General features: G+C 41.7%; 3 protein-coding genes across 7 annotated transcripts; 2 read left to right on the top strand and 1 right to left on the bottom strand.

Moving 5' to 3' along the window:
• The first annotated feature begins 33,935 nt into the window (after positions 1-33,935).
• On the top strand, positions 33,936-206,187 carry PPFIBP1 (PPFIA binding protein 1). 5 transcript variants are annotated; one of them, XM_084646080.1, is made up of 29 exons: positions 33,936-34,091; positions 132,372-132,469; positions 135,560-135,765; positions 149,088-149,174; positions 151,218-151,331; positions 152,216-152,347; positions 161,442-161,534; positions 164,266-164,380; positions 166,276-166,308; positions 167,827-167,888; positions 168,509-168,593; positions 174,457-174,614; positions 177,106-177,236; positions 179,553-179,606; positions 180,480-180,540; positions 181,734-181,763; positions 183,339-183,510; positions 184,823-184,855; positions 187,582-187,723; positions 188,222-188,350; positions 189,130-189,280; positions 190,776-190,887; positions 191,612-191,700; positions 197,415-197,537; positions 198,927-199,052; positions 200,198-200,386; positions 201,615-201,794; positions 202,132-202,197; positions 203,542-206,187. In XM_084646080.1, exons 2-29 carry the CDS (start codon positions 132,406-132,408, stop codon positions 203,626-203,628), a joined length of 3,024 nt encoding a protein of 1,007 aa, XP_084502206.1. In that variant the 5' UTR covers positions 33,936-34,091; positions 132,372-132,405; the 3' UTR covers positions 203,629-206,187. The 5 variants fall into 5 exon arrangements, with proteins under 5 accessions (XP_084502206.1, XP_084502209.1, XP_084502208.1 ...); XM_084646081.1 differs by having other exon boundaries at positions 33,940-34,095; XM_084646083.1 differs by lacking the exon at positions 166,276-166,308.
• Positions 206,188-208,222: 2,035 nt separating this feature from the next.
• Positions 208,223-212,329, top strand: REP15 (RAB15 effector protein). The gene has a single exon (XM_084640302.1). The coding sequence runs from the start codon at positions 210,249-210,251 to the stop codon at positions 210,948-210,950; it is 702 nt and encodes a 233-aa protein (XP_084496428.1). The 5' UTR covers positions 208,223-210,248; the 3' UTR covers positions 210,951-212,329.
• A 3,970-nt stretch (positions 212,330-216,299) lies between these two features.
• CYB5R3 (cytochrome b5 reductase 3) lies at positions 216,300-242,911 on the bottom strand. Its single transcript, XM_084617272.1, has 9 exons — positions 242,762-242,911; positions 233,913-234,044; positions 228,890-228,962; positions 228,077-228,183; positions 224,867-224,996; positions 223,206-223,289; positions 223,023-223,108; positions 219,579-219,678; positions 216,300-218,179 (listed from the first exon to the last, which is right to left on the bottom strand). Exons 1-9 carry the CDS (start codon positions 242,780-242,782, stop codon positions 218,007-218,009), a joined length of 906 nt encoding a protein of 301 aa, XP_084473398.1. The 5' UTR covers positions 242,783-242,911; the 3' UTR covers positions 216,300-218,006.
• Between the last annotated feature and the right edge of the window lie 4,632 nt (positions 242,912-247,543).

Genomic DNA, 247,543 nt, shown 5'->3' with positions numbered 1-247,543 from the left:
TAATCAGGAGTTGACGTTACATTTTCTTTCAAATTAGTTAAATGATTAGTTACAGTATGATTTAGATGTATTAAAGGAACAGTTAGCAGTCAGAACTCAAGCTTGTTAAATAGTCGGCCTAGCTAATTCCAGCATGTTTGCCTGCCTTGTTTTTAAACCTAGATGAAATGATGATTCAAAACATTAGATATCTGTCCTCAATGGTGTGCAAAATCCACACCCCTGTGTCACAGTTAAACCGACCTAACCCCCAGTGTAGACAGCGGTAGGTCGACAGGAGGTGGAATACCTACACTGATGGGAGAACCCCTTCTGTTGGCATAGGTAGTGTCTTCACTGATGTGCTTCAGTGGCACAGATGCAGCAGTTTATGTGTAGTCATACCCCCTAGGTTACACTGGCTGGCATTTTCAAAAGAGCTAAGGGAGTTTGGCACCAAACTGCCATTATATTTCAGTGGGAAGTGAGCATCTGACTCCCTTTAAAAATCATAGGCCCTCTCTCCCACATACACATACCCCCTCCCCTTTCCCAAGTGCAACAGACAGAGGAAGTTTTGCTGCCAAGGCAAAATGTGTAATTGAGGTTAGAGGGGGATCTAAGAGGCTATTTGAGTTCATGTTTCAGTTTTGCAAGATGACACATTTTTCCCTTTGTTAAACCCAAACTTGATTTAGATGTGGGTTCCATTGTATCCACACCCCACCTTTCTTTGAATGGGAGGAAGGAGCAAACCAGCATGGGTTTGATTTATGATTTACAAAATCTTACCAGTCTGGGTTTTGTTTTTGCAGTATCAGGATGCTTTGGGTTTGATTTATATCTAAACCACCATGTTCATAGATTTCCCCCACCCCTAAAGATTTATAAAGTTAAGGCAGAAGGAACCATTTGATCATGTAATCTAGCCTCACAACACATTTCACGTGCATTGAGCCCAATAACTTGGGTTTATTAAAGCATAACTTGTGTTTGGCTAAAGAGTAGCTTCCAGAAAGGTATTCCGTCTTGATCTGAAACAGCAAGAGATAGAGAATCTACCACTTCCTCTGGTAGTTAATCATCCTCACTGTTAAATTGTGCCTTGTTTCTAATTTGAAGTTTAACTTCAGGGGAGAGTATTAAATAAAAATGATCAGCCTGTGCATCTTGATGTTTTCATGACACCGTTTTGTCTCATCTGTTTTTCATAGCTGAATTTAGTACTGTTGAAAAAGGTATTCTTGATTGACAGCATTGGAAATGAAATCCTCTATCTTCAGGAAAGGTTCAGCATGAGCACACCAAAGTAATACTTAGTACTTATATATGTAGCATTTTACATCTTCAAAGCACCGTACTAGTTAATCCTCACAAACATTCCTGTGCGGAGAAGAAGTATTATTACCATTTTAATAATGGGGAAATGGACACAGAGGTGACATGACTTGTCCCACAGTAAATTCACACTGTAAACTCCATTTCTAATCCATAGATCTTTCCATTCCACAATCTTTGTCTAGGCCTGAACCCTGATGGGAGAAACCCCCTCTAGTGTTGAGAGAGTAGTTCAAGTTCCATCTCTGGTTCTAAAGTTCAGTTTGGGGCCCTTTTGCTCAGTTTGCCCACAGGGGTTCTAACTGAGTGTCAGCTGTGATTGCTTTGTGATGTGTGGACAGTGGCACCCCAGACACTGGAATGACACCACCAGCTTCTCTTACAGGGACCACTAGTAACTTCAAGCAGTCCCAGCCTGGGCGGGATTTCAACTGGTAACCTTGTGGTGCAAAGGAGAAAGAGTAAGGATAATAGGATATAATTTAAATATATATATATATATATATATATATATTATATATATATAATCTCTCTCTCTCATATATAAAATAAGTGTGGGAAAACCATTAATAAATATAATGATGAATATCAGGGGGTAGAGGAAGGAGAATGGGCATTTGTCCTTTTTTCTTCTGTCTAAAGATATGCAACAGTCTTTGCCAGCACCTCATTTCGAAAGCTTCCATTTTCTTCACACAATTCACATCCATAAATTGCTGTGGAAAAAAATGGGCACCAGTCCCACCTTCGTACATTTCATGAATCCATGGTTTTCCCACACTTACTTAAGAGAGGTTATAGCTGAAGAAGTCATCCCTAGTCCTCTTCTGTTTTCTTTAGAATAGCCTCACTGGTTGGATATATATGATCCCAGATCATTACATTCATCTACTGCCTCTACAGCGTGTCTGTTTATCATGATATCAGTCTGCATCCTGTTTGTTAATTGTGTCAATGTGCAGGCATTTTGTTTTTGTCCCGTTCAGGAATAGTCCATATTCCTCACTAACTGGTTTTATAGCATGTAGTAACTATCGTACCATGTCCCCCATATCTCTCACAAGCAAAGTTCTGCTCTACATACTGCAGGACTGCATAAAACAAAGGATAGAAGCAGAACTACCCTCACAAGAAGTTAGTTGTGGAGGGGGCTGAGGGCACGTATGACCAAATCACAAAAATCCATCACATCATTGAAAAATGCAGAGTACGATAACCTACTGATCATTTGCTTTTGATGCCATCCAAGACGACAATGTTTGGAGGATACTGGCAGACACCAACAACAGACTACAGTGCAAACAGCAGTAGGCAGCAGTGAGGGGTTTCCCAGGACAGGGTGAAAGACAAAGGTGTGTTTTGTCCTCAGGTGTTTAACATATACAAAGAATTTATTATGAGACAAAACCTTGTAAGGTTTTGACAAGTGAAAGGAGCTGGGATTTCTCTTGGTTGAACACTGATGACACAGTGTGCTTTGCTACAGCTACTGAAGCAATGCAAAGACACATTTTTATATAATATATATATATAAAATACCAAGAGAGGATGAGAAAAGTAGTCCACTGGATTAGGCTGTTAGCTTGGACCGTGGAAAACCTAGGTTCAATTTTCCTACCCTGTCACAGACTTCCTGTTTGACCCTGGACAAGTCACTGAGTTTCATGGACCCTCAGTCCCCCATTTGCTCATCGCTCCCAAGTGTGAATAGCACTGCATGACTTGTTGAGGAGAATACATTACAGATTTTCTCATATGTCAACACTACGAAATTAGGTCAAATTTATAGAAGTCGTTTTTGTAGAAAGCGGTTTTATACAGTTGATTGTGTGTGTCCCCACACAAGTGCTCTAAGTGCATGTAGTCGGCGGAGTGCATCCACAGTACCGAGGCAACTATCGACTTCCGGAGCATTGCACTGTGGGTGGCTATCCTACAGTTCCTGCAGTCTCCACCGCCCATTTGAATTCTGGGTAGAAATCTCAGCGCCTGATGGGGCTAAAACATTGTCGCGGGTGGTTCTGGGTACATATTGTCAGGCCCCCGTTCCCTCCCTCCCTCCGTGAAAGCAAGGGCAGACAATCGTTTTGCGCCTTTTTCTTGAGTTACGTGTGCAGACGCCATACCACGGCAAGCATGGAGCCCGCTCAGCTAACCGTCACCGTATGTCTCCTGGGTGCTGGCAGACATGGTACTGCATTGCTACACAGCAGCAGTTAATTGCCTTTTGGCAGCCGACAGTGCAGTATGACTGGTAGCCGTCATCGACGTAGTCCTGGGTGCTCTTTTAATCGGGCACCTGGGCAAACATGGGAGTGACTCAGCCAGGTCATTTCCCTTTTAAGTTTTGTCTCATGGCGATTCAGTCCTACCAGGAGTGCACTGTCTTTTAACCTCCAGCCAGCAGAAGATGATGGCTAGTCGTCATACTGCACCCTCTTCTGCCGAGCACCCAGGAGATGATGACGGCTAGCGGTCATACTGCACAGTCTGCTGCCAGCAAGATGTATAAAGATAGATGAAGTGGCTCAAAACAAGAAATAGACCAGATTTGTTTTGTATTCATTTTCTCCTCCCTCCCTCCTTCCCTCTGTGAAATCAATGGCCTGCTAAACCCAGTTTTGAGTTCTATCCTTGAGGGGGCCATTCAATTTCTCGCAAAGCCACCCCTTTTGTTGATTTTAATTCCCTGTAAGCCATGTTGTCAGTCACCCCTCCCTCCGTCAGGGCAACGGCAGACAATCATTCCACACCTTTTTTCTGTGCAGACACCATACCACGGCAAGCATGGAGCCCGTTCAGATCACTTTGGCAATTAGGAGCACATTAAACACCACGCGCATTATCCAGCAGTATATGCAGCACTGGAACCTGGCAAAGCGATACCGGGTGAGTAGGCGACGTCAGCACAGTAATGTGAGTGATGAGGACATGGACACAGACTTCTCTCAAAGCACGGGCCCTGGCAATGTGGGCATCATAGTGCTAATGGGGCAGGTTCATGGGGTGGAATGCCGATTCTGGGCTCAGGAAACAAGCACAGACTGGTGGGACCGCATAGTGTTGCAGGTCTGGGACGATTCCCAGTGGTTGCGAAACTTTCGCATGCATAAGGGTACTTTCATGGAACTCTGAGGCGCAAGAATACCAAGATGAGAGCAGCCCTCACAGTTGAGAAGCGAGTGGCAATAGCCCTGTGGAAGCTTGCAATGCCAGACAGCTACCGGTCAGTCAGGAATCAATTTAGAGTGGGCAAATCTACTGTGGGGGCTGCTGTGATGCAAGTAGCCCACGCAATCAAAGATCTGCTGATATCAAGGGTAGTGACCCTGGGAAATGTGCAGGTCATACTGGATGGCTTTGCTGCAATGGGATTCCCTAACTGTGGTGGGGCCATAGACGGAACCCATATCCCTATCTTGGCACCGGCGCACCAAGCCGACGAGTACATAAACCGCAAGGGGTACTTTTCAATAGTGCTGCAAGCACTGGTGGATCACAAGGGATGTTTCACCAACATCAACATGGGATGGCCGGGAAAGGTACATGATGCTCGCATCTTCAGGAACTCTGGTCTGTTTCAAAAGCTGCAAGAAGGGACTTTATTCCCAGACCAGAAAATAACCATTGGGGACGTTGAAATGACTATATGTATCCTTGTGGACCCAGCCTTAATGCCATGGCTCATGAAGCCATACACGGGCAGCCTGGACAGTAGTCAGGAGCTGTTCAACTACAGGCTGAGCACATGCAGAATGGTGGTAGAATGTGCATTTGGATGTTTAAAAGTGCGCTGGTGCAGTTTACTGACTCGGTTAGACCTCAGCAAAACCAATATTCCCACTGTTATTACTGCTTGCTGTGCGCTCCATAATATCTGTGAGTGTAAGGGGGAGACATTTATGGCAGGGTGGGAGGTTGAGGCAAATCGCCTGGCTGCTGGTTTCGCACAGCCAGACACCAGGGCGGTTAGAAGAGCACAGGAGGGCACGGTGCGTATCAGAGAAGCTTTGAAAACCAGTTTCATGACTGGACAGGCTATGGTGTGAAAGTTCTGTTTGTTTCTCCAGGATGAAACCCACCACCCCTTGGTTCACTCTACTTCCCTGTAAGCTAACCACCCTCCCCTCCTCCCTTCGATCACTGCTTGCAGAGGCAATAAAGTCATTGTTGCTTCACATTCATGCATTCTTTATTCATTCATCACCCAAATGGGGGCTAACTACCAAAGTAGCCCAGGACAGGTGGTGGAGGAGAGAAGCACTGGGGGGGGGGGTGGAGGAGGGAAGGACAAGGCCACGCAGCACTTTAAAAGTTGAAAACTTTAAAACTTATTGAATGCCGGCCTTCTGTTGCTTGGGCAATCCTCTGGGGTGGAGTGGCTGGGTGGCCAGAGGCCCCCCCCACCGCTTTCTTGGGCATCTGGCGGAGAAGGCTATGGAACTTGGGGAGGAGGGCGGTTGGTTACACAGGGGCTGTAGCGGCAGTCTGTGCTCCTGCTGCCTTTTCTGCAGCTCAACCATACGCTGGAGCATATTGGTTTGATCCTCCAGCAGCCTCAGCATTGGATCCTGCCTCCTCTCATCACGCTGCCACCACGTTTGAGCTTCAGCCCTCTCTTCAGCCCACCACTTACTCTCTTCAGCCTGCCACTTCTTCTCCCTGTCATATTGTGCTTTCCTGCACTCTGACATTGTCTGCCTCCACGCATTCATGTGGGCTCTGTCAGTGTGGGAGGACAGCATGAGCTCAGAGAACATTTCATCGCGAGTGCATTTTTTTTGCCTTCTAATCTTCACTAGCCTCTGGGAAGGAGAAGATCCTGTGATCATTGAAACACATGCAGCTGGTGGAGAAAAAAAAAAGAGGCAGTGGTATTTAAAAAGACACATTTTCTAGAACAGTGGCTACAGTCTTTCACGTTAAACCTTGCTGTTAACATTACATACACATCACATGTGCTTTCGTTCCAAGGTCGCCCCCCACCACATGGCTAGCCCCTCACACCCCCACCACCCCATGGCTAACAGCGGGGAACATTTCTGTTCAGCCACAGGCAAACAGCCCAGCAGGAACGGGCACTTCTGCATGTCCCCTTAAGAAAAGCACCCTATTTCAACCAGGTGACCATGAATGATATCACTCTCCTGAGGATAACACAGAGAGATAAAGAACGGATGTTGTTTGAATGCCAGCAAACATACATTGAAATGCTTTGTTCTACAATAATTCCTGAGTACATGCTACTGGCCTGGAGTGGTAAAGTGGCCTACCATGGTGGACGGAATAAGGCTGCCCTGCCCTGAAACCTTTTGCAAAGGCTTTGGGAGTACATCCAGGAGAGCCACAAATGCCAGGGCAAATTAATCATTAAACATACTTGCTTTTAAACCATGTATAGTATTTTAAAAGGTACACTCACCAGAGGTTCCTTCTCCACCTGGCAGGTCCGGGAGGCAGCCTTGGATGGGTCCGGGGGGGACTGCCTCCAGGTCCAGGGTGAGAAACAGTTCCTGGCTGTCGGGAAAACTGGTTTCTTCACTTGCTTGCTGTGAGCTATCTACAACTTCATCATCATCATCTTCCTCGTCCCCAAAACCTGCTTCTGTGTTGCCTCGATCTCCATTGAAGGAGTCAAACAACACGGCTGGGGTGGTGGTGGCTGAACCCCCTAAAATGGCATGCAGCTCATCATAGAAGCGGCATGTTTGGGGCTCTGACCCGGAGCGGCCGTTCGCCCCTCTGGTTTTCTGGTAGGCTTGCCTCAGCTCCTTAAGTTTCATGTGGCATTGCTTTGGGTTCCTGTTATGGCCTCTGTCCTTTATGCCCTGGGAGATTTTGACAAATGTTTTGGCATTTCGAAAACTGGAACCGAGTTCTGATAGCATGGATTCCTCTCCCTATACAGCGAGAAGATCCCATACCTCCCGTTCGGTCCATGCTGGAGCTCTTTTATGATTCTGGGACTCCATCATGGTCACCTCTGCTGATGAGCTCTGGCCAGCGTTGCAAGCTGCAGGTGACCATGGAAACAGGAAATTGAAATTCAAAAGTTTGCCGGCCTTTTCCTGTCTACCTGGCCAGTGCATCTGAGTTGAGAGTGCTGTCCAGAGCAGTCACAATGGAGCACTCTGGGATAGCTCCCGGAGGCCAATACTGTCTAATTGCGTCCACAGTACCCCAAATTCGACCCGGCAAGGCCGATTTAAGTGCTAATCCACTTGTCAGGGGTGGATTAAGGAAATCGATTTTAAGAGCCCTTTAAGTCGAAAAAAAGGGCTTCATCGTGTGGACGGGTGCAGGTTTACATCGATTTAACACTGCTAAATTCGACCTAAACTCCTACTGTAGACCAGGGTTCAGATACTACAATAATGGAGGCCACATAGTACCTAAAAACCCAGCCTTTGATGCGAACTCCAGTGGCTGCCAATGGCTAGCAGCAAAGTGATGGAGATTTGTTAACTGCCACATCTCAGGTCAAGCGACTATGTTCATATCCCAGGTGTGTGGTAAGTATGCATGGTCCTGAAAACATAATGAAATCTATACTGTAGTTTGGAGTCTAACCCAGATACAGATGGGAAAGTTCACATGTATAGGTCAAGGAATTAGTCTAATTGTTTTTTTTTAAAACAATTGCCAGTATTGAAACTTGAAAGCTACTCTTGCTATGAAGCCTCTGATGAAGAAAATCATATGGAGAACGCCGAATGGCGGGACTTAAATAAATAGAAAAAAATCTGTTTGCTGATATTGGCTGCTTGCCTATTGGAGAACTTTGCATTCTGCCGCCTTAGAATAATTAACTTTAGTGATAACCCTTGAAAAGCAGGAAACGAGCATGATGAACCAAACATGAGTTACTTCTGAGGAGCTGCACTCACAACCAGCCACACCGTTTTTCAGGGTGATTAATTCATGACACATCACCAGCTGAGACACAGCTGTTCACTAGGAAACCAGCAGACTTTATCTGATGCATACCGAAAAGGAAAACTCCATGCACAGGCAAGCAACACATTAACCAAACACTTCTGCGCTTCCTCAAACACTGTTAGATTTTCTGTCAGCCTGACAAAATTCTAACCCGAGTGCTAATTGTGACTCTCTTTTTTTTTTTTAATTAAATTTTGAAGCAGGTGTTACTTTGTGAGCGGTCTAATGCAATAAGCCAGCACTGTGCTACGCTGCTGTCTGTAGTATTTCCTGTCCCACAATATCTCATCCAGATGTCTCCCAGCCTTCTCTGTCTAGATAGCTGTTGAATACTAAATCACAGGTACTAATGAGCCTAAGATGCCACAAAGAAAAACTTTATTGCTGTAAAAGTTAAGTTCAGCAATGGAACCAGCAATGGAACCAGCTGCCAATGGCAGTTGTAGATTGACCATTATTGCAAATAGTCAAGACTAGACATCTGTCAGGGTCCGTTAAGGTTAATGCTTAACTCCTGCCATGATTCAGAGAGAAGGGGCTAGAAGGCCACGCTACACTGGGTGGATTTTCCAAAACACCTAAGGGATTTATGAGCACTTGGAAAGTCAAACTAGGATGGTGCTTCTAAACTCCCTGAGGCATTTTTTGAAAATCTCTCCATAGTGTGCACTGTTTAATTTAAGGTTACATAAACCAAGAGACTTCAAGGCTGACATTCGTAGCTAAGAACAAGTTATGTTTAGGAATGCCAGCACATATGTACCTCTCACCTACTCCTTGCCATGAAGGCCAGTTGTCATTTTACACCCAAACTTGACATTGTTCAAGAAAAACATGGTGATATTCCACTTTTATTATTGAAAATTACTTCCATATAATTTATTCAGGTTGTATAAAATCTGTTTAGTATAAATAAATTAATCACATGCCATTAAAAAAAGATCACTGGGATTATTAACAGGATATAGAGTTCAGTGTGTCGGTGGTGAGGTACCAAACAACGCCATGAATGGAACAGGCAACAAATGTTTAGTACAAGCATTTTACTGGACACAGGCAGAGAGGTGGTAATCACATTAGGTTTAAGACTAAGGCCAAATAGCAGGGCTAGACAGCACTGAAATCCTGTGAAGTATTCTGACAAGATGTTGTCTCAGTTAATAGAAAACTCATGGGAACAGTTGATATCATGAGAAAGCCACCATTTTGGCCCCAAATCCTGTGAGAATAGCTGCTGTTGTATGACAAAGACAAGGAATATAGAATTAGAACCCCTTTTGGTTTGTGCTCGAATCAAAAGTATAGGGAGCACATTCAATTCTGGGGATTTTAATCCGAGCAACTTCATGTACACACTCACCCCAAAAACCCAAAGAGTTCAAATTTATGCTTTGGCCCCTCTCTAGCTTTTTTATTTTTGTGAAAGTTGAATGTAGATCACACAGGACCCAGTCTTGCAAGAAGCTAAGTGCCTTCAACTTCTCTTGGTTCCTTTCTGACCTTCTAATATCTATGGATGCTCAACCGTTCACATGCTCACTTCCATAGCTATTTAGAGGGTCTTGCAACAAGAGGCGCATGAGGACAGCATCCCAACAAACCCCTTTTGGAAATCAGATTCTCCATTGACCATCTAGATTAGTGATCCTCAACCTCTGGCTCAGCCCTAGAATAACCTTTATTTTATTGATCCATAAACCATCCTTAATGACTCATACCTAGCACCTCCTATCAATTAAAATGCAAAATTGGTATGAATTAAAATGTTCTCCTACAGTGCTGCTCTGGCAATCCCATCAGTTAAGTGTAGGTCTTACCAGTCTCCCTATTTGGGAGTGAGATGCATTGCAACATTATTGAGTAGGGATTGCAGCACTGGGTGGGTATTATGCACATGATTTGCTGATCTCAATTAACTAGGTTATGAAAAAAACACTGCTATCTTGTGTGTGACACAGTTTTTGACCACAGCCAAACGGTATGTGTGGGACATGCTATACATTTAATAGATGTGCTTGCCACATGCTTCAGTCACATTTTATCGATAATCTCTTTTATTTCTTTGTGTTCATTCATAAGACTGGAAACAAAAAGAAAACCGCCCCTGTTCAGTCATGCCAGAAAGATGACATTTTACGATAAGATGCCAAATTTCCAGTCACAGACAATTCTCAGTTCATTCATCTTTTTAAGTTTTTCTTTTCTTTTGAAATGCCATAATGCTGATCAAAGGGAAATGGGTAGTTTTTCTGTGTCGTGTGAACAATATTGCAGCAAGATTTATTTACTATTTGTATTGCGCTTTGTAATTCATTGATTGGCTTATGGGCCCAAAGTCCTCCTGGGAGTGTCACAAATCCATATATTGGGCCAGTCCTCAGCTGCTGGACGTTGTGGGGGGGGAGGAATAGCTCAGTGGTTTGAGCCTTGGCCTGCTAAACCCAGGGTTGTGAGTTCAATCCTTGAGGGGGCCATTTAGGGATTGGAGCAAAAATTTGGGGATTGGTCCTGCTTTGAGCAGGGGGTTGGACTAGATGACCTCCTGAGGTCCCTTCCAGCCCTGATATTCTATGATTCTATAACACTGAAGTCAATTAACTTATGCTGATTTACACTAGCTGAGGATTTAGCCCAGTGTTTCAGAGCACTAGAGCCTGCATTTGCTTCTCTGATTTACCGAACAGATATGAAAAAATAGTCTAGCTGAGCCATGTGGCTCCCTAGTGACTGCACAGCTGCATAGGCTTCAGAAAAAGTTATTACAACTACAATTTGCATTAACTTCGGCATAAAATGTTCCCTCCAGATCTGCTTGCACATGCTGGTAACATACAGCTTTAATATTGTTTTGTGCCGTGTCTACTCTTTTTTATCAAACTACACGGGAGATGCATTTCTTTGTCAAGTGGGAACATCACCACAGATACTCAGTTAAGATGCAGAACACCCATACATAAATAAATGATGTTACCCACCTACTGAACACATAGGCACAAATTTCAGAGCTCCACAGTGCAGCTCATTTCATGTGTGTGTCTCTTAAAGAGAACCTACTTATATGACTAGTATTGTTTTATTGTGGTAGCATCCAACTGCTGCCATCGAGGTTGATTAATGGATTATTAGGCCAGAAGGAAGCATTGTGATTGGCTGGGCCCCATAGAACTTCCCCCAAACAATTCCTGTTTGAAGTTAAGAAAAAACAGCCAATCTTGATTTTAAAATCACCAGTGATAGAGAAACCACCGTGACCCTTGGTAAGTTGTTTCATTGGTTAATTAACCTCACCGTTAAAAAATTGTGCCTCATTTTGAGTCCGCATTTGTCTAGCTTCAACATCCAGCCTGTTAGGCAATACCTATCTGATAGGCATAGTATACACCATGTAAATAGGTGTTATGTGCCTGTATTTATACAATATATATTATATATGTATGTTCGGAAGTTATGTTACCTGAATGCACAATGCTCTTCCGACAGTTCTGTTCACCCATGTCCAGTATCCCACAACCCTTTGCAAAGTCAAAGGCAGCTTTGGCATTAGAAAATAGGAAACTTGTCAAAGCAAAGATGCATAAATACTTTGTATGAAGTACAATTAGGGAGTATTTTCAGGCTCATCGGCACTGGGAATGTAGTATTCAAAACAAGGTAAGGCAAAGTATAGGGAGGTACCTTCATGGACTAATATCTGGAGTGCTAGTATCCAAAACAAAGATAAGGTACAGAACAACAAATTAAGGCACTGATATGACATGGTGGGTTGGATTTTAGTCACATACAGAAAGGTTTGTAACATATCTTTGAAACACACATCTGTGTATGTTGAAGGTACTGTGGGAATTTGGTTCCCAAAAGGAGGGTATGTATGTTTTCTTTTTGCATGGCATTGTTTTGTCTTTAGACAATAAATTTGGCTAAATTCAGTTATTCGGTCTCTTGACCATTTTAAGAATGAACCGTGAGTGTAGTCAAATGATTGGCTATACCTTTTAATCAACTTTAGATTTTTTTACTGGGGGCTCCATTGTTTTAGGTATTCCTAGTACATAGTCCCTACCTCAAAGATCTTACAATGTAATTTTAAACAGAACATAAGTAGCTATACCATGCAATGGTGCAGGAAAGCTGAGAGAGGATAAGGACAGTATAATGAGATTGCACAGTGATTTAGGTTAGCTGTTGTGTAACCTGATGCTTCCAAACTATTTGAAAATGTTATTTTTAGAATTTATAAATTACTAATACCTGTTCCTTCTGCCTATCCAATAATCTAGTCAAGCTGTCAGCAGAGATTCTTTATATGCAGATCATGGGTAGGATGATCAGTCCATTGTGGAAATTCATTCCCAGAGAATCTTTAATGTCCAAAGTATTGATGCAATAAAAGTGTCTTGTGTGTTAGCTTTATACAGGACTCTCTAATTCATGGTCTCTTGACTGTAGAGTCAGATTGAAATGGCTCCATTTAGCATAGCTATTATTTAGAGACTATTAGTTTTTGCTAGAAAGAGTCTTCTGCATCCCTGATGGAACAGTCCATTTTCCTCATTTTAACTCCATCCAACTTCCATTCTGAAGGCTCTACACTGATCATCCTTAATTTAACTAGAGAGAAATGGACAGAACTCCCTTTTCAGCCTGTAACACCCCCCAGTAATCTGTCAGATGAGTCTCCTAGGGCTAAGTGTGCTGCCACGGCAGCATTCCCTACCAGCTCATGAAGAGCAACCAGGAGAGGTCATTCCTGGATCTCCTGCATGCCAGTGCAAGGTGCTACCAATAGGTTACAACACAATGGATTGTAGCTGTTCTCTTGTACCGTGGTATTCAGGGAACTGCTCACATAACACCACCTCACCGACATGTCCAATGTCTGCCACTGCCTGATTAGCACCTGCTGTGAAATCCTCATCCATGGCTTCCTTATCTCTTTCTTGGACTATTAAAACAAGTCCCAGCTCTCCAGTCTCCAATATGTGCAGAATATTCTCTCCAACTTCTCACATGTACAAAGAAGCACAGCCGCATCACCAGTATCCACCTGACACCTGCCATAGGTGAGAAGTCATTTCTGGATGCAGTTAAAAATGGCAAGGTACTCACTCCAACCTGACATCATGGACCTTGTCTCTCTCTAGTCCCATCCTAGCACAGCTCCTCCCCATGGCATCCTATCACTCTCTGTGTAGGGCTGCCATAGGATTCTCCAAGATGAGGGCCTTTCTTGGGTCCGTAATAAGGGAAGAATTTCACAAGTGGTTGCACAGAACTCCTGTCAAAGTCACTGGGAACTGCTCATGTACAACTGAGGGGGGCAGAATTTGGCACACAGCCCCCCTTTTTTTAAAAAAAGTGTATAAAATGCTTTGATTGCACTAGCTTCATAGATTCCAAGGCCAGAAGGGACCACTGTGATCAGCTAGTCTGACTTCCCGCATAACACAGGCCTTTGAACTTCAGCTGGTAACTTCTGCATTTTATTATGTGGTCATGAAAGATCAGCTCTTCGGTATTAAAGGAGATGGGATGCTGTCTTCACCTGTTAAATGCCAAGAGCTATTGACAGAACTGCGTTAATATCAGGCACTCTGATGCTTCCAAAGCAAAAACAAAGTCCAGGATTAAAAGAAAAAAAGCCCTGAAACTAACAGAGGGAGGATATGAGTTCTGAGCAGAATGCAAATCCAGCCCACCTCCGTTTTTGAAGTGCTGCTGTTGTGTTCAGGATTGAATGAGAGGAATTTCTGAAATGGTCTAGAACATATTTTGATCGTTCTTGTCTTTAGAGGGCCTGCATCAGTCTTCCGGCGCTCCTTTGATGTATGTCGCCTCATTAACACAGACGGGATGGACCACATAATTTTTTCTGAAAAGCGAGAGTGCAGCTTGCATTAATGTTCCGCTATATGTAAAATAAGACATGTTTCATTTAAAAGTACGACTGCATATATAATGCAATTATGGTAGCTGACAGCCCAAACTGATTATCATTGCCACCAGGGATTGCCTCTGCTGAGAGATGATACAGTACTTGAAAGGTCTATGATTTTAAGGACTATCTTTTATATCATCATGGGAAATTTAGTCCAGATTTTGTTCGGCGGTATTAAAATGTTTGCTATGGCTGGCTGTGGTTGGTTCCCCTTTTTTTACTTTGGTTTAACTCGCTTCATATTGCATTTTATAACAAATACAATATCAGCAGATTATTATAATACCAAATAAGGTACTGTATTATAGCGAATTTTAGGGGATGGTGGATAGTCTGATGGTTGGAAGACTAGAAATCAAGACTCAGCTTTATTCCTGGTTCTTAATTGGCCTGGGTAAGTTATTTACCTTTCCTATGGTCCAATTTCCCCGTCTGTGCCTTGGGATTAATAACAGTTCCCTTTCTTTATAAAATGTTATGAGACTCATAGATGAAAAGCATTATGTGAGTGCTAAACTGTGGTGAAGCAATAGCATGGTTTGATGCTTAATTAGCACTGTGAGATCTTTGGATGAAAGCTGCTATAGGGGGACTGTGAGCTGTTTTTTCTGTTCCATAGGGGGCACTGGGGAGAAAAGGGATCTTCCCTTCTCCCGCACCTCAGGTTGCAGAGTCCTGAGGCAACAGGCCCACCGACAGCAATTCCAGGCCCCTGGGCAGAACAGTCAACCGGTCCCCACCTATGCACAAGCTGTGCCCGTGTAGACGCAGTCCGCCTGACATTTGGGCGGTGCTGCACCTGTGCTGGCTGGTGCCCAGCGAGCTGCCGTCTGTGCTGCTGGGTGCACTCTTTGGGCACAGCCAGGGCTTCCACATGCCCGCCTGGTAGGGTTGCCAACTGTCTAATCGTGCAAACCCAAAGATGCTTGCCTCATTCCCTGCCCCACCCCTTCCCTGAGACCATGCCCCTGTCCCACCCCTTCTTTGAGGCCTTGCCCCCTGCTCGCTCTCCCACGCCCTCACTCACTTTCACCAGGCTGGGGCAGAGGGTTGGGGTGTGGAAGGGGATGCGGGCTCTGGGAGGGCGTTTGGGTGCAGGGTGCAGGCTCTAGGCTGGGGCAGGGGTGCAGGAGGTGGTCAGGGGGTTGGCGCTTATCTCGGGCAGCTCCTGAAAGTGACAGGCACACCCCTCTGGCAGAGTCTTCTAGGTGGGGGGCCCAGGGGTCTCCACACACCACTGCCCATAGGCACTGCCCCCAAAGCTCCCATTGGCCGCAGTTCCCAGCCAATGGGAGCTGCAGAGTCGGCGCTCAGGGTGGGGGCAGCACGCAGAGACCCCCTCCCCAGGGGCCACAGGGATGTGCCAGCTGCTTCCAGGAGCGGTGCGGAGCAAGGGTGGGCAGGAAGCCTGCCTTAGCTCCACTGCGCTGGCCCCGGGCCCTTTTAAATCACCTGAGCCCCTTTTGCCCTCCCCGCCCTCGCCAGGCCTGTGAGGCAGTAATATTAGATCCTGTGGCTGCCCAGTTCTGCTCTTCAGTGGCTGGCAGTTGGTGGATCCATACAGCAGCAGATCCAAGATGTTCTTCAGGGCCTTTTCTTCTCCCCCCCCCCGCCACCCTGACGTACACTCCTGTTACCTTCCCCAATTGTGATTAAACCACACAGTGTGGTGGTGCATCTGTGCACAGCACCCCCTCTGGCTACGAGTGGCACAGCCCCTGGGCTCACCTAGCCTACCGGGGCTGTCAGTCTAATCCCAGTGCTCAGGAGTCTGAAAAACCTTTCTTCAGTTCCAAGTCTGCCAGGGAGCTGGTCGGGGAACTCAGGCCTGCCCACTCCACCATTCCAGCGCAGGCCCTCAAATTAGAGAAACAAAATCAGGGTTCTTCAGCTCTGGCAGTGCTCTGAGCTCCTTCCGCCTGTCCCCTGGATCTCTGCAGGCTCTCCAGCCTGTCAGTCAGTTCATTCCCTCCTGGGCTGCAGTCTCTGGGCAGCTCTTTAGTAGTCTGCTGGCAGGAGCTCCTTGCTCTAGCCTGCTCACTCCTCTGGGAGCCACCCCACCTCCCTCCTTCCCAGCCCTTTTATCCTCTCAGCTGTTGCGAGCCTTCCAATCAGCAGTGACCAGCACTGCCTGTATTAACTCGTTGGTTGCTGGGCCAGCGTGGACTATTTACACCCCAAGACACACACTGTTAAGCCACTGCTCCAGCTGGCTCAGTTCAGCATACATGGCAGTCTTTGTTCAGATGAGGTGAGGAGTTAGCAGCAGTGTTGCGGGTCGGATTGTAGTGACTGAGTGACATGAAAGATGGTGTGCACTGATCCTATGGGTCAAATTCTGCTCTCAATCACCCTGACTTCAGCAACTACTTTGGCTTTATACCAGTGTATGTGAGATCAGAATTTCACTCAAAATCTGCCTCTGGTCAGTGCCTCTGTAACATAATTTTCAGACGTGCTGAGCACCCACAGCTCCCATGTGGAGCTGTGGTTGGTTGGTGCCTCTGAAAATCAGGCCATTCATTTTTCGTTGTCATAAACATTAATCAGGAAAGAGAGGTTGTATGCTAAAGCAATGTTAGCCAGGATAGGGCAGATTTCCTCAGTAAAAGCTCCTACGGCATCAGAGTATGCCCCTGTGTATGGCAAGCTCCATTTAGCAGTACATCAAAGGAGGTTGGGGTAGGACCGGATTAACGCAGGGGCTTTAGGTGCTGCAGCCCAGGGCCTCGGGCTAAGGGGGGCCCCACAAAAATAAATCCATAATTATATACGATTCAGTGGTCACCAACCCATTGATTGTGATCAACTAGTCGATCCTGGAGCCTCTGCCAGTCAATCACGATCTCCAGGCCACTAAAAGTCCACTGACGCAACAGGGCTCAGGCAGGCTGCCTGCATGCCATGGCCCCACGCTGCTCCCGGAAGCAGCCAACTTCTGGCACATCTCTGTGGCCCCTGGCAGGTGGGAAGCAGCTCTGCGCACTGCTCCCGCCCCCAGCACTGTCCCTGCAGCTCCCATTGGCCAGTTCCAAGCCAATGGGAGCTGTGGGGGTGGCGCTTGTGGGCACGGACAGTGCACGGAGACACACTGTCCCCCTCCCCACAGGGGTGTGCTGAGACATGACATCAGCTGGCCCCTTCTGGGAGCGGCGTGGGGCCATGACATGCAGGCAGCCTGCCTGAGCCCTGCTGTGCTGCCGGCCGGGAGCTGTCTGTGGTAAGTGCCTCCCGGCCAGAGCCTACACCTCACACCCCCTCCTATACCCCAACCCCCTGCCCCAGGTCAGAATCCCCCTCCTGCACCCAAACTCCCTCCCAGACCTCGCACCCCATTCCTGCACTCTAACCCCCTGCCCCAGGTCAGAATCTCCTCCTGCACCAAACTCCCTCCCAGAGCCCACACCCCTCACCCTCTCCTGCACCCCAACACACGGCCCCAGCCTGAAGCCCCTTCCTGCACCCAAACTCCCTCCCAGAAAGAAACTAACATCACAGCTGTTCTTAGGTAAGAAGTAGGCTATTTTGAATTAATTTAACTATATTCTACATGTTTTAAGACTGAAATGTAACTACAGAATGGCTTTGTGTTAATTAAAAGGCAAGTTTAGTATAACATTAATAGCCTCGATGCCATAATTGTGATTGTTTTGTTTTAAATTAGGAAAAAGACTTGTGGGCCCCACAAAATCTAATGGCCCCGGGCCCACAGGAGAGTTAATCTGGCCCTGGGTGGGGGTGGTGTCAGAAGAGTAATTTTAATTTAAGAGTAATTTTAAAGTTAATCTTAAACTTCTTGTTGAATTCAATCTCTGGATCATTGAGTGAGTTTTTTTCATCTTCACGGTCACTGAGCCATCAGATATTGTGCAGCCAGAGAGGTGGTGATGCAGGCTGGAGGCAAAATGTGAAGTTTTCTGAGATGTGAGATGCTGCTATGCGTTGTTGATTGTATTCTTTAATTAATTTACTTATGTTCTCGGTTGTGTTGGCTTCAGGATATGTGACTAGCTATTACATATACCACCTTTCACTGCCTCTCTTGGATTAAATGCCATTGCAGGAAATAAATTTCCATGAGTTCCGTTTAATTTTAAGAAATGTTGGTTCAAGCTCCAGAGCTCATGTATTCTTTTTATTATTAATTATTATTATTATTATTTTCTAACAAAGGTACTATCACTTCCAAGTATATGACTAAAAATAAGGGCAGGGCTAAGAAGGTAACTGAGCATAAGCCAGTTTCCCTAAACCAGTACAGAACCCATGCTGAGGTCATGTTAACATGAGCCCAATTTAATAAGGGGGAAAAAATACACCCAGCTCCTGCAAAAACATAGAAACGGATTTTTTTTTAAAGAGCAAAAGGCTCAAATGCTCACAAGTACTCTGTGCATGTTTCCATGTGTATTTGTAGTGAGTAAGGGCATGGAACAGCTTCCAGATGAGGAGTGATTAAAAAGACTGGGTCTGTTCAGCTTGGAAAAGAGACGACTAAGGGGGGATATGATAGAGGTCTATAAAGTATTAATTATATGGAGAAAGTGAATAAGGCAGTGTCATTTACCCCTTCACGTAACACAAGAACTAGGGGTCACCCAGTGAAAGGACTAGGCAGCAGGTTAAAAACCAACAAAAAGGAAGTATTTCTTCACACAATTCACAGTTAACCTGTGGAACTTGTTGCCAGGGGATGTTGTGAAGGCCAAAATTACAACTGGGTTCAAAAAGGAATTAGATAAGTTAACGGAGGTTAGGTCTATCAATGGCTATTAGCCAAGATGGTCAAGGATGCAGCCCCATGCTCTACATGTCCCTAAGCCTCTAACCTCCAATTCTGGGACTGGATGACAGGGAATGGATCACTTGATAATTGCCCTGTTCTGTTCAGTCCCTTTGAAGCATCTGGCATTGGCCACTGTTGGAAGAGAAGATACCGGGCTAAATGGACCATTGGTCTGACGCAGTATGGCCATTCTTATGTCTTTGATTGCAAATTTTAAATGTATTGTAAATGGCAGGTTGTAAATCTAGGAATAATTTTATCATAAGAAACAATCAACAAAGGTGTCTTCTAAAAAACTAAGACACACACTTCTTGTATAAGATATTAGTCTGGTATAGACGTGATCTTTATCTCAAGAAAACAAACTTTGTAAGGTATGTTTTTCAGAAGAGATCTGTCTGGGTAAAAGAATGTGAAGATGCTCTTTATTTAGAATATTCCAAAGAGAGTGATGCTTAAGATGTGATATATATCAAACAAACTCAGAGGGGGCCTGTTTACTCAATCTGTTTGCCAACAAAATAACCTTTAATTGTTAACTCACACAACGAATTTTAGAAATATCCTCACTGAAACTTATTTTTTCTACAAACACTATAAGGTCATCTTTCTTCAAATATTAAGGAGAACATGTATGGTAGGAAAATCTTTTACAGAACATAATTGGTTACTTCTGACTTACATCTCCTCATGAAAACCATAAATAGATTCATAGATTATAAAGCCAGAGGGGATTATTGTGGTCATCTAGTCTGACCTTTTGTACAACACTCCAGAAGACTTCCTTGTATTAGTTCCTGCTAATGGTCCAATGGCCATGCGTGAACAGAGCATGTCTTTTAGAAAAATAACCACTATTGATTTAAAAACGTCCATTGAGGGAGAATCCTACCACAGTCTTGGTAAATTGTTCCAATGATTAATGACCCTCACCGTTAAAAATTTGCACCATATTTTTAGTCTGACTTTCTCTATTTTTAGATTCCAGCCATTAGTTCTTGTTATACTTTTTTCCAGATTGAAAAGACCTCTATTATCAAATTTCTGTTCCCAGTGAAGGTACTCATAAACAGTGATCAGATCACATCTTAACCTTCTCTTTGTTAAACTAAATAGATGGAGCTCCTGGAATCTTTCACTATGTTTTCCAATCCTGTAATCATTCTTGTGGCTCTTCTTTGAACCATCGCCAATTTTTCAACATCCTTCTTGACACAATATTCCAGTGGAGGTCATGTCAGTGCCAGTACTCCTACTCATGATTCCCATGTTTACACATCCGAGGATCACATTATCTCATTTAGCCACAGCATTGCATTGGGAGCTCATGTAATGCTCATTATCCACCATGACCCCCAAGTCTTTTTCAGAGACACTGCTTGTAAGTTAGAGTTCCTCATTGTGTAAATATAGCCTACATTCTTTGTTCCTAGATATATGACCTTACATTTGGCCATACTAAAATGCATATTATTTGCCTGTGGCCCACTTAGCAAGCAATCCAGATAGTTCTGTATCACTGGTCTGTCCTATTCACTATTTATCACTATCCCAATATTTGTGTCATCTGCAAACTTTATCAGTGATATTTTTGTTTGCTTCAACTCATTGATAAAAATATTAAAAAGTATAGGGCCAAGAACCAGTCCTTGTAGGACCCTGCTAGAAACAAACCCATTGATGATTCCCCATTTACAATTACATTTTGAGACCTACCAGCCAGTTTTTAATCCATTCAATGTGCACAATATTGATTTTGTATCATTCCAGTTTATTAAAGAGGTCATGAAGTACCAAGTCAAATGTCTTAGACTTCTATAAATATATTATATCAATACTATTACCTTTATCTACCAAACTTGTAATCTCGACAAAAAAATATCAAGTTGGTTTGACAAGACCTATTTTCCATGAACCACTATTGACTGGCATTAATTATATCACTCTTCTTTAATTCTGCATTATCAACCATTCCATTATTTTGTCCAAGATTGATATCGGTTGACTGGCCCACAGTTACCCAGACAGGTCATCCTGTTTATTCTTTAAAAAGATTGGCACAATATTAATTTTCTTCCAGTCCTTTGGAACTTCCCCAGCATTCCAAGACTTTACTGAAAATCAACAGTAACAATCCAGCACCTTAATCAGCTCTTTTACAATTCTTGGATGCAAGTTAGCTGGACCTGCTGATTTTAAAACATCTGACTTTGATAGTTGATGTGTAACAACATCCACAGTTACTGTTGGAATGGAAAGTATACCATCATTGTATTATATGATTACATCTGCTTTTTTCCCCAAATACAGAACAGAAATTTTTATTGAACATTTCTACATTTCCTGTATTATTATTGACAATTCTACCATGTTATCTAGTAATGAACCACTTTTGTTCTTGATATACTTAATCTCCTCCTTGTTATTATCTTTAATTTTGCAGGCCATATATGTCACCCTGTGTCTTTTGGCTTCCCTTATCAATTTTCTATCCTTCATATCTTCTAATTTATATTAACTGCTATCAAATTCCCCCATGCATTATGTACTATATTGAGACTTTTAAATTTTTTTATAGCTGCTTTCACTTCCCCTTTAAGTCAGGGTGGTTTTTTAACTAGCATAATCTTCTTTCTCGACTGGAGCTTTTTTGGGCATCTGGTAAAATGGATTGTGGTTTTGTGAGCATCTTGTAAGGTGTTCTTAAGCAGTTTCCAGTTATCATTCACATTATTTTCTGTTTAAATCCTTTCTTCTAGCTGATTTGTCAGATAATTGTTTTCAACTTTGTGAAATTGGCCTTTTAAAACCACCAAGTACATATATTACAGATTTAGACTTTATTCTGTTTGAACATATTAAATGTAATCAAGACATGATCACTTGCACCTGATCTACCACTAATTTTTAGTTCAGATATCAATTCCTCTTCTCTGTCAAGATGAGGTCTAAAACAGAATTCCCCTGTGTTGGAATCAACACTATTTGAGTTAGGAAACTGTCATCTATAATTTATAGAAATATTTTTGTACTGGCAGCATGAGACCTCTAGCATATGACACTTTATTGGTCCTCAAATGCTTAAGATGGCATGAGCTTCCTTTGAGAGTTTATTTGTAAAAGTTTTATATCTAAATGCAAATCTTCATATAATAACTGCCTGAAACCATTGTTATGTGACTACTAAGATGTTTTATGTACAAGTATAGCAAGGTCTTTGATGCCACAACTGGTTACTATGATATGAGTATAAAAATTTATATTAATTGGATAATTAAATAGTTGTCTGGCAAAGCTTAAGCAACAACTTACTGAGCTCTGGCCAACAAGAACCTCTCCATAGTTGGTAGGAAGAAAGGACAGTAACTTCTTCAATGACCATTTAAGTTTAAAGACTTTCTTTAAGAATAACTTAAGTTTAAAAGAGACTATTTTAAGGGTTGAAAGGCTTATATAGGAAATAGGTGTGTCTGGATTCCTTTGAAACAGAATTTCAACTCCTACTAAACCAGGAGTGGCCAACCTGTGGCTCCGCAGCCACATGCGGCTCTTCAGAAGTTAATATGCGGCTCCTTGTATTGGCACCGACTCCGGGGCTGGAGCTACGGAAGTAAAGGGATATATCAGAAAATGAACTGAATAAAATAAAGATAGCGTTTTAACTTTCTTTCAAGATGTTCTGAGAATTTCCTGCCACAAACCCAAAAGCAATTATCCATACAGTTGAAGAATTACAACCCTGCTGCATATGCATTAGTAAATTGCATATTCATAAGCTGAAGATGCTATCATGCTCAGCCAATGAAGGCGTTAAGCCACTGAAAGGTAGCAGTGGCTGATACTTCAATCCAGCCAAGCCCTGAAAGCAGTGTGCCTCCCACCTTCAGTGAGACTGTGGAAAGAGGCGTATAAATTACTCTGGACTCAGATATGTACAGGCTCATGCACCTTTATTCTCGTATTCTTACGCTCCTATGCGCTCACGCAGAGCTACTCTTGCTCTGATGCACACACACTCACTTTCTTTGCTTATGCCCTTGGTTCAACCTATTCATCTCATCTCAACAGGAGCAGCAATAGAACAGATAAGAAGAACAATGAAGCCACAGCACAGCATCAGGAAGCAGCATTCTCCTGGCCCGGTACAGCTTCTGCAACAGGATAATGAGAGCTAGTTAAAAAAAAAAAAAAAAAATCAGACAGATCAGTATTCCATACTTATTAGGCACAATAGAAATGTTTCACAAGAACATATGATTTCATCAAAATATTTTGTGGGAAATTATCTAAGTTTCACTTTGACTTTATAATTTTGACTTCTATATATATTTATATAGAGATAAATATATATTTCTGTATATATTTTTAATATACAACTCAAAAATAAAGTCAAAACACAACATTTTGGCTGTATTGAAACAATATTTTTGGAATGATTTGTTTCATGAAAATTTCTGAGATTTTGACTTTTCTTTCCAATTCAGGATTAAACCAAATTTCAGAATTCCCCATGTGATGGAAATGCCAAATTTCAATCACCTCCTATGATGACATGACCAAAGAATTCAACACCATTGGTGAGATGGAACTTGCAAAAGCACTGCGAAGGGATTTGATTTAAATGGCTCCTGTAATAATTTTAACGGGATATTGAAATGTTATTTTAATTGAAGGTACTAACAGTTTCTCCTATGAAACATCAGACTGTTTAGACTGTGTACTCCTAGAAAAGACACATCAGCTAAGCTTGGTAGACAGAAAGAAATAGTGGGATTTAACTTGAATGTAAGTGTGACATTCAGTACTTTGGGGAAGTGTACTGTAACCCCCATATTCCTCATTTACATATAATCATTATCTTACATATAAAGCACGCCTTGTCAGGTATCGGGGAAAGGTGCACCCGTTGTTTCATGTTCTCTGTGTATATAAAATCTCCCCACTATATTTTCCATTGTATGCATCCGATGAAGTGAGCTGTAGCTCACAAAAGCTTATGCTCTAATAAATTTGTTAGTCTCTAAGGTGCCACGAGTACTCCTTTTCTTTTTGCAGATACAGACCACGGCTGCTACTCTGAGATCTGCTGAAAGTCATTTCTCTATCCATATATGTGTATCATTAATGTGTAGTATGGTTGTCACTAAAACACGCTGTAAGTTGGGGAATCAGCCAGATATTAGCCCCCCAGAGGCAACAGCAAGGAAAGTAACTAATTCCTGGGCAGGGTGTCAAACAACCCATCAACAGCCATTGTCCAGCAAGGGAGCAACAATGCTGTGAGTCACCTGCATGAGGCCCCACCAGGGGAATTGTTCAACCTGGCTTGGAGAGACTCAGCAATGCCCCCCAGACATGCCTGGACTTGTGTTCTACAAGCACATGGACTGAGGGTATAAAACAGTCAGAGTGGACGCATCCTGAGCCCTTCTCCTGCCCCCACCTATGCTGCAAGCAACCAAGACACTGAGAAGAAGACAAGACTCCAGCACAGGAGATTGGCCCAGATTTAAGGAACAAACCTGTATATTAAGGACTGCAATATCCAGTGGGATGAGGAAAATTGATTAATCTAGTTGCTGCCCAGTCTAATAGGGTTGAGAGTTTAGACTGCATGCTTATATTTTATTTTATTTTGATAACCACTCTGACATGTTATGCTTTGACTTATCATTTAAAATCTATCTTTATAGTTAATAAATCTGTTTGTTAATTCTACCTGAAGCAGCGCATTTGGTTTGAAGCATGTCAGAGTCTCCCCTTGGGATAACAAGCCTGGTACATATCAATTTCTTTGTTAAATTGACAAATTCATATAAGCTTCACTACAGCTCACTTCATCGGATGCATACAATGGAAAATATAGTGGGGAGATCATGAAACAATACCACCTCCCACCCCACTGTCCTGCTGGTAATAGCTTATCTAAAGTGATCATCAAGTTGGGCCATTTCCAGCGCAAATCCAGGTTTTCTCACCCTCCACCCCCCCACACACAAACTCACTCTCCTGCAGCTGGATTTGTGATCTCTGTGTGTATATAAAGTCTGCTGCAGTTTCCATGGTATGCATCCGATGAAGTGAGCTGTAGCTCACGAAAGCTCGTGCTCAAATAAATTGGTTAGTCTCTAAGGTGCCACAAGTACTCCTTTTCTTTTTGCGAATACAGACTAACACGGCTGTTACTCTGGTTCCTAGGGTTGTGTCTGGGACCAGAGATATTGGCTCGTGTCATTCGGTTGCAAGTAGCTGGGAGCAGCTTACATGCCAGAAGCTGTGCGTGAACAGCCTGGGAGTGGGGGTTCTCACAGCAGAGCAAGGTAAGGCTGGCTCCCAGAGTCAAGGATTGGAGTGACCTAGCAGATCACCGGTCCAGATAACACCAGAGGGGAACATCACAGTAAGCTTCTTAACCATTCATTTATCTGATTCAAGACTCTTCCTTGCTTTTCTTAGGTAATAAATTTAAATATTGTCTCTGTTTTCATAGGACTTAGTTAAATTCACTTACCTTTGTTATTTATAAACTGTTCAGGTTACCCATGCTAAACCAAACAGGATTAATCAACTCTTAAATGAAATTCTTTTGCCCAGCTATAAACTGTTCTAGTTATCAGTGATACACGGAGACAGGATTCACTACTAATTTTGGGAATAATATTACTTGTCTTATCTTACGTAGAAGAGAGCATCCCCACCAAAAGAGGACCCATTCTTAAGGTCTCTCTGTTGAAAACTCTTCACAGAAAGACATACAGAAAACATTGTATCTGAAGTAACCATTGGTCACTGCCTGAGTTCTGTTTAGTTTTGTCTTATTTTATTTCTCTCTTTATTGAATAAAATAATTATAGTTAATAACTATGATGATTTTACTTGCCTTTAGTAGTGGTGTCAGCTAAGGCATGGCAAGAACCCGAAAGAGTGGGAGTCACCTCCCGGAATTGGCATTAAGAGAGACAGTTAATAAGATCTGGCCTGCCATTTCTTGTTTCTCTAGATTACAGATAAAATTACTTGGCATGTTAAAACACTCATTTCTATCCCACATATGTCAGGGATGAATATGGCCTCTGGTGTACAGTTATTTCCCAAGTCAATGAGTCAGGGACTTTCAAACCACAAATACATTCTAAAGATGTCAGTCCAGGAATAAGCAAATACAAGTGTCACAAACTCTTGGAAATGAGAAGCAAACGCAGTTCCTGTTCACATAGTAGGAGGATATTGTGACCTTCTCTGGAGGTCTTGTGGGCTTTAAATACTGTTGTCAGATGTTATGGGGAATGACCGAACATGTATTGTCTTCCTCTTTTTAAAGCAGGAAAGATGGTTTTGTGATTAAAGCACAAGCCTGGGAGGTTGTGTTCCTATTGACTCTGTGTGTATATGAGTACGTTACTTAACTTCTTTGTGCCTTGTTTTCTCCATCTGCAAAATGGAGCTAACCCTTCCCTACCTCATAGGAGGCTGAAGTTTAAGTCATTCATGTTTTCAAAGTGCTTTGAGATCCTCTGATGAAAAGCACAATAGCTATGTAAAGTATCCGTATAGTGATTTTTATTATCTACATGACTGTGAACATATGGCCTCTCTTAACATAATTTGACAAGGACTCTGTTTAAGGCCACCAGCATTTTTTAACCCTGGTGCATCTTAGGGTATGTCTACACTGCACTTTAAGCCTGGCTCTGACTCAGATTTGAGCCCAAACCCCCCTACCATCCACACACAAATCGGTACAACTTGGGTCAGCAAGCACTCAGGATCCAGGTTCTAGGACCCTGTTGGAGGGTCTGAGTCCTACTAAGACTCAGGACCAAGCCCTATTCTGAATGCAGGTCAAGCTGCAGACCCAACTCAGAAAGTCTGCATAATACAGTATTGATGCATTAGCCCGGCTGTGAGACTTAGGTCCAGCAATTGTAAACCCAGGCTTACAATGCAGTGAGGACACTCAAGTGCAGGCTTGGAAAACAGTGAGTCCGCAAGCCTGGGTTCCACAGACCTGGTTTACAATGCCCTAAGGGTATATCTACCCTGCAGTTAGACACATATAGCTGGCATGTGCCAGTTGACTTGGGTTCATGGGACTCGGGATAAGGGACTGTTTAATTGTGATGTCGAGGTTCAGGCTTGGTCTGTAGCCCGACCTCTGGGACCTTCCCACCTCAAAGGGTCTTAGGCTTCAGCCCAAGCCCAAGCCTCTACACTGCAATTAAACAGCCCTTTAGGCTGAGCCCCACAAGCGGAAGTCAGCTGGCACAGGCCAGCCATGGGTGTCTGTTTGCAGTATAAATACCCTTAGAGGCTGCAGCTTGGAGCAAATTGGACCATGATATACTCAGAGAAGCTTTCAGGCAACTGACTAAAAGAGTTCACATAAAAATAAAGCACCAGTCTTCCACACACTTCTCTAGTAAACAGCGAGGTGTTTAAGGGGGAAGTTGTGAGAGGACGTCATTTCTGTGACTAAAGCGTACGGGGCAAGATGCTGCTGCAGCAGAGGTGCAGAATAGGTGTAAAATGAACACATGAGAATCTTCCTAAGGGTCAAGGCTGCAGATCTAAGTGGGGATGCTATGGTGTTGAACACCCAAAATAAGACAGTCAAGCACCCAAGTGTAGTGGCAGGGCAAGGCGTGATTGACAGGCTAGGTGTGCTGCACAATGGGCTTACAGGCTTCTAAAGGAAAAAGCGCTCAGACACAGCAGATGTTACAAACCAGCCGGACTATTCATAACAGCTATTACTAGGCACAGATAGCAAATGCACCCCTGCTGTTTATTGCTGTGTCCATCAAGCTTGCAGTACCCTGATACCATTTCTCAGCACTTCATAGATCCAGGCTCCTTCACCCTGATAACCAGTGCTGGGTGAACACTGCACAGTCGTGTGTGTGTGTGTGTGTGTGTGTGTGTGTGTGTGTGTGTGTGTGCATGTGCGTGGAGACAAAGTAGAATTACACTCATTTTTTGCACGTCCACAAAAGGCCTCAGCAGTGCAAGTTAGTCAGAAAATGGGTGTAAGCAGCAAAGTAATTGATCTTACACTTGATAGCTAATTTTATAGCCTTAAGTAAGTCACTGCAGGTTTTTTTCCAGATTTGAATCCAAACTTCTTCAACAGCAGGAGGGAGGGTTCTCACTGGGGCTTCATCCAGCAATTAACTTTAATAAGGACATCAAGCAGGAATTAGTGAAAAAAATTCATATAACTCTCTCTCTCGATCTGAAGAACACTGTACTTGCATGAACTCACTGAATATTACATTCAGATTAAGGTATGTTTCTATTAAAATGCAAAACTGGAAAATCTCTGAGGTAGAAAAGCAAGGTTCTTGCAGGGACAAGGGGCCTAGAAATTTGACATAAGGATGTGAAATTGAATTTCAAGCTGCAGTCCCTTATTCACTGCTCCCAAGAGAAGTGATCACCAAAAATAACAGGAAGACAAAGCCCCTTTCACACACTAAATCTTGGCAACAATTAAAACACTGCCACTAAAAAAATACTCTGTCATATGATTACCTCAGTATTTCCGACTCACACCAGGAGGTTGACCCTCATGCATACTCAGGGTAAGTGGAGCTTATACATTTTATTTTTACATCACTCTTACAGATAGCTATTGCAACTCATCTGAGGTTTGTCTCCAGGTTCAAGCTGGACAGATTCCAGGAATTAATTACTGTTTCACACATGTGTATAAAAGGTTTTTTTATTTGAAGATATCTTACTCACTCAAAAAGTATGTGTAGTGGCTGTTGACCTCTTTTTCCCTGCTTTTGTCGTAATGGAGGGAATAATCACGCAGAGCTTCCAGGTAAGAGAAAACATTTGAGAGAAGCATAACCTTGAGAGGGATAGAATTTGTTATATTGAGCCAAATGGAAAACCAAAGGGATCAATTAACACGAGCATAGGACTTTGCAAGTAGCATCTTCTCTGAAGCATCTTTTGAGTGATTGTGTTATACCAAGCCTACAGGACCACTCTGCACAACCAGATAATTCCACTTACCACTGATCTGGAATTCTGAAATGAAAAAATGCTAGATTCTTTTCTTCTAATGGCAGCCATACCAGTTTAGATTATGGCCTTGTCAGGTCACACAGCTGAAGTATTTTGGATTTGCTCAATATTGGATTTGCTCAATATTTGGATAGAAATCCCAAGCACAGAAGCAGTATTGGTCATTTGCTGGGTCTCAGTCTTCCTGCTGAGAAATGTAAACAAACTATAGAGCAGCGATTCCTGACTTCTGCATCACTGTCCTGTGAAAGGCTTTTCCCATCAACATAGCTACCGTTTCTCAGGGAGGTGGATTAACTATGCCAATGAGAAAAGCTCTCCTGTCAGCTTAGTATCGTCTTCACTAAAGCACTACAGAGGCACAGTTGCCCCAGTGCAGCTCTGCTGCTGTATCTGAAGACAAGCCCCTAGACCATTTCCACTGAGGTTGCATCAGTTGCTGAGCAGAGCTCCTTGGTTTCCTACCAGATGTTTCATTTTATGCTACAGCCTCTTTGGTTTGCTACACTGGAATCAAATTGTTCTGGAGAATTTCTTTGTTGCGTCTCTGATGTACATTCAACCATCATCACTCTGGCTCTCACCAGCCTGGGTTAGATTGCAGGGTAACCCCAACACACCCCCACTCTTATATTCCCCACAGAAATGTATGTCCTGTGCTGCCCAGCCCTCTGCTGGACAATACAAGTTTTATAAAGTCTATTATGTCTTTAATATACACACAACTTGTCACCCTAAATGGAATGTTCCAGACACTCCAATTTAAACACACTGGATTAGCTAAAACAATAAAACAAGTTTATTAATTACAAAGAGAGAATTTAAGTGAGTATCAGTAATGAGGCATAAGAGTCAGAAATGGTTACAAGAAAAATAAAGATAAGACATTTACTAATGTCTAAGTTAACAAACAATATCAAATTAAAGCAAAGTTTCTCACCATATGCTTTCAGCAGTCTTACTGACCAAACCTTCTAGGTCAGGATCCCTTCCCCCAGAATCCAATGAAGGCTTCATTTGTTACTTCAGGTGCAGTGAATTCAATGGGAATGGAGAGAGAGAGAGCAGTGCCTTGGGTGTCCCTCCTTTTTATAGTTTCAGTCCCCCTCTTGTAACACATTTCCAGCTGGTTACCAGGAGACAAAAGGTCTATGTGGAAGGATGTTCTCCACTGCTTTTTTTCTCACCTATTTTGAGCTTCCTTTGTTTACCTTCCTGCTTGATGACTTGGTTCGTTGCTTAAATCAAATTAAGCAGAGCACACATTCTTTTGTTTAAGACAGACCCGTTTGCTAACCTCAGTTTGGAACATGTGTTAATAACACCATAGAGTGGAATCTTAGAGTTGTCACACGTATTTTATCAGGATGATACTGATCAGCAAAGTAAGAGTTTTCAAACGATACCTCACATGACATACTTTGTACAAAGATTATTACAATAGAGTGTAGGGTGTGACTACAGGAGTACTGTACATTCTGTCACAATAATATTTACCTACCTACCTCAAAAGAAATGTGTGTAGAATGGGGTAATAGCCCCTCACCTGAGCATTGTAAGGATAATTACCTTAAAGATTGTGGGATGTCCAGATACAACAGTAATGAGGGCAAAGTAAGTACTTAAAACAGAATAGGGTGACCAGATGCCCCCATTTTATAGGGACAGTCCCGATTTTTGGGTCGTTTTCTTATATAGCCTACTATTACTCCCCATGCCCCTGTCCTTATTTTTCACATTTGCTATCTGGTCACCCTAAACAGACAGATACTGTATTAGGATTAATTAGTTCTTCTGTACAGTGCTTTGAACATTTAAAATAATATATCCATGCTAATCCATACAAACATTTGAGCTATTCACTGAAGTTAAAAAGGCAAGGTCATGTAAAGTATGTATCTTAAAAATGCCTCTGGCAGCTTTCAAAATTATAGGCTCAACTATACATACTCATTTTGAACCACAAATACAGAGACTATTGTCATTGTGCAAAATATATTAAACAATGTAAAACATTCTAGAGCAAATATCTGGTTGTGACAATCTCCTGTTGCCTTGCCAGGAGGGTTTGGTGAGATGTTTGTTTTCTCAAATGTTGCATTTTCAGGAGCGTATAGAAAACAACCTTTCTTACAATTCAGCCTGAAGCAATAAGGGCTAAGCTATTTTGGGAGATGAGAGATAAGCAAAGCAGAAAACCTTATCAGAGATTTGTCTTGACTTGCAAGGTATTTTCTTTAATGAAAGAATTCAAACAATGGTCAGAAATGCTCTGTCGGTTTAGATTTGTTTTCAGACAAAACTCACTCACACAACCCTCCTACCAAAATAGGACTGTTTGGATTAGATTCCTGAGTGTTGCTCTTAGACTTTCGGGATTAAAAACTAGTTAAGAGTCAGAAAACAAAGAATGAACAGAAATAAATGGACAATTTGGAGCACAGACAGAGATTAGTAGTGTGTTTCACCAGAGATCAATATTGGTTCAACATTTTATTAGGATCTGAGTCCAGATCCAAACTTCTCCAAAGCTGACAGGAGGAGTGAGGTGTATTAAATCCAGAATTTTTGTGTTTGAACCCATCCCTTATATTTATTAATTGTCTGGAACATAGGGTGCATACCAAAGTGTCAAAATGTGCTGAAGATTCAAAATAGTTAGTCAAGGCGTGGGAGAATGTCCAGAAAGACTAATCAAAATTAGGTAACTGGGCAATATAATGGCAGATACATTTCTGTGTAGATCTGTTTCATGTAAAATACAACTGTTCTCATACACACTGATGGGTTTTGACTCTGTTGTAACTTCCCAGCACAATGATCCAGGAAGCCATCCTGAACAAATGAAATGAGATGTTTTCTTGTTGCGTTACAGCTAGTAAAATGTTGGGCTATACAGAAAATGTCATTGTACAAAACTGAATCTAGGGTATATCCTCACCTTGAGTACTGCAGTTAGTCCCCTAATTTCTGAAAGGCTATAGCGGGAATAGAAAACAACAATAATGTTTTTAGGACTATGCTAATTCATTGTGGGGAAAATTCACTCCTGTGCAGACCGCCAGCAAAAAGCCCAGGCTTCAGTTAAACCCCAGATAAATCCTGACATAGGATTTATGTGGGATTTCAGCGATTCATAGGACTTTTGCTGGCCATTTCACCTTGCAAGAGGGAAATCTGGTAGAGGTGGCTAATTTGGGGGACAGTTTGGGTGGATGGGATCAGTGGATGCTGGGTTACAATCTCATACCAGTTCTACACTCATGTCATTCCATTGACTTCATTGGTTTATATCAGTGTAAGTGAGATCACAATTCTGTTCTAACAAGATTCTTTTATTGCCGCTTATCACGGTAGTATGTGAGTGTTTTCCAAAGCACATTGAGTGACATAACTACCATCTATCATGTGTGGTTCTTTCTCTCCTTCCTTTCTTTAATGATAAATTTTGTGGGATTTCTTTTATTTGAATTTTGGGAAACTGATAACGTCTCACTTTTTGTGGGAGAGTGACAGAAATAACTGAGGTGAAGAGTGGCCAAGTTACACAGTGCAACAAAGATCATGGGTGGGTGGCATCCACAGATGATTCACAATTGGCTTCTTCTGACCCAGAAGCAGCTAGTTGGGGAACAAAGTTGGGTCTTCCCAGAAGGTGATCTAAGGGGTGGAGAGGCTGCTTAAAAAACAATGAATCCACCATGTAATTAAGACACACAGGACTGTTGGTAAGAGCTTTAATTTTATTTTCTGGCTCCATTCTGGTACTATCAGTCCAGTATTGCAAGCGGTTAATATCCCATCACATGGCAGGGGCCAGTACCCACCATCTCCAGAGGCCACTATTAGGAAGAGGGCACTATACAAACAAATATCCTTACATGCTTGCTTTTTATTATTATTATGATTTATTATTTATTAATCTTTAAAGGTAGGCGGCTTAAAAGTGGTTTGAATAATTGTTAGACGGTCCCAAACATATGATAAAAGTGATGACTTTACCGATAGTTCCTAAAGGAGGAGAATTGTGATTGTTCTTCCTGTTTGGCTCATTCAGAATCTGTGTGCTGCTGCTGAGTTAGTGAATATTTGCTGCTCTGAATAAAGCCCGTATTGAAATTCAAATGCTGCGAGCATGCTTCATAATTACGAGGGAATCAAACTCCGGGGATGTTTATGTGCAGGAGATGAAGGGACTGCAGAGCTGGAGGAAGCTGTTCTTGCTTCCCTCACTGCTCTGGTTTAGGCAACTTTCTGCAGGGTGCCACAGGTTGCTGGGGTTTAGCTGGGAACAAACACGAGTACCAGTGTGTGTTGCAAGAAGTAGGTCTTTGGGGGAAGGGGTGTTTTGAGGCGCGGGGGGGGGGGAGTTGCAAAGACGTTGACCTTTGGTGGGTGAGGGAGAAGAGTGTGGCAAGACGTTGAACTGTGGTGATTTGGGGGGGCGGAGGGGGGAGCTCCGTGTACGATTTCGAGTCTGCGTCGGAAACATCGCAAAGAAAGCTACTGTGTCGCAGCGCCGCTATTGCTCACGCTTTTCAGTGTCTCCCAAGGTGGCTTTGTTTACACCTCCCTTTTGGGAGCGGAGGTTAAGTAGTAGTAATAATAATTAATAATAATTAATAAATAATAACTGTAATGAATAAAGTGCCCAACTGCTGCTTTCGCAGAGCTTCATGAAATCACCGCCTCCCCTGCCGAGAGACACGGGGGAAATCGCACCCCCCACGCCCCCGCCAAGACCCTTATTTCCAGCCGGGCTCTCGCTCCAACCCGGGAAGGCATAACATTCTCCGACTTGTTCTGAGTGACTGTTCCCGGCCCCAATCAGCTGGCGCGTGTGGGCGGCCATTCCAGCCCCGCCCCGCCTCTCTGTGGCCGTTCCCCGCGGGGAGGGAGGTCGCTGGAACCCGAGTGACGTAAGCTCCCCGCTCAGTCCCTGCTTGGAGTCCCCGGGCATGGTGTGAGCGGCCGAGAGCGAGCCCCGGCCGGGACGAGCGGCGGTCGGTGGTTTACAAGGCTGCCTAGGGAGAAGGTGCCGCGGAACTTTGGGAAGGCACGCGGCTGTTTTCCGTCCAGGTAGGTGGGTCTGATTGCACTTTGGGGGGAGTCGGGAAAAGAGGGTGGTATTGCAACACCGTGCTGTCTGCAGCTGCTGTTTCTGGGGCATAGCTTCCCTCTGCAATTCCTGCTCCTCCTCCCAAAACAAAACCAGTCACTTTTCCTTCTCTCTGGGCGTTTATTTATTTCAGCTCCCTTGAAGCGCGGGGCTGTTCAGTGCAAAGCTACTAGTGAAGAAGGGTGGTGGGGAAAGTACCGAATTCAGTCTGCCTTGTAACATTACGGTGCTTGTGCTAAATGGGGATATTTCTGTAGGAGGTTTGTTTGCAATAGTTGGAAGGATTTGGTGAGGGGGAGGGAGCGGAGTCTGAAGGAAAACGCAGGGAGCTTGCAGCCGGAAAAAAAGGGGAGGGTGAGAGAGAGCGAGGGTGCTTTGTAGTACACTTCAAATCTGGTGTTTGTAAGGATCTCTGTGTGTGTGTTTTAAAGTGTTTCTCTCTCTCTGGAGAAATGGGGGAGGGAGGATTTCTTGAAAAGGAAAACCTGTTGCTTTCAGGTGCCCTGAGTTTCTGGTTTCAGGCTCACACCATGTTATGTGGAAAGGAGAACAGGAAGCATGGGTTGGTTATAATGCTGTTTCAAATAACATACTTAATTTGTTGCAGTTTAGTGACTGAGACTCTGGTTCTCAATGAAATAATCTAATAGAAGAAAAGTTTATTAGCATTGTAGGTTATCATCCCCAAGAAAGACTGCAGGTGATTTTTATGTAATTAAAAATCTGCACTTAATAAGTTATTTGCATTCTGTGGGAGGCTGTGTGAAATGCAGCTACATGTGTTAATTGCAAACCTGTGTCTAAATCTAATGGAAAGCAGCCTCTTGGGAAAAATTTCTGTTGAACAGCAGAGATAATCCTGCTCATCTCAGCCACTTCTCACCTCCCCCCTTAATTTTAACACAGAAACATTTTCTGTTGCTTTTACAGTTCTGCTCTGTCTGGAAAATGAAGGGTTCATGTAAATATAGATGTCTTTATTTCCCCTCTTGCCTGTGAAACGGAGGCCATAATAAAGTTAGGAGAATGTCTGGGTATTGCTTATTCATTGCAGCAAGACAAATCCACCTTTTGTCAACTAAAATATGGTAAAGGTTGAGCTACCTGTGTCAGGTTGGTAGCTAACAAACTGTTCAAAATTTTAAAAGCTACACCTGATTGTGTTACTTCTACTTCGACATTTATTTTAGAGATTGTATGGCCACTCAATGCAAGGAGGGAATAGCTTTCTCCCATCAACAGGCATTGCCTGTTTCTGGATCTTTAGCCAGGGTTTAACTGAAAGAGTCTAGGGTGATGAGTCATGTTTCCAATTCCAGTTTGCTTTCCTTAGTCCAAAGGAAAGTAACCCCTTTTCCTCTCCGCCTTGTGTCATCTGCACAAGGGAACGGGAATCAGCTTCACTGTGAATAACTGGCTAGCTGGCATCCAGACTCCTGGCACTAGACTAGTGTATATCAAGTGGCATCATCAGCCCAGCCGATGGGAATGAAAACTAGATGTGATTTGTGCTCCTCATGAGGGTTCTGTTGAGGAAATGAACAGGTGATGACAAAATTTAGACTATTGGACTCTTTGCTAACTGGCCACTTAATAGGCTTGAAAAATGAAGTTGATTAGAAGGGCTAAATTTAAATATGCCATATTTCTGTTACTGCATAATACAGTGCATTATAGCAGGTTGGTTGAGGTTGAATCTGTGTTTGGGTTGCCATACTGTGGGCACCAGAGTGTATTTATAGACCGTCTCTAGCTATAAGCCATGGAGAGAGACAGCTTTTAGGAAAGTGGTGGGGAAAATGTGTGCTTAGGTTTAAGCTCTAACAATTCTGGGATTTAATAGGACTCTTCCAAATACAACCACTAAAATGCTAGATGTGCCTTGAATTAGCAATGTTTCCCTCTCCAGGGCCTGATCTACGCAGAGTTCTTATATAACTATTTTGGTTAAGCTTTTTTGCTAGAATATTTATACTGTACCAGTACAATCCCTAGCATGGATGCAGCTGTTCCAGTATAAAGATGCTTCTTACTGGTATAACTTATTTACCTTCCTTTATGGCAATAGTTATGCCGGTGTAACTGTATCCACACAAGGGGGATGTATCCCTTTGACTCTTAAACATAGATGCTTATCTATGCACAAGAGTTGTATTTTTTTAACTATACCTATATAGCTAAATTTCAATTATCTTTGGAGCTTTCAAAGGCTTTGCTGGTTTGGTTTGGTTTGACCCCAGAAAGGATTTCCGTAGTAAAATGCGTTAGTGGCTTGTTGGAGAGACAAAGTGGGTGAGGCAATATCTTTTATTGGGCCAACTTCTGTTGGTGAATTGGTGCAATAAAGGATATCACCTCACCCACTTTGTCTCTCATATCCTGGGACCTGCACGGCTACAACACCACTGCATAAGTCATTCCTTGTGGCACATCCTGAAATGGCAGCAGGGCTGAGCAAAACAAATATCTGCATTCCTCAAACTGAGTCCTCACAGGGAAAATGTTCTTCATGCTTGTGTGATCAAATATCTGACAATAAAATGTCTTGGTGTGTCAAATCCAGATTTATTGCTTCTATTAAAGGCAAGAGTCAGAGCTTAAGAATTTACATTACTGAAGAGCAAGTGTGACTTCTAATTTTTGGAAACATCATAAGTGTAGATTTCAATAAAATCAGTAGCAAGGTAATCAGTGAGGCAGTGTTAGAGCATGGGGTTGGGAGCCAGGAGATCTGGGTTCTGTTCTTTGCGCTGATGCTGACTTTATGTATCAAGTCGCTTAACTCTGAGAGCCTCACTTTCCTCATGTCTGGACTGGGAATAATAATATCTACCTTGCAGGGAGGTTGTGAGGCTCCGTCCAGTAATGTTGGTATCGTGCTTTAAGATCCTCTCCTGGAAAGTGCTACAGAAGTGATACATATTGCATTATTTATTAATTCATAACCTGGATTTTAAAAAACACCCTGTTTTCGGTTAGCCAAAGTGATGCTGATATAATAGCAAATATGTATTATATTGCTCACTGATTAAGGTTGGTGTTATGGGCCCTGGAATACAAAGTTTGTTACTTTTTCCCTCAAAGTCAATGGTAGTTGCACGTTTATCTGACAGAGCTTGGCCTGGAGGGTGGCGATTCTCTAGTTTCAGTGGCATTCTCAGTTTTAGAAGCATGCTTCCTTTGAGCAAGGCACTGTTGCACTTAGCACCCATTAACCCTCTTACATGAATGTCAGGGATGGCCTGAGCCAGTGTTTGAATCCAGTGTATTTATAGCTGAATTTTTGGTTTGGTCCCATTTCTAGTTAGTGTTGCATTTAACAGCTTGACTGAAGGATATTTAAGTGGACCCGTCATGCTGACTGGTATTAAAAAAGAAATCCACATTCCTTTCTTTAAAATTCTGTGTGTTGTTGTAATTCTGGTCAGTAATATCACTAGTTTACTGAATACCTGTGAAATTTAGGGGACATACAGAGACGATTTATGCTCTATAAACAATTTGAAGTCAGTGGTGTCACATGGGCTGTAAGTCAGCACTGAATTTGGTCCATTCTCTTACCTGGGCTGTCCTCTGCTCTGGGCCACAGGGGTATGGGGTGTTGATAAGAATCCTTCCTTCCCAGCTCCACCCCCTTCCACCCCTATCTTCACTACCACCACTAAATTGCTCTGTAGCCCAAACACGACCTTCCCACTCGGCAGGATCTACATGGCAGAAGATCTTTGGTATTCACATCTTCCACAACCCATCCTGGCTTCACACTCGACCATTCCTGCAGAGCTCAGCTCTACACAAGGGGTCCACACCCTGCATGGCCCCCTAAGGCCCTGCTTCCCTCACCTGCTGCAGGGGAAATGCATAAGTTCTATTGCCAGGGGAAGCCTCCGCAACCACAGATTTTTTTCCCTTGATGTACACATCTGTTCCCTCCAAATTCTTGATCAAGGCTTGGAACAACCAAAGAAGATGGTTGCTCCCAGAGAATCCATCCTAGAGTTTACACAGAGCCCTTAGACTGTGAACTGTTTGCAGAAAGGATTTTATCTCCTGATTTGTTTGTACAGTGCCTACAAAGGGACTTGGTTGGGAGAGGGGCATTTAGCTGCTGCCACAGCAGAAATAGTAATAGTCCAGTGCACTTTGGTACAGGAGAGAGGAGATCATGGAGTGCCATGTGAACACTCCTGCAGTTCAGATATGGTCAGCAAAGCTTCCGGGTATGTACCTTGCTTTTGTCTGCATGCATCTGTAACTACTCATTGCAGAGCTCTCATCATGGAGGTATGCATATCAGTGGGAAGGTATACCCGAGACAGCTGCTTCTGTTGTTGAACTCATTATTTTCAGACTTGAAAGAGAAATTCAAACTCTTCTGCAGCTGTAAAGCTCCACAATTACTGTGTGACCTATTTCTATCTTACATGTTAAAAATCTGAATATGGTGAAGTTATTTAAATGTTCTAAGCTGATAACTTCTGACTTTTTTGGAGGCCAGATTTACTGTATATTTCTGTTGTGAGGTTAATCTCAAATAGAGACCTGATGATGATGATGATGTCCTTTAGCTTGCATATAAGCTCTTTTCATCCCTAGATCTCTTTAAGTGATCTACAAAGGGATCAGAATCATTATCCACCCTTTTCAGATAGGGAAACTGTAGCCTAATAAAAAGAATTAACTCCAGACACCCTGGAATCTTTGCATATGTACAGTTAACAGTGACCTCCCCTAATAGCGGTCGCTCACTGTTACCAGTCATTCAGAGGTGGCACGTGAGTCCTCCATTTGGGGAGGCTCACACACGAGTGCCAGAAGGAACTTAGAAGTTGGGAGGAGCCCGCTCTGCCTCTTCCCCTTGAGGCCTTAGGAAGAGACAGTCTCTTCCCCAAGGAGGTTACAGTCTAGGGGGAAGACATTCGAAGAGGAGTTAGATGCCCAACTAAGTGTATGCCCACATTGTAATGACAGGGTATGATTGCAGTTTCTGTAGACATACCTGAGCTAACTTTAATCTAGGTAGCTCAGGTACTGGAGCAGTGAAGCCATGGCTGCATAGGCTTCAGCGCAGGCTAGACAGCTGCCCTTGCTGCTGCAGCTTCACTTTTCCAGTAGCTAGATCAGGGGCTCTTAAACAGGGGGTTGGGAGGTTATTACGCAAGGGGTCGTGAGCTGTCAGCCTCCACCCCAAACCCCTCTTTCCCTCTAGCATTTATAATATATTTGTGTTTTTAATGTATAAGGGGGGCCTTGCTCAGAGGCTTGCTGTGTGAAAGGGGTCACCAGTACAAAAATTTGGGAACCACTGAGCTAAATCAAAGCTAGTTCAGGTATGTGTGCATGAGCTGCAATGACTCCCCCTTAGAAAGTGTCATCCCACCCTTTCCTCATAATCTTTTTAGTAGAACTGGCCAATAATTATGTTGCAACATCATTTAAAAAAAATAAATACTGAGGCTGATTCTCTTCCCACACCTGTTTTATACCTAACTTTGACTTCAGTGAAAGTCGGGAAAAACTCCACTGCTGTGAGAGGTGAATTGGGCCCCACTCAGTTTTGAGATGAGTATCCAGTACTGTTGTATTAGGTAGGTGATCTGAAAACTGTGAAGAAACTGCTTAGAGCTATGTGAAGACAGTTTCAGAAATCAAGATAATATATAGCAAGCTTATCTTCAACGTGCTTTACGAATGCTAATCTTCACAGCACCGTGTGAGAGAGGGTGAGTATTATCCATAAGAGGTATTTGTCTTGACTAAAGGTTTTTGAAGGAGTCGGTATCAAATTCAGAATTTAAATTTGACTGCTTTTGGAGGGGCATGTTAGAGCAGCAGCTGGAGCTGGCTCCAGGGCTGGCACAGAAATAAATATCTTTTTAGACAAATATTGGGGATGCGGGCCCATACCCCTGCTTGCCCTCCCTTATGCATGCTCCTGCTGTTGGGTTACATATCTAACTATTTCTCTTCACAGTTGTTGTACAGCCAAGGCTTTGAATGATGATTACATCAAGTGAGGAAAACAATGGCTATATCAGTGGGATACTGTGTTTTCAGATCTTTCCTGTGGAGGTTGGCCTTAGTTGGTTGTTTTTAAACAAAATATCCAGCCAGGGGATTAACTGTGAACATTTTCCAGGGTGCTGTGAATTATACAGTCACTTTCCTAACTGAACAAGATGACTTGTATTTTTGATTCAGATCAGACTAAGGATAGTGGCGCGCTCTGGTATTTTTCTAATTGTAGGGAACAAACTGTTCGTTACCAGTGTGGGGTTTATTATTTTTACTAAAGGCTGGAATTTTCTGTTAATAATCGGCTATCAAACTGGATTTGCAAACACTTACCTATGACATGTGTTGTCCTTCTGGTGAACACATACAGTTTCCCCATGTTTGTAGCTTTCAGAGCCTTTTATTCCTTTCTATCTTTGCTGTGGAGTGGAAAAATATGGTGGATAAAAGCTTGATTTTTTTGAATGAATATGTGCCTGGTTTTGTCAAAAGCCCAAACTAAACCAACCTTATAATAGAGCTGATTGTGCTGCATGGGAATGTTTAAATAACACAAATTGCAGCAATGGCCTTTCTTAGGCCTCTGTCATTTTCTCTTGCATGGAAATAATTTGTGAGGGAAGGGGACATTTACCTGAAAACATGGGCAAGGTTTGGCAAGGCTGGAGGGCAAGCCCTTGAGTAGCTGCAGAAGCTGTGGAACTGTGAAAAATCGTGACTCAGACACCATGGATCCCACATCAAGATGTGCTGCTTCTCTATGTTTCTCTCATGGTGGAAAGGGTATCTCTGCAACTGCAGTAGCACCCACCTTGTGTGCCAGGTTCCAGTTAACTCCCTCCACGTTCAGAGGAAATGCAGGGTTTAATGCTGCTTTAATACTCCCTCAGCTTTAGGCAGAAATCGTCCTGTCTAGGCAGAAGGACATGCTGCATAGTGGCTGTTCCTCCCCTCTGCTCCTGGCACACTCCACCTCTTCCCCGCAAGCATTTTAATAGGGTGAATGTAAATGTATCCATTAGGAACCAATAATGTAGGCCATTAGGAACCAAGAATGTAGGCCATGCTTACATGATGCGGGACTATCCTGTGAAGCAGTGACTGAAAAAGACTTGTGCGTCGTGGTGGATAATGAGCTGAAAGTGAGCCCCCAGTGCAGTGCTGTGGCAAAAAGAGCGAATGCAATCTTTGGATGTATAAACAAGAGAATCTCAAGTAGGCAGAGAGAGGATATTTTACCTCTTTATTTGGCACTGGTGTGACCACTGCTGGAATAGTGTGTTCAGTTCTGGTGGCCGCAATTCAAGAAGGATGTTGATTAATTGGAGAAGGCTCAGAGAAGAGCTACAAGAATGATTAAAGGCTTTGAAAATTTGCCTTGCAGTGATTGACTTAAGGAGCTTCATTGGTTTATCTTAACAAAGAGAAGATTAAGGGGCAACTTGATTACAGTCTGTAAGTACCTACGTGGGGAACAAATATTTAATGGTTGGCTATATAATCTAGCAGAGACAGGTAGAACGTTATCCAAAGGCTGGAAATTGATGGTAGACAAATTCAGACTGAAAATCAGGTGTAAAAATTTAACAGTGAGAGTAAATGACCATTGGAATAACTTATTGGTGGTAGATTTTTCCATCACTATTTTAAAATCACACCAAGATGTTTTTCTGAAAGATCTGCTTTAGGAATTATTGGGGGGGAATTTCTGTGGCATATGTTAGAATAGAGGATCACTGTTGTCCCTCTTGGCCTTGGAATCTGTGACTCTATGAAAAGTCACCTCAAGTGCACAGAAAGTGTTATCTACGCAGACAGTGGAACATTCTCTTCCCTTTTACAGCTACCCACAACATTTTCAAGACATTCCTACAATTTTCTCTCTGCTGCACTGCAGAATGGAGAGGAACATACAGTAGGGGTTTGTGTTCTCTATGGTTTACGTTAGAGTCCCTTTAATTTGAGGCCCCAGACATGAGTATGTGTGAATACAAATGTTTGTGGTTTTCAGTTACAACACAAATGTGACATTTAATACTTCCTCTTATGTTGTGAACCCCAAATACAGTTACACAACATGTTAAATCCTGGGAATCAGACAGCAAAAATAATTCTACGTGTAGATCCACTGTAGTTTCATTTTCTGTATCCCATCCAAATGTAAAAAGTAAAGTCTACCTAAAGACACAGCCACAGCTTCTAACTGGGACAGCAGCTTATTTAAGAGCCTAAATATAGATTTAAATGCCCACTTAGAACTTTTTTGAGCTAACTGGATAAATGGTGGACAGACCATCATATTTTTTAATTGTTTTAATATTACAGAGTGTTCCTGATAAAATATGTTCTAGAAGTAGTAATAATGCATGTGTAGCACTTTTACATTTTCAAAACACAAATGTTAATCGCCACAAACATCCGTGGGATGTAGATAAATATCATCCCCATTTATCACATGGGGAGAGTTAGGCAGGAAGTTTGAGTGACTTGTCCAAGACCAGAGAGGAAATCAGCTTCACAGCTTGTATTAAACTCAGGACTTCCTGACTCCCAGTCCTCTGTTCAGACCATGAAACAGTGCTTCTCTAGCCAAGGCATTAGAGCCAGGACTAGAGCTAACTACAGAGTTCCTTGTTGCTAGTGCTGTGATTTATTTATTTTTTAATCTTGACGTTGTCTTTGTAACAGCAGATTGCATGGATGGGTACATTGACACCCTTACACTAGGCATGGTACTTCAGCCTTTACATGTGTCTTCTTATGGGAACAGTCCCATTGACTTTACTGAAACTTCCAATGTGAAATTGCATACACCGCTATATAGACAGATCAGCATACTTGTCCTCTTCGTTGTTTGCTTATAAATCTTATTGGAGAGTGTGAGGTTCAGACTTGTGAACCACCTACTGTAGTACCTGAATTCCTTTATCATAGGACATAGATGGGAATCGAATTATAGGACTTAACATTTGTTTTAAAACATACTGATTTATGACAAGTAGTTATTTTCAAAGGCTTTTATGGCACCATCTGAGACTGGTTTGAGAGAGCAGCTTTATTTGACTTTTTTCATGAGAGAAGTGATTAAAATAACAGAGGGATGGAAAAGTCGGGACCATAAAATGGATGATGGGTTTTAGTGGGAGTTTATTTTGGCTAACTTTAGTTGTTTAGTGATTGGTCATAAGTGTCTATTGACTAGTCAATTTCTAGGTAACTGCCACTGGAAAATGTAGAACTTTCATTTCAAATATAAAAATAGAATCCGAGTTCTCGTTACCAAAAGCTTATCAAACACTTTAATGTTTGTGAAAGGGGAATTGAAACTACTAAATGTGATTTAAGCTGGAGACCTGCAAAATAGCAAGATGAGATAGATTTTATATAAATTTTTTACAGTAATTAAAAGAAACTCTTGTTTTCAAGGCCCTACTCCTACAGTGCCTTGTCTGAATGACAGAAGGATAAAATTAAGAACACACATTTACCAAATTAACAGGGTGGTGTTTTGGTACTCGTGGAAAGGGTGGCACTCTGCTGAGTCTGTGACAGCTTTACACATAGCTGCCCATCTGTTACATGATTCAGCTGTTCGACTGAATGGTTTTAATTTAAAACAGCGCTAGTATTAGGTGAGTTCAGTCAGAGTACCTACATTGAGAGATAATGCTGCCTCTGCCTCCTTAATTAATTGTGCTGTACACTTTTCCTTCCTGCAAAAGAAAGCCATTCAATCGCACAAATCAAGAAAACTGGAACAATTCTCCCCTGTTGCACCCATAAAGGCTGCAGAACCCTCGGAGCCAAATCCCATACCTGGTGTAGCAGGTGCAATTGAAGTGAGTGGGAATTAAGCATGTTTATTAAGGGATGATTTGGCCCTTTTGTTTCTTCTTCTTTTTTGTATTACAGTAGCACCTAGAGGCCAACTTTTGGACACTGTACAAACACACTGCCCATACCTCAAAGAGCATCCTATCTAAATAGACAAGGCGGACAATGGGTGAGAGAGGTAACAGCTGCAAAGAGAGGTGAAGGTCACACACAAGATCAGTGACACAGCAGGAAATAGAACCCAAGTCTCTTGGCTCCCAGTCCTGTGACTTACCCACTGGACTGCTGCTTCCCCCAAATGTCTTTGCTTTTGTCTGTCATAACATACTCCAATTATAAGAAAATGAAAAATAGTTTCTTGAAAAGCTGCAGTTTGCATCATGAGTTGAATTTTCCTAAAGTTTAGAGCTGATCAGAAACCTGGGTTTTGGTTGAGTCCTTTTAAAAGGATCAGAATCATCCACGAAGTCTGGAGGTGAATTTCTCCAAAGTTTGGAAGTGTTCAGATCAGGGTTGTACAGCTCAAATCTGTCTCTTGTAAATGTGAGCACATCTTGGCTAAACAGTGGCTGAGGATCAGGCAGAAATATCACACTTCTACAGGGATTTGAAAGGGGGTAAGCATTAGTGCAGATCAGTTGTTTAGGGTGGCCCAGACAAAGGAGAGTTTTTAATAATATGCAGTAAGATTAAGGAAAAAGAAAACGTACGTTCACTGGAGGCAGGAGACCTCTGAAAATGAGGAAGTAAAATTGACAGGTAAAGATGTCTGTAGGGCCAAATTAAGATCATGTGACATATGACTCAAAACAGGATTCTAATAATTGTAATTAATGCCTTCCCTGGGGAGCCTTTGCTGCTTAGACTGCATCTCAGGCAAAACTTCCTGCTGCTGAGAGACATGCTGTTGAACTTCTATAGAAATTACTCCAACAACCTATAGTTCAATAGAGAATCCATTTCTGCTGGAGAATCCCGTAGGCTGGTATTAAATGTTCTGTGGAAAAGTGGTTATTCACTATTATATGTCAAAGGACTCTTTCATAAGGGATCCTGACAGGGAGATGGACTGGATGAGCTTTAACTAATGTGATTTCCTCATTATGTAGTTCATAGATGCCTCTCGTGTTTTGGGATTTTTTGAGTCTGGATCTTCTGAGTCCCAGATTACTACCCTAACCACTAGACTCTCTCTTGAGCAGATTTTTAAAAAGTCCACCAACCACCACTAAGTATTTTCAGGGAACCTGTCCATTGTAGATAGCTGGGGTGTGTTAGGTGCTCCAAATGCAATGGTGATGGGTGCGGTATAAAAAAATCAGTTAGAACAGAATTGGGTAACTGGGATACCATGGCAGTTTCCTCTATTTCTATCCCTACTTGTATAGAATATAAGTCAGGGCATGATATCGCTCAGTAAGATGTAGGTGCACTGAGTAGCCTGGGTTAGCCAGCCCTAGGAGTTAGTCCCTCTGTGCAGGAAGGAGGAAATGCTAGCTGGGAAAGCCCTGTTCTGCTGGACTTTAGTCTGCCTGCCTGAACAAAACCATCCTTTTGGTGAATTCCATTTTAAAATTAGGACAAAGGAAACTTTTTGAATTCTTAATTTAAATCTCTGTGGAAAGTTTCATTGTGACAGGGCCCCGAAAAGCCTGTCAGTTGGATTTCCAAAGCCTGCGGTATTTGTGTCGCACCCAACTGAGGTTCATTTAACCTGTCGCAGCACCTTATTTGTTTAAAGAAACATCCGGGAAGGTTTGGAAACATTTCCTGGCGAAGCTCATGTAGATAGGTTTCCAGCATTCTCTTTTAATTCATTCAGGTAGATGTGCTTCAGTCATCCAATGGGCCTTTTTTTCTTGCCTTAACCAGGGCTGATGCAGGCATTTGCTATGGGGTAAAGGTAGAGGGAATTTTAGAGGCGGTCACGCAAGTGGGGAAGGACATGTGTTTCTACCCACCATCCTTCTGGCAACAGTTACTCTCTTTTGGTCTACACCCTGTTGGCAACCACATACATAAACCCATAGCTTCTAGCTGAAATAATCTTCTAGGGGGTCGGTATGGACTGATTATAATAATGGGGGACGCTGTAGTGCTGGCATTTTTAACACTGTCCTAGGTCTGCTCTTGATACTGGCAAAAACATCGGTGTCCTGTCTACGCTACCGTGTACGCTCCCACTAGATCTAATTCATCACAGCATAAAAAAGCCTGAGGGTGATAATGCCACTCTAAGGGGATGTAGGTAGATCCTATGCTGAGGGAAGGGGTTTTTCTGTTGGTATAGGAATACCACCTTCCCCAATGATGTTAGTTATGTTGACAGTAGGGATGTAAATATCTGTTAAAGTTAATGGGTTAAACATTAAAATTATATTGTTTAACTGGTTAAGGTAGCTTGTGCGGGCTGGTGTAGGGTGGCAGGGGCTGGGGTCCTGCTGGGCCAGCCAGGGTTGGGGTCCCCTTGGAGCTGCGGGCCTGGGGTTCCACCTTCCCTCCAGGCCTGGTGTGGCTGGCTGCTGGGGTAAACGGTTCAGGTCCGGTTAATAGTAAGCCTAATGCTTACCGGTTAACCTTCTACATCCCTAGTTGACAGGAGCTCTGAGGGGGGAAGAGGGGGAGGGGGTGGTTTTTCACACACCTGACGGACATTGCTATGCTGTTGTAACTCTAAAGTGTAGACTAAGCCTAGGCAACTTTCTGGGGGAGCTTAAAACTGATTGATCCATTTCTCCCTTTTGTCCCCCTCCTACCTCGCACTGCCCCAGTGGAAGCAAAGAAAGTAACATTGACGATACACCCACCCCACCCCTTTCAAGGTTCTTTCTGTCACTTAAAAAGTGTGTTCTAAGTGAGTTTAACCTTAACAGTGCAGATGTCACTGCAATAATAGTTAGTTTCTTGTTCACCATTCCTTTGTCAGTTGCATGGCTGGCTTTGCTTCGGATTGTTCATGTAACACAGATTAAAAAAACAAATGATGTTGTTCTAAGGGTGGTGCAAGTAAACTTCCTGCTTGTGTTAGTGAGTTGTTCCACAGAGATAATTCTGTGGGTTTAGCTCTATTGCTGTGATTGATTGATTCTGAAATTACTTTTTTAAAAATATTTTGGTGGGAGAAACATTTTTTTTTAATCTAGTAAGCGATTTTTTTCACCTTAGATTTCACTATATTTTTAGAATGAGATCTGAATCCCGAATTTTTGCATAGCTTTGTCCATATGGCAGAGAGTAAGGACGTATATGTGGAAAAGTCTCATAATTGCTTGTCATGCTGGTTGGTCATAACACAAGGTAGAAAGACACCCTTCTATCCTAAAGTTGAGGTGCCCATCTGTGACGGAGTCCCCGGGCGATGCTCTGGAACTGCTCCCTACGAAGCCAGTCAGGACTCTGGTGAAGTCTCCTCTTTGTGAGCAGATTATCTGCAGGGCAAGAAGCTCACACAGCTTCCACCTTCCTGGGTCTGACCTCAGAGCATTCAGCATCCTCTGCCCCTCCATGCGCTTCCCACAGCAAGTCCACCCAGGCGGGGCTCCTGGGGAAGCCAGAGGGTCCTGCACCCAACTTCGCAGTCAGACGTGAGTCTCAGCCATCCAGTAAAACAGAGGTTTATTAGACGACAGGAACATGGTCTGAAACAGAGCTTGTAGGTACAGAGAACAGGACCCCTCAGCCGGGTCCATTTTGGGGGGCAGTGAGCCAGACAACCACGTCTGCACTTCACTCCATGTCCCCAGCCAGCCCCAAACTGACTAACCTTCCAGCCCCTCCTCCTCTGGGCTTTGTCCATTTCCCGGGCCAGGAGGTCATCTGATTCCTTTGTTCTCCAACCCTTAGGTATCACCTTGCAGGGGGGAGGGGCCCAGGCCATCAGTTGCCAGGAGACAGAGGGTTGGCCATTCATGTACAATGGCCCTTTGCTCTGCAACAATTACACCGCCTTATCCCACCACCTAGAGACTTAAGAAATGCATAGGGGAAACTGAGGCACCCCTACAGCATTCAGAGGAAACATTAAGAACAGTCCCACATCGTCACACCATCTGATAGCAGGGATGCCAGCGTTCTCCTAGAGTGACTTCAGACAGCATGATCAAAATTGATAACTGAAGGTCAGATTGCTGTATAGCCTGTAAAAGTAACTACAGTTCAGCTATTAGAAAGGAGGGTTAAGGGCAGAGTGGCTCAGCTCAGCTGATAATCCATCACTAGGCTGTAACACATGGGGAAAGTAGAAACAACTTAAGGAGGAATCTTCTTACTGAGTGTGCCAAGGTCTATGAACTTGTTGATCTTCTAGATAAGATTTCTAACTTAACTGTTCAGAGGCACCCATGCCAGTCACTGGGCAGCTGTTGGCTCTAGGCAGTAGCTTCTTTGTAGTGTCAGTCATGGAAACTTCCCCTAGTGACTTGATTCTACGTATTCTATAACTTGCCAGCTATTGAATGTATTTTCCTTCCCTCTTTTGTAGTTTGTATTGCAGTTGCTAAGTATGTTGAAAGTGACGGTAACAACTGGAGTTCCACGCTAACATGAGCAATGCTGCTATAACAGAGCCCCTGCAGAAATCCAAAGCACTACTCGTCAGACCAGCGCTACGGCTGCTAATGTGGCTGGCAGCTGTACTGCATGACCACAGAGACCCCCTCCTTCTGGACAAGGTGTCTGCCCCAGCCCTGGCTGGAACGGGCCCCTGGACATTTTATTGTGGGCACAGGTGGGAGGCTATTCCCCTCTGTGTTGTATAGAGGTGGGGCTTAGGGGCAATATGCAAGGCTTGTTGGAGATGGAGAAAGAGCTGGAAGCTGGCTGTGCTAACAGCTTTATTGCATTTATGTGGCAGTTCCATGCTAGTAGCAGGTTGAATTGCTAGCATAGACTCCTGTGATTACAGATCCAACCCCTTTCAGCCCACATCTTTGAGGCCTTTTGGGGTTTAAACATTCTTCTTCCATTCCCCCCTCTTCCTAGGAATTTTACAAATAAATCAACTTGCTCTAGGTAGTTATGACAGCAGGAATAACAAACAGAACTGGCTCCACAGTGATATGAAACGTACTTGTGAAGTATCTATAGAAGAGATGGTACCACACAATTATCCCTTACATTCCTTCAGGACACACTTGAAATTATTTGCATTAGTTAAGCAATTATTGCAAGTTTGTGCAATGAAACACATTCGCTTATTGTAGCAACTTCTTTCTTCAATTCTGTAGTGCAAAAGAAAAAAAAAAAGCATCGTTGCAAATAATGGGATAATGGATCTCAGTTCTTGGTAGATGAACTACTCCTGTTAGACTAAACCAGGATTATCAATCTGATGATGCTCATATTTCAGTCAAGGTCTGAAAAGATCTTAAAGCCCTTCATTATGCCTTGCAGTGCACATAACCGGGTGCCAGTTAATTTTATGGCAAACTGATCAAATTATTGCTGTTTGAACAGTTCTTAGCATGTGAGCTTTAGTACTGTTTAACTTGTGCATCATGTCTGAGTTAGTGCATCATATCTGAGTTAGTCTCTCAAAGCTGCAATGGGTGAGATGAAAGTAAACAATTCCTAGCTTGAAACCTCATACTAACGCTAAGGTATTTGCACTAATTTGTGATGAAATCATCGCAGAAGCATAGCAAGTAATAGACTGTGATGGGCACATTTGATAAATACCCCAAAATAAACCTGGGACCCTGATTCTTTCAGTTAGAAGGCTGTATTTAGAATTTTGTCCAGCTGTTTTACATTGCTCTGAAAGGTCATCTTGCTCTCAGTGAAATATAGTACCAGTGTGTGTGTATATAGGCTGAACAAAACACACACTTGGGCCCTAGTTGTGCCCTTATTTGTACCAATGTTATTCCATTCACCTCACTGGGATTGCACAGATGTAACCGAATACATAGAGGAGACTATCTTATTGTTAGGTGTATGTAAATGCAAACTGTGAGAACTATTGCTTATGTTTCTGAAGGGGCATTCATAGGCTTCACTGTGCTTCCTAATAAACTTTATCACATAGTTTAATATATACTAAAATAAGCACATAACATTTTCTTTGGATATTATGTTCAACCCAGTTGATATGGTCATTGGTGTATCTATCTGTGGTGGTACATCTGTGTAGTTAAAAACAATATTGGAGGACATAAAGGCTTGAAAATCTTTTGTTTAAGGTAGACCTACTGTGTTTTTATTTTTACACACACACAACCCTGGGAGGAGGGAGAATAGTAAGCTTCAATTTATAAGAATGCTTTTCATTAAGAAAGATCCAAAAATGCCTCAGTATTTTCTATAAAGGAAACACTTCTATGCAGCTGCCTGTTGGGGAGAAATGTGGCACTTGGTGGTAAATGGTAGGTGGTCACTATGTATATACCGAAACTGGAATTTTGCTGTGATGGTGCAGTCAAAATCCCCATTCTCCCAAAATGTGCTATGTTATCTTTCAGTGACCACCAGTGGGTAGGGTCTGGGTTTTCTATCTTATCTTCTTAGCTATTAGATGGAGATTCATTTCCTCAGTGATTGTATCTTATGCCTTATTAATGCAGACGGTGTAGAACGTGCACTTAGGGCTAATATGGGGCTCTTGCCCGAGTAATAGCTGCAGGATTTGTTTTTTAACAGTTAAAAAAACTGGAAAGAGACACATCTGAAATGTCTTGATATCCTGCTCTTTTTTCTTTTGAATGTCCTGTTTGAACCTCTGGCTTTAGTCACACTGAAGAGTACCTTGTTCCAAAAGTGGCCCCACTGAAATCATAAGTTGTTGATAAGGGGCTACTTAACATGAGTAAAGGTATCAAAACCTGGCATTTGTACTGTAAGCTCTTCAGGAACTGAATGAAGGTTGAAATCCTGGCCTGGTCAAAGCCAATGGAAGTTTTGCTATTGATTTCAATAGGGCCTGGATTTCACCTGTTATCTTCTTTGTCTAAAACACTATACACATGTGTGGTGGTAAGGCCAATGATGTCGTCATTTAATACATCTAGTCTGAAATAGCCCACATTTATTAATTTTTTAGGGCACACCGCAAAAGCCACTTATTAGGGCTTCTGATGTGAGCTGGGCGCTTGGGGCATTGGGTGGAGCATGATGGAGTTTGCTGCTGTGTTTACTGGTCGGTTTTCTGATTATTTTGTTATGTTGGGCTGCTGGGGGATATTTTCCCTGAGTGTAATTGTCAGGGCACCTAGAGCGTGTACACAGGCACTATTTGTGTGGCTTTTAAATGGAAAAAAAATGAGTTTTCTTGAAGTATGCATATGATGATGCACAGCTGTAAGTCATTGCTCAGTATTGTGTGTGTGTGTGTGTGTGTGGAAAATTTGTAGTTTTGAGAAATAACCTAAAGTCTGGTGATTACTAGGCTTGTGGGAAAAGAATTTGACCTTGGAAAAATTACTTACTACCCCATAACAGTGAGACTAGTGAATTACAGAACTGCAGTTTGAAATCCAGTTCCTCCCGTTCCCCTCTCCTCAAACTACCTAAGCTCTGCTCCACACCCTTGTTATCTTGTGCCTGCATTGCTGTAACCTGGTCCTCTCTCCTCTGCCTGCCTCTCCCCATTGCAGTCCATTCAGTATGCTCTACCCCCCATCCCCTTTCAAACCATTCCCTACGTCTGGGACAGACTCTTTCCTTCTTTACATCCCTTCAAAAATCTGATTTAGTTGCCTCCTTTTTGCCATCTACCCGTGCTCTTATACATATTCTGTCCTGTGTAGGTTCTTATACTGTGCTCCTCACTATAGTATGTGAACGCCTTCCAGTAGTGCATTGTAACGTGACTTACTGCCTACTACTTAATCTCAGTCTCTTATAATATAAATATAGTGGTTTGTTTTTTTTTACAGTCAAACTCTCTGAATTAAGACAAATATAAAACCCATCCCAACCAATTTATGTTGTGTCCCTTTTTGTGTAACTGTTGTCTGGTTTAGACTGTAAACTCTCTGGAGCAGAGGCCTTGTGTTGTATATCTAAAGCCCTGTGCATGCTAACAGTGCTACATAAACATTAAACAATAAAGTAAAAAGACAGGGAGAGGTTCTCCAAGTTTCTAGCAGAACTGATGGATAACCACATGTCAGGTTAAGTCCAATTTCCATTATTTATTGCTGGAATGCATTCTAGCACACATTTACCGTGTTGCGTAATTTAAAGTATATGAAAAACGAGGAAAAGTGAGTTCTTTTTCAAATGTTGGCCCAGTCTGATTGCCCTTTATGAAGTTTTGAGACAAGCCAGCACATTGTGTAGGCGTATGAGTAAAGCAATTAGGTGAACTACTTTACTTCAACTACTCTAGTTTAAAAAAATAAAAAAGCAACACTCTACTTCATTGTACCCATAATCCTCCCCTCAAAGGCAATTAAACAAAAAATAGGCCTGAACAAACCCCCTGCATACGAACACTCCCTCTCCTGGTGCCTGGGAGGTTCAACTCTTGATCTGAATTTAGAGGCTAAAGCCAACTCTAAAGTAGGGGATGAGAGGGGAAGTAAAGTAAGGTTGCTAGTGCAGGCCCGGCTGAAACTCTTATTGGTTAGCTATAACCCACATGTGCCACAGGATACACAGCTGGCTTTTCGGAAACTCATGTTCCTCCACATACGCTACAGTATTGGAGCATGAGGAAGAAATGTGAAAACCAAAAAAATGGGTAGGTCCTGGAGAAGATGGGCAAGGTTCTGATCCCTTTGTGATGCCCAGGGTGAGCCAAGGTTGTAAGGGGGCAGTAGAGAATTCTCCTGGCAGAGGGAGGGGAACTCTCAGCTGTCGTAAGGCTGGTGGAGCCGGCTCCTGTGCCAGCTGCCTCCCTCTCCCCCACCAGTATTAGGGGAAGGGAAGAGGGTCTGGCTGAGTCAACTCGACAGAGCAGAACCCTCCATGTGGTAAAGACTCACCTGTGGCACAAGTTCGAGCAGCCCCATGGCCAATCTAATGCACACTGGGACCAGTATAAAAATATAAGCCAACCCAAGGGTCAGGGAGACGCAACCTGCGCTGTGAGCTCGGACATGGACAATTCTGTCCCAGTGCTGGGATCTCAAAGTGGTCAGGGTTAGGCCTGGCCAGTAATGAGGTATTCATTGGAGGTTTCCCATCTGGGTGCCACAGGAAGTGGCAGTAGCCAGTCACTAGGTGGCACTTTCCCCTCTGAGCCTGTAATAAATCATTACCCAAAAATTGTATAATGGGGCAGTATGGTGCTTGTAGCCAAATCTTTCAGCTGAAACACATTCATGCTATTAGGCCTACGAAGCCTAATGTTAATAACCCTTTATAAAGCCATAACTCGGCACATGTGAATTATTAACCAAAGCGACCACAACATCATCTTGTTGTCACCATTGTCTTCCCTTGCCTCTACCCCCAGAGTTCACTATACATCATGTCTTCATTAGACCCCAATCTGCAAGTTTATTACATTCAGGTGGAGCCCCACTGAAGTCAGCTTACAGGACCTTTGATTATAAGCAGTTTGGGCCTGGGTGTTAACAACTCTTATTTGTCAGTAGAGCACTGGGGACGTTTATGTGGCCACAGACGTAACACGGAGGTCCCCTCAATGGGGAGAAGAGCAGGCCCACCTCTTCCAACATCAATCTATAAAGTGCAGCATTTACACAGCATAGTCCCTCCATTTAGATGAATTAATCCTATGTCCCCATTTCTGTTTGTGTATGTCGATTTACTGCATGCTGCTTAAGCCCTCATATGAATCCAGTGGAAGTCGAGAGCCCAAGTTAATACATAAATCTGGTGTTTTATAAGGCTGGCTGAGATGATGTGCCTGAAAGGTACAGAAGAATGTACCAAGTTCAGTTGTTTATGAAGCTTTTCCAAGGAGACTGTCCCCTCGACCGTACATCATTGGCTTGGTGCTTGTAGCACTCATTCTGAGCATTTCAGATATTCCAGACTGGGACCTGTGTTAACTTGTGTTGCTGCTAGGTTGGTTGTAAAACTCGGGCGGGGCCCCCCGCCCCCTCAAAAGCAAAACCCAGGGGTAGGCTGTATACCCAGGGCTTGAACTGAGTCTGTGAAATTATTTAATTTTAACAGTTAGTTGAATGTAGGGTGAGCATTGAGCACAAAAATGTGTCCTGGGTATAACTTGACCCCAGGTTGAAACTTTATGAGCATGTTCTTGGCTGAATTGGGGTTTGGTTTTGTTAAATAAAATTGTTTCATTTCTTCTCTCCTCCAAAATTAAACGCCGTGTCTAATGTACTGCATGCTGGGTAACAACAGAAAAGGACTCTATGCTTGTAAATCTAATCTGGCTCTCCACAGAGAGAACTATTTACAGAGATACTGCATTTGGCATCCTAGCCATGTGCACGGAGACTGACTCCCTGGTGTTAACTTCAAACTCTTCTCTCCTGCAACTTGTTCCATGTAGATTGCTACAATATATGAAGTGAAATAAAAAAAAATGCTGTTCCTTTCTGCTTGTTTTGTCACTGTCCATCGTTTGGTCATTTCATTCTCTTGCAGTATAAGGCTCCGAAGTCTTGCATCCAACTGGAGTGCTGCTGAAATCATTGCTGGGGTTCTGTGCAGGTAGAGGGGGCTGCCCTTATGGACTACATTGTAGGATCAAGGCCTAGGGTTTTTAGATCATAGCTGGCACACTTGTATCCTAGGTCATGTCTCCCCTTAACCCCTCCACCCCCTTTCTCCAGCTGTTACTAGGCAGAATATACGCTTTGCCTAACAAACAGCTTTTTTGTCATTGCAGTAGTAGCATTTAAACATGCTAGAAATTAATTTAAAAACTGCAAGTTGGAAAATGCTTTGAGAGACTGCTGAGATCCCGCAACTCTCTCAAAAGTCAGTGGGAGCTGTGAGGCTCGGTATCTCTCAGTATCGGGCCATTAGGTCAGTGGTTCCCAAACTTGTTCTGCCGCTTCTGCGTGGGGGAAGCCCCTGGCAGGCTGGGCTGGTTTGTTTACCTGCCGCGGATAACCAGCCCAGCCCGCCAGGGGCTTCCCCCGCATAAGCAGCGGAACAAGTTTGGGAACCACTGCATTAGGCAGTTAGGAGCAGTAGTTTCATTTAGAAGAATGGAGGGAACCTGATCAGTGAAATCTGCTTTCATGGTATTTGTTACAACCAAACTGCTGCTAGATTACATTAGCTGGTGACCAGAGACTACTAGATTTTAAGATTGTGAAACAACTTGGTCTGCAAACGGAACAAGTAGTCACCTGCATATGTTCATGGAATTGTTTTCTGTCCATTGACTGTACAAGCAGAATAGTAAATAGCAGAGTTAAATTTATGGACAAAGTTTTGAACAAGATCTTTCCTCAAAGCACATGATAAACTTCCTAATAGTGTGGAGCACTTGCTTGTCTTTGCTACACATTGTGTTGTCATAGTTTTTAATGGCCATAAGCAAATTACTTTTTGGAAATGCAATGGTTTCATCAAGATTTAATTTAACAGCCAAAATGAGCCTTTGATGATTTCAGGTAAAACCAAGAGTTATAAACCCTTATACATGTGTCTGAAATTATATTTAAAAATGGAAATCTCTGGGTATCAAATTGTTTCTCTCTCTAAAAATCTCGAATGGTATTTTGTGGTGGGAGAGGGGAGTATTGAAAAATATTAGGGCTGTCAAACAATTAAATTAATTGTGATTAATTGTGAGATAATTACGATTAATTGCAATTTAAAATGCACTGTTAAATTAATTATGATTGAAGTTTTAATCACACTGTTGAACAATAATAGAATACCAATTGAAATTTGTATTGTATAAAGTATTTTGGATGTTTTTCTACATTTCCAAAGATATTTATTTCAATTGTAACACAGAATACAAAGTGTAGAGTGCTCATTTTATTATTTTTGATTACAAATATTTGCACTATAAAAAAATAAGACCGTGCAATCCACAAGTCAAAGCATGAAGGGGCATAAGAATGTTTAGCATATCTGGCATGTAAATGTCTTGCAATGCTGGCTACAACAGTGCCATGCGAACGCCTGTTGTCACATTCATGTGACATTGTAAATAAGAAGCAGGGCAGCATTATCTCCCGTAAAGGTAAACAAACTTGTTTCTCTTAGCAATTGGCTGAACAAGAAGTAGGACTGAGTGGACTTGTAGGCTCTAAAGTTTTACGTTGTTTTGTTTTTGAGTGCAGTTGTATAACAAAATATTTCTACATTTGTTAGTTGCACTTTCATGATAAAGAGTTTGCACTACAGAACTTGTATGAGGTAAATTGGAAAATACTATTTCTTTGTTTTTTTACAGTGCAAATATTTGTAATAAATAATAAAATGAGCACTATGTACTTTATATTCTGTGTTGTAACTGAAATCATTATATTTGAAAATGTAGCAAAACATCCAATAGAAATTTATTATAAATATTTGGTATTGTTTAACAGGGCAATTAAAACTGCAATTAATCACAATTTTTTAATAGAGTTAATTTTGTTTTGACTTAATCGCTTGAGTTAACTGCGATTGACAGTCCTAAAAATGTATTTCTATATTTTGGTTAAAAAAGAAAAAAAGGTAAACTGTCATATTTCCATGGCTTGATCCACCAGTGTCCGAATGTTTATGAAAAATGGAAAACTATCAGACAAGGTAATAATGAAAAAAATGACAGTCTATCTTTCAGATGAGTGAAATCTGAGGTCTTAGCCACTTGTAATCATTAAAAATCCCACTGTGCTTTTAACAAGAGTAGGGTTATTACCCAAGTTTTCTGGCTAAATTCCAACTCTGCGTATATCTTCACTGCAGAGTTAATTTGTGTTTTCTACACTTGTTACTCCTCTTGAATTAGCCTAGCTCTCCTGAGAGAGGCTGCACTGCAACATAACACTTCAGTCGCTAGGTCCACACTGGCCCTGTGTTCACTCATGCGTAGTGCTAAGGCTGTTGGGGCCGTATCCCATGATTTTTAGTGCTGCAGTAAGATGAGCTGCTCTATGCATCCTTTTGCACGATATTGTGGGAGAATTTGTCTATCCTTTCTGGGCATGTGGGGGGAACTGTGAGGAGACTTTGGAGGAGTAGTAGCTCTCAGGTGACAATAGCCTGTGTCCATGCTGCAGTATGGTTATGTTAGCAGCTGACAAGTTGCACTAACTTGAGCTTTATTTTTAGCCTATGCCCTTGACAAGCCAGTCAGCTTGATTTAAAAGCACTGTCGCTCTTGAGTTCGAGGTTTTGTGTGTGGATGGGAGTTAAGTTAGAGGCAACGCTCGAGTTATAATTTTGCAGCGAGGCCAAGCCCTCAGTTCATTAGTCTGTTTATCTAAATCCTACAATTTAACGTTTCATCATTCTCTTACCTATCATAGTGTTTTGTTGTACAACGTAACAGTTGCTCTGTGTCACTCTAGAAATGGTTGCATTTCAATAATGCATTAAGTGATCTCTGGGTAGTTTTATATTATAAAATGCATTATGCTATTGCTTCTTGTATCATTCATTAATTTTTTTTCTAGCTGGAATATGCTAGAACATAATTTGGTTCAGTCTTCAACAGCACTACTGTGTGAGGTAGAGAGAGTAATAAAATCAACTCAGTTTTCTTTTTTACTTTGTGCCTGTACAAAAGCTCTTTTTTTCTCTACTCTCCCCCCCCCCACCCCGCCTTCCCTTGCCCATCTTGAATTCCAGTCCATTTTAGTTTGATCTAAATCTGTCCCCAGAGCATGGGGTTGGTAGTCAGGACTCCCGGGTTCCATCCCTGGCTCTGAGAGCGGAGTGGGGTCTGGTGGGTTAGAGGGAGGGAGTGGGGGGTTGGGAATCAGGACTGCTGGGTTCTGTCTCCGGCTTTGGGAGAGGAGGGTGGAATCCCACTATCATCTTGCTTGTGAAATAGTGACACCGAGATTCTAAATGATGCTTCCATTGAGAAGTTTGATCATTGCCTTTTTTTTTAAACTGTTTTGCAGATTAGTGGCAGTTAACTGTCCTTTTTTATGGAGCAGGAGTAATCACTTAAATAAGATTTGTGTCTCTGTACATTCAAACAAAATATATTTCAAAGTGCAGTACTCTGCTTTACTACACAGTTTATGCAGAGTGTAATAAGCCATTCAGATTCAATGACTTTTTTTATTATTATTATTATTATTTATTTATTATATAGAACTACCTGATGTTATAGCTCACAGGAAGTATATCTGCAGTGCTTGGTGTTTTCTAAATTTTTTTGAAAAAGCTCCTGGGAATACATTCTTTCAATGACCCTTTTCTTCTTTGTTTTCCGTTCCCTGTACTAATAATTTTGGCTCCTTGTTCACTTTCTTTTCCTTTTTAGGAGAGACTAGGAAAACAATGATTTCTTTTTGCTGAAGAATTTGCTACAGTATCTTATAGGACAAATAAGTCTCATTTTGCTTTTTCTTGGCATGAGAAAAGTCTTCCATTAGAGGGAAATCATAAAATAAGGAAAAATACAGTTTGACCTTTTATTAGATAGGAAAATAGTGATGTAATCAAATGGCTATTGGAGAGTATTTGTGAGACGCATAGTACGGATCTAAGGCCTTTTTCTGTCAGATCTCTTGCATTTTGCCCGAGTCTAATGTTTTCCAAGAAGTCCTGGACTTTCCCAGCGCTCATAGTTATACTATTGTATGGAACTTGAATTTTGGATTTTGAAGATATGGGTCCTGATAATGTACATATGCTCAAAACAGAGAGGTTGCAACTCCCTGATTCTGTGTCCAGCTCCAGGCAGCCTATGGACTACTCTAACCTGTGTCAGCTAGCAGTAGTCCCCAGGATGACATTTGCCAGCTGAGCATACCAGAGTGCAGTGTACCCAGCCATACCTCCTTCCTGACTCTGGCTGTTTTCTGCAGCAGGAGCTATGGGGAAGGGGTTAGGCTCTGCATCATACATTCCTGCCAGGTTAGGGGGATGTGGCTAGTCTCTGCTTCTTTTATGCCATTTGAGTGGCACAAAGGGAGCAAAATGGGGAAGAGAATCTCTTCCTAAGTTGCTAATATGTACCAAATTCTGGCCCTCTTATAAATGGCTCTAAAATGGCTCTAAAATGTGTTACCTCTTCTTGTACACCCATCATCTGACCAACAGTGCTGCCCCTCCCTAGATCCCAAGTACGGATGGCTCCTGCTGGGAGAACATCATCTCTGGTGGGTGAGGTAATGATTTCCATTACTGAAGCAGTAGGCATATGCGTGCAGATGTCTGGACCGCCCACCTGGAAGTAATCACTAGAATGCCTTTTCGCAACTCCCACCATAGAGGGTCTGGGACTGACATGTTGGAGGATTTTGGAGAGCTTCAGAATTGGGGGAGAAATCTTCCAGCAAGCACCTTCTCTGTACCTGTTGTATGCCAGCATTACAGACAGAATGTGGTCCTACGGGAGTAATTAAGACCTGGCTCAAACCAGTGTAAATTCAAGAGTTACTCAGTGGAGTTACACCCATGTAAAACTCATATGAGTGAGACCAGAATTGGTCCCTGTACGTTTAAAAGGAGAAAACACATAGTTATTGGCATGTGCTGTTGAGCTAGTTTGAGACTTTCTATCCCTTTCCCGTATCACACATCATCCTAGGCTTTATTTTGCTATTTAGCTTGCTTCAAGACATGCAGTTGCTAGATGGAAAAATGCAACCATGATCCCCAATTTGCTGCAAGTCTGACTGGATAATTTGTTACAGCTAGACACGTACAAGCTTGACGACATGGCTCGAAACAGAAGAGAGTGATAGCAACAGACTGTGAACCCTTTCAAGAGATTCTGAAGATCAACTGTACTAAATTCAATCTTCAGAAATGTTTCTGGTCTTTGCATGTGGTGTTAATTTTTGCATGTGGGATTAATTTTAGTTCTTCACAAAGTTTATTTTAACTACACCCACATCCCCTCACAGAAACGTTGACTACCTGTATGCTAAAGGAATTTGTTAGAAGTGACTTTGTTGCTGGTAATTTGAAGACTTCTTTAAATATTAAATCACAGCATGTAGACTGTCAGGCAAAAAATCAGCCCTTGGATAGTGAGTCAAATCACTAGTAATTACTATAGAACAATCAGACTTCCCTGCACCTCAGTGGTGATAACAAAGAGTGCATTGCTGCATGAAGAAGTCTATTGATCAATGGATAGAAGCATGTGTTTGTCTGCAGATAGCACAGTCTGTTGCTATCACTCTTTCTTCAACAGTTGGATGCTTAGATGGAATTTTGCATTTTGGAAACCTACTTATCTAAATTTGGTGGGTTTCCTGGGGTCTACAGTTACTGCCTGCTCCTTTTTTGTGGACAAATGGCTTTAAACAGGTAAAGCTGTTAGGTTTAGATGGAATGATGTGTATGTGCTGACAGAGTTTTTTGTGCCTGTGTATCGGTAGGAAATAGAATTGGGCCAGGACTGAAAACCTCAGTTCTGAGCCATGGGGAAGTTCAGATACAGATCTAGATTCTATGGTTTAGGCCCAGCCCCATTAAGAAATAGTGATTTGCACTGATGTAGCCCTTCCTGTTTGTGCATGTTTGCACATTTTCAAAATGTTGTACCATCAGGATGATGGATGCTCTTGATTAGTTTAACAGGGACCACATTGTACCTACTATTAGGAGTACCTGTATATGGCAGTGATGTGTAGATCCAGTACCTCATTGTTATAATATACAGGTGTTCCTAATGTGTTCATACAGTGGTCCCTCTTAAAGTCAGCACTTCCCAGTAACCACCATTTACCACAGTTACTTTCCTCCGCCAAGAGTCCTGCTCTGGGGTAACCATTGGCTCTCCATTAAGTATCCTTTCGTTTTGACTGATGGGAATCTGAGGCAGAGAGTAGTGCAGTGACTTGCCCAAGCCCCACTGAGTGAGCGAGCGGCAGAGCTGGGGTTAGAAGTCAAGTGTCTATGGCTCCCTAATCCAAATGCAGTACGAGACAACCCTGCAACTTAAATACCAATTAGTATCACTGAAAAGTTTGACAGGTTTCAGAGTAGCAGCCGTGTTAGTCTGTATTCGCAAAAAGAAAAGGAGGACTTGTGGCACCTTAGAGACTAACCAATTTATTAGAGCAATAAATAAATAAATTGGTTAGTCTCTAAGGTGCCACAAGTCCTCCTTTTCTTTTTTGAAAAGTTTGAGTGAGCTGGAGGAGGTGACCATCCTGCATAGTTTTCTGACTATCATCCTATCAGAGTGTATTTAGACAGACTTCATTTGTGTATTTCTTATGCTGGTTTCACACAGTTGTAACTCCCATTTATTTCGGTGGAGTTATTCTTGGTGTACCTGGGTGCGAGTGAGTGGAGAATCAGACCCAGAAATCCTTTTGCTTTGCCCTGGCCATGCTTTTAGGGCTAGTCTACCCTAGAAGCGCTGTAGCGGCACAGGTGCACTGATGCAGCTGTAGCACATCTGGTGAAGACGTTCCATACTGATAGGAGAGAGCTCTCCTGTTGGTGTAATAAAACCACCTCCCCGGGTGGCAGTAGCTAAGTTGATGGGAGAACCTCTTCCGCCGACATAGCACTGTCCACACCGGCACTTAGGTCCGTGTTGTGTTGCTCAGAGGGTGACTTATTCACACCTCTGAGCAAAGTAAGTTATACCAATGAAACCTGTAATGTAGACAAGCCCATAGATTTAGCAGGGTTTTTTAAGGGAGTTGCTGTAAATAAAGTCAAGGGCGTACACCTTAAATGATCGAATCCATTTTTCCACAGTCTTGCTTCATAAAATGTAAGTTTTATGTGACATTCTTTTATAATGACCCACCATCTCTGGCTTCATACGGTACACTTAAAAAAAAAAAATCGACGTTGGAAACCTATTCCCTGGAGTTGAGTCATGAAACAGACTGCTAACAAAATAGTTTGTTTCTAAGCATTTCCTTGGCATAATTATATTGTGAGGGCGGGGGTGGCGGAAACCCTCTATTCCTTGCTGGCACATTTTTCTCAAATAAAGGAGTTATACAAAAACCCTGTGAATGAGAAATTGTACTGCAGGCAGAGAGGTGAAAATACATTATAACAAACTGATTTGCTTCTGTATGCACCGGGATTGCTATTGTGCAATCAGTAGGGTAGTATTTGGGGTAAGTTTTAAATCTCACCGATTTCACGCTGCAACAGAAGGTGGTCTAGCAGCTTGCAGATCCCCAGCTGACTTGGAGAATTGACCCTGGAAAAAAATTGTGATACTGCACGTTGGTGACTATATTTTTAAGAAAAAAAAATTTAGTTTCTCTGCTAAAAGGGGAACAGTAGCTAATGATGAAGCTAACTTTGCAGTCGTCAAAGTTCGAAATTGCTGACGCCTTTTTTAAACTCTCAATAGACTTGCTCCATTCTACTTCTCTGTGCCTTCACCCAGTTTCCTGTTCTCTCATTCGGCTCCTTCTGTCTCCTTCTTGCAGGTAACCACAGTTGTGGATTGCTCCCTGGTGCTGCCCAGTCTGACAGTCTCTTCCCTTCTTCCGGGCTACTGAGTCACCTCTCCTCTTTAAATCCGCACCCTGCAACCATTACATCCATTAGGGTTTGTAAAGCACAACTTTTCTCCCTGCTGAAGACAAGTGGGCAGTGTGGTGTCTTTTGGAGGAGATGTAAAATAGAGGTTCTAACTGTAATGTGTTACACTGACGGCTTGTTGTCTTTAGCGGCAGTTGTCAAAAACACAGGAGTGTGAACCTCACTGTCCTGGCAAATAACTTGCCTGCATTCTGCTTACCTAAAATTCCCCCATTAGTTGCAGTTGGGTGCAGAGTTTTCATTTGCTGTCCTACACAATTCTGCAGGGTTGCAGTGGCTGCATTTCAGTACAAGATCAAGTGATTCTTGTATAACTTTTTAATATAAACTTGTTAAAGTTCTTTGGCATCCATCTGTATAAATGGAAGTTCTGCCCTAAAAACCAGTTCCTCTTCTCTTCTTGGCTTGATGTTCTCATGAAAGCATTTGGCTGTTTCTGCCTCTGAAGGGCTGTCTACCACAGTAAATTGCATTGTCGTATTATAAGGGCTAGATTGTCATTCCTGCTGCTTGAGGGTGGGAGATGTGCTAACTGGAAATTTTTTTTGGATGGTGCAGCCTGCTTCCTCCATTCCTTTGCATCTGGTGTACTTGGCACATGAAGGTGATGTGCATCCCCAGGACTCCACGGAGAGAGTAATCCTCGAGTGCGTGGGTTGTGACTGTAGCTGGTCCTTATGCAAGGGATAAGGAAGTTCCTTGTGTTCTCCTGTCAAGCACCTGTGCAAAAGCCTGTCAAAATCTAACCCTTAACAGGAAGTTTAGTTAAATTTAATTCAATTTAAACAGTAGAAACATAATTAGAGTGAAATTCGGACTTTTCCCACATGATCAAAACTCTTACCAAACAAGCAATAACATTTTTCTTTAGCTACACTTGCCTAGTTTTAGATTTCTGATCTAATAATAATAATAAACATTACATCTTCCTTTAGGAGCCACATGTAATAACTTTCCCCTGTGGCTGCACTTGAGCGGTTCAAGGTGGCTTTTAAATGAGGTATTGTTCTACATAAGTGGGTTTGTTTTTATTTTTAATAGCTGTGAAAGACAGTGTAGGTAGCCAGTAGGTGATTTTCTAATTAGCGACTGTGTCTTGCATTTCCAGCACTTTGAAAACTTGGCAGACGAGACGAAAGTATTAATTGAGGTAATCTCTTTAGAAGGAATAAAAATAAATGTGCTGCTTTTGTTGTTGAATAGTTGCACTGTTGTGTTTCTGGTTCACCTGGAATCCTTTGCTGGTTCATTGTGGAAGGGCTGAGGATGTTATGTACCAGTGGCTCCTCTTCTTTACTTCTATGACCGGTTTTGTCTCATTGTTTCCTCCTGCTCTCCCTGTCTGGTTTATCCATCTGTTGTCTATAGTCTTACACTTAGTCCCCGCCTCCAAAGAGCTTACAGTTTTTTTCTGTTTGTACAGTGCCTAGCACAAGTGGGTCATGGCCTCCGTATACAATTGTAAAACGAATAATGAGCTTAATCATGAAGGGTGCCAGGCTGACCTATATGGACAATTGCTAGCCGCAGGCTAGGTGGCAGCCGTGCAAAATTCCCCACGTTGCCTAGACCCGCAGTGCATGTGCAGAGTAATAAAGTAGTTCAGTATCCGTGCACATTCAGTCTGCTGCCTTTCTGGAGTGAATGCCCGTTGTGGTGGAGGTGTGGTTTCTGTAGGTGTGGTGGATAACTGTCCATTGAGAAGTGGGCCGCGATAACACATTTCACATATTAAAAGATTGCCCCAAAATCTATTGGCTGTACATTTCAGTCATTACATAATTGGGTTGGATTTGAATTGGTGACCTAGAGCTGAAAAGCTCCTGTATCGCATCAGCAGTTGCTTGAGCCATCCATTCTTCCTGCTTATTTTTTTGAAAAATTATGCGCTTTTGTTCAAAAGAAATAGTCAGAGCTTTGACTTTTTAGTTTGATACCACAATATTTGAAAACCTACGCTTGGAGGGAGAGGCTTTATTCTCTGCGGCCTAATCAGAGCCTACTTTTCCTCCAGATATGAAAAATAAATTGTGAAACTTTTTGGATTGTGTACACAGTGCATCATTGGTATTTCCCCTGAGAGAAAAACAAATCTGTTGTTGCAAGACACTGACCTCTTTAGAGAAGTAGATAGACTGAAAGTTAATGATGATTTTTCTCTGCGGATAATGCTCTATTATAGTTAGTTAGTTTGGGGTATTTAATACTAGTGGCTGCATCTTTACTTGTTGCTGAAATAAAATATTGCAATGGGTATAAGGAAAGCTCTTGAGTAAAACAGATCAAAACGTTTCTAGCAGCTATGCGGGGAAGATTTTGCATTTTGGCATCACAATGAGGACATGATAGTTTATAAACTACCAACATAAATAAAACCTAGTGTTGTTTATCTGCCAGCTTTAAATATATGTATGCAGTGGTGTTGTAGCTGAATTGGTCCCAGGATGTTAGTGAGTCAAGGTGGGTGAGGTAATATTTTTTTATTGAACCAACCTCTCTTGGTCGGTGAGAGGGACAAGCTTATGCTGAGCTCTTCTTCAGGTCTGGGAAATGTACTCAGTGTCACAAGATGGAAAAGATTGTTTAGCATAAGTAGCTGACACACATTTCAAGGGACCTTTTAAGGTGAATGTTCTGTCAGCATCTCTCCAAAGACATTTCCCCAGCCTGGCAGCTGTATGTATAGGCAGCATGGTCTAGTGATTGGAATAAGAAAATGGGGCAAGCACTTTGGGTTCTATTGCCGTCACTTGTGATTGACGCTGGGCCTGCTTCTTCAGGGTTCTGAGTGCTTGCAAGATCCAGCACATTGCAGAAGATGCTCAGTACCTCACATGATCAGGCCCTGCATGGTCACAGGGAAATTATTTGACCTGTTCTGTGCCTCAGTTTCCCCCACCTGTAAAATAGGGATAATACTTTCCTGCCTCAGAGGGGTATCTGGGGCTTAATTTGTTAATGTCTGTGAAAGGCTTTGAGCTGCATGGGTGAAAGGTGCTAGACATGCAAATATCCAAAGTTTAATTTACACCATGCTCTTTCTGGCCTTTGACCTTCCTACTGACAGCTTTACCTTGTCTTGCTCCAATCAGTATTTCTCAGGAGTCTGTTTTTTCCTATGCTCATATGTTCCCAAACAAGATCCATTTCCCTGGCACCTCCTCCCACAAGCAGTCAAATCCTTCTCCTTGCATGAGGGGGACTTGGGCAAGGGGGGGTGGGTTGTTTTTCCCCCAACTACTGCTTTCTCCTCTTAAGAACAGAAGGAGGCCTTGCATAATCCACTGCCCAGGACAGGAGTCTGGGGAAAGAAGGGGTGGGACACTAGATTCTGGTGTTCCCATAGTCAGTCTACATGAGGGGCCCTCTGCAGACCACATCCCGTATTGCATCCTGTTCTCCCGCTGCTGTTCTTGACTGCACTCGCAAATCAAGTAGCTAAGTATCTCACTGACCTAAATTGCATCCATAACTATTGGTAGCTAAAAGAAGGGTGAAACTAAGTTCTAACTACCTATCCCATTATATATGGTCGAATATGTTGGGAGAATAATGCTGATTGTGTGTCGGGAGTGGGGGTGGAGGAGAGGGAATAACCCACAATACTCGAGTTTTCTCTGGTGGAAGAAAAAGAGAACTCTCTCAGTTCCAGGGACTGAGGAGATGAACCAGAATAGGTCAGGTGGTGGTGATGAGTTTATTTTGTAATCTAATTGCGTCTGTTTAAACTGTCTGGAAAATAACTTGGTGACTGGAAATGGTGTGTTCAGGGTTATTTAAAATTCACTGCTGGCCATTTGTATATCGAAAGCTTATGTGCTTATCAGTATATTTTAAAGTTTAAAAAATAAAACAATCAATCAAACCTGGAGCTGCAGTTTTATTTGGCAACAATACATCTCTCTTATAATGCCATTGAAATGAAAGAGGGCCCTCATCAAGTCAGCAGAACTGTACTAGAGATGAATTTATCCGTCTATGTCTCCAAATAAGACACAAGGGAAATTAAAGATAAGACTCTTCAGTAGTTGTGGAAGGAATGGAGTAAAATTGGAGTCAGCGAGATAAAACACTGTGGCCATATCCTCATATTAATTAAAGCATTTTCCTTTTGTAAAATGATCATAATGGGGTTAACCCCATAGTCCTTTCTCAAAGAAAACTCTTGTTAATTCTGACTTTTGTACTCCAATAGATCAGGCATCAGCTAAAAGATTCTGAGAGACTCCTGGAATTTCCACAAGAGTGGCTTGCTGTTAGCTTCACTATTAACTCTGCAGGTTGTAACACGATTAGCAAGATCAATGAATTTAGTCAAAGTGGTGCATGCAAACTTGATTGAAGTAAAAACGTGACAAATAGTTTTCATCATTTTAATTTATACTAGAGAATCAGTCTCTTTTTGCATAACAGGGAGAGATGGCAGATCTCTTGGATTTCTCATTTGACATGACTAATTACCACCTTATTTCTACAACAGAGAGAGTTGGGGCATGAGATTTTGTAGTCAACTGTACACTGGACTTTTGCGTTAAAGAGGAATATTTGGAAAATTAGTTTTTAATTTCTGCATCTTTCACCCATTGTTCATTGGAGAATTATGCAGAAAAAATCACCCGCATAATTTTGGTATTGTTTTGTAAGTATTTAAGTATTTAACTTGAGTTAAAACAACAAGTTATATGATTCTGTATTACAGCATAACCTGAATAACACAATTAGTGCAGAAGAGCATTTTAATTTTAGGGTTGACTCAGTCAGTGATTAATATAGAAATTAGTCATAGACTTACGTTTTTTCCTAGCATAGGTCATGTCTAGTTTCACTTTTAAACTCTGAACAGTCAGTTACCTGAAGACTTCATTTAAATGATTTGTAATTTTTATTTTCATCCCTATTACACATGCTTATACCAGACAGATCAGTTAATGTAGCACTTATCAATGTTCTCTTTTAGCAGTATATAATAGGTCAGTGTATAGGTTAGTATGTTTTTGATGCAGTTTTCTGAGGTTAATGTCCATAACTCAGATTATGAATTGAGGACCATTTCCTTTTCATATAGACAAAAAATAATCAAGGGTCTTTAGAGTAAAGGTTGAAAAATTCCATGTTGTGTCGTCTTGGTCAAATGGCTTTGCCACTTTGCCTCAGCTTCCTCATCTGTAAAATGGGGATAACAACACTTATATCACAAGGGTATATGTGAGGCCTGATTAATGTTAACGAAGTGCTAGGAGATCCTTTAGATAAAAAGTATTAAATGAAAGTTGAGTATTACTAAACTCATTTCTTTATACCCCAGGCTGTGAGGTAGGCATTTTTATCAAGGTCTCTGCCTAGTCTGTGAAGGGGTATCTTGTGCTTTCCATGTTGAAAAACAGGGCACTAAGGATGGAGTACCAACTTTTTACTCTGAATTAAACTGACAATTTAATGTTACCTGTTTGTGTTGTAATTTAAATGCTTAATTACTGTAGCTTTCACATCACTCATTGCGGTAAATTATGCATTTTGAAGTTGGAAACTTGCTGAACAAACTGGCTTCCCGAACATCAAAGAGAAGCCAAATCACAGAACGTGTAATTGAATTTTGAACACACACACCATATTCACTAGCTGTCGTTTGCAGTAGCAATTGGATGTGTTGCCTACATCCTACAATGCTGGCACGTGAGTTGTGACCTGTTTTTCCTTCCCCCTCCCCAGCTTTAAAATTTTGTAGTGGTGAGTAGCAGTATACAGAATACCAGTGGTTTTGGTCACAGGGCTTCATGCGTACATTAAGTGTCAGTCATGAGGAATGCACTCGGAGCATTAGTTTCACTCTGAACTTCGGGTTTGAAGGAATGCAGAAACCCAAAGTGAAATTCAGTTCACACTCCAGCATTTCCGTCAGCCCAGATTCAGCTGAAAGACTAACTATCCTTATGCTGAACTCGGGCTTCTAGTGAAACCCACTGGCAGGCAGGCTTTATGGGTGTTTGGCTTTTTGTTGTGCATACCTCTACTGAAGACAAAAACGATGCTCCAAGACTTGAGGGTCAATGTTTTACATATCATTACAATTACATGATCTTAAAAAAAAAAAAAAATCGTAAACTTCTGTCACAGCATTATGAAATGATTCATTATATGGTCCCTCTGCTGGCTCGGCAGCAGGAGTTGAAAATATTATTCCTGGAAGTATGCTGACCTCATTGCATTTTGATATTTGGTATGATTAGGTGCTGTGTATCAATATGGTGAGCACGCTGGTTTTGTTCAAACAATAATCCTATTAATTTCCATTCGAAACAGTGTTTGGCTTAATGCCCTGTTGTATGATGATTTTACCAAAAATTATACTGACATAATAGATATTTATTATCCATGAACATGGAGTTGACTTATTTTTTTGCTAAGAAATCACTGGGCCTTCCTGAAACACGAATATTTCTTCAGTGTTTGCTCTTTGACTATTTAAGGTCTTCATGTAAATCCATGCATGCTGCCTCAACCTTGGTGCATAGTTATCATTGATGAAAACCGCTGTATGACACCTGGGTGGCATTAATAATAATAAAAATAATTATGTATTATTACTGTGGTGATTGCTTTAGAAATATATACAAGTATTCCTTTTCCTTGATTTTTAAAAAAAGCCCCTTTAAAAAAGCCTGGTTGTTTAATGGAAGAGTAAATCACAAAATAAACTAAATATGAAGAATAAAAACAGAAGGGGGAAAAAAGGTTCCCAAACTCTTCTCCACAGCTTTCAATATAGATGAAGATAAACAAGTAGCAGTGGTAGTAAGGCTGTTAGGGAAGCATCTGTTAATCAGAGCGTTTCAATTCTGGGGCTGCTTTACGTCATTTATATATAAAATATAGTATGTACTGGACATGTGGTTATTGTTGAGGAGGTTAAAAATTGAGGGCCAAATCCTGACAAAAGGGTCATCTACGATGTAAAACTCACAAAAGCTGGGTAACCTACCTGGGATCCTGATGAGGAAGAACATTTCCAATGGGACAGCCCGTAACTGCATCATCCGCATCACTGAGTGAAGTCTGACTCTTTGTGGAACACAGTTGCTGTAAGTACAGGCAGGTTCTTGGGAGGAATTAGCTCCTCCTCCGTATCCCAGCAGTGGGTGGAGGTGTTAGTCTGGGGGGATGAGATGGAATGGGCTGTGTGGTCTAAAGACTTGTCCTAGGTGGTATCTCTGCAATGGAGCTGCTGCCAAGCAGTATAGATGCAGGCCCATCAGGCTGAAGAACACCCCATCTCCCTGAAAACAGGAGTGTTATCAAAGGAAAATAGCCCCAGAGGACACCCCCCCATGCACCCAAAACATGCCAACATTTAAAAAAAAAAAAAAAGAGGGGGAGAGAGAAAAGAAGTCAATTATTCCTTTCCCAAGGTCCCACCATGGGGGAAAAAGCTCTGTAAGGCACCTTACATCTCATGGCACTTTACAAAGGAGGTCAAAATCATTATCCTCATTTTACAGATGAGGAAACTGAGGCACAGAGGGGAAGCATGGAGCTGCTCAGGGGTAGGAAAGCTTATTTGCATAAGTTCCTGCTTCCAAAATAACTCCATGACATTTATCCACAGAGCAGAGATTTCTTGCCCTCCTTTCCAGTGCAGCAGCCTGAACTGCACCCCCAAAGTGGGTGATCAGCCAGTTCACAAGGCTGTATGTTGCTTGCAACATGTAACCCCAGCTTGATGATTTGGCCCATAAGTTCAATATGGCCAGGATTCCTCATAGTTTGTCTGTCAGTTAAGTTTGTAAAGTGCTTTGGATGTGTGATGAAGGAGGCTGTATAAATGTAAGTTTTTAAAGTATATTTGTCTTTCTGTGGCTAATGGAATTTGCCAGACTATATTTTTCAGAGATGCAGGTGGAGTGTCACAACAGCATCTTTTAATTATCCACTTGGACAATAATGAATGGGTGGGTGGGAGAAGTAACTGGAACTGTCTTATGAGCCATCTGAAAGACTTAATTTCAACTCTCTATTCTGTAATGGAAGGAAGTCAAACAACTTTTTATAATTTAAAGAATTTACCTTTCTTTAAAAAATTATCTTGCATCAGGAATAAAAGTAAATAGATCAGCCTAGCCTGATTACTTGGTAATGAACAGATCTAAAACAGACTACGGCATTCCAGTCTTCCAGATAACATACTCCCAAAAATGCCTTTGAAGGAGAGATTACAACAGGTACAAAGAAGAAATTGAATCAGTCTGTGCTGCACAATCTGGTACGAACAGTTAAACTGCTGCCAACACACACTCCTAAATCAGTCTGTCAGATCCTCACTCCTTGAATTGTAATTCCAGTGCCATTTTTAGTTTTTCCTTTGTCCAATAGCTAGTCCTGTCTCCATAGTCTGCAAAAGAAATGAGTGATCATAGCATAAAACCCTCAGTTTGGCAAGGTGAAGTAGAATTACAGACACATTAAGATGCATTGGTTTGAGTTAGTTCCCTGTTTTCCTCCTGAGTAATGGGGTTAAGGGCTGGAAAGGACACCAGATTTGAAGTCCTGCACATCAGTTCAGTTTTCTGTATATTGTATAGTCATGTTTGTTTGTATTATTGTCTCTGCCTACTACACTAATGGGGTACATTAGAAGAATTATGTATTGTATCTTTTTCTGTGTTAGGTCAAAAACGATCATTAATTTTTCCACAAATTTTTATGGCAGCCTTACCTTACCTTTTTTTAAAAACTGAGATACACATAATCTGAAATTCTTTTGTGAATTCTAACAGTTCACCCTAAGAAGTAAGTTTCTTCTGTGGAGATTTGCTTCTATATTTTGCCTGCAAATCTCCTTAAATTGCAAACATGAGTTCTAAAATTCAGCCAACTAGCTATTGAGAGAGAGAGAGAATTATAGAATCTTGCTGATTAATATATAACCTTTCCAACAGTATAGAGGGCCTAGCACTGTCATATTTAATAATAAGGCTAGATAAATCATATAATCGAGATATTTGGCTAGTGTGCCCTTTTGATGGCATTTTGTATTGTAACAGTGTTTATTCTGCACCATGCGGATGCGTTTGTTCCCTAGTTTCCATCACTGAGGACTAGTTTGAGCCCTCCCAAAAAATTCCACCCTTTCCAAAGTAACAGAAGTCCAAATAAAAGTTCCAACTTTTACAGTCTCCCTGACTCACAACCATTGCTTGAGGGTTTGTCCATCTTCTCCTCTGTTCTGGAAGCAACAGCAACACCCCCACCCCCTGCTTGTCCCTTACAGTCAAAGTCAAAGTGAGTTCACACCCGCCCTTCCTCTTCCATAAGAGCCACCTTTGGGGCCCTCAACAATGAGGCAGGTGTCAGGTCAAACCACCATCTTTCTCCCTCCCCAAGGCTACTGCCCTTCCATAAGCATTGTCTCCTCAGGGTACATTAGCCCTGGATAGCCCTCCAGCTATTTTCCCTGAATCTTTCACTAGCATCTTAAAAAGCTTCCCCCCTAAGCTCTTTTCCAGACCCTCTGACTGATGGGACAGCCCCCTTTCCTCGTCTCTCGGCCATTAGACAGAGCAGGTCTTGCTGCATTTCCCAGAATTCCCTGTTCATGGTGGAAACCAGGGGCACAGCACAGTGCAGGACCTGCAACCTGCCTCCCTATTACGTATATAAAAAGTTTAAAATCAATTAATTACTTCTGTGTTGTGACTTCTGAGGAAATGGCAATCTTGAAAATGTGGTGCATTGAAAACGGTGTTAAAATTGTGATCTGCCCTTTTAAATTCTCTAGGGTTTTTTGGGTCCTGCTTGCAGGAAGCGGGATTTTTAGGGCAGAGTCATTTCTGCAGATGTCCTAAAGCAAGTGGGGTGATTTGTGCCCCTCAGTTTTAGGAAGCAGCCTGCTTTCTCTCTCTCTGTTTTGGGTTCTTGTGTGTTGTTTTTGTGAATTCTAAGACCAAGAATAGCATTATGTTTCAGCCTTCCAGCAAGAATATCATATGTTTTTATCTTGCCTCTTGGCTTGTATGATGTGAAACACAGCAGAAAACGGGGGGATAGTTGTTTGTCATTAAAAAAAAATTGCGTCTTTACTTATTCTTTTATGAAATGTGCCCTATTTATCCATAAATTGGGTCACTCCTTGGACTTTTAAAACTATAAACCTCATGCGGTGTTGAGGAAGCTGCACGCATTTCAGGTGATCAGCTAGCTCCTTTGCTGGTAGCAGGTGCTCGAATGGCACCTTTCGATGGCAGTGATAGTTGTGTATCTCAATGGCTAGCTAAGGGCCAGTATTGAAAACCTTGAGCTCTTCCTGTAGGAAAAACATTGAGGTAAGATGATAGCCAGCCATGTGGAGATATATTAAATTCCTTTGTTTGGGGGCTTAACTCTAAAAACAGGCTCCTTACAAAAGTATAAGGTGATGATGGGAGGCTCCGGGATGCACTTTCTTAGACCACTTGTCCTAGGTTTAGGGGTTCTGAGGAACATATATAGGTTTATTAGTAAAATTATTTTGAAGATTAGCATAGACATGCAAATTGTGTGAAACAAAATGAAAATGCTCTGATTCATCTTTGTGGTATCAGCTCACAATGTAGTGAAAGGTTTGAGTGGTAGCTGTGTTAGTCTGTATCAGCAAAAAGAACGAGGAGTACTTGTGGCAAACTTGTTAGAGACTAACACATTTATTTGAGCATAAACTTTTGTGGGCTAAAGCCCACTTCATCAGATGCATGCCGTGGAGAATACTGTTTCCCCATGCTAATTTCCCCCCTACTGTTACTCACACCTTCTTGTCAACTGTTTGAAATGGACCATCCTGATTATCACTACAAAAGTGGGTTTTTTTTCTCCTGCTGATAATAGCCCACCTTAATTAGCTCGTTAGAGTTGGTATGGTAACCTCCATTTTTTTCATGTTCTCTCTGTGTGTGTGTGTGTGTGTGTGTATCTATCTTCCTATTGTATTTTCCACTGCATACATCCGATGAAGTGGGCTTTAGCCCACGAAAGCTTATGTTCAAATAAATTTGTTCGTCTCTAAGGTGCTACAAGTACTCCTCGTTCTTCATGTACTGAAAAAATTTCTTTTATGTGAAATGTGTGTTAAAATTTTTTCCTCCTCTCTAAAGCAGTGAGTGACCATATTGGTGGCCAGAAGTGTAGGCTTTGTATGCTCAACCCCACGCCTGTTGAAGAGGAAATAATCGAAGCCTCTTGCTTTCTGACATACCAGAGTAACAAAGAACATCTTTGATTTACAGAAATAACCCTTTGAAAGAGACTCAAAAATAATGACCAAAGCTCCAAGTTCAGGTGAATGCAGCTGTTCTTATTAAAATGAAATAAATAAGATGGATGGATTTCACATTACCAGAAAAAGCGTCACCCCGACAGCACATTCTATTATTCTTTTCCTTAAGACAGATCTCCATAAAGTCCATAACAGATGAGGAGGACAGATTGGCCTTGGAGCAGTTAGCACGAGCGAATAAAGGCCAAATGGGGGGGCCTGAATAAAGCAAATTTATGATTTCTTCCTTCTCTCTCTCTCCCCCCCCTCACCTACTGGGGAGGACTTTCCCAGCCTACTTCTTCCTCTCCTCAGACTCTTACTCCCAGCCACCCCGCGATGGACTGCTGTCTTCTTCCTATTGCTGAGTCTTTGGACTTGCTGCCAAACGAGCCGGCTAGCTTATTTCAGCTGGCAGCTCGCTGCTGGCCCCGTTCCAGCAGCACACCACATCGCTGCCTACTGTGCTGCCTTCTGACTCGCTACTGAGTCCGTGCCCCCTCCATGTGAAACAACAACCCTACTACAGATTCTGAGGCTTGAGCATCTTACCGTCAGGGTAATACATAGGATAGACAGCAGAGACAAGGAGATCTTTTTCCTTATTACATGCTTTCTGTTTGAGCCCTTTGCGTTCGACTAGACACGCTCAAAATAACACTGTCAGATAACTTTTTCCCCTAGCTGTCTCCTGTTGTGTGTGAAGTTCTGCAGTACCCTTTTTAGAAACCTCAAATATTTTTTTCCCGCCTACCAGATTTTGTCCCTTTTCCATCTGGCAAATGAATTTTTTCCTAACACTGTGGAATAGAGCTCAAATTAACATAGTTATTCTAAGTTCAAAAGCTTGAGGCCCCATTCCTGGAAAGATATCTGCTCGATCATACCCTTGTGCCCATGTGGATTCCTGCTGCCTTGAGAACAAGTATGCACACGTGTGATCTTTTGCAGGATCAGGGCCTGAATCTGTATGTCACCTTATCTTGACACACTGTCTTTGTGCCCTGACATTATGACAGATGTTAGCAGCCCTGGCAGCTTCGGGAACTGTTTATTAGATGCTGCAGCACTCACCAGTGCAAAGCTGGATCTACAAAGCAATTTAATGTGTGCTTTTTTTTCTTAAGTTCACTTACAGGGTGGTAGATTCATTAGTTGATGATTTCCCAGTGCTTTGACTATGTACATAAAGAGCTTGTGTCTTACGTTAAAAATACAATTGTATGAAACCACGTTCTTTCCTTTAGGAATGAAAGAAGTTAGATTTAGAAAAGCCACTTAGATCATCTAGCCCAACCTCCTGCCAATGTAGAATTGTTTCCTGTTTGTTTCCTAGTCTTTTTGTCCATTCTAGTTTAAAAGAATTTTGAAGCCAATGAGTTTTCACCACTACTTTCAGGAGAACGATTCCATAGCCTAATAAATCTCATTGACAGTTTTCCCTGATATTCAGTTTAAATTTTCCTTCCCTAAATTTCATACAATATTCCTAGTTATATCTCCATGTACCACACACTAGATTTCCTTCACTCCTTTGTGTTTTTTACACTTTTGAATATTGGTAGACTGTCATCTCATGTTACCTTAGCCACCGCTTAGTCAAGCTATGTGTATTTAGTCTTGTTCATTTTCTTTCCTACTTTGATCCCTCCAGTCTTCTCATCATTTTTCTTGTAAGATGGAGTCCAGACCTGAATACAATATACCAGGAGTGGCCAAACTTACTGACTCTGAGCCACGTACAATAATCTCCAGAAGTTCAAGAGCCACGAGACACGCACAATCTGCCCTGCGGTGCGGCACCTGCTGGGGCATGGAGCTTCTGCCCCTCTCACCCCCAATGGGGCTAAGATCCTTAGATTCCCCTCCCTGCAGGGCAGAAACCCCTAGTCCCATCACCCTGCCGCAGGGGAGAAGCCTGATCTCTCCTCTTCTCCCTAGCCCAGTGTGTTAGGTGGAGAATGGGGAGGTGCGTGGGCGTGTCTTTTAATTTTAAAAGAGCCACATGCAGCTCATGAGACACAGTTTGGCCATGCTCGCAATATATCTAGATGCGGTTGCAGCAGAGCCACATAGAGAAGCTATTGATTACCACCCTGCTGCTCAGTGATGTGTGTTATCTTTTAATGTACATGGCCCAAAGTATACTTATCTTTTTACCTATTATACCTCAATGCAAAGTCATGTCTAACTTACCGTTTCTTACATTATTCACTTGGGGGGGGTGTAACAAAGCAGCCTTTGGTGGGACACTACTGAGAGTATCAGTTCAGGAGAAATTGTTTGGAGCAGGGCAGTCACAGCCGAAGGCTGGGGGTCCTTCACTACCAAGGCACACCAAACCAGCTGAACAGAGAGGACTTCAGTTTTACCCCACTGGCTCACCAGAAGTCATACAAGCAATTCCCTCAGACACTCCAGTTTCCCAGTATGACCACCAGTGCCACTCATTATGGGGATGAATGGTTATGAAAACCAATACCCCAGTAAAAGAAAAAAGCTTTTCCAGATCCCAAAGGACCAAGCCCCAGACCAAGGTCAATATACCAGTCAGATCTTACCCACAAATCATGCTGTTGCCAATCCTTTAGAATCTAAAATCTAAAGGTTTATTCATAAACAGAAAAAAATATAGATCAGTTAAAATTGGTTAATCAAATACAACAATTGCAAAGTTCTTAGTTCAGGCTTGTTTCAGGCTTGATGGGATTACTACTGATTTAAACCAATCAAATCTCTGGATTACAAACACCCCATCTTGGATGGGTCATTCAGTCGTTTGTTCAGAGCTTCAGTTTCAAGCATGGTTCCTCCAGAGGTCAGAAGCAGAATTGAAGACACAGTAGAGGAGTTTCCAGGGCCTTTTATATCCCCTGCCCTGTGGAAGGAAGCTGCTTTGTTCTTATTGTGGAAAATCACAGCAGCAAGATGGAGTTTGGAGTCACATGGGCAAGTCGCATGTCCATGCATGCCTCAGTTTGCAGGCGGAAGGCATTGCTCAACATGCTATCTTGCACGTTCCAGGAAGGCTCTTCAGATGTGGATTGGAGTCTCCCAAGGTTCATTGCCAGTTAAGTGTTTCTTGATAGGGCTATTCTGAGTAAGTGCCCATTCTCAAGAAGCTGACCAATGCTTCACTGATGCTACTTAGAATCAAACACATTGAGATACAAGTACATTGCCAATATTCATAACTTCAAATACAAAAATGATACACACAGACAGCATAATCATAACCAGCAAATTACAACCTTTTCATAAACACCTTACTTGACCTCCTTTGTAAAAGATTTGGTGCAACTATAGGACCTTGGTTACAACAATGATCTATATGTCACAGTTCATGTCAATAACTTCACAGGGGTTCATATAAATAATTGGTTTTATTCAACTAGATTCTTATCCCCTGAATTTTGCCTTGTTTTCATGTTTGAAAGAATGTAAAGTCTCAAAGAGAAGTTGTACTGAGCCCATCAAATTTCTTTGGCTTCATTTTGATCACAAATGGGAATTAATATGCAAGCTAGATACCATTAACTTGGGTTTGAATAGAGACTGGGAGTGGCTGGGTCATTACACATACTGAATCTATTTCCCCATGTTAAGTACCCTCACACCTTCTTGTCAACTGTCTAAATGGGTCATCTTGATTATCACTACAAAAGTTTTTTTCTCCTGCTGATAATAGCTCATCTTAATTCGCCTCTTACTCCACCTTTTCATGTTTTCTCTGTGTGTGTGTGTATATATCTTCTTACTGTATGTTCCATTCTGTGCATCCACTGAAGTGGGCTGTAGCCCACGAAAGCTTATGCTCAAATAAATTTGTAAGTCTCTAAGGTGCCACAAGTACTCCTGTTCTAAATGTGGGGTAGAATCTGTGAGGAGACGTAATGCTGTTTTGAGCAGAAAGTCCACCTGGTGCTCAAGGGACTATGCTGCTGGCTTTCTCGCTTTCTGACCTGTGCGTCCCCATCTCCATGGTGTGCTCTCTCTAGACCCCTAAGATTAGAGGCAAGCCTTTTGCAAAGCACTTTGACTTCTCTGCCTCACTGCTGCATGCTTTTGATCATCTTGGCCAATGGAGAGACGTACATAAGAATGACCATACTGGGTCAGACCAAAGGTCCATCCAGCCCAGTATCCTGTCTACTGACAGTGGCCAATGCCAGGTGCCCCAGAGGGAGTGAACCTAACAGGTAATGATCTAGTGATCTCTCTCCTGCCATCCATCTCCACCCTCTGACAAACAGAGGCTAGGGACACCATTCTTTACCCATCCTGGCTAATAGCCATTAATGGACTTAACCTCCATGAATTTATCCAGTTCTCTCTCAAACCCTGTTATAGTCCTAGCCTTCACAACCTCCTCAGGCAAGGAGTTCCACAGGGTGACTGTGCGCTGAGTGACATATCAGGTCCATGGCATAAAAACAAATATTAGGAACTAATTTTATTAAGAATAATTAGGAATAAATAGAATAACTTGTTTCCAATCTGCATTTCTTGCTTTCTCTACTCTTATTCTTTAATCTGTCTTTAATATTCACTTACATATGACACCCAGTGTTTCTTCTTCATCCAGTAGCATTTCTGGTAGTTGTTTATGCTTAATAAGTTACCTCAAATTTTGTGCTGATTAATAAGTCAGACTTGTTGTTGTTTGCTTTTTAGTGTCAAAAGTTTATATGGATCAACTTGTTAATCAACTGTGTAGTCTGAAGAGTATCAGTAAAGATCAGCATTAAGTCTCCTTTTCCAGTGTGAGTAATCCCCCAAACTACTGAATCATCCTCATTATTGGCATCTTTACTGACCATAGTCATCCTTGTTGCTTGTACTTTATCCCCTCAAGGAGCTATTGAATGTTTCCAAAGTTAGGGAAAGTTTTACTGTATTTTTATACATATATTTTATATATGTATAAATTTCCATTTAATGAATTGTAAATTGATGCCTTCCCTAGTAGTAATGCTGCCTCCTTTGATTTGCAATGTCCTTTTATTTTGGTATCGCTTAAGGGTCCTGATCCTTCCATTCAGGTCAGTGAAATCTCTCTCTCTCCCCCCTGCTATCCCCCCCCCCCCCACTTTGAGCAGTATGACTGGGACCTTAATATGCGGACTGCTGTTATGTCACTGTGCTGTATATCATGTGGACTTCCACATACATACCCACAAGAAACTTCTCTAAAATAATCACCAGAACTATTTTTCTGGTAGAACCCTGGTTGGAAGACCATTTTATTAAGCAATATAATATTTGTTGTTGTTTTTCTCAGTTTCAAGTTCTATAAGTTTACATATATTTGAATTTGACCACTTTTAGGTTAGACTCTGAATTTATCTAAATAACTGAGTACATGTCAGAGTTTGGTAGTCTTGATTTATCTACATTTTAATGTATGCTGGATAAAACATGAGAGGACTTCATGTTTCTGAAACTAAAATGGCTCTTTATTAATAGAATTATTTACAGAGAGGCTGCAACTGCTGCTAGTATTCCAGCCATGTGCACACAGACTGACTTCCTGGTGCTTTCTCCAAACCCTTCTTTCCTACAACCTAGGCTCCTCCTTCCAAGCTCCATGCATGTTGCTACTGTGATCCTTTTAATTTTTGTTGGGTTTTTTTGCGCAAGCACAGGTTACTAGCACAGAGCTCACCATGGGAACATGGCCTTTAACATCAACCCGTTGTGCCTTGTTAGGCTTCATATTTCTTCAAGTGTACTGGTCTTCGAAGCAGCCACCTACTTCTTGTTTGTGTTTTCACTGTTGGTCGGGGACTTGATTCCTCCCTGTTGCTGCCTTCATCCTTGGCTTCTTTGTCATACGCATGCTGTGATGGGTTTGGTCACAGAGACCCCTTGGGACTGTCACCTGATGTGCTGAAGTGACCTTTGAGCCCATTTTCCCTGCCAGCTTGGGGACTCCAGAACCCTGCCTTGTTGAGCCAGGAACGCTAGCCTGCTGCAACGCAGACCCAGGGTCTGGTCCGCGACCCCAAAGCTGCAGGCTTAACTGAAAACAGCTTAGCAGGTTATTTGTCTCCAGCACCCAGACACCCAGTTCCCAATGGGATCCAAACCCCAAATAAATCTGTTTTACCCTGTATAAAGCTTATACAGGGTGAATTCATACATTGTCCACCCTATATAACACTGATAGAGAGATATGCACAGCTGTTTGGTCTCCCAGGTATTAATCACTTACTCTGGGTTTATTAATAAACAAAAGTGATTTTATTAAGTATAAAAAGTAGGATTTAAGTGGTTTCAAGTAATAACAGACAGAACAAAGTAAGTCATCAAGCAAAATAAAGCAAAAACATGCAAGTCGAAGCCTAATACATTAAGAAACGGATTATAGGTAAATCTCACCCTCAGATGTTCCAATAAGCTTCTTTCACAGACTAGACTCCTTTCTAGCCTGGGCCCAATCCTTTCCTCTCCTTCAGTCCTTGTTACTTCCAGCAGACATCTGAGGTGGTAAGCAGGACTGGCACCCCTTTGTTCTGTTCCATCCCCTTTTATAGCTTTGGCACAAGGTGGGAATCTTTTGTCTCTGTCCCCACCCCTCCTCCTAAATGGAAAAGTACCAGATTTAAGATGGATTCCAGTATCAGATGACATGATCGCTTGTCCTGTGAGACCCCATTTTTCATTACTCATGGGCTGGCCCACATGTACACAGGAAGACTTGCAGGTAAATAAACCATCTACAACCAATTGTCCTAGTCAATGGGAGCCATCAAGATTCTAAACCACCATTAATGGGCCACACTTTGCATAGTTACAATAGGACCCCAGTATACTTCATATTTCTAGCTTCAGAAACAAGGATGATACATGCATACAAATAGGATGAACGCACTCAGTAGATTATAAGCTTTGTAATGATACCTTACAAGAGACCTTTTGAATAAAGCATATTCCAGTAGCGTCATATTCACATTCATAAGCATATTTTCATAAAGCATATGGAGTGCAAAGTGTCACATGCGCGCACACACACAGTATATCTATTACAACACAAAAAAAATTAAGGTTACCAATATACATAGAATCATAGAATATCAGGGTTGGAAGTCTAACCCCCTGCTCAAAGCAGGACCAATCCCCAACTAATCATCTCAGCCAGGGCTTTGTCAAGCCTGACCTTAAAAACTTCTAAGGAAGGAGATTCCACCACCTCCCTAGGTAACGCATTCCAGTGTTTCACCACCCTTCTAGGGAAAAAGTTTTCCCTAATATCCAACCTAAACCTCCCCCACTGCAACTTGAGACCATTACTCCTTGTTCTGTCATCAGCTACCACTGAGAACAGTCTAGATCCATCCTCTTTGGAACCCCCTTTCAGGTAGTTGAAAGCAGCTATCAAATCCCCCCTCATTCTTCTCTTCTGCAGGCTAAACAATCCCATTTCCCTCAGCCTCTCCTCATAAGTCATGTGTTTCAGTCCCCTAATCATTTTTGTTGCCCTCCGCTGGACTTTTTCCAATTTTTCCACATCCTTCTTGTAGTGTGGGGCCCAAAACTGGACACAGTACTCCAGATGAGGCCTCACCTATATCGAATAGAGGGGAACGATCACATCCCTCGATCTGCTGGCAATGCCCCTACTTATACATCCCAAAATACCATTGGCCTTCTTGGCAACAAGGGCACCCTGTTGACTCATATCCAGCTTCTCGTCCACTGTAACCCCTAGGTCCTTTTTCTGCAGAACTGCTGCCTAGCCATTCGGTCCCTAGTCTGTAGCAGTGCATGGGATTCTTCCGTCCTAAGTGCAGGACTCTGCACTTGTCCTTGTTGAACCTCATCTGATTTCTTTTGGCCCAATCCTCTAATTTGTCTAGGTCCCTCTGTATCCTATCCCTATCCTCTCCTCCCAGTTTAGTGTCATCTGCAAACTTGCTGAGGGTGCAATGCACGCCATCCTCCAGATCATTAATGAAGGTATTGAACAAAACCGGCTTGAGGACCGACCGTTGGGGCACTCCACTTGATACTGGCTGCCAACTAGACATGGAGCCATTGATCACTACCCGTTGAGCCTGGCAATCTAGCCAGCTTTCTATCCACCTTATAGTCCATTCATCCAGCCCATACTTCTTTAACTTGCTGGCAAGAATACTGTGGGAGACCGTGTCAAAAGCTTTGCTAAAGTCAAGGAACAACACATCCACTGCTTTCCCCTCATCCACAGAGCTAGTTATCTCGTCATGTAAAGTAATTAGATTAGTCAGGCATGACTTGCCCTTGGTGAATCCATGCTGACTGTTCTTGATCACTTTCTTCTCCTCTAAGTGCTTCAGAATTGATTCCTTGAGGACCTGCTCCATGATTTTTCCGGGGACTGAGGTGAAGCTGACTGGCCTGTAGTTCCCAGGATCCTCCTTCTTCCCTTTTTTAAAGATGAGCACTACATTAGCCTTTTTCCAGTCATCCGGAACCTCCCCCGATCGCCAGGAGTTTTCAAAGATAATGGCCAATGGCTCTGCAATCACATCTGCCAACTCCTTTAGCAATCTCGGATGCAGCGCATCCAGCCCCATGGACTTGTGCTCGTCCAGCTTTTCTAAATAGTCCCAAACCACTTCTTTCTCCACAGAGGGCTGGTCGCCTCCTCCCCATCCTGTGCCGCCCAGTGCAGTAGTCTGGGAGCTGACCTTGTTCGTGAAGACCGAGGGGAAAAGAAGCATTGAGTACATTAGCTTTTTCCACATCCTCTGTCACTAGGTTGCCTCCCTCATTCAGTAAGGGGCCCATACTTTCCTTGACTTTCTTCTTGTTGCTAACATACCTGAAGAAACCCTTCTTGTTACTCTTAACATCTCTTGCTAGCTGCAACTCCAGGTGTGATTTGGCCTTCCTGATTTCACTCCTGCATGCCCGAGCAATATTTTTATACTCTTCCCTGGTCATTTGTCCAATCTTTCACTTCTTGTAACCTTCTTTTTTGTGTTTAAGATCAGAAAGGATTTCACTATTAAGCCAAGCTGGTCGCCTGCCATATTTACTATTCTTTCTACACATCGAGATGGTTTGTCCCTGTAACCTCAATAAGGATTCTTTAAAATACAGCCAGCTCTCCTGGACTCCTTTCCCCCTCATGTTATTCTCCCAGGGGATCCTGCCCATCAGTTCCCTAAGGGAGTCAGTCTGCTTTTCTGAAGTCAAGGGTCTGTATTCTGCTGCTCTCCTTTCTTCCCCATGTCAGGATCCTGAACTCGACCATCTCATGATCACTGCCTCCCAGGTTCCCATCCACTTGCTTCCCCTACTAATTCTTCCTGGTTTGTGAGCAGCAGGTCAAGAAGAACTCTGCCCCTAGTTGGTTCCTCCAGCACTTGCACCAGGAAATTGTCCCCTACGTTTTCCAAAAACTTCCTGGATTGTCTGTGCGCTGCTGTATTGCTTTCCCAGCAGATATCAGGGTGATAGAAGTCTCCCATGAGAACCAGGGCCTGCGATCTAGTAACTTCTGTGAGTTGCGGGAAGAAAGTCTCATCCACCTCATCTCCCTGGTTCAGTGCTCTACAGCAGACTCCCACCATGACATCACCCTTGTTGCTCACACTTCTAAACTTAATCCAGAGACTCTCAGGTTTTTCTGCCATTTCATACTGGAGCTCTGAGCAGTCATACTGCTCTCTTACGTACAATGCAACTCCCCTACCTTTTCTGCCCTGCCTGTCCTTCCTGAACAGTTTATATCCATCCATGACAGTACTCCAGTCAGGTGAGTTATCCCACCAAGTCTCTGTTATTCCAATCACATCATAATTCCTTGACTGTGCCAGGACTTCCAGTTCTCCCTGCTTGTTTCCCAGGCTTCTTGCATTTGTGTATAGGCACTTGAGATAACTTGCTGTTTGTCCTGCTTTCTTAGTATGAAGCAGGAGCCCTCTCCTGCTCGTGCTTCCTCCCGGTATCCCGCTTCCCCATTTACCTCAGGGCTTTGGTCTCCTTCTCTCTGTGAACCTAGTTTAAAGCCCTCCTCACTAGGTTAGCCAGCCTGCTTGCAAAGATGTTCCTCCCTCTCTTCATTAGGTGGAGCTCGTCTCTGCCTAGCACTCCTCCTTCTTGGAACACCATCCCATGGTCAAAGAATCCAAAGCCTTCTCTCCGACACCACCTGCGTAGCCATTCGTTGACTTCCACGATTCGACGGTCTCTACCCGGGCCTTTTCCTTCCACGGGGAGGATGGACAAGAACACCACTTGCGCCTCGAGCTCCTTTATCCTTCCCGGAGCCACGTAGTCTGCAGTGATCCACTCAAGGTCATTCTTGGCAGTATCATTGGTGCCCACGTTGAGAAGCAGGAAGGTGTCGTGCTCCGAGGGCTTGATGAGTCTCGGCAGTCTCTCCGTCACATCATGAATCCTAGCTCCTGGCAAGCAGCAGACTTCTCGGTTTTCCCGATCGGGGCGGCAGATAGATGACTCAGTCCCCCTGAGAAGAGAGTCCTCGACCACCACCACACACCTCCTTCTCTTGGGAATGGTGGTCGTGGAACCCCAACCCTAGGACAGTGCCTCTCATGCTTTCCAGTCAGTGGAGTCTCCTTCTGTTCCCTTCCCTCAGATGTATCATCTAGTCCTCTCTCCGCATTAGTACCTGTGGAGAGAACATGAAAAAGGTTGCTTACCTGTATCTGCTAATCAAAGAGGATCATAGTTTTGTTTTGATTCACCTCTAGCAGCAGTGAGATATAAGGCCACATAAACACTTCTTCATTTTTTAAATTATTTTACAAAAATTAATTCTTTGTCTTACCTGGACAAACCCTGACAGAGATGTTGTGTGTTCATAGCATGAATGAACTTAACCTCAAATTTGAAAAAATGAGGAAGGAGCAGAGATAAAGCCCTAACAATATTCGAAAGCATTGAACTCTTGCTGTCAATTCCATTCAAGCATGGAGGCAAAATTCCAGCACATCTGCATAAAGAAAACTCTTCTTGCTGTATGTATTTGATATGTGGAAATGGTGCATAGTAAACTCATTGAGACTAGTAGTGTGGGCCTGTTCTAAACATTCATTCAAGTGGATTGTTCCATTGTTTTCTTGCTGATGGTTGGGGGGAGGGGAACAGAATTTAAAGGGGGGTGTTATTGGAGCACCCCCCCCACCCCGTTCCCCCTTAAACAAATTCTGCTGCTTGTAGAAGATTGTATGTTCGTGGGCTTCATAATGTAAAAATGTCTCACTTGTGGTTCAGGCATTAGAAATGCTCTGTTTTGCATTCTGTTCACCCAAAACACTGACAGTGACACTCCAATACAAAGAGACAGGGAGAAAGTACATAAATATTTAGCACACTGCCCTGTTTATCTAGCATCTGACCTCTCTGTTGCATCCAGTGAACAGTTTTTTCTTTTCCTCTCCAGTTATTTATTAAATTGGCCCCTCCAATGCTGCTAATCACTTCATATTCAGAAATTATAAATTCATCATCCCCAGAGCTTTTAAATATGATTTCCATTTCTTTGAGATTTGTTTTTCCCGCTCCAAGGCTTGAGATACTTTTTCATGTTTTATTTAGACAAGCTTATTCTGCCAGCAGAAAGCCAATTGAGTGATATTTTTCTTTTCTTGGATGCATACTCCTATAAAGTTTGTGTGGCTGGAATAATCTTTCTGAGCTGGCTAAAGATTATGCAATTTGTGTTTAAAATGTCCCATTTTTTCAGTATCTCATTTAATTAGAAATACAGTTGCGTGCTTTGTGTTTTCCCGTACGTACCTTGAGGGAGAAAATACATCATTTCGTTGTCTAATAATACTGCTTGGCACTTAGGATCTTCAAAGAGCCGTACGAACATAAGTAATTAATTGTTACAACAAAATCGTGTAGTAGTTAGTAATTATTGTTTGACCCATCTTACAAGTGGGAAACTGAACCAAAGTGGTTAAGTGACTTCCCCTAGGCCAAGACATGGAGGGCAGGGCAGTCATTTTTCACAGTGAAATTAGAACTCTAGAAGTACTGGCTCCCAGTTCTATGCCAAGACAGTACCACACCCTTTGCAAACTTTCTCTGCTAATGAAAACTTTATTTAAAGAAAGGGAAGATTCATTTATATCAATAGTAAAAGAGGAGAGAGAAATATTCAGTGAGATACTTTGAAAGGATGTCTGTCTTTTAAAATTTTTAAATGATCTAGCCTAGCTTTAACCATTATTAATTATTTACTTGTATAATGACAAGTTTTGCAAGTTATGAAGAAATGGTCCCTGCCCCAAACAATAGGAAGTCCAAGGTCCCAAACCTACAATTGGATTAATGTGGGTAGAGCCCTATTGATTGCATGAATCTGCTTGTTTGGATCTGATTATAGGAATCTGGGCTAAGTAGATAACCTACGAATGAGGGATGGGGCTTGAGATGTGACTAAAAGAGGAATGATCAAGCAGAGTGACCTGACCAAGTGGTGAAATAATGACTTGTTTCATGATTGATCTTGATTTATTATGTATAGCGTCAGGGTGGATTTGATTTAAATCAAATTGATTTAAATTACTAGTCAGGAAGACTCTGTTTAATCATGGATTTCTACATAAAAGTGCATTCTTGTTGGTTGTTAGAACCTTTAATACACATTCTTCGCAACTCAGAGATGTAGGTTTCATTTTTAGAAGACATTTTTTAAGTGATTTATTTTGAAAACTTTTCAGATTAGTTTTAAAGCTATATCAGAAAATGGTAAATGAAATAACCAAACAATCATTCAAAGGTAATTGAAGCAGATATTTATGAAGTCATTGGGAGGTGAAGTATCTCCAATTCAAAAGGTTAATCATTAATATTTGGAGGATTTTCTTGCCATGGCGTATTAGGAGGAGAACATCCCCAGCAAACATTTAAATTGTTTTATTTAACTAAAACAGCAACGTTATGTATTCTGGATTTTTTTCTTCAACAGCAAACATAGAATATTTTAACAATACAAGCATATGAATTTTTAAATTTAGTTAAACAGTCAATTTTTTTAAAATCAGGTTTGTTTTTGTTGAAATTGTTAACTAAAATAGTTAAATGAAATATTAAAAAAAAAAAAAAAGTGGACTATGTCAGCCAGGTCAACATGAGAAACTTAGAATATTGGCTTCTGCAGCTAACTCAGTTGTCTTCACCTTCATTTTCCTGTTTGTTCATAATCTGGAAAAGAAAAACAAGCTTTCCTGCTTTTTCGGGTCCCAAACAATTTCTCAATTTGGAATACATTAGTCCAAAGGAAGAAAATTTCTTTCTACACCGGCAGAAGAAGCTACTGCTGTTAAAAGTGAGATTATCACTTCAACAGTCTCTGAATCCAAGTGCTTAAGTGACTTCCACCAGTTCAGTGGTGTGACTTTCTTTAAAACATCATCAGCAAACATATATTTCTATAATGGTTCACCCTTAGCTCTGAAGTTTATTATAGTTGGCATTATGGAGGGATGATTGCTGGATGTCCATGTCCTAGCCAACTCCTCTTCTTCAGCAGTTAAGGTTTGACCCTGGTGCAGAATATTGAGAATATTTGCAAGAAAATGAGCTGGAGATAGTGCTTGTCCCATTTGTTTTATTAATGCTTGTAATGTAACTCATTGCATATTTCTGTTTTTAAGATCTCACTCGGTTCCTTCCAAATTTCAACAGCGGCCACAATAAAAGAGCTATTTCCCTGCATTTTGTTCAAGGCTACAGAAATAGGCTTCAGGATATTCAGCATGTGTTCAACATTTCTCTTTAGCCCAATGTTGAGAACTTTGGCTGGGTCAGAGCCATCTATTTTTTCACAATTTCATTCACGAACTGTCATCAGATTAGGCCAGTTCTTGATGTAGTGCTCAAAACAGTCCACTACTGAGTTCCATCGCACATCTTGTGGGAGAGTTAGCACGGTTCCTCCCACTTTTTTCAGAGCAGCTGCTGCAAAGTGGTCATTACAGAAGTGTTTTTTGCAATTTCAGCACATTAGCCTTTATTTCTGGGACACTGAAGTATTTGGCTAAGAGGTGCGTCAAATGAGCACTGCAACCGTAAGTTGTTAGCTTGGGACTCTCTTCTAAATAATTTCTTCTCATCTTGGATACATTTGCAGCATTGTCTACAACCAAGCTGCGTACTAGACATTTGAATTTTTTTTCACAGTTTGTTACAGCTTTTACTGCTGCTACTTGTAAGTATTCTGCTGTGTGCGCATTTCCTGATGTGTCAGTTGTTTCTGTAAGGAAGACATTCCCTTCTTCTGTTGTGTCACAAGCACATCCAACAGGATCATTGTGGACATTGCTCCACCCATCAAGACTCAGGTTAACAATTTCACCTTCTAGACCTTTTGCACACTGCTCAATTTCTCTTTCATACACTTTATCCAGCAATTTGCCTGTGACATCTGCTCTTTTGGGTGGACTGTGTTCTGGTCTTAATGACTGAACCATGTTAATGAAGTGTGGGTTCTCAATCATATGGAAAGAGGAGTTTGTTGCATAAACAAACTGGGAAATTTTTTTTATCAATTACCTCTTTTTGTAATCTGCTAGTTCTTATCACAAACTTATCTATGGTTGTTCCTCGATGATGAAGATTTTGTTTCTTTTTGCTGCAGGTGATATACTGTGGCTATGTGACATACATAATGTGTCTGAAACAGTATCATTGGCAGCTAACTCCGAAAGTATAGAAAATGATGGTGATCGTGAATGTGGATAGTCTTCAGAATCCTGTATGTTGAGGATGGATTCTCCTAAACAAAAAAAGTCAATGTAGTTATTTAATTATTATTACCACACTGCTCATTTAGTATTACTCGTTGCATTCACTGGCACTCAGTACTACTTTAAAGGTGAAATTGTAAAAGGAAGATCTGCCTATTTCAGCTACTTATTTCTTGTCACAACTGCATCTAAAATGATAGTACCATAGAGTAACAACTATATTTTTTGCTCAAACATGAGAATTCAAGAATAGTCCCGAAGGAAGACAGGCAGTCCGTAAGAAAGAAGTATGAAATAAAAAAGCTTACCAATCTGAAGATCCTGTATGTTCAGACATGTTCCTTTCATCATCTTCAACACAGCTTCTTCTTGTGAAGGAACACTTCTCATGATGCTGTTTCATTCGGGCAACCAGGCCTTGCATTTCTTTGTGGCCCTGTTTGCATTTTGCTCGCATGCCTGTCTTACCCACAGGTAGAGGAACTTCATTAAAATATTCCCAAACTGGATCTCTTTTACGGCCTGCTGTTTTCCCTTCTAGTGAGAGAATGGTGTGGTAGATCTCAAATCAATGAAGACTACACTTGGAAAGACTTCAAGACTTCTCGAATATGCTGCTCAAACAGTTTCACTTTTGTTTCTACTGCTTGTCGCTCCCTTCTCACATTTCTCTCCAGACTTCTTCTCCTTGTCCAGATCTATTCTGCCCCCAACAATCTTCTATTCATTGAACTTTTTGAAAGTTTGCACTTTTAGAGAGAGGTAAGAGATTGACTCTGTGTACACAAATTTGCAGAGGGACAATAGGGTTGAGGTCTGTTATTTTTCACCTCTCTCTCTATTTATTTATTTATTTATTTATTTATTTTAAACATTTTTGCTGTTAACACGCATGTTGTCTCTGGAGACACGAATTCATAGTTTGAAAACTGCAAAACTAAGCATCTCTGATGGTATCTTCTAGACTTAGCACTGAGTCCCATTGGGTAGATGGAAAGATTAACCTAAATAATCTATACAGAACCCCTGGAACCCCTGGAACCAAACTGGAAGATTGGGTCCCTAATCTATGAACTATTGGAACTCATTTACAAAACTTTTCTTAAATATTACATGAATATACTGTTTCATACTATAGAATTAGAATGTATAATTCCTATTCCATGATGAGATATCTTTGAGCTATAATGTATCTTAATTCAAGCTATCTTTAGATAGGTTTTTTCCTCAAAAATCATTTTATGAAAAAAATCCAATTTTAAATAAGTTTTTTTTTTTACTTTTTTTAGAAAAATCATTGATTTTTATCCACCCTGTGTAGTGTTTTCTTTATTGTTGATTTGATTGGCTGACATTTCTGCATGTGTTTGGATGTGTGAGAAGGGTAGCTAGTGTTTTACTAGCCTAAAGAAGTGTGTTTGATTTACTAAAGTGTCAGAGAAATAAATTATTAGGACCTGGTGAACCAGTTTGGAGGGAAACCCCTTTAACCCCCACCTATTCCTTCCTTCCTCCCACTCCCTGCTTTAAACTTTCTCCCATTTGTAAAGCTGAATTCAAAATGAACCTTTTTTGTAGTGTTTGGAAAATGTTCTTTTTATTTCTGGATTCCAGCTGGGACTAGAACTAGTAATGCAGGAAATAATAGGAGCAAGCTTGTTTTAACAGGGTCCCAACGCAATTGTGCAGACTCCTGAGATTCTTATACACTTCAGCTAAGCATCTCAACCTTTCGATATTTATAGAAAATGAACCTGAATTATGCACCTTGGGCATAATCCAGCTCTCAGAGAAATCTGTGGGATTTTTTTTTTATTCACCCCCCCCCCCCCACTTCAGTGGAAGTTGTTGGATCAGGCCCCTTTTGAGATTCTCATTAGTAGAACCAATCTTATAAATCAGTGACTTTGGCTAGTGATTAGCAGGGCATGCGCTGGATTTATTGTTGCTTAATTATTTTACAGTGCCCAAAAGTACACTAAGCACTTTACAGAACAGGTAATTCACTGAATAGAATTATTGAATTAAGAAGTCCCTGATAGAATAGACATGTAAATCACACTAATAATCTCCAATTACTAGTTATGCTAAAAATGTTAGTTGTGCTAAAAATGATTTTACTGGAACAAAGGAGACAAGTTTTATTTGGCTGCTTCACAAAGGTTAAGGAAGATAACCGGGGAGCTGAATAACGTGAGAGCCAGATAACTCTTTCGGGGAAGGATATTTCATCTGCTTGGTGAAAAGGGGCTGTGGCAGAGGAGTGGAAATTGCGCAGGGAATATCTTCATCCTGTTTCAAAAATTCTCAGTGGTGCTTCCCAAAAGGTTTTCAAAGTGGCTTGCGCTGCTTATGTCTGGCCCACACTGCTGCACTTGATGAACTTTTTCTGACGAAGGTCTTGTGTCACTAACCAGCCTTTTTGTGAGCATGCTCCATTTACTGCACTGTTAAAGATGAAAGTTGAGGGGAGGGCTGTTTTCAGCTGTCAGCTCTAACTGGAAATATAAAACCCTACCCATCCATTTTTGGGTTGAAGACTCAACTGCTAGGGCATATTCAGGTGTCCATTCCACACGAAGTAGCGAGGGGTGATGGGAGCTTTTTATTTCTGAAACTTTTATTTCAGGCAGGAAATATTGTCTTCTCTTAGAGGGGCTCCACTTCCAGCTGTGTTAGACAAAATTTTTGCTTCCTCTTTTTAAGAGAACACTATAAAGCGAATGTGTGTGTTAATTTTCAACTTTCCATTGTTTGTAATAGTGTATTATTTTATCCCCACATCTTGTGTGTGCATGCACAGACGCAGGCATGGTGGGAAGTGGGGGAGCAGGAACTGAGAGAGGCGCTCTCATGCATGTGCATGGTATCTACACAGGCATATCGGAGGGGCGAATTTGTTCCTTGGCCTTTGTTTGGCCAACACTGATTTCCCCTCTGTTTTGTTCCTTTCTGCCATTTTGAATGGATCTGAAAGTATTATGGCTGTTTTGTTCAACTCCTATTACATTCTTCAACTTACTAATGCCTTGTTACTCTCAGCGCCTTTGTTCATGTACCTGAATCACTGACAGATGGCAATACAGCTCTGCGGATTGACATGTGGACTTGCTGAGTCTGAAATCTTCTCCCCACTGAACTTAAGAATTTTTGGTTCTGCGTATGAACTGCTCATCCTTAGCCAAACGTAGTTTCAGGGTCAGCAGAAGAGCATAAAATAGTTATATAAAAGTCTACAAAACTTAGGGTTAATGTCTGCATATTTAAAATTTCTCTGCAGTGCTGTGTTTGTGTATCGTGTGTGTATATTTTAACATACATAAATTAGCCACTGGCTTCATTATGGGTGGTGCCAGTAGCTCCACCTATAGTTATGGTTGATGGCACGTCCCTCTATCAGACCTTGGTTTGATTGCTTATAAGTTTTGCCAAACTTGAACCCTCCAGTAAGAAAATTCCAAAAAAAAAAAAAAAAAAATTCAGCCCAAGTCAGACACCCAGCATGGAAAGCTTTAGCAAAAATGGTTCAGGTGTTTCCGAGGACAAGTTTAAGGTAAAATATGTTGCCCATGTTAATTAGCTGTAAGAAATATTCTGAAAAGCACTAATGCATCCAGGCTCTGGAGCAGGGACCTGAACTTTGGCAGGGGCTGTCTTGCTGTGAGGGAGGAGCCTTTTTACTTCCACTGTGAAAATTCACCCACATTTGGCCACGTTACAAGCCTGTGAAAAATTGTAGTTTGCTGTAAGAAATATTCTGAAAAGCACTAATGCATCCAGGCTCTGGAGCAGGGACCTGAACTTTGGCAGGGGCTGTCTTGCTGTGAGGGAGGAGCCTTTTTACTTCCACTGTGAAAATTCACCCACATTTGGCCACGTTACAAGCCTGTGAAAAATTGTAGTTTGCAAATCTCGGCAAGGACTTGTTAGTTTGGCTGCTATACTCTCTGATGCTTCTGTCTGACCTGCATGCTTTAGCCCCACATGCCAACCAAACTGTGCTTTTGCTGTCCCCACAAAGCAACCCAGAAGCTCTATCCAGGGGCTGGAGGGGTTAACAAAATCTTCCCTGCAACTGCCGCTCTTGGCTGCTGTGGTGCCAGGCACCAGAACTGAGAGCAGGGAGATGCTGTCCTGTACTGTTAATATCCCACCTGCTGGCGGTGCCCAGGCACCGTGGAGAAGCGGGAAGCAGCTTGACTTAGCGTGGGAATTATGTGGGTAGATGGAGGGGGGACTGGAGCTGGTGACAGGAAGCAGTAGGAGACAGGGACCGATGGGTTAAGCAGATATAGGGAAGGTGGATGGGAGCTGGGGCTGGGGTTGGATAGGAGCAGTGAGAGGGGAAGGTGATCCGGAGGGGGGTATATTGGCTCAGATAGGAGCAGAGGGGTGAGGGTCAGGAGATGGAGGGCAGGGGACAGAAACAAATTTGAGGGGAACAGGGTAAGAAGGGTCTATAACCACCAAAGCATACATCCCTCCAGAACCTGAAATCAAACTCGAGTCCTGAGCATATTACTCTGCTGTCAGCAAGTATCTGTAAATCCCACTGACAGTCATCCCTCTCTAGTTCATGTAATCAGCCTACTACTGCCACCAGTTATTCTGTTAGTTTAGGTCAGTGGTTCCCAAACTGGGGTTCACGAAATATTACAGGGGGTTCTCGGGAAAAAATTCCCTAATGGCGGACAGAGCTGTTCCTAGGGACCCTGGGCCAGCAGCCCAGAGCCTCTGGACTTCCAAGAGCTAAGCAGATCAAAGCAGGCATATCTATCACACTGAGGAGATTTAAACTTCAAGACTGCTTTTATGAAATAGAAAGGGGGGTGGATATTTTTTGCTGTTTTTAAAATTAAATAGGCTGCTAGTGTTTTAAAATTATCATGAAGAACAAGTTTAAGCTTTATTGTAATGTGAGTTGTTTGCCTGGACTGCTCAAGACCTGAATGCTTGTGTAGGAGGAACTCTTTGAGTTGGCTTCTTAAATACCTTCGTGCTGTTTCACATCTGATACTCCTTGATGAAACGTAGGAGCCAGAGGCGCCAGTATGGGGGGGGGGGGGCAACGAGGGTCACGTGCCAGCCCTGCATCTGCGCGCCCCCCCATGGGTCCCTCCCCTTTTTTCCCATGGGGGCCCCCCCTTCTCTGGCAGTGCCCTCCCAGGGTGCATGGGGGCTTTGCCTCCCCGCACCCCTTTTTTCTACTGGCACCCCTGATAGGAGCCTTGTCTTATAACAGACTTAATCAAAAGTGATACAAGCTACAAAAGTGAGATCTTGGAAGAGTGTTGCCATTTTCATAATGTAATAAAAATAGAATCATAGAATACCGGGGTTGGAAGGGACCTTAGGAGGTCATCTAGTCCAACCCCCTGCTCAAAGCAGGACCAATCCCCAATTTTTGCCCCAGATCCCAAATGGCCCCCTCAAGGATTGAACTCACAACCCTGGGTTTAGCAGGCCAATGCTCAAACCACTGAGCTATCCCTCACTGTAATGATAAATAATAATTAATAAATAGTGTGTAATAAGCATGTCATAAAAACAAATTTTATATTTCCAAGATCGCTACTTTTATAATTTATGCTGAGGTAAGGGAGAAAATCCCTAGAAGTATTCATTTTTAGGAGGGGGTTCACAAGACTTGACATTTTAGTGAAAGGGGTTTGCGGGTTGTTAAAGTTTGGGAACCGCTGGCTTCGGTGGTAGAGGCTTGTGCTGTGGATTTAATGGTCCAAACCCTGTTGACGATCCAAGTTGTGGGTCAGTATGGTTCCGAATGATGGAAATTTGATTGCTTTTGTTTGTTTTCCAGTTTGTATGGTTTTTATAAGATATAATTTGTAATTTTATAATACAAATATTTAAAATAACATTAAGGTTCCAAACTACAGCATTCAAAGTTAGGAAATCCCAGCCTCTCAGCTCTCTGTATTACCCTAATTCAGCTTGTGTGTGTGCATGTTATGATAGTCTTTCATTCATATTGCATTCATCATCTCCCAAAATATTAATTTAAAAATGTCATCAGTAGAAGAATTCAAGTGAATGTAAAATAACTCCCCTATGTGTGTGTTGTGGTGTTGAAGGATTAGAAGTATCATGACTGTGAGAGTATCAAATTGGACGTGCAAAACTCAGAAGTAGGAAGGGGTCTTTTTGTGCAAGAAATCACATCGTCAGCTAGCGTCCGAGACAAACATTTGTACAATAACTTACATAGCAGCATCCAACCAGACAGATCCCAACATGCTTTACAAGCTGCATACCGTACACATACATGTATCCCTGGAGTGGAAGGTGCCAACCAACGAGCACAGAATAATACTGGATAACAATGTGTTTGGGACACTTTTTTTTTGCCAGCAGCACCAAAGCAAGCTCTTGCTCTTTTTGGAAAGGGTCATGGGATCTGTCAAGATCTACAGAGAACAGCAGATAGGACCTCAGAATTTTATGACCTTGTCAGTAAGATTTCCACACACAGCAAACTGCATGCTTCTCAATGCTATGTATGTCAAGAGGATGAAAGGATGAGTTGATGCTGCCAAGATTTGAACCCGTGATTCCTAGGAACCGAAGTGTTTCCAGTCTGATGATTAAACCAATAAGCCTTCCCTCTGACTTTAATCAGGCAGCTGATTAAGGTCTAGGAACTGGAAAAATGTCAAGGTGTGGACGATAAGATGTAAATGGTAACAGTGCTTTAAATAGCCATACAAATTCTCTTAAAATGTACTTGTGGAATGGAAATTCAGAACAGGAACCCCTGTGGACTGACACTCTTCTTGCTGTAGAGTCTGTTTTTTTCCTAAGCATGACAGGATTGAGGTAGTTCTGTCATGTGAACATAAAGCAATAATATTGGTTAGGATTAGAGACTGGTCCAAACAGGAACGCTGTGTCTAAACTGCTTAAATTTCCCAAGTTCCTTGGGGGTGTGGTGCGGCAATTCAGATCTGGGTTCTATCTAAAATTAAACTTTGTGGCTAAGGCTTCTCTCAACTTTTTAAAACTCTATGTACTGACTTATGGGATGTTTAAAAATAGGAATAGATTTGTTCAAAGGTTCGTCTCTCAAAGTTTAAGAACCTCTTGAAGTCATTCATTCAGCATTTGGAGGTTAGCCAGTATCGTGCAAACTGTGGCCAAACGTTTTAGGAACACAGCACATTTCAAAATCATGCTATTAAGATAATTGGCTTTGAGCCAAAGGGAGGGGAACTTTAACTGGCTATGTGCTATCCATCAGAAATACCTCTAGCACTTTTTTCATCCAATATATAAATGTCATGGTTTACATCCACAGGGTCTTCTATCGAATTTTTAGCAGTACCAGTGCATTTTCTCTCCAACAGAATAAATGCCATATATAGTTATAAGCACCATTTTTCATTTAGACACCAAGAATAGCACGCACAAAAATGTTGTTACCGCATGAAAGTAGTAAGATGAAATAGTTCCATTTTATTGTCCTATAAATGAAATAAAATTCTACTGGGTCTCTTGGTGATTGATAAATCTTTTACATTAAGACCATACTTTTTGAATTAAACCTACCTAACTGGAACAATGTAAAAACTGCCATTCTTCCCTTCCCCCCCCCCCCCCCCCGCTTCCCCGGCCACTTTTTTTTAAGGAGAGGGGTTGGAATATAGGGTCTGATTCTCCCCTGCTTTGTACCGTGTGCCACCATTTATACCTGTGCAAAGGGTGTGTAAAATGCATCACATTCACTTTGCAACAGCTATCCAAAGGTACAAGGTGATGAAAAGTCAGGCCTCTGTAAACTAGAGCTCCATTTATCTGAATAGACTGAGAGACAGGGAGTTTATTCTGTTAATTTGCAATAAAAAGTTCCACATTTATATGCATGTCTTGTCAGGCTGTTCAACCCCATATTAGATAACGGGGATTTTAGAATAAGTGTGTTCAATTACATGAGATTCTAATATACATTTGGATTTTATTCTGTTTAAAGGTAGTGATGTATGTTTCCACTTTGAGTTACTGAACCACTGTGTCTGAGAAATTGACTTGCTAGACGTCTGCATTATTTGAATAGGATGTTAAAGTAGCTGTAATCTGCTGTCTTTAAATAGTCTTGTTTCTGTGGGATCATGGTGAGTTGCACATTAAAACAAGATACGAAATTTTTGGGGAGAAGCATTTTTCACTGTGGAAGGCAAAAATAAGAGGAAGGGTTGCTGCAGATTCTGCAAACCCCAATAGCTACTGTATAGCTTATATGTTAAGTTTTAAAAATAACCTTCCTCACAGAAAAATCAAGAGAAGAGAAATCGGCCTACAGGGGTGACCAAGTGGCTGGAATTTCCATCGAGCAATGATGCCGTGCACATTTGCCTCTCCCACATCCTTAACTGCTGATTATTTAACCAATATTGGTCATAATACAGGACGCATTGTGGGGATTCATGGCTGGTTGGTCAGTTTTGCCATGGGCCATTAACGATTTACTGGAACTAATTAGTCCTTTAGCTCCACGCTGGTGAATTGGTTCTGTACTCATTCGGGGGTAAGAGTGCCACCTGCCAGATCACCATCACCAGGTCCTGGGGCAGGGTAGGGAAGTCTCTTAGCTACGTACTAACCTAGGACAACCCAGCTCACTCTGAGATTTTGTATCATGGGGCAGTAAGGCAGCAGGCATGATGTCTTTCTACAAGGTATGCTCCAGCTGAAACACAAGTTACTGGACTTGATGCAGGGTGAGCTCCAATGGCCTGTGCTATGCAGGAGATGATAATGTTCCCTCTGGCCTCAGAAAAGATAAATGGTGAATTTCTGTAGAAATATCTTACACCAGAGAGCTTGAGGGTTTTTAACCAAAGGCTAAACCCTCCTCTTCTCCCTCGCCCCAGTCCCCAGTTATTTCTGTATCCAAGAGAAGTGATCTGTATCCCAGATGAGTGTGTTTAAATTTTACCGATAGTGGTTTTGGGGCAACACCTGGCTAAACATAGGGCTTGTCTTCACTGCAGAGTTAACTCGAACTGTAAGTGGAACATTGCTCCCAACTTGAGTCCCATCCACACGCAGAAATGCTTAATTTCCTAAGCGAAATGGGAGAGAAGGGAATCAAAAGTGAAACAGAAGGTAGGGGGCAAAAGGAAGGGTGAGGGAAAGGTTACTTTAAAATATTATGCAATGGAGTGTTCCGATTACTATTGTTGCCTGCTATGAGGAGCTGCATACGGTGAACTACAAGCTTAGACCAGCAATAGGGGATTACTGACTCAGCCAGAGGAAGGCTGCCTTTGGCTCTCTGATCAAGCCAGTTCTGTTGGTATCTCTGTGTAAATGACTTGAAGGTCAACCTATCTGTCTGCATTGGTTTTAAGTGGTACCAGGTATCACCGTGGTATGTAACTGAACACAAACCGACCAAAGGTGGGGTGCAGGGGGTCTTTCCCCATCTAGTCATTTTGGGTCAGAGAAGGATAACTGTGCATGTAAAAAACAACGAGGAGTCCTTGTGGCACCTTAGAGACCAACAAATGTATTTGGGCACAAGCTTGCGTGGGCTAACACCCATGTAGAGTATACTCTTGATTTATCCCAATAGCATGGGGGACACAGATTTTATTTGGGTAATCGACAGTTTGGATAATTCAGAGGGCAGGAGACATTCAGCAGCCGAGTGACCTCCCCCACAGCCAGGGGCTTGTCAACCACCTCCTGGCCAGGGGTCTCTGCGGTGCCCCGCCAGGACTGCAGCCTCCCTTCCCACCCTTGCGCCTGCAAGGGTCAGGTGTTACTGCCCCTGTGGCAGTGCAGGATCCCTCTGTGGCTCCGCTGTCCCAGTCCCACTCACCTCTGCAGGGCTGCAGAGGGCTCCCTGCACAGCCACAGGAGCCATTCAGCAGCAGGGTGGCCTCCCCCATGGCCCAGGGCTCGTTGTCATTCTCCTCCTCCTCCCAGTCTGGGCGGGGGTGTCTCCACTCTATTATCGGAACCTGTGCATTATCTGCATTCCTTCCTTGTCTCCCAGTATGAGATACATGTTGCAGAGGGCAGGTATCTCGTACTGGCGAACAAGGAAAGGATTTGGATTCCAAAGTTTTGGATAAACAGGACTATACTGTATAGGATTCCCGCCCCCACAATAGCACAATACTGAAGGAAGGCTTTTTGTCAATTTATATTGGAGTGTATGTAATATACCAGTAAGGTAGAATAAGTTGTTATGGGTGGAAGACAGATGGTCCAGTGGCTAGAGTGGTAGGCTGGGACTTAAGAGATCCAGATTAAATTCCCTACTTTGCTTCGGATTTCCTGTGTGGTCTTGGTCAAGTCACTTAGAAAACTAAGTACAGAGAGACTGTCTGTAAAATAGAGATAACATTTCTCTGTCTCACAGGGGTTTTGTGAGGATATATACATTAAATATTGTACAGAATTCAGATGCGATGGTAATGGGAGCAAAATAAGTACATAAGATGGATAAATAAGGTGGGAAACGCATCTTTTACCTGCACTGTAAAGCACCATGGCTGTAAGCGACAAATATTAATAAACATGGTGTGTTGGAGTCAGAGCTGTCCCTTTCAGGCATTTAAGTTTACTTGATTACTTGTCAATGTCTATTAATTTCTACCATCAAGAAGTAGTTCCGTTTAGAGGCTTGCGTTATTTAAAAAAAAAAAATTGTACATAATTTACAATATGGTACAACAGCCATAGCGTACTCCATAATCCAAGCCATGGTGGACCTATATATAGCTGAGAAAATATTTATTATCTGTAAAAAGACTGCAGCTTTGCTGGTGCTCCTGCTGTTTTGCTCGCATAAAATAGAAGCATGTGGAGTAATGTGACTGTCACTGTGCGTTTGCAGATGTTGTTTTGGAATCCATAAAACCAAAGTGATGTAAAAGGTCACACAAACTCTGCACAATACAAGCTTGCTGGCCTGCAGCCCTGCTACCTTGTTGTGACCCTGTCAGATCCCGCAAACTAAGTAGCATTAGGCTGGGTCAGTACTTGAATGAGACCTGCAAGATACGCTTTTCTGCTGCGGAGACACAGGATACTGGGCAGTGCAAAGGTGTATGTCTGTGCATTTGTGTCCCTGTCCTGTTTGGTACCGTTTATATTTTTGCACATAAGGCCCCCACGAAACAGCACTACATACCTACTTACTGTACCAACTCTTAAATTGAAATCCTATTTACACTTGATAGTGATACTGTAATATCTATATTATTGACTGAGCTGACAACTTTTGAACCCTGTGACCAATCAGTTTCCAGAATTTCTGGGAATGTTCTAGGCATCAATAGCCAAACTTCTATTGCTTTTTGGGAAAACTGGAAAGCCAAAGGGAGGGGGTCGCGTGAAGCCTCTGCTAGCTATTTAGGTCAGCTTATGCAAGCTACAGTGTGCAGTCCCCTTCCCCACAGTTTATAAGGTGCCAATCAACATAATATCTAGGCATGGGTGGAGTGTCCTATCCACACAAAATACAAATAGAAACCGTTGATGAAAATGGCCTTGGCAATATAATTTTAAAATTTCCCACAATGCAAGTCAAATATTTCATCCAGCAATTCAGTATAGAACTATATTGAACAATGGTGAGGGATGAACTCTAGAGACTAATTTCAGTCTTCGAGATGTGATGCATTGGATAGGGCACTGAACTTGGCTCAGGAGAGCTGCATTCTGTTTCTTTCCAAATCTGGCTAAATGACCTTGGACAATTAATTTAACCTTCTCTGTGCCTCAGTTTCCCCATCTGTAAACAGGGTTAATAATGCTCACCCACCTTAGCAAAGCACTCAGAGAAGTGTGGATGAAGAGTATTGAACAGATACTAACCCATTGACAGTGAATTTGTCCCTACGGGTATGTTACATTGCAATAAAAAAATCTCCAGCACAGTCGCGGCTGACAGGCATCAGCTGACTTGGACTCATGGGTCTTCGGCTGCAGGGCTATAAAATTGCAGGGTCTCAGAGCCTGGACTCCAGCACTAGCCCAAATGTCTACACTGCAATTTTATAGCCCTGTAAACCTGAGCCCTGTGAACCCGAGTCAGCTGATTAGGGTTCTGAGACTCAGTGCTGTGGGGTTTTATTGCAGTATACACACACCCTAAGTGCCTTCATGCTATGGAAAAGGGAATACTTGTTGTGTGACAGTTTTCCTCCAGCTGGAGCCATGTGGCTACGTTATCTCCGTGTTGGTTATAAGCCTGAAAAATGCTTCTGTTTTAGGAAGAGATTTGATCTGAAGCCACCCAGTGCTGGAGTTTTGTCTTTAACTGCAGCTTTCTTCCCAATATATTGGAGAACTGTGACATTCCTCAGAGTACAATCTGGACTGTTGAATAGCTGTGTCCCCTCAATACTCCAGCCTGGGGTGCCTTTTACACTACTTCACTATGAGAGCAACCACTCCTAGTCTGCTCACACACAGCCTCTAGCATGTAAATTACTCCCAGCTGTATTATATGAGTGCTCTAGCCAGCCACTCGTGAATTATATCGCAGAGCAGAGCAAAGCAACACCAATGAATTCTCAGTCCCAGAACTTATCCTCAGAAATGCGCATTTTGTGCTGCCCAGTACTCTCCTGGACTATACAAGGTCATAGAAGGTACACAAACCTTGTTATCTCAAATGGAGTTTCCCAAATACTTTAATCCAAACACGCACTGGTTTATATAAAACAAGTTTATTAACTGCAGAAAGATAGATATTAAGTGATTACAAGAACGGTAATGAGGCATAAAAGTCAGGTTACAAAGAAATAAAAGGCAAAACGCAAACTAATATCTAACTTAACAAACTAAATGAATTCAAAGCAAAAAGTCTCTCACCACATGCTCTTGCAGTCTTAAATGGTTGGATGCTTTTCAACCAGGTCCCCTCCCCAAGTCCAATCCTCCTTTCCTTGTCCTTCAGGCTTTGTGGATGTTGTGTGCAGAGAGAAAGGAAGAAGAGATGTTTTGTGTCCTCTGTTCTCACTTCTTATAGTTATTTTCCTCTTTGAAAATTATCTGGAGCTGAAGTTCAGGAGACAGAAAGTCTGTTTGCATGGGAACCTCCAGCTGTTCCATTACCAACATGTAAATTTCTCACTCACACCTTTCTACCCACCAAAGAATGGTGGCTTAACCAGATGGTATTCTATTTGCTTATTCTGACACCTGGTTGAGGTGTTGGCTAAACTTTTGTCTCTGGGGAACTGGCTTAATGCTGTTTCCACAGGCTTGGAAACATGTCTTATACATTAGAATTTTATAACTTTACATACAATGCTGCTATGTACATGTTACCAGGACAGTAATGTTCAGTGGATTACGAGTTTTCAAGTGATACCTCTAGGGATGTAAATAACACTTTAAAAAAAAAAAAGTAAATGTTTAAACTATTAAAATTTTACTGGTTAAATATTTAACCGTTAGACTCTGCTGCTGCCCCATCCACCCGGGATTCCAGTAGCTGAGACCCGTGGCAGAGTTTAAATGTTAACCGGAATACCTTACCGATAAGACTGATGCTTAGTGATTAATGGTTACCTGGTTAATATAGTTTACATACCTAGATACCTCGCAAGGCATACTTTGTACAAAATTAATCATAGTCTTATAAAAACGGTAAACATAAGGGTACAGACTGTCACAAGACCATACAGTGATCAGTGTCCTTTCCCAAGGAGTCCATGCAAAGGATGCTTCAGCATCTCGGGCTAGGAGTGAGCATTGCTGGTAGTCCCTTCTAGTTCACTAGTTGTTAACAAGCAAGGCCTTTTCTACTTGTCACACCAGGTTAGTGCAGTTGCCTGGAAATAGCTTGTAACTGCAGGTGCTACTCTGTTACATTCACCACAAGGTGTAACAGAATACAAATGATGCCCTAACTCATCTGTCCTTCCCGCACACAGTGACATCCTGTTGTCTCCTTGGTGACTTTCGCTTTCTCCTGCTGGCTCCTCTTGGAGCTTTCTTGGAGCTTTAGATCCTTGGTCCCTTCCTGACTGGTTCCCTAGTTCGAGACCTTGTTTGATGGTAGACAATTGTGAACTCCCAGCATGTGCAGCCCTTGAGGCCAGCTTCACCACAGGCCACCTCAGGAGCAGGGAGTAAACCAAAGTCTTAAAAGCTTCCAGAGAGCCACCAACCACTTCCTCACTCCCATGAGGTTGCTGCCTGCACTTGCAAGAATCTGTCGCAATGCGGATGGCTATTTGGCTAATTTTCCCTGCTCCATGTTTCCTGTGCTCGGTTCCCTTTGCAGGCTGATGAAGGGGTAGAGGCAGCTCTGACAGCCCCCATTCTCCCTGGCAGCAGCAGTGTTGACACTCTGGACAGCCAATGGTCTGCCAGGATAAGAACTACCATGCGTGCTGGAACTGGGGATGCTGCCGCACCCCCTGGCTTGAAGGGGTTTCCATTCGATACAGGGTTTACAGTTTGGTTCAATGGCTCTCAGCACCTCCACACACACATTGTTCCAGCTCCCCTGAGAACTACACCAGGGATGTAAATGAGTCTGGAAGGCAGTGGAATGAGAATGCCAAAGCATCACCAGGACATACATTGCACCAGATTGTTCCTATTACAAACTGAAAATGGTAGCCAATGTAGGGATAAGAATATTTTTGTGACTGATGCAATTCTAGCTGGTTTATACAAGACGTTTCTGCTGAATGAATTTCCTCTACACTATCCAGCTAAATTGCTTGAGTCATCTCTCAGCATTCTAGTCAACATGTTGTTTTAGCAAAGGCTTTCTTTCCAGCTAAGAAAATGGACTGTCTTCTCCTGAGCCATGACACTATGTGCTGTTCCTCCCTCATAAGCCCTTCTTGAGAAAGCTTGTCGTGACACTAGTGTTGCAGCTGCCCACATCATACCTTGCCTTTTGGAAAGAATGTCACAGTGACACGGAGCTTTTTGCTGAGGGAGTGAATTAAAGAGTAAGCAAGTAGTAAAAATAATACTCATTACTTGTGTAGTGCTTTTCACCTAGGATTTGCAAGCACTGCAAAGAATCTCATAGCACGCCTGTGGTGGTGGGAGGTATTTATCTTCATGGTACAATGGCAAAGCTAGAACATGAAGTAATAAGCAACTTGCCCACAGTCACTTCTTGGGTCTGGGGCAGAACTGGGCATATAGTCCCAGGAATCCTGACTTGCATCTCCCTGATTTTCCCAATGCGTAAAGTGTGGGGGTGCATCGCTGGGGAAATCCCCTTTCCATTCATCCCTTTAAACCATAATAATAGAATCTTTCTCACACTGAATGGAAGTGTGACTCAGCAGATAGGGCATTGGACTATAACTCAGGATACCTAGGTTCTGGTCCTAGCTCCGTAACTGGCCTGCTGAGGGAACAGGGGCAACCAATGTGTGCTCTGAGAGAGGTGGTATTATCTTTTGTGACTTCAAAAGGGCAGGTTCTCTCAAGTGCTGCAACACTTGTACTTATGTGGGAAGAGTCATTATTGCAGTATAGTAAGCATTTAAAATTCACAGTTCAAAAAGCAGGTTTCCTTAAATCATAGTTTTATTTGAATCCTATAAAAGCAGGTTTTGCACAAGCCTAAAAATCAACAGAAATATGTCTGAAATGCTGCAGAATCTCACACTGTGTTTCAGTGATAACTGATCCCCACATTTAGAAAATGTTGTATATTTAAGTAGTTCAGTCTTGCCAATTTATTTTTCTAGTTTTTCTCTTTAGATTGCAATAATTTAATGCAAGCAAAAGAGGTTTAATCCTGCTGCTTTCCTCTGAAGTTTTTAACCAGTTGATAATGCTGATTCAGATTTTGTAATCTCTGCAAAATACTGGACATAATATGCTGCTTGTTTCTTACAGCACCATACTTTCTTTCTAAAGCAAATTTAGAGAATTATTTTTAAACCCCACCAACTAGATGCACAAAGACGAACGTCAAGAATGCTAACTCGTACTTTCTCTGAAAGCTACTTAAGATTATCTAATTTAAAAAAGGCAAATTTTATCTGCAAGTCAAATAGTGTAACCAAGATGATATTTCATTAAAATACTGTATGAAGACTGAATGCACTTTTGAGTTATGAAACTTCTGCAAGAAACATAAATTTGCTAATTGGAACCCTTAAGAAGGATTTTAAAAAAAACCACAAAAAACTCTGGTTCAGAAATAGAAAATTCAGTACCCTGGCACTTGCTATTATGGGATGCGCTGCCTTTCATTATCTTTTCTTCTGGGCAAAGTGATGGCATTTTGTAAAGGGTATCTATTGCCAGACCTTGGTGTGAAGAAGATGAACTTTAGAGTTTGAACTCGTGTTTAGAAAATCTGTAATGACAATTACCACAATTTAGATTTATTTCCAGGTACACTACAAAAATGTGCAAGGCTGTGAAACTCTTTTCTCTGCAGCTTCCTCAGTTACCTGCAGTGTGGATGGTGAATGGTACATAACATCTACATTTTTTTAACTGAGTTGGCCCCCTTGCGGGGGTCATCCCTCCCTTCCTCAGCCCCAATACAGGAGTCGGGCTTCTCTGAGAGAGACTTGTTCATTTGACTTTGAGAAGCTGAGATAAAAAGATAACTTGCAGTGTAACGTCTATAAAATTGGGAATAGTTCTCATGTCAAGCATTTTAGTGTTCCATTTTAGAAAGGCACTGCATAGTACTATAGAGGAGCAGCTGATAAATGCCAGTGCTACACAAGCAGTGTATAATTTATACAAAGCTCTTCTACTCAGCATCCAATATTTTTGTTAATATTGTGCCCTCATATTATATTTTAAATACCTCTATGTTGAGAAAAGAAGGAAAACCAAACTTTATTTTTACAGCTCTCAAGAGTGCTCAATAGTTTTACTTTTAAATTAAAAGCCTGTTGTACTAAGAGAGAATATATCCTTAATGGAATGTGTTACATAAATACCAAAACCCACATTTTTTTGGTTTTTGTTTTATTTGTTTTATTGTTTTATTAAGCCCTGATCAGGCTCTCTGTTCCATGCAGCCTAATCCCTGTACCCTTGTGAATCCCCACTGAGGTTCCATGTTGGGTCTGGAATCTGCCCCACAAATTGGATTGCAGTATCAGTGCATGACTTTTTGTGGGAGTGTAGTGAGTAGACTATGTATAAATACTGGGTTTTATGAATGTAAGTTTTGTAGTTAATTGCATAAGGAAATATTGTGCATGCAACACTCAACGCATACAGCTTTGAAAGTTTGTCCGTGAGAATTTCTTACATTAGTGAATTTTTCTAGAAACTTTTGCTAGTATAGTGCTGTTGATTAGGGAAAAGCCCTAATGTAGATGCAGTTATACTGGCATAAAGATGCTTTTGCGGGTATAGCTTATTTTGTTTGCTGACCTGATATAAACTATACCGGCGGAAGCTGCATCTAGATTTGGAGGATTTTGCTAGTACAGCTTTGCCAGTATATCCTTACTGGTAAAACTTTTAAGTGTAGGTTAGATTCTGCCACTCATATATTCATTGAGCACTTCCATAAACCATGAATAGTCCCATTGATTTCAGTGTTAGTGTAAGCTGACTCTGTGCTAGCTTATTTAGTATCACTGATACTTATATCACTGTAAATTACTGTGGACTTATAATTTGGAAAGGTACACAAATACTAAAATGCATAAAGATTTTTTCCTATTGTCATGTCAGAATATAAAATAGCATTTTCTCTTTGCTGGACAGAAACTCTAGTTTAATGCATAATATACTGAAAATAAATATAAATGCATTTGCTGCTGCAGGTTAAAATTTTTGTATATTTGACTCACTTTCTCCTTTAGTATGACTAGAATTTCATACCGTGGGGGTCTCAGCATGACTAGTTTCTTCTGGGAACCTAGAATAGAATTTATAAGATGCTTTCTTTCCATGTGGCAGAGTGGGTGGGTGGGAAGAGCATGTCCTAACTTTAGCCATGGAAACAGAATCCACAGTGCTTTTAAACTAAATATAAACATCTCTGAAAACAATTCTTCTTCTCTTTTTAATCTGTGTCCTGGAGCAGCCTTGGAGTCAGCCTTGACCAAAGAAATTTCAGTGGGAGGAGAAAAAAAATCTTTACAGATGTATTATTTGTTCAGTGAGAGTCCACATTTTAACAACTTGCCTTAAATGGTGCCTGAGAGTGAGCCTCATTTCTCTGGTCTAACTCCACTGAGTTCAGCTACACCCACGATGAGGTTTAGCCCCAAGATGTTTAAGCGATTAGTTGGAAAGCCAAGACTGTTATTTCCTTTAACTGCAGGTAGGGTGACCAGATGTCCTGATTTTATAGGGACAGTCCCGATTTTTGGATCTTTTTCTTATATAGGCTCCTGTTACCCCCCCACCCTCTGTCCCGATTTTTCACATTTGCTGTCTGGTCACCCTAACTGCAGTGTACAGCCAGGGCAGCTTCCCTACCTTGCTCAGACAACAGGCCCTTACTGTAACCTGGAGGAACCTCCGTTCTGGCTGAGAATCAGATTCCGTCTTTCAGTCTGTCTGCCAAAACTGCCAACCAGCATGGGTGAGGGCTATGACACCGCTTTATGAAGAAGTGGGCAGATGCTACCAATTCATTTCAGGTTGGTCACTGAGTCCATCAGGGTCTTGATGATGTAATCAGATACACGTGAGTGGCCCCTTGTGCCCCTGGGGAGTCCTGCTCACTTCAGTGGGGCTTTGTGGCGGTGGACCCGTCCATCTATGCAGAACCCCATTAAGGTCGACGATAGGACTGCTTACATACTTAAAGTTAAGGCCATGCTCAAATTCTTTGCAGTCTTGGGACTTGAGTTCTCAGCCCCTGGCAGGATCAAGTCTTATACACGCGCTTCCATTTGATCTCTTGTCACCAAAAATATAGTCGCTAAAAGCGTCATAGTAAAAAGCTCGGTCTCCCAGTGGAAATCTCGGCACAAGACTGATTTAGATACAAGGACAATTGGGGAGGAGAGACACTTTTCCCAAAGTGCTTATTTCAGCGTTGGAGATATAAGCTATTGTCAGGCTGTAGGTAGGAAAATGTTGACATTTCAGTGAAATGCAGGGACAACCTGTGAAAAATATGTTCTGTTTTCTGTTCAGCTATGCTTTTAATAAATCTCTCTCAATGTCCCTGAGGGTGTTTTAAAAGAAAAATTTTATTCACAGCAGAGCAGATATACTTAAACTCTACAATTCTTTCATCAGACAGAACACAGTATCATGTCTGGTATTTCTTATTGTTCACTTAGTGATAGACAGGCCCTCTCAGGGGTCCAGAGAGGCTCAGGACACTTCCAGCCCTTAGCCATAATAAAAATTGACGACATATAGTCTAATATTGTGCCTTCAGAACCAATATATTTTATTAATATTTATGAACATTTTAAACTTTTTAATATGACAGTTAACAAAAAAAATTCTCTTACCAAATCATGTCTCTTATTTGCTTAAATTTGCAGCTCTAAGCTGAGAGAGTGTGTCACATTTTGGTCTGATAGGGATGTGCATAAAAACAAGTTGTGAAAATTATCAAATTCCAAAAAATTAACAAGTGTCTAAATTTGAGGCTCCCTTTGAGCTTGAGGCCCAGGCCAAATGGCCCTCCTGGCCCCCCCCCCCTCTGATTGGCCCCGGTGATAGACAATTACATTAAAAGTAAGTTTGCAGAAGTGACAGTGATTTTGGGTCCCTCAAGCTTGTCTTAAAGAGGCCTGATTTTCAGAAGTCAGTGGCTTAGCACTTTCTGCAATGTGGGCCCCTTTAACACCTCAAATAGAACTGGTTAGGGAAACTTCTTGTTCCATGAATAATTTAGACAAAAATTATGGGTTTTTTCATCTAAAATCTTCTACAATTATTTTTAAAAATATTTTGATTTTTCAGCCACTTAAAACCAAAAAAATTCATCCAGTTGATCAAAAATGTTGTTGTTTGTATTTTTTTTTTTTAAAGTTGCTCATTCAGCTGACATTTTTTGGGCATTTATATAATGACAGTTTAAACAAATTAATAGAAAATGGAATGTTTGCATTTTGATGACAAAGTCATGTTAGAAACACCATGTGAATGGTGGCAGCTGTAGCCTAGTGAATCTGGCATCCATATGTTCATTGACAGCTCCGAGTGTATACATTACATTTTATTTTTATGCAGCTTTGCTTCTAAAGACAAGACGTGTTTGCCCTGAAAATCTACCCCCATAAGAATAAGATTTAGGACATAAAGAGCAGGATTGTCTTTCACCGCCATGACTTCCAGCATAGCACTTTCTATCGTTTGCAAAGTTGCAAACAGAAAGCCGTCACTTGAAATGTTAATAGACTTCAGTCACAAGGCTGATTGATTTAAGTTTGTTATGAAATTGCAGTGTAAAATGTCCACATGTGCTTGTCTTGATCTGCTTAAGAATGCCCCTCCCTCAGGCTATGTTAGCATCTGTCTGTTTCTTCAGTGCATTCCAAATGGGAGAGAGTCAAATGACTTTTTTTTCATTGCACTCAGTGCTTTGGCCAAACTAGCAAACCACTGAACGTAGAGTAGTGAAATAGCTCATGGTATCCTTGAAGGCATTATCAAGAGCTTGAAGTTGCTGTTGTCTTTTGGGACTTCAAATTTGAAAACTTATTTCAAAATAAATCCAAACTTTAAAGATAGGAACAATCTCTTGTTGAGATCCAGAATAGCAGGTTCAAGGGTGTGTCTCATATACCTCACAACAACACTTGTCTGTATTTGGCCTGCACACCACTGAAATGAGCCAATAGTCACTGCTGCATCACCTAAATCCCCCAGAATCCCCCACCTTGACAACTGTGCTGGGGAAATTCCCTCTGAGGGCACTAGAAGGTGTGATGTTTCCCTTCCCCCTTCCATGTGGCCTTTGGGAAAGCCACTGTGGGGGGGAGCCAACCAAAGAGTGAAGCCAGCAGAGCAACAGCAACTTAAATAGGGACTTGCTGATGATGCTGAAGTCATTAGATTTTTTTTTTTCAGTTTTGTCTGGACAACCTGTCCACTGTGCTGAAGCACCCTTGCCAAGTCCACTCACAATAAGCAGAAACTGGCTTATTTTAAGCAGGCTTGGCTTAAACTTTCTGCTGGTTGCTTGTTGGCTTGTTTTGGGCTTGTCCCAGTTTTAAAGTAGCTTGTTGCGGTGTGGTTTTTTTTTTTTTTTTTTTTTTGAGTTTCCTGCCGGAGAGCTTGATTGGCTCTTGGCCCCAGGCCTGGCCAATCAGATTAAAAAAAAATCTTGAACTGTGATTGGCTCCTGGTGGCACAATCACTTTGGCTGTTCGCTCCAACACCTTCCTGCTGCCTCAGTTACCCCTCCTCCCCGCCCCCCAATCATCTTTCTGTTTACTGTATCCCCTCCCAAATAAAACTCACCTCAGATAAAAAATTGTGGCGCTAACATGACATTTGTCACCATCATATTGTTCACTCTGCTTCTACATTATACCTCTTTCTGCTCCCCTATGTCTGTCCTGTCTAGTGATGCTGTAAGCTCTTCAGGGCAGGGATTGTACGTTTGTACTGTGTTTAACACAATGGGGCCTTGGTCTCGATTGGTCTCTAGGTGCTACCATAATGAACATGTTTAATAATAGCAACCTATTCAGGCCAACTAGTTTTTATTTGAGTTCTTCTGCATTAACCCACAGAACTCCTACAGCCATTTTTATTTCTTCCGCTATCCCAGATTCCAAGTCTACACGTCATCAAAGACCACATAAAATTTCCCATCTTGTGCAAGTTCAATGTACAGAGCGGATTGCTCTGCCATAGACGTATTTGTAGATCTATCAGTCAACACAGTGATAAGCCCTTCTGCTTGTTTCTGAGCCGTAGAGTTTTTTCCCAGTCTGCTAGATATACGTACCTCTGTTCTAAATGACCTACCTGTGGGTTTTCATGGGGGGAAAAAAAGTTTAACAGCTATAAGTAGGGGGACAGATTTGGTGTTTGCCAGCAATATGCCTAAAGCTCTGTGATGAAAACCACTCAGCTGTATTTACCAGATGTGCAAGTATGTCAAAAGGGACAGTAGAAACTTTTGTTAAACATTATACTTAGTATAGTTGTGGCTTTCATTTTGCCAGACCCATAATGATAGATGTGAAAGAGCGCTTTAAAATAGCCTTCAGAATGAGAAGCCAGGCGAGCCTGAAGTTAAGACTTCCATGGGACAGTTGACTCAGCCCAGTAATGTCTAGGCACTATAGCACATGCAGCCCTCAATCAAAACAACCCATAGCATTAGCCCCTGTTAAGAACAATGTCTGGTTGCACTAATGACACAGTTTTTTTGCTACTCACCAGTATGGCATTTTGAGGAGAGTTTTTCAAGCACTGCATTTGTGTTTTGCAGCTAACTTACTGCTAGTTAAAGCCCAATCCTGGATAGCATTCAGCAGGCAGGATTTCATCCCCATTGAAGTCAATAGATGTGTTGCCATTAACTTTAGTGGGACCAGTACCTGACCATGGGAATTGAAGGTACTCAGCACAGTACAGGGTTGGTTACCAAAACAGTGGTTGTGCAAAAAAGCCTTATTGTCATTTATACTACTTTTCAACATCTTTCTGCTACAAACTAATATTCAGGGTCTAGCATAATAGTTTTGTTTTTTAAAACTACTGCCTACACTCAGTAAATATTTTTCAAACCTAGAAATCATTTTAAAACTTGAACTGTATACCTAGAAAATTTCAGTTCCCCTTGTTGAACATTTTAATGACTTCAGATGAGAAATGTTCATTTGATTAGTGACTAAGGTCATCTGTTAACTAGGGTAAATTGTTTTGAGTTAGACTCATAGTAATTAGAGATGTAAAGGACTGCTCGGATTATCAAATTCATCATGTAAAAATAAACTGTTCACAAATCTCCATTACAAACTCTTGATCAAGTGCTTTAAAATAAAACCATTGCCACTCAACCAAACAAAAAAGCCCTAAGGCATGATTTGAGTTTAGTAGGACAAAATCTGAAATTGGGCCAAAATGTGCTGGAGGTATTATGTTTTTTCAACTTTATAACTTTAACTTTTTAATTGGAGAGGGGGAATTCTTGAAAACAGAGTTCACAAACATGCCAAGTTTTATACTCCTTTTGTTTCAGATCGCCAAGACAGGAAACACAGCAAATTATGCTATGTGGTGGAAATGCCTTCAGAGCCCTTCTCACAGCAGTATTCTAGATGGTTGGAAATAATGTGATCTTTACATTTTGCGTTTTTTATTTACCTTCTGGGATCTGAAGCCTTAACGGTGTACTCCCATCACATTTTCAAACTTTTTCTCTGCCAACATGAAGGCTAGAAATGTACTTTTATTTTTATTTATTTATTTTAAAGAGTTAAGTTTCTCATGCATTCACTTGGCTTGCAGCAAGGTGACTTTAAGAAAAAGATCAAGTGTCGTGAGACTTGTGATAAAATCCCAAGAGTTGGCCCAACTATACTCAAGTTTCAGCATATTAATCCACTGCAAAGCCCCCTCATTACCATAGCGCACTAATGTGGCAGTTGGCAATTCTGTGGCAGTTTCAGGTAAATATTCAGTTGCCTATCCTATATATTCCAATGTCTCAGTAGCCCATGTGCCACAGATTCTGTGTGCTCAACTGGGAAAGTTGCAAGTTTTGACACTTTTGTGTAGAGATCATTTGGAGCTTTATGGGAGGTGATGTGGGATAAGCACATTAGCTGGATTTTTACTCTAAAGTGTTCAGTAATGGTGTAGTTAACAATTATTAATGTTTAACTTAATCCTTTTTAGTCTTCACGATTAATACCCTGTTGAGATGTATGGAGCAGCTCACAGTCTTGTCTTTGGCCTTATCTATAGCACAATAGTTCTACTTCTTTAACTGTATCTAGGGTATGTCTACACATGTAGAGTTTTTTTGCGCTGTAAGTTTCACCAGTGATAGGGAACGGGTGAAAGTCAAGTGCTGGTTTGCATACTCACCCAATTCCTCAGGCGTCAGAGCGTGTTTACACTACCAGCACTTCCATCACCGATGAGAGCAGCGCTGTAGGGCAGCTATCTCACAGTACAGCTCGCTCGATAGGTCTTGGGGGGTGAGGGAGCGGAAGGCATTCTGGGTCCCTGCTCAGTGCTGAGTGCTGCCCTGCTTTATGTCCCAACAGCCCCATTACTTCCTTGTTTCTTTCCTGGCATTTTTTTTTTTAAACCCCCTGTTGTCTGGCTGCTTTCCTTGCCATATCTACAAGCAAAGGGAAAGGGAGTTTCAAACTTTCTGGGGCTTACAGGGGGAGGGGCGGACATCCGTGCATCAGAGCAGCAGAGATGCTGGCCAGAGTGGTCAGTTTTGGAACTGTGGGATATCCTTCGAAGGCAAAGGGAGTTTACGCTGGTAGAACGTGTCTTCACTTTCACAGCAGTGCAAAAGGAACAGCGGTAAGAGCTGTATGCCTCTCATGAAGGTGGTGTTCTTTTTGCGGTGAAACTTCTGAGTTTCACCACAAAAGGTAATTAACAAGTGAAGACGCTCCCGAGATTTTTAGTGCAAAAAAGAGACTTCGAGCTTTAAATGGTAAGTTGAGATATAGCCCTAGTGGGGACACAGTTTTATACTAGTATAAAGGTGCCTTATACCAATACAGTGTATCCCTGTACGGGAAGAGGAATAAGATATACTAGTATAAGGCTCCTTTGTACCGGTATAGCTGGGTCCGCACTAGCGAGGTGGTTCAAGTATAATTATTTAACTAAAAATAGCACCCCTAAGTGAGGTAGCTTACTGGTACAAAATCTGTATGTAGCCCAGGACTTAAGTTTATTATGGCTGTCTCTTTGGAGTCTGAGGAAGGCAACTCTGGATCCATTTTATACCTGTTCCCTTTTTCAAGGTTTTCTTCACAACCATTAGGGTAACTGTACGTTTTCTGAAAAAACTAAAAAGAAAATTTTGGAGAACAAACCTGTGGTATTTCATGGCAAATTCCACGGCCAGAAAGTATGTTGAGGTCCCAATGATAATACTCATCTCATGTGGCAAAAGTGATGTCTTAATTCACTATATATATGAAACCATTATTTTGCAGGGATGGGCTTAAAGCAAAACTCTCATGTCATAATTGGCCACATCAAAACCTTTGATCCAAACACTTATATAATTGGAGGTTTGATATCCAAATTTGAATTCTTCCAATTTTTATGGCTTTTTCCTATTTTGGATTCATTCAGTTAGAGAGAGGCATGCACTGTGAAATCTGATCTGAACATGACTTCGGATCTGGGATTTTGGATGACTTCGAATCTGGTTCTCTAGATTTTTTTTTTTTTTTTTTTTTTTTTGAAGAGTCAATTTTAGGACCCTGAATGAACAAGATCTCCTTTGTTTCATGGACTGTGTGGCCCCAGAATGTCAATATTGTGTTGATGGGCAATGTGTGGTATTGCCTTGTTTCTATTTACAGTCTAAGAGCTAGAAATGAATGTCTTGACTGTTTTTCCTAATCAGCTGATCTAAGCAGAATGTGTGAGAAAATGAATGTATTGATTTCTCGGAATATTTAACTTGAACCGTTGAAATGAATAATTAGCTAATAAAAATATCAACTGCATAGTATGAAGTACGTCTACATGTATTCCTAAGTTTCCCCTTGACCTCAGAACACTTGTACAGAAGTGGCAGCAGTAAGTCCAAACAACATTTACAGCCAAGAGCCTACTTCGTATGATAGACTATTGTATTTAGCTCTCTGAAATTCCTTGCAAAGTGCTAACTTGTCCTTCACCAAAGAAACTATCTTGCCCTATCCTATGTTTTTGAAACTTCTTGAAAACAGAGGGATAAAAGGGATAGGAAAGACAAGCAACAAAAAAAGACTTCAAAACTGTGGACCAAGGTAGATAGTGTGTTTTGTAACTAGAGATGAGCCTAAGCCATAAATCTTGGATTGGAGATTTTGGAATGTTTTGAAATCCCAATTTCTATTTATATAAGCTATGCACTGTGTATGTGACTATTTGCCAAGGTATTTATTCCATGCTAATCACTCTGGATCCAATTGTTGAAGCTTAATGCCATCTCTAGTTTTACCATATTTAACTTGTTATAATGCAAAGTCTAGAAAAGTATATAGGGGAGCCAGGGAAAATACATGTGTGGCTGGAAAATTATTGCACATTTTAGTCAGGGAGCAGGTAACTGGGTGAGAATTTTCCTGGCTTTCCCAATATAAATAATTTGACTACATTGGAGGAAGGGTGCCATCCTTTTCAATAGTAAAAAGTTACTCCTCTTTGTATTTTACCTGTGGATCTTAAAACAACTTTAGATGTTATAGGCTAAACTCTCTGCTGAGGTAAATGGGAACAGTTCCATTGACTTCAAAGTTCCACCCACTTACATCAGTAAAAATTTGGCCCTGTATGAATGTACATTCTATTTTAGATACTGTAACAAAGATCTATGATGAAATTCTGGGCAAAGAATCCTCAGTTATGAAGCATGTGATGGGATTTAAAGTTTTTTTTCTCTTTTCTTTTTTTGTATTCTTTAGCATTTGTACAAGCTCAAAATTGTTATGTCAGTAACTGGATTTTTGGAAACTATAGCCAAAAAATAAAAAGAATATTCTTGAGAATAAAACCCATTGATTCTCTTAGTTGGTATTTATACTCCCCCTTGTTTATTTGTGAACATTTACCTAAGTTAGTTTTTTATTCATAAGAAAGTTTGTGCAAAACAACAGTATCTCAGGTAAAGATTCAGATACATTTGCATGAGTATTAACACGGGAAGTATGCTTACGACCATTTAGAAAAGATTGTTTTTATTAACTCAAATGTCAAATCTTGACTACCAAGTACATTTGTGTAAAAAAAAAAAAAAAAAAAAAAAAATCATGACCTTTTTGCAGATAATTGATGAGCAGAAAAAGGAGACTCCGTGTTTATAAAACTACGATGGTCTAGTCATGGCGTAGAAACTGCCATGTGACTAATCACAGGACAAAAATAATGAACCATAAATAATAAATACGCATAGCAACCAGTTCACGCTTCATTTCAAAAAGCACATTACAGAATTAGAGGAGATTCAGAGGAGGGTGATGAGAATAATCGAGGGCATGGAAAAAACTTTCATGTGAAGAGAGATTACAAAGATGGAAATTGTTTACCTTAGAAAGGAGGACAGGCTAAAAGATTAAAAAATAACAAACTGTCTAGAGAAGGTAGATCAGGAACTTCTGTTCTCCCTGCCTCATAACACAAGAACAAGAGACTATTCAATTAAATTAAAAGTTGGCAAATTCAATACTGATAAAAGGAAATATTTTTTCACTTCAATAATTAGACTGTGGAACCCATTGCCACGGGAAGTCCATTGAGGCCAAGAACTTAACAAGATTCAAAAAAGAATTGGACATTTATATGAATATCAAGAGTTACAAATGATAAAATTTTGAAGCGAAGTTGAACCTCATGGTTCAGGGCTAAAGCCAATCTCTAATTACTGGAGATCAGGAGGAGACATCTAGTATAAGGGCCACATTATCCCACATCTTCGTACTGCAGGGTTCTTACATTTTCCCATGAGCCATTTGGTGGTGGCTGCTGTCACAGACAGAATACTGGGGTAGATGGATCTCGAGTCTGGTCTAGTCTGGCAAATTGCAGTGTTCTTATGATATGTTAATGTGTAATTTCTTCCATTATAAGAAGATTAAAATCATGATTCATTAGGCCAGCATTATTGTCTACTGTCTTGAGGCGTTAGTTCAAGGATTGCCGTGTCTTTGAGTGCCTGGGTTGGTAAGAGATGGAAGTGTGGCCCAGCTGTGGCTCCTAGCTTGAGGAGGAAGTATTTCATCACCGTTGTACCATGCTCTTGGTGAACTTTGGAGTGATGCAGAGTTTCAGAGGGATCTGGAAGACCCTGCCTCAGTGCATGTTCTCATTGGATCGTTTAGTTTTGGCATGATATATAATGGCTATTTAGCTACTGTGGATGATTTAAGAAAGATATTAGGGGGTGAGTCTCAGTCCAAAGAGGAAAGACCATCCGAGAATGAAGGGGGCAAAGTGGACAATGATGGGGGGGAAATGGGAAGGGTACTGTTAAGATCTGTCAGAAGATCAAACGTATGACCTGAGAAAACAGTGTGTTCTAGAAGCTAGTGCATTGTTGGATTCTTAACATCCTACAATACTGCACAAGAGTCCTCCAAAATGTTTGTGTGGTGCTCAGATGAATTTTCATGCTCTGGGGATAGAGTGAAAGGACATTAGGGTCTCACCTTGAAAAGCTGCTTTAGTGACTCGGAAACAATGACAGCGGGGCCCTAACACAGGCTAGGTGGAGTAGATGTTCTGCACGAATAAGTTTTCAGAGGGAAATGCTCCTGCTGAAGAGACATGGTTCCATTCTTTGTGATGAATATGTAGGTTTGGGAGAAGGAAAGGAGATGTGAGATGTCATAAACCAATATTGTTTGCTCGTCCTAACAATGATCTTTCCAGTAAGCTAATCTGAAGTCCTAGGAAGTTTCTTGCTGTTAGCCTGCACACTTACCTCTTCTTTCTTTAATACTTCCAACATGTCATATCTTAACTTAACTTTCCTTAAACATGCATCTTTTTCTGTATATCTACAGTTTCCTTTATCTGTACCTTTCACTTCCTCTTATTGTATGGTCAGGTCTGCTCCGAGCACTTCTTTTGGTGTCTCTGAGATGTCTTATTCTGATATGCAGTAATAATCTCTTTCATTCAGACTAACAATCTGATTAAAATCTACCTATCCCAATATTCTGATCTGAGCCTGCTATCCACATGTGTAATTTTCCTTTATTCGTTTCCCTTTGACAAATTCACTTACAATTAAAACCAGGTTAGGTTAAATTCCTGTTCCTCTGTCTGCGCTTACCTTGTATATAGAACAAAAATGCTCTTTAATTACCTGATTCAGGGAGTGATAAGTGATTTTTTCCTCCTCTGCTAGTAGTGGGTGTTACAAATTGCAGTTTGGTTCTAGCTACAGTACATATTGTAGTATAAGGCAAATGTCTTCCATCATCATTTTCATCACCTATTTGTTTGCTTGCCTATGGCACAGATTCTAACACACCGCTCAAAAAAAAAAGTCTTGGGATAAATTTGAAACATAGGCAGTTTATTTTTTTCTGTCTTGTATTAAGATATATTTCCAAATTGTTTCCATTAAGTTACTGCCTTGCCAGCATTTATTTTATTTTACTTTAAAGCTTATTTATTCTCCTTCCTTGAGCACCAGAGTAATGTATTGAATACAGTTATACTGTGTTTTTTCAGGCCTGGAACCATGATGGCTCAACAGATTTGAAGCTAAGCCCTTTTTATATAACTACTAAAAATACCCCAAAGTAATTTTTAAAAAAATCAATTACTTGTTAATTGTTGAAGTTTTGTTTCTGCACCTTTCACCCTTTATCTGCCAGCCTCTAAAAAAAACACATGCACTTTCTTTAAGAAGTTAATTGTAAATTTTAAAAAAAACAAACAAAAACACAACCATGAGACTTTTTGGATCTAGAAGATGTGGAATAGACACTAAAGTGTCTCTCCTGGGGAAGGGTGGTGGTGGTGTCCTTTCTTTGCTCTTTACCTTGGCTTTAATAAGCCACCATGTCATGTGTGTGTTTATTTGCAGAGGAATATAATTAACCAGTTTGATGCTGTTTAACTATAAAACTGGTTGTTAGCTTTGTAGCCTTTAGAACTCCCTGTGGGAAATTATTCAACTGATTAGATATTTCATATTTGAAACAAGAGTTTGTTCATAATTGAAATGTATTGTACAAAGAAATCTTTGTAAAGTATATTTCTTGCTTATTCTGGCACTTCAGAGAGCACAAACAGGTATCAATATGTCTGAGGTGACATTAATTTTCATGAAATATCGCCTCACCTAGCAATGCTGATAGCGTTAAGGAGATGGTGGTGTTTTTCCAGATTTAAATAAAATCCCTTATTAGTGGGTTTGTTAACTCAGAAGAATTAATTTGCCCTAGAGTGAAACTTGGCATATTGAGTCTCTTCATGAAATAGCTTCCCCCCCCACATTTACAAACTATAAATACTGGTTTTGTTTTGTTTTTTTGTGGGTATTTTTTGTTAAGACTACCAAGAGAACAACATTTTGACTAGCTGTTCTGTCCCTCTCCTCACCCCAGACTGTTTCCTCTGGCTAAGAAACAAAATATAACCAAGATTGGAAATGTGGTACGCAGTAATTACCAATATTAAAATGCGTCAGAAAGGAATGCGAGAACTGGCTACCCAAGACATGCATTTTATTAATATGTCAATAAATGACAGTAATACTTATCAAATGCTTTATTAAGATTTTTGTACTACTAAGCCTTCTTAAAACGCATATATAATGATGAAGACAAGTCACATATAAAGAGCAATCTAGATTGTTTGGTAAGTTGCCGCAAACAAACGTGTTTCAGTAAAGCCAAATGCAAGGTTACACCTCTACAGACAAAGAATGTAGGTCATATTTACGGGATAGGGAGCTATATCCTTGTATATAGTGTCTCTGAAAAGGACAAGGTCATGGTGGATAGGTAACAGGTAGAACATGATTCTTAGCTGTATAAGCAAGGGAACAGGGAGTGGGAGTGGAAGTGGTATTATCTTTGTCTGCAGCATTAATGAGATCATTACTGAAATGCTGTGTTTGGTGTTCACAGTTTAAAAAGGATACTGATAAATTGGGCAGGGTTCAGAGAAGAGCCATAGGAATAATTTGAGAACTGGGAAACCTGTCTTTTAATGGGGGACTGAAGAAGATTGATATAGTTATCTTTTTGAAAAGAAGTTTAACAGGCAACTTGGTTATAGTCCGCAAGTACCAGCATGGAGAGAAGATGTTTCATGGAGGAGGGCTCTTTAATTTATCAGACAAAGGCATAAGATCTGTTCTAGTCTATTGTTTTTTTACATTCTCTTCATCACTTTAGTATCTGTTCACCTCCCAGAAGTATGTTAAGTGTCTTTACTAACTCTTGTTATGTTTGATACTCTTGATCTTCTTTCTCCCTTTTTTTTTTTTTTTCCCCTCCAATGGGAAGGAATCCAGTCTCATATATGACTCCCAATGAGCTCTAAAGGTAGCTCTAATGAAACCAAAAAGGCACAAAAAATTACAGAAAATTCCAAGGGCAGCCATCACTGACAACAGATGCTGCCATTTGAAAATGTAGTAGTGTCCTAAATTACGATACATCATCTTTGCATGAGAATTAACAATATAATTGATGTACTTTGGGGCTGTGGAGTGGGGCTGTGGCTTGGGGGGGGGCGCGGCATGGGAGATGTGGACAGGAATAAGGGGGCCAAGGCTGAGGCTGCAGCTGGGGGTGAGGCTGGGAGCGGGGCTGGTGAGAGTGGAGCTGCAGCCGGGCCGTGGTGGTGGCTGGCAGCTGGGCCCCCGGCCAGGTATGGGGCCAGGGGTGGGGCCCTGAACTGGGGCCATGGCTGGAGGTGAGACGGGGCTGGGTGGGTGCTCCCTCCCTGCCCCTCATGGGGCTGGCTTGGGCCCGCCATGCTGCCGCCCCCCCCCCCCCCCGAATGTTTCTCTGTGCTCTCCTTGGGGGGTGCACCCCACGCTTTGGGGACCTCTGCTCTAACCATAATGGATAGCAACTATACTTTTGTGTAAGTGGGAGAATAATTTGATCCTGGGTGTATATAGGTGAGAGTTAATCATTTATATACATATCGGAATTACGAACACTTACATGAATTTGAAAAAGACCATGAGAACAAGTAATAGTAGTGTGTAGCGTTCTTGGATGCTCTGAAAGTGCTTATTGACGTTCCTTTAAACCTGAAAGCCATTTTACCTTTTCTGAGCTCAAAAAGAGAGAACAGATACCTCTCTAGATTCTGGCAAGTTTTGAAGCTTTCTCTTTCAAGAATTTCAGACATTGCTGGCTCTTCCTTAACAGAGAATGAATTCCCAAGGGGTTTCTGTCTGAATTCCCTTCTGGCCTTGGATACCTCCACTGCTTTTATGTTTCAAATTGCATACAGAGAACTCTTTGGGTGCCACTAACATATGAATATGTGGGCACTCCACATATTGTCTCTGCCCCTATGAGTAGTTTCTTTGTACATGTAGGGAGCTCAGACTTGAAATAAAGAAGATGATAGACACTGACCTTTCTTCCATTATCCACATCATTCTGAAGTCTGCACTCTCATCTAAAAGTTCAGGCCATAGTTTTGAAAAATGTCCACTAATTTTGTGTGCTAATAATTTTAAGACTGTTAGAGCCGCCTTTTCAAAGGTGCTGAGTACCAGAATCTGCCATTGACTTCAGTGAGTGTGCATGCAAAAGCAAAGGCACCCCAAACTAGGGGACATGTTTGAAAATGTTGCCACTATAGAAACATTCAGCATAGATAGTCTCTCGGGGAGAACGCTGTGAATAATTTTGAACATATGCAATATGTTTAAGCACATAATTTTTGTTTGGCATCTTCATTAAGGATCCTGAAGTCCTTATTCAGGCAGATCTCCGTTTGAAGCTGATGTGAGCTTTATGTGAATAAGCACTGCAGCATAAGCTCTCTGATGCTGCATATTTTGGCTTCCCTTTGCTTTTCTTGCAAAGCAATGTTTTCTTTTCTCTGTGGTTTGTTTTTCACTTTCTCTTGACGTGGTTTGGAATACATCTGCACTGGTGAGGTAGCCAGAAGGATTTGTGTGTCTTTGTACTGGAAGGTGAACTGCATAACCCTAGCAACCAGAGTAGTGGTGGGAACCAGCAGAAAGGATATTTAACAAGTAAGACCAAATATCTCCTTATATTTAACAGCCAGAGACATTCTGGAAATGTCAGCAACTGATAGTCATCCTAATTGATGACAGAAATAATTGCAGTTTGAAAGGGTCTCTTTTTCTTTAGCCTTCCTGAAGTAATATGTTGTTGTTCTTAGCCTGAACAAGGTGTTCAGCTGTGAACACTGGAATAGAGTCTCTTGAACTGATTTATATTTAAGAAAGGAGTAAGGATGGTAACACCGGTTTTCTTTTGGGAAGCGTGGCAGAGCTTGTCTTACATAGTCCCAGGGATAAAGTATTTTGAGAGAGATACGCACCTAGTGGACCAGATTAATTGCTGGTGTAGCTCCACTCATGTCAGTAAGATTGTATCAGGGATGAATTCCATGTGTGTCTCTTTGTCCATATGCAAGCGTCTGTCTCGCTCATCTTCTGTGTTATACGTATGGGCCCATCTATTCTTATGTTGTGATTTTTCCCTTTCCTCACTCACAAGGAGAAAGGGAAAATGGTTTATTCTGTTTGGTGTGGTGTTTGTATATTAGCTATGGATGACTGTCTGAACAACCTCATTAGTTAATAAAAGATTCCCAGGGACCTTGACTGCTTCACCACTCTGTGGGATTATTCCAGCTGTTTTTTCTCAATGTTACCTGGCTGTCTGGCTTTTCCTATTTTTCATTTTTTTGGTAGGGTTTTACCTCCTTTGGAATAAAGTAAATTAAAAAGAAAGAAACTGTTCTATTCATCAACAAGTATCTGTTCCGTTTACTTGCCAGTACATCATTCTTTCATATGCGGCCTGGTTAGATGCTACCCACTCTATTGCGAAAGTCAGCAATTCATCCTTTTAGTGTATCAGTATTACTTTTGTCCTTACTCTTATTGTATTTGTACTAGAAACATCAAGCAAGCAGATGACTCATTTCATATGCACAAGGCCACTATCTTGGTACATAAAATGGTTTGGGATGCTTGTCCCAAAAATTCATGCCTTGTATTCCCCTTTCCCTCTGCTTTATGATGTCCCCACATCTTTCCCTCTCTCTATGGTGCTTTGTCTTTTCTTACCTTGTTTTTGGTCTGCTGTAAATTCCTTGGAGTGCAGTCTTTGTCTTCCTTCCTGTCATTTGAATGCCATACATAGCAGTGGTGCTATGTAAATAATAAAAACTACTGTTTCTGGAGCAGGGGAAGAACACTTCCAGTTTTCTTGTTATCCCAGTAGTTTCACTTCCTCAAACCCAGATGAACCACTGTCTGGGGAGGGTGGCCAGTCCATTCAATTTAATTAAAGCTATCTTAGTTTTAAACTACCACTTTGTAGGGCTGAGTAGTCAGGGAAACAATATCTTGTCATATAGTCTCCATCTGTCTTTTACCTCTCAAAATTTCCTAGCCTGTGGCCTGCTCAGTTTGACAGCAGATGTTCTTTTAGAGGTGGCAAGAGGATGTTTGGGGAAGTCCTTTTGTTCTCTTTGGATTACAAAAGGCAGCGATATTTCCTCCTTTTACTTCACTGGACTTTATTTTTTAAAATTTGCCCCTTCTCCTACCCCCAGGGCAATTCCCGTTGTGGTAGCGATGGTGGGAGCTCTGCTTTATGGCTGCCTGTGTTTTAACCACCATGTTGTCCAACCCCACTTAGAGTAGGGCTAGATAAACCACGAGTTAAACCACTAGTGACCACCTGGGCCCTCTCTAGACTAGCGCTCTCACTAGTGCTGCTATTAGTTGAGCTGTATTGATGGTAGCTTTGGGGGGGATCTTTAAGAACAATAGTCCAGTATAGACAAAGTCTTTGCTCAGAAGAAAAACTTAGTAAGTGGGAAATATATTTATCTGAAAATTGTGAGATTCTTTTGCCCTGTGGAAGCAAAATGCTTCCATTTTTTATATTGTGGTGGGTAGTGCTTAGGTGCCCCAACCCCATTGTTTGCTAAGCATTGTACAAACATGTAACAGACAGTCCCTGCCCTAGAGAGCTTACATTCTAAGCATAAGATAAGAAACAGGTATTTGGGCGTGGGGGGTAACAAGGTAACAATGAGATAATGATTCTGCTCCTTACCAAAGCTATGGGCAGCATCTTGGCTTTCTTACATTGACTCTCCCTCCATGAGGTTTTTTTTATAGGTGGCCTGTTCCTGAGTTATGCTGAGCATGTTCTATTCCCATTAAAATAAATGGTAGTTCAGGGTACTCCGCACTTTGCAGTATAGGGCCCTTAGTCCACAGCACAATAGGGAACCAGTATTTTGTCGAGAGTGGAAGAAGTTCTGAGGGTTCTCTTTAAGCTCTCTGCCTTAGAGGACTCAAGATAAATCTAAAGATGACCATGCCCATTCTCTATTCATGAAGATTCTTATATTACGTTAGGGAAGGGCAAGAAGTCCTTAATTGTCTAGGCAATCCTCAAAGGAAGAGGGAGTTTTTTTCCTCCCTTATCAAACAAGTAGGCAGCTGACCCATAGATATTTTAGGGAAGATTTGCTATAATGGCAGGCAATAAATTGTTTGATCTTTATTGCTTTTGTACCTTATGCCAAAAACCTGCAGCTATAATTCTTTGATTTGGTTAGACCTTTTTATGTTCAGCTCATCCACGTGTTACTTTTTCCCTTTCAGAAATTACTGCAGCTTCTCAAACTTCGGTAACTAGGTTAAAAAAACAACACGTATGTCATTATGTAAGTTCAGTAGCCTTTATTCCATCATTCAAAGGGTATCCTTAAGGTTCAGATCCACTTCTTGCTGATTTGCTGCAAGAAGAGCTTTGATGGAAAAGAGATGATGCTCACTGGCCTTTTTCAGTGTAGCCTTTCAAAAGAGATAGCTGGCGGTCTGCAATAAAAGTTGCCTGGCAGGTGGTTTATACCTATAGATGACTATTGTGTAGGGAAACTTTAGAATTGTTTTGCTTTTTACACCAAAAATTAGATGAACAGCTTTCCTTATTGTTTACACTGGAGCTGAGTGCTGCCAATGATGCTGAAAATATCTGACCTTTGTTAAGAAGACACAGTGGCAGGGCATGCAAAAGGTTAAAATGATTCTCCCTCTCTGATTTTTGTTTAGCCTTGTGCTATATCTATGTTTATAGTAGAAGTGTTCTCTCACACAGACTATTTGTGTACCAGATGTAAGCCACAACAATCTAGAGTATCCCTGTGACTCATATCTTCATTGTGCTAGAATAGAAACTACAGTACCTCTCCGATTTCCATTGCTCTGACTCTGCAAAGTACTAAAGCACATACAGGAACTCCTCACTTAACGTTGTAGTTATGTTCCTGAAAAATGCGACTTCAAGCGAAACGATGTTAAGCGAATCCAATTTCCCCATAAGACTTAATGTAAATGAGGGGGTTAGGTTCCAGGGAAATTTTTTTCTGTATATATTAGTCTTTTGTCTGGTGAAAAAAATTTCAGAAAAAAATTTCCCTGGAACCTAACCCCCTCATTTACATTAAGTCTTATGGGGAAATTAGATTCGCTTAACATCGTTTTGCTTAAAGTCGCATTTTTCAGGAACATAACTACAACGTTAAGTGAGGGGTTCCTGTATGTGCTTTAGTACTTTGCTGAATCAGAGCCATGGAAATCGGAGAGGTACTGTAGTTTATATTCTTTAAAGCTGGTGTGTGTGTGTGTGTGTGTGTGTGTGTATATATATATATATATATATATATACACGCGCACACAGTATAAGTTTTAAACAAACAATTTAATACTGGTACACAGTGATGATTATTGTGAAGCTTCGTTGAGGTGGAGGAGTCAGAGGGTGGGATATTTCTCAGGGAATGCCTTACTGCTAAATGGTGAACTAGCAATTGCCTGAGCCCTCAAGGGTTAAGTCTCACTCTCTACAAGGCAGCAGGAAAGGAGGGAGGGCAGACAGACAGACACACACACCCTGTGTGTGTTTGAGAGATAGAGATGCACATTTCCCCTTTAAGTATGAAGAGTGGGGTCAGAAGTACACTGCCTTGTTAATTAGATCAGCAAGCTGAGACCTGATGCAGCTCCCTCTGTCCATGTATCCCCCCTGCTCTATGGAAGATGGGGTAAGCAGGGTGCAGGGGGGAGGGGGACACCCTGACATTAGCCCCCCTCTCCCCCCCCCAGCAAGCAAGAGTATCGGGGAGCAGCTCCAAGGCAGAGGGCAGGAGCAGCACATGGCAGTGCGGGGAGGGACAGCTGAACTGCAGGCAACTGGTAGCCTGCTGGGCAGCTGCTGCACAGGGAACTTAGGGGAGCGGGGAGCTGATAGGGGGGCTGCCGGTCCGCCCTGGTTCCAAGCCCCTAGCAGCTAGTTGCCACTGGCTGCTCTTCCTGCAAGCAGTGGACAAAGCAGGCGGCTGCCAAAGGACGTTAGAAGGGAGCATTGCACAACTTTAAACGAGCATGTTTCCTAATTGATCAGCAATGAAACAATGTTAACCAGGATGACTTTAAGTGAGGAGTTCCTGTACTTAACTTTAAGCATGTAGATACATTGCCTTTCTGGAACTACTGATGTCTTTAAAGTTAAGCACATGCGTACATGTATTGGCCATGTGACGTATAAATTCAGTGCATGTGTGTATAAACTCCCTTTCAACACAGTGGCTTGCCACCTTGGTAAAGACCACTGCATTTTTTTAAAAGGTGAACTTAGTGCTTCTGAAGGCATCCACATTGACATCCCAAAGATTCAAGTCTTCCAGCCATAAAAGATATGTCTACGCTGGAGCCAGGAGGTGTAATTTCCAGGTTAGGTAGGTGTACACGCGCTAGCTCTGATTGAGCTAGTATGCTAAAAATAGTGTGGCTGCAGCGGCACAGGGGGACAGTCCATCTGAGGCCTTAGCTATATTTAGGTGGCTAGCTGTGCAACTGTGGTTACTTGACAATTCGTAGCACACTCGCTCGATCAAAGCTATCGTGTGCATCTACCCAAGCTAGAAATTATACCTCCAGCTGCAGTGTAGACACACCCAAAGAGGTAAACCAAGGCATGGGAAGCAGCAGCTCAAACTTTCTCACACCAGTGTGATACAGACTTGGCTTGGAATGGAACCAGCCCTAAGGGCAAGATGGTAGTTCAGTTTTCATGGTCATTCAACCCTTGGCCTCTCCTCTGAGACTGTCAACAAGGATAACAACCATGTTGGTGGTTTTTGTGATGTGGCTGTGTTATTTTATAAAAACTGAACTGACATCACCACCTCATTTCGCATAGGACACCAGACAGCTTTGAGACCGTAATAACTTTTTGTCCCTACTGGCCTGGGCTGGAATTCAAGCCCCTTATTCCAGTGGCTCTCAACCTTTCCAGATGACTGTACCCCTTTCAGGAGTCTGATTTCTCTTGTGCACCCCCAAGTTTCACCTCACTTAAAAACTACTTGCTTACAAAATCAGACCTAAAAATACAAAAGTTTCACAGCAACTATTACTGAAAAATTGCTTACATTCTAATTTTTACCATATAATTATAAAATAAATCAATTGGAATATAAATATTGTATTTACATTTCAGTGTATAGAACAGGATAAACAAGTCAGGTCACTATCTGTATGAAATTTCAGTTTGTACTGACTTCGCTTGTGCTTTTTATGTAGCCTGTTGTAAAACTAGGCAGATATCTAGATGAGTTGATGTATCCCAGAAGACCTCTGCATGCCCCCCAGGGGTACACAAAGATCAGTTTGAGAACCACTGCTTTATACCGTGATGGCCCCTTGTTGATCCAGTCACCCAGCAACTTCACTGTTATCCATACAGAATATGCTTCAAAGTACCCATCTGCTTCTCACCAGATTTTCAACTTTGGACATTAGGTGGTTAGGAAAAGGAGGTATGAGGAAAGTGTATCCCTCTCCGTTGACTCAGTAGTCTGAAATCTTGGGATCTTATTGCATGAATTGCTCTGCTAAGAGTCCCAGACAGTAGGGTTAGCCCAAATTTTCCCTATACCATCTTAAAGTTTCTTACTGATTTTGTAGTTAAGGCAGTGGACTGGGAGTTCGATCTGGGTTTAATCTCAGCAGTACCACAGACTTCTTTTGTGACCTTGGGCGAGACACTTAAAGGACTGCCACTGACTTCAATGAATGTTGAAGCAGGCTTTTAATCTTTGTTCTTCAGTTCTCCATTTGTAAAAATGTGGATAAATACTTTTCTACCTCGGGGGTGGGTAGGTAGGTGGGTTTGAGGCTAAATCATTGTTTGTGAGCTGCTTGTATACCGTGATGAGGGCATCCATATATGTACCTAGATAGACAAGGATACTAAGTATTTGCTTTTGTTGATTTCTGTGCAATTTCAGTGTAATAATAGCACAATAATTAATTGAACAGGAGTTGGTGGCCTAGTGCCCTAAACTTTAGATATAAGACAAAGGGGCCACGTATTCTTCCCTTGGTGTAATAAGCAAATATAGGGAGCTCTGAGATAAAATCTGAACCCAAGTGATTGCTATGTTGAATACAAGGATGTTTACGCAAGCGGTAAATACTATCTACTGTGTATAAATATTAGGGTTGTCAATCGCAGTTAACTCAAGCGATTAACTCAAAACAAATTTAACTCTGATTAAAAAATTGTGATTAATCAAAGTTTTAATCGTACTGTTAATAGAATGCCAATTTAAATTCACTATATTTTTGGATTTTTTTTACATTTTCAAATGTATTGATTTTCAGTGACAACGCAGAATAAAAAGTGTACAGCGCTCACTTTATATTATTATTTTTGGTTACAAATATTTGCTCTGTAAAAAAGAAACAAATGGTATTTTTCAGTTCACCTCATAGAAGTACTGTAATACAATCTCTTTGTTGTGAAAGTGCAACTTACAAATGTCGAATTTGTTTTGTTACATAACTGCATTCAAAAACAAAACAATGTAAAACTTTAGAGCCTACAAGTCCACTCAGTCCTACATCTTGTTCAGCCAATCACTAAGACAAACAAGCTTGTTTACATTTACAGGAGATAATGCTGCCTGCTTCTTATTTACAGTCCCATCTGAAACTGAGAACAGGCATTCACATGGCACTGTTGTAGCCAGCATTGCAATGTGTTTACATGCCAGATATGCCAAACATTCTTATACCCCTTCATGCATTGACTTATAGATTGCACTGTCTTTTATCTTTTTTACAGTGCAAATATTTGTAATAAAAAATAATATAAAATGAGCACTTTGTATTCTGCATTATATTGAAATCAATATATTTTAAAATATATTGAAAAATATCCAAAAATATTTATAGTAAATTTAAATTGGTAGTTTTATTATTAACAGTACAATTAAAACTTTGATTAATCACGATTAATTTTTTAATAATTTGACAGCCCTAATAGATATATAAAATCTCCCTTCACAACTGCAGGATGGTTTTCGCCTTGTGTAAGGTTTTTTTGTTACTTTCTAATAAGATATGTCAACTTGTCTCTGAGCTGCATGGAGCATTAGACTTAAAATGAAGGAAGGTAAGCTGGTTCATTAGGCAAAGTTCATTGGCTATAAATACTTATGGTGAGGGTTTAATTCTTCCCTTCACTTAGTTTAAAATAAGAGCCATAGAGATTTGAACTCTGGCACACCAGATACTCCTAAGATGGCTTCCACTTGTGCATTTAACTTTGCCCCCTTTTGATTCCTGCTGCAGGGTTTCACCAGTTGCCTTGGCTAGGCACAGTGGGGAGAGGCTGTGGCTGATCTTCTGGTCTGGGCCAGCTCTGATGCAGTCAGTTGAAATTGGTGCAAAGGAAGTGCCATCTTTAAGAGCCTCTTGTGTTGATTTTTTGAAAGTTGAGTGTTCTCATGAGCTAAAGGATAACAGGAAACAAGGATGAGTGGTTGCAGCTGGGAAAGTGGGAGTGATTCAACTAAGAAATTAAGTTTGAGGACCAAAACTTAAAAATACTGCTTTCTTCTTTAAATCACCCATTTAAATTCCCAAACTCCCAGCTTATCATCTTGGGAAGTATGTCCAGCATACTTAGCCTTCCAAGCAGTACTTGAAGAGTAGAGTAGTGTGTCCTTCCAAGAAAAGTCTAGTTTTTAAATCCCTCTTTATTCCTCAAATTCTAAGCATTCTGGGATTAGATTAATTGTGATGTAACTCCACTGTCTTCTCTGGAGTTCTTCCAGGGGACAATTTGGTTCACACACTGCTGACTCTTGTTAAAAAACAAACAAACAAAAAAAAAAACTAGAAGCACTCTCCTTATGTACAAGAAACTATTTTTGCATTTTTATTTGATAATTTATTTTATTTGATATTTATGAAGAACATTGGCATTTCTTTTATTTTGCCCCCATTTGTCATCATGTTTCTACAGACACAGTCACAATAATGCAAGTGATATGTATTTAGAACCTTTAGAGAAGTCCTAAAACTACACATGGGCTGTTTTTTCCCCTCAGTCTCTATTGACGTAATGCACGGAACACTAGACCCCCGACTTACCTGAACGTCCTGAAACCTGGATTATCTGCAGTTGGGTTCTTTCCCCCCAGATGCACCATTGATATAGAACAGTGTGCCCTGTTAACCAAAAGAGTTATTTCCTTTCTCATCCGCTGTGGGACTGTCTTTGATTTGTGAGGGACTACAGAAGAGAAGAGGGGTTGTGGGCCATGGGGAGCTGTAAAGCAGAGACTCAAGCTTACTGCTATCATTAAAGCTTCACCTGCAATTTACTTCCCTTTTGGCAAATTTCAGTTGGCTATTAGAGCTTACTGTTTCTTCTGTGTGAGCTGTCTGAAGCATCACATGCCACTGCTGGTGGGAATTAGAGGGCCACCAATGTTCTATAATACAGGCAGTTGGTGCCTATGAACGTGACTGTGAACAGACCTGCCAAAGATAGAGACCAGCCCACCAAGCAAAGACTTGATTTTCCTAGCAGCTCAGTCGGGGCTTAGGTGAGATATGTCTGCTGATATTGCCAGTGATCAGGAAGGAAACCTGCTGCTTTGTAAGCTTCCTAAATTTAGAGGACACTGAGTGATGCTGTGGTAATTGGGCTTACAAATGTACCCTAATTTTAAGCTTAATTGTGAAAAAGTACATGAAAGTTCAAGAGATGTTGCAATAACCTATAAAACAAATGTTCATGGAAAGTAGTTGTATGTTATAAAAAGGTATGAAAGTGAGACCAAAAAAACTGAATTAGTCTAAGCAAAGAGGCCTATTAATGTAACTCAAAGACTGTTCAGTTTAGTAAAAACAAGAAATGTGGAACCAAAAACTAATGAACCAAAACTGATGCGTCAGATACTAGGCCTAATTGGTGGACAAAATAATGAGGGGATGAGCTACTCAACCCATGACTCCCTTTTTGGGTTCTTAAAGACTTTTTTGGGGGAAGGAATAAGAACAGAGTGAGGCTACTGGACCAACTTCGTCCTCATGACTGGTCCCCAGTGTCTTCTGGGACCCTAGCCTTCCTCATCCTGATCCCGAGAGATGTCCTGACCAGCCTGGGCCAGAGAGAGGGATCCAGATGGCAGCGCTAGCCCTACCCGCTCCATCTGAATCCCAAAGACCACTTGAAATAAAATGACAGGTTTCAGAGTAGCAGCCGTGTTAGTCTGTATTCGCAAAAAGAAAAGGAGTACTTGTGGCACCTTAGAGACTAACACATTTGTCTGAGCATAAGCTTTGGTGAGCTACAGCTCACTTCATCGGGTGCATACAATGGAAAATACAGTGGGGAGATTTTATATACACAGAGAACATGAAACAATGGGTGTTACCATACACGCTGTAACAAGAGTGATCAGGAAAGGTGAGCTATTACCAGCAGGAGAGTGGGGGGAGAACCTTTTATAGTGATAATCAAGGAGGGCCATTTCCAGCCGTTGACAAGAACGTGTGAGGAACAGTAGAGGGGGAAATAAACAAGGGGAAATAGTTTTACCTTGTGTAATGACACATCCACTCCCAGTCTTTATTCAAGCCTAAGTTAATTGTATGTGTTTCTGAAGTTTTTTTGTTGAAGAATTGCACTTTTAGGTCTGTAATCGAGTGACCAAAGAGATTGAAGTGTTCTCCGACTGGTTTTTGAATGTTATAATTCTTGACGTCTGATTTGTGCTTCAAAAACAGACTCCAATGAGAGACTGCTGAATTGGAATTCATTTGCAAACTGGATACAATTAACTTAGGCTTGTATAAAGACTGGGAGTGGATGTGTCATTACACAAAGTAAAACTATTTCCCCTTGTTTATTCCCCCTCCCCCCTGCTGTTCCTCAGGCGTTCTTGTCAACTGCTGGAAATGGCCCACCTTGATTATCACTATGAAAGGTTCCGCCACCCCGCCCCCTCCCCCCGCTCTCCTACTGGTAACAAACAGCTCACCTTACCTGATCACTCTTGTTACAGTGTATATGGTAACACCCATTGTTTCATGTTCTCTGTGTGTATAAATCTCCCCACTGTATTTTCCACTGAATGCATCCGATGAAGTGAGCTGTAGCTCACGAAAGCTCATGCTCAAATAAATGTTAGTCTCTAAGGTGCCACAAGTCCTCCTTTTCTTTTTTTGAAATAAAATGGGATGAGACTCTAACAACAGCAACAATAACAGTTCCAGCCCATTTCAACTCACTTCCCTCTTCCCCAAAAGGGCAGTTATTACCATCTAAGAGACCGTCAAACAAGACGGGAAGGTTTCCTTCTAAAAACTCTCTCCAGCTAAAGGAATGGGAACAAGGGAGGTTGTTAAAATGAAATTTGAACTTAATATTTTTCATTGCAGATACTTTAACTGTTTTTTCCTTCTCTGTGTCTTTAACAGGGTACAAGGATTTTTAATGGTGCGTTTGCCATAGTATTAAACAAGCTGAGGTCTCTGTATACCAAACCCCAGACCTTGTTTAGTACTATTTAATGTTGGATTATGTTAACACTTTTGACCGATGTATTCCACCCTAATTAATACAGCGGCGAAATGAATAGCCACTTGCAGACTGACTTGCATGGTTGAGCCTTTTGAAGAGTTGGTGTCCATGTAACGGAATTATCATTTCATTTCTTGTTAGGCTTTAGAAGCGAGTACCCTTGAGAAGCAGGAAGATGATGAGTGACGCAAGTGACATGCTGGCTGCAGCTTTGGAACAGATGGATGGCATTATAGCAGGTAAAAACATTATGCTATTTGTTTAACCAGTTCAATTCTCCTTTCATATGTGGAGGGCTGAGTTCAAGTCGAAGGAGGATGCAAATAGAACTGTGTTTGACTTCCTACTAACTAGTTTGTGAAACTCAAAGGATGCAAACAGATTTGAAAGAGGATGGCACAAATGCCTGCAAACACATAGTGCCAATGCAATTGCACCCTTTCTCTGATCTCCCTGTCACTATACTTCACAAAACCAGTGGGCAATGTGGTTCAACTTGAAGGACTGGAATAGCCAAGGATGTTTTGAATCAGGATTAGTGTGTGTTTGAAGAGTAGTGGGGTGTCAGGAAGGGAAAGCTTATCTAGTGCTGTACCTCATTCAAGTCTTGGGAGAAATTAATTAAATGGGCCTGGATGGGACAATTCAGATTAAGAACTGAATTTTGATCCCTTTGAAGTAGAGGGTTTTTGAATCAGGGCTTTGGTTTGGGCCTATCTCTAACTTTAATGTTTTCATAAGCATGAGCAATTCGCTCATACATTTTTACTGGGCTGGGGAGAGAGATCAAAAAGTATATTACTTCCTGAACTCTTAAAGCTGTGTCCAGTGAGCTGTGAAAAAAATACAATCATATAAAACAGAAACAAAGCAGACAGAAGTTTTTGGTTTGATTCCATTCCAGCAGAGCTATCCAAACAGCTGTTCAAATGGAAGAAGTATTCTGCGTAGGCAGCATCAGAGATATGAAGGCTTCAACAATCCCACATACAATAATTTCCTTTAAAAAGTTTCAAAAAGTGCCTGCTTTGCTGGAACTGACTTTTCTCCACGATGCTATCTCCTTAAAGACCTCTGGCACATATGTGCAGTGAATACAATGGGTCATAATGATGTCCTAGGATTGATATAGTCTATCTCTTAAAAAAAAATAAAAAATCTTTAAGTAGGTATTAGCATGCAGATCTGGTCTAGCATCTGTATTATAAAGGGCCCAAGTAGGCTTGGACAGCATGGGGTTTAATGTAAAAATAAAGGGTGGTTATCAGGATGTTTAAGGCACCAAAGACTTAATTACTTATGTCTTTACAAACCTTTAAATAATATTGAAAACGAGTTGTTAATTCTGTCCTAACATCTCCTATACTTCTGCAAGGGATTTTTCTCTCTTTAATTTTCTCAAGGGGAATTAATAGTTGGAATGCTTGCATTTTTCAGACTGCCAGACAAATGAAGGCTGAAAAAGAAGTGTACATTCTGCATATATCTGCAATATCGAAACAGTTAACAACACAAAAGCTGATACTTTGTCGTTAATATGTCTCATTGTGTCTAGGCATTACAGTATTAAGTCGTTACAGATGTGACAGTCTCACATCAGTGTGTTGCAGTGTCGAGACAGAATTATCTAAGCTAATTTAAATCGGCTTTAACTGTGAATTTCTTCCCTTTTTTATTGAACCTTTAACTTTAAAGTGAACATCCTTTGTGTTAGTAAAATGAACCAGGGGTACTTGTGGCATGTTAGAGACTAACCAATATATTTGGGTATAAGCTTTCGTGGGCTAAACCCACTTCAGCAGATGCATCTTCACCTTATTGCAGATACAGACTAACACAGGTACCACTTGAAACCTTTGTGTTAGTGAATGATAACTTTTGCTTACTAATACTAATGTGTGAACTCCACGATATCCAACTTGTTTGGGCTTAGGGTTTTAATTTTAGGGGAAGTCATTCAGTATTTCCTTTCTCTCCCTCTTTATTCTCTTTATTTTTTTAAAGGCTTCCAAGCCCTTACATCAGAGTAACCTATCTTTTTGAGTGAAAAATGTTGACTGCAATTCCCTGTGGAACGCATCAGCTCTCTTGGGTCATGTAATCACCACAGAGTGAGACAAAACACTGCTAGGGCTGAGCATGTTTCTTCCATAGTATTCCCAACCTCTGGTAGCCTGGGGAGCTAGGGGACCAAGCTGTGCCTTAAACTCCAGTGTACTTTGTATTGGCATGTTACTCTGGTGCAATACAGTTCGTGATATATCATGTTAGGTTTCCTGTACATTAAAATTGTAGAAAAAATACAAATTACAGGTAGCAGCAGGACACCAGATGAGTATCAGTGAATAATTACCTATGTTTGTGCTGTAGATGAGCCTACATCCAAACACCCTTAAAAACTGGGAGGTTCAAAATCCAGATCCAGGTCTGAATTTTGTTGGTAATAATATTTGTCACTAGGAATCCCTGTAGGTGCCTAACCTCCTAGATCAGTGCTTCTCAAACTTTTTTTTCCACGGACCACTTGAAAATTGCTGAGGGTCTCGGTGGACCACTTAATGTTGAATGATCTTTCCAAATGTTGTTCATACCATCAGCTAACTATTGTAAAGAGCTTTGGATAAAAGCACTATATTAAAAAAAACTTAATACTTAATTTTTTTTGCTCTACAAATAAAAGCACACTACTCATATTTTAATATTAGTAGTCTTACCTTTCTAATGTGGTGGATGTGCCCTCTCTCTCTGCCATGGCAGCCGCCGAGCTGGGGCTGAGAAGGATGGGAGGGCGGTCTCTCCCTCTCCCCCACCACGGCAGCCTCCGACCTGGGGCTGGGAAGGAGGAGGTTCTCTCCCTTTCTCCCCCACCACGGCAGCCCTTGAGCCGGGGCTGGGAAGGAGGGGCAGCCGCAGCCCTGGAGCTGGGGAAGTCGCCACTTTCTCTGGCCGCCGCAGCCCTGCACGTCCCAAATTCCCCCCCACCCCATCTTCTCACCCCACTGTCCCCTCCCACCTACTCCCTATTCCCCCCAAGGCCACCACCTCACCTTATATGTGCATCTTCTCCAGGGTCCAGGCACCTAATTAGTGGAGCCCATGCCTGCGCAGCTCCACTAATAAGGTGGGTGGCCCTTCATTCTTCTGTATGCAGTCACCTAGGGGTGCACCTTAGAGGGAACTATCTGTGGACCACCTGAATGGAGCTCACGGACCACTGTTTGAGAACCTCTGTCCGTCCTAGATGTATTATAGCAAGTCACATAATTGTATTTATATATTTATTTACTCTTGTGGCTTATCTAATGTAATCCTTGCTTGCTTTTGTCTAGGTTCCAAGGCTTTGGAGTATTCCAATGGTATATTTGATTGTCAGTCCCCTACCTCTCCATTCATGGGGAGCCTGCGAGCACTGCACCTTGTGGAGGATTTGCGTGGTTTATTAGAGATGATGGAAGCAGATGAAAAAGAAGGACTGCGATGTCAGGTCCCAGATTCCACAGCAGAAGCTTTGATTGAATGGCTCCAAAGCCAAATGGTACAATATCCCCTTGACTTTCTTATAAAATATTGGTGTCCTGTCTTACATGCTACAGCTGGTCAGAAAATGGGTTTTTATTTTCTGCAGAAAAATTCTGAATTTTCAGTCAAAAATTGAAAACCAAAATGGGAAATAATTTGCTTCAGAAAAGCTACTGTAGAGCCTCATGATCTCATTGTCCCTTATAGCCCGGGGTCCCTGGTTGGACATTTTCCATGATGCACCACAGTGTCTCCTCTTGGTGGGAAATTTTTCCAGTGATTGGGCATTTGATATTTTTATGGAAAAAATCAAAATTTTCTGTGAAAAGCAGACACTGTTAAAGAAAATTTTAGTTAGTTGAATTTTTGATGGAAATTTTTTGATCAGACCAACTGTTTACGCTTTTTGGTATTAATAATCTATCAGGAAAACTTTTAGAATGATAGCATCTTTAACTGACTGTTATGTTAGTTTAAGAAATAAATTAGTGGTATATCGTATTATTCAGCATAAATTGCATATTCGAGACCAAATCTGTTCCAGTTACCTTTTGTGCCTGTGAATTCCAGTTTTGTTATCCTTACCTTGAAGAAACCCCAGTGTGTACTTGGCAGGTTAATTTTTCCCTTGCCCGTGGCTTGTTACTACTGCATTTGAGAGCAGTGTGTTATTCTGTAGTAGAGTGTGACTTAGGAAAGCACAGAGGAAGTAATTATGCACAGCATATGAGAGACATAATTTAGGGCAACCTTTTCAAAGAGGCCTCAGCCTGACCACTAATTTTGCATTCCTAATCCCCTTCTGGTTGCAGTATTCCTGGTGTACTTGCTTGCGGGGGCAAGTGAAAGTCTTCCTTGTTTGTGAGTACCTTTGGTGCTGGTTTGGTGGCTTAGGGGAGAATACATATCTCAGGGGAGCTCTGGTGGTGGAAGTGAAAATGATATATTAGACCTCATACTTAAGCGTTTGTCAATCTCTAAGGCAATGTACACATTACCACATGCGTCAGTATAAGTTATGTCAGTCAGGGGTGTGAATAAGCCATCCCCGAGCGATTGTAAATTACATTGACCTAAGCGCTGGTGTGGAAGTTCTCCCGCCGGCATAGTTACCACCGCTCTCGGGGGCTGGAGTAAGTAAGGTGACAGGAGAGCTCTCTCCCATCGGTTTACTGTGCGTGTGCTGGCAACGCTACAGCTTTGTAGTGTAGCTATGGCCTAAGTGTTAGCAATCAGAATAACACCTAATGCAAGGAGGGGCAGGGAACAGATTATTCCACATCTACCTACTGCAAGGTTTCGCATCTTCCTCAGAAGGAGCTAGTGCTGTCCGCCATTGGAGACCAGATACCAGACTAGATGGACCTTGGGCGCGTGGGAGGGGGAAGCGGGCAGTTCTTGTGTTCCTAAGACTGCATTCTGTTAGTAACATTCACAACACTGCATGCAAACTCAGTTACGTGTGCGAAATTAGAGGCCATTTTTGAATATTGGGCCCTGTAAGAATGTAATGCTTTTCATTGATAGAATTTGCTTCTGTTTGACTTCAGGTGCCATCTAGTGGCACATGTAGTTCTGTGAAATCTCAGTTGAGAGTTACTGGTCCTGGGAATAATACAGCTGCTGAACTTTTCTCTTATTGAAGGTTCTAGGAGGAGAGCTGTGTTTTTGAAGTAGCTTTTGCTTTATACTAGTCAAATGACCCAGGGCCTGATCTAAAGCCTGCTGAAGTCAGTGGAAATCTTTTCATTGACTTCAGCAGGCTTTGGATCAGAGCCCTCAGTGTTGAAATCTGTGATCAAGACCCAAAGTGGCGGTTAACACACTGATGTCAGAAGGAAGAGATTGAATTATATGGGATTCAATTCTTCAAAATATATAAAGTTATCTATAATTTTAGCACCTTGAAGGTCTGTAATTTACAGTAATAACATCAACTCTAGCTAATATCATGTCTGTGTGGAATGGGGGTAAACATGGGACTTAATCATGTGCTGTCCAAGAAGTTGATTTATAATATTTGAATGCTTGTGAAAGGTGCTAAGTAAATTATATCGGTGATGAATGAAAAATCTCTGCAGGTAAAGCATGGGCAGTACAAGTTTGGCTGTACTGGCCTGCCAGTAGTATGCTTTATTTGTGAGCAGGAGGCGCCGTCTGTATCAGCAAGAAGATAGTTCCATCTCCGTGACCAGTTTCTCTGCTAACACTATCAATAAGGATGCCAAATAGTGCCAGTTTTGGTCGTGGTTTTGAGATGCAGATGTGCCTGCCTATTAGGAACTGAAAAGAAATCGCCAAACTCATTTCGCATAGACCACTGAACAGCTGTCAGATGGTAACAGCTTTCAATTACTGCTATCACAGGTGGAATTTGAAGTAGTGATCTAGCTGGGAAAGGGTCTGGATTAGCATTCCTCATATCAGGGGTCAGCAACTTTCAGAAGTGGTGTGCCGAGTTTTCATTTATTCACTCTAATTTAAAGTTTCTTGTGCCAATAATAAGAATCCATGTGATTCATGCTGAGCTGCGCCCCTTCTTGGCCCTGTCTGCACCCCTCAGTGCCCCAGGCTGGGGCCAGAGGGCCACAGCTGGGGTTGGCTGCAGAGCCCCAGGTTGAGGCCAGGAGCAGAGCCCTGGGCCAGCAGACGGGACCCCAGGCTAGCAGCAGAGCCCCCCGGACCGGTGGCCGGGACCCAGGGCCAGCAGCGGAACCCCAGCTGGCAGGGGCCCAGTGGCCAGTACCCCAGGCTAGCAACAGATCCCCCCCCCCCCCCAAGACCGGTGGCTGTGACCCGGGGCTGGTAGCAGGCTGAGCGGGGCTGGCGGACGGAACCGCAGTCCAGCAGCGGAGTCCACCAGACTGGTGGCCGGGACCCAGGGCCGGCAGCGGGCTGAACAGGGCCAGCAGCTGGAACCCCAGCTGGCAGGGGCCCAGAGGCCCGTACCCCAGGCTAGCAACAGATCCCCCCCAGACCGGTGGCTGTGACCCGGGGCTGGCAGCAGGCTGAGCGGGGCTGGCGGATGGAACCCCAGTCCAGCAGCGGAGCCCCCCGGACCGGCAGCTGGGACCTGGGCCCGGCAGCGGTCTGAGGGGGCCGGCGGACAGAACTCCGGCTGGCAGTGGGCTGGCGGCTGGTACCCCAGGCCAGCAGCAGAGCCCCTGGGACCATGGCCATGACCTGGGGCTGGCAGCAGGCTGAGTGGGGCTGGCGGCCGGAACCCCGGCTGGCAGCAGAGCCCCCAGGACTGGTGGCCAGGACCCGGGCAGTGTGAGTGCCACTGAAAATCAGCTCTCATACCATAGGTTGCCTACCCCTGCCTCATATAGTTCTGTATAATGTGGTACAGTTAGCTGAGATTTCTTTCACTCCCACAATATTGAAATTGGCTGTCTCAAGTTATCCTCATGGCTCTCCCTGACCCCACACCAAATTGTTCCTGCTGTACTTACATGTGTAGCCCCTTTGGGATGACTCGCAAAGGAAGGAGAGCAGGATTCTACACACTAAGCATTTAAAAACAAAACGAACCTCCTGTTTCAGATGTCCTTTTTACACAAAGGACAAGTCGTTCAGTTAAAATATGGATGGGAAATATTTTAAGGAAACGGCTGAGTGTGCCAAATGGCCAGTTGGAACCAGCTGTACGTGTTGTGCAGTAACATCTGCTCATGGAGTTGTCTATGTAAAGTGATCAAGTAGTTTCCATTGAGGAATTCAGAGGTGAACTAATGTTTCCATTGAACAAAATGAACTCTTAACATCTCCATTTGAAATCCACAATGTGTTAATTAACTCAGCGGGGTAGCATCAAGATGCTTTTCTTGTCTGCTTTTCTAACTCCGGTGAATAAAAAAATGTGTGGTGGAAATCATGCAGGCATTTCCCTGGGTGCATGCTGGAAGTGGATGGATTTGTGTGATTAAACTTAGATATGGGCCCAATTATTCACAGTTTAGATCTGGATTCAGGCTGCTTCAAAGTTCAGAAGTATTGGGATCCAGGGTTTCAGTGTGTCTCATCATAGATGTAGGAAACAGCTGTGACGTTCATGACGCGATCATAACCTTTCCCGAGCTTCAGGGATTTTTAGTTTGTTGCTGATGAATAAAAATTCTCATTCTATTCTAATGTGTATCTACTTAATGTATATAGTGCCCAGGGCAAAGCAGTTATTCACAGTCTCTTTTCTCTGTAAATAGATCTGGTTTTGTTTCTCAGTGCTTTCCAGGTCAGATATGGCCAGTTTGCAAATAAATTAAAAAAAAAAATCAAATCTATTTCTAACTATGAGCCCCACAAATTGAAAGGCAGTATTTTTATCCTTCTTGCATATCATCATGGGTAATAAAGGTATTTCAAACCAAATTCTGCTCTTCATTGTACCACTGCAACTCTGTTGCTTTCAGTTTAAACTTGATACATAATTCTGTTGATGAAGCACAAAAGGGAATAGAATTCAACTCGCTCTTCCAGAGTTGGCTCCAAGGTGCTAATAAGAGTTAAATGCAGCAAAACCTTTTTTAGTCACTAAAGTCAGCAGCTCTGGCTGGGAACAGGTACACGGGAGCAAATCTCTTGAGTAAGGAGGTATACATTTTACCTAATCGCTTTTATGAGTGGAGCCTCACTTTAAGCAATGTAGAGTAAAAATCAAACGGAAAACAAAATCTGAAGACACCCCTCAGTCATAACTGCACCTTCCTCTTACCAGGACCGGCTTCCTCTCTGGGTAGCAGGCACTCTCAAGCTGCTAGCAAGTTTCTTAAAATGCTTTCCCATAACCATGAGCATCACCTCACTCTTCTCCTGAGTTGAGTTTTCAGATTGAAATCGGATGATTTGTTGTTGCTTTTTAAGTGATATTGATTGATTGATTACAGAAAAAACATGGTCAAGTTGAGTGAGTGTCCTGTGCCTTTCTGGGATAACTCCCAAACTGTGTCTTGTTTAAAGATGGGCCTGGTCCAGAACCCCAGACCTAAGCTCCCCAAAGTTTAGATCCAAACCTTTCGTCTTTGGCCCCTCTCTAATGGTGGTAGGGGTGTAACTCTGCGTGTTTTTTATACAGAGGAGCCAGTGACCTGTAACAGCCAGTGACCATTTTTTAGCCAAGTTTCATGTTCACCATGGGTCAATTCATGTGTATCTTCAGCTTTTGGTAATGAGTTGACTTGTGATGCTGAAAATGATTTCCTGATTCCGTGCACGTAGTTGTTGCACCATGAAAAAACGCGGTCCTCTCACAAACTCAGCTACAGGTCCTGCCTCCTCTTTAATGAGTTAATTCCTTCAGAAGCTGGCCAGATTCCTGGGAGCTAATAAAACCAATAGTATTCTTTATGAGGGCATATTAGGTTTCAAAGATAAATTTGCTTGTCTGAGATAAGTGTACTGAAATAAATCAGCCCTTTTTAAGATGTGGAGTGGTTCCCATGTGGCAGAAGTAGATCACTCACCAAGAAACGTTAAAAGTGATTTATTCATGGAAAAATCCTGTATTCAAGTGAAGATTTATTTGATTTTCTTAGTGTAGACATAGGATAGATTTATTTGATTTAGACTGACTGGGTTAGATCCTGAAAGCATTTTATGATAGTATGTGGCACATGTAGTCTCTCACCCCTTGAGAACTGAATTCGGATCCTGACAGAGATCAAAGGTTGAAAGGAGTGTGATGATTCCATCCTCCCCCTAGTGGAAAGTGCCCATATCACAAATTGTCACATAATTGAGTTTTTGCTCGTGAGAGGCCTAGCTGTGGAGTGCTCTTTAACCACAAGATTATCCTCCTTTCTAGGGATTACTATCAAGTTTGGTCTGCCTTTGATAAAATAAGTGATTTGAGAATAGCAGGGAGCCATCTACCCTGCTGCTTTGGTTGGTACCTTTGATAAGTTAATGCATTGTACCCTGTTCTCAAGCAGCCACAAGGGCAGTATTGCGAACCCGAAAATCATGAGTTGGGGTCACAAATTCATGATTGTCTTAAAAATCATGAGAGTTCAATGAGTAAAAAATGTGGGGTTCTTGTCACTCGCCTCCTGGTGTTTGACTCTTTTAGAGTTCACGGTTTCAATACTTTTTTCTGACATCCTGAGGCTATAAACTTTTTTTTGTAATAAACAAAAGCTGAAATTTTCAGATAATCACAAGACTCCAGGAACTGGGGGTTTATACCCAGATATTTTGAGATTTGCAATAAAATTGTGAGAGTTGGCAAAAGTATGATGGGGTATAATTACTTATTCTGAATACTGAGCGGGTGGCAGTTCAAAACTTAAAACACTGAGGTATTTGGTATTGTTGTGAGGATACAACATAACCAGACTCCTAAATCATCTTCTCCTAAAACTTTAAATAAATCATGTTTGAGTCTTGAGACCGTTCAACTATTTTTTCAATTATTTTTCATTTTTGCTTGGCCTCCGCACTCGTGCGTTCCACCAACTCTTCCACCTATTAAAATAATAGTCCATCGGTAAAATCTGAGTGTCAAACCTGGTGTTTTTAACCATATTTATATTTTGATGCTTGTAAGCAGGAAACAGAATCAGAACCTCTATTTTTAACTGAATTATTTCCATTTAAAAGGAGGCTCGTCCTGATTTTGGTAGAAGCTGTGGAGTTGAGACGGGAAGTGCTTGTACTGCAACAAAAGAGGTTAAGGGAGGCTTTATTACTCTCTGCCAGATGAGCCAGTGAGATGGGGAAGGGGGAAATGACTAATGGAGGAAAACTGATGAGGCCCTTGGGTATCTCAAAGGGGAAACTGATCTTTGTGGGAAAGCACCTAGTTTTCTGAAATTGTGTAGTGCGAAGGGAAGGGGCTTTGGTGCCTCAAATTTGAACAAATTAGGCTCTTTGGGGGGGTGGGGCTTTGATGTCTTAAATCTAGTGAGAAACTGCTTTCCATGGATGAGGGAGCAGGCGCCCTTCAGCCTCCCTTCCCACCCTAGCTCCACATTCTATACGATCTCCAGGTAGATGAGGAAACCTGGTCATTGCTAGCTTTCCCACAAAAATATCTGCTTCAGGAAATCTTGATGGCACACCCTTGTGCGTATTGTGGTACGATAGCTCTCTGCATCACTACTGCTGCAGCTTTTGGTCTCTCAACTAGACACAATGTTCGGTCACATCTGTAAAATACACAAAGATAAATGTGACCGAAATGGAGTGTAACTGGAACATTCACAAGCACTGTGCTTCACTAAAAAGGGTAAGAACATCCTGTTTTTCTTCTGAGTCGTGCTATTTGTTTGGGTAACAAACTATAGCACTATTGCACATAACACTATTACAGTAAGGGTTGCATTTTTGTGTTGTAGCAGATACTGAATTGTGACTGAAGGAATTAACCATCCTGAAATAGTGTCCCCTTCCGATCTCAGCAGCTGCTTTATTTATTTTTAGAAATGTTTCAGGTGAATTGTAAGGTTCTGTTTACTTGTTTTCAGACTTTCTTCTAAGTTCATTTTTGGGGGCGGGGGTGGGTGGGGGTGTTTCACTTGCATTTCTGCTAAACCTTTTAAAAGTAAAATTAGTTTAGTGTATTTTTCTTCTTTATGATGAAATTTCACAGGCATGTCCAGTAAACTTTTAAAAGTATGCTGTTTAATAGTCGATCACAATGATTATAGCTGGCTAATTTATAGCTGTGGTGAAAATCACAAGGGTTATAAGGAAGAAGAGTTCAAAGGAGATGCAGGCTTGAGAGAGAAGAGGTGGACTTCTGTGCATACTAGTTAAACTGATTAAGGTAGCGGAAGCTATAGCTAGATATATAGGGCTTGATCCAAAGCCTATTAGAGTCAATGGGAGGAAGATACTGTGTATATGATTGTGTGATGTGGTATAAAGGTTTCCTCAGTTTGAGTCTGAGATTTACTCATGAATGGTGAAGCTATTCATGATTTTTGTGGGTCATCCCAAATGAATGTCAGTAATACCTTTTCTGACACAGCACACCATCCTGTGAGATAGGAATAGGGGGTTAATGGTTTGGTGGCAAAATCTACTGGTGGCACAAAATGATTTGGGTTAGTCAGGATTAGAGAAGATCTGAGGAACTCGAGGGACCCAACAAAGCTAGATGAATGGGCATCATGGTGCAGATGTTTAGAGTTGACAAATGCTCGGTAATATGTGTTGGAAGGAATAATTTGAGCTATATACGTATTAATGGATTCTAAGTTAATGCAAACACTCAGGAAAGAGACATGAGTATGTCACTGGACAGCCCAGTGAAAAATCTCTGTTCAATGTGCAACAGTGTTGAAAACAGAAAACTAAATGTTAGGATGTACCCGTATAAAGAAAGGAATAAATATGTTATTATGGAATATAACACAATATAAAGCAAATATTTAGCTGGAATGCTGTGTTCAGTTCTGGTTATTTTATCTTTTAAAACAAAAACAAAAACAAAAAAGAGGGGCAGGAATAGAGGGGTTCAGAGATGGACAACAAAAATATCACCCTTCATAGGCCATAAGTGAGGCTAATTTTTGAGGGAAATTCTATATTTGAGGGAAAAGAATGCTTTAAAATGGCACCTGTTCGAAATTGCTCAGTGCTTTGGCGTGTTAAAATAAGTTTTAGTTGGTAGAGGGCAGATTAAACAGCAAAAGGTACAGGATATCTTTTATCACATGACTGTCCCCTCCAGAAGTGTGTATAAAAAGAAATCTATGCATACTCATTTAAAATGTATTTTTGCAATTGTTGCTGTGGGTTGCTGCAGTCTGTGCTGAGTCTGTGATTTTAGTAACTAGTAATGTCTTGATCCTGCAAGATTCTAAGTAGTCTGGACCTGATCCTGCAAAGCATTTTAAGCTTGTGAGTCGTCTCAATTATTTCATTGGGACTGCTCACTTATTTATATCATTAAAGCCAATATGAGTAAGTCTGCATTCTCTCCTCCCACCAAAACATCTTTTTTTAACACAAAACCTCCAGAATCCGCATAGTAAACCCTAAGTTACTGGTAGAGGAAAGCTTTCTTTGAAAGGAAGAAAAGTTTGTATTTTCATTCTTCATGTGCTTTGGACTACATGAAGTAGTCCAGAAATGCCCAAATGGTAAATCCTGACTTCTGGCAAATGCAAACGCTTTTTGGTAAATTGTAAATACTGACCTAAATGTCTCACAAGTTTCTATGAAAACAAGTATTCTGAGCTTGCTTTCCTGTACTATTGTGTACTGTTGCTGTGCACTGTTAAATAGCTGTCATGACCTACGCAGAGGAGGCTGCTTTTCAGCAATGGGTGAAGTTATTACTAGTGTGTGCTTTGTTCCTTCTGTAGGCCAAGCACACTGCACACATCAGTGGGTCTTTGCATTCCAGCATTCCCTGCCTCTCATGAGTAGCTCCATGTACACCACTCTCCCATCCCCCTCTAATTCAGGGACTCCCTACTACTCCCTTTCTCCCCCCATCCTCTTTGGGGCCCCCCATTTGCCCTTCCTCTTCATACCAGGTCTCCCATTCTCCTCCCCCTCCCCAATCTGCCAGAGGCTCTGCATACATCCTGATTCCATCCCTTTCCCTCCACCCTTCTTCTGCCTTTCCTTTCTGCCTGGGAGACACGTCATTTAGGGTGTCATCATTTTAAACTCTGGAAGGGTGGGTGGAACTGAGGGGAGGATATTGTTATTCTGGAAGTTGTTAATGGCGGCCGTCAACCCATTCTTTGAGATATAGGCAACTGGAAAGATAGTTGAAGCTGGATTCACGGGACTCTGGGTGTCCCCCATTTCCCGCTTTCGGTTTTTCCAGTTTTCATGAAAATCATTAAGGTTCTGCCTAGAACATTCTCTGAAAGTGAGGAATTGGTCGGATGTGCTATCGAATGATAGAGAAGCGTCACTGAGTTGAGCATGAGACCTTGGTTTAATCCACTCTAGTCTACACTACAGACCTATATCAGTATAACTACGTTGCTCAGGGGTGTGATCTTTTCATCCCCCCCTCCCCCAAGTGACGTCATTATACCGACCTCATCCACCCCCACCCCTGTCTAGGCAGTGCTGTGTCAGCCGGAGAGCGCATCTCCCTTCGACGTAGCTATGGCCTCTCACGGAGGCTTAGAGCATCTTCATTAAAGCACTAAAGCTACGCACTGGTGCGGCCATGCTGATGCAGTGTTTAAGTTTCGACCTGCCCTCAGTCAACTCTCTGTTTTTACACAGGATTTACAAAAGGTTTCTGGGTTTGGTTGATTTGGCAGTTTTGTTAAAACCTGTCATTGCCAGTACAATAAAAGAAAATCTGCTTGTTGGGGAAGAGAGAATACAGGCTTACTCTGCCCTGAATGGGATTCCCATCTATTTACTGTGGGGGGGGGGTTTATGGCAACATTTTTAAATGGTTTTTTTTTTTTTTTTTTTAAAGTTGTCAGCTCCAGGTATGGTCTGAAGCCTTTTTAAAATAATGATGTGGAGAAAATTTACTGTTGAGCACACACCAAGCCTGGGCCATCTGGGACAGAGAGGAAACTTTCTTCTCGAGCTTGGAAATGAAGTGTCCTAGCAAAATGCTATACTGACCAACAATGCTATCACACCTCATCAGTTTTCACCCATATTTGGAAGACTCTCGTGCTTTAGAATAAGCACCATAAAAAAGATATGGCTCTGTGTGTAGATTTCCGTTGGGGTCAGTCTGTATTGATTTTGCACAGAAAAGAAGCAGAATGAGCCAGTGGTTAGGGTGCTAGCCTAGCACTTGGGAGACTTAGGTTCAATTCCCTGCTACTGTGTGACATTGAGCAAGTCGTAACCTCACTGTGCTTGAGTTCTTCATCTATAACATGGGAATGATATTTCCCCACTTCATATGGGTGTTGTGAGGCTAACAGTGGTAATGGGGCTGCATAAGCACGTGAGATAGATAGAACCTGCAATGGAAGATGTTGATCAAATATTTTCACCATTTTGATTTCAGAAAACTAAACAGATACCAGTTATGTAACACTGATTTACAAAATAGCAGCAAAGGCTATGAACATTTGTTTTTCACATTATTCACACACCATGTAATTTAAAAGAAAGCCCTTCCCTTTAGCATCCAAGAAGAGTTTACTTGGGAAACTCTTGGACTTGTTTAACCTGTCTTTCTCAATTGTCTGTGAGGTAAATCCCGATTACTTCAGCTAAATTCCAGTGAACGCCAGAACAATTTTATGTAAACACAGACAATGGCTAAGCCTTGCCCTGGTGCTTAGAATCCAGCAGAGCCAGGATGAGCAGAGATACTGGCAGGTTATTCTGCATCAGGAATCCTTCGAGCACAGGAGTACACATGATGGACAGCTGCAGTGTACTCTGGGGCACGCTTCCTGCTCCTCTGAGAATGTTGACCCTGGTGCCAGGTATTGATTGCTTGAGTATATGACAAAAATTCTTGCCTTCCTGGGAAAGTGATACATTCTTCTTACCATGCAGTATCTCCCTGGTACACCAAGGTGCCTAGAAGCAACACACCCTCTGCCACAACACTCCAATGTAGCAAATGGCAGGATTTACCCCAATTTCTTGAGGACTTAACCTTTAACTGCTTAATATTTCTATAATTTTAAACTGAGCGGTCCTCCATTATATTTTGAATGTTGTACTGCAGTTTGCGAGAGTACAACAGGATGTCTGATTCTTGGAGCATGCATGGAGTTGCAGGGCTGTTCTGCTGACTCATGCAGGTAGTCATTAGACCCAGCTTGGGGAATTTCTTTTAGTATGTATTAAGAAGACAAAAAGAAGGAAAGAAACAAGACCTGATCCAAAGATTGTTGAAGTCAATGGGAGTCTTTCCATTGTCTTCATTGCCTTATATCAGGATCCCATGCTTTCCCAAGTGATTTATATGAGGATAGGAAGACTATTTTAAAAATAACTTAATCATTGCTGATATTATAAAATGCTTTGAAATAATGAGCGTGAAAGATCTGTGTGAATTAAATCAGATTGTTCTCCAAGATAGTTTACGTTTTTCTGGTGGAATCATTATGAAAAAAGGTCTTTCCGTTGATTCATTTTCCTGCTGTGTTTTCAGTTTCTGGGTTCCTGGGTAGCATCAACATAATTTTTTCTTCAAACTGAGGCAACTTCTTAAAGAAATGTATTCACAATACAAAGTTTTGCTTACACAGTAAAATATATCTGAGGTTGTGAAGGGATGCCCTATATTGTGTGGGGTTTTTTTAAATTACTCTGTATGTACTATCATGCAGCATGTTGCTCGTAAGTAATAACATTTGAAATAATTCATTTTGTTTCACCTCAGATGGGATATTTTGTGGTTGTGTTGTTTTTTCGCTTGGTGAGCTTCTTGAGGTACTCATCTCTTTGCCAGGATGTCTCAGAATGCTACTGTATCATGCAGATATTTCTAAAATGCTGAATGTGCAATAAGTGACTTTGGGCAATTGAGTCACAGAGGACCAATTTCTTCCTTCTCGTCTTTAAGTCCCCACATGCTCCTTGTGCTGAACATGTAGCCCTGTGTCTTTTCTTTATATTGTAACCCTTTTAGGCCGCAAAAATGTTAGGAATAAAATCTGTTTTTAAACTGCAAATTAACAACACTATACAGTGTAATTTTTATCCATAATAAATATTTGGATTGGTATCTAAAATCTGGTCTCTTTACAGGCTGCATAATGAATTTGAACCTTAAAGCTGAATAAATTTAGGTTCTGTCTATTGCTGCAGAATTAGAGCCAATGTTTTTTGCTGATTGCTACGTGCTTTAGCTTTAAGGAAATGCTTATTTACTTTTCATATGATAATTTACTGAGTCACTCAAGACCCATATGTAAATCTGTGGTAGAGCTCGTCCTTGACTCAAGGGATCACGGGTGATGATGATAGTTTGCTTGAGAAAAGTGACAGATGCTATTTTAAATAAATTGAAGAGATGCTAATTTTAAATGAATACATTCTCTTAAAAAGCTAACAGAAGCAGTGCTTTTAGTGGGGTTTTGTAGAGCACGGTCTTTTTATTTCCCTTTATTGCTTCCTCGTCTATTAATCAAAGTCTACATGCCGAAAGTAATGCTTAGTGGGCCAAAATCTCTGCTACTGTAACTTGCACTTGGTGGAGTTACAGCAGCAGAGAATTTGGGGCCAGATCCTCAGTTGGTGTAAATCAGCATGGCTCCATTGACCACAGGTTACACCAGGTGAGGATCTAGCCCATTTTTATATTTAAACCTCTTTCTTGAGGTATTGCATGTAGCTGGAGTTTCTAGGGCTCAGTTATTTTGGAGTTTTATTGATGAAAAATGCTAACAATATGATAGCATATAAACCACACTTTTTAAATTTCTTTTTCAGACTAATGGACATATATCTGGTAATGGAGATGTATATCAAGAAAGGTTAGGGCGTCTGGAAAATGACAAGGAATCTCTTGTTCTGCAAGTAAGTAATTTCCAAAGTTAGGTTTTTTCCTCTTCTGTGTATGGATTGTGCTTTAAATGACTGAATGAGAAGCTTTGAGTGCAACATTTGGACTGAGAGTTTATTTAATCTTGCTCGATGAGCTTGTTCACGAGGCCTCTACCTTCTCTGATTCTATCCCTCCTTCAGACGAACGTTTTCTTTGACACCTTAAAGAAATTATACAACTAAGAGATCTATGTATTTTTATTTGCTATTATTTTTTAATTCTTTATTCAGGAAAGGCTAGGTGGAGTAAATTCATAATCTGACTGATGTTCTCCTGGTCCTTCTTGTTTTAACTTCTTCCTTTTGTTTTTGTTAACCTTTTTCATTGCATCGGGTCTGACAATTGTAAGAGCAGGCATCAGGTCACCTTACCTGTAATATGATGGAGCTAGTATCCTGGGCATTGTAAAGTAACTAATAATAGCTAAGTAGGATCAGGGCTGCTCAATAGCTGGATGGGCTAGGTAGTCCTACAAAATGACATTGGTGTGAAGATACCTTTGAATCTGATTTGATAGTAAAATAATGAAGTAGCATGGTCCTCAAAGGCATAGTGCTGGTAGACCTGCAGATTCCCAGACAAGACTCTAATGAGACCCCAACCAATTGTGGACATTTCTGAAAAATACTATGAGTTCTTAAAAGGAGGTATGAAGCCCTGTGATCCTGACTGAATTGCAGCTTTGGACAATTACTATCCGCCTACCAAAAATCCCACTGAAATTTCAGCAGGCCAGTGGATTTCTTTTTTCTCCTCCTCACCAAAAGGAAACGAAGGTCTCGTTTACACTAAAAAAATTAGTAGTGAAAAATCCACACCCCTGAGCAAAGTAGTTAAACTGACATAATCCCCAGTGTTCACCTATCCGTTGACCTAGCTACACCTCTGACGGGGAAGTTCATTACCTATGCCTCCCATCAGCATAGGCAGTGTCTACACTGAAATGCTACACTGGTGGATCTGCAGTGCTGCAGCTGTGCCGGAGTAGCATTTCAAGTGTAAACAAGTCCTCAGTAGCTATGGAAACAATGGGTAGGACTAAATGGTCAGTTTTCACAATGGAGAGAGGTAAGCAGCGGAGTCCCCAAGGATCTGTACTGGGACCTGTATTACACTATTCAACGTATTCATTAATGATCTGGAAAAGGGGGTAAACAGTGAAGTGGCAAAGTTTGCTGATGAAACAAGACAGAAAATTTCATATGCCACTCTATAAATCCCATGGTGCACTCATATCTTGAATACTGCGTGCAGTTCTGGTCGCCCCATCTCAAAAAGGATATAATGGAACTGGAAGAGGTTCAGGAAGGGCAAAAATGATGATCAAGGATCTGGAATGGCTTCCATATGAGGAGAGACTAAAAAGATTAGGGCTGTTCATCTTAGAAAAGAGATGATTAAGGGGAGATATGATAGAGGTCTATAAGATCATGAATGGTGTGAGGAAAAATGAATAAAGAAGTGTTATTTACCCTCTCACACAATACAAAAAACAAGGGTCACCTGATGAAATTAATAGGTAGCAGGTTTAATACAAACAAGAGGAAGTACTTTTCATGCAACACACAACCTGTGGAACTCATTGCCATAGGATTTTGTGATGGCCAAAGGTATAACTGGGTTCAAAAAAGGTAAGTTCATGGAGGATAGGTCCATGAATGTCTGTTAGTGAAGATGGACAGGGATGCAACCCCAGGCTTGGGATGAGCCTAAACCTCTGGCTACCAGGAGTGGAAGACAAGGGTGGATCCACTCCATTATTGCCCTGTTCTTTACACGCCCTGTGAAGCTCTGGTATGGGCCATTGTCAGAGACAGGATACTGGACCATGGTCTGATTCACTATGGCAAGTCTTATGTTCCTCCTCAGCACATATAGCATAACTATTGCAGAACGCCTCCTATGTGCTGTAATTGCAGAGGTTGCCTCTTATTATTTATTCCTTGTCCTGCAGGGTGATAGGTGCTATATAAATTCAAGGTAGTTATGGATTTTCATATTTCTGTACTCTACAGGTAAGTGTACTTACTGACCAGGTGGAAGCACAAGGAGAAAAGATTCGAGATTTAGAGTTCTGCCTAGAGGAGCACAGGGAGAAGCTGAATGCCACAGAAGAGATGCTGCAGCAGGTATTGCGAGGAAGCCAGAGCAATTTCATTTCTCTCACTGTCTGTGCTTAGTAGATTTGTGCGGTAGCACTGAATACTGTTTTGTCTGCTTCTGTCAGACTGGTGTATTTAGTACAAAATTTGGGAATTTATGGTGTCACATGAAGAAGTGATAACTTTCTTGTTTACAGTTCTATTTTATTTGTTAAAATCGTTCTCATTCTGAGTCATGTCAGCCCTATCCTGCAGAGTAAGGATCTATTCCTACTCTCATTGGAGTCCCTGCACTGACTTCTAAGGGAGTTGGATTGAGGCCCTAGGTAGGATGGGTGTTATTTCTTAACTCTAATTTATTGTAACTCTACTTGCTGCCCTTGGCAACTGTGACAACCAGCAGGTTTGTTGGGGCAGCTGTTCCTGGGTCTGACAGCGATCACCCCACTACCCATGATCCTCGATGCATCCAAGTTAACTGCATCCAACCCGCAGCCACCAATTGTTCAAGGATTATCTCTCTCAGTGGCTGCTGAGTTGTCAGGCCTAGAGCAAACTGACTTGCCCAGGACCTGGGGATGTCCATTATTCATGTCCTTTTCCTAACGGGGTGGAATTGGGCATTCCAGGGGAAAATCCCTCGTTAAGCTAGAGTTAGAAGTTGAGTCCTGATTGAGACAGGCAGCAGTCAACAGTCAAGATAGGCATTCAGTTAACCAGGTTAACGGTGGCTGGTATTCTTTGGCTTGATAGATTGGAGGAGGAGTCCTGCCTTTCTATCCAAGAGTCCTCTAGATGCAGGAAGGCCAGTTTCCTGCTCTCTATTTCTTGGGGCTGATCTTAATGTGGTGCTAAGCATGTAATTTTTCCTCCTCAGAAGAATAACTCTGTTCCTCTTCATCTTGAATCAGGAACTTCTGAGTAGAACATCTCTTGAAACTCAGAAATTGAACCTTATGACAGAAATTTCCAATTTGAAGCTAAAGCTAACCGCTGTAGAGAAGGACCGATTAGACTACGAAGACAGATACGGAGACACAGAGGTGAGTAAAACAGATGAACTGATCCTCAGAGCTTCATGTGGTTTCAAGTTACGTGAAACTTTCTCTCAGTTTAACAAAAATAACTTTCCAAATTCAAGTCATTCTGAGTCAGAAAGAAATGGGATTTGAGATGGACGGGCTCATGGTGGGAATGAACAGGTACCTTGCCTTGCTGTGCTCCAAACTAGGAGGTCACACTCAAGCATGCTCTTGTAATGAAAGACTTCTCACTGATGTTCAGTGAGAGCCAGACAGCATCTGACAGTTCTTTTAAATATCACTCATTTGACAAGTCAGAGTGTAAAATCCTGTCCCTATTGAAGTCAATGGGAGTTTTGCCATTGACTTCAGAGAAGCCAGCTTTTCACCCAGAGTCTGAAATGAGTGTCAGATATCTAAAATGCCAGCAGATATTCACTTAGGTCTGAATTCTGCCAGACTTTTACATGGGTGCACAGGGATGGGAGGCGAGGAGATGAATATATAGAGCCCTTCCCACAATGAACGGCTTGAATCAAGGGCAGGCAGAATTGCAACCCATGACTCACCTTCCTCTGGCTGCACATGGGCTAAGAAGTGGCAACTTAAAAATGAGTATGTTGCCTCTGTGTTCCGGAGAGCTGTTGGCCTTGTCTTCACTGCAAAATCTGTACCATTTTTTGAACACACAATGCCACCCAGAGCTCCCAGTAGCACTTCCCTTTAGGCTAACACAATCACGCCCATAATGAGCCCAACAAATGTGTGTTTTAATTTCTTTTTGGAAGATGGAGCTCTCTGTTGAGGTTCACCAGAGTTAAGCCATTTAGCATGCGGCTTGTTATGCACAGTACCTGCACTTTTTTTGTTTTAATTTTTAAACTGACTCTCTTACCGTGGCTTTCTGCTACAAGGCTCAAACTGGCCAGCCCAGTTCCATGTGGTAACAGCGAGGGTGAATTGAGCCACCACACAGTGGTGAGCTATACCATGCCAACAATCTTCCGGTGGCTGTGCAAGTTATTGCAGGCCATTTTAAGCTCTGATTTTATAAAAAGAAACTTTAAGTTTCTTACCCTTAACGTTGCAAAGGTAGGATTCCAAACGTGAATGAATCTGTGGAAAGAAAGAAAGAAACAGTAATGTAATTCTGGGAGGAATGACAAGCCCCATTAACTTCAATAGTGCACTCATTCTGAAGGCTGATGATGATAATGTAAATATCAACGTTCATCATTTTAGCAAAGACATCTAGCTACTGTGGAGCTATGAGCAGAGCTTGCTTAGAGTTCTGTTGCCTTTTCCTTGCAGCCTGATCCCAGTTTTATATGAACGATTGCTATTGCCTAAAAGCAGTGAACTTAACCAGTTCAGACAAGTGCCATACATCCCAGTGCTGCAGAAATAAAATCTCCATCTGGCACAGGCAGATTGAATTCTTCTTAGTATTGGTAGTGCTGTGATGGGTCAGTCCCATTATAATCGACTGGTTCTTAGAACTCCCCCAACTTGTAATGTTCTTTACTCAGCCCCGTGACACGCAGTAAAATGTGAAATTCTTTCCTAAGACAAAAAAACCATAAAAGATGCAATGTGATCTGATCCTTACAAACTAAAGACCTCGCTGAGCAGTAAACACATCGGTACGAATGGCGAGCGCTTTTTTTTTGGGAGGCAACATTTGACCCAAATGATCACAGTAAATGCGTATTGCTGAAACTGAATTCTGCTCTGACTCTGCTTGGAAGCATCGCTTGGTTTCTTAAATAAGTTTTCCGAAACAGGTAACAGAAGTGGTTGACCCTTCAGTGCTTTTGCTTTACTCTTTTTCTTTTTTTTTTTTTTGGGGGGGGGTCTTCTGATTACAATTTTTTCCAGTCTTTCCTGTCATCCCCTTCTTTCATTTCCCTCTGCACTGCAGTCACTCCATAATGTTATAGCAATACTCAGACAACAGATGGAGAAAGTGGAGGTGGAACTAGCACTGTTCCAGGAAAAGAGGTTACAGTATGGGGATCAAGAGGTGACTTTTCCACACCATGCATTGCAGCTGTAGACTCTGTGCAAAAGGCTTACTTGCATGGCAGCTATTAATACCAATATTTCTCTTAAATGCCTCCGAATATACCTAATCGTGGTCTTTTATGGGAATAAAAAGAAGATGCTGTAATAAAATAACATTCAACTTAAATTGCATTTAAATGCAATTATTAATGATGATGATTAAGAATAATGTAGTTTTATTTGCAGGACATCCATGCCAGAACTAATAAATTATTACTAAAATGTGTCTTGCTTTTTTTAAGAAAAAGGTAACATAGAGCTGCTTGCTTTATTACAGAACTTATTAGTTCTATGAGCTAGCTAGCCCTTCATGGCAGTAAAGAGTTGGTGACCACTCTACATATCTGTGTTTTATAGTTTTGGGGAGTAGAATTTTAAAAAGCGCTCATTGTTGACCTAACTCTATCCCCACTGAAGTCAGTAGTCAGTTGATTTCAATGAGGCCAATGCTGAGTGCTTTGAAAATCCCACCCTTGTGCCATTCACAGGCACAAAACCAAACAGAGAAACTTCATATCCAGAAGAAAGCACAATCAGCAAAAATGTCCTGAGCCCTCCAAAGAAGATAGTTGATTACTCCAAAGTACAGAACAGACTTTATTACTGATTGAGTTAAATAATTTACTCCTACACAGCCATCCCATTTTTGCTTAAATCTACTACTAGTGCTTCCCTTTCAACTGGAAGTTAGTTTACCCTATTCACTGCTTTTCTTTAAATGAATACTTCCTTTTATTCTTTTTGCATAATTTCCTTCATCAATTAAATCTTTGTCTCCTAGAGTGGCTCTGTCCAGTATTCTCAAATACAGTAGCTTTTCAAGGTTTATGATGTAATTAATTTCAGTAACTCAATCAGTACTGATCTATTTTTTTCTATATTAAATAATCCCAATTGTGTCAATCTGTTCTCTGGTAAAACCTCTCCATCTATTTCTGTCTGTATCATCTTTTTGTGCTGTGCTCTATCCAGCTTGACTGTATCTTTCTTGAAGATGGCCAAAGCTGAACATTTTGGTCCAAATGTGGTGGTATGGATAACTAGGTAAACATACCTCGCAGTACTTGAAGCCTTCCAAATGGGAGGAAATTTTATTTAGGGAGGGATGTTCAGTCAGCCAGACATGACCCTCTACAGAGCCACAACTTGAAGTTAAAACTATCCTCCCTTCAAGGTTCAAACACCACACTCCTGTGTGGGGTGATTCTATGACATAGGTGCTGGAACGAGGGGTGCTGCTACACCCCCTAGCTTGAAGTGGTTTCCATTATATACAAGATTTATATTTTGGTTGAATGGCTCTCAGCACCCCCACTCTACAAATTGTTCCAGCACTCCTGATCTCTGAGTGGTGCAATGTCTCCTATGGTTGAAGGTCGCATCCCCCAATGCCAGTAGGGGGAAATGAGCCCCACAGCCTAAAAATGTCCTGAATGTGCCCCAGCAGCTACCCATTCCCATTACTCATGCTAGGAGCATGATTAATATGAGCAGGAAACGGAATGGGGGTGCTGTGGGAAGACAAGAGGCTACATGCCGAACAACCCTGATCCCCAACATCTGAGCCTGTCATGGAAAGTCCTCCGTAGAAGGAAAAGCTGTGGAGTATGAACTGCATAGGTTTTGGGGGGAGCCAAAGATTGGAGCATAAGAGCTGCACTTTGTGACTTCTGTCTTTTGGACATGTATGTACACCTAGCCCAAGCTATCATTTTAACCCTTTTGTGTGTGTGTTTTCAGAGGAGAGGTTAAATACACGTTGAGCAGGTTCTCCAGAAAACCGTCTCATATTGGTGTTTCACTTTTCACTCTAGGCTTGATCCAGAGCCCACTGAAGTTAATCGAACTCTTGTTGATCTCACTGGGCGTTTGATCGGGGACTAATGACGATATTGTGGTTTTCCATCACCATATCTGAAGACCCAGGGGAATTTGGTGCAGATGTGGCAAGCACTAGCACCAGTTCCCAGAAGTAATCTGACCGTGGACTGTTACACTGATTTGTTTTAGAGTAGCACTTACAGGCCTCCATCAGCATCGAGGCATCCATGCACTGAAAAGTTTATAATCTAAATCAATAACATAGACAAAGGGTGGAAAAAAGGACAACACAAGCAGTTGATGAGGGAACTGAAGCACGAAAAGATGGACTGGGATTTTCAAAGGAGCCTGAGGAAGTTAGGTACTATTGAAAATCCAAGTCTTGCCCAAGGTCAGACAGGAATTTAGTGGCGGAGCTGCAGATTGAATCTATATCATCTGAGCACTCGTCCAGTGCCTAACCACATGACCAACGTTCCTTCCTACTAAAGGAGGCCAGGCTAACTGCAGTTCACTGTGTGTTACAGAAGAGGGGGAGCAGAGCTACGGAGTGCAAAGAGCAGGATTGTGGCTTCCCACTGTGTAGATGCATAACAGGGCGGCGGAGGCTGCTTATTCCCCCTCTTTCTCCTTGGCCCATCTGTGCAGGGATGTAGTCTGGCCCATGTGTGCTGATGCAAAGGTTTTATATAAACCTACTTCTCTGCCTTGGAAAACTGACAAAGGAATGTAATTTATAGTATAATCTCATATATAACATACTTTGGCAGGAAATGAATTGTTAAATTTTCTTCTGCAAAACACATGGGTGATATTTCAAAAACAGAAATGTGGTCATAGATGTTCTTTAATTCGTTTTGTCGCTTTGCAATAGTTGTATAATATTTTTAATGATGATGATTATGAATTAGACAGCACCCAAATGTGTAGGAAGAAGTTGATTAGAATAAATAACAAGGCATGGTTCCTGCCCTGAAGAGTTTACAATCTAATATTAGACATGACACAAAAAGACAGTAACTATCAATAGGGGATGGGCTGAGAAAATGCTTGGCTTACAGCAATAATATTACCCTTAGAGGTTGTGTGCACATCTTAACAGTTCTCTTAGTTCTCTTTTTTTTTTTTTTTCTTCCATTAAATTAACCGGAAGGAAGAAATTTTTAAAGGGATTTTGAATAAGGATTTGATTTTCTTTTTCTGGTATTTTCAATGTTAAACAGTTCGTGATAAAGTTATAAGTAATAACTTTATCAGTTACAGACATACACTAGATTATTTGCCAGTTGTTTTGAAGTCAAACATATAGCAACAAAAAAAAAATCCAAATCTATTTCGATAAAAGTAATACACAAATCTAAGGCCAGAGACGCAGGGATTTGATTAAAAACTTCAACATTTTTCATGAGCAAGGTACAGTTCAGTGTATTTAATTGTGTATGTTTATAAGAAGACTGACATGCTCTATCAGGTCCCACTTCATCCCTAAGTTGATGACGGGTAAGGAAGTGCTAGGTGGAGCCGAGTTATAAAGTTGTACGCTAACATAGGGATCATTAACAGACTCTTAATGATCTCTCTTTTAATTAACTTTCTAGTTCCGGTAGCTTAACTTGGAAGGGGTGTAGCTATATACCCTGACCTTCAAGTCAACTGTAAATTTTTGAAGTAGATGGAGAAGAGCTGTTTTATGTGGCAAATTTTTTCCGTTCCTTGTTTAACCACAAAAACATAGTTCCTTCCCCTCCTCTTCCCACCAGTTCAGAATTGCAGCTTCTTCAGTTCTGTTTGTGGTTCACTGTTGATATTTGCAATTTTAAATGGTCTGAGCTTTCTTAATTGACCCAGTATTGTTGTCAAGGGCATTAATTTGTGTCTCTGTAAGGAGATATTCCCCTGCGTTACACCAAATCTGTTTCGCAGAGTGCATACTCCAAAGACACAGGCATCAACTGGTTCAAAGTGGCTGGGAGGGCCACAGCTGTATTAAACTATGCCCCAAATGCTAATTAAAACTAGAGGGCAAGAAGTGGTGAAAGTCGATAGGATGGTCTGCCTGTGACGTGCTGCCAGACCAGATGCCTGGTCTGCCTGTGACGTGCTGCTTCTGGTTCCTGTTACTGCATCTCAGTTCAGGGGAGCAACCCAGTCCCTCAGAAATCACGGTAATACACCATTCCCAACAATGACCTGCTGCCTGATACTGGGCTAGATGTGCCACTAAGCTTCCCAAAGAGCATGGGTGCTTCTGTAAGACTCATCAGTCCTGGATAATAAACCTGATTCCCATTTGGCAGGAGGATGGTTTATTCTACCATCTTACAAATGAAGCAAGGTTAAAGGCTAGAGCTCCCAGAACCTAGTGAATGACACAGTTAGGGTCCCCATTTAACCCTTACTGCCAGAAGTACCGATTGACCAACAGAAATAGCTTAAATTAAGTTGCAATCATGGTTCAGGATAATAAATCTTACAGAAAAAGGGTAGGGTGGGGTTGGGGAGTTTATTCAACTTTTATCTGCCTCCTGCTTCTTGTCTGATCTTCATTAAGAAATAAAAATATTGCTACGTGGTCTTCAGATTCACTGAGTAGTTAGCATAGTATAACCAGTGAACTAGCTAAAAGGCAAGTAGGTGGAGAACATCTGGAACAGGGGTTGGAAGGCAAGTCATTCCAGCTACCCATAAATATCCTAAGAAGGGTGCCTGTCATTGACTGGCGTGGATGAAAGTAGACTGCAGCACCTTATATAGAAACTGGTAAAACAGAGCACCATGCTGTTGTCTGGGGCTTGAAAGTTGTTAAACTAGGAGGTTTTAGTCATTTTTCTATCTTCTTGTGCCTGTTTTCCAGGACTCATAAAAAAGCTAATGTATTTTTCTTGAGTGTTTTTCAGGTGAAACAGCATTACAGTTGCTACAGTGCATTTTAAGAATGCACTTTTAGCCAAAATATAATACTGGTCTGGAGATCAGGATTAACTAACAAAATTAGACATGATGAATAAAAAGCTAGCCAGAGGCTTCTTTCAGACCTTAGCACTCAGGGAAATGTTTTCCCCTGCCAAACAGCAAGTTCAATATACCTTTTGTTATTTTCCAGCAGGCCATGCCTTGTTTACTTTCATGGGAGAGACATTCTGCCCAGTGGTGAATGTTCTGTGCTAAAGAGGCTGAGGAGTCCAAAGACACATGCTGCTCATTTCTGCTTGGTTTAGCTACCTGAGGATGTTTATGTAATCTAGTGCAGTTCCTTCCCCTGTGCTCTGCAAATACAGATACAAAGGATGCCCAATTCATTGTACTTACCACGCGTGAGTCCTCAAAAGGTTTCACAGCTCAGTTTGGAAGTTTATCTGAGAGGATAGTCTGGTGGTGAAGGACTGGACACTTGGGTTCAATTCCTGGCTCTGTGACGGGCTTCCTAGTTGACCTTGGGCAAATCACTTAATCTGTCTCTGCCTCTGTAAAGTGGGGATGTTAATAATCATCGGTAAAGCTAAGATCTTGTCATAGATATTTTTAGTTAAAGTCACGGACAGATCTTGGGCAATAAAATAAAAATTCATGGAAGCCCATGACCTGGCCGTGAAAATATCCATGACAAAATGGGGAGCCACTGGGCAGATGTGGGGGCGGGAGCTCTGGGGCCCCCCACCACCTGTGAGGGCTTGGAGATCCAGGATTCCCCTCTGCCTGTGGCTGGGTTCCCGGCAGCCCAAGGTGGAGGGGAGCTGTGGGGGGCTCAGCCAGAGGGTCCCCCTGCTGCCTTCGGTTTCTGCGACCTCCGTGACCAAATTGTAGCCTTAATCATCAGCATACTTTCTTGAATCTTGATTGAAACACTGTCAAACTTGGGTTTAGTCTCACCTCTTTATTAAAAGAGTTCTACAGCTGGTATTCCGCTGCTCCGAATGTTCTACCTCTTCCCCCGCCGCTCCCCCAAGAATGTTGAAACCTGCTTGTCCCTAGCTGCATCACTTCGGGTGAAGTGTAGCTGCTTCGGAAAGCTCAGGAAGGGCATGGCAGTCTTTGCAGAAGTCCGATCCCAATCCATTAGGGTTAGGATTGTGAGCCTGGCTCTGAAGCAAAAGGGGAGTCAGTGGAGTTCACAAAGCACACACTTGACAGCGTTCACGGCAGCTTTTGTTACTTACGAGGCATGTGGATTTCAGCCTTTTGGTGGCAGTTGCATTCACCCCCTCGTGGCGTATGTTGCAATGCCGTCTAACTTAACGTGACCAAAAATATGGACCGCTGTGAATAATATCCCATTCGTTTCAGTGACAATATAGGTCACAAAAATTGATAATAGGATGTCATCTGCTGGGACTACATGCACAAATAAGGTGAGCATAATTTGGGTTCACATTGTGTTATCTTTTCTCAATGCTCTCCAATAACAGGTCTATTTCATCTGGTTGTATAGCCTCAGTTAAATGTAACTTGCTTATATAGACCCTTTATGAAGCCAGCATTTGATTTTGTATAACTGGAGGGGTTTTATTCTGGGTGACTACTATTTTACCATTTGTATTTTGTAGAGAGGACCAGAAACAAGACCTAATTTAATAGGAATATTGAAGAGTTACTGGGACAGAGTCTCCATTTCCTTGTCATTCACACCTGTGCAAAATGGGTGTCAAATGCTACCAAATCAAGCCAGTAGCATTTTCCATGCACCTTCTAGTCACAGGTATAAATGACTACACAAGGTGCAGGATGGTGGAGGATCAGGCTGCTATTTTACTTAAAAGTTGATAAATCATCTGATTGTTGCCTGCATGCATTAATTTGGTGCTTTGAGGAGGAAACCTGGAAATCCATGGGTCTGATTCTCAGTTGCATGAAGGTCTCTTTATGCTGCTCTGGAAATATAAAGGTGCTTTGAAGGGGCGGCGGTGGGGGGGGATGGGACGCTGTGTACATAGGGAGCACACCCGCCACTGAAAGCTACCTTTTCCTCCCCTGCTTCCCTCCTTCATTCCTGTATTGAATGTAGGAACTTGGAATTGGAGTCCATGGATGGTCCACCAAGCTCTGAGTTGCTTGAATATTTGTCCTGACCTAATTTTGAACTTTGAAGTGTCTGTATGCACAATGTGTGTGGGTTGTTTTGTTTTGTTTTTGGTATTGCTTTGTCTTTACTTTCTCACTGATGTATGGTTGTTTATCTGGTTTGTTTTGTTTGTTGAATTTCTCTTTTTTTTTTTTCTTTCCTTTCACTCAGGGTTTGATGCAGGAAATCAATGAATTACGGTTAAGAGTGGGAGAGATGGATAATGAAAGACTTCAGTACGAGAAGAAGCTTAAATCCACCAAAGTAAGTTACACTGAGGGAAAGAGGGGAAAGATGGGCGTAAGCTACAAATTTTGGAACTCTATCTGGTTTTCAAACATCCTGAAGTCTTGGGAATTTGCAGATCGAGGGCTTTTGTGATGCTCATTTTAAAAAAACAGACGAGGCATTTGCAAATTTCGTATCAGGTTCTGATTTCAAACCTCAACACAGAAGTTCAGGAGAGTTCAGATCAGGGCCACAGGTTTAGCCCCATTTCTGAGAGGCACCATTGCTTTAGTTACAAAGATTGCTGCTTGCAGCTAGTTATTTAAATTCTGTTTAGATATTTGTATGCTTGTGGATCAGGGAACATCATTAGTAATGAGAAAGGCGTGGACCATGGGTGGGATGAAAACTGAGCATTATTTTCTTTTAAATGTGCTATAAATTATCCATGTTTACCCTGAAGAGAAAGCAGTAACCTGAGCAATTCTAGCATGCCATTTCTCTAAGTATCTAACTCTGTTGTGAATTCTGTTATCTATCTAGCCTTGTTTCTTTTCTATCATTAGTTTTCTCTCACTCCTCTATCTCTGTCACCAGTCTTTAATGGCCAAACTTTCTAGCATGAAAATCAAAGTGGGTCAGATGCAGTATGAAAAGCAGCGGATGGAGCAAAAATGCCAGATATTAAAGGTGTAGTAGATTGTGGGTAATATTGGGCCTGTTTTGAATCCTTTCTGCACCACTGCTTTGTGGTCTGTGTTTGCATCTTGCTGTCATGCTGTCTGTGTTTTTTATTGATTACTTTCTGTTGACATGCAGTGTGCTCTTCCCACTAGAAACTAAACTTTGTGAAATGAGATGTTCCTAACAAATTGTTTTTAGGGCATAAATAGGACTTTACAGGGATTTCAGTGGTTCACAGGCCTTGGGTGGTTTACCCACAACTTTATTTTAAATTTAAAGTATCCCCATTCAAAGGGGTAATTTTCACTCCTACAGCTTGCATTCATTATTCAGAAAAAGCTCTTACTGAGCTGCTTATAGAAGTAGACTCACACACTAATTTCACGTGAATTTCTTGCCAAAGGCTTGTTAATGTATTTTTAAACAAGAAAATAATTGTTGTAATATATCAACTTCCTCAAATATTATGAGCATAATAAATTAACAGACCGTATGTTGAGTTAATTGGGGAAAGTACCCTGCATCAGAAACTGAATGCAACTCCAATTTAAATCTCAATTATTGTACTAAAAACTCTTAAAGATTCTATGATAGGGACACATTTGTGGAAGAATGTAGGGCCCAAACCTGCGTGTCCTGTAAAACTAAACCTCCCACTCTGAAACCAGTACCAGTTTGGAGTGTCTGGGGAATGCAAAATCAAGCCGTTTTTTCTGGAAACATTGGAATCACTAGTGAAGCTCAGAAAGGTATTTCAATCCAAATGTTACATTTTAGCATATCCGTTTCAGGATTTAATAGAAATGTTAGACATTGCAAAGGCAATTTTGAGTTTTGCTTTTAAAAAGAAAGTTGAGCAAATGCCATTTTATAATTATCAAATATGCTTCCGCAAAGGGTAAAATCCTATTCCAGCTATTGCCATAAGAAATCCCAGTGAGGCCAAAGGGACATGTTGTTCAGATGAGCAGAATTTGGCCCAAAGTTTGGAAACAAAATTTAATGCTGGGTCAGTGTGTATGGGGGTAGATACAGTTCAGAAGCATTTATCTGACCCCAAGAACCATCTGAGCTTTGAGTGTTCCAGTGAAATGGGACCCATATCCCAGCCACCCTCTTTGATTTTGGTTTACAAAACCGAATCACGGCTGAGGTGTTGCAATAGCAAACCCTGCTAAAGTGTAAGTTATAGGTGAACTAATCTGTGTAGGTGCAGTGACCCGATCCTATGTTGTCTGAATGGAAAGTGAGCATAGATGTCCATGATGTTCATGAGGTTTGGTTGGTTTCCTTATTTAGACCCTCACTGCTAAAACTGCCTGTGACTTATTTTCTTTCTTTTTGTCTGAATTGCTTTTCAGAGTGTTTGGCTTTTTTTTTAATATTATGACTGATTTTCTTTCATAGTCAGTTGTGTGTATTGATAAAACTGTTAATGGCCTGTTTTGAGACAACGCTGTATTTAAAGAGAAAAAAACACCTATTAGCCTTCAAACACATGCAGTAAGCGCATACACCCCATGTGTTCGGATACTACATGATAAAATACTAGGCCGAAAATATAGCACGATTCAATTATTATGCAACTCTATTTCACTTTCAGCACTTCGAACATACAACGTGCTGTGAAATTGCCGTGAAGCATATAGCCTCATCCCCTTCAATTTTACTATTTGTGCATGCTAAAAAGAAATGCCCCTTTTTCCCCGATGCTACTTTTAATTCAGACCAAAAAAAAATCATACATTTTAAATTGGTGATGGTACTTGCATGGAAAATTTGGTCTGAATCCAAACTATTTCCAAGTTTGGGGCTGTTTTGACCCAGGGGAAGGGTCTGTCCTGTTAGAGATAGCAGCTTTACTGCAAAAGTTGAGATTCAAAGTTTTGGGGACAGATTCTCAGCTGACGTAATTATTTCAGTGGGCCCATAACAGTTTGCACCAGATTAGGCTCTTCTCCCTGGGCTTCTTAGGTGTGAAATTTTGACTGGGAACCATCTCTAACTTAAATAGTAAAAAATATTTTAAAATTCTACTTAAACCTTGTTCTTCTCATGGATAAATGATTATGGATCTATACAGGATGAACTGGCATCTTTGAAAGAGAAATTGGAACAGAAGGAAGCAGAAGTAAGAAAGTTACAAGAAAAATTGGTTTGCAAGATGAAAGGAGAAGGAGTGGAAATAACTGACAGAGGTAAGGACAAAAGAGGCTCTCGGTTAAGTGGAGGTTTCTAGAGGTGTCTTTTGCACAGTTGTAGTTATGCCTTACTTGTTTTAAATAATTGTTTCTGTCAATTGTTATAAGGGAATCATCGTTATAAACCTCAGTTTCCTTACACATTTTGCCAGCATGTTTATTCCTTTTAACATATTCGGCGAGTATTCACAAAGCAATCCTAAAACCTACAATGATAGGTTGTTGATTTGCTTTAAAATAAGGTGACCAAGTGTTTACAACTCTGAGGCCCTGTCTACAATAGAAAGGGTTTGCTGGGAATACCTCCCAACCCCATGTAGATGAAGCTTGTAACTGCAAAAGTATAGTTTACTGCTCTAATGGAGTAAGTTATACTGGCAAAAGGACTTTTTTGGGGGCGGGGTATAACTCCATCTATGTTGGGACTTGGCATAGCTAAGTCGTTTAGGGGTAAAGGAAGAAAATCACTCGCCTGACCAATTTAGCAGTGCTGATAGGGTTGCCAACTCTGACTGAAGCTATCCCAGATATTTTTTCCCCAACATGACATAATATCATTTTCTTAAAATGTCCTATTAAAATCTCCTGGATTGCTTTCAGTAGTCACCCGGAGATCGAGATCGATTCCGGGAGACTCCAGGCCAGTCCTGGAGGGTTGGCCATCCTGAGTGCTGACAAAAATTTTAATTGTAGAGCAGGCCTAATTAGGTGAAATTCAGGACATGAGCACAAGGCCTACCTACGCTACTTGGAAGTCCCACTTAAACCCTATCAGAGTCCTACTTAAACCTGAATTTTCATGGAGAATTGTCATTGTGGTCAACATTTTCCAGTTTCTTAGTGAAAAACTGGAAACCCAAACCTTTTAAAGAAAATTTTTAAAAATCGGTTATGGGGGTTTTCTCAGAAGATTATGGGGATTTTTAAAAGTTTTTTTTTTTGTCTTCAAAATTTGCCACAAAAAATAATTGGCATTTTCTGACCAGCTCTTACTTTACTTCTCAGTAACATACACTTGCTATAGTCAGTCTTAAGATTTCTGAGATTCCATTATTTTTGTAAAATATGCTTCATTATGTTTGCTAGACTAGTGTGAAGTATTATTGTACTATGAATAAATAAAACTAACTGGAATTCAGTTGCCAAAATGAATGTATAAAAGACATTGTGTGCATTATCTTGCAATTTTTGTTCACATACTGATTTTCCAATGTTTGTTTTTATTACATTTATTACTCATATTGAGCTTTTTCCTGGGAGGTGCCAAGCATCCTCAACCTTCGCTGCTCCTTTTGATTCATTGTACTGAGCCATAATTTGCAGAGTTCAGTTGCACACAGGGGTCTCCCAGTCATTACTGTGAATGAAGCAAGGTTCTGTTGTGTTTGGAAAATGTTAAAGAATGCGTTTTCTTGCAATGAATGCAATTGAAATATTTGCAGATTATCTGCCATGTTTGCAGATTTATGCTTACCTGAGTAATTGTATTCTGTTCTCTACTATTAGTTGTTAGTACAAGTGTAATATATTTCATATCTAGTGTTACGGTAAGAACAGTCTGTTGGGATAAATACTATATGAGACAATGTATGTGAAAACATGCAGGCGGGAAAAAGTGCTGAGGCCTTGTATAAAGTCCAGTTGTATAGACTCTCATGTCAGAGCCCTTACAAAGTAATCCTGTTTGGCTTTAGCAGGTGAGTAGGGAGTACTTGTGTGCAAGGTTGTAGGATTGGGCCCTTAAATTATAAATGTTGTTTGTTTTACTCTTGTTGTCAGAGGGTAAGGAATGATTCACTGCTGACTCCAACAGTAACAGTGTGTAATGTTAAATGGTATTTAATGTCATAACCTGTGTGCTAATTTCAAATCCACTGGGTTTTCCTGCACAGATGAAAATTGTAAAAAGAAGCTCAAAGACAAAAGTAAGGTTTCCTAGTATCTTTCCACGAGCATTTATACTTCAGAAGTTCTGTCCAATATAGCCTTCTGCATGTGTTTTTAAAACTGCTTTAACAGAAGCTGTTAGATTGCCTCATCTATAACCCTCAGTTACATTATTAGAAATGAAGGGAGATTTCAATCGGCTATGACTTTTAATATGAATCTTTTTATTGAAAATCTAGTAAACAAAATCTTTGGCTTCCTGAAGCAGCCTAAGAGAGGGAGCCTGCTATACTTGTTCATTTCTAGGTGCTTTACACACCCGTTAGATATGACTCACTGTAGAAAGGCTTGTAAGAAATTAAATTGATCCTGCTAAGAAGTACTTTTACAGATGGTTAAATAAATAGATTTTTCTACATAAAAGGCACATATAAATAAAACATATCCCTCTATATTAAGTGCATTCACAATACGGTAGGCCAAATTCTCTGCTGGCATAATTCGACTGAAGTCAGTGGAGTTGCACCAGCAGAGAATTTGTATATCTAACTTTAAACAGCTTTATGTATCCAGTGAGCCAATCATGCACAGGATGATACATTTTATACATCTTTCTTTGGTCGTCCGTTTTGTGGAGGAAGAACTTTCTTCACCCCTTCAGCAGTAATCCTCGGTTATATTTGTTGGTGTGCGATAATCCGTAGCAGATTAAAACACTAATCTGTGATGTTACAAAGCAGAATTTTTGCTTCTTCATCCTTTTGATCACTCTTCCATATTTGTAACTTATTTAATTTTAAAGCTGCATTTGCTCATTCAAAATAGGTAGATTTCTAATAGAAATAAAGAAAATCCAGACCTCTTAAAAAAATTCCCCTCTTTTTACATATTTACATTATGGCGTTTACATATTTTGTAAGTGAGGATTATAGATGAAGCACAGTTTGTACTCATCTCTGTTTTAAGGATCCTTTTCTACATCTAAACTACAACACACATTCTAGCATGACTGCTCATCACAGTGAATACATATACCATTCCATCATGCTGTTCTCATCCATTCTGGGCTATGACTAAGCCTCATGACATAATGCTTTTCTCACCATGTCCCACAATCCACTGCTTAATTCCATTGCTTTGTATAGCTGGGTTGATAAAATGCCCTATGGAATGTTTGGCTGTTATCATAATGAAGGACTGTTTTATTGCACTCCTGTTGTAATGTTTTTATTTTGGAGCTCTTCATTATAATTATTCTGTTATTTAAAGGATTGAAATAACACAGGAAAGGCATCACTGATTGATTTAGCAGTTTCCTTAGTATTGTTTAGGATATGTATATTTGCTAAATTCAGTCATTCAGTTATTGGAAACTCCTTCCATAGAGAGAATGTTGTGAATCTTGCTTTCCATTTCAGATGGAAATTATTGTAGTAGTTTGCATTTTGTTTGTTTATTTCTTGTAAACATAGCTTCAGAAATGGTCAGGATGGTTTTTTTCTTCCATTTACTTTCTCATTTAATCTGACTTGTGCAATTGTGTTCTATACTTTTAGATATAGAGGTACAGAAAATGAAGAAGGCTGTCGAGTCTCTAATGGCGGCAAATGAAGAAAAGGTAGCGAAACAGCCATTAGTTCAGCATTTGTTCCTTGTGTGAAGTTATACCTCTAGTACGATCAGCACATGGGCAGCCTGTAAATTGTTACAGTTCATTTTGAAGATTAATTAGTCAGGGTCCAATTCTGTTCTCACATAAGTCAATAGGTATATTGCAATTGCTTCTGACCGCACCACAAATAGGCATTTATAAGTTGTATCCTGTAAATCTTGTCCATGCAAGTAATCCTTACTCACACAAGTAGTGCCATTGAATTCAGTGGGACTACTCGCATGAGTAAAGGTTTGCGGCTCAAGACCTATCTTGTAAAGTGCTTTGAAAATGTAAAGCTCTACGTAACACTTCTATGAATTATTAATGGGCCAAATATGAAAAAGAGCTTTCTATAAAGTGTATTTAGATCCTGAGTTTTGGTTATGTCCTTTGTACAGAAACCAGTTTTCACCAAATATAAATCCCGGTTTGGATTTCCAGCACTCTTCAAGCTCTGAGCTTTTATCCGCCTCTATTTTCTTTAAATCTGTTAGACAATTTAATTTATTTAGGTTTTTATTTCTTATTTTTGACTCTTCATAAAAGAAATGACAATCACAACGTGGATCCTCCCTTTATTTTAGGATCGGAAGATAGAAGAGCTGCGACAATCCCTGAATCGGTATAAGAAAGTGCAAGACATGGTAATATTGGCTCAGGGAAAAAAAGGTACAGTACAAGTGCAAAGATTTCCCACATTGCTAGCATTTAAACTGCACAAATACTGTGATACCATTAGATATTTAACTCTCGGACTTATCTTTCCAGGTAAGAGTATATTAAGACCCTGTTCCTCAACTAGTGTAAATTGGTATAGTTCCATTGTAGGCAATGCAGTTACACCAGTTAACACCAGCGATAACTGGCCTTGATGATTTTATAGGGAGCAGGTAGCGACTCCTATCATTTAGGTTGCCTGACGCTTTCCATTTTAAAAGATTCTTGTGCCTTTTTTTTTCTTTTTGAGAAGCTCTGTCACCTCCATTGATTGCCACAGGCCTTTGAAACTCAGCAAAGGGAAAGTCCTTGGGCTAGAGCAGTTCCTTTTCTTTGTCCCATGAAATTCCATCGAGGTTTAACTGTTAAAAATAACCATTCCCCTTCTCTTGCTTGCATTCCTTAGGGAGAGTTGGCAGCCTGCTAAAATAATAATTGGCCATGAATGTTCTAAAGAGCTGAGCTCACCACCACCACCACCACCGAAGCAGCAGCATCACAGATTGCCCTGGGAAAGTCTGAGAGCAGCTAGAGCAAGTGTAGCAGTAGGTGATGGGCAGGAGAGAGCCAGGCTTGGGCTCTCCCTATCCTCATCACATCCTCTGGAGCCAGCACGTGGCCTCAGGATCACATCCTCCCTCCGGAGGACATGACTTAGAAGAAGAGCACGCCCCCACACACATCCCTCTTCTGTGGGATGGGACGAGAGAAGGAACCAGGTTGGGCCAGGCTCCCCCGACCATCCCTAGAGCCAGTACATGGTATCAATGGCGTACCCCCCTCTGGGATCACAGACTTCTCTACTGCCAGATAATGTACTCAGTCCCATAGCTCAAGTGGTAGGATTCTGTGCTTTAGAAAAGGTGGTTCAGGTTTCCTAATCAAACACTCAAAATTTAGAAAATGCCAGAGGATTAAGGTTGTCTGTACAATCTTAATTTAGCCTCCTTGTGCATATGCGTTATGACACAGCCTTTAATTACATGATCATGTACTGTGTCTTCCACAAGACCCCTGCTTCATTCATTGCACAGGTTGGATCTTGTAGCACATCTGTTCCTAAAAGATTTAGTCTTGGTCAATAACTGTTAAAACAGATGTTGGCATTTTACCAGCGGGAAGGCTGCCTAACATTTTACCAGCGAGAGTCTGAGAGTGTACAGGCTGCAGACCTCATGAAGGAAGCACAGTGACCTGCAGTGCTGAATTGCCTTGCATCAGAAACCGGTTTTGTCACTCTGAACCTCTAGAAGGTTGCAAAGGACCAACCCCAAACCTCCACAAGGCTGAGAACTGACTTGTTAGTCCCTGACAAGGCAGTTTGGCTTTTTGAGGGTGGGGGGAAGGGCGGATGTGTATTAACACTGTAGGTGACCCCTAAGGAGCATCCCAAGGCTTATAAAAGTTGGGGATTTCTAAGGTTGCTGGGGATGGGACTTGGGAGGCCCCACTGAGACTCTCAAGGAGTGAAGATTGGCACTGGACAGGGAGCAGAATAGCTAACTCCTGTCAGTGCAGGGTTCAGGTTTTTCAGTCCCTGAGAGTTCCTGTGAAGGGCCTGGATGGGAGAGGGATGGGGGAAGAAGTTCATCATGCTCTACATGATGGGTACAAGTGGTGATTTTTATCACATTTGTAATGTTCACACAGAGTAAAGTCCAGTGATATATATATACATGTGGTACTTTAATAGGGCCAATTTCACAAAGCTGAAAACAATTATGAGCCAGATCAGCTCGGAGGAACAAATTGAATGATAATTTGGGAATCATTTAAGATACCTTACAAGATGCCCCAAAAGCCACAATTGCAGAAGGCGGCCATACTGGTTTAAAAAAACACCTGGTTTAGGGGGGAAGAGAAGGCAGCTATAAAAAATAATTTGATATATAACTGGACCGAGGGCAGTGCTGAAACTGTGATCTGGGATAGGCTGTGGTCAGAACCAAGGTCAAAGTCTGTAGACTAGCCAAATCAGTGTTGCAGTTGGACTCCTGTTGCAGGCCAAAGGTCAAATCTAGGTTCGAGTCATTCCAGGGGGTCCAGCGGCAGGTACAGGGCTGGTGCAAGGTGGGATTTAGGGCATGGATAAGGCTGGAGAGTGCTGCAACAAGGCTCAAGCAAGGTTGAGGCAGGAACAGGAACCAGATCAAAGGCAGGCTGGAAGCCTAGGGAGTCTGTAACGCTGCAAGGCAGTAGGAGAGTTCCTGACCAAGTGGTGCTGTTGCACAGGCTAACTTGCAGCTCTGGGGGGGTCAGGCAAATACCTGTGCCTGGGGATCCTCTGACCCGGACCTGCCCAGGGATAGACTGCAAAGCCTGTGAGTTAGCAGCAGGATGGGTAGGGGGACTCTTCCCCTCCCTTCTACCCCCCACATTTTGCTGACTCGAAAGCCACCTGCAACCTCGCTGCCACAAGCCTTAGGAGGAGAGTCTGACCCATTAGGCAACAGACCGGAGGGAAGTCTCACTACTGTGCTGCTCCTAAGCTCTGCAGAAGAGGAACCCTCATCCTGAGGCTTCCAGAGAGTCATAGGAATTGGATCTTACGAAGTCAGCACAGGACGGTGGGTGGGGACTGATTTGCAGGGTACTCTGTGGCCAACAGAATAAGGGGGCATCTCTCTATCTTCCTAAGAGCTGTTGGATCTCCTGGCCCTCAAAGGGTTTGTAGGAGAAAGACTCCTCCCTAGCAGCTCCTAGGACCATTTTTAAAGAAGAGAGAAATTCCTGCACAAAAATTTCATGAAGGTGAAGATAGTAGCAGGGGGGTGTTTGTGGTTTGGGTGCATTTGACCTTTCAAAACATTGGAGTTGAATACAAATGAAAAACTCACAGTGCTAAGGTTTCATTTTTGCAGTAAGGCATCCAAATTACTTTAGCTCTGCCCCTGTTGCAATGCACTGAGGAAAATCACCAGTTCATGCTGCCTTAGCCACCCATAAGAAGCAGTTGCATTATATCAATGATCACTGAAATGCCTTAGTATTAATCATATAGTGAGTGTGCTGCTTGACAGCATTGTTGTCATCCTATGTAATACACGTAGAAGCACTTATACAAATTCCTGTTTAGACAAGTTGCATGGTGAAAGCAATCATTCCCCACTTACTAAGAGCCTGATCCTAAGCCCATTCAAGTCAATAGCAGTCATTCCATTGACCTCAGTGGGCTTTGACTTGGGATGTAAGAGTATGATCTTCCCTGGTGGGCTCCTCATGGTGGGCAATTTATTTGCTAGTGTCATTGACCCCAGCTTGCACGTCACTATATACCAGGGGTAGGCAATCTATGGCATGTAAGCTGATTTTCAGTGGCACTCACACTGCCCGGGTCCTGGCCACCAGTCCCAGGGGCTCCATGGCCAGCTGGGGTTACATCCGCCGGCCCTGCTCAGCCCACTAACGGCCCCAGGTCATGGCCACCGGTCTGGGGGGCTCTGCTGCTGGCCTGAGGTACCGGCCGCTTGTCCCCTGTCAGCCGAGGTTCCGGCCGCTGGCCCCACTCAGCCAGCAGCCGGTCCCGGCCACTAGTCCAGGGGGCTCTGCTGCTGGCCTGGGGTACCGGCCACTGGCCCCTTGTCAGCCAAGGTTCCAGCCACTGGCCCCACTCAGCCTGCTGCCGGCCCCGGGTCCTGGCCACCAGTCCAGGGGGCTCTGCTGCTGGCCTGGGGTCCCAGCTGCTGGCCCGGGGCTCTGCAGCCACCCCCAGCTATGGCCCTCTGGCCCCAGCCTGGGGCAGTGAGGGGTGCAGACAGTGCCACAAAGGAGCACAGCTCAGCATGGATTCTTATTACTGGCACACAAAACCTTAAATTCGAGTGAATAAATGAAGACTTGGCACACCACTTCTGAAAGGTAGCCAACCGCTGCTATATACAAACTTCATATGCCTATGTCATGAAATTTGAGCATTTACATGAAAAGAGCAAAGGGTGGCATGACAGAGCAAAGGGTGGTATGACCGAACAACCTATTTAATAGTGGCGACACAGAGAGAGGTTTTGAAACCAAGGTTCAGTGGTGCACATTTGTGATACTCTACATTCCATGGGAAATGATAAAAGTGTATTTTATTTCTTGTATGCTTCACAGAACACAGACAATGTTTTTGGCTAGAGAAAAGGGGCAGTAAGGTTGAGATTTTACTTTGACAATAAATTACAGGTTCTAGAAACACAGCGCTGTGAATGACAATAACAATGACAAGAAAAAGCATTGGGGCAGTCATCTGGTACTTTGGTATTGATCAGAAGTGTAGAAATCCATACCTTTCAATGACTGAACCAGTTAAAGAATGGCAATGCTGTCAGTGAAACGCTAACACAAACTCTAACATGGTAGGGAATTGGCAGACTGAGACACCACTGATTTGTGGCACTGTACAAACTGGCAGGGAATTTTTTTGTTCTTATTTAGAAGCTAGCACAGTAATTGATTTTGACTGTTCTTTTTCCAGTTATTTACTGCCTTGAGCTTTGTCCCCCATTTTGGCTCAGATGGCACAATGGAGACAGATTTTGATTCTTCATCTTACATTTGAGACAAACATGTCAGTTTCTTTTTGTCTCAGTGAGGATGGGAAAAGAAATGTCTCTGTGCAGTGTTTTGGGGTCTGATACATTAATGAACACACAGAATGTTCAACATGTTGAAAAGGACCCCCCTGAAATGCTTATGTGGAGGGAGTGGGTTTCTGCTGTAATTAAGAAATATAATTGCATGAGCAGGATGCTTCCATCCACTGTGGCCCTTTTTAATCTGCTGCAGTTGCATAAATGAGTCATTAGACAACTGGACCTAGCTAGGGGAAAGTTCCCCCAGCTCAGGCTTTGTATGAGCTGGCTTTTACACTGCCGCATGTGGGCCCCACCATAAGCATAAGCCCTGCTTTGGATGTATATGAGAGTGGACAGGAGTAGGATGGGGTATGGCCACAGCACGAAGCACTGTAGGGATTCCAGGCAGTGCTGCTACCGTAGGCAGCTGGAGACAGGCAGCCCTTCAGGGCTGCCTTACTCCAGGGGCCACAGGGGCCTCCGCAGTAGCCCAGAATTGGGAGGGCACCAAGCCACTGTTAGTCCCTTTCCTCTAGCCTGCCTCTTAATGGCACAGCAAAACATCTCACCCCATGCATTTAAATGAGGATTGTGCATTCTGGTTCCCCAAGAACCCCAAATAAACCTTAACGAATCTATCAGGAGTCCAGTAACCGTATATTTTTGGAAATTTCATTTATTCAAAACCACAACTTAAAAGAAATTCAACCCTCTTGGATTTTAAAAAAAAAATCCAGTTGGATCATTAGTGTGCAGGGTTTCTGCCTAACATTGCCTAGACATCAAATTCCAAATAGGGATTTATGGGGCCAGATCTTCAGCTGGAAGTTGGCATGGTTCCATTAAAGCCAATGGAGCTATGCCGAATTACACCAGTTAAGGATCTGGCTCACAGTGTGAAACTTTGCTTGCCTTTTGTTGTATGGGCACAGCACAAACATGATCCTATGGCTGCCTATGGGGTATCAGTACTTCTGTCCTGCTTTGGTACTGCTAGAATTGGAGCTCCTGCTGTTAAGCACTGATGCTTTTTTGTTATTGGTGGAGTTTTACTTTAAGCTGTGTTGGGAAATCATGATCCCAGTCAGGAAGGGGTTAAAAAAGCCAGCCATCCCACCCTTACACCCTGTCTCCTCCTATCACCATCACCCTCCCAACCCTGTTGCCCTATTGAGCCCATAAATAAAAGTCCTCCATAGAACAATACTCGTATGTACTGAACTAAAGCCAGTTTGTTTGCATCTCTCTTCTATTAGGCAAAGAAGGTGAATGTGAAGAATTTTTAAATTCAGGATCTGTTTCAGCGGTTTTATTGGACATGCAGAGTTTAACTGAGCAAGAGAAAAGTCCATCTCCTGTCCCAGGAATCAGCTCTCCGAGCCATGAAGAGTTTAACACCACTGTTCCCGAAGAGGTACTGTTCTCTATTTTCTCTCAACGTATCACTACTTGACAATGTTACTCATGCTGTAGTTGTATTACAGAAACCAGCCCCCAGCTTCTTTAAGTTTTCTTGCTTGTTAGGCAGTTTCAGTAAAACTTCCCCATTTTGTTCGGAAAGTCCTTACCAGTATGGAATTTGTTTGAAGGCCACCAACCCCAAATTTGTAAACTCAAAAAATCATATTTAATTTTCATTAAAATGTCCAGAAATGATTTTAATATCAAATATAAGAAAGTTTCTGGAACTGTATTCTCACTGATTTTATGTAATATCTTCTTTAAAAGCTTGTTTTCGCTTACCTGTAGTAAATTTGAGACTATTTAAAATCCGTTAAAATATATACTATAGTATGTTTAAAGGGGTACAGTCTACTTGGTATTTTCTCCATTTCCAAAAATGAGTTATAAGTCGTTTATGATCTGCCCCACGCCAACATCCTTGATTTTACAAGCATGTTTTCCTATATTTAAAATATTTCTCTCTCCCCTCAAAGCACTCATGCAAAATGAGGAAGTAACTGATTATACAGAGAAAACCAGTGGAAATAGCTGTAAACCAAATGCTGTCAAATGCACTAAGCAAGCAAACTGAAACATACGATCACCATCCCCGGCTCTCCTGACCATCCCCCACACACAAATGTTTCATATATAGTAATCTTCAGGGTACCTTGTAACAGTGGATCAGAAAATTTGAGGGGTGTGATTCTTTTGAGTTGATGTCCCTTTAAACCTAGGGCATGGCCCTGCATTCCTTCAGCTGGAGATCCGGGTGAACAGGCCGTGCAGGACTGGGCACTAAGAAAGAGTACTGTATCATGACAGTTATGTATAGGCAATATCTTACACCAAGATAACGCATGAGTAAAAGTCTTGTTGACTTCTGTGGGACTGCTCATGTGTGAAAAGTTACTCATTTGAGTGGTGGGATTAAGACCCTAATTTTTATGTAGTATATTTACAAGTCTGGTGCTTTGGCCTTCTGGAAGGCTCTGAACAGCTTGAAATAGGGTGTTTGCCTCCATGGGTTGAATTTATATATGAATACATCATTTTGTTGATTCTCTTGTAAAGAAATCGAGAACAATGGTGAAATGAATTAGTGTAGCACCTAGAAGCCCTAATCATGGACTGGGACCCCACTGTACTAAGGTTGTACAAAGCCAGCCCAAATCCCAGCCCCAAAGAGCTTTCAATTTAAGTACAAGACAAGACACAACAGGTGGAGACTGTGGAGAAACCCAGCTGCATTCTACCAGCAGTTTCATTCACAAACATGTCTTGCATTTGCATTGTAAAATAATGGGGATCATTTTAGCTGACATGGTACTGTCCTGTTATACATCATGTATTTAAACTGTTTCTTGTGTTGCTTAATATCTGAGATAACAAACATTGAAAATTAAAAGTGTAATTTTCTCTTACCTTTTGTGTGTGTTAGTTTATATCTTGTGCCTCTCTGTTTGGGCAAATCACTTAAACACATGATCACATCCCATTGAAGTTGCATTTAATGGGACTTAAGCACATGCATAAAGTTAAGCACCTGCTTAAGGGTTTCACTGACGAGAGATGGATTTACACAAGTGCATAAAATGAATTCATCTATTAACATTATGTAGATATTTAATAGGATGTTAGAGAAATTACTTTTAAAAAAATCCGTATAAAATTTAATAGAAAATAACTTTGTACAGGATTTTTTGAACCATTCTATATAACTGAAAAGCAGGCTTATAATTTTCTATTGAATCCTACAGGATGTTTCAAATAACCTATGAGAAAGTTACAGTTTTCTGTTAAATTCCATAGGACCTTTCCGGGTTGTGTTTTTGTCTTTTAATTGTAAGGTTATGGATACAGTCTACTGTTATGTTCTGATGTGTCTATGAGTAGTAGTCCTATCGAACCCAATGGGATGCGTCCCATGCATAAAGCTGTGCATGCGTAAATAAATGATACGATTAGGCCTGAAGCCCAGATTCAGCAGAGCCCTTAAGTGTGTGTTTAAATGCTTTGCTGAATCAGGGCCTTAGGGCTTAGAGCCAGAGGGAGGCGCTTTACATGTAAAAGAAAATAAATGGCTTAAATAATTGGCCCCCTTGCTGGAAGTCTCAGAGGAGCCAAGGACTGAACGGAGATGGAGAGTGAACTGTTGTTTTATGTCATAGGGGGTCCCTAAGGGAGACACATAGACCAGGCAGCATCAAGAGGCTTATGCTGCTTTTATCCATCCTGTTATACCCACTCTGTATACCAACAGAAGATTTTAAGCTCCAGTGTTGTCAGCCTGGCCCATCTTTATAAGCACTAAACTATGTTTATAGTAAAAAGAAAATGAATCGAACCATATGCCTGAGTCAGACTTTTTTATTTTTGTCACTGATCTATTTGATTCTTATTTTCATGCAGTGATTGTGTAGTTTTTGCCCACTGTAATGTTGTATCCTTTCTTCTTTTAGAATTCACTACAAATTCACACCAGCATCCTGCAAGTTTCAATCCCTGCTTTTCCACCAGCACCCAAAAGCTCAGAAGCAGCTACAGAAAAAGTAAAAGCACAGCCTAAACCAGCAGTTGCGAGTGAAGTGAGGTATAGTTATTACAAACTATTTCTAACTGGTATGTAAAGTCAAAGTTTTGTTACAAAATGTTAGGTGAAATTGTGTTTATTGGACAATTAGGGTATTAAGTCTGTTTCCTCAAACTAGCATTGTCACGTATTATAATGTCCATCTAGGGTTGAACTATACACTCCCCAAACGCATTTCTGTTATTGTTGTTCATGATAGCACCAATAGTGTGCTACGTGCTTGTGAACAAAGAAGGCGTTGAAATTAATAGGACTGTTGTGGGGAGCAGTTGCCCCATAGCGCCCCCCAGCTGGCTGAATGTGGCACAATAGGTGCTCCCTGCCACAGTTTCCTTCCCTGAGATGGGTCTCCTCAGCACACACCAGCCAGGGCTAGAGCTGTGACTTAGCCTTCTGGCCAAGTCGCAAACAAAACCCCTTCTGGGGTAGCAAATGTCCAACTAAATCACAACAAACAAAAAGGTGGTTCTACTCTTTGCGGGTTTCTCTTCACCCCACCCTCTGGGACCTGTTCCCAGTTTCTGGGCTACCGTTGAGTCGTTATGGCCCTGCTCCAGTAGAGCATCGGGTCCCCAGGCTGGTTCCACTGGAGCAGTGGTTCTCAACCAGGGATACGTGTACCTCGGGGGGGTTCGCAGAGGTCTTCCAAGGGGTACATCAACTCATCTAGATATTTGCCTAGTCTTACAACAGGCTACATAAAAAGCACTAGCTAAGTGAGTTTCATATGAACAATGACTTGTTTAGACTGCTCTGTATACTGTACACTGAAATGTAAGTACAATATTTATATTTCAATTGATGTATTTTATAATTATATGGTAAAAATGAGAATGTAAGCAATTTTCCAGTCATAGTGTGCTGTGACACTTCCATCTGATTTTGTAAACAAGTAGTTTTTAAGTGAGGTGAACCTTGGGTGTACACAAGACAAATCAGACTCCTGAAAGGGGTACAGCAGTCTGGAAAGGTTGAGAGCCACTGCCCTGAAGTACCCTTCTCCTGCAGACCCTGGCTCAGAAGCTTACACAGGAGCCTGTCCATTCTCTCTGGTTCCACAGGGAAGATTGATCTCCCTCAGCTCTTTTACAAGGCCTAGGTGTCCATTAAGTAGTCACTTGACTCTCCTTAACCATGCCACCTCAGTCTGGGAAGCAACTAATTAATTATGGTATGTGTGTGGCTGGCTCCATTTTCCCCCTTTAAGATAGGGATGAAATGCAGTGGGGAATCTGGGATATTTCTTTTTACTTTATATAAATAGCTTAGTTTTAGATGCAATATCATCATGTGTAGTGTGAATTTGCTGTAAGCGATTTGCACTCGGAGATTTTTAAAAATTCCTGAAAAGCACTGCCAAACCCAAACCGAAACTGAGAGTGACTAGCCAGTACACAGGAGCCGTAACTAAGCTACCAGGAAGAAGATGAGTCATGGTTTCAAGAAGTCTGAGAGGCTCATTCCCTTGAGGCTGGCATATGACAAAGAAACTGGGTTTTTCTAGCCTGAGGCATAAATGAGTGCAGATTTTAATAAGGAGCGGCATTTGAGATTTTTAAAAACAGCTAGAGGATTACAGCCTTAGCCACAGAACTCCTAGTACAGCTAATGAGAGATGTTTCACTAAATTCCTTAGTTGGCTTTTGAAGATCTCAACCATTATTTTTATCTATAGTAATATGGGAGGTTAGGAATCCAAATGCCATGAAATCTCATTGATATAAGACTGTCTTTGACTTCAGGGTACAAACTAGAGCAGACAAGTGTTGAAGTGTGCTTTCTTTGGCCTTGACCCAGGAAAGCATCTCCACTCAGGACAGCACTTGTGCTTAAGTGTTTTCCTGAATCAGGGCCTCTGTCTTTCTCGGCTCTCCTTCTCTCCTTCCCTCTCTTCCAGTGGGTCCCATATTTCTTCATGCTGTGCTGCCACACATGTAACTCTAGCCTTAAGCAATGTGAATCTCGTTTCTTGTTCATTTTCTCTCTTTTAAAGACGATCACTGTGACCCGACTCATTCCGAGAGTTCCTGTTATAGGCTGCTTGTGTATTCCTTTCTTGCAATGGCATATGAGACCATTACATATACTGTGACCTCTTAATTTATTCACTCATTCCTGAATATGTTGGTTAGCCTGCAGTGGTATAGGAAGTCTTTTGCTATGCGTCTTGAGTTCACTCCCACCCTTTTACTTTTATAACAGAAGATGACAGAAGAAAAGATTTGATTTGTGGTAATTATATAGCCATTCAGGTGAAAAGAGAGAGAGTGAAATTCGTAGGTATCTTATAATGGAGTACCTTGTCTGTTTTTACAGTGAAGAGACAACACCATGTTCCTCCGTAGAAACACAGCCATGTGACAGTCCATTGTAAGTACCATATCAACCAATTAAATGCTTCTGATTAAACGCCTTTCCACCATATTTGTAAAAAAATTTTAATGAGCACATGCAAATGTGTGGTGTTGTTCTAACCACGTTAACTCATTTTAAAATAATTTGGTGATGAGAGTTTTCTGCTCTGATCATTTCTAATAATTTCTAGTGCTTTTTCAATAAATATATACTAGCATTTAATCTCATTTCTGTTGCAGTATGAAATGTCTTCAGTCAAGTCATGTAAGATCAGTAGGCTTGGGGCTTAAAAAAATTTTTTTTGAATATGTATGTGACAGGTTCCTCCCGGGGTGCCATGCCACCTAGAACTGAGAAAACCACTGACCCCGACTGACTCACTAGCCTGGCTCCCTTTATACTGTAACCAATGCATGGTGGGGCCAAAATGAGTTACCCGGTGTGCCGTGGAGCAAGGGATCAACTTCCCAACATGCAACTGTTGCCATCCCATAATGTCATCTGTGTCCCATAATTTTTCCACATTTTCTTAAAAAATCCCACAAACCCACATGGCACTCCTTGCTGTCCACATTTCTGACAGAAGTGTGAAGCCTGCACAGCTCTCAATTTTCTTTTGGAAAATTTAATTTAAAATAAGAAGCAAAGAATTTCAGAGTTAAACATCCTGTCACTCCAGCATTAGCTCGTCCTCTTGTACCTTAACAGTAATTGTGCTACAGAAGATCTCCTGGCAATACCTAGCCACCACATGGGAGGAGTTAACAAAGGAGGGCTGTAATACAATCTTTATACAGTTCTTTAGAATATATTTGCCTTTGAGACAGTGGGGTCTAACTCAATCAATTCCTAATTATTTTGATTTTGATTTTTATGTTCTTATTGTAGAGCGTCACCCCTGCAAAAATCCAGCAGTCTGGGCAATTTGAAGAAAGAGGCATCAGAAGTGGTTGGTTTTGTTTTTTAGTCCTTATTTTTCCCCTTAATACTGAGGTCCAGATTGTCTACCCCAGTTCTGGCCCCCTGAGTGGTGCAAGGGGTTGGAATCTGGTTGGAGCCGGCTAGATGAGAATTCCTGTGGTAGTGGGGGAGGTCTCTTGGGTGGCATGGAGTCAGTTCCTCTTCCAGCTCTGCCTGCCTGCCCCAAATTAGGTTTGAAGCAGAGCATAGCTCTGGTCATTCCATTTGCAGCTAGCTATGACCCCATTTGTAACAAAATCCTGTGGATATTAGTGAAGAAGAAAATCTGTCTTTGAATATTTAGGGGGTCTATCCTCTTATTGTATGAAGTATTTACATAAGTAAATTTCCTGCACTCCAAAGCTGTGTCTTCATTAGGTAAAAAGGTGTATTCTTAATTCAAGTTGCCTAACAAGGTAAAATCCTAGTAAAGACAAGGCAGTTTGCCATTGTCATGTAAATTAGCAGGGCAAGTTGAAGACAAGGGTGCCCCAGCATCTCGGCAATAGAGATGGGTGAATGATAGAGATGGAGGAAACTGGAGGAGAGGGTGAATTTTGCTTAGGGTTAAAAACCTTTATCTGTCGTAACGAGAACCAAAACTAAACAGGTCAGATATGAGTCCCATTATATCCAAATCTGTGATAAGTAGCTCTAGTTCAGACTCACTGTTATTTGCAGAGCTATGGAAGGGTAAACCTGGAATTATACCCCATAAGATTTATTTTCACTGTGCTTAGAGAGAGATGCTTTTTTACCAGCACTAAATTCATTTAATTTTTGTAATTAAAACCAGTGTTGGTTGTGCAAAGGCATTAATAAATCAGGATCTAAAAGGACCATATTATGAAATCCAAAACCTAAACAGAAATGCATGTATAGGGGGAAATAAAAGGTGACATTAACCTAGGGGAAGTATAGTTCTTATGTTCTTATGTGCCAATATATGTTTATGCCTGTATCTGTATTTTCACTCTATGCATCTGAAGAAGTGGCTTTTTTACCCACGAAAGCTTATACCCATATAAATCTGTTAGTCTTTAAGGTGCCACTGGACTCCTCGTTCTTAAGTGATTTCCTTTGAAAAATAGAAGAGGAAAGAAATCTCACTATTTTTAACTGAAATGAATTAAATAATGGGGTAACTAAGAATTTTAACACTTCTCAATCCTTCCCAAACAGGACAAAGAACCTGTACAGAAACCAGCAGAGGTAACCTTTGTGTGTGTCTTCATGTGAAGCAATGCAGAGAGCAGAAGGTGTTTTAAATAGCGTAGTTTTATTCACATTGTGTCCGAATTTTTAAGGGAGCATAGCAGACCTGCAAGCAAGGTTGTGAAGTGTGATTCAGGGAATATATTCGGGTCTCCACCATCACTTTGTGTCAAGTTTATATTCTCTCACTCTCTTGTCTTCTCACACATGGCTCTTCATTTTGACTTGCTGAGAATAAATAAAATCACCCATTAGCTATTTTTCCCCACTTTCTCTTTGGGCAAACATCTTCAAATCACTCTGTCTCCTAGTTGAGGTTCTCCCCTCACCTATACTCACCATGCCCCAAGGACACCCCTTATTGTGGTAGGCTGTCCTAGCTAAGTAGGACTCTAGGGGGCTTGCAGCCCAAACCATTGATGCTTCTCCTGAGCCAGCCAGAGGATTCCTTACAGAGCAGCACAAGCAGTTCCTGTTCCCACATGGCAGAGTCCGTGCTGCTGCTTCAGCATGCTCATCCCTTGTCAGCCCAGGATCAAGGGATTTAGAGTGTCTCCAGCCCTGCAACCCTGTGAGGTTACACGTTGTTCCACCACAAACGAACAAAGCTGCGTCTCGGATTTGTTATTTAGCTTTGTAGCATTTGTAATTGACTTGTGTTTTTCTACCTTAAAAACCTTCCAAGTTCACGTTGTTTTGGAGCAGAATTGCTATTATCTTTTTACAGTGGTTGCCATTAAAAAGTAACCATTTATCAACCACTGCCTAGTATGCAGCCACTATTTCCTATTCTAAGTAATTTCAGTGAATTACTGAAATTCTAAGTAATGGGGAAGAATCCTAGTATCTCAGATACCACTTTTATAGTCGTGACTGTGTTTTTCAGCAAAAGGAGAATTGTTGTGTTTACCTTGCCAATCAGAGACCATGAGAGGTTAAAAGTCATATGTTGAAAAACTCAGAATAAATAGAGATATGCTTATTAATATTACAATTATCTGAGATTATCAAAACTGCTAGAATTTTACAAATCTAATTTATGTCTCCACCATTTATGCCATTTGCTTGCTGCTTTTGTTTCTTTGAATTGGACAATGGAAATAGGCTGCTAGTCCAGTGATTTTCATACTGTGCTCTGCAAACCGCTGATGGTCCCTGGAGACTTTCTGGCAATCTGCAGAGAACTGGCCAGTCATGAGGTGCTTGTTCTTCCTCCATTTTTCCAGAAACTTCCAGTGGGAGATGAGGAGCTCAGGACTTCACAGGATCACACCCTATGTGAATGAGTGGTTAATTTATTATTTTAAAGTGCCACTTTTGCAAGATCTGAAACGTTTAGTACAGAAATGCTACTGTTAAACAGGTAGTAAATATAATGGAGTCCTGAACACATTTTAACTGAAGATCTTGCTTATTTAACCTAGACTCAGTACATGCACACTATAATCTATTTTACAGTGCAAATGCTACCTTTTTTTGCAGATTACCTTTCAGAATTAACTGTGCACAATTAAAAGCTTTTTATGGTGCAGTAAGATTAAGTTCTGAAGTTTTGTTTTCCTGACTAATCAGACTAAAGCTTCCGTGGAAGGTAACAAGTGTGGAACCCTCCCTCCAAAATCCCCAAGCCATAGTGGTACCGGAGATGAGGACAGTTTTGGTACCCGGAAAGCCAGATCTTCATTTGGACGAGGCTTTTTCAAGATAAAAAATAACAAGAGGACAGCAAGTGCACCTAATTTGGGTAGGTACCACGCTCCTGAAAGCATCTCCAGTGTATTCTGAACAAGAGTCTTTTATAATGATGGGGGTTTCTTTTTATACCTCTCGTAGCTATCATAAACGGGCAGGGCCAGCCACAATATAACCCAAAGGCTGAACTGGAGTAACTGATGGCTGCGCAAGAAAAATGCTGTGCTTTTGAATAGCCGGTCAATCCAACCCTTGCCTTGACCTCTCTGCTCAGCCCCTGCATAGCATACTGCACTTTTAAAGTAGCAAGTTCCTTACTGAAATGCAGCGGTTCATAAGTATTTTTCTCCTGCTCCAACCTCTGCTCAATACTGTGATCTTATCACAAGAGCAGTGTTGTTACCACAGTCCAATATTATACCTACAATAGCACCTCTACTACAGTTGTCTTCCATCTTTTTATTATAAGTGTCAGCAAAACGTGGGCATCTGACATGCATCCTCCCAGAATTTTAATTTTCCCCTGGGAGAGGAGCAGAGGAAAAACCTCCATCCTTCGGAAGTTTAAATGGGATTACTGCCTCCTTGGTCAGAAGAAAAGACTTCCACTCTTGCCTACTTAATGGTCACTCCGATCCTATGCCCAAGGGAGTTAATTTACCCACAGCCTTGTTCTAAATGGCCCATGTCTTCCTCTCCCATATAGAATATGAAAATTGATAGGCCTACATGGAACAGATTTCAATGATTAGACCCGTTGTCTCGTCCCACTAAGATGTTTTTGTGCCCATTTCTTCATACGACATCTGCAGCGTAACAAAAATAGCAATTTTTAAATAATCCTTATTAGCTGAAGGCAGTGGGGTATAGTGGTCACAGTAGAGGACTGGGAGATGGACTTTGGGTCCTGCTCCTAGCTCTGCTATGAATTTGCTTTGTAAATCTGAGAAAGTCACTTACATTGTCTGTGCTTCGGTGTATCCATCTGGGAAACCAGTCAATAATACTTGTCTCCCTCACAGGGGTATTGTGAGGTCCAGGCACAATGAATTGTTATGACACATGCAATCTTTTACTTTCTTGTGCTCAAATGCTGATTTGAAATCATCAGGATGTTGTTTTACCCTCATTAATATATAGCTTTGCTGTGTTACGTTTTGGTGAGGAAGGGATTAACAGTGTACTGGTAATCCTAATGTGTGTGTGAAGTCAGTGCTGTGTGTGGTGCGTGTGTTTGTTTTACTTTTCTCCCCTTGTCTTGTATTTTGCCAGTGTAAATTTTGATGTGTGTTTTACCTTGTCATTCTGCGTATTCTCTCCCATTGTGCTGCGTGTGGGTATATGCATTGTTTGGATATCTGAAGATCGCAGTCGAAGTGCAAGTGCACCTACCTTAGGTATAGTAGTCCTGCATGTCACCCTGTATCAGTGCTCTGCTGTGATTGCTGCTAACAGCTGGTTATGGCCGTGAACTTTTAAAACTGAGCTAGAAACAAGATCTTTGTTGAAACACTAAAACGTACGTTCTGTTTAACACTGGCCCACTACTCAAAGTCTGCTGCATTGTTTCATGATAACCACTACTAATGAGTCACATTGCGGGTGGATTTACAAAGGTTAATGAACCTCCGAACACGAGATTGCCCATCAAGGCAAAAAAGAAGGGAGGTAATTGTAGAAGTGTGTGTAAACTACAGAGGCTTGGCCACGTATTCCGCTCACTTTTATCATAATGACTTGGTGGTTATTCAGATCATCATCTCTTTCTGTTGTCATCCAACTCAGTGCTTCTGGAAGGTGCTAAGAGGTAATGCAGCATGAGTTCTGGCAGTATTTGTAGGGCTTTAATTAAGGTAGCACTGAAGGGAGGGGTACACGATTCCTCTTTTCCAAATAACTAAGGAAGAAATTAATGTAATAAATGTAAGAGAGAGAAACCACACATAACAAATGCTAGTCTGGTACTTCTGGCAGGTGCTCAGCTATGCTGGTGGATGAGGGCAGGATAGAACCGGAATGGAATGTGTTGCCTTTATGTACACCCATGTAACCCTAAGTCAGTGATGGTAATTGAAAGCGAATATGGTCCTAAGACACAACAGAAATAGAGGCATTCTCCTTATTTCCCATTAGTGTTCCAAATTTCCAAACATCACTTTCATAAAACAGCTATCCTGAAGGATTATTTCAGTGATGAAGGAGATACAGTGAGCGGCTAGTGCCCACAAACCTCTGCTTCTGATTCATTCAACCTCGTCCTGATATTTCCCACCAAGAATGCTGCTGAAATGTGTTTTTTCCTAAGTTAGATTCCTTTCTAAAATACCATACCTGTACAGTAACACTATCGTCCAGCTCTGAACACCTCGTTCACCCATCAGTAGAGCGGAAGTGCTCCGAAAGCACATGTTAAAATATTTGACATAGCTGCCTCTGTTCATGTTTGGCCATTAGAGAAGATATTGCTAAAATGGGACCTACTGACTGTCCTTTTGCTAGGGCATCGAAACTTTGCCCAACTAAGGGGCACACTGGTGAGTTCCCAGGAGCCACAGGGCCACACCTAACTTGCATTAATTGGAGCAAATTGCAGCCACTTTGATCATTAACTTTGAGGTATTAAACTATAGGTCCCAGCATATCATGTTCCATCTTGATCCAAATGACTGGCAGTTGCTTCGTGAACGTTGTTTTCTCTTGAAAGGCAATACAGAATTTTGTATTTTTTAAAACAAATGATGGTGTCTGTAGCTGTCCATCCGTATTAAAGATGATGAAGGTGGCCACAAACTGCTCTGTGGATTCCAAGGGCTACATTTTGGCTATGGCTGTTTCACTTTAACAGACTCCAGGCAGCAGATTTATATTCGCTCTTCAATTTTGTTTTAAGCTTCCATTAGCGAATAACTGATGTAAACAAACTCCTCATCGTTTGTTTGCCCACAGCTGTATGGCACTTGCTGGCACATCTCTGCTTAAGTAGAATATTAGATTCTGCAATTTGTTTAATCATCTATTTAGCACCTTTTCTGTTTGTTTGTTTTTCATTTTATAATTTTGGTTGGCAAGAACATTCTTGAGCAGTCCCCAGGTTCACCTGAACTGGATATGAAGTCTCTGTAGATAAATACAGGATAAAGATGTAAGATTTGCAGCATGGATGGTAACATGTTGTTTCCCTGTGCAGTGGTGGGTATTAGATACATCCATCCTTTGACTCTTAAAGAAGAAGCAATGGCTTTTTAGTCAGGACACCACCCAAAGTTCATGGTACTCCTCTGTGAAGGAGCAAAATAGTCCACTATGTGCAGAAGCGTATGGCCCTCTTTTCCCAATTGCATTTTTGAGTCAGAAGGAGATGGCTTTTGGTAGATCTTGCTAGATTTGGATCTAATCAGAAATTGCATTTTATTATCAGGAACGCTGGTGTGAAAATGCTTTATAGTGCTTAAGGCATCATAGAATCATAGAATATCAGGGTTGGAAGGGACCCCAGAAGGTCATCTAGTCCAACCCCCTGCTCAAAGCAGGACCAATTCCCAGTTAAATCATCCCAGCCAGGGCTTTGTCAAGCCTGACCTTAAAAACCTCTAAGGAAGGAGATTCTACCACCTCCCTAGGTAACGCATTCCAGTGTTTCACCACCCTCTTAGTGAAAAAGTTTTTCCTAATATCCAATCTAAACCTCCCCCACTGCAACTTGAGACCATTACTCCTCGTTCTGTCGGCCATCCTTCAGTACTACTTCCTGCTGTGCCACTGGATTCCTATGGGGCTTCCTTGTGCCTCGGTTTATCTGTCTGTAAAATGGGGGAAATAACATTTCCCTGACAGTTATCTATGGTCTTAATTTATTAGTAATTGATAAAGCGTCTTGCAGTCTTTTGATGCAAGGTACTTAATGAATGCAACATATTCATTGTTATTGGGTGCCACCAGTTTTCAAACACTAGACCGCTGAAAGGAACACATTTGATCTCCTTGGATCCCCCTGTTTTCTTAAAATCGATGGTTCACAGTAATTCCAGCATGAGTGGTTACAGACTTCAGTAATGTGCTCATAATGTGAAACGCAGATGAAGTATTGCCAGGTGAAGTTCTACTGGGGTTTGTTTTGTAATAGCTGAAACAGAAAAGGGATCTGCAGATCACTTGGACCTAGCTGGTTTGCCCCCTCGACCGAAAGAAACCGATAGTGGGCAGATGTCTCCCTCTTCTCCAGACTCCAAGAAGAAAGCCAGAGGAATCAAGAAACTATTTGGAAGGTAAGTTTTAAATTAAATAATAATAATAAAAAGTGAACATCAGGTAGGGCTGGATGGTTAGAGGGATTGCTAATGTGATACGTAACCTTTCATCTCTAGGTCACCAGAAGTGCAGCTTAGGCTGGAAATGACATAAAGTCATTTACCATTTGCAGTCTGTTTGGTGGCCTAGGTGAAATGACTTGGTAGTCTCAATACAGTTCCTAGTAAATAGTTATTCTTATTGCAGAGTCACTGCCATGCCTGGCATGTTTTTGTTGTTTTTTTGTTCTCTCTTAGTTCTTTGTCCTCAGCTTCTCATCCTTCTTCTCTCCCGTCCCCCCAACCTGGACTCTGCCAGTTTTTAAAATAGCCCTAATGGAGTTTAGTGCAGATGAAATAATTATTGCAACTTATTTCAAGACTCCATAGTGTATTCCATGGTTTCGACAATAAAGGGATTTATTCCTGGTTATCATATGTTAAGGATATTAAATGTGCTTCTTCTCTTTTACTTAGGCTTAAAAGGAGCCAGTCTACCACATTTAACCCAGATGATATGTCTGAGGCAGAATTCAAAAGAGGAGGGACAAGAGCGACTGCAGGACCAAGACTGGGCTGGTCTCGAGATCTTGGACAGTCTAACAGGTAAGAGGAGCTGCACTGAACCAGAACATGCAGTGCTTTTCCACTTCTATTTGCCCTTGTAGAAGGCTTTCATTTTACTACTGTATTAGGAGGAATTGTGCTTTGCAAAAGTTAAGTTAGAGTAACATTAGCATTGCTAGCAAAAGGAAATGGACAAGCCCCGGCTCTTTGGGACGTTGTCCTCCTTAAGAGGATGTTGGGGAAATTAATGTACTAAGTTTGGCCCCGATACTGCAGTGATTCACATGGGTGGAATCCTGCACCTGAGTGCAGTCCCATTGACTGCAGTGGGGCTCTCAGGCGTATGGGCTCAGGATCTGCCTCTATGGAGATACACTGAAGTGAATGGGGCTGTACATGGGTGCAGGTGTCAGTCCCCCATGTGGATTTCAGGCAGGATCAAGGCCTTGGTCATCGCATAAGCTGATAAATTTCCCTTCATTATAATGTAAGTCACTGGAGTATCTTTAGTTATCTTAAGTAAATAACATATTTCAGTCGCATTTTAAAGTTTTAAAGCCATCCTGGAACACACAGATTATGATGACGATGACTAATAACTGCCATTGTCCTGTTTATTATGGTAGTGCCTCAGACTCAACAACTGAGATCAGGGTCCCATTTCGCTAGGTACACACACAGAGCAATAGGCATACCTTTTCCCAAGTAGCTTACAGCCTAAATAATATAGGCACACATCTCTTCCTGTCCATTGTCTCACCTCTGAAAAACACCTATGAATTTGTAATTTAAAAAAAAAAAAATTTCTTCTGCTTTAGTGACCTGGATATGCCATTTGCTAAATGGACAAAGGAGCAAGTTTGCAACTGGCTCCAGGGCCAGGGTTTAGGTTCATACATGAATCATGGCAAACACTGGATACTGTCTGGGCAGACTCTCTTGCAAGCTTCTCAGCAGGATCTCGAAAAGGTAAGAAATGTTAGGAAAATATTTATAGTTGGATAATTGTTAAGCATTGGTGTACATTTTGCACGTGTGTAAGTCAGGGCTATGAGATGCAGCAACTACAATCGAAAAGCCCAGCAAGTGAATCTTTAAAATACATTTGTCTTTAGTAATGCAAAAAAAAAAATTGTTTTGTCTAACTTTAATATGAATTTTAATGTTCTATAATGAAAGAGGTAATTAAATGTATGATTTAACTGCAGTAAATGTTGGCACATCAACTAACTCTTCCAGTCATTACATTTAAAAAATATATTCAAATAAGGGAATCCCTTGTTACAATACCACTGTCTTATGGTCCTGATTTTCCACGTCTTTGCACCTTATGCCTTTATTTACACCTCTGCAAGGTGAGTGTAAAAGGCTACTATTCTGATTTGGTTTTATGCCCCATCCACCTTGTACGGTTATGAATGACAGCACATGATGCAAAGCACTGGAGAATCAGGCCCTCAATTCATGTAACTTTCTGATTAAATTGTCCATGCCACAGTTTTTCAATTACATTCAGTTTGGGAGAGTTAATTCTTTTCCTGCTTTGGGTCCGCAGCATTCATCATCGTTTACTTCAGTCGCAAGTCTGGATGTACTGAATGTGTAGCTTCTTTTAGTGTTGTAAACAAATAAGGCAGCCACTTTCTTAAGTAGTCCCTGGTTAGTTCAAAGCTGCTACTCAGAGCTGCTGTTGTACGATATAATGCAAAATCAGAAAACATTTTTTAAATTAAAAATAGGTGTGGCCATAATGGCTATTTCACCTACCGATGCTCCAGTGTTTGCATTTGATATCAGGTATTAGTTAAAAAAACAGAAAACTCTCTTTGAAGAGTTCCTGTGACAGCTGCACTTGTAACAGTATTGGGGAGGAATATCCTATCAGGCCACTTATTCCTTAACATTTATATAGCACTTCATATTTTCAAAGTGCTTTATAGCTAATAACTAACTAAATCTTGCAACCTTACCTGCCGCACTCTGAGGTAGGTAGATAAACATATTATCCCTTAAAATATTATGCTGACTACCATCACAGTTTAGTGAGCAGGCTGTTTTTGCTCCACATAAGAATACTGGGGTTAACAATCACCAAAGGGATGAGGCGCCTAAATGCAGTAGGTATGTAAATAAGTGGCCTCATTTTCAGAAGTGCTGTGCAGTTGCAGTCCCATTGACATCTTAGGATGTGGGTGCTCAACAAATAGCAAGCTGTGCTCAGGTAGGTGCTTCACTATGAATGTAGGTATCTACATTTAGGCACCTGACCAGATCTGACCTCTGATACATGTGCACAATACTTCTTAATTTCAACAGCAATTGCTGCGTGTGTCCAAGGGCAAAATTTGGCCTGTCGTATTGCAGGTTGTGTGTTAGTTTGTGGGTTTCGATACTGTGTAAATCACATGTAATCCATATGCTGCTGAGCTAGAAATTAAGTGCTTTGGTTTCTGTGTCTTCACAGGAACTTGGAATAAAGCATCCACTGCATCGGAAGAAACTTCAGCTTGCTCTTCAGGCACTGGGGTCAGAAGAAGAAAACAATCATGGAAAACTGGATTACAACTGGGTTACCAGTAAGATTTGTTGTACTTTAAAATAATAGCATCTGTGCATTCTAAAAGTGTCTACAGTGCACGCTACTGGAAGCAGCGTGTAGGGGGTGTGTAGCTGCACACAGCGGTGAACATCAGGCTGCATCCACACTGCACTTTGTAGGTAAACATAGCAGTATAAGGCTCTGTCAGGGGGGAGGCAGCTGGGAGCTGCTGGAGCCTTCCCCTGCTGCCAGAATCTTTCACTGTGGTGAAGAAAGGCTCAGTCCGCTTCCTGCGGTGGGGAGAGGCTCCAGTAGTGGGCAGCTGCCAGAGCCTCTCCGCACTGCCAGAGTCTTTATCTGCTGCAGGAGCCTTTCCCTGAGGTGGGGAAAGACTCTGGCAGTGGGACACTTCACCGATAACAGTAGCAGTATAAACAGGGGAGGCACTGCTTGGGCATGTGGAGAGCAGCATAGGGTACATACCCTCAGTGTTCTGATGTCTTTGCTCACCTAAGCATTGTCTCACTGTCCACACGGCTGTTCATGCCCATGCTAGGGGGACCTGCTGCATATGTACTCTACATGCCGCTGTAACGGGTGTGCAGTATAGGCGTACGCTAAGATAGGGGCAGGGGTTAAGGATCCTGGATAATTCAAGTTTCCATGAATAGCTGAGAATAATAACATGGAGAGTGCTGACTAGATACATAACTCTCCTTAGGCTAAAGGTGTTTTGAGTTAGTAATATGTGTTTTTCTTAGGGTGGTTGGATGATATTGGACTTCCACAGTATAAGACTCAATTTGATGAAGGAAGGGTGGATGGTCGAATGCTCCATTACATGAGTGTTGTAAGTAAATGGCAGTTTATTTTCTGGCATATTTTGTGTTGTTGGTTTTGGTAACTTTTGTTAGGGTTTTTTTTTTAATGCAGAGTGACATGATTCTAGGTGGTAAATTGGAGTCTCACTAATCTAAAGAAACTTGCTTTTCCTGCTATATATCATGATGATTCCAGAAATATTACCAAATTAAACTTTATTTTACCATGTACTCAGAAAATGGAAATCAGTCGACTTTTTCCTTATTATTTATCGCTTTTGTAGTAACTACATAGAGAGTAAAATTCACCCATGGGAAGATCAGCAGAATGCCTATGCATGACTTAGGCCCAATTCTGAGGGCTTAAGATGGGACTTAAATGGTGATACGTCTTGTACTGGCCCTCTGTACGTGGGTGAATTTTATCTAGAGTGAATAGATCTATTATATGGAAGATAACTATAATTCACATAAATTAACAGCCTTAGAAGATTAATCTCATTTGCTTTTATAAAAAGAGAATGGAAAATCTATCTATAGATCTTAATAAAATAGTTCAACAGAAAAGCAGCTTCTTTTGTCTTGTGTGACTTTCTGCAGGTAATTTTAAAATTGTTGAATTTTCCAAAAACCTGTTCTGCAAATTTGCTGACTGATAGCAGAGTAGTGTTTTACCAGAGGTCAGCATGTCAGAAATTTCCCACCATTTGAAATGAGTTTTAAAATAAAATATTTATACAATAATATACTGTAATTGTCTGTGTGTCTCCTCCCACAAAGTTGTGTGCCACTAACCTGTAAAGGAATGTCAGACATTGTCAAGTGTATTCTCAGTGGTATGCCGTCATCTAGTAGCCACACCCTTCAGAGGATATAAATCCCAATAATACTACCTATGTGACTGTTTCACAGGTTATCGCTAATATGGAACATTTTAAGGACCAAGTTTTCAAAGATAGTATTGTAAAGTATACTTGCGAAATATACCCACATATCTCCATTGTGCCTGAACATTTGAGAATTATGTGTATAAATGCATATGTGAAAATGAGGTAACCCTATGCCTATTTAATTTGCACATAAAATTGCATGATTTTCAAATGCAAGTGCAGTACTTGTAGACACAATTGGTGTGTGTAAATTTTATAGTCATAGCATCCATCTACCAACTGAAAATTGGGCCTTTGTTCAAGTTCATATTAACTAATTCAAGTAGATGGACTTAATTCTTCTCTCTAAGAAGTTTAACATTAAATGATCAATATATTGTTACTGTTCATTTGGGTGACTAGGGTAGGAAATCAGAGCAAGTTCCTTTAACCTTTAAATCAGGATTTTTCTTTAAAGTTTATTCTAAATAATTAAGACTAAGTTTAATATAATTAGGTGGTATTTTTTAAATATGTAAGACCAACTTCTGACCTAGTTCCACCACCTTAAAATACCACGAGTGAAATAAGCCCAGAGCATTTTGTTTGAAGGCAGGTAAGACGTAATGCAACTGAGAGGCAAGGTTCTGTTCTTTCCTCCAGATTGGAATGGAAACAAGATCATATACAATATGATCTTAAAAAAAAAAAAAAAAAAAAGTCATGAAAGTGTTTTCTAATATCCTGTGCCATGAACATGCTAAATGTTACCATCTCATGCCAAGATACTGTTTGTACGTACTTTGTGCATTCTATACACTAGCACAGGGGAGAAGGCTAAGATCTTCCCATATTAACTTACTTACAGTGCAGCCACTGAGCTACTAAAGAACTCAACATATTCTGTTTTGGACGTTGATAAATAATGGTGATTGTACATACTGCTGGGTTTGCTTTTTCAAATTCATATGTACCATTGCAGAGGAAAAAGTCGTGCATGCAATGAAATTCACTCCTGTGCAGAGGTTCAGCACAATGTCTATGCCCCACATAAGCCCTTAAATGCACTTAAGTCAAGTGGAAGTGAGCTACGGCTAGATTTACGGAGGTATTGAGGCACGTAAAGATGCAGAGAGATATCTAGTGGGATTTTCAAAAGCAGTGAAGCAGGTTAGGCGCCTAATTCCCCATTGAAATCAATAAAGGCTTTGCACCCTTACTCATATATGTGCTTTTGTCAATCCCACTAGGCACCTATCTGCATCTTTAGGTGCCTAAATACCTTTAGAACTCTGGGCCAAAGTGAATTTGGGGGGAATTTTACACAGTGTGAGTTAGCTGACTGAAGCCTTGTGACAAATTTTGAAAAAATATGCCAAGTACTCTGTTGCTTACATAGCATGTTTTTCTGAATTTGCTTCCCATTTTTGTGTGTGTTTGGGACATTAATTTAAAAATAGGGTACATGCTTTTAAGACCTGATTTGCTCCTGCTATTTAAGCCTCTGTTGAAAGCATAGGGCCAGCAGGCCCATGGAAGGCTGTGGTCAATTCAGTGGTGACGTAAACAGTGATATAAATTACTTAGGGGCTGAAAGCTGATTGTAAAGAATCTGCACCATTTGGCATTTAAAACCAGTGTAATTTACGTATAAAGAGAAAGGAGAGGTGTGTAGCAGGAATTGGACCTTCCTAACAGTTGCTTTTTCTGTGGCACTTCCCCCTTTAATTTTAGATCCATTACTGTGTTTTTAGGCAAAATCCTAACCATGCTCAGGGACCTAATGGATTGTAATAACTGAGTTTACCCTAAATCATTAACTGGAAACAGAGATGTCTGCAAAGTCAAAATGAAACCATATGAAACTCACCTGGTTCAAACACAAACAAATAATTCAAACTCAAAATTCAGATGACATTCATGATAAAATTCACTAAAGCTGGTAAAACACACGAGTGAACCTGAATTAACCTGACCAGATTTGGGGGTTTTATATTTTAAACCATGTAAATATCTTGGTTTTGTATGACTTTGATATGAAACCAAGTGAAGCTAAGCAATTTTAATTAAGTTTCATGTTGCTTTTTGGACTAGTTTGAACCTGAAAATCAAAGCAACATTTCTTTCAGGGTCTGAGTAGGTTTTGTAGAAAACCCTACAGAGTGAAACTAAAGAAAATAAATGCATAAACCTCTGAGAAGTGAACTACTGGATTTTCCATGGAATTTTCTTCATATGGTTCCCTGAACATAAAGGTAGTTAGAATGGAAGTTAGAGCACAAGCTGAATCGTAGTATTAGTTTGATTATAAATAGCACTAAAAGATGGGAATCCAGATTCCCTCTCACATAAGTGTGTCTAAATCCATTGAAGGCAGTAGATTTGCTTCTACTTACACCACCAATGAATCAAACTTTGTGATTGAAACTAAATAAGCATTGCTTCATGGCACAGTTCTGGCTGAGTGTGCAGTTTTAGCTTAGACATCTCCTGATTTTGAGTTCTTAAGTGTGCAATAATGCAACAATATTGCAATAATGTAGCTTTTGTATTTAATATTTCATATTTATATTTATTAATATTTATAATGTAACCTGTCAGGTTGAAATGTGGCATGCGAATGTAAAGGTATCTTTTCCTGATGTGTGAAACTTCTGAGGTTAGATGCTGAAGTGAAACCCGTTGTAGAAAAGCCAAGTGTAATCTTTCACACTGAATAGATTGCAAATGTATAGGTAAATCTGGGTCTGCAAATGGATAATAGCCACAAACATCTCTACACCTGAAAAATAAACCAGATTTAAAATTCTGGTTGTATCCCTATGCAGCAAGTGATCCAGAAGGTGGATGTGTTCAATGTGTACTTGGGCAAATGAAAAAGTATCATTTCTTTGCTCTGGAAGTAGTAATAAAAAGTTTTCTGTTCCCTCATTAGCTGTAGCTAGGTTTGAAAAAATACTGAATTTGAGATGATGTGAGGGGAATCTGCACAGAGTCAAAGCAACATCAGTGCATGTAGTCTGCTATTGTAGTTGCAGAGTGACATTAAGCCTTTAGTTTATTTGTCATTGCGATTAAAGTGTATATCAAAACCATAATGAAGAGCCAGCACATTCTCCTTCCAACTGTGTCACTGATCACATGCAGGAAGGACTGTGTTATATTTGAAAGGATATGAGCTGCTGTCATTTTTTCCTTCACCTTTCTGATGAGATGCCCCCACAAAGGCATTTTACAAAGTGGGAATTCAGCGCTCATGTGAGAGCTGCCAAGCTGATAGTCCTGAAGAATGAGCTCTTCTGTTTCCTCACCAAATAGCGAGCATGTGCCTCAGTCCTGACCTGGAGGTGAGATGGTACCTCAGCCTCATCCCAGTTAGTCCTTTGTGTCTCTGTGAGACTGATAATAGGACGTCGCTTTTGATGGTAGGGTAAAAAGTCTCTCTGGGGCACTTCCCTGGTGGGGTTGGGCCCCTCACTATGCCCAGTTTCCACCACAGGGTTGGCCTAGTATAGGCCCCAGTCTCTTAGGGTACATCTACATGGCATAAAAATCCCACAGCACATCTGCAGCTGGCCTAGGTCAGCTGACTTGGGCTGTGGGCTAAAAACTGCTGCATAGACATTCGGGCTTGGGCTGGAGCTTGAGTTTTGGGACCCTCCACCCTTGCAGGGTCTCCTGAGCCTGAATGTCTACACAGCCGTTTCTCAGCCCCGCAAGTCCAAGTCAGCAGCTGACCCGGGCCAGCCACGGGTTGTTTATCCCCGAGTAGACATACCCATAGCCCTGGTAGTGGCCCTGCCCTTGTGGGTCTGTTTACTTTACTTCTGGCTGGGGGAAGGCAAAAGTTCCGGTCAGCACAAACCAAGCCCCTCTTGAGGTCAATAACACGGTAGAAAAGCAGGTGTGCCTGGGTAGCAGCTTTACTGGAGTCCTTGTGGCTGGGTAAATGAGTCAGCCCCTCCTTGTCCGGTTTGCCCCTGGGGTTTGCTGGACTCCTCACACGGCTAGAAGGCTTCTGGTGTGAGGGTTGCAGGAGCTCTCTAGTTGCTCCCTTCTCAGAGCTTCCCCCTTTGAAAGCCCTCCTCCCTACCATGCATAATTGACAGGGGCAGGGCTACTTTAGTCAGTGTGGGGTTTATGCACCTGTCACAGGTGGTTTTCATTATTTAGTTTACCTCACTTTATAGGTGCCTACAACCACCAAACCATTTCATGTAGACACCTAAACAGCCTGTATGTAGTAGCACTTTTCCACTCTAGTGAGCTAATGGTCAGCTCCTGTTGTCAGTCACCTGACCATCCACTTCCTTTTCAGAAGCCCCTGAAAAACATTTATCAGCTTGAGGCCAGCATGACTATTTCTTTGTTTTTCTATAGGAGCTACCTCTCTTTTCATGGGGATGCTCGCTTTTTCGTATAAGCACTGTGGCTGGAATTTTTTTTAATGTTTTCCATGTGAAAATTTGTGTCTGGGTTGGATTAAAATTTTAAAACTAACTTGATATTCTGTGTTCAGAAAGTTATGTTGTTGCTGGTTGCATTGGTGATGACAGGTTATGGCACTCTCTCTCTCCTAATCATTCCGCAGAATCCTTTCCACGAATGACTGTGCACGAAGGAAGTTACACAACAGCTGGTAGAAAGAATTCTGGGAAATGTAGGGGGCGGCAAGGCAAATTTTTTTTTTTTTAAATCCGTAAAAATTACCGTGAGGAGGAGCTATCCCAGTATTTCTTATTTCTTTAGTGTGGCACTGTAGGCAGACACTAAATCTATCTCTTTCTGGGTATATGTTCTTATAGATTCCAAAAATAAATGGGTGTGTTTGTTTCTGTGTGGGTGTGTTTTCACACCTTTTTAATTTTTCACAGGATGACTTGCTGTCCTTGAAAGTTGTTAGTGTCCTTCACCATCTTAGCATTAAAAGAGCCATTCAGGTCCTGAGAATAAATAACTTTGAACCCAACTGTCTGCGCAGGAGGCCATCTGATGAGGTAACAAGTTTTAAGTGAAGGCTAAATCATGTAGAGTATAATCCACTGGTTTTCCTTACAAGTGATTCTTGCTCTGCTCACCCCCAGCCTTGACTGCTACCTTCTCCAACTCTTCCCTGTCCCTTACTTTTTCCCTTCCTTCAACTTTCAAGTTGGGCCTTACCTATCTGGGACTATGGCCCCTTTTGTTCCCCTTACCCCAGCCCGTTGAGTCAGTTCCTCTTGTCAAATCTCCCCTTTAATGACTGACTGTTTCTGGAATATATTCTATGTTGTGCTATTTTAAGGGTAGAAGTGGAATCTATTGATTGTCTTGAATTAGGTGCACAGTTCCTGGTAAAGCTTTTTGTTGAGTCTTTATGAAATCTGTATGAAATCTTTCTTAATATTTACCTTCTAAAATGGGTTGACCCTTGTAATCAAATATTATCTTGGGCTACCACTGTAGCTGTGTTTGTCGTACAGGCAGCTTGCTCTTGAGAGGGAATTATGATACTAAGATAAGGCCACCAGAACTGTGGTTCAAGATGCATCACATCTTTCTCTAAGGGATGCCCAGTATAGCGGTTCTTTGGGGATAACGGATTCTTACATATACTGGTGTAAATTGAAGTCACTCCACTGAAGTTAACAATGGTGTAAAAACTGGTGTGAGCGACAGCAGAATCAGGCTTTTTGCGTTCATGGACACAGCTCACATAATTTTACCATACTTGCTGCATGAGAGATTGGGGTGGGGGAGTTAGAACGTTGACCTCCATCTGAGATAACCAATCAGCTGCAAAGGCATGGATCAGATCAATATGTCTTCAGAAATCTTGCAGCTATATAAAAAATCCAAGTTCTGAATTGGTGTCCTGGTTACAATGAACTGTTTCAAATCACAGTGCCTTTTCTAAAAGCTTCCGACAAGTTCTCATAACGTTCACAGGAGCATGAGGTAGCTTTCTTTATTCCACCCTTCAACAGCAGTACCACCAGCCTGTTCAACACACATTAATAAATGATCTTGAAATACCAGACTCGAAGGTGAGGATGCTGAACAAGAGACAGCAGCCAAGGAGCTTGAAGAAGGAAATCTGTTCAACTTGTCAGGCACTTTGTAGGGGGCCTCCGAGTACAGCATCTCTGATGAAGACATGGGCTGGACCCCTACAATTGAGATCTGATTTGAAATTTCCCAGTGTTTGGTGGGGGGAGGGGGAGGTCTGGGATTTTGGTCTAGGTGCATCTCCAGCCTAATAGTATAAAATGCCACAAGGTACCAATAAAAAAGAAAAGTGTTATGCATTTGAGAGTGGAAGATTGGTTAAAGTGAAGGGCAGAGAAGGAATTAAATTAAAGCTGGAACTAAGAAATCTTCATGACTGTAACTATTCCTGTTCACAGAACAATATCACCCCATCAGAGGTTACTCAGTGGACCAATCACCGTGTAATGGAGTGGTTACGCTCAGTTGACCTAGCAGAATATGCACCTAATTTGAGAGGGAGTGGTGTGCATGGTGGACTTATGGTAAGGGTTTAGTGTTTCACTTATAAGAGACTCCAGATAATATTTTAATACTATATATGGCTAAAACCAAACGTAACTATGTGTTGCCATGTTAGCAATCTCCTTTTTACTTCAGTCTGTCCAAATGGGCAGTCATCTTTAGTAAGCTTCCTGCTGTTAGGAACCTTTATAAACAGTGATGTGCTGACCATTTAGGTAACTATGTTTCTGTACACCTAAATTTTCCCTTGCATTCTCTTTCAGGTAAAGCATTCTCTACTTCTTGCCCTAAACTGTTCTATACTGTTGCTGTGTGCTGTTAAACAGCTGGATGTGCTTCTGCAGTGGGAGAGTATTTTGATTCCTGTGACTAGTTTGTGCATCAGTTTGTAAAATACTTTGGGATCGTTCTGGATTTCAGACACTGTACAAATCATCTTCGTATAGTGATATTAATCTCTGCTGGCTCAGATACCACAATCAAGAGCACCGTCTAAGTAACTAGGCTGGTAGATCAGATTCTTATACAGAAACTGATTATAGAATGCAGAACATTGCTGTGTTGTTTGAGAAACGCACCACACAGAACACTTTCACTCTATGCTTATTCACTATCCTTTATATATTGTTGTTAAGCTTAAATAAAGTTCCCAACATTAAAACCGAGATGAAAATTACACATTAACATACTATTATCAATTTGACAGGATCTCTGAAGCGCTCTCTCTAGTCATCCAATCAGAGAAACATTTTTTAAAAAAGAAAGAAGGTGGGGGGAAAGATCTTTTACCATAAATGAAGGCATATTTTAAACACGATGGTGGGTCACTCTTACTTTCTCTTGTTTACTGGTTTGTTGTCACTGAGAACTCTGCAAAACCACAGGAATAACCCTTTCTAAACCGAACAGATGTTAACTGGAGCAGGTGGGTGAGGTTCTATGGCCTGCAATGTGCAGAAAGTCAGACTAGATGATCATGATGGTCCCTTCTGACCTTAAAGTCTGAGTCTAACTCTTTTCTTCTCTTTTTATAGTGCATTTCCCCTAAAAATGGCCTATGCAACCCAAAAAATGCCCATAAAGTCTGGCATGGCCGCTGGCATCCTCAAGACCTCTAATCCAGGGGTATTGATTTCAGTTTGACTCTCTGTGGTTTGTTTCATAGGTCTTGGAACCTCGTTTTAATGTGGAAACCATGGCACAGTTGCTGAACATCCCACCAAACAAGACGCTGCTGAGACGCCATTTGGCGACCCATTTCAATTTACTGGTTGGTCAGGATGCCCAACATCAAAAGCGTGAAGCCATGGAATCTCCAGACTATGTCCTTTTAACTGCTACTGCCAAAGTGAAGGTAGATCAATGCTTATTACTGTCCAGTGTACGTGTGCATTTTAAGAAGCAGTTAAACTGCCACTTTGCCAGACATGTGGTGGTTTTACAAGCGTTCAGGGTGCTGTTCCCTGAGGCTTTGTGGGGCAGAAGGGAGAAAAGCTAGCTCAGTTAGTAGAGCATCACCCTTTTAATCTGAGAGCCCAAGATTCAAGTTCCTGCTCAATCCAAGTGCTTTTTAGAGTGGGAGGGTGATCAGTGGCGAAGATGCTAGGCTGAGTTGGGAGAGCTGTAGGACCCTACCAAATTCACAGATGAGAAAAACGCATCACTGACCGTGATATCTGGTCTCCCCTGTGAAATTTGGTCTTTTGTGTACTGTTTCCCTATACGATACAGATTTCACCAAGCAGACCAGCGTTTCTCAAACTGGGGGTCCCACCCCAAAAAGGGCTTACGGGGATTGCAAGGTTATTTTAGGGGGCATCGTGGTATTACCACCTTTACTTCTGCGCTGCCTTCAGAGCTGGGTGTACAGAGAGCGGCGGCTGTTGGCCGGGCGTCCAGCTCTGAAGGCAGTGCAGAAGTAAAGGTGGTAATACCACGACACACACACACACACCCCTTCAATAACCTTGTGACGACACTCCCCTCCTTCCCCCTCCCCATCATCTTTTGGGTCAGTACCCCTACAGTTACACCAGCGTGAAATTTCAGATTTAAATAGCTGAAATCATGACATTTTAAAATCCCATGACTGTGAAATTGACCAAAATGGACTGTGAATTTGGTAGGGCCCTACAGATCTAGAATCAGTTCCTGGCTCTGCTGCAGGCTGTGTGTGTGACCTTGTGTGATGGGTCTGTGCTTTAGTTTCCCAGTGGTAAATGAAGATAATGCTTCCTTTCTTCTGTCTTTTGCCCTGTTCATTTATATTTGTAAGCTGCTTGGGACAGAGACAGTCTCTTACCCTGTGTGTGTGTTCAGTATTTAACACAATGGGACCCTGATCTCAGTTGTGAATCTCTAGGTGCTACTGTTACACAAATAAGAAGAAGAATGAGGATCTGTTTCTTCCTGGTTTTGGTTGTAGTGAAATTTGAAATATTCGGGCTAACGTGTTTAGGATCTGAGCCTCTATTATTTGTTTGCAGTTAAATACCTGATGGAAGAATAAAAGCTTAATTAAATCCAGGCTGAGTAAATTACCAAATTCCTGATTTTATGACAGTTTTTTCCAACTTTTTAAGCCAAAGAAGCTTGCCTTCAGCAATTTTGGAAGTCTGAGGAAGAAGAAGCAGGATGATGTGGAAGAGTATGTGTGCCCGATGGAACTGGGACAGGCATCTGGAAGTGGGTCTAAGAAAGGATTTAAGGCTGGCTTGGATATCCGAGTGTATGACGATGACGATTTGGATAGACTGGAGCAGGTGAACCAACTTCGGCTGTTTGTATTCGGCGATGGCGCTGTTGGGTTTGAATGGCATACCCAGTGTTGTTTACCTTGGCTTGTTTAACTCCTTGGCACCAGCAGTCATGGAACACCATGGTACTGCCAAAAAAATATGGTTCCTGACGCAAGTCCAAAGGAACTACTTATGCGCAGAATTTGGACATTAATTTGGCACAAGTAAGCTTTTCCACAACACCAAAACTTACTCCCCCACAATTGGCATAATGTAGCATGTTTGTTGCTTAATGGATTTACTGAATTACCACCACAGATGAGTATAAATTATTTTTTCCCCTGTGACCTGTTTCTTGTAGATGGAAGATTCGGAAGGGACAGTGAGGCAAATAGGAGCATTCTCTGAAGGCATCAACAACTTGACAGTAAGCCTTAAAATACTGCCAGTAGAACTAAAATATCCGTGCTTTGAATATGGCCCAAAACCTTAGACAACCTCCTGTACTAAGAAATGTCCCAAAGTATTGCCAAGCACAGCTCTACTTCACTCTTCTTAGCAGACCATCTGTGTTTGGGAGCTGACTTATTTTTTTTTTTTCTTCCCCAGCCCTTTGGGTGGTTGCTTTGGGCAGGTTTTAGTCTATTGCGGAACTTGGTGAAAGTTAATTTTTATATTGTGAAACTCCTGCTATATTTAAGTCGACTGAAAGTCCAGAATTATTGTGCGAATCGGAGTTCTGCTTATATTTAACGCTAAGATTTTGTCATGGTTATTTTTAGTAAAAGTCATAGATAGGTCATGGGCAATAAACAAAAATTCACAGGAGCTGTGACCTGTCTGTGACTTTATTAAAAATAACCAGGGGAGGTGGGGACAGGGATAAGTAGGGGTGGAGGAATGACCGCTGGAGCCCCATGAGGGAGGGACTGACAGGCGGAGCCCCACTGCCATGTGGGGGGCGCACAGGCCCAGCTCCAGGAGCCACAGTGGGGGTGCGCAGCCACAGGGGGGGCGCATAGCCTCCACTCCAGGGCTGGCTGCGGGGCAGGGGCACAGAGTCCTGGCGCCAGCCCCAGGTGCGGGGGAGGGAAGAGGGGCGCACGGCCCTGGGAAGCTGCGAGGAGATGCCTTTGGCAGCTGAAGCCGAAGAAGTCACACAGGTCTGGTAAAGTCACTGAATCCGTGACTGCTGTGACGTCCGTGACGACATCGTAGCCTTAATTATCGTGAACCGCCACAAAGAATGTCCCAGGTGTGGTTTGGTTTGGGTTGGTTTTCCGTAAAATCACGGGCTCCAACCTGAACCCAAATCTGGTCTTTTTTCACCACACTGCAAAGGGGCTAGACAACAGCCAGATACCATAGCTGAAGGTTCCCCTAGTGGGGAGGAGTCCCCAGTGCGTAGAGCCTCCAATAGCTGACTCCTGCATCATCACTGGTGTAGGGGTAATCCTGCTGGGGATGAAGGGTGTGGCCACTATGGCAATCCCTGGCTGGTGGATGGCCCTTTATCAGCAGAGGCAGCCAGGCATACTGGGACTGCCCTACATTATGCCAAAGACCAAAACAGCTTTAGGATCAGGGAGCTGCAAATGATTCTGTCATCTCCACCCAGCATATACTGGATGCAGAAGAGGAGTGGGGTGAATGACTTCACCCTAGAGGATTCACTACAGTTACATTGCATTTTATGTTCCTGAGACTACACAATTCTGAGTTCTTAATTTTGTCAGAGTCTGTGTTAATTCTTCCTTTGTTTCCTTTGCAGCACATGTTAAAAGAAGACGAAATGTTTAAAGACTTTGCTACTTGCTCTCCTTGCGCCAGTATAACAGATGAAGATTCAAATGTGTGACCGTAACTGCCGAATACCAGTAAAGAATTCAGTTTCTTATATGCTAGGAACATCATCGTTATATGTGATGGGCAGCAGATCGTGTACATTACATTGTTCTTGCTTCTGTTTGTTAGAAGTGATATTTTTGAGTGGATAAGGAGAAAAGGTGCCTATTCTAAAGTTGCCATAAAAAATAAACCAACCAGAGACTGGTGAGCGGTAGTGTAATTGTTTTTACTATATTTAATGTACAAACCTGTGACATATATTCCAAAGTATTGCATTTACAATTGGCTGCCATAATGCTCTTTATGCTTATTCATGTTGTGAAATGTGCGGTTTCAAAATAATAGGAAACATTCAACTTGTAAATAACCTGCATCAGCATTCAGTGTGGCTTTCAGCTGAAAAAAGATATCACTGGTGTCCTATTTTAATGGATTTGTCCAAAGTAAATACCAGTTCTTTCCTTTCATATCCAGCGTAGGCCTCCAGGCCCCACTGCCCTACACAAAACTCAAGGTAACTCTTGACTGTTGCTGTCTTATTTTTATACTGTTTTATATATTAAAAAAAAAATTATATGAAGTGCATGTAAAGCGGAAGTTTTATTTTGTGACATAAAGTGGGGAAAGGTTCAATTGTTTTTTAAAGGGATGATCCCAGTTTGCAAACCAGCTGGTTACTGGAAAAGTCATACTGACCTTTGAACTGTTTGCTTCCTTTTGTTTTTAATTTTTGCAACGTGTCATCAACATTCTTATGTTTTGGATGAAGCTATTGTGAAATGTAGATCTGCTTGCATCACATTTCTAAATCTGTAATATCTGAAATTTCTCTTCTTTTCTTTTTTCCTCCAGCAGCAGCTATTAACATTAAAGTAAGGTTTTAATGGTATTAAAAATATTCTGGAAAATTCACAGCTTGAAATTGAGGAATGCTCAGTGTGGGGAAGGATATTTCTGTATTGTGTTTCCAATAGGATGGCTTGTATAGTTGCAAAAGTTATGTAGAGAAACATATAGGAAATGTATAATTTCCCAGCATTAAACCTAAGGCAGGGTTTTGTCCCAAGAATAAGTCCAATACCAAAACACACGTTGCCTAATACTTATGCCTCTGTAAAGCACAGCTCCTTTCTGCTTTGAAATAATCAGGTTTCTAAAATTCTAACTAGCCAGTGAAAATCTTGTGTCCGACATTCTATAGAACTTGATGGTTCTTTTAAAAAAATGCTAGCTCTCTGTCTGTTAAAATGATGATTGTTAAGGTGTTGAATGTTGCATGTATTGTAACACAATGGCATGATGCTTCATTACTTGTGGGGAAAAAAACTACAGCTAGATTAATTATCTTAACCATGTTGTTTGCTTCAACAGAAGGGTTTCATCATGCTTTTCATCATCGCTCTTGTTACAAGCATTGGGAAGGACGCTGTTCTAGATAAGTTGGTTATTACAGTCTAACCAATGTTAGATTTATGGCAATTTCAATACATCTGATGTATTGTTACAGAAGTTGGGAAGGCAATCGAGACGTTATCAAGATTTTTAATATGGGCTTCTACAAGTTGCTGGGAGGGATTTGAGACTTTTTGACGGTTAGCAGTATAACCGTGTATGCTGTTACCAGTCTGTTTGTTTTTCTACAGGATGGGCAGCCTAGGTTTATATTTATTTATAACTACAGTAACTTCAATAGAACCAATTACGTTATGCATTACATTGAACTCTGCCATTCGCTGCTTACTAACGAGAGCCTGGCAAATAATTTATAATGAATTATTTATTCATTATTCAAAATTATTGATGGAATAATTTCTGCAAATAATTCTTGGTCTATAGCTTGATCGTCAGCAATTTCTTGTGATGGTTTGATATCTGAGCTATTTTGATTGGACAGCTAGGTCACGTGGTAAGCGTCTGTTCCCTGACTGGCTAAGTGTAACACTTAGAATAGGATCTCCAGTGTGAATACTTGTGAATTTGAAGTTTGTTTTCTGTGAATATTCTGCAGTATAATTACTATTTGTTTTGAAATAGTGCCCAACTAGGGATCCGGGTCCTGTTGTGGTAGGCATTGCACAAACACAAGAAGACATGGGCCCCTGCCCTTGGGAACCAACACTTGTTTAAAATTCACTCATTTGCAAACTCTCTTGGAAGTGAGCACAATAGTTAAAACATTCACAGAAAGAGATCCCAAGGGGATTATAAACATACATATTGAAACAAATATTCACAGAAAGCTGTTTTTTCCCCCCATTCAGCCCTATCAATAAGCCTATTGAGAGCTTTAGATGTTCATTTGTTTTTAATTTTAATGTAAATAGAGGTCTTTTCAAAAATCATTCTATTCAGCAGTTTACTGGTTGGAAAAAGGCCATCCTATCCAAGCTACCTATCATCTAAACTTTGATTATTTTATGGAGAGAGTAATATAAATGCTAAAATAAAGTCAGGAAGTTAAAACAAACATACACTTATGATATTTTAAATTTTGTGTGTAAAGAGGGGCAAAATAAACGAATATGTATTGCTGTGTAAAAGCAAATAAAGTCTGTTGGAAAATGCCAAATATTTCTGGGCTTCTGCATTTTTAAAATAATATCTCAATTGTCTGTCTTCTTTATAGTTTCAATTGACCTTAGAATACTTTGCAAACTAATTTTCTGGAAAGTTATGTTCTCGTCATTTAAAAGGAAAAAAAAAAAAAAGCCAAGCAGAATTCCAGTGGTTATATGTTTATTAAGCCATCCATCCATATATAAAGTTCTATTACGCTAGCCGATTCTTTGATTTCTAAGGGGTCTCAAGTTTTATTTCTGAGACAGACCTAAACCAGCCCAGCTTGATGGCAACAATGTCATGAAAAAGCTCTGCACTCTGTTCCTGGGTTGTTCAATAATGATTTCTCAAAGCCACGTTAGTTGACCCATTGATCTCTTGATACCGTGCCATAGTGGAGTTGCACTGTGAAAAGTGAAATGATGATATTTTGGCACATCTGCAAAGAGTTTCAAAGTGCTGTGCAAACAGTAGTTAAGCTTCACAAAATCTTGTTTTGAAGTAGGGAAACAGAGGCACAGATAGGTTAAGTGACTTGCCCAGGGTCGCATAGGTAGTCTGTGACGGGGCAGGGAATATAGAACCATGATTCCCAATCTTGTGCTTTAAGCGCAAGACCTGCCTTTCTCAGGAAATGGAGGAGAATGAACAACTGGAATCTAGAATACATTAAATAAAACTTTTCTGTATGTTTATTTACAATGATGAGCAGAAGAGGACCTTGAGCTATATAGAGTTCTTATTCAAAAAAACCCTTTGAGATTAGCTCATCATTGATTATGGTCACTTTTTAAAATGACATTTTAATTTTCTTTAGCCTTTTATTTTTCAGGAAAAATTCTGCCTCTCTCCCAGTTATGGTTGCTTCCTAGCAATCCTTCTCATGGTATCACTTTACGGAAGAAGGCCTGCACCTCCTTCACCACAACCTTGTACCTTTTCATGCCTCTCAGTTCTCCTGACCACATGACCCTCAGTATGAACAATCACCACTGCCCCACAAATATCTCCATTTAATCCCTGTGCCTTCAACATCTTATTTGCAGCAGGACATTTCCCTACTAAGTGACTGCTCTCTTCCTCCCAGTAGGGAGGCTCTCAGTATATTGGGCAGCTGTGAAAATTGAACCAGAACCTTCAGGCTTTTCTTTTGGGAATACGAATACCAACATCTAGTTCTTATACAGCACTTTTCATCCATGGATCTCAAAGTGCTTCACAAAGGAGATGAGCATCATGCTCCCCATTTTCCAGATGGGAAATTGAGGCACAGGGAGGTCACCCAGCAGGCCAATGCCAGAGCCAGGAATAGAATCCAAGTCTCCCAAGTCCCAGTCCAGTTCTCTTATCCACATGGCTATAGCCCAGCATAAGGCTCTAATACAGAGGTGCTCAAACCAGGGGAGGGAGTGCATGGGAAGCTTTAGGGGGGGAAAAAACCTTCCTGCGCACATTTTACCCACTGAAATGAATAGCAAAGCTCATTCCTCCAGACATATCAGGTCCTCAGAGGGCACTGTGTATCTTGACGGATTTCTGTTACGCCTGCAAAGCATTATACAAAGTTTTTGCCCTCTGTATGTTAATCCGTTTGCTGCAACACAGTGTGCTCATTTACTTGTAAGCATCAACCACAATTGCAGTTTTGCTTTTGCTCTTATTACAGTGGATCACTGGCTCTTTTTGAATCAATGCCTTAATGGGTTTCATATTTAGTGAGAGTTGCATGTTGATTTTTTTTAAAATCCGTATACGTACTTCTGTGGTGGAGGGAGGGGGTCACGCTGGTAACTACTATAGACACAAAGAAGGGGGGCGTGCAATCAAATAAGTTTGAGTACCACTGTCCTAACGGCTACAGGTGCTGCATCTTCCTGCATGCCAGCTAACCACACAGGTCCTGTTTCTATATTGTGACCTAAATTGACTGTTTGGAGTAAACATCTTAATTTTTTTTTTCTTTCCAAAGAGCTTTGAGTGTATCTTATTATAATAGGACTTGTTTATTCCTTGCAATGTAGAACTAAAAAGTTAGGAACTCAGATACCACATAACTTGCAGCGATTGGAAAAATATTTTCTGTGTGTAATTTAGATGTACATCTCTTCAAATCTTGAAACAAATATGATCTTGAGAGATGGGGAGGAATACTTCAAAGAGGAACTGCAAAGCTTTTCGAAGCAAATGAAGCAAAACCTCTTCCATATCCAAATCAGTAAAAGATCGTGCCCTTAGATTAGGGAAATGCTCTGCTTTGTGTTACGTCCTATGAAGAGGAGCCACACAAAATTGTTGGCAAGCAAATAAGAACTGATTTCCAGTCTCTTGTAATTTCTGAGTCTATACAGGCCCCTGATTCTGCTACTGATTGGCATATTAAACAGTTTAGTTCTTTTAGTCATAAAAGACTGGACACTGGGGACAGTTGAAGCTTAGGGAATCATGTGCTTGGAGGTGAGTCATTGAATCTGTGGATGCAGATGAGTTTCCGTAACAGAAGAGAGATGTTAGGCCTGCCAACAAATAAGGAGAGAGAAGATTGAGTGGGGGTCACTGAAGCAGTGGCCAACATGGAAGGAGAACCGGGAGCTTCAAAACACTAAAGTAGAAAGGAAGAGAAGTTAATCAGTGATATTAAAGATTACAACTAGATCAAAAAGAGCAAGAGCAGAGACTTGCACCTTAATCTTACCTCTGAAGAAGTCGTTGGTGACCTTCATGAGGGAAGTTTTTGTGGAGTGGAGAAGGGCTGAAGTAGCTCAGGAAGAGATTGGAGGAGAAGAAGCCTAACCAGCAGAGAGTAGATAACATGCACAAGGATTTGCAAGAGAGAGGGGAGAAGAAATATAAGTAGTTGGTAAGGCCTGAGCATTTGAGGGAGGTGTTTTGGATTTTTTTTAGGTTGAGAGAAGAGAGACATGCTTGCTTGTTGGCTGGTGGAAAACAGCCAGCAGGCCAGGAGTGGGAGGATGGGAAGTATGATGAGATGGTTGAGAGATTAAAGGCAGAGAGTTAGAAGAAAGATCTCCACATCAATGTCTGCCATCAAAGAGGGAAAGGAGGAATGGAGAGGAGAAGGAATAAAGTTCTTACAGGACAGTGTTTGACAATATTGATGAGATCCTGGGCAGAGGAAGTGGTTTCATTGAAGAATTGAGGTTTGGAAGTAGCAGAACTAAAACTGGCCTGGGTTCATCCAGACAAATGCTATGAAGATGGCATGCATCTGACTATCATGTTTAGCGAATCCAAGAAAAGAGAGGAGGGTGATGGATTTTGTAAGAATGGAAGAGCTTGTTTATATAAACTGTTATGTATTCATAAAAGGCGGTGTATGGAACAGCCCTAGTGTCTGGGGTTCCCCAGGAGAAGGACAGTACAGGCAGGTAGGAACAGTCATGCAAATGTCCCCCCATCCTTGACTTGCAAGGTATTTCTCTGGGGCAAGTGGATTTCCTAGCTTCCATTCTTTCCTTGGCCTTTCTCCTGGGTACTAGTTATTGCTAGCAAATTTTGCAAAATGGACAAGTGTCCCCTAGGAATGCACCTGAAACCACCCGCTCATTTCACACAGCTCTCTGAAGAGCTGTCAGATGGCAATGAAGATCGGTCTCCACTGTCCTGAGCTGAATTTGAACCAGTGTTCTGGATGGCTCCATATTCCGGTGAGCCAGCCAGCCTCCCTAGAAGGGCTTGTTTGTTAAAAACAGAAAAGGATACGGTAAGTTAAACAACTGGTGCTGGAATTAACGATAAAGGTGTAAAGTCTGAATAATGCACACTGAGGAAGTGCTACTGTGTGTGAAAGCTACCCAACCTGTTCAGCTGGTTTCTGGTAGTGAGCTGGATGAGAGCATGCCCAGAAAAATGTGTATCTGCCTTTCCGGAACTGTGACCTGTTTGCACAGCATAGCTCTGCTATTGGTGTGACTTTTTTCTGGAAAGCAGTGGGTGAACATTGTGCATATTTAAAGGTATGACTTAACCGTGTGACCACGCAGCTTTCACTGAGAGGAAAAAGAAGCTACCCCAGAGCATTCTGCATGTGGGAATATCTTTTTTGCCGAGAAAATGGGCCAGAAATTATCACAGGAATATAACGAGAAAAACAAGGCTGACATTCTCATTATAAACGAGGTGTTCAGCCAAGGAGTGGTCCATGCATCTCAAAAGCTGAAAGAATACCTTGGATTTGAAGATCCTCAGAGCCAATTCCGCCCAGCCATGGATACTTTAAATGAGATCTTTTTGGTTAACTTCATCAGTTTCTGTATTGAAAAAGGAGTGGAGGAGCGTATCGCGACCAGCAAGATGACAAAGCAACAGTCTTTGCTGCTTGGGATTGACTGGATCTGGACTTTATCTGGAGCCGACAAACAAATCAATCTTCAGATCGCCGTGCAGTCTTTGCAGATGGCTGAGCTCCTCCACAATGAAACTGGGCCCAGCAAGGAAGCCAAGTTAGCAGACCAGCCTTTCAAAAACCAAAGCAGGTTTGAGAAGCTGGAAGAGTTCTGCACACTGGTGGGACAAGACTGCCTGGGCCTCTTTATAATGTTTGGAGTACCAGGGAAGCCTAAGGATATCAGAGGAGTCCTGCTCGACAGCATCAACAAGGAGAAACGAAAAAATCACCTGTCAGGCGAGAATACTCTAAAGCAGTTTATCTTGAACACTGACAGCTTCCTCTCCACAAAAGAAATGCTTGAAAACTGCCTCTTTAAGAAAAATGGGCTCAAGGAGGTGGGCAAGGTGTATATTAACTTTCTTTAAACTCCTGGTTTATGGTAAAAGGGCTGTGAACCCAATCACCAAAGAATATCCAGTCCTGGTCTTTCAATCATCAGCATTTCTTTCTCTCTCACACACTATTGAACATATTTACTTAGTCCAGGCAGTTGATTTTTATAGAACCTAAGATGATTAACTCTTTCCAGTTTTTAAATCAACACTATATACATTCCAGAAAACGTGTTCATACCGGAGGCTTAATTTTAAGAATATTCTGTTCTTCAGAACTTTAATACTCCACACCCAAACCTGTGAAAGATCTTTTGGAAGAGTTGAGTTCACTACATTTACCTAGAGAGTGTGGGCACTTCTTAAACAGAAAGTTGCTATAAAGACCGTCGTTGTTTTTTTTTTATTTGGAATGACAGGGAAGGGCAATGATGCCATGATTTTATAATGCTGGGTGTAAAATCTGTTGTTCCATGATTGCAGAGACTAATCCTGCTGTGGCATGGATGTAGACTGAATGATCATAAGAAGCTTTCCTATATGTAACTCTTTTCACTAGTAAATGGTAGTCTGTTAATAATTTATTATTGTATTGCTGTGATGCCTTGACTTTGGAATCATACCTTGCAGAAAACACCTCGTAAGAGACAAAATCCCAGCCCCAAAAACACTAGACGAGGCAGACAAAGCGGGGGAGGTTAGGACTGAAAGTATCACTATTTGGTTAAAGGAAAGTGGTCTTGCAGAGTATTTTAAGACTTAAAATAGGGGGTGAAATCCTGGCTTCACTGAAGTCCATGGCAGTTTTGCCATTGACTTCAATGGCGATAGAACAGTGGTTCTCAAACTTTTGCACTGGTGACCCCTTTCACATAGAAAGCCTCTGAGTGCGACCCCTCCTTTATAAATTAAAAACACTTTGTATATATTTAACACCATTATAAATGCTGGAGGCAAAGCAGGATTTGGGGGTGGAGGCTGACAGCTCGGGACCCCCCCCCATGTAAGAACCTTGTGACCCCCTGAGGGGTCCCGACCCCCAGTTTGAGAACCCCTGCGATAGAATTTCACGCTGTCTTGTATTTGAAGTTAAATCCCCCATGTATTACATATGCTTTCCATGTGCTTTTAATTATTCAGAGATTAATTATTCTTTTCAACATTTTAGGACTTAGTCATGCTCCCTTGTCAGCCACATTCTTGATTTCCCACCCTTCTTCCTGCCTAATTTCTAGTTAGCAACATGTGAGTTTCAGGTTATATAATCCCAAATACTTTTTCAAGGGAAAGCAAGTAGTGATTATGTGTATAAGAGGAATTTACAAATTCACTATGTGGTTACAATGGCTTTGGTTTCTTGGTAGTGATACTTTAAACCAGCTTACACCTTTGAAAAGACTTTATGTTCTATACTTGTGAATATTTAACTTTTGGGATATTAAGCTCCTTTTCACAAATCCTTTTAATATTTTTTTCTACTTTAAGTTGTATAGTCAAATTTCTATTTTAATGTAAAAATTGTATTCGACAAAATAAAACACGTAATATTGAGAATCTATTAGCTGTACTGAATTTGCAATCTTTGTGGTTATGAAAATGGAGATATTATGGCCTGATGTAACTCAGGCATACCTCAGCTAAAGTCAGTTGCCTTACACCAGCATAAAAGAGAGCTCAGAATCAAGCCTGGAATTCCTAGCAGATTTCTATGACGCACGGAATTAGGCCCATTGGTGAACTGAAAATACGAGAAGAAAAAACAGTAAGGGCACTGCAATTTGTCTTTAAGTGAGCAGCCAAAATCCACAACAATCAGCTGTCCTATTAGGAGAAGCCTTGCATATGCTAAAACAGTTCTTTGAGATCAGGGTTGTCTAACAGAAGTGGTCCTTAGTGTAGATTTCAGTGTATTTAAGTATTGAGGGGTTCAGTAAGGAGGAGAGGATAAAACTTGGTCTCTTAAAAATAGATACTTTGGGGGTGACTATCCAGCTTTTTGTTTGAACTTGGTAGCACATTCCATTGCCTTCATTATAAAAATCCTTGCAAGAACAAAGTCTTGTGAAAGCCTCAGTTATCCATTAGTTTGGTAACTTATTTATTAATGGCGTTAGTCATGAATATTTTGTCAAAATGGTTTGTTTCAACATAGAATGCTATTTTTGCAACATTGAAATTTTTCAGTAGAAACTTCAGATGTTGCTGACATTTTTTCAGTTCTCCTTTGGAAAAATCAAAGGGAAATGTTTTGCTTTGAGTTGGGTTAACCTGAAGTGGAACATTTCAGTTTAGTTTCCAGGTCAGTCTACTAACCTGTGTCCATCACAGCTGCTGTGGTACCTCATGTGAGTTGTAGTTCTCATGCCTTAAGCGCCATGTGGAAAAGATGCTAAGTTCACGTATTATTTTTAGGAATGGTATGTCTGACTCAATTTCTCTGCTCCGTTTTGCATTGTTACCCTTTGTTACACTGTATTTTCTTTCCTGGGACAAAGGGTAAGCAATGAAACAAGCATGCGTTGCATAGGCACGTAGGGGGAGGGAGAAGAATGGTGTATCAAGAACTGCTAAGGTATTAATGGAGTTACCTTAGAACTAAACTAGAAGACAACTGCCTGGACCAGAGGCACAGGTCCCATGAGAACAATGTGACCAGACCTCTCAACCCCCCAGACTCTGAAATAAGGGACACAAGATGGACATCAATTGATTTGATTGCACATACTGTTTTATTTATTCTTTAAAATGTACAAGCATGCATGAGTTTCCCAATGTGTTGTCATCTACTCAGGGAGCAGCCTGGGCAGCCCCAGAAACGCAAAGAGCAGGAAGAGAATTTCCTGTTTCTATCTCCCTTTCCCCATACTTCCCATTACCCCCCCCCCTTCCCTTAACCTTGTTTCTGACTCCTGTTCCCTTCTGTCACTGCCTTTCCTCCCCTCTCTACCCTGTAGGCTAAAATTGGCCCATCCACCACCACCAAAGTTTCTGCCCAGCATAAGCAGGAGGGGCCTCATGCTGTCTTCTCACCTGTTTCCTCTTGAGGGATGACTGCAGGACCCCAGGACATCCTTAACAATGGGAGCCAGATGGGGGGTCTGAACATGACTGAAGTGTGAGGGGACTGCAATGAGATCCTGTTTTACCAGGACAGGTTGAGGGGAAATCCAGGTGCTGCAACCAGGCACATGCAGTTTTGCTTTACCCAAGCCAATGTCCCTCCATTTTATATTCCAATTGACTAATAAAATGGTGTCATTACACTGACAGGCTGTCAACATGTCTGCTGGCTGTAGAGCTCCCATGAGGGTAAGCAGGCATCCAGCTCCTTTGGAGCTTGTGAGAAACACAGGTGCTGAAGCCAGGGACCCAGTCTGAATAGCAGAGCCCCAGGGCCACCATGTGCCAAAAAGGCCAAGCAGTAAGAAAGGTAGACACCTGTAAAGGTAGGAGGGCATATCAAGCTGTGTGCATGTGACATGCCATTCTCCTCTGTGGGCTTTTTGGAACTTTTCATTCCACAACACATGTTGATATGTCCACTTTTGTTCTGACTGGTGCTAATCAGATTTTTGATCAACTCTACTTACTGTTAGACCTATCCTCAGCCTGATGTGGTGTTTGCAGGCACATGTTCAGAGAGTGAAAACCTAAACTTCAGTTTTCCCTGAAGTGAGTTTCTTGTACCTTTAATTTAAATGTGCACCTGGCTTTAACTTGACAGTTAGGCAATACAGTTTGTGTCACAAATACAAGTAGTATTGGCCCTAGCCTCACCGTGCATTAGCCAATAGTGTAAAAAAGCTCCATTTTGCAAAGTAAAATCTATTTTTTTTTACTTTAGACAAATGGGGCTAGATCTTTGGTTGGTATATAGCAACAGAGTTTTCTATGGATTGACACTGATTTACCCCCTATAAGCATGCTGGGAAATATTTTATAAAGCAAAGCAGTTTCCTAATAAGACCTCACTATAGTATTTGTTAATTAACTTTGCCAAGAAGTGTGGTGACACAGCAAGGTATTTGGTAAGACTGGATTTGATAAAGACCACCAACGTGTGAGGTTTTAAGCAGCGAGTCTCCTCTAGTCCTTCAATGTGAAAACCTTTTTTAAAAGTAAGAAATGTAATTGAGTCATTTAACATTGTGTGTGCACATGACTGACTTTCACAACTGCATTTACTAGTATTCTTTAATTGCATAGGGAGCTGTACATTATTCTTAGGCCCTAGTACAGGTTTTTAATTTTTTTTTTTACTCTGTAAAGAACCCTTCTTACTGTTACCCATTGGTGGCTGAATGATGGGTGCTGCTACAAGTTAACCTAATCTACTCAACCATGCAGTGAGTCAGGTGAGGAATCTGGGCTAGTATATAGTTTTATGGCATCTCTCAAGCACTCTCACAGGGTTAAGTCAGAAGGGAAAAGGAAGTGCTTTTGTGTTTAGCTGTAATACACTAGTGAGCAGAGGGAGGAAATGGACTCAAAGGATCTCTGAGTAGACCTACGACAGACAAAGAAAAGTGCTGTGTGTAGTTGTAGCAGCATTTTAGACCACATAGTAGACAGGAAAAAAACCCCGCACTAGGGGCAATATGTGTGGGATTGGGGTGGTGAGAGCTAATCTATTCTGGACACCATAGTGAGGGCAAACATTCCACAGCAATGTTTCCTACTAGAACATGGAGCTTTCTGCAGGCATGGAGTGTGTTAGAGGTGGGACCCTTCCTCCCATCCCAGCTTAGACAGTCACCTTGAAAAAACAAGAGAGTTTCTTCACCACTTGTAAGCAGAACCATATCTTAGAGGCGCTCTAGGTGTGTCTGCATTTCTGCACTGCTCATAGGGCCCACACATGCACTGTCTCATGTGGGCTAACCTCTCCTCAGTTCCTTCTCTACAGCAGAGTCATAGCAAGAACCCAGAAGTAGAGGGGAGGAGGGCAAGTAGTAAAGCATGCCTAGGGGGACATTTTAAAGAACTGCTGTTACTGCACAAGGTGAGTCACTATTTTTCCAACAGATCTCAGCTTAAGTATGGGGAAACTACTATTGAAAAACTATGATACCATCACAGCATGATGACACATTTAAGGCAGGTATGGAAAAATATGTAACCATTAGCAGATTCTCTTTCCAAAAAAAGGAATGGGCCTCTGCCACCAAAGGTGATGTACTAAAACCCTAATACAATAGGGTTTTGAGTACAGACTGAATTTATTCTTCCCTTAATCTAGCTAAGGAAACAGATTTTTTTAAAAATCTGCTTGTTTTTCAATTAGTCCTTTTCCCACCCATGGTAGGATTTTATTAAGAGGCAGCAAGTTCTTTATCTGTATACCTGCACAAGTGGCTTTGCAAAGTTAACACTTACATGAAATGACAATCAGCAAAATATTTTATTTCTTGCACAAACATTTTGAAAAAGCCAGTAAGTGAATATGCATGATAATACAAAACAGCTTGTAATTAACCAGCTATAGAGTTGATCAAAAAAAGTCTTAATACAAGAAAAAAAATCTTTGGGTGTGTTTGTCCCCTACAGATACAAGTAACACCAATGCTTCACTTTAAACTTGAACATATTGCCTGCTACAAAGACAGATTTAAATTAGTAGCAGGAACACCTCAGTTGTACTCTGAGGATGCAGTACTGTTCTACCAAAGCCCAAGTTTCAGACTGTAAGAAGCACACATTGATAAGATCTCCCAGAATGCATTTAACCTCATTTAGTAGCCTTGCTGCAAAAGGAACCTAGAGTGAATAATAGTATCTTTTCCACCTGTTAAGTGCAAAATACCAGGCTCTACATAGGCACAAGAGAAGGTCCTGCAAATTACTATAACCTCATAGTAATATGTATCTTTGTATCAACATTACTTACTCTTTCAGCCAACAGTTTTAGCAACTCGAACAAGATTTTATAGTTTGACAGCTTACAGGTAGGATTACTGCTGGGAAGTAGAAAATTCTGTATGGAAACATCCATCGATGAGGTACAAGCTGTTTAAGACCCAACTGCAATCAGTCCAGCACTTTTGGATTTGGCTAGACAGATGAAGCTGCTGTCAAACAAATTCTACACATCCTTTTTGGACAAAATTCTCAATGGAGTTTTGCTTGAGCACTGCATGGAGGGTAGATGACCCCGCTCCCCTTAGTAATTTATCACAGAAAGACTAAATTGAGTAGTTTTTGCTAATAGGATTTTAGTACACCTAGAGATCTGCAAGTGAAATCCTAGCATGAACAGTTCTGAAGAGTCATCAAATCTACAGTTTTCTACAGAGGGAACACACCCCACTAGTCTAGCACCTTCAGCTCTTTAAAAATAACTGCTTCAACATTCAAAAGCCCCTGCCTTCAAGAATTAATCTCAGGTTCTTGGGAGGGGAATGGCTAGTAAAGGTGATCAGCTGGAAAAGATTTGCTTTAAGCAAGGTCAGTCCAAAATACAACTGGAAATTATGTTCCTGGTATGCGTATTTATGTTGAAGTGACATCTTACACCATATCTCTCATAACCAGTAAACCACCAGATTTCAATGAAAGGCCATCCTGAACCTTTCACCTTTGCCAGGTGACAGTGTAAGAGACAGCCATTGTTGACATGCCTGCTGTAAAAGCTTTGTGATTAGTAAGTTCAATAAAGGTGTACTTCCTATACATGGCCATAGTTCATACCAAGAATAATATCCAATATACACAGGGTTGGGAAGTAACTAGTTACCACAGGGATTACACTGTAAGTAATGTAACAGTCCTCTTCATTCCCCTAAAAATTACGCTTTGGTGCTGAAAATTGACACTAAATTGTAGTCAATCAGTCTCTCTGAAGAATGTGCTAAGGAAAGCACAGCCAAGCATCATATATCACTACGTACCTGCAACCTGGTTAAATTATTTGTTTTTAGTGTTGTGCCAAATTTTGAACTGCATTAAGAAATCTAAGTGATTATAATCTAAAATGTAGCTTCCCAGCATTGTACACCAGCCACCTGTGTGTACTTTGTGTTGTTCCCTGTTAACTAGATGCTTTTCCTTACATCAGCTTCCTTTCCACGCTACAGCACAGCTAAATCTTCTTTAGTAGGAGAATCTCATGTCCTTGGTGTATCCCAGTTTTTCCAGGTTGGGTAAGCAAGCATACTGGATCATTGGAGGAGGACCACACATGAGGATCAGAACATCATCTTGAGGAGGGGGCATGTGTTCTCTGAGCATGTCTTCACTCACAAATCCCTGGCTATAATCCCAATCTGAATGGAGAGGGCAGAGGGGAAAAAGGTATTTTATTAACAGGCTTTATAACAACACACACCCTTATTTATTATGGGCCAACCAAGAACAGAGCTCCACTGTGCAGCCGATCAGCTAACAGCCCTTGCTACAGAGCGGGAGAGATAAAAGCGGAGCTGCAATGCGCTCTCTGCTCCAGAGACCTTGGAGAAGGGGGTGGAATCAGGGCATATCCCCTCCAAGCCCCTGCCATGAGCCACCCAGGGCAGGGGGCAGGGAGCACCCCCACCACCCCAGCCCTGTACCCACCACAACCCCAGCCTGACTCCAGTACCACCCACACATCCCCACTCCCACCCTGAGCACCAAACAGGAGCTGCCCAGGTAAGCGCTCCACACCCAAACCTCCTGGCCAGACCCTGCACCCCAATCCCCAGCCTGCTCCTTCACCCCCAGCCCTGTTCTCAGCACACTCCCACCCTCATCTCAGTGCAGAGAGAGGAAAAGAATGCCTAGCACCAGAGAGAAGGTAGGTACCTACTCTATATGGACAGGGCCAGGACTCCAGACCGGCAGCACGCTGAGCCGACCCTGGCTGGCAGGAGCCAGCGGACGGAGCAGCAGTAGGCTGAGCTGCTCAGCTCACTGCCAGTCTGGAGTCCCAGCCACTGGCTCCGCTCAGCCCACTGCCAACCTTGGTGAACGGAACCCTAGGCCAGCAGTGTAAGATCAGCATTTTAAATGAAGCTTCTTAAACATTTTGAAAACCTTGTTTACAAAATGACAATAGTTTAGTTATATAATATAAAGACTGAGCGAGACCTTCTTAAAAAAACATTAAAATGTATTATTGGCACACAAAACCTTAAAGTGAATAAATGAAGACTCAGCACACCACTTCTAAAAGGTTGCCAACCCTTGGTTTAGTACCACATGACCTTCCTTCTTAATCCATTGTTTAAGAAAATAAAATAGGTATTTAAGGTGTTATCCCTTTTATAGATTCAGGGTTCCCCAACTTGCTGCTGGTACTGAACACACAAAACTGCTGACCCCAAAAAGGGGAATGAGATGGCTAATATGGGAGAACAGAGGCAAACACATTTAATCCTCAATTCTTGTGTCAGTAATGCTCTTTTCCTTTCTTCAGAATATATTGAAACTGGTATCAGGGGGGACTTGTTCAGCTTTGCCTCTCTGAGTTCACGTTTGCTACCAAAGTCAAAGATGAGGACTACGCACTAGCATTCTCCTGACCAGTTTCATAGCTTCGGAGGCACTAGCTACCAACCTTTTCCTCCTGTCAGCTCTGAAGGCATCTAGTTGCCTTAACAGGGGATGAAAAAGTTAGAGGATTCTAGAATTGTAATCAGCCCTAATAATCTGGTGCATTGACAGGAGTGGCATGTTAGATCTTACTCTCAGGTGCTCTGTCCAACGTGTACCAAAGCTTAAAGCGGTCTGGATGCTGAACCTGAACTTCCTCCAGTTCTGATCGTAACAGGATATCTTTCTCAGTCTGCAGGGAAAGGAAAGGAGTTATACTTTCAATAGAGTCCTTCATCCAGTCTCTTAACTGTAACAGATTAAGCCTCACAGAACTCCTGTGCAGTAGCTATTATCTAAATATTAGAGAGAGTTTGAAACATGTATAAGTGAACTCAATAAGATAGTGAGAGTCAGAAACAGATCCCAAATTTCCCAGCTTCTTGATCTTTGATGACCACGCCTTGCCTCATGGAAAGGGATAAAAATATGTTTAGATTTTTTTTTTTTTAATAAAACAAAACCACCCCACCACCACATGGTTATTAGATGCAGCATCACAAAACTGAAATGCTGTATTAGCAGTCTTCAGTATCAATTCAGCTTTCATAAAACTTGGGAAATTAAATATTACTGCACAATATCACTATAGTATAAATAATGCTAGGAGACTCAGAGTAGTTTTTCCATCTCCTTTTCAGCCTCACATTATGAAGTGCTGCTAGTCCCTTCATATTCTTCCCAGCCACACAGCAATTTGGCACCAATGAAAGCAAAATATTTGGGACTATGGAGGGAGTTTATCAGCACCTGTTGCTGAGAAGGCACCTATTTCTGGATCTAATGTGAAACTGCATCTGTTACAAGAAAGCTATTTCTGGATCTGACTAAATCAAAGCAGGCATGTGAACCGGACAATAGAAGACATTTTCAATGATCTAGAAGGGAGCTAACAGCATGCTATGAGATTAGCAGTAAGTATTAAATATAAATGTGTAGAGCACCCATGAGGATATAGAATCTCATTTTATTTCCTTCCCATATTTGTAAACACTGTAGACCCTCTTGTATTATTTCCACCTGGGATAATACAAGATATATACACAATCCTAAACACAGATTAATTGGGAGGGAGAAATCTGGAAAGCAGCAAAAAATAAGGACATTTTATGGGTGACAGCAGCAGACAGGAGCTAGAAGTTTGCAACGTGATTTTTGGTTGTGCAAACTCCATGTCTCAGAACAGGGAGACAGCAGGCCCTCTGTACAAAGTTTTGTTAAGACCGTACCTGGAATACGCCAACAGGCTGGAGAGAGTTCAAAGAAGAGCAACAAAAGTGATTAAAGGTGTGAAGGGCTGAGTACAGGGGTAGAGGGGGGAAAAAACCCAGTTATGGAAGTACTTAGTGTATGAACTATCCTTAGAATGAGACATTTTATACTTTAATTGGCTAAATAATGACCAGGAAAGGACGTTTTTTTAAGTGTGTAAAAACCAAGAACGGAGAGGCATTTGGAGTGGTAAAATATTGAGACGAAACGCAAGAGGAAAAATTTAGGCTTAACATCAGGAAATACTTCCAAACAGTAAGGTGCATTAGTCTATGGAACACGCATGCAAGGGAAATGGGACATCACTTGGCACATTCAAGTCTGGGCTAGACATAATTCTGATAAACGTAAAATAAGGTCAATCCTATATAGGCAGAGAAGAACTAGATGACCCAACAGGTCTTTTCCATCACCAACTTCTACTATTATAATTTCTACAACATTATCTATGATTAAAATAGCTTCAGTGGACACAAGATAAAAGTTAAAGCACTGAGGATAATCAGTAGCATCATATACTGTCAATCCACACATCTACTTTCATTTGGGTTAGTGTAACTTGATACAATGTACTTAGATACTTGTGCCCAGATTTTCAGAAGTGCTCAGCATCTACCAAGTCCTTCTGAAAACAACAGGAGTTGAGCCCTTTAAAAAAAAATCTGGTTACTTTATTTAGGTGCCTATAATATGACCTTTTGAGAATCTTGCCCTTCATACATTTTGGTATGCGTGGCAGAATGTTATCTGGGTAAGAGTGGCTCGTGTGGTTTAAGAGACAAGTTCAGTACCAATGGAGGGTGTTTGCTACACCATTTAATTAGGGGTATTTGATTACTAGAACCAAATGGGACTAAGACTTCCTATAAACTTACATCCATACCTCTCAGATGGTAGACAGAGATTTGTATCCAAATTAAGCCATCATGTAGCAGCCATAAGCATCTTTTAAATGCCTAATGCTTAGCACAGCTAGATCATGAAATTCGTAAACAAGAATTTCCTGTTTTAAAATTGAGAATATCATTTACCAGTTCTATGACAATCATATTAAGATTCACTGTATCGACCCTTCATTGGAGTTTTGTAAAGAAAGAGACAACATGTAGTGGCATAACACAATGCAACCTTTCAGAGAAGTTGAAATCTGAAAACGGGGCCTGAGTAGACTATGACCCCCAACAGATCAGAAAATATCTTTTTGTGGTGCTGGTTCTACAACAAGTAAGCTGCTATTTCTAATTGCATGGCACTCTCTCCCCCATTTTGCAGTTCTCACCTGTTGGGGACAATTAAGTTTAGGTCACATGCTGCAACTGTGCTCAGAAATAGTCAGATTCATACTTCCCTATGCAAACCTGGTTCCGTGCCCTGGAGGTGGGGGGTATTAATCTTAAAGGAGAGCAAATGATGCTGCTGCTAGATGGGGCAGCTTTAAAATTCTGACAAGGGCTTCTCCCCCCCCTCCCCAAAAAACAAAAACATGCTGGCGGTCAGTTTGGATGAGCTATTGCCAGCAGGAGAGTGAGTTTGTGGGGGTGAGAAAACCTGGATGTGTGCTGGAAATGGCCCACCTTGATTATCATGCACATTGTGAGGAGAGTGGTCACTTTGGATAAGCTATTACCAGCAGGAGAGTGAGTTTGTGTGTGTGGTTTTTGGAGGGGGGTGGGGGGGGGTGAGAAAACCTGGATTTGTGCTGGAAATGGCCCAACTTGATGATCACTTTAGATAAGCTATTACCAGCAGGACAGTGGGGTGGGAGGAGGTATTGTTTCATGGTCTCTGTGTATATAATGTCTTCTGCAGTTTCCACAGTATGCATCCAATGAAGTGAGCTGTAGCTCACGAAAGCTCATGCTCAAATAAATTGGTTAGTCTCTAAGGTGCCACAAGTACTCCTTTTCTTTTTGCGAATACACACTAACACGGCTATTACTCTGAAACCATTCAGAAGAAAGAATCCCTGTCTCAAAACACTTACAGTCTGGATAAGGAACATAACAAGAGGACATAGGAAAAAAAGAGGGGTAGATGTCAGGGCAAAAGTTACCAGGCAATAATGCAGAGAACCGTGTGCTCATTGCAATGGCCTCACATGTGCCTGTTTTTATAGTTTGTTCATTTTTAGCTTAGGGTTTTATGATACTGAATTGTATCTATGTTCTGTGCTGTCTCAGCAGAGGTTTGCATATACCTGGGTTTTGTTTTTTTAAACTTAAGGACAATTTTAATGTCTTGCCACAACAAGAAAAGAAGAGTTACCTGATTAGCAAACAGCAGCTGACAAATGGTGGGATCATCTTTGTCCTTCATGATGGCGCGAATGAGCTGCAGCATAGGAGTTATGCCTGAAAAAGAACTGCAGTTAAAACTGGCCATGAGCAATACATCTAATAGCCTTGCAGAAACAAGGTGCACAAAGAATGAAACTTCATTCTTGCATACCAGTTCCACCTGCAATCATCCCAACATATTTCACTGTTTTAAGAACAGGTTCAGATTTCTTCTCAGCGCGAATAGCAAACGTGCCTGGAAAAAAGGAGGAAAGGACAAATATTAGGGAGTACTCGCAAACACTAATTTGAACAGAGGACTGGTATCACAAATCCTGAGTTCTAATTCTGATTTATAGTGACTGCCCAGGGTCTGAGACAATCACCTCTCCACTCATTTTCCCATCTGTAAAATGGCAATGTGTCACCTTTTCCTTATAAGGCTATCATGAGGACAAACAGATATATTTTAAAAGTGCTAACTATTTTAAAAGACGTTGAAAATGAACGCTGCTAGTGTATTATAATTAGACAGGATTTTTGACTCATTTCTCAACATCAAGCTATTATGATTTGCATTTCAGTAATGTCTAGTGGCCCTGAACAAGGAGCAGGAGTCAGGTCTGACAAGGACCATCCTCCACCCCCAACAAGATCAACCTGCCCTCAAGAGCTCACAATCCATTCTCTGTATGTAACAACTATTTCCAGAAGACATCTCAATTGGGTGAGGAAGAAACTTGGCTAAAATTAAGTATCTAAACACTATAATACAAACCCAGTCCATCAGCAATTATTACACAAAGACCACGCCAGTGGATGGTGTTGAATAAGGTCACGACCAGGTTTTAAAAGAGCCCACTCATAGGTCTCTATGGGCTTCTCTTCACCGTGTTGTGGTGTTTTTGTTTTTTTTTAAAACCTGGAGTTAATTGATTCCCAATTAACTTGAGGTACTTTCTAATGGCTAGTGTGGACACACCACACAGATTTGACAGAGGCTACAAACATTTCTGCTTTATCCTAGGAATCAGCCCCAGCTTGGGATAAAGCCCATTTCTTAATCATGACATTACATGTTCCTGCCTCATTCACAGAGGCCTGGCCAAAATAACCAAGTTTAACCATTGTTAACTGTCATGCAGATGGAATCCTAACGCAGCTACTGGCTCTTTTGCTAGGAATTGAGAGTAGGATTCTGTCAAGCCTTGTCTACACACAGTTTTTGTACCAGTATAACCATGTCAGTTAGGTGTGCTTTCTTTGCAAATATAGTACAATCCTTGCTCTGGGCACAGTTACAGTATGTAAAAGTTGCTTTATCCTGGTGTAGCATATACCAGGCTTACACAAGAAACTTCTGCCAGTATAGCAATGCTGGTTAGGGGTGTGATTTTGGGGCAACATTTCTATGCCAGCAAAAGCCTTAGTGAAACACAGTCATAGTGCCATAAATGTACTTTTGCTGCTATAGTTTATTTCACTTAGGGAACATATATACAGTTCTACCAGCAAAAGCACTCTTGGGAATAGAGCTCTGTCTGTACTACCAGCAAACCTTTGTAATGTAGAGAAGACCTTATTCCCCGTCCTATAGAAGTACGTTTACAACAACAGTATAGCTGCAGGCACTCTAGAGCAGCTGTACTTCTCTAAGTAACCCAATACAGTTAAAGTGGTTCAACTTGTGTGTAGGAAAGGCCAGAACCTCTTTGGATTGCGGGGCGGGGGGTGGAGTCAGCGATCACTACTCCTACATTACAGTGCATCACAATTATATAAGATTTTCGGTGCTTGTTATTCTGGACACAATATTTCCAAAATCAGTCTTGCCTCTTCCCTTGTAGACAAGTAATCCACTGGGACCTCTGAAGTCAATGGTATCCCCTAATTTCAGGCTGTCTAAATTCTGAGACATCTTTCCTCCATCAGGGAACTTTGGATGGACCCCTTTAAAATAAATCTGTTAAAAATAAAGATTAAAAGGAACTGTTTAATTAAAAGAGCTCAAACTAAAGACAAGTTTTTGCCTTAATTTTCTGTAATACACAAATTCATATGCCCAAACTCAAGCAATGAGACATGGTTCTCAGACATGCTAAAACAGAGAGCTGAGAATCCAAAACAGAGACAGTTCTATTTTAAAGCCAATTGAAGAGGTGAAAATTGTCCTAGGGCAGCTTTGTTATACAGGGATAGACTCAAGACTTGTTAACCTTGGGCCCAATTCTGAGATACCAAGAGCCTGCAGCTTCCAAGTGAAGGCAATGAGAGTAGTGGGTGTTAAGTACTTCAAGATCAGACCCCCTACCAGTAAAGCTATGGGCTTGTCTACATAGGAAAGATATATCTGTATTTACAAGTATAAGGTAAGGTGTGAATTTAAACAAATATAGTTGTACTGGTGTCATTCCCCTCCCCCACCACACACATTCCTATATAAGAGGACCAGTTAGCAATTATCTTTAAGAACTCACTGAGGCAAGGGGAGGTCCCCAAGGACTGAAGGGCAAATGTATTACGTATTTAAAATAAGGGGAACAAAGAGGACCCGAGAAATTATAGACTACTTGGGGATTGGTCCTGCTTTGAGCAGGGGGTTGGACTAGATGACCTCCTGAGGTCCCTTCCAACCCTGAGATTCTATGATTCTACGACTAGTCAGCCTAACTTCAATACCTGTCAAGATACTGACACAAATTATTAAAGAATGAATTTGTAAGCACCCAAATGATAGTGTTATAAGAAAGAGTCAATAGGGATTAGTCAAAAACAAATCAAGCCATGCCAAGTCGTCTTTGGCAAGGTTACTGGCCCAGTGGATAGTAGGGAAGCTGTAGCTCTTGTTTTTACTAAGGCTTTTGACACAGTCCCAGATGACATTCTCATAAGCAAACTAGGGAAATGTGGCCCAGATGAAATTAATAAGGTGGGTGCATAAATAGTTCGAAGTAGTTATCAATGGTTCACTGTCAAATTGGGAGGGAGTATCTAGTGGGGTCCCATAGGTGTCAGTCCTAGATCTGGTACTAGTCAATATTTTCATTAATTACTTGGATTATGGAGTGGAGAGTATGCTTATAAACTCTGCAAATGACCCCAAGCTGGGAGGAGTTGCAAACATTTTGGAGGACAGGATTAGAATTCAAAATGATCTTGACAAATTGGAGAATTGGTCTGAAATCAACAAGATGAAATTAAATAAAGACAAGTGCAAAGTACTTCACTTATAAAGGAATAAATCAAATGCACAAGTTCAAAATGGGGAATAACTGACTAGCTGGTAGTGCTGCTGAAAAGGATCTGGGGTTTATAGTGGATCATAAATTGAATGAGTCAACAATGTAATACAGTTATGGAAAAGGCTAATATTATGGGCTATACTAACAGGGGTGTTAGATGGAAGACATGGAAGTATTGTCCCACTCTACTTAACACTGGTGAGGCCTCAGCTGGAACATTGCATCCAATTCTGTGTGCCACACTTTAGGAAAGATGTAGACGAACTGGAGAGAGTCCAAAGGATTTCAGAGCAACAAAAATGATAAAAGATTTAGAAAACCTAACCTATGAGGAAAGGTTAGAAAAAACTGGGCATATTTAAACTTGAGAAAAGATGACGGAGGAAGGACCTGGTAACAGTCTTGAAATATATTAAGGGCTGTTATAAAGAGGACTATGATCAACTGTTCTCCATGTCCAGTGAAGGTAGGACAAGAAGTAACGGGCTTCATCTGAAGCAAGGGAGATGTAGGTAAACTATTAGGGAAAACACTAACTATAAGGATAGTTAAGCTGTGGGATAGGGTTCCAAAGGAGGTTGTAGAATTCCCATCATTGGAGGTTTTTAAGAACAGGTTGAACAAACATCTGTCAAGGACTGTCTAGATCAGTGGTTCTCAACCAGGGGTAAACATACTCCTGGGAGTATGCAGAGGTCTTCCAGGGGGTACATCAACTCATCTAGGTATTTGCCTAGTTTTATAACAGGCTACATAAAAAGTACTAGCAAAGTCAGTACAAACTAAAATGTCAGACAATGACTTGTTTATACTCCTCTATATACACTATACACTGAAATGTAAGTATAATATTTGTATTCCAGTTGATTTATAATTATATGGTAAACAAAATGAGAAAGTCAGCAATTTTTCAGTAATAAAAATACAAAAAAGTGTCACAGCACACTATGTTTGATTTTGTAAGTAAGTAGTTTTTAAGTGATGTGAAACTTGGGGGTATGTAAGACAAATCAGACTCCTGAAAGGGGTACAGCAGTCTGGAAAGGTTGAGAGCTACTGGTCTAGATTTCCTTGGTCCTGTCTCAGCACAAGGGGCTGGACTTGACTTCTTGAGGCCCCTTCCAGCCCTACATTTCTATGGTTCACTTTATAAAGCGTGTCACCGTGTGAGAAAGAAACACCTAATAGGAAACAAAACTCTGAAGAGAGCCAGCAAAGTAATGTAGTAATTTAATACAAAATTCTATCAGCTATAGAAATATTTGCTGAATACCAAAATGTGGCTATTGAGAGGGGAAATTCAGAACATTAGATGATCCAAACTTACCATCTCGCCAAACAGAGCACCAACAATGTTATGGATCAGTGATATCTATGCCTACCAGCTCCCACATTTAATAATGCTCCTGCGTACATCATGCTGACCACATCACCCATGGAACAAGCACACAGGAGTTCAGGCAAGGTTGGTTGCTTCTTAAAAAATATTGAGAGTTTTGTGAACTTCTACAAATTTGATTCCCTTTGCTACAGAAATGTTGGAAATCTGCACTCTCTGTGTACCTATATCTTCAATCCCCTGTCTCATCATATATAGACAAAAAAAAATCACAGGACGCTATATGAATTAAATCTATATTGATTTGCATGCTGAGGTACCACTGAGTGGAAGCCAACAAGCCATAGTAGAGTTAGACATCATGGAATCACACAAAAGTATTTTTACAACACCATGCTCTTTACTGTAACTTTTAACGGCTTATAACTAGGCAAGTATTGTATGGCACAATGATATCCTTACCTTGATAACAAGATCCACATAGCCTTTGTCGTCATCGCTGGAGACTGGTGTGTAGGGTCTGACAACCAGATTTCCATTAATCCGTGCAGAAAGATAAATATGCTGTCCTACAAGCAGCAGAAGGGAAGAACAGGTTTATTTTTGAGGGGCTATTCTGAGCCAATTCTCTTTCACTGTAGCTGACAATGACTTGGTGGAAAAGCCAGATTGGGTCTTAAGGTTCTCTTTACCCCTTTGGTCCAGAAGCAATAATTTTTCCCTTGCTCGCCTGTATTTCCATACTACCTTGCTAGATTTCTTCCTCCAGTCTGCATGAAATCCAGCTGAATAGGCACAGTCTTCAGCTACCCCAGCCTTAGAGAGCAGTTCTCCAACCCGGAGCTCAATCATGTTTGTTATTTACTGTAGCAGCCATAAGCATAAGTTTAGATATTATATATTACACACATATACAGATGTAAAAAAGGATGTTCAAGGATGACTCACACGTTCAAGTGTTATTAGCACCTCATTAACACACGTCACTTACACATAACTGAACATAAGGCATACTATAAAGGTGTCCTAGGAACTCCATATTTAAGGCTGCATTTTGATATGCATTTAGAGCATGAGTTTTTTTTATTTCATTTTACTTTGCAACTGGAATGAATCAGATGATGTCACAGGAGAGGATACAACAACATCAATAGCATTTAAAATGTTTTTTCAAGTAGTTCTTGTAGCCCATACGGCCTCATAGGTCTGTGACAGGTATAATTAACAAAGCTTTCATTCATGATGATAAAACCAGGCTGCCAATATAAAACATACCAACAGGGAGACCTAGAATGTGCTCTCGAGTTGGAAGGGCAAAGCGAAATCTTCTCGTGTCATGGCTAATTTCCTGAAATGGGAAAAAAACAAAATCATCACACACACTGTTGGAAATACTTTGTATTTTGTTAGCCGTTTTTGTTTTGTTTTTAACAGATACGTCAGTCAGGCTGTTTCTAAAACTTAGTTTCACCCTAATCCACAGATATGTAACTGAAACTGTTTCAGCACTCTGTATATGCTATAAAATAGGAAATCAATTTAGCACTGTTTCACTGCTGTATCAAAAGTATACTTTCCACTCAAATTCCTTGAAAGCCTCTCTCTTTTCAAGAAATAAGAAAAAACATTGATATTTCAGTTTGTGAGGTCAAAAAACAACAACAAATACCTAATACAAATGCAAAAAAAAGGAGGGGGGAGAGAAACTACAGGAAAAAATATTTCAGATTTAACAAAGATCAATAAAAACTACTTATTTGCAATTTAGTATAGGCAATAACTTTATAATGCTCTGCACTTGTACAGAACACGATCCAAAGATCTCAATGAGGATCTAATCAGTTCTTCATTTGTAGTTTAAATTTAGATAAAAGACAAAAAGGAGGAAGTTCAATGGCAGAAGTTTCAGAAACAGTTCTCCAACAAAAGACTTATTTTTGGCTAAGTTGTAAATCAGATGAATTAGTTATTCTAATTTAGTTTTGGAGCAGAATACTGGAAAGGACACTGGTGGGTATAAGAGGGAAACAACAACTATCAAGTTGGTCTCCTTTGTTACATTAGTGCTTTAACATGTTTATATAAAGTTTCCTTAATTATAATGGGAAAGAACACACACTGCAGATTAGAGCCCTGCTATAAAACTTGGGACCTTATTAATGATTTCAAAATTATTTATCCCCAAATAAATCAAAGCGATTTATTTCTCAAAGGTTATGATCATAACTCTTTAAACAGTATAAGTCATGATCATTGGACCAAAGTGACACTTCAGTTTAGATAAAAATATTAAGTGATATGTAATGTATTTGGATGGGGAGAATGAACAAGCACTAATGAGACATTGTTTCATTTTCCCCTTTCCACTCCACCTTGTATGCTTTTGGTTTCATTACAGCATACTTAGGGTCTGAACTCTAGTGCTATTTATTACTTTGCAGTCCTTAGATTGGGGAGGGCAAACTACAGCCCACCTCCTGCTGGGGAGCGGGGTCTGGGGCTTGCCACGCTCCAGCCAGGGAGCAGGATTGGGGGCTGCTCCACGCAGCTCCCGGAAGTGGCAGCATGGCCCCCCTCCAGCTCCTATGCGTTCCAATGGCCCCCTCCAGCACTCCAATGGGAGCTGCAGGGGCGGTGCCTGCGGACGCGGCACCATGCAGAGCAGCCTGGCTGCACCTCCACATAAGAGCCGAAGAAGGGACATGCTGCTGTTTCTGGGAGACGCTTGAGGTAACACCGCCTGCAGCCTGCACCTCTGAGTCATGCCCCAAGCCCCTCCCCTAGGCCTGCTCCCCCTCCTGCCCTCGATCCCAGCCCAGAGCACCCTCCCGCACCTCAAACCCCTCATCCCCAGCCCCACCCTAGAGCCATCACCCCACTCTCCCACCCAGAGCCCTCTCCCGCACCCTGAAGGCCTCATTTCTGGCCCCACCCTGGAGCCCACACCCCAACCCCAATTTTGTGAGCATTCATGGCCCGCCATACAATTTCTATTTCCAGATGTGGCCCTCGGGCCAAAAGTTTGCCCACCTTTGCCTTAGATAAATACTTAGCACTTCTGCAGAGTTTTCATATGTAATGCTTTACAGAGGTGGGTGGGCATCATTTCCCCCCATTTATAGATGAGGAAATTGAATCACAGAGCTGTTAAGCGACTTGCCCAGGGCACACAGCAAGACAGTGAGAGCAGAAAAGAGAACCCAGGTCTCTCAGTCCAATGCCTCATCCATTGTACCACATTGCATCTTCTTATAAAAGATCCCTATAAAATGTAATAGAACATCCCTTATATACAATGGTTAAATACCCATAGAAGTGGTATCTATTAAATTAGATATGATTGTAGAATAGTTGCTACAAATAGGTTTTGTTCCTATTAAACTCTATTGGACTTTTCCCTAAAGGTTCACTTCAAATCAATTGGACTCCCGCTTTTACTATGGATATTAGAATCAGACTCTTAGGCTATGTCTACACTTCAGACCTTACAGCAGTACAACAATACCATCACAGTTACAATGCTGTAAGGTCTCTCGTGTACCTGCTCTACTCCGACAGGACAGAGCTCTCCTGTCAGCATAATTAAACCACTCCCAACCAGCAGCGGAAGCTATGTCTGCAGGAGAGCATCTCCTGCCAGCGTAGTGCTGTCCACACCAGCACTTTTGTTGATGAAATTTATGTCAGACGGGTGTTTTTTACACCTGACTGACAAAAGTGCTAATGCAGACATAGCCTATAGGCTCGTCTACACAAACACTTAGTTCATGGCAAGCTGGGGTGTAAATCTACCTCGCGCTAGCCTGCCACACATTAAGTGTCCATGTGAACCCTGCTGCCGCACACTAGAAGTTCTGTAATACTCTACGAAGTGAGACCATATCTACACTATGGGTGCTACAGTGGCAGAGATATGGTGCCGCAGCTATGCTATTGTAGTATAGACACTTCCTACAGCAATGTAAGGGGTTGCTAGGCTGACAAGTTTTCTTCTGTCCATGGAGCTGAATCCACACTGAGGGTTAGGGCGGCATGACTACAGCACTCAAGGATGTGAATTTTTCACATCCCTGAGTGTCAGAGCTATGTCAACCCAACTTAAGCATAGGACAGGCCTGAGTCCCAGGGAAGTGACATAACCAAGGATAGAAAAAGTTACTGACAGTTGTTGCTCAAGTAGGAAAGTCCTACTAGTTCCATTTAATGTGAGATGCATTCTGCCTGTGCCAAAGGATTACGGTTTATTTAGGTGTTAAATAGGTGTAAAATTAAGATCTGATTGTTCATTAGAAGGGATTCCAAACAGGAATCTAGAAAGAAAGAAATGCAGTGAACATAATTTCTGTTATAGTAAAATGCCTTTTCTCTTTATCACCTCGTCACTTAACTGGAATGTCACATCAACCACAAAGGTGTCCAAATATGATGATTTTACTACATCATAAGATAGGATTCTAAAGAGAAACTGAATGGTTTACAGAGGTCTAAATGCATAATTCTGTTTGCCAAGGCCTCATCTACACTACAAAACCGACCCATAATAAGTACGACTTCTGGCAACAGTTGTTAAGCCATGGTATAACAATGGTTAGGTGAAACAGTGCTAAACACAGTTGGTCCTTGTTTAACAAATGGACCATGCTGAGCACGCTCTCTTCTGCATCTGTTAGCAACAACTGTTGCTAACATTACTATTTGGTAGTTTTGAAAAGGCCCTCATTCACAAAAAAGTGAATGCAATGTGAACAAATGCAATGAAGTTTGTGGGCAGTTTGAAACAATGGCTCTCTGGTGGCATGAACTGGTATTATGCACTTCAAAGGAGTGATAACAGTGAAACCTAGTAACAATTCAGGTTGTAACACTGTTAGTGATTTCACTAACTGATGTAAACATGCTATAAAGGAGAGGAATTCCTGTATTAACAACAGCTGCACAATCTAGTGTGAGAAGCAATGCATTTTGGCATCGGGCTGGGCAGAATCTGGGTTGAGCTTCAGAGTACTACCACTCCCCTTACCCAGTTCAGCCTTTGGGAAGGAAGGGGAAGAATGACCACAGAAAACACACATGTGCATGGAGTCCACTTAAGAAAGTAGTTCTCTCCCATCAGAAGATATCCTGTAACTAATAAAATTTGTTTTCAAATAAGGGTAGGTTTATACATCAAAAGCTGCAGGATCACAGCTGCACCAGTGCAGCTGTGTCGCTGTAACTGTTTACTTAAGATACTACTACACTGATGGGAGAGCTTCTCCCATTGGCATAGTTAATCCATGTCCACAAGAGGCAGTAGCAGCTCTCCTGTGGACATAGGGCTGTCTACACCAGGGGTTAGGTCAGTATAAATGCATCTCTCAGGGGTGTGGATTCTTCACAGCCCTGAGCAATGTAGTTATACAGATGTATGTTTGTAGTGCAGGCCTGACCTAAGCTCCATATTCAAACTGAAAATCAATTGTGCAACACACTTCTGTATCTTGGAGACTTTTCCAAATAGTGACTGATATTTTTAACCTTAAAACCCTAAGAAGTTCTCATCCAATTCAATTTAACAGGTCTTAAAATACTCAGCAGTGCACACAAGAAGTTACATTATTCCCCATACCCACACACAAGTGGATTTTGCAACACTGAAGTGTAAATGACGAAGGTCACCGTTCATTTTAGCAAGAAACATGTTTTCATTAAGGTAGTATTTTTTCCAAAGCGGCTATAGATTTCCAAACATGTTTCCTGTTTATGTGAGAAGTCTTTTTTGACCTCCCATCCACACAGATATAAACTGCATTACAATACGTGTGACTAGAACTGATCTTAAAATGAGTCTCTCTTCTCCCCTCTTCCCAAACCCATGGAAAATCTGGATGAAAGTGAAAAAAGGTTTGCACAGGAAAGAATCAAATCCTGCAGATTTTAGGGATTTAGGGTGACGCGTTCCACAGGATAATCCGGAAGAGACAGTCTTTCCCATTGGCCAGGCATGGAGACAACACTAACAAAACAGTAGGAATTCAGAGTCTCGGTTTTAAAAAAAATCAGAGGTTGTCAAGTTTACATTGTGTCATAAGCGCTGGATAAACTAGGTAAAAAGCATTTGCTCTCTGCTTTGTTTCAATATAAACGTTTACATAGCTTAACCAGAAACAGAACTCCGCAGCCTTCAAACTTTTACAATTCTCAACAGGGCACAATATTGCTGCAACATTACTCAAGTTGTAGAATGCTATGGGCATTATAGATCCATAGGGAAGTGCTGTCAGCGTGCTCAGTCCTGTACAAGCGTGCACGCACTTACCTCTTTGTCAATCAGCCTCAATGGGTATTTCATTTCAGGGTCCTCCAGGGTAATTGCAGGAGGGGGTTTCCTGAAGAGTCTCATGATCAAGCTGTAGACTAGCCATAATGGGTATGTCACAATCCCTCCAAGCTGCAACAATGCATAAAGACAGAATATTAACATCGCTGTTTGTTTTAGTGAAGTGATACCATGATGATAATGTCATGTCAGAAACAACCCATGAGAGATATCCTCAGTTTTTGCATGCTTATATTAGAAGCATACAGAAAACAGTCCATTCAAAGATACCTCAGTGCAGTAAGTGTAAAAACTGGTTTACCATATAAATAATGTGGTAGTTTAGATACACATTTAGTTTGCCTTAGTCTTTCTGGACTCCTAGGACTCAGCTATCACAGCATGGAACAGATTATAGACATGATGGTAGATTTATTCTGCCTCTTGTTTTCATATGTCCAGTTAGTCATTTAGAACAAATCTTCTCCCTTTGCAGAGGGTCCATGCAAGGGTGGCACAGGCATAAGAATGGCCATACTGGGTCAGACCAAAGGTCCATCCAGCCCAGTATCCTGTCTGCCAACGGTGGCCAATGCCAGGTGCCGCAGAGGGAGTGAACCTAACAGGTAACGATCAAGTGATCTCTCTCCTGCCATCCATCTCCACCCTCTAACAAACAGAGGCTAAGGACACCATTCCTTACCCATCCTGGCTAATAGCCATTAGTGGACTTAAATTTATGGAGGTTCTCTAGTTCTCTTTTAAACCCTGTTATAGTCCTAGCCTTCACAACCTCCTCAGGCAAGGAGTTCCACAGGCTGACTGTGCGCTGTGTGAAGAAGAACTTCCTTTTATTTGTTTTAAACCTGTTGCCCATTGATTTCATTTGGTGGCCCCTAGTTCTTATATTATGGGAACAAGTAAATAACTTTTCCTTATTCATTTTCTCCACACCACTCATGATTTTATATACCTCTATCATGTCCCCCCTTAGTCTCCTCTTTTCCAAGCTGAAAAGTCCTAGTCTCTTTAATCTCTCCTCATATGGGACCCGTTCCAAACCCCTAATCATTTTAGTTGCCCTTCTCTGAAGCTTTTCTAATGCCAGTATATCTTTTTTGAGATGAGGAGACCACATCTGTATGCAGTATTCAAGATGTGGGCATACCATGGATTTATACAAGGGCAAGAAGATATTGTCCATCTTATTCTCTATCCATTTTTTAAATGATTTCTAACATCCTGTTTGCTTTTTTGACTCCCACTGCATACTGCGTGGATGTCTTCAGAGAACTAGCCACAACTCCAAGATCTCTTTCCTGATTAGCTGTAACTAAATTAGACGCCATCATATTGTATGTATAGTTGGGGTTATTTTTTCCAATGTGCATTACTTTACATTTATCCACACTAAATTTCATTTGCCATTTTGTTGCCCAATCACTTAGTTTTGTGAGATCTTTTCGAAGTTCTTCACAGTCCGCTTTGGTCTTAACTACCTTGAGCAGTTTAGTATCGTCTGCAAACTTTGCCACCTCGCTGTTTACACCTTTCTCCAGATCATTTATGAATAAGTTGAATAGGATTGGTCCTAGGACTGACCCTTGGGGAACACCACTAGTTACCCCTCTCCATTCTGAAAATTTACCATTTATTCCTACCCTTTGTTCCCTGTCTTTTAATCAGTTCTCAATCCATGAAAGGATCTTCCTCTTATCCCATGACAACTTAATTTACTTACAAGCCTTTGGTGAAGGACCTTGTCAAAGGCTTTCTGGAAAGCCAAATACACTATATCCACTGAATCCCCCTTGTCCACATGTTTCTTGACCCCTTCAAAGAACTCTAATAGATTAGTAAGACATGATTTCCCTTTACAGAAACCATGTTGACTTTTGCCCAACAATTTATGTTCTTCTATGCGTTTGACAATTTTATTCTTTACTATTGTTTCAACTAATTTGCCCGGTACTGACATTAGACTTACCGGTCTGTAATTGCCAGGATCACCTCTAGAGCCCTTTTTAAATATTGGCATTACATTAGCCATCTTCCAGTCATTGGGTATAGAAGATGATTTAAAGGACAGGTTACAAATCACAGTTAACAGTTCCACAATTTCACATTCGAGATCTTTCAGAACTCTTGGGTGAATGCCATCTGGTCCCGGTGACTTGTTACTGTTAAGTTTCTCAATTAATTCCAAAGCCTCCTCTAATGACACTTCAACCTGTGACAATTCCTCAGATTTGTCACCTACAAAGGACGGCTCAGGTTTGGGAATCTCCCTAACATCCTTAGCCGTGAAGACTGAAGCAAAGAATTCATTTAGTTTCTCCACAATGACTCATAGGAACCCTCTGTGCAGGAACAGATTTTAAACATAGGACCATATTATATCATTCTCTACATGGTCTACTCCCACACAGCAGATGGGGTTGTGACGGGAACCCCTGGGGTGCCACTTGGAACTGGGGTACCACTGAGCTCTGACCCACCAGCCTGGGCTCCCTCTCACACTGTGCTGCTCTGACAAGTTGCAAAGTCCTCCAAACTTGCACTTTCACCAGCATTCACACAGGTAGGGACACACCCAGCTGCAGTTACATGCAGGCTCTCTAACCATCAGCCTCCCAGCCTAGGACCCCAGAGCAGTACCATCTTGCCCTGGTCAAATCTGGCCAGTATATGGGTTTAACACCCAGTCCGCCTCTCCCTCAATGTGAAGGAGCACCGTGCACGCTTGTAGTAACCAAGCTGAGATTTTCCCCAGTCACCTTAGTCAAACGCACCCTGGTTTGGATGAGAACATAAAATAAATTTATTAACTATAAAAGGTAGATTTTTAGTGATTATAAGGGATAGCAAACAAATCAAATCAACAAAACATGCAAACTAAACTTAATCAATGACATAGGTTGGATATGAATAGCAAATCCTCACCTAAATGAAGAGAGAAACAGGCTGCAGATTCTTAAGGGGCAAGCTGCGCTAGCTTACAGTTTGGAATCCCCAGGTGTTTCATTCACAGGCTAAAAATCCCTTTAGCCTGGGTACAGTGCCCCCCCACACACCGCCGTTCAGTCTTTGTTCCTCAGGTGTTTCCAGGAGTCTCTTTGGGGCAGGGAGTCAGTGAAGAACCACAATGATGTCACATCCCTGCCTTAAACAGATTTTGAATATGGCAGGAACTCTTTGTTTCAAAACTTAGTTCCCACACCAGTCAGTGGAAAAACACTGATATTCCAAGATGGAGTCCAGTCCCTGCTGACCTGGTCACATGTCCTTGTAGTGTTACAGCAGCCATGAGTCAGAGGCTGTTCCTCAGGAAGGCTCCCAGCCTGCAGAGTTGCCAAGTCTCACAAGATAAGGGAGATATGCTTCTTCTAAGGCCTTCCCGAATGGGCCCTTCCCAGCCAGCGATCCAGACTGAGAGCCTTTTGCCTAGTGGGCATTCCCCAGGTGTAAACACATTTGTAATACAGATATATAGTCAATATTCCTCACTTCAGATACAAAAATGACTTTCTTCCTCTGGGGATGGGGAGTGAAGGATTTTGCCCCTCCACCAGAAGGGGCAGGGAACTCCATTTTCTTTTTTTCAAATGTTACATACTGCATTGGTGCACTACAACTTCCAGAAGGAATTTAAGACATAACTGGGCATTTTTCCACTTTCGCTAGCTTATAAAACGAAGTAATTTGATTGGCTGTTTTCAAGTCATAGTGCTATAAATGTGATGGCTATTGAACACTATAGCAACTCATGTCAAGAAGCTACTAATATAAACAACCATTTGTGGCAGATTCAGATCATTTTTAGTGTGTTACGGAGGTATCTGCTCAAAAAAATTTAAATGAAGCCAGAATAGCTTAAACCCTCTCTTCCTAGAACTTTGCTGTACTGAATTAACATACAAAAGTCTCAAGTAGGGGTTTTTGTATTTTATCCATTAGCATCACAGGAGCTTTGAAACAGGTCCCCATTCCCCCCCACCAACTAATCTTGTTTTAACTGCAAATACTGATGTTATGCATGCACACCAGTTTCTAATGGATCTAAAGCTAACAAGACTATTTACATTTCCATGTTTCTGCGGCACCATTAGATGTCAACTCTGAGGGCTTGTCTACACTTACAGTTCTGCACCAGTGCAGCTGCACCACTGTAGCACTAAGAGAAGACGCTACCTATACCAATGAGTGAGCTTCTTCTGTTAGCGTAGGTACTTCACCTCCCCAAAAGTCAGTAACTACGTTGATGGGAGAAGCCTGCCCATCAACATAATGCTGTCTACACCAGGAGTTCAGTCAATATAACTGTGTTGCTATGGGCTGTAGATTTTCCTCAACCCTGAGCGACAGTTATTCTGACATAAGGTTACAGTGTAGACCAGGGCTAAGACGACTGTTCGTTAATTGCTGATGCAACAATAGCAAAAAACTATATCACACAAAAGGTTACTTTTTATGTTCAATTTCTTGGTGACAGAGATGGACAGAATACTGAATAGAAATTCCAGATTACAGAAGATTTTTTGAGGCCGACCAAATTTTAGGCCTAACATAATGTAGTGTCCTTTAAAGATGCAGTTATCAATTAGCAAAGGAGCAGCTACAGCTAATTAAATGAGCACAGGATTGCGAATCAGGAGCCAAGGCTCTATTCTCAGCTCTGTCACTGACATGTTGAGTGACCTCGGGCAAGTCACTTCATCTCTTTGTAAGTCAGTTTCTCCATCTGTAAAACGGAGCTAAATCCACCCCAACTTTGTGAACTACTTTCAGTCCACATATGGCAAGTACTGTAAGTGCAAAGTATTATTGTAACTTATTACATTGTTATATCACATTTACATCTTCTTCTGAAGCACAGGACAACCACCACTTTTAGAGGCAGGGTGCTGCACTACATATCCGTCACGATATGGGAATTTCTACCATTAGTTTTGATCCACACGACTAATACGCTGTCTGCTTCATAAATGCAGAATGAAAGGCACTTTGTTATTTATGCTCAGTTAGTGCAAGAGCCTCTCGGGATTCTGCTTCAAAGGAAAAGTACAGTAGGGCAGTTCAGATACATTCTGATCCAGCAGCTAAAGACTTATTGTCAGCTGATGGGAAAAACATGGACTGGTTGCTTTCCAAAATAATTCATCACTCTTGCTAAGAAAACAGGCCTGAAATATACTAGCAGGACAAACAATGTTCTGTACACTCCTAATATAGGGCATCAATCAAGACATAAATCAAGATAGCTCCCTTGAAGTCAAAGGAGCTAGACCAACTTACAGCAGTTGAGTGATTGCGAGAAGGCAAGTTCTCTCTCCAAACATTGCTCTGGCAAGTCCTGCTCTCTAACGAGGCACATCCTAGCTACCAAAGATAAAACCTCCTGTTCTGAAATAATTTATTATTGCAATTGAACAAGTGTAATATTTAATGAAAAGTTCTACTTTTAACAATGGCATTTTACTACAGGTACAGGATCCTCGGCTCCTGAACTGGGGCGTGGTCAGTAGCATACAATGAAATACTTTCAAATGTATTGCCTTTAGAGCAGTGGTGGGCAACCTGCCGTCCACCAGGGTAGCTGATTGCGGGCCAGGAGACATTTTGCTGACATTGACCGTCCACAGGCATGGCTCCCCACAGCTCCCATTGGCTGGGAACAGCGAACCGCAGCCACTGGGAGCTGCGGGGGGCTGTGCCTGCAGACAGTCAACATCAGCAAAATGTCTCACAGCCTGCAATCAGTTTACCCTAGTGGGCCGCAGGTTGCCCACCACTGCTTTAGAGAGTGCATGTTACTGCCAGGAGTTACTGGGCTGCTATGTTTGTCTGGAGAGAGGGCAACAACTGAGAGCAGCGCATCAGGCATATTCTGAGGGAGATAATTTGTGGCAAAATACTCAGTCACTGAACTGTAATAAAATAAGAGCAATGAAAAACCTTTCTAGGAGAGCGTCTTACATCATCCAGGATGCTCAGCTGTTATCTCCCCATCCCAGCCTAGACCCACCTTTTAAGAAAGTTTAATTAGCATAGAGGGGTTGTTTGTGGTTTTGGAGGGGACATGTACATTTTGTCACTGTGCCTTTATCATGTACCCATCTTTGCTCTCTGCTTTTGTGGTCTAGAAGCAACAGTATCTGAAGTTCTACAGTTTATAGCTGCCTCCAGTCTATTCCTACAGGTCACCCTCAAACACCCACAGTTAGAAATATTTAAGCAGGTGCACTGGAGAAAGGGGGTGGAAATGAGAGGTTAGACAGCTGCTGGAAAAGGGTAATGATGCATGCTAATGACCGTTAACACTTTTCCACACAGACCCATCTCTTAACAAGCCACATAACTGTGCAAAGGTCTGATAGTTCATGGTATCATTTTTTAAATCAGATCGTGGCAAGGAAAAGGAAATCTGATAAATAAGCAATATAAATGAATAAGAACTTACTTTAATTATTCCATATAAAGAGTCTTCATTTTAGCATGTATACTGAGGCCTGTGTGCATTATGTACACAAGTAGAATATCACAAGTTAATCTCCTTTCCTTTTTTCCCACCTCTTCTAAGTAGTCAGTATACAAGTATTCAATATCTCTGGAATCCATCTGAAATTACCATATTTCTAAACAAATACATATTAAATTGTCAAGTCAATAAAACATATGAACTTAAATTTAGACAAGATGGTAAGACGACACAGATACAGACATCCTTAATGTGCTTGCTTTCAGAATTCATAAAGCACTCTAATACAGCAGATATGAGCCAGAGTATAAATGCCATCAGAACTTCTTTCCTCCATATCTAGGCACCTGTACTCAGGCTAAAATTAAGATCCCATTTATGTTTAAGCAGGCCTTCACGAATAGAAGAGGGAGGATGTTCTACTGTACATCAAGAGACTATGAGCCAGATTTTCATTTGATGAATATGAGCACAGTTCCACTCACAATTTATCTCAGCTGAGAACCTAACCCATAAACAAGTGCTGCTTAAACTGACCTATATGGGGAATCTCAATGAAATGAGCGTTTGGAACCAGGAAGAACTCAATAAAGACAACCATAACACAGATACTATTAAACTGGATTTTGCCCAGGTTAAAAAGTTGTGGGAAAGTCATGCAACTGCTGACAACTGATAGTATTTAAACGCTCACTTTTGCCTAACATTGGTCTGTCAAAAACCTTTCAACAGAAAAATACTTTTAAGAAATAAACTTAAATTACTTTAGTTTTCTGCCAGATAATTTTAAAGTAGAGAATTTATTTAGAAATAAAGTTGACTGTACATTCTTAGATTTAAAGGACAACTCATTCACTCACAGAATGGTTCAAAGAGTTTGTGCCTCCTCTTCTATGGGACCTTTACTTACTATTCTGAATTACACTTAAATCAGCAAGGATGCAAGCCCTTATCAATGAGTAGTATATTTAATATCGATCTTTTTTTTAACAACCACCGCTCCCATCAGAATGGGAAATACAGCATTAAACTAATAATATCCTCACAGTGCTAGTGCTATATTCTACTTATAGCTGAACACGAACTTTTGTTTAAACTTTTTAACTGATTTTTAACAAAGGACAGAAGTGTAGTGCTTCAGACATACACACAACCCCGTGCACTGAAATCCAATGTAATCCAATTTCTTAAGATTCTTCCTTAGGAAGATGGCTGGTCAGCCCTCCCTCCCAAGCCTCCCTCTACCAGTTATTTGGCTGTATAATGACTGCATTATAAAAAAAAATCAATGAATTTTGCACCTTCTGGAGCTACACACCCAGAGTACAAGCACTGCACCTTACAAAGCATGTGAAAACTGAAAGCGAGGACACTAGATCATAGCTGAAAAGCAACCAGCCAGCCCCGCATCCTAGGCCTTTGCCAATGACCTTCTAAAAGATAGGATGTGGGTGTGATAAGCGCTCGTCTTCAGGCACATTCAATCTGTCAGTTTGCAAGGGAAAAAAGAAAACTGTGCTTCTCAACATTTAAGGTCACTAGCTCTTTCAAAACAGAATGTCTATTGTTATCACACACACCCACTTTTTACTGAAGGGTGATGAGAGCAGTTGCATTGCTTTGTAACATGCCTTACATATTCCGTTTCCTGGTTAATGGAAGCTTTAAAATACACTCAGACCCATGAAAAAATTAAGTGACACTATGTCATTTAACGCCAGTGTTTATAGATACCCGCAACGTGTTTAAAAGAGGAAACGGGGTGGAGGCAAGTTTAGACGCCATAGGCTGGTGCCCATCCAGAAAACAGGAATCTGGAATGTTTTTCCACTGACTGTCAAACACGATGACTCACAAACTCCACCGCACAAGCCTTGGAGCAGCTGATGAGGCCCCTAAGAAAGGCTTTACGGGTCCCCCCCTCTCCCGCCTTGGCATTGCTAACGGACCACCGCCAAACCCCTTCGCTTTTGCAGGCAGCAAACCAACTGCACCCGCTAATCCTGCGGGCAGCAGCTTCCACTCCCCAAGTTATTTGGTTTGCGTGGATGGTCAACAGACCTTGGGTGCGGCACCCCTCTAGATACGGCACCGGGGTGCCCCACACAGACGCGTGCCCGGGGGGGGGCAGAGAGGGGGCACAGGGCAGAGACGGGGCGCTTGCACGCAGCAAAGGGCTCCACCATGCAGCACTGCAAAAGGGAGCGCCAGGGTGGGGCCCTGTTCCCGCCGGAGAAGGGGGTCGGGGGGGGGGCAGTCTCAGCAAGAGGCCCAGCTGCCTCGCCTCGCCCCATCGCGGAAGAGGCGCCCTGCCCGCTCCGAAGGGCTCCAGAGCCCCCGCCCCTCCGGGCAGGAGCAAGCGGCCGCTTACCGTGCTGAGCTGCGCCCCCATGCCTGCGCCGGGCTCCCTCTCTGCTGCTGCTGCTGCGCCGGCGCTGAGAACAACCCAGAGGCCGCGCGCCGCCCCCCTCCGCGCGGTGCGCTACACTGTGGCGAGTCGGCGGCGCCTCCAGCGCGCTCCGCCCCGCGCTGTCACCGCCCGCCCCTCGGGCCTGCCTCTCCATTGCTGCAGCCCCTTGCCCGTCACGCGGGCTGACAGCTCGCCGGGTTCCGCCCCCCCCCCCCGCGCGCGGGCGCGCGCGCGCCGCCTGGCTGCGGGAGGGAGGGGCCTGGTTCCCCACCCTGCGGCCGGCTCTGGGGTGTGGCTGCGCCCTAGGGAGGCGCGGGGAGGGGGAGCGTTCCGCGTGCAGGGGGCGGGTAACCCGCAAGCCACCCTGCCTGCGGGGCGGCCTCGCAGTGGGGGGTGAAACCTTGAATTCCCCTTCCGTGGAGCTGGGAGCCGCTGCCGGGGCGCGTTGGCTGTGGCTGGTTCTCCAGACAGACAATGCTGTAGGAAGAGTGGGGAAAAAAAAAAAAGGAGGACTTGTGGCACCTTAGAGGCTAACAAATTTATTTGAGCATAAGCTTTCCTGAGCTATAGCTCATTTCATCAGATGCATTCAGTGGAAAATACAGAGTATTACTCATTAGTGTCCTCACGGGCAGCCCGAAGGCGGGTGTGTCAGGGTTCCTTCCCCACACTGAACTCGGGGGTACAGATGTGGGAACCTGCATGCAAGACCCCTGAAGTTTATTTTTACCAGCTTAGGTTAAAAACTTTCCCAAGGCACAAATTCTTTGCCCTTGGAAGGTATGCTGCCACCACCAAGTGATTTAGACAAAGAATCAGGGAAAGGACCACTTGGAGTTCCTGTTCCCCCAAAATATCCCCCTAAGCCCTTACACCCCCTTTCCTGGGAAGGCTTGAGAATAATAGCCTAATGCTCTAATGGTTAGAGCAGCTAGGGCATCCGAGCCTGTCGCCCCATCCGCCAGAGCTTGTTGTTTGGCCTTGGGCAACTCACTTCATTTTTGTATGTCTCGCTGCTCCCATATAAAACATAGAGAACACCTTACATGCACAACCTGCCCTTCTCGCCCCCACAGCCCCGGGCTGTTGCTATGAGGGCAAGTTAATGTTTGTCTGGTGCTTTGAGCTCATACAATACGGGGTGCCATTTCAGATTTTGGTGGGGGTGGGGGGGGGCAACTTTAACCGTGATTCCTGGGGCTACTTAGGCATTTGAAAACTAGTTTTTTGGCAGATAACTTAGCAATCAGCTGACAGGAGCCCTGTATCTAATTCCTTTATAAAAGAAAGAAAATTAAATAAATATTAGACCCACTCCGTTTTGGCCTTCACATCATCCCCTGGCAAAGAGTTCCACAAGTTGACTGTAAAGAAATACTTTTTTTTTAATCTTCTGCCTATTAATTTCATTGGTTGACCCCTAGCTTTATGTGAAGGAGTAAATAACATTTCCTTATTCCATTTTTCCACACCATTCATGATTTTACAAACCTCTATCATATCCCCCTTAGTCATCTCTTTTCCAAGCTGAAAAGTCCCAGTCTTTTTAATCTCTCCTCGTACAGAAGGTATTCTATACCCCTAATCGTTTCTGTTGCCCTTCTCTGTACCTTTTCCAAATCCAATATATCTTTTTTGAGATGAGGTAACCAAATCTGCATGCACTATTTAATATGTTGGCATACCGTGGATTTATATGGAGGCAATATGATATTTTCTCTTATTATCTATTCTTTTCCTAATGATTCACAATATTCTGTTATCTTTTTTAAATGCCACTGCACATTGAACAGATGTTTTCAGAGAACTATCCACAATGACACCAAGATCTCTTTATTGACAGGTTCAGCTAATTTAGACCCCATCATTTTGTATGTATAGTTGGGATTATATTTTGCCAAGTGCATTACTTTGCATTTATCAACATTGAATTTCTTGAGCCATTTTGTTGCCCAGTCACCCAGTTTTGTGAGATCCCTTTGTAGCTCTTCGTAGTGTGCTTTGGACTTAACTATCTTGAGTAATTTTGAATCATCTGCAAATTTTACCACCTCACCGCATACTCCTTTTTCCAGATCATTTATGAATATGTTGAACAGTACAGATCCCTGAGAGACACCACTGTTAATCGCTCTCCAATCTCACCTTTTATTCCTGCCCTTTGTTTCCTACCTTTTAACTGAAGTGCCTGGCAATGCTTTCAGGATCATCTAAGGATCCTTAATTTATTTTAATGATAAGCCTTTTGTTATCTAAATCACCCTGCCTGTTTATAAACAAACTCCCTTCCCCAAAGGCTGTGCAGCTCCCAGCTACCGAACTCATCACATATCACAATCAAGCTGTTGCACTTAAGAGCTCCAGCTGGGGCTAGGGTGGGTAGACCTCCCCTACAAAACTCAGGGCTAGAGCCCTCCCCTGCCGTAGGAGCCAACTTCTCCTGGAGCCGGTGGGTGCTCAACCCTCCCCGGCCCCGATTTCACCCCTGCCCCACCCCCATTCCAACCCCTTCCCCAAAGTCCCTGCCTCAACTCCGCCCCTCCCTGCCCCTATTGGACTCCTTCCCCAAATCCCCACCCCGGCCCCGCCTCTTCCCTGCCTCCTCCCCTGAGCACACCGCATTCCCGCTCTTCCTCCCTCCCTCCCCCAGCTTGTTATGCCATGAAACAGCTGTTTTGTGTGGCAAGCGCTGGTAGGAGAAGCGGGGACGCGGCACTCAGGGAAGGACGGGGAGGCGGCGCTCAGGGGAGGAGGTGAGGCGGCGCGGGGAGCTTGGCTGCCTGTGGGTGCAGAGCACCCACCAATTTTTCCCCATGGGTGATCCAGCCTCGGAGCATCCATGGAGTTGGCACCTATGTCCCCTGCCCCCGCAAGTGGTGCCCCTGCATACAATGAAAAGCGCTGGGGAAATGTAACTTTCCGTATGCCTATACTATCTAAGTTCTCAACCAACATAAAGCTGGTTTCAGATTCTCAGCCTTGTCAGGATGACAGGGGTCAGGTCTCTACATGCATCTCTGAAGTTGCAGGTAGCTGTGCTTCCTTGAATCACCTGCAAACATTAGGGCTTCACAGTGAGTCACTTTATTATATAATGACAGGTTTCAGAGTAACAGCCGTGTTAGTCTGTATTCGCAAAAAGAAAAGGAGTACTTGTGGCACCTTAGAGACTAACCAATTTATTAGAGCATAAGCTTTCGTGAGCTACAGCTCACTTCATCAGATGCATATCGTGGAAACTGCAGCAGACTTTATATATACAGAGAGAATATGAACCAATACTTCCTCCCACCTTGGTCTACACCCCCCCCCCCGATGTTCTGGTTTAACTTGGATTTAAACTTGAAGAGTGGTCAGTTTGGATGAGCTATTACCAGCAGGAGAGTGAGTTTGTGTGTGTATGGGGGTGGGGGGATGTGAGAAAACCTGGATTTGTGCAGGAAATAGCCCAACTTGATTGTCATGCACATTGTGTAAAGAGTTGTCACTTTGGATGGGCTATCACCAGCAGGAGAGTGAATTTGTGTGGGGGGGTGGAGGGTGAGAAAACCTGGATTTGTGCTGGAAATGGCCCACCTGATGATCACTTTAGATAAGCTATTACCAGCAGGACAGTGGGGTGGGAGGAGGTATTGGTTCATATTCTCTCTGTATATATAAAGTCTGCTGCAGTTTCCACGATATGCATCTGATGAAGTGAGCTGTAGCTCACGAAAGCTTATGCTCTAATAAATTGGTTAGTCTCTAAGGTGCCACAAGTACTCCTTTTCTTTTTATTATATAAATTATCAGCTCCTCAGCACTGTTTCATTAGTAAGAGTGAAGGTGACAAGAAACAAGGTGTGCATTATGGTCCGGAGGACCCCTTATAAAATACATGACTGAGGGTTATGTCTACTCTGCAAGCACGTGTGATTGCAGCTTATGTAGACGTACTGGACCTAGCTTTAATTAGTTAGCTCAGGAACTGGAGCAGTGAAGATGCAGCCGTGCACATTTCTGCGTGAGCTAGTTGCACAAGTAACTACCCAGGAGCACTTGTACAGCTCCTGGTGAAGTGTGCACTGGCACAGCTTCACTACTCGTGTATAGAGCTGGATGGGGAGGGTGGAAATGGTTAAGGGCCAACCAAATCTGAGATTGTTGGTGAATCAAAAAAGTCTGTTTCAGGTCTGTTCCTGAACAGGCATTTGAATGTAGGTCTCCCACATGCCAGGTACCTTAACCACTGAGCTAAAGGTGATAAAAGTGGGAGGGGGTAGGAAGGACAGCAGCATCATAGCTACCTCTTTAAGCCATTTGGTAAATAGCCAGAATTAATCATGTCAAATTTATGACTAGTTTTTATTTGACTGTAACCACGTTTTTCTTTGAATAACCTACTAATCTGAAAAAATTCACCCAGCTCTATTCCAGGACTTGACCTAGATAGATTAAAGCTAGCTTGTGTATGTCTACATGAGTGTAGTGCAGACAGACCCTGAGTCAAATAAAAATGTTAAAAAATTCTTATGAAATCATATAATCATGATCTCCTTTGTAAAGTGCTTTGATATCTGTGCTACCATGGCATCACTACTGTTGGTACCCAATCAACTAAATTAAAGCCAACTAGGTATGCCTACATGTGTTGCAATCATACTTCTTAATTGCAGGGTAGACAAATCCAAAAATAAAGGGAGAACAACATTGACTTAAAGCCATCTTTCCCACCTAAGTGCAGAAATAGAGCACCTGAGAATC

Source organism: Lepidochelys olivacea, assembly GCF_965140295.1.
Source record: "Lepidochelys olivacea isolate rLepOli2 genome assembly, chromosome: 1".
In the NCBI taxonomy this organism is placed as follows: Eukaryota; Metazoa; Chordata; order Testudines; family Cheloniidae; genus Lepidochelys; species Lepidochelys olivacea.
This window is presented reverse-complemented; position numbering and strand designations above follow the sequence as displayed.

Excerpts from the sequence above, each read along its gene's own strand:
- PPFIBP1 (XM_084646080.1), top strand. The coding sequence starts at position 132,406 with ATGATGAGTGACGCAAGTGACATGCTGGCTGCAGCTTTGGAACAGATG. Across the intron at positions 177,237-179,552 it reads GCAGTTGCGAGTGAAGTGAG|TGAAGAGACAACACCATGTT; the intron begins GTATAGTTATTA and ends CTGTTTTTACAG. Across the intron at positions 190,888-191,611 it reads GGATTACAACTGGGTTACCA|GGTGGTTGGATGATATTGGA; the intron begins GTAAGATTTGTT and ends TGTTTTTCTTAG.
- REP15 (XM_084640302.1), top strand. The coding sequence starts at position 210,249 with ATGGGCCAGAAATTATCACAGGAATATAACGAGAAAAACAAGGCTGAC.
- CYB5R3 (XM_084617272.1), bottom strand. The coding sequence starts at position 242,782 with ATGGGGGCGCAGCTCAGCACG. Across the intron at positions 234,045-242,761 it reads TGGGGGCGCAGCTCAGCACG|CTTGGAGGGATTGTGACATA; the intron begins GTAAGCGGCCGC and ends GCATTGTTGCAG. Across the intron at positions 223,290-224,866 it reads ACTTGTCTACAAGGGAAGAG|GCACGTTTGCTATTCGCGCT; the intron begins GCAAGACTGATT and ends CCTTTTTTCCAG.